Below are 244,759 nucleotides of genomic sequence, written 5' to 3' on the forward strand. Positions count from 1 at the left end.
AGCGTCGGCGAGTGGCGGCGCCTGCGGGGAAGCGAGCTGAGTGTTCTGGAAGGGCGGACTGCGTCCCGCCATGTTTGAACCTGGCAAGAGCGAAAGGCTCTGGTTAGAGGCTCTTCCTCCTGCCCGAAACGAATGAAATCACGTGCCGACCTTTTGCTTTTTATTGGCTGGTGATGACTGCTCGGGAAAATGCTTGAGCGTGTAGGGAGACGCTGAAGTCTGGGACGGTCTTAGAACTCTGGGAATGAGGCAAAGCAGGCTCTCCGCTCTGAATTTGAAGGCGCTAGTAAGAAGCTGCACAAGGTCGCAGGCACACGAACCTACTAGCATTCCATTATTTACACTTTTGAGTGGACAGTGGGCAGTGGGCGAAGTTATTCAACCACCCAACCATAGGGAAAGAGAAAACGGTTCTGATCACTCTGACCTTGGGGCAGTTGGAACCACGGGTTTAAGAAAATCCTCCCCCTCCCCACCACCCCACGTAAAGCAAATGGTGGCAACAGTGAGTTGACAGGAAACAGGAGTCAAGCTCCTTGCTCTTCTTCCGGGTTCAATCAGCTGCTGGAACCAAGTTCTAAGGAAATACACTGTAAGAAAACCTCCAGTTACACAGACACAGCGGGTGTCTGACGTAGCCAGAAATCCGGCCAGGCGTCGCTTCCTCCCCACCACTTTCCTTCTCCTCCCTAAATGATTCACCCTGCTCTCCACCCTTTGCTCATTTCCTTCTTCTCTCCACACTCCTCCCCCCGCCCCCGCCATATATGTTTTTCTATTCACCTGAGCTGATCATGTCGAAAACTCAATTCACCATTTCCCTCCTCAGACCTGCCCGGGCTCCTGTATGTATTTTTTCCTGTCTGTTTGGGGCAGGGTGAGCTAATCCCCCTAATCCTACTAATCCCAGCCAGCCCGCCTGCCAGTCATCAGTCGCTACTCAGCCCAGCCCTTCCTTCCACTCACTCCCAAGCCGTACCCAGGTCTTTCATCTGTTCATTACCCTCTAAAATTTCTTGAACCTGCCCCCTCCTCTCCATCCCCACTGCCACCAATTGAATGTACAGACTCGTTAGCTCTCCCCATAACTAGTGCTGCAACTTCCTAACTAATTTTTTTTTCTGCCCTTCAGTCTCGAGTTCTCAGCTGCAGTAACATAAATGCCAGTCTAAACTTGTCACGAGGCGTCTCTATCGTGGCTTAGATCTAGTCACCGCTCCTTAACCTAACGCACGGACAGCAGGGATCTGCCTGACCTCTGCATTCCGCCTTCTTGTCTCTCCCAGACCCTCCCTTCTGTTCAGCAGTTTCTGGACACTGGTTGCAAAAACAACCCTGTGTCTTTTTTTTTTTTTTTGTACTTATTTTTTTGTTTTTGATTTTTTTAACTTTTATTTAATGAATATAAATTTCCAAAGCACAGAATATTGATTACAATAACTTCCCCCCCATAACGTCCCTCCCACCCGCAACCCTCCCCTTATCCACTCCCTCTCCCCTTCCATTCATGTCAAGATTCATTTTCAATTCTCTTTATATACAGAAGATCAGTTTAGCATACATTAAGTAAAGATTTCAACAGTTTGCTCCTGCACAGAAATACAAAGTATAAAGTACTGTTAGAGTACTAGTTATAGCATTAAATCTCAATGTACAGCACACTAAGGACAAAGATCCTACATGAGGAGTAAGTGCACAGTGACTCCTGTTGTCGACTTAACAAATTGACGCTCTTGTTTATGGCATCAGTAATCACCCTAGGCTCTTGTCATGAGCTGCCAAGGCTATGGAAGCCCCCTGGGTTCACTGACTCTGATCATTTTTAGACAAGGCCATGGTCAAAGTGGAAGTTCTCTCCTCCCTTCAGAGAAAGGTACCTCCTTCTTTGATGACCCATTCTTTCCACTGGGATCTCACTCACAGAGATCTTTCATTTAGGTTTTTTTTTCCCCCAGAGTGTCTTGGCTTTCCATGCCTGAAATACTCTCATGGGCATTTCAGCCAGATCCGCATGCCTTAAGGACTGATTATGAGGCCAGAGTGCTGTTAGGACATTTGCCATTCTATGGGTCTGCTGTGTATCTCACTTCCCATGTTGGACCATTCTCTCCATTTTTTATTCTATCAGCTAGTATTTGCAGACACTATTCTTGTTTATGTGATCCCTTTGGTTCTTAGTCCTATCATTATGATCAATTGTGAACAGAAATTGATCACTGGGACTAGTGAGATGGCATTGGTACATGCCACCTCGATGGGATTGAATTGGAATCCCCTGGTATGTTTCTAACTCTACTGTTTGAGGTAAGTCAGCTTGAGCATGTCCCAAATTGCACATCTCTTCCCTCTCTTATTCCCACTCTTATATTTAACAGCAATCACTTTTCAGTTGTTTCAGCACTTAAGAAGAATTGTGTATTGATTACAGTATTCAACCAAAAGTATTAAGTAGGACAAACAAAAAAAATACTAAGAGGGATAACATATTAAGTTGCTCATCAACAGTCAGGGTGAGGGCTGATCAAGTCACCGTTTCTCATAGTGTTCATTTCACTTTAACAGGTTTCCTTTTTGGTGCTCAGTTAGTTGTCACCTATCAAGGAGAACAAGTGGTATTTGTCCCTTTGGGATTGGCTTATTTCACTCAACATAATGTTTTCCAAATTCCTAACAGGGATCACTTTTCAGTTAAAATTTAAACACCTAAGAATAATTGTGTGTTAATTACAGAGTTCAACCAATGGTACTAGAACAACAACAAAAAAATACTAAAATGGATAAAGTATTTTCCCAAACCCTGTGTCTTTTTGTGCCCCCGAACTTTTGTTTATATTGTTCCCTATACTTAGAAGGCCACCTGATTGACACTACTCACCCTGAAAGCACAACTCAAAATTTACTTTTTCTAAGAAACATTTTCAGATCCCAAGCCCGCTCCCTAGACCAATGGTTAATATGCGTGTGATTTACCCAGGGACTTGTTAAGACAGATTCACATTCAGGCAGTCTGGGGTGGGGCGTGGAGAGTGCATTTTTACCAAACTTGCAGATGTTGCTGCTGGTAGTCCAACCAGGCCTCAGGCTATGTTACAAGCACAATCTCCCTATATGAAACACTCCAGCACCTTGTCTCTTCACATTAAAAGCTCTTTGTTATTACAATGAAGTCTTCTTTCCACCCTAAGTGCCAAGTTTACAAAGTAAACTTTACAAAGTAAAACTGAACTTTCCCTAAATGTTTATAACTTTTTTTTCTTGTTCTTGTAGTTCTCCCTATTTAGCTTCTAGTAAAGGACCGATAGTATAACCAGAGATCTCAGGGTCTATTAGGGCTGGAAGAAAACATTGGGTCACTGTAGTGTGTCACAAGTGTTTTCTCCCATCATTCTCTAAAAGAGAAAGTTGCCAACTCTCAACACAAATGCACCGAGAGCCAAAATGCACACATCTTCCCTTCCTTCCCTTTCCCAAGTAGAAAGTGCTCTGACAGACAGATGGCCATACCCTATAGATGCCGTGCAGTATGTGAGTCCACCAGGCTGTTCTCTGACTTATTTATTCAACTAATATTGATTGAGCACCATCGAAGTGCCAAGCATCCTTCCTTCATTGCTATCTGCCTCCCACCTCTGTACTCCAGAGTACAGTCAGACTTCCTGGCCTGTTCCCACATTGTAGGCTGAAATTTTTACCCTAAGGGGCCAATGCTTTGTACAAAGTCTTAGGTCATTTCATCTTCCGTATATTTTACAACAGGTGGCAAAGTCCACTGGAAAATTAAAAAGAGTAGGGCTTTTTATGTTCAGAGGGAAAAAGAACGTGGGGCGTGAGGTCAAGAGCACACTGTAGGGAGGAGGAAATGAGAGGTTTCAGCTAGGACCTGCACCTGAGGCAGTTGTCAGAGAAGTGCCACCCAGAACCTGAGAAGACCTAGGTGAGTGCACTCCCTGAGAACCCAGGCACCTTTGTTCCTCATCAGCTCACCTTCCACCTACATACCTTCTGCACATACATCTGCAGTGGCCTGAGCAAGCTGTGTGTTTTCACATTTCCACACCTTTGCTCACGTCGTAATCTCTGCTTATGTTTTTTTCCCCCTCTCTTCCTTCTCTGTTCTTCGGATTCCACGTAAATGTTCCTCTTTCTAAACCTCTCCCTAAGATCTTGGTCAGAATCCCTTTCACTCTGTGTAAGCTTCTTAGTAGTTATCAGAGTTGGAATCTTGCTGATTAGTGAGTTATATCCTGGTCTAGCTCCTTGTTCATACCCTCTGGGTATGAACCCTTCATTGTACCCCTTGTGGTGGCCTGCACATAGCACATTGGCACTATCTATGTTAAGAGGGAGGAGTAGTCGTCAAATCACCGCTGAAGAAAAGACTTAATCAGGTTGAAATCGAGTACACAAAGCTTCATCTGCACAAAACCACTCTAACCCTACAATTGTTTTGGAGAGTAAGTAAGCAGCATAGAGTTACAAATGAGAGTCCTGATTTCACTATACTTTTCTAATTTATCTCCAAATAATTCTTCCTCCCTGTGTGCTTTGGGGGAATTCATCTACACTTAAGAGAGGGAAGTCAAAAATCTAAGAATTATGGGGCAGGTGTTGGGGCTAGCTGTTAAGGAACAAGTTGGAACACCTGCATCCCACATCCGAGTACCTGAGGTGAAGTTCTAGCTCCACTCCAGATTCCAGCTTCCTGCTAATGCAGACCCAGATGATGGGATAGGTGCTGATTACTCAAGTAGTTGTGTCTGTGGCACCTACATGGGAGACCTGGATTGTGTTTCTACCTCCTCGCTTTCACTTGGCCCACCTCAGGTCATTGCTGACATCTGGGGAGTAAACAAGAGAGACCAGCAGATAGGAACCCTCTCCCCTCTACCTCTCAAATTAATAGCTCTATATGTGAATTTTTAAAATGTCCTTAATTCAAAAAATTAACCAAGAATTACTATATTAGAGCAAAACAGCCAAGCTCAACGAAGTTATTCATGCTGAGGGCTCTGTAGAATTATCAAAGGCAAGCTGGATGGCCAGCGCCGCGGCTCACTAGGCTAATCCTCCGCCTGCAGCGCCGGTACTCCAGGTTCTAGTCCCAGTTGGGGCACTGGATTCTGTCCCGGTTGCCCCTCTTCCAGGCCAGCTCTCTGATGTGGCCTGGGAGTGCAGTGGAGGATGGCCCAAGTGCTTGGGCCCTGCGCCCCATGGGAAACCAGGATAAGTACCTGGCTCCTGCCATCGGATCAGCGCGGTGCTGATCCGATGTGAACCGGTGTGAACCAATGGCAAAAATGAAGACCTTTCTCTCTGTCTCTCTCTAACTGTCCACTCTGCCTGTCAAAAAAAAAAAAAAAAAAAAAAAAAAAAGGCAAGCTGGTTAACAAGGCTACCACAAAGGTGAACACAGCTGCTATGACAGTCTTGAATGGAATGCATTTTAAACATAGGGGAAGGGACCAGCATTGTGGCTCAGCAGGTTAAGCTACCACTTTTTTTTAAAAGATTTATTTATTTATTTATTTATTTGTTAGAAAGTCAGAGTTACACAGAGGAGAGGCGGGGTGGCGGGGGGGGGGGGGGGGAGTCTTCCATCCAATGGTTCACTCCCCAATTGGCCTCAACGGCCAGAGCTGCACCAATCCGAAGCCAGGAGCCAGGAGCTTCCTCTGGGTGTCCCACATGGGTGCAGGGGCCCAAGAAGTTGGGCTGTCTTCTACTGATTTCCCAGGCCATAGCAGAGAGCTAGATTGGAAGTGGAGCAGCCAGGTCTCGAACCGGCGCCCATATGGGATGCTGGCGCTTCAGGCCAGGACGTTAACCCGCTGCACCACAGTGCTGGCCCCAAGCTACCATTTTTGATGCTAACTTCCCGAATCAGAGCACCAGTTCAAATCTCAGCTGCTCCACTTCCAATCCAGCATTGCTGCTAATGCTCCTGGGAAAGCAGTGGAAGATGGTCCAGGTACTTGAGTTACTGCCACCCATGTGGGAGATCCTAGCTTCAGACTAGCTCAGCCCCAAAAACATTGCAGCTATCTGGAGAGTGAACCAGAAGAAGGAAGATCTCTCTGTCTCTCTCTCTTTCTCCCCCTCCCTTTGTGTTACTTTGCCTTTCAAATAAACAAAACATATCTTTAAAAATATATGTGTAGGAAGCTGTCTCTCCCTGGTTTTAATACAGGACTTCAAAAGATATGGGTGTCTCTATAACCTTAAAGGAAGGACAATAAAGAAGTAATGCACCTTTGGTTTTAATACAGGACTTCAAAAGATATGGGTGTCTCTATAACCTTAAAGGAAGGACAATAAAGAAGTAATGCACCTTTATTAGACTGTTAATAAGTGTTCAAAAGTCTTTACATATATCAAATCCTTTATCCCCTCAACAAGCCTCTGATGTAGGTAGTATTATCACCCTAACTTACCAGTGAGGAAACTGGGACCTAGAGAAGTCAAGTTGCTTCCCCAAGATCACACAACTAATCAAGGTAGAGCCAAGATTCGAACCCAGTCAGCCTGGCTCCAGCACCTAAACTTGCATCTCTGATTTTTTTTTTTTTTAATTTAGAAGACAGTTACAGAGAAGGAGAGACGGATAGAGAGAGAGATCTTCCATTCCCTGGTTCTCTCACCAAATGGCCACAACAGCCAGAGCTGGGCTTCATGCTCCACTTATGAAAGAGTTCAATTGGGGCTGGCGATGTGGCATAGAGGGTAAAGCTGCCACCTACAGTGCCGACATCCCACATAGGTGCCAGTTCATGCCCCGGTTGCTCCAATTCTGCTCCAGCTCTCTGTTATGGGCTGGGACAGCAGTAGAAGATGGCCCAAGTCCTTGGGCCCCTGCACCCGTGTTGGAAATCCTGAAGAAGCTCCTGGCTCTTGACCTCAGCCTGGCCCAACTCCGGCCATTGCGGCCAACAGGGGAGTGGAATCAGTGGATGGAAGACCTCTCCCTCTCTCTCTGCCTCTGCTTCTCTGTAATTCTGCCTTTCAAGTAAATAAGCAAATCTCTCTCTCTTTTTTTTTAAGATTTATTTATTTATTTGAAAGAATTACACAGAGAGAGGAGAGGCGGCGGCTGGGGGAGGGGGGTATTCCATCCGATGATTTACTCCTTAATTGACTGCAACAGCCAGAGCTGTGCCAATCCAAAGCTAGAAGCCAGGAGCTTCCTCTGGGTCTCCCACATGAGGGCAGGGGCCCAAGCCATCTTCTACTGCTTTCCCAGGCCATAGCAGAGAGCTGTATTGGAAGTAGAGCAGCTGGGACTCTAACTGGTGCCCATATGGGATGCCGGCACTGCAGGTGGCAGCTTTATCTGCTACACCATAATAAATATATCTTTTTTAAAAAGTTCAATAAGTAAAAAGCAAAAAAAGACACTAGTTTAGTATAAATACAATCAAAGGCTATAAACAGTAATCAAATGAAAAGAAGACCATTTCACCCATACATGCCTTATTTCTAATCTTTACAGTAAAGTAGGATATACCTATTTCCAAATGAAGAAAGTGGAAGGGAACTTGGGTTATTCACCCAAGACCACACAACCAGCAATTTCTAGCTCCAGCTCCAGGATAAATATTACATATTGGTGTATGGAGTTAACCTTGCAGACCTAATACATCACCAGGGTGTTTGCTAATCCATAGATGATTTTACATAATTGTGCTTTATTTAAAGAGAACTACATATCAAAAGAACTAATAGCAAATGCTTTGTCTTGTGCTTCAGGTCTCCCTTGGATTAGAAAAACTGATCAATTTGATAGAATTTCCTTACCAGGAGAACAAGGTAAAGCACCAAATAATTGGGGTTGGTGTTGTGGCATAGTGGATTACGCCACCAGCTGTTATGCCGGCATCCCATATGGCCACCAGTTCAAGTCCCTGCTGTTCCACTTCCCATCCAGCTCCCTGCCAATGTGCCTGGGAAAGCAGTGAAAGATGACCCAAGTCCCTAGACCCCTGGACCCATGGGAGACCCGGATGACCTGGCTCCTGGCTTCAGCCTGGCCCAGCTCCTTCCATTGCAACCATCTGGGGAGTGAATCAATAAAGGGAAGATGTCTCTCCCTCTCTCTCTAGCTCTGCCTTCCAAATAAAATAAATGAATCTTTTTTTAAAATGCAATAGTTACTCTCCTTCATGACTTATTATACATAAAGTACATTATTCCAGAAAATAAATTTTATTCCCTTATAGAGGCTCAATTAAAGCTGAATTATTGCCACTCATTTTACCTTGTTCATTTATTATACTCCATCATAAATTTTAATTTACTGTAAATTGAGAGCAAGCTGGCTATGACATCTGTCAACTCCACCAATGGCCAGGATCGATTTGGTGAATCTGTTCTAATAGGAAGGTGTCACATTTCTCCCTGGCTCTGCCTCACATGTCTTTCCCAAAGCTGCATGGTTCAGTAGAGGGGATGATTTTTCTAGATAGGGAATGATAAAGCTCTACAAGGAGTCGAGTTCTTCTACTGGAATATCCCCAGTGTTGGTTGAGTGGGTTACCCTGCTCTTTTATTCCTGTGTCTCCAGCTCCTTAACACCATACTTGGCATGTAGTAAATTCTCTCCAATGTTGGTTGGGCAAATAAAGTGGAAATAGACTCCACAGCCAGCTCCTATATTCATACAGCTTCAATTCTACATTGGACAACACCTATAAACTGAAATGCAGCCATACAGCATTCAAACATTTACAAAACCATCCAAATCCCACTTAGAGCTCTTGTCCACCCCACACAGTTTCCAAACAGAACAGCCAGTAGAGGGCACCAGACACCAATTATAATCAAGATTTGGCTCTGAAAAATGGAACACACGTTCTAGTTTCTGCCAATCTGAAAGGTTCTACATGAACATCAGGGTAGAAAATAGCTCCCGTGGACCTCTGCAGATACCTATATTTTTACCTTGGTGCAATCATGGACATAAACTTTCCTGTTTGCCTTGTCTCATTACATGTTAGTTCCTGAATGACGTTTAAGATATGAAACAGTGAAAATGCTGCTTCTTTTTTTTTAATCAACAAGTTTATTTGGCTCATGATCCTGGCAGCTGGGAAGTCACAGGCATGGTGCCTGCCCCTGCTCGGCACCTGCTGAGGGTCTTCTTGCTGTGTCATAGCAAGGCAGAGGGCATCACGTGGCAAGGCAGAGCAAGTGTGAAAGCTCAGGTCCCTCTCCCTCTCATGAATCCACTAATCCCCATTATAAGCACCCTGCCCTCATCTAATCCTTTTTCCCTCACCTGCAAATCTCAGTAATTTACGGCTTTGGGGACTAAGTTTCCAACACATGGACTTGTGGAGGATATTTTCACACCATAGCAGCCAGTGTGGTTAGTGAGTTGCCCAAGCCCATTGCTCCCATCTGCTTGGCTCCCAGCATGAGGTCAGCCTGGGAAGGAGCAGCAACACCACCATCTCCTGCCTGTCCTCAGGTGTTTACCGAGGATGCCAACACCATCAGCCATGTCTACCATACCATCAGCCATGCTTAATTCTGTTCCCTTTGACCGCATCATTTGCTCCCTGTCTATTTCACACATTTAGGTAGGAAAAATGCTTCTTAGAATGATAAATTTGAAAAGCAAGATATACAGTTTTCGATGAAATCAGATAATCACTAAATGGCAATGCAATTTTAAAGACAAAGCATAGAAATAAAATGGAAATAAGAATTCCAAGAAGAATCCAGAGATTCTTTTTGTGATAACATTTTATATGCACGTACATGTTTATTCCTCTATTTTCTCTAAATTTCTTGAGTACCTCAAGAATGTTATATACATACATATATATATATATTTGACATCAGTTGTGGTATTTAGTAACAATTAATGTTTATATAAAGTTCTCTTTAGTCAAATATTGTATTTCATTTTCTCTGAAGATATGGTTATCATTGGGCACAGAGAGAAGCCTCTATTAGCCACTGAAGTCAGCAATCCATGATAATGGCCCTACTCTGGAATATCTAGGACACTATTAATAAGTACTAATATTCATGCCTCATTTCAAGGATTTTGATTTGATGATGAACCTAAAATTGTCACCAATGTTTAACTATTTTCTTTTGTTTAGGACTTATTTATTTATTACAAAGAGAGAAAGGGAGAGGCAGAGAGAGAGAAAGGGAGAGGGAGAGAGAGAAAGAATCTTCCATCTGCTGGTTCACTCCCCCAAAATGACTACAACAGCCAGAGCTGGGCCAGACCAAAGCCAGGAGCCAGGGACTTTATCAGGGTCTCCGACCTGGATGACCTGGGCCATCCTCTGCTGTTTTTTCCAGGTCATTAGCAGGAAGATGGATCGGAAGAGAAGCATCTGGGACTCGAACTGGTGCTCATATGGGATGCCAGTGCTATAACCATGGCTTAAGCCACTTTACCACAGCACCGACTGCTAATTACTTTTAAGACATAAGAGGTACTATTGGAATAAATTCTCTTCTGCATCAAAACCTTGTATATCTTGAGAAAATGTCAAGACTAGGAAAAAAAAACTTTAGAAATTTAACAGCCACACACTAACTGATCAATCTATGTGAGGGGAATGATGTGACCACTACTGAGTCAGGGCACATGCAGACACATGTACATCTTACAGCTCTGAAAGCTGGCTTCCTTCCAGTACTGCCTCTAACTACCTTGCAGCCCTTGGGAGATAATTAGCTAATGAGAGTAAAGGGCTTTTAAACTTGCAACATGTACAAATGCTAAACACAGGAAACACAGAGGATTTCACTGATTGCCAATACTTTCCAAGCAGAGACAATTAGATGTATCTTTCAGCCAATTTCTTGTTTGCAACTGAAATCTTCCTCATCTTTAATGCAAGGAAAACAAAAGGAATTCTTTTAAAAACAAATGCCTTTCCTACAAATTGAAGACCCAAGGAGATTGCTCCTTTCACTATCTCAGAAGTGAGGTTCTTACCTGGACAAAACACAGCATTGTCATGTGGTTTGTGTTTAGGCAGTTGGCTAAAAGGGGTCAGACCACAAGGTGATCCAGTAGGGGTCCTCTTTCCGTTATACTCATTGTCTTTTTTTTTCAAGGCAAATAAATCTTGCACATAGCAATAAATCACATTGTATAAAAGAGCTTCAATGAAAAGCAGTAGCCTGCCCTTGCTCTTGGTCAGTCATTTCTAGTCTCTCTGAAAAAGCCTTTGTTTCCTCTGGTACAAAATCATCTGTGTTTATATCCACTGTGCTGTGTTTCCCTTCCTTGTTTACCAACTATAGTCATTATCAATTGATTTCACAATATGAAAATGAGCATGTACAAGGACATGCCAAAAAGTTTGTGGAAAATGGAATTAAAAGCTAAGTTTACTTGGATGCCAAAAAATTGAAATTCAAGCATAGTTTTTATAATATGCATTTTCCATGAACCTTTTGAAGATCCTGTGTCTGTTATACTACTCTCCTCCTCTCAATATTTAATGCTACTAATGATATTGTATTTCCTCTCAGGATTGAAATTTTACATTTTAAAATAAATACTCAAATTTCTATTTGAGCATTTTAAAATTATTTAATACATATTTAATATAAAATATTAATTAAAATAAATATAATTAATATAAAATATATTTTAAAATAGTGTGAAATTCCTGATCTAGAAAATGAAGGTAACAACTCCCTTCCCATTCATCTACTTTCCCTCTCCTTTCTGTTTTTTTTTGCCTTCATTTTCATTTTATTTGAAAGGCAGAAGGACAGAGACAGAAAAACAGAAACCTTTCATCCGCTGGTTCACTCCCCAAATGGCTGCAATAGCCAGGGCTAGGCTAGGCTGAAGCCAGGAACTTTGCACTCCATTGAGCCTCCATGTGGGTGGCAGGGACCAAAGTTTTTGAGCCTTTACTTGCTGTATTCCCAGGAAGTTGTAGTCAGAAGCAGAGTGGGGAGGTAAACCAGGCACCCTGACATGAAATGCACACATCCCAAGCGGCTTTTTAATCTCTGCACCAAAGTCCCACCTCTCCTTTCCCTCTTTTTTTTTTTTTTAATATTTATTCATTTACTTACTTGAAAGTCAAAGTTTACAGAGAGAAAGGGAGAGATAGAGAGAGATATCTTCCATTGGTTCACTCCCCAGTTGGCCACAATAGCCAGGACTAGGCCAGGCCGAACGAAGCCAGGAGTCAGGAGCTTCTTCCAGTTCTTCCATGTGGGTGACAGGGGCCCAAACACTTAGGCCCTCTTCCACTGCTTTCCCAGGCCATTATCAGGGAGCTGGGTCAGAAGCGGAGCAGCTGGGATTTGACCCAGTGTCCATAAGGGATGCCAGCCTTGCAGGCGGTGGCTTTACTTGCTATGCCACAAGGCCAGCTCTATTCTCTTTTCTGTTTTTATCAGCAGCATTTTACTAACAAATTGTTAATCTTTATATGCTGCAGCCACATAAATTATTCCCTACTTTATGAGTTTTCTTTAGAAGTAAAATCTATACACTTTCTTCCAAAGAGTATGGCATGGAAGGGGGTGAGGACATGGAGAAACCTGGCAAACACTAGCTGAGCCCTGTGAGTAAGGTCAGTATCAACAATAAGTCATGTTGCTACTAAGTACCCTTCACTCAAGGTGATAAAAATAGCACTTTAGGGGCTGGTGCTGTGATGCAGCAGGTTAATGCCCTTGCCTGAAGTACCAGCATCCCATATGGGCATCGATTCTAGTCCTGGCTGCTCCTCTTCAGATCCAGTTCTCTGCTATGGCCTGGGAAAGCAGTGGAAGATGGCCCAAATCCTTGGGCCTCTGCATCCACGTGGGAGACCCAGAAGAAGCTCCTGGCTCTGAAGAGTTGAGCTAGAAAATTGCAGGCCCAAACCTCCTTCCCCAAAACTGAAACCCTGTGGGGCGGGGGTTGTATAGTTTCGGTTCCTTATCTTTACAGCTGCACCTGTGTGAGGATAAGGGTGCGAAGCTGTGTAACCCTTGCCTCACCCGCTGTTAATACATCAATCAATTCTAGGAACTCCCCACACGTGCTTTGAGTTTCCCGTGGTGTGAGTTGATTTGCTAATGAGTTTCCCGCGGTGTGAGATGATTTGCTAGTCTCTAAAAACCCTATAAAAACCCTGACCCTTGACTTCTTGGGGCTGCTCTGTTCCTGCGTGTTCAGAGAGCCCCAGCGTGCTGGATCAATAAACCCCTTGCTGATTGCATGAGCGTGTCTCTTGGAGTCGTTCCTTGGGCGGCGGATGCTCCTCGACCCTAACAGCTCCTGGCCATGGATCGGCACAGCTCCGGCCGTTGTGGCCAACTGGGGAGTGAACCATCGGATGGAAGACCTCTCTCCCTCTGCCTCTCCTCTCTCTGTGTAACTCTGACTTTCAAATAAATAAATAAATCTTTAAGGAAAATGCCACTTTACTTTTGTGGTCCTCCTTGCAAAACCAATACCCCCAGTCTAATCATAAGAAAAATATCAGACAAATCCCAAGTGAAGGACAGTCTACAATATGCCTCACCAGGACTCCTCAAGATGTAAAAATCAGACCAGAATGCCTAAGGGCTGATTCTGAGGTCAGAGTGCTATTTAAAGCAATTGTCATTCTATGAATCTTCTGTGTGGACTGCTTCCCATGTTACTTCTAAAGGTACAGGTTAAAAACTTGCTATGGGACCCCGAATCCCCTTAAGCTGGGTGGTAAAAATACCATCTTAAGTGCTAAAGTGATTATATGGATAGGATTAGTGTCTGGTAATAACAATAGATAGAATTAAAAAGGAGTGAATGCTCCAACCTGAGATAGCTTTCCAGGTAGTCCTAATGGACCTGGGCCACACCCAGGAGCTGTTTACCTGACTGGCAATTACAGGGCCCTTTAATGGGTATGGGGGTGGGGAAAAGTGCCTGGGGCTCCCACCACCGCCTGCCAGCAGTCAGGTTGTGGAGTCCTTCCCAGGAGGCGTGGTGTGCTATGCCCTCTCAACCTCCTGCATGGGCAGGGCAGGCAGACTCTCCCTGCACCTGCATGGGAGACCAGGGAGGAGGCAGCTGGCTCCTGGCTTCAGATCGGCACAGCGCTGGCCGTAGCGGCCATTTGGGGAGTAAACCAATGGAAGGAGGACCTTTCTCTCTGTCTCTCTCTCTCACTGTCTATAACTCTACTTGTCAGATAAAAAAAAAAATTTTTTTTAAAAAGATGATACCTCACTGTAGTGTGGTAGCCTGGATGGAATCCTGAAACAGACAGACATTAGGTAAAGACTAAAGAAATGTACCACACTGTAGTGTGGTAGCCTGGATGGAATCCTGAAACAGACAGACATTAGGTAAAGACTAAAGAAATGTAGGTAAAGTGTGAACTTTAAGTAATAGTAAAGTTTTAATACTTGCTCATTAGTTTTCTTTCTTGTAGCATTTTATATGATATTTTTTAACAGAGTTTTTAACAGAGTCTATGTGAATTGTAGATACAATTCTAAGAACATACTGACATTCCCTCTTCCTTCTTCCTTCTCTCCCCCTCTCTCCTGTGTTCATTAGTTTTAACAATGGATCACTCTCATGTAAGATGTTAATAATGGTGGAAAATTGGGGCCCATGCTATGGTGTAGTGAATAAAGCTGCAGCCAGAAACGCCAGCATCCCATATGGGCACTGGTTTGTATCCCAGCTGCTCCATTTCTGAGCCAGCTCCCTGCCAATGGCCTGGAAAAAGCAACAGAAGATGGTCCAAGTGTTTGGGTTCCTGCCTTCCATGTTGGAGACCTGGAAGAAGCTCCTGGCCCTGGCTTCAGCCTGCTCCAGCCATGGGAGTGAACCAGTGAATGGAAGATTCTCTCTCTATATATGACTCTTTCACATACATAAATAAATATTTAAAATAATAATAATAATCATAGGGTAAAACCAGTGCAGGGAATACAGGAATTCTTCATACTATGTTTGCAATTTTTCTATAAATCTAAAAAGTTCTAAAAATAAAGTTTTTTTAAATAATGGAAACAAGCCAATATCATACACATACTTTATTGTGTGAGCATAAACATTGTTCAGGGGGCTGGCACTGTGGCATAGTGGGTAAAGCTGCCGCTTGCAGTGCCAGCATCCCTTACAGGTGCAGGTTCAAGTCCCAGATGCTCCACTTCTGATCCAGCTCTCTGCTATGACCTGGAAAGCAGTACAAGATGGCCCAAGTCCTCGGGCCCCTGCACCCGCCTGGGAGACCCGGAAGAAGCTCCTGGCTCCTGTCTTTGGATTGGCCCAGCTCTGGCCACTGCAGCCAATTGGGGAATGAACCAGTGGATGGAAGACTTTCTCTCTCTCTCTCTCTCTCTCCTCTCTCTGTGTAACTCTTTCAAATAAATAAATAAATTTAAAAACAAACAAACAAACAAAAAGCATTGTTCAATGATAATACACTTAGGGTGGTGATGGTGATTTTTTTTCCATGGACCTATGGTCGTAATCTTTGGTCTGTTCCTCCCTCCCTCCCTCCCTCCCTCCCTCCTTTCTTTTTTAGACTCATTTTATGTATTTGAAAGGCAGAGTGACAGCAAGAGGAGAGACAGAAAGCGATCTTCTGTCCGGTGATATTTACTCCCCAAATGGCTACAAAAGCCAGGGCTGGGCCAGACTGAAGCCAGGAACCTGGAAATCCATCTGGGTCTCCCACGTGGGTGGCGGATGCCCAAGTAGCAGGGAGATGGATCAGAAGCAGAGCAGCTGGGACTGCCCTGAGGTCAGGTGGATGCCTTTCCTTACACTGCGTCAGCTGCCGTGCTCATCCTCGGTGTGGTTTGGTTTACATATGATCTGTGACATTACTGTTCAGAATCTGCTTTTCTCACGTTTCTAAGTGTCATTTTATTGTGTGTGTTCTAACCTGTGGCATTTTCTGCACATTTTAACCATTATTTCTCCTCTTTGCATTTCTGTCCTTTAGAAATGCATTGAAGCCGGCGCCGCGGCTCACTAGGCTAATCCTCCGCCTTGCGGCGCCGGCACACCGGTTCTAGTCCCGGTCGAGGCGCCGGATTCTGTCCCGGTTGCCCCTCTTCTAGGCCAGCTCTCTGCTGTGGCCAGGGAATGCAGTGGAGGGTGGCCCAAGTGCTTGGGCCCTGCACCCCATGGGAGACCAGGATAAGTACCTGGCTCCTGCCATCGGATCAGCGCGGTGCGCCGGCTGCAGCGCGCCAGCCGCGGCAGCCATTGGAGGGTGAACCAACGGCAAAGGAAGACCTTTCTCTCTGTCTCTCTCTCTCACTGTCCACTCTGCCTGTAAAAAAAAAAAAAAAAGAAAGAAATGCATTGAAAGCTCCAGTCTATCGGTTTCTACCCCTCCCCATCAAAAGCTTCTTTTCTTCTGTATATTTGCTTTTACTTCGGGGCAATCACGGGGGAAAGTAGGTGCATGTAGGTTTACCCTTCTGTTTTGGAAGAGAAACTGGCTTCACCAGTCATACAGTTCCATCACTGATCCTTACTGTTATCATGCTAGCTGCAATCTGCCTTAGAGAAAGGAACAGGACCTGAAGTCTTACTCTGACCTATAGTTAGTCTGTAAAGACTAAAGAAATAATGCTTATGATCAATCAGTGGCCTTCCTGTCACCAGATGTTTCTAGAGACAGAGTGTTCTGATCAATACAATTCTCTTTCTCATTTTTTAAAGAAGCACTTGGGGCCGGCACTGTGGTGCAGCGGTTAAAGCCCCGGCCTGCAGCACTGGTATCCCTTATGGGCACTGGTTCTTGTCCTGGTTGCTCTACTTCTGATCCAGCTCTCCATTATGGCCTGGGAAAGCAGTGGAGGATGGCCCACGTCCTTGGGCCCCTGCACTCACTTGGGAGACCCAGAAGAAGCTCCTGGCTCCTGGCTTCGGATCGGCGCAGCTCCAGCCATTGCGGCCATCTGGGGAGTGAACCAGCGGATGGAAGACCTCTCTCTTTGTCTCTACCTCTCTCTGTAACTCTGTCTTTCAAATAAATAAAATAAATCTTTTTTGTAAAAGAAGCACTTGATTGTAAGAAAGTGATTTTTTTGGTTTTTTCTTTTTTTTTCTTTTTTTTTTTTTTTTTTTTTTTTTTTTTAAGATTTATTTATTCATTTGAAAGGCACATTACAGAGAGAGGGAGAGACAGAGAAAGATCTTCTATCCGCTGGTTCACTCCCCAAATGCCCACAATAGCAGGGGCTGAGCCAAGCCGAAGTCAGGAGCCAGGAACTTCTGGGTCTCCTACATGCGTGGCAGAGCCCCAAGGGCTTGGGCCATCTTCTGATGCTTTCCCAGGCACATTAGCAGGGAGCTGAGTTTGAAGTAGAGCAGCTGAGAGACTTGAACTGGCACTCATATGGGATGCTGGCAAGGCAGGCAGTGGCTTAACCTGCTGTGCCACAGCACCCACCCCAAAAATGATTGTTTTAAGAGAACGATCCCTGAATTTTTGGTGACAGAAACTGTGCTCTTTTGCATTCTCCAGAACCATCTGTATTGCTTTGCATGAGGCAAGCGGTACAGAAGCAGTCACAGAGGAGGTATTCAGTGACCATCTAGCTTTCTTCCAAACTTTTCAGAAGGGAACAGAGGCCTGGTGAAGTGAAGGCACTTGGCCCAGGTCACTCAGCTGGCAGGTGGAAGCGCTTGGACCAGCAAACAAGCACAGTTAGCCCCAGAAGTGGCACACACACCGTCCTGAGTCTTAAAGACCTGTTTTCCTGTTGCTTCTGCACAATCTCCTCCCCTATGATTCTATGATCACATTCTCTCCAAGTACTAAAAAGCAATAGAGAAGGGTGAGACGGGCAGGGGGAGCACTGTGGCTGGGAAGTGATCTGCTCTGCTCTTTCCAGAGAGCAACTGGGGTCAAGCAAGACTTCTAACTCTGGGGACCTACCCTTCACCCTTCATTCCCTCTCTTACCTCAGACTTGGCTGGGAGAGAGCTAACATGGATGACAGGCCTGACTCCACTTGTTTTGACAAAATCTGTGCCCTGGCCTTTGGAACTAATGTTCTCTCTTACAGGAGGTAATGAATATCCCTTTGTACATAATACACCATTTTCCCAGTTTTCTTTTATACTAGGTATCCATGCTGATACGAAATACTAAGAGAAGCCAGGTTATAATTACACCATGCTCAGTTCAGTAGTTAATATGAGGCAAGATGAGTGTTTTGTCCGTACCTTTTAATTTCTTTGGCTTTTGCTATAGGAAACTATAGAGGAAAAAGGACAAGGTAAACAGTACATTTGACTATTTAATTTTAAAAGCACAAGTAATGATAAAAAGACTCTCTTCCATGTCCCATAAGTGCCTTTTAAATAACTCCACTCAGAACATGTTCCCCTAGGGCAACTCTTGGAGCAACTTCTAGAGGATATAACAGGAGTCTCATAGCGAAGTCATGCACAACCTTTAAAGACAATGGCACTAACGTGTTAGAAGCATCTCTCCCTGAATTCCTGCTGACAGTGTGCCCCTGCCAAGGAACCAGCTCTGTGATGCTCCGAGCACTCACCTTGCATGCCCCCACTGACTGAATTTAACTGAAAATAAAGAACAGTTGTGCCTCGGCACAATTTCAAAATTATGAGGAATACCCCTTGTTTTACTTAGCAACTTCTCTCCATCCTTCCATGTTTTTGTCTCATGAGCTGTACTTTGCCAGAGTCAAAATCCATGCATAGTTTTTTTTTTTTGTAACTTGCGTTTTCATGAACTTTTTGAAGTGCCCTCACATTGGCAAGTGTGAGTTTAAAAATTAAGTCTCCATATTGAAAAATTTCTTCTTGAAATGAAATATTCAAAAATCTCAAAATGGTTTGTTCTCAAAACTAATGAATGTCTAAATAAGGATGATGAGACATTATATAAAAGATATTTCAAAATAAAAAACATAGGAATGAGATGTAATAGTTGGTTATTATAGATCTATTAATTGTATGAAGCACTGGGCTTAAAAAATTCAGTGATAATTTGGGAAATAAGAATGCATACTAGACATTGAATAATCTTAGTTACATCACTAGGTGAATTTTATAATTGATATATAGCACATCTCTTGGGACCAGAGCTGTGGTGTAGTAGGTTAAGCTTTCACCTGCGGTGCCTGCAGCCCATATGGTGCTCCCTGCTGATGGCTTGGGAAAGCAGCGGAAGGTGGCCCAAGTGCTTGGGCCCCTGCACCCACGTGGGAGACCAGGCAGAATCTCTTGGCTCCTGGCTTCAGCCTGCTCCAGCCCTACTGGCCATTTATGAAGTGAACCAGAAGATTGAAGCTCTGTTTCTCCCTCTCGCTCTCTAACTCTGCATTGTAAATAATAAATAAATCTTTAAAATAAATTAACAAAACATAGAGGCACAAATAAGGATATTTCAAATGGAATTAAAAGAAATTTGTTTTGATGCAGAAACTTTTGAAATCAACCAATAGTTTTTTACATGATACACTGCTTTTTTTAAAAAAAAACATTTTATTTTTTTCTTTGACAGATAGAGTTAGACAGTGAGAGAGAGACAGAGAGAAAGATCTTCCTTCCATTGGTTCACTCCCCAAATGGCCGAAGCAAGGAGCCAGGTGCTTCCTCCTGGTCTCCCATGCGGGTGCAGGGGCCCAAGCACCTGGGCCATCCTCCACTGCCCTCCCGAGCCACAGCAGAGAGCTAGACTGAAAGAGGAGCAACCGGGACTAGAACCCGGTGCCCATATGGGACGCTGGCGCCGCAGGTGGAGGGTTAACTAAGTGAGCCACTGTGATGGCCCCTACATGATACATTGTTACCATGGGATTTTTGAAGACCCCTTGTTTACATCCAGGATTTGGATCCCAGCTCTTTCACAAGTTTAGTGAACTTGAATAAGTTTCACCCTAAGTTTATCTAAAGAGGATAAAAAATTATGTCTCATAGGTCATTGTGCTCATAAGGCTATGTTGTGAGGATCAAACGAAATAATCCATTTAGCACAGTTAGCTGACACAAAAAATTACTCAATAAATGTTTTCATTAACAGACTTTTGGCCACCTCATTTTCCTCTTCTCAATAGGGTATTACAAGGGGGTCTTGCAAGTGTGTGTGTGTGTAGGCATGAATGGGCATATTTTCACATCTTCTTTCTAAAAGAACTATGGTTTCACTCTGGGTGAACTTTTTTTTGTTTGTTTGTTTGTTTTTGACAGGCAGAGTGGACAGTGAGAGAGAGAGACAGAGAGAAAGGTCTTCCTTTTGCCGTTGGTTCACCCTCCAATGGCCGCTGCGGTCGGCGTGCTGCAGCCGGTGCACCACGCTGATCCGATGGCAGGAGCCAGGTAGGGAAAAATCATTTTGAGTTAAATGGTCATCATAGATATGATATATTTCCTTTTACCTACTTTTCTTAATGAAGTCACACTGGAAAGGAAAAGATTAAGAAGGCATTTAAATTTCATAGTCATGGCATGAGGACACGAATACAACAAATTCTGCTACCAAAAGCAATAAGAAAAAGAGAAACTCAGATTAATCTAACTCTCTAATTAATATGTTGACACTTTCTAAGGAATCAATATTTTGTATGCGCTCAACAATAAAACTAGACTGATCACTGCTAAATCTCTTTTTTCTTGATGTTACAGAAAATAATTCATGGACTTTATTAACATTCTAAAAATCTACTCTTTGGAAAACATCATTAAGAAAACTAAAAGACAAGCCGCAAATTGGGAGAAAATATTTGCAATGCACACGTATGAAAAATATATTTATATAACCAACTCAGTAATAAGAAAATAATGTGCTACATGTTTGAACATATTCATTACAAAATAATATATCAATGGCTAAAAGCCCGTGAAAAATGTTAAACATGACTCATCATCATGGAAATGCAAAATAAAGCTATGATGATAGATCACTATGTATCTAACAGAAAGGGGCTGAATTTAGAAACAGAATCTCTAAATGTCTAACTCTAATTGTTGGTAGGAATGTAAAATGTTACAACTACTCTGGAAACAAGTTTGGCATTTTTCTATAAAGTTCATTTTTCCAGAAAAGTGAAAACATATGTTTGCACAAACAGTTTACACAAAGACTTCTACATAGTGTTCACAGCACCTTATTCATAACAGCCAAAAAATGGAAACAATTCATGTGTCCATTGACAAGAGAACGGATAAATAAATATGGTACATCCATCAATGGAGTACTACTCAATAATAAAAAGAAATAAACTGCTGATAAAGGCAATGGCATGGGTGAATTTCACCATTATGGCAAGTAAAAAAAGTCACACTGAAAAAGCTACATAATAATAATTCCACATACTTGAAATTCTAGAAAATGTAAACCAGCCGATAGTGAGACAAAGCAGAGTGACGGTTAACTGGGGCCATGGATGGGAGTGGACACTGATTAAAAAGGGGCAAATAATTCATGTGGGAGACCTGGATGGAGTTCTAGCTTCCTGGTTTCAGGCTGGCCCAGTTCCTGCTATTTGGAGAGTAAACCAGTGAATGGAAGATCTTGCTCTCCCTCTGTCTCTCCCCTCTCTCTCTGTAACTCTGCCTTCCAAATAGATAAGTTAAATATTAAAAAAAAAAAAAAAAAAAAAAAAAAAGAAGAGGAAAGGGAACATTTTAAGGTGAGAGAAAATTTCTGTAACTTGATCTATTTGTCAAAACACATCAAACTATATGCTTAATGAAACATAAAATGTACTTCAATAAAGTTAACTCATAAAAATACCGTCTTTTTTCAAGTAATCATAGAATTGCCAAGATGTTGTTTTAGGAAAACCTGGTATATGAGAAATAGCCACCAAAGGCAGAATGGACTATGAGAGTGAGCAAAGGGGCACACAAATCTAGATTTACACACAGCATAGTTCAGTAGGGACTTAAGGACAGAAGCATGATCTTGGTCAGCCACAGACATATGGATCTCTACTCCCCAGGGCAGTAGGAAGGAGTTAATGTGCTAAGCTAGACAAATAGGCCTGTGGCCAACCCACGTGTACCTGGACTTTCTTAAGAAATATTAACAGGTCAGGTCTCAGTTTAAGGACATTCCAGGCGTGAGTGCCTAGCATGGATGTTTGGTAGACTGCCCTAATGACTTTTTATATCCCATAGGTTTGGAATGAGTAGCAGGATTACCCAGTGGGCAACAGGGCAGTTAGAACCAAGATGGCAGTAGTTATGTCAAGCTAGATCCCTATAGATGTCACTGAAGACTTGGTTAAAATAACAAAGACCTGGAAACAAAGCTCATATTCAGTAATAAATGTTTAGAAAAATCAATTATAGTGGAATCTATGCTATAAAATACTGTATAACCATTAAAAACATTAATATGGATGCTTATGATTTATATGCATGCATACAGTATTGAACATATTTATACAAATGAAATCATACTGTTGAGTTACCTGCTTTTTTGCTTAATATTTACAGGCATTAAAATTTCTAGGGGTTCTAAGTTATTCTATATAGAGTGCTTGACTGGGAGGTTAGTGATGAAATAAGACAGGGATCCTTCACGTTTCCATCTTTTGTTGTTGAATTTTTATAGTGAGCTGATTTTTACAATACATAGTCAACAGAAGCCACGAGAACACTTTTAAATGGGAAAAGTAAGAGGAAATTGGGAATGGCCTGCCACCTTCCAGGCATCATTATGAATACCAATCATTGTATTGTCTCCAAGTAGGGAAATGCTGATTAATGGGGATTTCTAGTTCATTGGATGACAGGAAGGAAGGGTTTACCATACATTGGGAAAGCAAACATTCTGCTCAAGTCTTATATCAACCAGTTGGAAAGCATGAAAGAACCGTGTAAAGGAAATAGGATGGCAAAAGTTGGTAAGAGAGGAGGCTTCTGGGCCACATTGCTCTCCTTATCACTCCAAAATAATCAGTCAGTATCTTTATTCTTTTTTTAAGGCAATTTTTTAAGGTTTATTTTATTTACATGAAAGAGTTACAGAGAGAGGGAGAGATTAGAGAGAGAGAGAGAGAGAGAGAGTGACCTTCCATCTGCTGGTTTACTCCCCAAATGGTTACAACAGCCAGAGTTGGCCTGTCTGAAGCCAGGAGCTTCTTCCAGGTCTCCCACTTGGGTACAGGGGCACGAAGTACTTGGGCCATCTTCAGCTACTTTTCCAGGCACATTAGCAGGGAGCTGGATCAGAAGTAGAACAGCTAGGATTTGAACTGGTGCCCATACGGGATGCCAGCACCACAGATGATTGCTTAACTCACTGCACCACAGTGCCGGCCCCAGTCAACATCTTTAGGAACTATTACCTATCACAATGATACACTCCAAGGGCGCAACTGACAAAAAATCAGAACACAGCAGCACGCTTTCCAGTACATCCTTGGAATCTTCTTGAAGACATGAGAATTCTGACAACCCTAAATGCTCAGACAAACCCCCAAAGCTCCCTTTACACAGCAGACAATGTCAGGGCAATCCCAAGAAATACATCTCAGCATAGCATTGTTCTCAAGAGACTGTCAAAACCCCGTCGTCTTCATGTGTCTTCTCAGCTCTGCAATTAAACCTTCTCTTACTGCATCTTGTAGTTCCTCAAGTCTAGACATATAATTATCATGACAATTCTCTCAATGTCCTAATTAACAGAAAATGGAAAGCTTTGGAAGAAGAAAGCCAGGACCCCAGGACAGAGACTCAGTGGCCCTATCTGCCAATGCCAATGAGGAAATTAGCCAAATATAGAAGAGAATGATTCATCTTCTTCTTCATTTCCCTATCTCCCTGTGCTCACCCTTCCTGTGTTCTTCTCAAAGGAACATATCAAAAGTTTGCTTCTACTTTTTGAACTCTGTATTTAATCTTACCACCCTGCCTGGCTCACCCTCAGAACCCAGTGGATAGGCTGTGCTGGTCCAACACATTCCAGCTTGCAGACTGAGTTTGAAGATGTGTTTTTTGGATAAATTATGAATTCCTGCAACATGTTTCAGTTCAATCATTTCTGTGTGACAACCTCAATGTGAACAACCCAAGCTGCTCCCACCAGACCCAGGTTCCAGGTTTGAGACAGGAGGCCCTTTGCCCTGTGCAATAAGGAGGGACCTGAGGGACTTAACAACAAAGCCACTGTACTCCCTCCAGCACCCCACCCTCCTTCGGCTACCTCAGCAGTGAGTCAGGGGGCTCGCGGGTGCCCAGACGCAGCTCTGCCCAAGGTCAGGGCCACTTTTCATACAAAGGGCTTGATGTTTACCAGCAGCTGCAGGATGTTCAGTTGTGAGCCAAAATTCCCCAGCAGTTAAGTTCTGTGGGCTGAACTGTCCAGCCCTTCTGGGGAACTCACACCCAGTATCTTATTACTCCTGCCTAGTCACAGTCTCACCCCACCTCGTCCCAGATCGCATTTTTGCTTCTTCTCTGCTTTTTTCTTTTTCTTTAGAGAAATGTGGACCAGGGCCAGCATTGTGGTGCAGTGAGTTAAGCTGCCACCTGCCACTCCAGTATCCCATATCAGAGTGCTGGTTCAAGTCCTGGCTGTTCCACTACTGATCCAACTCCCTGCTTATGCACCTGGGAAGGCAACAGATGACGACTCAAGTACTTGAGCACCTGCCACCAATATGAGAGACCCAGATGGAGTTCCAGGCTCCTGGAGTCAACCTGGCCTAGTTCTGGCCATTGCAGCCATTTAGGGAATGAACCAGAAGATACAGGATCTCTCTCCCTCTCTCTCTGTCATTCTGCCTTTCAGATAAATGTTAAAAATCAATCTCTTTAAAAAGAAATAAAAAAAGATGTGGAAGGGAAAACTCTGATGGGGGTATCAATAGAGGTGAGGAGAGAGCTGAACAAATAGAAAAAGAGGGCTTTGCTGTTCTCTGTCACTCACTACACGCACACACACACACACACACACACACTGTGCTCAGGGCCTCCTGAGATGCTGAGGACCAGACCTCCTGGAGAAGCCAAATGGGTCACAATGACTCACGAGGTTATCTCTTTTTAATAATAGGATTATTACTATAGTATTTAAGGATTCACACAACCCTTTCTCTAGGCATTTAGCCTGTTCAAACCTCACCACAACCCCGTGAAATCAGTTTCCTTATGATCCCCTCTTTACAGATGAAGAAATCTCAATGCTGGAGTGGTGGCATGTGAGGCACTGGGACTCAGCATAGCCCAGTTAGCCAACAACTGCTTCTAGTGTAAACTGCTCCATCCATAGCCCCAGGGAGCAGAGAAGTTGCTTTAGGTTGGTGTGTGTGCACAAGTAACCAATAGGTAGGTTAGAGGCGGGCGCCTAGCCTGAGGCAGCCTGTCCATCATCTGGTTAATAGACCCTGAAGATGCCTTGGGCGGAAAGCTCTACCCAAAGGGCAATGTCAACAGGCAAAGTCACTGGAACCAGCTGTCTCTGGCATTTGGACTGAGGAACTGGCTTATTGTCAAAGAGAGGGAAACAGAGCAGACCAGCATAGGAGGAAGGAGGAAGGAAGGTGAGAAGAAAATGATTCGGCCATGAGGGAGACAAAGGGAAGAGCCAGTCTCTACAGCTGCCTCAACCCCAGGCCAGCTCTCTGGCTGCCATTTGTATGTCTATGATAAAACTCTGTCTCCTACAGGACTGTAGTATGCTTCTGTTCCTGGAAACCAAGGGGGCCTTTCCACTCAGATCTCCTGATGACATTGCCTGGCTTATCCCAAAGAAGCAGACCCTCCCAGGTACCCAGCAGGAAGCCATGTGGGGCGAGGGAGTCGCTCAGAACTCTCTTATCAAGACTGTCTTTGGCTCTGCTTTCCTCTTGGCCCACAAAGGGAGGCTTTTGCCCAGCCAACCAGCTCAGCTCAATGTGGTCCCTCCCATTCAACTGGTAAGGAGGGCGAGTCACAGCCTGTGCTGTCTGGTCCGGGTGACTAAATTGGCTGTTGGAGGACTAGCTTTAGGAAGATGAACATTTCTGAACCAGAGCATGCCTTCTCCAATTAAGTAAACACATCGTTTTGATTTACAAACTCTGTGGCCGTGTTCCAAGGGGGAAAAGTACACATAAAAGGGGAAGACTTTTTTCAGTAAGAGAATACTTCTGCAATTACACTGCAAAGCAAGGTGATTGACTTCCAAAACCTGTTTTGGAAACACCCCTCTGGTGTTTAAGAATAAAAGAATAATTGGAAGGAAGGAGTCAGTTGGAGGAATTTTCTGTCTCAAGGACAAGACTCTCTTCAAGGGGATTTACTTTCCACTCACCTGGGTCTTAGAAAAAGAAGGATGAGGGGCGAGCCTCACAATGCAGTGAGCTAAGCTGCTGTTTGTGACACCAGCATTGCATATTGGAGTGCTGGTTTGAGTTCCGACTGCTCTATTTCCAATCCAGCTCCCTGGTAATGTACCTGGGGAAGCAGTGGGAGATGGTCTAAGTGCCTGGACCCTTGATACCCATGTGGGAGACCCAGATAGAGTTCCTGGCTTATAGCTTCAGCGTGGCCCAGCCCTGGCTGTTGCAGCCATGTGGGGAATGAGCCAGCAAATGAATATCTGAATGAAAGAGTATCTCTCTTTCCAGGCATCTTTGTGTCACTTTGCCTTTCAAATAAAATAAATACCATAATATAAAAGAAAAAGAAGTATGAGGGATCTTCAAAAGGCTCATAAAAGTGCATACCATTTAACAAATTACACATGAATCTCAAAATTGTTTTGTACCAAAACAAACTTACTTCTTAATTCCATTTTCCACAAACTTTTTTTTTTAAGATCTATTTCTTTATTTGAAGGCAGAGTTACAGAGAGGTAGAGGCAGAGAAAGAGAGAGAGACAGACAGACAGAGAGAGAGAATCTTCCATCCTCTGGTTCACCCCCCAAATGGCTACAATGGCCGGAGCTGGGCTGCTCTTAAGCCAAGCATCAGGAGCTTCTTCCGGGTCTCTAACGTTTGTGCAGGGGCCCAAGCACTTGGATCATATTCTGCTGTTTTCTCAGGCACATTAGTAGGAAGCTAGATGGGAAGTAGAGCAGTCATGCCTCAAACCGGTACCCACATGGGATGCTGGCACCACAAGTGGCAGTTTTACCTGCTATGCCACAGTGCTGGCCCCTACACAGACTTTTTAAAGTACCCTCTCATAATCTGATACACACACCACCTGAATCCAGGATTCGCATTTTTGCTTTTTGTCTCATCATTTCTTCCTTTTCCATTTTTTCCTTTAGCTCTGAGTTTCTAAGGCACTGCATCATTTTATTGTGTTCAAACTCTGGGCAGCAGTCACTTCTTGGAATTTTTTTTACCTGTTTTAACAAGAAGCATAAATTTCAAGAGCCCCAGGTGTTCAAATCAGTGCATTTCAAAAGGCAACTGGCTCTGCAATTCTGAATATAATTACCTATACAAATATGATTGGACTTGAATTTGTGGCAATGCCTAGAGCTTTGCAACCTGGTGTTTTCCAACATAGTATGGAATATAGAAAGGCTCGCAGTCTTTCAAAGCTGGGAAGTAAAACGGTTGAAGCCTTTGTTTTCTGCTCCCAAGTAGGTAGGGCAATGAATGAATCACTTAGGGATGTGTACAGTTACAAACCTATGAGACAGAGATTTAATAACCTCCCACAACCTTTAAGTCAGGGAATAAATAGTTCAGTTTTCCGCCTTATTTTGTAGTTAGCAATAAAGAAAAAGTCTTTTGGTAAATCAACCCCCAGTGTCTTCCATAGACAGAATAATAGGGGTGAGGAAGCCTCCTAAAGTCACCCATTCAGATGGGAAGTTCCCAGGCTTACCCCATAGCGATCAATGTTCGTTCTAGACGAGAGTGCTAAAACAGCTCTCTGGTTGGTGTTCCATGTTCTACCTACATAACATGTTTCCACTCAGGCAAAGAAAAGATGCCTTCAGAGGGGCTTCCGGGCTTCAGGCAGGACAGCACTGTCTCAACTGGAGGTGGCCTGACTGAAAAAGGGATCCTACACCTCGCCCCGAATCATGGCTACTTGATTCTTCACGTCTCTAGGCACACACAGTGATTCCACCACGAGGCCTACCTTGAATTCTGCTGCTAAATTGTACCCCTTTGCTAAGTGCTGCTGTATAGTGCTGAAATTCCCTCTCATGCATATTTCTTCTTTGTAAGGTTTTTCTGATGCCCCCTTTTCCCACTAGGTATGGAAGTTCAATGAGGATGACATCCATAGTGTCATGTTCACAGATATTTCTCAAGTATGTAACACAATGTCTGGAATAGAATAGGTGCCTAGTAAATTTCTTTATGTTTTTAAAGATTTATTTATTTTATTTGAAAATCAGAGTTACAGAGAGGGAGAGGCAGAGAGAGAGAGAGAGGTTTTCCATCTACTGGTTCACTCCCTAAATGGCTGTAAAAGCCAGGGCTGGGCCCGGCTGAAGCCAGGAGCCAGGAGCTTCCTCGGGGTCTCCCACGCAGGTGCAGGGGCCCAAGCACTTGAACTATCTTCCACTGCTTTCCCAGGCACAATTACAGGGAGCTGGATCAGAAGTGGAGCTGGCACTGCAGGTAGAGGCTTTATCTGCTAAGCCACAATGTTGGCCCCAGTAAATTTCTATTGAATAGAACTTATTTGGCTCTCCTATTAATATATTGTGCTTATGGGGACTGGCATTGTGGAGTAGCAGGTAAGGCCACCACCTTCAATGCTGGCATCCCATACAGGCCCTGTCCTGGGTGCTCCACTTCTGATCCAACTCCCTGCTAATGGCCTGGGAAAAGCAACAGAAGACAGCCCAAGTGTTGGGCCCTTGCACCCATGTGGGAGACCCCAAGGAAGCTCCTGGGTCTAGCTGTTGTGGCCATCTGGGGAATGAACCAGCAGATGGAAGATCTCTCTCTCTCTCTCTAACTCAAATAAATAAATAAATCTTTAAAAAAGTTGTGCTCCTCCATACGTTTTCCCTTTTACAGTTATTTATATATTTATTTTAAAGATTTATTTATTTATTTGAAATTCAGAGTTACACAGAGAGAGAGAGAGAGAGAGAGAGAGAGGTCTTCCATCCGCTGGTTCACTCCCCAACTGGCTGCAATGGCTGGAGCTGCGCCGATCCGAAGCCAGGAGCCAGGAGCTTTTTCTGGGTCTCCCAGGTTGGTTCAGGGACCCAAGCACTTGGGCCATCTTCTACTGCTTTCCCAGGCCACAGCAGAGAGCTGGATGGGAAGTGGAGCAGCCGGGATGCAAACCCATGCCCATATGGGATGGCAGCACTGCAGGTGGTGGCTTTACCCACTATGCCAAAGCACTGGCCCCAGTTATTTATTTTAATTATATTACTTGTAATTATTTTTTATAAGACTATTTTTTAAAAAGATTTACTTATTAATTTGAAAGAGTTACAGAGAGCAAGGAGAGACAGAAAGAGAGATTTTCCATCCATTAGTTCACTCGCCGAATGTCTGTGACAGCTGGAACTGGGTCAGGTGGAAGCTGGAAGCCAGGAACTTCTTCCATGTGTCCCATATGAGTGCAAGGGCCTGAGCACTTGGGCCATCTTCCACTGCTTTCCCAGGCACATTAACAAGGAGCTGGATCAGAAGAGGAGTAGCCAGGGCTCAAACCAGCGCCCATATGGGATGCTGGTACTGCAGGCCATGGCTTAACCCACTGCACCACAGTGCTGGCACCATAATGATTTTTTAAAATATGTTTTCCAGGGGCTGGTGCCATGGTACAGTAAGTTAATCCTCCACCTGCAGCACCAGCATCCCACAATGGGTGCCGGTTCTAGTCCCGGTTGCTGCTCTTCCAATCAAGGTCTCTGCTGTGGCCTGGGAAAGCAGTAGAAGATGGCCCAAGTGCTTGGGTCCCTGCACCCATGTGGGAGATCCAGAAGAAGCACTTGGCTCCTGGCTTTGGGTCAGCTCAGCTCTGGCCTTTGCGGCCATCTGGGGAGTGAACCAACAGAAGGAAGACCTTTCTCTCTGTCTCTCCTTCTCAGTGTCTGTAACTCTACCTATCAAATAAATAAAATCTTTAATAAAATAAAATACGTTTTCCATACCAAATTATTAGCTCTATGAGAGCTTGGACTAATCAGTTTGAGTCCCTATGAGAGCTTGGACTAATCAGTTTGAGTCCCTGTGGTGGTTCCAGCCAGCATATCATTAGTGACTACTCTATAGATATGAGTATAGATGTTCAACAAATACTTATTGAATTATGGCTACTTTAGATAAGCTATGCAGCCTTCTAACCCTCAGTTTCTTGTCTGCAATGATGGCCATGCATAAATTACTATGATGATTAAATGCCATGCACATGGAGAAACTTGGTAAGTGTTCTTTCCATTCCTCCCCACTGTGAACCCATACACTGAAGCTCAGGGTTTGCCAAAAAATAGATTAAGAGAACAGGACATCCAGGGAACTTATCTGGAATTTGGTCCCCAAAGTTTTCGTCTGCAGAGGACCTTGATAAGAGTGACAGGGAATATTAGTTTTCTAGGGCTGCCATAAAAAAGTGTCACAGACTGATGGCTTAAACAGCAAGGTTGTTTTCTCACTATTCTGGAGGTCAGAAGCTGGGGACCTGCGTGTCCACAGGGTGGCTTTCTTCAGAGGCCTCTCTGTTTCGCTTGCAGATGGCTGCCTTCTCTCCATATCTTCACATGGTCTACATCCTCATGTTTTCTTCTAAGAACACCAGTCACACTGGAATAGCGCCCACCCCCAGTGACTTCATTTAACTGCGATGATCATTTTAAAGCCCCTGTCTTCAAATGCATTCTACAGCAATGCAGGTTTGGGGCTTTTACATGGCATTTTCAGGGAGAGACAATTCAGCCTACAACAGGGGCTTTGGAAAATGTGCTCCTACTCTCCTTTTGATTCAAAAAATCACTTACACATAACCTTCAGGGGAGGTTAATAACTTAAAATGCAGATGGCCTACTAAAACAGTGGTCTATCAGCCACTCACAACTTCATATGAATTGCTTCATTGGACAGAATGCTTTCCTACCAACAACAGAAAGTCAGGGACCCAGGTGAGAGAAGAGGTTAAGAAATGAGAAATAAGGCTGGCGCCACGGCTCAATAGGCTGATCCTCCACCTAGCGGCGCCAGCACACTGGGTTCTAGTCCCGGTCGCGGTGCCGGATTCTGTCCCGGTTGCCCCTCTTCCAGGCCAGCTCTCTGCTATGGCCCGGGAAGGCAGTGGAGGATGGCCCAAGTGCTTGGGCCCTGCACCCCATGGGAGACCAGGAGAAGCACCAGGCTCCTGCCATCGGATCAGCGCGGGTGTGCCGGCCACAGCGCGCCAGCCGTGGCGGCCATTGGAGGGTGAGCCAACAGCAAAAGGAAGACCTTTCTCTTTGTCTCTCTCTCTCTCTCACTATCCACTCTGCCTGTCAAAAAAAAAAAAAAAAAAAAAAAAAAGGAAATGAGAAATAAATCATTCTGACTGGAGAGTTGGTAGGGGGAAGGGCAGAGCAGAGTAGGCCTAGGAACATGACAAATAAAATTTACTATACTTCTCTTGTGAGTTATACTAGCAGTGAGTACATGAGTTCATTTCTTCCATCTATTGCTTGTCTTAACTCGACAATGCAGATGCAATTAGCATTCTCACTTTTCAGTGAAGAAAGCATAGGCACAGGATAATTAGGTCAGGGAGGGATCTGAACCAATGGCCTCTTGAAGTGGAACCCATGTTTCTGCCTTCTGGACTTTTGGGGGACTGTTTTCAACACGGGGTCATAGGCGCAAGAGGACAGGAGTGTCTAAAGGAGGACGGAGGGGCCGGCGCTGTGGGGCAGTAGGTCAAGACTCCGCCTGGGGCGCCAGCATCCCATATGGGCCCCAGTGCATGTCCCAGCTGCTCCTCTTCTGATCCAGCTCTCTGCTATGCCTGGGAAAGCAGCGGAGGAGGGCCCAAGTGCTTGGACCCCTGCCACACATGTGGGAGACCCAGAAAGAAGCTCCTGGCTTCAGTCTGGCCCAGCCCTGACCCTTGTAGCCATTTTAGGAGTGAACCAGCAAATGAAAGATCCCTCTCGCTCTCTCTCTCTGCCTCTGCCTCTCCTTCTCTGTACCTCTGCCTTTCAAATAAATAAATATTTAAAAAATACATAAATAAAAAATCAAGGAGGTCAGAGGTTAGAAAAAACAAATAGTCTGCTCCACACTTCAATAAAAACTCTCATGCACTGATTTGGACAGGTGTGCTAGAGGCTGTCAGTGCTAGAAATATAGATATCAATTACCCTTTGAATGACCTTTCTATCCCTAAACATTAGCCCAGCTCCACAAGTTCAAGGCTCATCCATGCAGGAAGGGAGGAAGGGATGCAGCTCAGCCCTGAGTGTTCCCTCTTCTGAAAAGCCTGTGGAAACAGAAACAGATCCCATTCTTTTTTTTTTTTTTTTTAATTTGAGAATTTGAGAGGTAGAGTTACAGACAGTGAGAAGGAGAGACAGAGAGAAAGGTCTTCCTTCCATTGGTTCACTCCCCAGTGGCCACAACCGTCAGAGCTGGGCTGCTCTGAAGCCAGGAGCCAGGAACTTCCTCCGGGTCTCCCATGTGGGTGCAGGGACCCAAGCACTTGGGCCATCTTCTACTGCTTTCCCAGGCCACAGCAGAGAGTTGGATCGGAAGAGGGGCAGCTGGGACTAAAACCGGCACCCATATGGGATACCGGCACCCCAGGCGCAGGATTAACCTACTGCGCAGTGGAGCCAGCCCCAACAGATCCCATTCTTAAGCTGCTTCATGAGTCATGATTTTCTCAAGGGCAATTGTTCTCCCCATCAGGCCCAATGCTCTTTTCTTTTCTTTCTTTTCCTTCCTTCCTTCCTTCCTTCCTTCCTTCCTTCCTTCCTTCCTTTTTTCTTTCTTTCTTTCTTTCTTTCTTTCTTTCTTTCTTTCTTTCTTTCTTTCTTTCTTTCTTTCTTTCTTCATTTCTGTATTAAAGTTTTATTTAAGTTGTACAAGTTTCATGTATTTCATATATACAGACTTAGGAACATAGTGATACTTCCCCTCATCCTGCCTCCCTCCCTCCCTCCTGCCCACACTCCAACCCTTCTTCCTCCTTCTTCTCCCATTCCCACTCAGTTTTTTGTTTTTTAAGAATTATTTATTTATTTGAAAGGCAGAGCTACAGAGAGGCAGAGGCAGAGAGACAGAGGTCTTCCAACCGCTGGTTCACTCCCCAGATGGTCACAATGGTCGGATCTGGGCCAATCCAAAGCCAGGAGCTAGGAGCTTCTTCCAGGTCTCCCACGCAGGTGCAGGGACCCAAGGACTTGGGCCATCTTTTACTGCTTTCCCAGGGCATAGCAGAGAGAAGTGGAGCAGCCGGAACTTGAATTGGCTCCCATATGGGATGCTGGAGCTGCAGACCGGGGCTTTAACCCACTTCGCCACAGCGCCAGTCCCCCCACTCTTAGTTTTTACCAAGATCTATTTTCAGTTTACTTAATGATCATATAGTTAACCCTACACTAAGTAAAAGAGTTCAACAAATAGTATGAAGAAAAAAACACTGCTCCTCAACTGAAGATACAAGGGCTGTAAACAATCATCGAATCTCAAAGTGTCCCTTTCACTCCAATACATTACATTTTAGGTATGCCATTAGTTACCTTCAATCAGGAAAAACATGATATTTGTCTTTTTCAGAATGGCTTATTTCACTGAGTGTAATGGTTTTCAGTTGCTTCCATCTTGTTGCAAAGGATTTCTTTCTTTTTTTCCATAGCTGAGTTGTACTCCATATGTATATATACCATATATACCATAATTTATCCAGTCTACAGTTGATGGACATCTGGGTTGATTCCATATCTTAGCTATTGGGAATTGTGCTGCAATGAACATGGGGGTACAGATCACTGTTTCATATGCTGATTTCTTTTGGTTTGGATAAATTCCCAGGAGTGGGATGGCTGGGTCATATGGTAGGTCTGTATTCAGATTTCTGAGGTATCTCCATGCTGTCTTCCACAGTGGCTGCTCCAGTTTACATTCCCACCAACACTGGACCAGGGAACGTTCTTCCCCACATCCTCACCAGCATCTGTTGTTTGTGATTTCTGTATGAAAGCCATTCTAACTGGGGTGAGGTAAAACTCATTGTGGTTTTGATTTGCATTTCCCTGATGGCTAGTGATCCTGAACATTTTTTTTCATGTGTCTGTTGACCACTTGAATTTCCTCTTTTGAAAAACTGGATTGTTTATTTTGTTTTGTTGAATTTCTTGAGCTCTTTATAGGTTCTGGATGTTAACCCTTTATCAGTTGCGTAGTTCTTTTGGTTGCCTCTCCATTTTATTGAGTGTTTCTTTGGCAGCGCAGAAGTTTCTCAGCTTGATATAATTCCATTTGTCAATTTTGGCTTTGATTGCTTGTGCTTCTGCTTTCTTCCTTTCTTAAAGATTCATTTATTTATTTAAAAGGCAGAGCTACAGAAAGAGAGGGAGACACACACACACACACACACACACACACACACAGAGAGAGAATCTTCCATCCACTGGTTCTCTCCGCAAGTAGCCACAATAATCAAGGCTGGGTCAGAAGTGGAGCAGCTAGGATTCAAACTGTTGCCCATTAGAGATGACAGGATTGCAGGTGGCTGTTTAACTTTCCATGCCACAGTGCCTGCCTCCAATGATTCCTTTCTTTCTTTCTTCTTTCTTTCTTTCTTTCTTTCTTTCTTTCTTTCTTTCTTTCTTTCTTTCTTTCTTTCTTTCTTTCTTCTATCTTTATCTTTCTTAAGATTTACTTATTTATTTGGAAGGCAGAGTTACAGAGACAGAAGGAGAGAGAGAGAGAGAGAGAGAGAGAGAGAGATCTTCCATCTTCTGGTTCACTCCCCCAAATGGCCACAACAGCCAGGGCTGGGCCAGGCCGAAACCAGGAGCCAGAAGCTTCTTCCAGGTCTCACACATGGTTCCAGGTGCCCAAACACTTGGGCCATCTTACATTGCTTTCCTGGGCACATTAGCAAGGAGCTAGATCTGAAGTGGAGCAGCTCTTGGACCAGTGCTCATATGGGATGCCAGTGCTGCAGGCCGTGGCTTTAATCAGCTGTGCCACAGTGCCAGTTCCTGCTCCTTTCTTACAGCAAATATTTTGGGACACTTCTTTTGGCATCAAGAAATTAAATATTTAGATAATTTAACCCACCTAAACATATAATTTCAGGAAAAAGAAAAAACATTGTATCGGGTAATGAATAGTCCTGAGTTGTCTCAGCGTGAGGGATTTTCTGTTAAGCCTTAAGTAACATAAAGGAAGAATAAGAGTAATTAAAAATGAACTAACATGTATTAGAAGCTTTTACTTGGGGTGGGCTACATTAGAAGACACACAAAGGCAGTCCATTACTTACAGTGACAATGAATGGGTTAGGGTATTACAGAAGTTATATCTATAAAGAAATATAGAAAAATGAAAGACAAGGGTATGGTGTTCACCTGAATAAAACCTAGTGTTGAGAGAAGTAATACTAGACTAAACTTATTCATGTAACAGAAGAGAAAGTGTCAATCTAATTGGAGTAGGGATAACATCTAAAACAAATTAACACAATGTCAAAGTTGAAAATATGACTGATATGCAGGGTGAAGAGCTGGATCTTATCACAGAATGAGCTAGGGTCTCTATGCCTATGAACATGCTGTGATGTTGTTAAGGCAGCTAGGTAGATATTAGATATCAGGTATTATATGTGTGTGAAAGGAGCTGGAGAAAATGAGAAGTTTTAAAGAAAATAAATTTATGTGCAATGGAACAAGGAAAGAAGTCCTGAAAGCAGGGCCCAGCCTCTTGTCTGTCTCCTGGAGCCCAGGGTGTCCTTGCCTGTGCTGTATCAAAAGGAATTCACTGAATTATGGGAGTGATACAGTTGGCCCTACTGGACTGAAGGGCTCACGTGCTTCTACAGTAGATAAGAACCTTGATGGTCAATGTTGTCCGCAGTGGGTTGTTTAGGGGAATTCCACATCTGAAACTCCCCCCACCCAGAATTCCCAGAAGAGGGAGGAGGGGAAAAGAAACAGGGGACCCACACTCCTGTCCATAAAAACCCCAGTCTGAATGCAGACCAGGGTCTCAGCCCTTTACTGAGACACCCTCCTGGTCTCTCAGGAGTAGCAATTTCTGTCCCTTCACCTTTTACAGTAAGCTATACTAAAATCACCTTCTCATCTTCTTGTTTATTGGCCACATACTTTGTTGTTAATAGAACAAGTTCTTGGGGTTCAAATCAGTGGCTACAGTGTGGGACAAAGTAGTGTCCTTTTTCTTGAAACCCATCTGTGTTTTGAGTCTATTATTAGACTGTTTAGAGTCTATTTAGACTCTGATTCTTAAAAATATTGGGGACTATGCTTGTGAATGGACAATAGGAACTACAGACTGGGGAGAGATGTAGTAACACATGAGTTACATAGAGATTGTGGAGACAGCATCCCAATTACCCCCAAGCCAATAAAAATTCTCTCATTTTAGAACTTTCACACTAAATTTATCAAAATGCTAAATTTGCTAAAATGCAGGATTTGTAATAAAATATTTCTAAAACAATTTTTATTCATGAAATTTAATGAGAGGCCGGCACTGTGACATAGCAGGTAAAGCCACCACCTGTAGTGCTGGCATCCCATACGGGTGCCAGTTCCAGTCCCAGCTGCTCCACTTCCCATCCAGCTCTCTGCTATGGCCTGGGAAAGCAGTAGCAGATAACCCAAGTCCTTGGGCCCCTGCACCTGCATGGGAGACCCAGAAGAAGCTCCTGGCTCCTGGCTTCGGACTGGCGCAGCTCCGGCTTTTACAGTCAACTGGGGAGTGAATCAGCAGATGGAAGACCTCTCTCTCTCTCTCTCTCTCTCTGCCTCTCCTTCTCTCTCTGTGTAACTCCAACTTTCAAATAAATAAACAAATCTTTAAAAAATATTCAATGAGATCAGTTCAATTGAAAGGAATGTCGATTGTTACACATTTTTAAAGTACGTATTAATTTGTTTATCTGAGGGGCAGCCAGGCAGAGCCCCAATTTAGTGTTTCACTCCTCACATGCCCACAGCAGCCAAGACTGGGCCAAACTCAAAGCTGAGGACTAGGAACTCAATCCAGGTCTCCCATGCTTGTGGCAAGAACCCAATCACTGGAGCCATCAGCACTGCTTCCCGGGGTCTTCATTGGCAGGAAGTGGAAGATAGGAGGCAGCTAGCAAATCCACATACTCTGATGTGGGATGCAGGTATCTTAACTGCTAGGTCAAATGTCTGCTCCCAGTTTTACATAATTGCACACAACAGTTACAAATACAGACTAACATGCGTGTGGCATTCTCGTCAGTCACATACCGCAAGCAGCTTTGCAGCAGGTGATACGTGTTTTGAAATGGTGAACATTTTTTTTAAAAGATTTTATTTATTCATTTGAGAGGTAGAGTTACAGACAGTGAGAGGGAGAGATAGAAAGAAAGGTTTTCCTTCCATTGGTTCACTCCCCAAATGGTTGCAACAGCCGGAGCTGTGCCGATCCAAAGCCAGGAGCTTCTTCCTGATCTCCTATGCGGGTGCAGGAGCCCAAAGACTTGGGCCATCTTCTATTGCTTTCCTAGGCCACAGCAGAGAGCTGGATTGGAAGAGGAGCAGCCGGGACTAGAACTGGCGCCCATATGGGTTGCTGGCACCACAGGCGGAGGATTAACCTACTGTGCCATGGCGCCGGCCCCAAAATGGTGAACATTTTTGACAAAGTTCAAACAAAAGAGTACAATCTTCCCTCCATTTGGCCTGTGATGGCATTGCTAAATGATTCTTATTGCATGTAAGATGGAATTTGATTTTAAGAGTAGAGACTATAAACAGGTTTTCTACAGGAGCCTTGATCTGCTGGGATATTTGAAAGTCACAGCCAATCAGAAACATTTCTTTGCTGTATGGGCCACCTCACTTATCACAGCATGCCTCTCCCCTCTGTCCTACCCACTAAATGCTAGTAGGCTCCACTTACAAATTTCCAAATGGCCCCACATAAGACCCACTTCTTGGAGAACCATCACAGAGATGAGGGAATCTCGAGTGCTAATAGAACTAAAGGCTCACCTATAAGGTGTAGAAAATGGTGTCTGCTTTGCAGGGCATTTAAAGAGCTGTGAGCACAATGCCTGGCCCATAGTAACCACTCAGTGAATGGTCATCATTCCAGCTTTTTCCTTTCCCTTAACCATCTCAACCCATTCTGAGAGTCTTAGAAATTTATGCTTAGTCTGCCTGGAATGTTGATTCTCAGTCCTGCTCCTTATCACCCAAGGCTTAGCTGCAACCACTTATCTAAAGTGATAGGCACTCACCCCTTCTTGCACTCACATCATCTTGTTTATTTCACCCACAGAGATTACCACCATCTGAAGTTAAGATATTTATTTGTTTACTTGTGTTTTCTCTCTTCCACAATGATGTACATTTGGATAGAGATCTTGTTTTCCAAGGCACAGACAAACCCTCAGTATTGACTGAATGAGTGATTATGTGATTGTGATTGTTTAACCAATGTAAACATAGCATCGACTTGAAACTGACTTAGATTTAAAGGTCTTAGAACTGCAGGGTCTCTCATGAGATTGTCTTGTCTAACCTCTGAAGTCTCCCTAATTCAAGACAAGGCAAGGGAAGGAGATAAGACAAGTAGGAAAAGTTAAGAATCAACTGCCTGGCATCTGAGCATAACAGGTAGGGCAGAGAACCAGTCACATAGTCAATTCAGTGTCCAAGAACATTAAGGAATGTGTCATTCCTTATGGGAATCCAAACACTTAATTCACATAGAAGTGAAACAAGAGTAGAACTGGAACCAGAGGCTAAGAAGTTGGTACCTAATCCACAGCAGAGCAAATAAGAGTGTTGAAGGTTACCAGGAGGACATGGATTTGATACAGCCATTATGATGATGCTTGGGATGCCCACATGTCATATCGCAGTGCTGGATTTGAGTCCTCCTCTTCTAATTTCAGCATCTGCTGATGCACAGCCTAGGATGCAGCAAGGGAAGGCTCAAGCAGTTGGGTCCCTGTCACCAATGTGAGAGACTTAGATTGAGCTCCAGGCTCCTGGCTTTGGCCTGGCACAGCACTAGGCATTGCAGGAATTTGGGGAATGAACAAGTGAATGGAAGATCTCTCTCTCTCTCTGCCTTTCAAGTAAATAAACAAAACTTTTGTTTAAAAAATAAATAAAAAAAAAAGGCTACGTAAAGGCTAGGAATGCCCATGTGGAGTATGTGTCAAATACCTGAGGCTTTCTGGAAACCGGAAGTTGTGCAGGCTCTGTTTATCTACTGCTGACTTTAATAAGCCCCTGGAGAACTGAATTTGTGAACAAATGTCTACTGGGCCCTCTTTCTGCACAAAGCAAAGGATGGACATTAGATGGTCATTTCCAGCTGATTTCTCTCACGGGTTTACCCTGAGGAGTTGGAGGGCCCCTGGCATTTCAGGGTAGTTGAACTCCTGGTCTTCAGAGATGATGGGTGGTTCTGGCAGAGAAAAGCCAGACCAGGCAGGCTGCAGGGTGCCTCAATCCCGCCCAACTCTTTGGGACTCCCCCGTAAATATTAAAACACAGTGAACATCACAGTGCGGAGGAGCTACTAGAAGACAAGAAAGTGGGAGTCAGGTGGACACAGCTCTGAGTTCCATCCACCAACAATTATTTAGCAAAATCTTGGACAATTTACGTAACCTGCTTCAGTTTCACCCCTTTGTTTTCTTTCATTTTCCCACATTTAAAGTAGATCTATAATCCTGTTACTACATATAGGAACTAAACAAGATTGCAATGTGTATAGAATGCTTAACCTACCTTGCAGGAGCTGAATAGTTCCTTACCATTAAGTGGGAGAGTGACAACTATCTCTAAATGGGGGAACATGATGAAGGAACACTTCCCACAGCTTAGTTCCTGGAGAAAATAGAAAAGGAGAGATAAGAGGAGGATACAGAAGTGACTAATCCAGGAAGCAGTGACAGCTGAGTTGCAAGTGGGCTGGCATTACCTTGGTTCATAGTTAGTAATAAGAGAATTCCATGCAGCACAGTGACCCTGCTTGGGTTTTATATTCAGAAAACCTGGCTTCCTGTGCTGCCTACCAGCACACTGGGGCAAGGTACTTCACTTCTCTGATTCTTTATAGGTAAATGGGCTGAATAGCCCTTGAGTTTCCAGTTATTTTGAGAATGAACTGAGATGTAGGGCAGAGGGCGTCTGGCTCCCAGCCAGGCTCTTCTACACTGGAGCTGTTTTTAACCAGCTAAAGCTACTAACAAAGCATCTCAAGAGACAGGACTAAAGCTCATGAACTTCAGCTGTTTATTAGTCTTTCAGCCAGACTATACTAAGCTATGTGGTCACAAGGAACCCCAGCATTTCAGTGATTTAAATTTAAAGATGTATTCCCTGTTCATGATGCACACGGCCAGCAGGAAGCTCCATTCCACACCTCTGTCATCCTCACTCCAGGCCCTCGGATGACAAAGCAGCCCCTGCCATGGACGTGGCTGGCTGCCATGACAGGAGATAGAGATGGTGAAGCATCTGACTTTCGGATCTTCCATGCCCAATTCATTAGCCAAGGCAAGTCACATGGCAATACCTTCGAGGAGGTAGAAATACAGCCCAGCATAGGTCAGAAGCGAGGAGAACGAGAATATTTATGAACAGCCCTAAGACTGCCAAAGTCAGGAAGCAAAGGTTACAGAAAGATTTAGTTATCTCTTTTCCCAGAGGAAGGTGTGCCAGGGATTAACTTGTTGAGAGCTGGCACATTACCAAGGATACGTTTTTCTTTTCTTGATGAAAACCAATTATTAGCAAATAGTCTTGCTCAGTTGTTGCACATTTTGCCATGTTTCCTGATGCCACGCCCACTGCTAAGTTTAATTTTGCTAAGATATTTTCTATAGCCTTCTTTATTATAGGCCTTTTCTTCCCCTGTGGATCTCCATCTCTCTCCCAAGTAGTAAATATGTACCTCCTTTATACTTTCCCTACTCACATTTTGAAACCCCAAATTTCTGACAGCACCAAAACTGTGAAACTCTTGGTCAGAAACCATAGGTTTTTATCCACTTGTTCTTCCTCCAAATTCCCACAACAGCCCATCAAGTTTGGGCTGGGGCCCAAGTTAGGAGCCAGGACTCAATTCAGTTCTCCCACATGAGTGACAGGACTCCACTTACTTGAGACCTGACCACATCTCACAGGGTCCACATCAGCAGGAAGCTGAAATCAGGAGCCGAGGCCAGGTATCAAACCCAGGCACTCCTAAGTGGCACCTGAACTGCTGGCACTTAACTAACCCTGTCCCCACCTTTGTTCCCATGTACTTTTCACCTTTCACACTAACTTGGTTCTCTTTTCTTGGGACCTAGAAGTGCAGGAAAATGTGCTTCTCTCTCTGCCCTGCCACCCTATCCCCTGCCAACGTTTAATATGTAGATGCATCTCAGATGCTTCCTCTGTACAGAGCCTTCCTAAAACTCGAGGGGCCTGCCAATCATCCACTGCTGGATAACAGAGTACCAGACAACTTAGCGGTATAGAAGAAAGATAGACATTGCTGTTTCTCTCGGCTTCTGTGGGTCAGGAATTCTGGAGCAGTTTAGCTAGCTGTTTGGGCTTGGAGTCTCTCATGATGCTGCAGTCAAGATGTCAACTAGGAGGGCCAGTGTGGTGGTACAGCCAGGTGAGCCGCTGCCTGTGACACTGGCATCCCTTAGGAGAGTCAGTTCAAGTCCTGGCTTCCACCTGGCTCAGCCCTTGTCATTGCAGCTGTTTGGAGACTGAACCAACAGAGGGAAGATCTCTCTCGCTCTCTCTGCCTTTCAAATAAATAAATCTAAAAAAGAAAAAAAGATGTCAGCCAGGGCTGTATTATTTGCAGGCTTGATAGAGGCTGAAGGTCTGCTTCCAAAGACAACCGACAGGGCTGACAGGACACAGGAAGCCTCATGCTCCCTCTCTGCAGGGCTGTCTGAAGGGTTTCACCTGAAAAAATGATCCAAGAGAAGCAAAGCCAGAGCTTCAATGCATCTCATGGCTTCCCCGGTGTTCGTTCTTTCCTTCTTTCTTGCTTTCTTTCTTTTTTTAAAATGATATATTATTTACTAATTTGAGAGGTAGAGTTACAGACAGAGGGAGAGACAGGGAGAAAGGTCTTCCATCTGCTGGTTCACTCCCCAAATGGTCGGAGCCGGGGTGATCTGAAGCCAGGAACCAGGAGCTTCCTCCGGGTCTCCTACGTGGGTTCAGGGGCCCAGGCACTTGGGCTGCCTTTCACTGTTTTCACAGGCCACAAGCAAAGAGCTGGATTGGAAGAAGAGCAGCCGGGACACAAACTGGCACCCATAGGGGATGCTGGTGCAGCAGGTAGAGGCTTAACCTATTACACTAAGTGCTGGCCCCAGCCCCCTTTGTTCTTTCACTCCTCTAGGGTGGCATGGAGGGCATTACACAAAGATGGGATCATAAAGGACCAAGGATTTTTGGAGGCCATCTTGGATGCTGGCTACCACAAGAAGACAGGAAAATTCCCAATTCACCTGAATTCCATCCCAGATATAAAAATAAAAATTGTAAGAGAAGCTCTATGAAGACAAGGAATTTTTTTCTGTTTCTTCACTAACTACTTAGGACATTAATTGGCATATAAGTTTTTCATTAAATATTTTTGCAGTGAACCAATAATAAGAAAAATGAAAAAAGCTTTTTAGAGGTAGGTATTACGGTGCAGCAGGGTAAGCCACCACTTAGGATGCCTATATCTGCATGCTTGAGACGAAGTCCCATCTCTGCTTCTTCCAAACCAGCTTTCTGCTAATGTGCCTGGGAGGCAGCAGGCCATGACCCAAATACTTGGGTTCCTATAAGCCCACATGGGAGACCTGGATAGGGTTTCTGGTCCCCAGTTTCTGCCTGTCCTAGCCTTGGCTGTTGTGAACATTTAGGGGGTGAACCAGTGGATGGGAGCTCTCTGAGTCTCAAATATAGAATAAAAAAAAAACCTGCAGTAATGACACAGAGAGTATTTTTATGTGTCACCTAGAACTGAATACAGCATTGTAAGCACAGTCTGAAAACAAACACTGTTTTACTGGGTATGCTGTGGAGTTAGAATTTTACTTTTGAGGGGGCATCTTAGCTCATCGATACCACAGTGAGTTGAGGATCAAAGCTTCACCCAATGTAGGAACCACGTCTTCGTCTTCGTTTGTACCTTACCTGAAGCTTCATCATGGTAGATTCATCCCATTGTTCTGCATCTGGGTCCTTTTGATCTCACGCTGTGGCACCTGTGGTTCTTTGGTTAATGTCTCAACAGGAAACAGCAGGGTACAGGGAAGCCTGAAGGTTGTGCAGAACTAGCAACAGAAGAGAAAGCTGAGGGGAAGAGTGAGGATCAAGGCAAAACAGCCCTCTTGTCTCTCATGATGAGGGAGTCATCTGCCGGCCAGCAGATGAGGGAGGGGGCAGTCCTCTTGGAGCCCCCTCCATGCACCGCCTGCTGGAGCTCTCCACGGCCAGACCGCCTGCAAGCCACAGGAGGCCCAATGGCTGGCATAATGCTCACCAGTTGGCTTTCCTACTGAGGACAGGGTGGAGAGTGGATCTGGGGGAGAAAGTGGCCTTCTCTGGGCCACTAATTAAACATAGAACATCCAAGACCTGAATGGAAATCTTTAACATAGCCACTAGAAAATTTTCATTTGATATTGATGCATTAACCTGAAACATTCAGTCCATATGATGTATCTTAAGCAGGAAAACACTCTATATTCTTTTTTAAAAAGATTTATTTATTTATTTTAAAGTCAGAGTTACACAGAGAGAGAAAGAGAGGAAGAGAGAGAGGTCTTTCATCCGCTGGTTCATCCCCTCATTGGCAGCAACGGCGGGCGCATTGCCGATCCAAAGCCAGGAGCCAGGAGCTTCTTCCATGTCTCCCACGTGGGTGCAGGGGCCCAAGCACTTGGGCCATCTTCTACTGCTTTCCCAGGCCATAGCAGAGAGCTGGATCAGAAATGGAGCAGCCAGGTCTCAAACCGGCGCCCATATGGGATGCCGGCACTGCAGGTGGCGGCTTTACCCGCTACACCAGAGTGCGAGCTCCTCTACATTCTTAACACAGCAATGCCTCCTTCTTCTAGTACTTTTTTAAAGTTTTATTAAGATATATTCTTCCTATTACAGTACACAAGCCACTGTATTTGTCTATTGTCCACTGTAGCTGTATCAAAGTACATCTCTCCCATTTATAGTGTGCAAATCAGTGGATTTGGGTGTAGTTAACAGCCTTGAAAACATCACAACAATTGATTGTAGAATATTTTCAATACTCACAAAGAAACTCCTTACTCACGATCATTCACTCCCCATTCCTCCTCAGTGCCCTCTCGGACCACTAACCAATTTTCTGTCTCTATAGATCTGTCTCTTCTGGACATTTCATATAAATAGAATTATGCAAAATGTGGTCTTTCGTGATTCTGTAATATAATAAGAAATATATATTTTGTCTTTGCTCCTGGTTCCTGGCACACAGCCCTTGAAACTCTTGGAGTCTCTGGAGTGATGAACATCTTCTGTTTGTTAGTGGGATGATTGGGACAAGGGATATTGGATAGTTAGAAAGACAATGGAAACCTGGCCCATTAAAAGCTTGGCCCTATGGAAATCTGAGGAGGAATTAAAGTAGGATCTATCAATTTCAGTGTCAGCAGGTGACTGGAATCCACTATTCACTAGTCCCATGTGCTCACTTCACATGGCCACTTGGCCCAGTGAGATGAGGGGTGTGGAGAAGCTGCGGTAGTGCAGAAGTGGACTGGCTCCAGCCTCTTCCTCTTGTACCCTCTGAGGGACAAAGTGCTAAAATGAACTTTTTTTTTTTTTTTGGACAGGCAGAGTGGACAGTGAGAGAGAGAGACAGAGAGAAAGGTCTTCCTTTTGCTGTTGGTTCACCCTCCAATGGCCGCCATGGCCAGCGCACTGTGGCCGGCACACCGCGCTGATCCGATGGCAGGAGCCAGGTGCTTTTCCTGGTCTCCCATGGGGTGCAGGGCCCAAGCACCTGGGCCATCCTCCACTGCACTCCCTGGCCACAGCAGAGGGCTGGCCTGGAAGAGGGGCAACCGGGATAGAATCCGGCGCCCCGACCGGGACTAGAACCCGGTGTGCCGGCGCCGCAAGGCGGAGGATTAGCCTAGTGAGCCGCGGCGCCGGCCGAACTTTTTTTTTTTTTAAGATTTTTTTTTTTTACTTGAAAGTCAGAGTTACACAGAGAAAGGAGAGGCAGAGAGGGAGAGAGAGGTCTTCCACCTGATGGTTAACTCCCCAGATGGCTGCAACAGCCGGAGCTGCACCAATCTGAAGCCAAGAGCCAGGAGCTTCTTCCATGTCTCCCACGTCGGTGCAGGGGCCCAAGCACTTGGGCCATCTTCTACTGCTTTCCCAGGCCATAGCAGAGAGCTGGATCAAAAGTGGAGCAGCCAGGACTTGAACCGGTGCCCATATGGGATACCAGTGCTTCAGGCCAGGGCATTAACCTGCTGTGCCACAGCACCGGCCCCTAAAATGAACTTCTGAGTCTGTAGCAAGAGAAACAGACACTACAGAGGGCAACGTGGCAGATTCCCTAGTGGGAAGGCACTGAACAAAGTCTGCGGGTGAGCCAGCATCCCCGAGGGGGCTACACATGGGCTTCCCTTCGCCAGTGGAAGATGCAAATCCTGAGTACCATGTTAGAACCAGAGCAGAGGGCAGTGCACCGGTGTGGACCATCAATTTATATTCCCCCAACCAAGGAAAACACAATATACCCCACAATGGGCAGAAGATATACTCTTCAGAGAAATAGTGTGATACAAATTAAGATGAGTGATTGAAACACTGGTTGTCTGAAATGGGGGAACATAGAGGCCTTATGGGCTGGCTGACATGCCTTCAAGAGTGTGGGCTGAGACTCAACATGAAGGGGGTTGAGAGAGGGTCCCCAGAGGTGGGTTATCCTGCTTGCCTGTGGATCTGTGGAAGAAAGCATGGAGGGATGCTGGCCAGAACCACGCACTTCCTGCCAAGGGGAAGTGCGCTGCTCTAATGGCTATACTCAGTTTTTCTTTCTTCCCCACATCACCTCAACATTTCCTCCCACATGCATACCTGATGCAGTGGCCACAGGGCCAGGATTGCAACCCCACATCCTGGAAGCAGATATGGCACCTAAGAAAGAAACTGTAACCAGGTTTTTAAATCTTTTTACTCTATTTTATTTCTTTGAGAGACAGAGAGACAGAGAGAGAGAGAGATCATTCATCTGTTGGTTCACTCCTCAAATGCCCGCAACAGTCAGGGCTCAGCCAGGCCAAAGTCAGGTGGTGGGAAGTTGTCTCTCACATGGGTAGCAGGGACCCAACCACTTGGGCCATCATCTGCTGCCTCCCAGGGTGCACATTAGCAGGAAGCTGGAATCAGAAACAGAGACAGGACTTGAACCCAGGCATTCTGGTGTAGGATGTGGGTGTCCCCAAGCAGTGACATAACCACTGTACCAAGTCCCTACTACTTGTTTTGAAATTTTATCTGATGGGGCAGATAAGGTTCTATCTTTACTCTATCTGACAATATTGTGTTTATCAATAAATGCAGTTGCTTCGTAGTCAAAATATCCACTAGTTCTGTACCTATGCCGCCTTACTCTGTCTGAAAGGCAATAGTCTGAGAGCAGATACTTGCTGGACTAGCACTGTTGTCCACAATCCAGACCAAGACAGGCCTGACTTAATGTGCTTTTCAAAGGCAGAAGATGTTGTATATAAATGAAAGAGTGGGAAAACCAGTAGTGGAAGGTAAAGGAATGATTAAATGCATTGTATTACACTGACACCCCAGTTAGTTGAATCATACCTTGTGCTGTAAAGGGTGAAGCTGTGTGTTTGTGAAGACCTCGCCTGCTCTGGAAACCTGATGAGATTGAACAGAATCTACATACACAGGGGGCCTCACCGAGGGAGATACTTGCATACAATATGAAGGACTACAGAAATTATTAACAACCGAAAGGGATTCTAGCAATGTGCCAGTATCTTCTGAGCCGTGCATCATTTTGCTGTAAGGAATCTGTGTTCAGGGACCAGGGGATGGACTGTAGTATTATAATGTGAGAAGAAATACACATCTTGTATCTGCCCCTGTTTCCTGGCACACAACTCTTGAAATCCTTGGACACTCTGGAGTAAAAGAATATCTTTTCTATATGAATGAGATGATTCAAGCCTGGGGACTCCTGGATAGCATAGGTTGGGGCACTGTGTCAGAGGAACTGACCTTGTGATTGTAGGGTTGTAAATTTCAACCTTGCCCTCTAATCTCCAGGGAGGAGAAAGAGGTTGAAGGTTGAGTTGGTCACCAATGGTCGATGGGTCATCAATCATGTCTACATAATGAAACCTCCATAAAAACCCAGGGGGACTGGATTTGGAAAGCTTTCAGGTTGCTGAACACACAGAGATCCATTTAGGGTAGCTCACATTGGGTGTAGCAACTCTGCACCCATCCTCTCATGTCTTACCTGATGCATATCTTCTGTCATTCTCTTTCCATCTGTATCTTTTGTGACAGGCTTTATATTAAGTGGGTAAATGTACGTCAAGTGTTTGCCTGAGTTCTGAGAGTTGCTCTAGCAAACTAATTGAATCTGAGGGGGAGGTTGTGGGAACCTCAGTTTATAACTGCTCAGTCAGAAGTACTGGCGTAACATGGGGCTTGCAATTTGGTATCTGTCGTGGGGGCAGCCCTGTGGGACTGGATCCTCAATTGCCATCTTCAAGTAGTCAGTAGCAGAATGCAGTCTAGCTGTAGGACACCCAGTCGGTGTGTCTTGGGGAACTGCTTGGGGTGTGGGGACAAATCCCTATACATCTACTATCAGCAATTCTGTGTTGAGAGGTGTGTGAGGCAAGGAACAACACTTTGCTTTCCACTATTTTTCTCAATTCCTCTCCCTAACTGTAACATTTCAGGGGTCATCCACAATGCAGCCCATATCAGTGTCATTTCTTTTCACTGCCGAATGACATTACATTGTATGGATGGGCCCCTCTTTGTCATCTATTCGTCAGTGAGCATTCAGTTGCTTCCATTTTGGACTGTTATGTATTATTCAGCTATGAAATTCATGTACAACTTTTATGTGGATGTATGTTTTGATTTCTCTTAGGCACATATTTGTAAGCAGAATTTCTGGGTTATACGGTAACTTGGCTTTTCAGGAACTGTCAGATTGATTTCCAAAGCAGTTCCACCATTTGACATACCTATCAGCAGTGTCTAAGAGTTCCAGTTCCTCCACATCCTTGAAAATCTTTTTATTATATGTTATTTTTATTATAGCTAACCTAGCGTGTTTTTTTTTTAAGATTTATTTATTTGTGGTCAGTGCTGTGGAGTAGAAGGTAAAGCCTTTGCCTGTAATGTTGGCATCTCATATGGGTGCTGGTTCAAGTCCCGGCTGCTACACTTAGATCCAGCTCCCTGCTAATGCACTCAGGAAAGTAGCTGAAGTTGGCCCAACTGCTTGGACCCCTGAACCCATATGGGAGACCCAGAAGAAGCTCCTGGCTCCTGGTTTCAGACCCACCCAACTCTGGCCCTTGTGGCCATTTGGGAAGTGAACCAGCAGATGGAAGATCTTTCTTTCTTTCTCTCCTTCTTCCTCTCTATCACTTTACCTGCCAAATAAATAAATAAATATAAAAACTTTTAAAAGATTATTTATTTAACAGGAGTGACAGAGAGGGAGGGACATAGAGCAAGATAGAGAGGGAGAGGGTGAGAGAGAGAGATTCTATCTACTGGCCCTCTTCCTAAATGGCTAAAATTGCTTGAGCTACAATTGCCAGATAGGTGGCAGGGACCCAAACATCTGGTTCATCTTCTGCTGCTTTCCTACGTCATTCACATAGAGTTGGGTCAGAAGTGGAGCAGCCAGAACTCTAACCAGTGCTCCGATATGGGACGCCGGCATCACAAGCAGCAGTTTATTCCACTGTGCCACAATGCTAGCTCCCTCGTTTTTTGTTTGTTTGTTTGTTTGTTTGTTTGTTTTTGACAGGCAGAGTGGACAGTGAGAGAAAGACAGAGAGAAAGGTCTTCCTTTGCCATTGGTTCACCCTCCAGTGGTCGCCGCGGCCTGTGTGCCACGGTCGGCGCACTGCACTGATCCGATGGCAGGAGCCAGGTGCTTATCCTGGTCTCCCATGGGGTGCAGGGCCCAAGCACTTGGGCCATCCTCCACTGCACTCCCGGGCCACAGCAGAGAGCTGGCCTGGAAGAGGGGCAACCAGGACAGAATCCGGCGCCCCGACTGGGACTAGAACCTGGTGTGCCGGCGCCGCAAGGCGGAGGATTAGCCTAGTGAGTCACGGCGCCGGCCCTCGTTTTGTTTTGATGTTCATTTCATGGATGGCTAAAGATGTTGAGCATATTTATTTTTTCAAAGTTTTTTTTTTTTTTTAAGATTTATTTATTTATTTGAAAGGTATAGCTACAGAGAGGCAGAGGCAGAGAGAGGTCTTCCACCCACTGGCTCACTCCCCAGATGGCTGCAACGGCTGGAGCTGGGCCGATCCAAAGCCAGGAGCTTCTTCTGGGTCTCCCACATGGGTGCAGGGGCCCAAGGACTTGGGCCATCTTCTACTGCTTTCCCAGGCATAGCAGAGAACCGGATCAGAAGTGGAGCAGTTGGTCTAAATCAGTGCCCATATAGGATGTCGGCACTGTAGGTGGCGACTTGACCCTCTATGCCACAGCACCGGCCCCCAAAGTTTTATCTAATTATTTACTTGAAAGGCAGAGTGAGAGAGGAGAAAGAGAGAGAGAGAGAGAGAGAGAGAGAGAGAGGATCTTTTATCCACTGATTCACTCCCCAAGTACCTACAATAGCCATGGCTGGGTTGGGCTGAAGCCAGGAGCCCAGAACTCCATTTGGGTTTCCTGCATGGGTGCCAGGGACCCATGCACTTGGGCCATCATTACTGCCTTCCCAGGCACATCTTAGGGAGCTGAATTGGATGCCCAGTAGCTGGGAACTGAACTAGCAACCCAGTATGGGATACAAGCATCCCAAGTGGCAGCTGACCCCACTGTGCCACAACACCCACCCTGCTGAGCATCTTTTCACGTGTTTGTGGGTCATTTGTATACATTTTGGGGAAAACATCCCCTTAGATTCTTTGCCTTTTTTCTAACTGTGTTACATGTATTTTTATTATTGAATTGTAAGAATTCTTTATGTACTTTAGATACAAGTCTTTTATTAGATATGATTTGCAATTTTTTTGCCATTCTGTGGGTTGTGTTTTCATTTTCTTGATGATGTCCTTTGAAGCACAAAGTTTTTAATTTTATGATGTCTAACTTATTTTTTCTTTTGTTGCTTGCACTTTTGGAGTTATTCTAGTGTTGTTTTAAGGACTATTTTCCCTCACTTCCTGTTCAGGGTTAGAAAAATAGTTCTGATTTTCCTTTCCTGCCCCAAGTTTAGAACAGTAGAAGCTGATGTTTACTGAGCACTTACTATATGTCAGGCTCTTGTTAAGAGTTCAGACAACTAGGGAAGCCAGTCCAAGAGCAGTAGGGATCCATCCACTAATCCAACTTGAGAGCCTGTGCTTTCAACCACTTCATTGTCTAGCTCAAATTGACTTCCCCACCGGGACATCGGTTGCATTTCTGCAAGAGCAAATGGTGGATGGGTTGTTGGTGTTGGACAAACGACTCTGCCTATGTTCTTTGTTCTCTTCCCTTCCCTGAGGTCAGTCTTCTGCCTCACCCTTTCTATGACTGCCAGAATCGACAAACTCTCCAACAGACACAGAGACTCATCCAAAAAGGCAAAACAACACCCTCATTCAAGACACAGAATCCTCCAAGCCCTGATGCACAAGTGCAGGCTCTGCCTGACCCTTGGCCCTCCCTCACTGTGTTGAGTCTTTGCTTGTGAGAGCCCAGGCTTGGACTTCAGCTTTGACAAGCCTCGTGAATTCCACTCCGCACGCAGCTTGCCTGGGAAGCCACGCTCAAGCCCCCAGGTTTAAAAAAGTTCAACTGTCAGTTTGGTAAAGCATCATCGCATGCAGCCATGGAGGACAAAAGCAAGCCAAGCAGTTTCTGGGTTCTTCCTTTCCTTACCGACAACATTGCTGTTTCGATTTTAACTTAATTATTATTAAATTGTGTTAAATAAGTGAGATCAGAGTGATCCACCAGGAGCCCAAGAGCTTCCTCCCCCAACACTGCATCCCCTTCCCCCTCTATCCGGCTGTGGATCACATCCACCCAAGTCTGCTCCCCAAATGCCCTCAGTCTCCCTCCCCCACTGCAACAAACCCCCCCCCCCCCCCGTTGGTGTAGGTCCTTATCTCTCACTGCACTCAGGACACTCACTGGTCTCACTCTCCAGTCTTGTCTTCAGTCTAATTGAATGTAGTCGACTTCCCTCTTCATGGTTGTCTTCCCCAGCAGATTATGAGTGCCTTAAGATCAGAGACCAAAAACAAAAACAAAAACAAAACAAAACAAAACAAAAAAAACAAACAACTAATTTCCCCAGAACCCAGCAGAGACTCTGCCATCTAACAGTATTTAATTAGCATTTGTGGAAAAAATACTCAGTGCCATAATTTTCCCACGGCTTTCAAGCCCTTACCCCTCGTAAAAGGCCTTGTAATAAAACACTTAAATCTCAGGTGACCCAGGTGTGCCATGGGGCTCCTGCTGTGTAGGTGGACTTTGCCAGGACTCAAGATGGGATCAAGGCAAAGTAGGTATCTTCTCTCCCAGGTGACCGAGTCATCTGCCAGCCTGTGTCAGGGTGAAAAGGTCGCGTTTGCATTACCACTCATCACAAGGGTTGATAACAAAAGAAAGGAGGGGAAAACTGTAATAAACTGCATTTCACAAAGTTTCATGTGAGGTGAGAGCCTTCAGCAATGAAGATCCAAAGATAAAGGGAAAGTTGCATTTCTATGCTTAGGCTCAAAGGAGAAGGGACCAGCATGTAGAAATGTGATTGGACAGAAGAACCCAGCTGATGGCAGTAAACTGAAGGGGCACACTCAGCTAGACCTGCTCATTGAGATTCTTCTTGGTGTCTCTGGGTAGCATTCTCTGCTGTGGGTACAGGGCAAGACACCTGTCACATGAGGGTCTTCAGGGGCAAAGGCGGAAGGCAGACGTTCAGAGAGCAACATTTCTAAGTTTTATGGCTTGCTTTGGGGGGAAAGGAATTCTAATTTATTTTCCTACTACTTATTTATTTATTTTAAAGATTTATTTATTTATTTGAGAGACAGAGTTACAGAGAGAGGGAGAGACAGAGAGAGATCTTCCATCCACTGGTTCACTCCCCAAATGGCTGCAATGGCAGGAACTGAGCTAATCCAAAGCCAGGAGCCAGGAGCCAGGAGCTTCTTCTTGGTCTCCCACGTGGGTGCAGGGGCCCAAGCACTTGGGCCATCTTCTACTGCTTTCCCAGGCCATAAGCAGAGAGCTAGATTGGAAGAGGAGCAGCCAGGACACACACTGGTGCCCAAATAGGATGCCGGTGCTGCAGGTAAAGGCTTAACCTACTGTGCCACAGTGCCAGTGCCCAGGAATTCTAGTTTCTATGACGCACTTTGTGGGAGAAAGAGGGATAGAGACAGGAGGGCGGACAAAGATCAGAAAGACCTTGTTTCTGAGATGCTTCCAATGTCCTTCAAATTAGTCAGCAAGCCAAAGCATGATACTTCAGGGTCCCACATTCTAAACCCCAACACCTGCGTAGTTCTTTTTCTGGTAGTTAGGGGAGAGGCTGGCCTGTGACCCTCTGACTCATGTCTATCAGCACCTACCAAGTAATCGGGATGTTTGTTCCTTACCGCAGCTACGTCCATGACCCAAGTCCAAACACCCCTGAACACCGCAGAGGAGTAATCAACACCACCCCCACCCCCCCCCCGCCAAATTTAGTTAAGTGCTGCAAACCATGCAGAGGAGGGGGACCAACAGTTGTAGCCCTATCTGCATGATGCGCTGCCACTGTCATGGGGCATTGGTGGAGCTGGGGAGACAGGACAAGCGTTCATAATTTAGGCCTTTGAGAAAGGTCCTGATGGGGCTGGCACTGTGGTGCGGAGGGTGACTGCCGCTTGGGGTGCCGACCTTCCATATGGGAGTCTCAGCTGCTCCACTTCCAGTCTAGCTCCCTACCAGGAGACCCGGAAGAGCTCCTGGCTCCTGGCCTTTGTTGTAATTTTGGGACCAGTGGATGGAACATCTGAACATCCTTCTCTCTCTCTCTCTCCCCCTCTCTCTTTCTGCCTTTCAAATAAATAAATAAACGTGTGGGTTTTTTTTTTTTTTTTTTTAAGGGCTTAAGACAGCGAGTTCAGTCCCTCTAAAAAATAAGAAGAAGGAAAAGTCTGAATGGCTGCTAATTTCACCTCTGAGTCTCTCTCCTAAGAGGGCTGTCTTCCTCTTAGGCAAGCCCAGCCCTGGTCCCCCAAGAACCCTTTCTAGTGTCCCCAGGCCTTTGCCACAGAACCCTGCTCTACTTTCCCCAGTCTGCACAAGAGGAAGGGCTCCCTATTGCTGCCGTCTTTCCTCATTCAGTACAGAGATGAACCCCGAAGGGATTCTGGGGAAAGGGTTCCTGTGCGCAGCCTGCTGCTGGTTCTGCAGTGGGAGGAGCCCGGGCTGGGCCTGTAGTGGAGTTCAGGTAAGCGCATTTCCGTCTTGGGCAAGTGAAGGCTGGGGGCTAGCACAGCAATTCCCTCTGGTTCACTTCAGGACAAACCTTTCCCCAAGGTCAATATTACTCTTCTTCCAGACAATAGGGGCCCCTGGGAGCACAGGAGCCAAGTGTTTCTCGGCCTATTAATATGTTCTTCAGCTAATCCTGTTACTAAGATCCTGGCATTGCTATGGTGGTAAAGGACTTTTTGTTTCCTTCCTGGACCATTTCCTCACAAAGGTCCCTCATTCGTGGAGAATGTTTGTTTACTTCCTACCACAGAGTCCTTTGATCCCCAAATCTCTCCTCAGATGGAGTGGAGGTGGGGAGGCGCTTCCTTCTCCTGCCACAGCAGCAAATAGAGACATAGATGTTTGCATCCAGAGTTAGCAAGATAATTGAAAAGGCGTGTTTATATATTCGGGGCTGTGATCTGCAAAGTTTGTCCTTAAGAAACTGATGTCTTCAATTTCAAAAGAAATAGTGAGAGTCCCTAATTAATATGTGCCTTTTTGCCTGGAGCTAAAGACTTCTTCCAGCTCACTACCTGTAAGATGAAAGGAACCAATCTAATATTTCTGGCAGATTCTCAGAATTTGATGTAATTCAACTAATGTCTACTGAATATTTGCTATGTGCAGTATGGGGTGGTGAAAATGCAATTTTGTATAATTCAGGAGAAAATTCCTATGGTTTCTATAGCCTTGCTTTGAGAGATAATATGCCAGAACAAAGGCTGACACAAAGACTACTTCTTTTGCCATGCCAACTTAATGGCAGAGGAGGAAAACTTTTTTTCCAAAATGATTTATCCCAAAGACCCTAAGCCCTACCGGGGATTCTCATGAGAAAAGTCACTGGGGTTCAGAAGTTTATGGTAATCTGTTGTTAATTTCAATAGTGACTTCACTTAACCTTGACAGTGACAAAGAAACTTCTTTAAGGAAAAACAGCTTAGAAAGGAAAAAGGATCTGAACAATAATTCAACCTTAACCATCCTTTCCACTGGAAATATGAACATGTAAACAGTGCCAGAAAAATGTGTTGGAGGCACGGCTGGAAAACAATGTAACTTTTTCTTAAATTCCTTCAAATGACAGAAATCATTCATTGGAGTCAAGCAGGGAAGAATCTGTGAGGAAGAAACGCTGTTTTACTAGTGGATCTTCAGAAATACCCTAACTTTCCACTCCTGCCTTTTCTAAGAAACCATCTACTCCCAGTCCATATGCCCCCTTGGAAAATTCCAGGCATAGGCAAGTGAATTTGCATTATAATACAAACCGTGATTTTCCAGAACATTTCCATCACTTATCCGATAGCCACTTTTTAAACAGAATACAGTATTTCCAAGTATATCCTAAATTCTGATACGCTTGCTCTCCTATGTTCACTTTAATGTCAGATAGTAAATGAAATTTGCATCAGCATATGTACAAACAGATGCTTTGGAATTCAATCATTTTTGATAACTTTTCCTTCTCTAATTACTGAAAATTCAAGTTGATGGGCTTTTGTTTTTTTTTTTTTTTTATGTTCTTGTTTATTTACTTATTTGAGAGACAGAGAGAGAAAGATAGTGCAAAAATTCCCATCTGCCTGTTCACTCCCCAAATGCCTGCAATGACCAGGTGCTGGGCTAGGCAGAAACTGGAGCCAGGAATTCAACCCAGGTCTCCCACATGAGTGGAAGAGATCCAACTACTTGAGTCATCATTGCTGCCTCCCAGAGTGTGCATCAGCAGGAAGCTGGGACTAGAAGCGGAGCCAGGACTCAAACCCAGGCCTTCTCATATGAGCTGTGGATGTTTTAAGTGATGTCTTAACTGCATGGCCAAATGCTGTCCAATCTGCTTCTTTTTGAACAAAACGTGAATCCAATTGACATCTCTGTTTTCTTCCTTCCCCACACACCTTTATCCAATCCATCCATTTGTCCTGTTGGCTCTACCACCAACTCCGAATCCAAATCTTTTGTTTCTCCCCTTCTCCGTTGCTACTCTATTGGGCCAAGCCAGCAATGTCTTGCACAAGAACCACAACTCCACTCTCCGAAAATCAATTCTCCTTCTGCTCTTGCTCCCCTGAAATCCAGTGGACTGCTCTTCAAGAGCTCAAGTTTACCTCGTTACTCTCACGCTCTTGAAACTGGATTCCCACGTCTGCCTTCACATGAGAATTCAAGAAAAATTCATGCCGGGACCTACCTGGTCCACATGATTTCCCTCTGCTTTGATCTCCATGCATATCCTTAGCCTTCATTCACTATTGCCAGCCTCTGTAAAACTGTGTTTCTCTAACCCAGAGTCGGATTTCTTCCCTCAGCACCTCTGCAATGGCTGTTTGCTCTTCTTGGAACTCTTCTCGGGGTTATTTTCCTTTCTACCCAACATGTGGCCCGTGGATTAAGCAGGGTAAGCATCACCTGTGACCTTAATAGAACTGTAGAATCTCAGGCTGCCCCTGGCCCAGTGAATCATAATCTACATTTCATCGAGATCCCCTGGTTATTCATACATGAATTACAGGTCTCCACTCCACTGCCTCATCTCAGAAAAGTTCAGCTGCCCTCGAATCTAAATTAGCTTCTCAAGTACCCTGTAGTGCAGCACTAATTTGATTTTTGTGATGACAATTAACTTTAGATGAAAACATCTTCTATATCTTCAGTGTTTTTTCCTCATTAGTGTATAACCTCCATGAAAGCAGCCCTAGTTTCATTGTCTACTACCATTTTATCACCCAGCCTAGATCATCAGTAAGTATTTGATGGATGAATGAATGAATAGATGTCTAATTTTTTTTAAGATTTACTCATTTATTTGAAAGGCAGAGTTACAGAGGGTCAGAGGCAGAGAAAGGAGAGCTTCCATCCGCTGGTTTACTCCCCAAATGGTGCAATGGCCTGAGCTGGGTCGATCCAAAGCCAGGAGCCAGGAGCCTCCTCCGGGTCTCCCACGTGGGTACAGGAGCCCAAGCACTTGGGTCATCTTCTGCTTTCCCAGGCCATAGTGGAGAGCTGGATCAGAAGCGGAGCAGCTGGGTCTCGAACTGACGCTCATATGGGATGCCGGCACTGTAGGCAGCTGCTTTACCTGCTAAGCAGAAGCGCCGGCCCTGAGATGTCTAATTTTAATAATCAGATTAAAACAAGAATAGAATAAGACAAGAATATAGAAATAAAATATAGGACATGGAATAAAACAAGTTTTTGTGTATCTGGCTTTCCCTGACCAAATTGCCAGCCAGAAAAATTATGAAAAATATCAGTTTTTTTTTCTTTCAAAAAACACTTTCAATACTCTGACTGAATCTAGGGAAGGAGGGCAGAAAGGAAAGAAATCTGGCTTGGGAATATGAGATGTTAATAAACGAGATGGCATCACAAAGAGCCGCAAAGGATGGCACTGCTGAGGCAAGTAAGGTGACAGCCGGCTCCCTAGTCCTTTGTAAATTATGTCAGCACCTCTGAGAGCTGGCAAAACACTGGAGAGGCAAGCTCCACTTCTCCTGCTATAGGGCATAGAATATGCCAGCAGCTAATACCCTTAAGAAGGAAAACACATGCTAATAATATTCAGCTTAAACAGTCATGGGGCTGGCACTGTGGCACAGCAGGTTAAGCCGCCATTTGTGACAGCTGCATCCCACCACCGAGTGTTGGTTCCAGTCCCGCCTGCTCTGCTTTCCATCCACCTTCCTGCTAACAAGCCTGGAAAGTATTGGGTCCCTGCCACCGGCATGGGAGACCTACACAGGTTTCCAGGCTCCTGATTTCAGCTTGGCCCAGTCCTGCTGCCTCCCAGAGTGCCCATGAGCAGCAAGCTGGAATCAGAGACCAAAGCATCGGGGTAGGAGGTAGGGGGTATAAACCTACGGACCATATATGGAACGTGGGTGTTTCAAAGACTTTTAATCACTGTTCCAAATGTCTGCCCTTAAGCGATTTTTCTTTAACCTTGTTCTCCACTCCCAAAATCATCAAACCACACATTTTGAACAAGGTGAACTGATTATATTCTCATGTCTGGTACCCTTTCCTTGTAGTGTTAAGACTGGCTCATTTACCCAACCCTTTCAGGTGAAACAGGTGTGCAGAGGTTGTTCCCTGTGCAATTCAGGCTCAGGTCAAGGTTATCCAGCTCAAAACAACCTGACAGCCACAGGTTAAGCACTAGGCTTTAAGTCTAGCTTTACACAAACAGCACGGTGCAATCCTGGGGCTGTAAGAAAGGACCTGGCACATTTACCTTTCAGTGTCTGGATCACTCTGGATGGATTATTAAGCCCTGTAGGTTTTGGCCCCTATGGGGAGCTATCAGAGAACCGAATGCTTCCTTTTTCTCTTACCCTGTGGCAGGGAGCCAGCTGGATAACCAAACTAGTCCCAGGGCTTCCCCAGCACAAAGTCCTGAGTGGCATGTCATCTGGGAGGTGGCAGAACGGCTGGGAGAAAAGCCTGGGACGGCAAGTCAGAAGCTCACTTCTTAACTGTGTCACCCTAGGCAAGCCACTCACAATGTCCAGGACTCAGTCTCCTCATTGACAAAGTGGGCAATGACACTAGCCTGTCTGCCTCATGGAGTTAACTTTAGATGAAAACATCTTGTTCCAAAAAGTAAAATGAGATCATTACTTTTAAAAGTAAAAGCATGTCCAAAGTTATAATATTGAGATTAAGCAGTCTGAAAAACATTTTCAAATTAACATAATGTAATATCTTTTATATATATGTGTGTGTATATATATATATATATATGTTTGTTTCTGTAGTTCCTGTCTCATAACTCCCTCCCAAAGCAAGCCATGGAAACTAGAATGTCTGTTCCCCAGGACAGGTCATAGAAACCCTAATCTTCTCCCGTCTTTCTTAGAGTTGGCCATGGAAGAATTCTCTGACCTTCCTTGTCTGATGCTATGTCCTTCAGGAAGGAATAGTGTATAGAGAGGCCCAGAAGAATCTGGACAGGCCCCACTGGGTTCTCACTCAGTCCTTTAGCATCAGATCCACCTCTTTGTGTCCAATCCCATTTCTAAACACTTTCCCATGTTTTGGTTATGCCAATGCAATGAGGTCTCCATAAAAACCCAGAGGGGCGGGGTTCAGAGAGCTTTAGGGCAACACCACACCTGGAGGTTCCTGGAGGGCTGTGAGCCTGGGTGGGCATGATGGGAAGTCAGCAGCCCTTGTCCACACCTCACCCTGGGTGTCACTGCCTCTGTATCCTTGGTAATCCCTGGATAATAAACTGGTAAATGTGCCTTAGTGTTTCTGTAGTTCTGGAAATTGCTCAAGGAAATTAATCAAACCCAAAGACAGGCTTGTAGGAACCCTCAATTTATAGCTGATGAGCTATAAGTGCAGCTATAAAGAACCTGGACTTTGCTCCTGGAATCTGAAGGTCGGGGGTGCAGGGGTTTGGCCTCGTGATTAAGACGCCCCCATCCTGTATCAGACCCCTGACTTCAGTCTCGGCTCTGCTCCCGATTTCAGCTTCCTGCTGTGTGCACCCGGGAAGGCAGCAGGTAATGGCTCAACAAGTTGGGGCCCTGCCACCCACAGGGGAGACCTGGATTGAGTTCCTTGCTCCTGCATTTGGCAGCATTTGGGAAGTGAATCAGTGGGTTGGAACTCTTTCTCTCTTCCTCTCAAAGAGATTTTTAAAAAATTTAAAGCAGGGCAGTAGGCAGGGGTTAAGGGGGACATTCTTGTGGGGCCAAGCCTTCAATCTGTAGGATCTGACATTCTCTCCTGGTATGGGGAAAATAGCACACATCTGCTATCAGAAACAATCAGTGGGGTTGGTGTTGGGCACAGCTGTTAAGAGGCTGATTGGGACACCTCCACCCCATATCAGAGTGCTTGGGTTTGAGTCTTGACTCCATTCCATTCCAGCTTCCTGCCGATGTGTATCCTGGGAGCCAGTAAGTGATGGCTCAAGTACTTGGGACACTGCCACCCATATAGGAGATCTGGATTGAGTTCCCGGTTCCTGGCTTTGGCTTGGCCCAGCCCTGGCTCTTGTGGCATTTGGGGAGTGAGTGAACCAGCAGATCTCTCTCTCTCTCTCTCTCTCTCTCTCTCATTCCCTCTTTCTCTTTCAAATAAATAAATCTTAAAAATTAAAATAAGAAGTGATGTGTGTTGTGAATATAGTAGGAGAAACTGAATCTGAGTTAGGGGATTATTTTTCAGTATATCTTCATATATGTTCAACCATTTAACAGATTAAGTTTCTACCAAAGCCCTAGTTCTATTCTAGGCAATGGAGATAAATCAGTGAAACAAAACAGATAACCACTTCTATTAATGTAGAGTTTTCAGTTTGCCAGTTAAAGATAAAAACTGCTGGAATAGAGAGAGAAGTGGAAATTAGATTTTTTTAATTGATTGATTTTATTATTTTGGAAGGTAGACTGGCTCACTCTCCAAATACCTACAGCAGCTAGGACTAAGCCAGCCCAAAGCCAGAGGCCAGGAACTCAATCCAGGTCTCCCACCTGGGTGGCTGGGATCCAAGTCCCTGAGCCATCACCTGCTGCCACCCCTCTCGCAGGGTGCTCATTTGCAGGATGCTGGAATCAGGAACAGAGCCAGGACTTGAACCCAGGTTCTCTAGCATGGATGTGGGTGTCCCAAGAGGTATCCTAAACATGATGCCAAATGCCTGCCCTGGAGTTGCAAGTTTGAGTAAGTTGATACAGCAGATTGTTAAAGCCTGGCTCCTGATCCTATTGTGTCAGCCAGAGGTAGAGGTGCTCGGCAGCCTGAGGCTTCTGCTTCTGTGCTTTGGAAGCCATGAGCTGCTGTGCAAGAAGCTGGGACCAGACTGCAGGAGAATGGGACGCCCTGTGAATTGTGGTGAATTGCAAATCGGCAGTCCCTGGATGCCAGAGGAGCCTGGGTGACTCCAGGGAGCCCAGCTGGCCCCAGAACCAGGAGAAACAATGAATGGGTGTTGTAATAGAGAAAACTGGTGAAAACCTAAGGAAGTGCTATTGAAACAACAGTATGAAGAAGGAAGCTACTACAGATGCAGTGTTTGCGTCCCCCTGAAATGCATGTTGTGAAGCCCTAACCCCCAGTGTGGCTGCAGTTAGAGACAGGGCTCCCAGGGAAGTGATAGGTTACACGGGGGATGGGACCTTCACTTGAGGGAATCAGTGTCCCTTTAGGGAGAGGCAGGGTAGAGCTCTCCTGTGCTGCCTTCCACCTGCACACCCTTAGGAACGCACCGGGGAGAGGGCATGTGTGAACCTACAAGAAGGGAGCTGATTGCAAGCCAGGAAGAGGGTCCTCACTTCACAGCCAATCAGCTGGTATCTTGGGCTGGGGCCTTCAGCCCCCCAGAACGGTGAGGACATGAAACTCTGTTGTTGAAGCCATCCAGTCGCTGGTGTTTGGTCATGGCAGCCTGAACTGACCAATCAAGAAGCCAGGTGGGTAACTCAAGAGAGCATTGTAGGCAGGGGTAGCTGATGCAAAGGCCCTGAGGTACAAGCAAGCTGGACTGTTGAGATATCGGAGCCCAATAAATGAGGGCCAGAGAGGTGAGGGTGTGTGAAAAACTGGCAGGCCATTTTGAGACAGCCTGGAACTCTGGGTTAAATCAGTGCAAGTTTTGAGGAATGGGATGGCATTATTTTTAAAGGATATGCATTTCTGTCATATTTGACTTTTGTGTAATGATGAACACAAGTTACTTTAGTTTTGTAATGAGGACACTTAAAGGCTACCTAAGACTAAGCAAACAAGTACATATTGTATCATTTAATCCCAACAGGTGGGTACAGAAGAAAGGGGCTCCGGGGAGAGAGCAATAAGAGGGTAGGGAGAAGAGCTTGCAGCCAACGTGAATTATGAGTCCCAGAATCCACCACTGGGCTTCTTTGAGGTTGCGTATCCTCGTGTGTTCTTTGCACTGTACTCCCACTCTCAACGGCACGTCCGTAGAATATGACGCCTGGCAAGAGACAGGGGCAGAGAGCAGAGAGTGGGCGAAAGCAGGACAGCATGCATTGACACCTTCCAAGGTCACGGTCATCTGATTTGTCCCAGAGCTTAGCATATTGCCTGGTTTATACAGGATAGGTGCTTAAGCAGAGTTCTTGAAGTAATGAGTGAACCGGCTGGTCTGTTTCCTTCAGTTATTCTTCCCACCACCTCCACATTCCCATCTCCTTTTGTTGTTGAGACAAATGATTTCTGAACGGGGTCATGTAATAAGACAGCGCAAATCTGATAGAGTTACCCTGCCTACCTTATGGTCTGTTTCTAGTTTTAAAATGTAACCAATTGAGGTCAAATCTTCAAGTAAGGTCAAGATATCACAGGGACTCAGATAACACTTTACATGTCATCATGGTTTATATCTATGACTTGAGAGTGGCAGAGCTAAAAATGCAATGACAGGGGCTGGTGTAGTAGTCCTGCTGGTTAAGCCTCCACTCTCTGCAATGCCAGCATCCCATACAAGTGCCAGTTCAAGTCTTGACTGCTCCATTTCTAATCTAGCTCCCTGTGAACGCACCTGGGAAGGCAGCAGAGGATGGCTCAAGTGCTTCAGCCCTTGATGGAGTTCCAGGCTTCTGGCTTTAGCCTGGCCCAGCCCTGGATATTGTAGCTTTTGGCAGGGGGTGCTTCAGTGGATGGAAGATCTCCTTCTTTTTCTCTGTTCCCCCCTTCTCTCTGTCATGCTGCTTTTCAAAATAAATAAATAAATAAATCTTTTTTAAAAAATGCAAGCACAAGGTTGCCTTATGAATTATATTGTAAAAACTCCAATTTGCATTTCTCTGCTTCTTTGAGGGGAAAAGGAATGGAGGAATAGTTAAATGTGCCGAAGGCCAGCTGGGGTGGGTAATAAGGCGTGCTTTGCTGTAACTAATGGATACCTGACTTAAACACTGTATATAAACCACTTTTATCTGGTTCCAGAGGAGCTAACCCTGATGAATAGAAGGAAAGATAGCTTTTGTTTTGCAAAGGATTATCCCTTTAGTCCTGTTCTGTAAACTTGGCATTTTATGGATCAGGTATGTTAAAATAGGGCACACACATATGTAATATTTGAAATGAATTCTTCAAAGGTAGTAAATGACCAACTCTCTGTGGTTCTAGAGATGATTTTCATTTTTTTTTTAAAGATTTATTTTATTTATTTGAAAGACAGAGTTACAGAGAGAGGTAGAGCCAGAGAGAGAGAGAGACAGAAAGAGAGGTCTTCCATCTGCTGGTTCACTCCCCAGTTGGCTGCAATGGCCAGAGATGAGCTGATCCGAAGCCAGGAGCCAGGAGCTTCCTCCAGGTCTCCCACGTGGGTGCAGGGGCCCAAGGATTTGGGCCATTTTCTACTGCTTTCCCAGACCACAGCAGAGAGTTGGATCAGAAGTGGAGCAGCCAGGCCTTGAACTGGCGCCCATATGGGATGCTGGCACTGCAGGCTGGGGCTTTAACCCACTGTGCCACAGCGCCAGCCCCATCTTTTCATCTTCTTACACAGATTAAAAAACTTAAACACTGTTAGTCCTGCTGACCAGTCTTAATACAATTGTCAAGTTGACCAAGAAGAAATACAAAACACTGGTCAGCCCAGCAACAAATCCCTTGTTCCCTGCACAACAAAAACAAACAATATTCCTTATTAAAGACTCAATAAATTAGCCTAAGACAGAGTTTTTAGCATATTTTTTTTGGAAGTCTCTCCTTGGCCTTCTTGCCAGATGAATCATTGAATCTGACCCAAGTTTAGAGAACTACTTAGAAATCATCATAACCAAGTAAAGAGGGTTCTTAATATGACAATATCTGATTACTCCAATTTGCTAAGTAAAAATAAACAAATTAATAAATGCATTAATAATACTTGTGAAACATTAAGTCACTAATGATTTGTCTGTCTTTTGAAAGAGAGAAAAGCACAGTTATTTCTTTTTTTTTCTTTTAAGATTTATTTATTTGAAATCAGAGTTACAGAGAGAGAGGGAGAGACAGAAAGAGAGAGAGAGAGATGAGAGATCTTCCATCTGCTGGTTCACTCCCCAAATGGTCACAACAATCAGACCTAGGCCAGGCTTGAAAGGTCAACACGAAACACAGCAAACCCTGGAATAAGAGAAAAATGTATTGTTGGCTGACGAGGCTGCTTCTCCACACACAAGAGAAACAGCACCCTACACTATAAGAGTGGATCTTATAAAGTCTAGCAGAAATGAGGGAATGAGAACAGTAAATTCCACTTGATAGGGTAAAGGCAACATGTATGATTGGGCTATCCAGTTACCCGATTTCTGCTAAGTCAGGCCGGGCTTCTCAAATGGTGCCTGAGGCTTAAGATGGTGCCTCAGATGATACAGCACTGGTTTCATTAACAAGGCCAAAGCCAGGAGCCAGGAGCTTCATTCCACGTGGGTGCAGGGGCCCAAGCACTTGAGCCATCTCTGCTGCCTTCCCAGGCACATTATCAGGGAGCTGGATTCGAAGTGGAGCAGCCTGGACTCGAACCTGCACCTACAAGGGATGCCAGAGCTGCAGACGGCGGCTTCACTAACTACACCACAGTGCCAGCCTCAATGAGTTCTTACTTGGGCGGTATTATTTCCTTAGCAGTAGCATCATCTTACATTTTCCAGGTTTATTTTTAATGTTGCTGATGAAAAAAATGGCCCCAATATTTTCAAAATATTGCTGAAATCCACACGAATGCATTAAGCAGTCAGCATGCCCAGCAATGTCCTAACCACTTCATATGTGCTAGCTCATTTCCTCTTCGTAGCTCTGCAGCCAGTGAAGCAAACACTGCCATTAACCCCACTGCACAAATGAGGAAGCGAAAGCTCATTTCTGGCCACTACCTCACCTTTAAGGAGGCAGTACCAGTGGCTTGACCCCTAACCCCCATCCCGGGCAGCTTCTTGGTTGCAATGACAAAGAGCAGGTGTTGAAGCTGCTGGCTGCAGACTCTGTTTTTACACAGGGAGTTAAGTCTTAGGCCAAGAATATTAATTTATCTTCATATAATTAGGAGGGTTTTAGCCTCGAAGAACTCAGTATGAGCACAGTTAACTTAGTGGTTCTCACAATCTTAAAAGCTACTGTAAGAGACCCCAGCTCATGGCAATTGAGTACACATTTATTTCATTTGGCTATAGCCCGGGCTGGTGGAAGAACCGAGGCCATACTTAGAATGTGTCATTGGGCTAATTTTATTCTGTAAATAATAGAATAACTGTTTATAATATTTTAAAACATTCCCACCCCTTTCCTGGCTTCCTCTAAATTCTTTCTTTGCCTCCAGCAGATTTTCTTGGTCAGTAATGATTCTAATTTTAGTCCTGCTGAATGAGAAACTTCTCCTGCTAAAATGATTACATGAGTTGGGTTATCTTGTAAAAACTCTCCTCACTTGTTTAAGGGGCCGAAGATAGAAAACACGCAAATGGTTTGTAAATGCAATAGATATTTCAGCTAAAATTCACACAGGAAATGAGCTCATCAAAGGTGAGGTATTAGGAGGGAAGGAAGATCAAAGAAATAAAAAATAAATAAAAAATAAAACATTCTGGAGGCTTTGCAATGCCAATCTGGACAGGGTACTCGTGGACCCGGATGGGTGGGGATGTGAGCTCCCTCAACTTTCTTCATTCTGTCTCCATGCTAAGCAGTTTTCTTCTGTGTGAAACTGGGCTCTTCCTCTCCACAGACCATAAATCTCTGTCGTGCTAGCCCAGACGGAAGAGAACAGTGACCATCAACAGAAAAAGAGATCGAGCGAAAACCAAAGGTCAGGATGAAGCCAGCGCCTGGCGCCGCCTGGTTGGTCACAGCCTGAGAACCCGTGCTGGAAATGCCACGCTAGAAAGAAAAGTCACATCTGCCCGGGGGCCCCGTGTAGGTTCCAGTGTTTTCCTGCGCCCGCCTCTCTGGGTCTGCTGAATGTCACTCTCCACACACTGACTCTGCATCGCACGGGCGGCACAGAGCTTTCTCATTTCTGAGTAAACGACCGCGAGTGCAGACGGGCAGGCCTTTAACGACCGGAGAGGGAGAGTAACTACGTTCCCTTGGGTGCATTACCCTTTCACGACTGTCGAGTCCTGACCCGTAGGACCAATGCTGGGACCTAGCAAACATTTCTCGCTAATGCTAAAGAATGGAGGAAAATCCTAGCTCGGGGCGTATTTATGTAACCAGATGTCAACACAGATTTCAAAACATCTTGGTGAATTGCTGACAGAGCACCAGTCATCTGCTGTGTAGTTCAGGGGAAGAGCACGAGCATTGTCCATAGGCATGGCTGAGTTTGAGACTGGAACCTGCTACTTTCCACGTGAAACCCAAGACAAGTTAGCCCGAGTCTCCACGCATCTCTGCTCATCTAAAGGGGAATCATGCCTATCTGTTAGTGGCCTTGTGAGGTTTAAAAGAGATGAGATATATATTGTCTGATTTAACAGTGTTCCTGTCTCCTGCTGGCTGGATGATCCTCGATAGATTGTCTAATCTCTCAATTCCTTTTTTCTGTAAAATGTGGCTAATTCACATCTCCCCAGTTTGTTGTGATGAGTGAGCAGGACAAGTGCCCACTGGGCACAGAATTGGAGCTATCATTATTGCTACTTCCATTATCCACTCCACTTCCTAATGCCTTCTTCCACCTTCAGAAATGGAAACCTGAAAATGCATACTTCTCAAAAAAATAGCAGTTACAGGGCCGGCGCTGTGGCATAGTGGGTTAAGCTTCCCTCTATCTGAGCGCTGGCATACCATATGGGTACTAATTCAAGTCCTGGCTGCTCCACTGCCAATCCAGCTCCCTGCTAATGTGCCTGGGAAAACAGTAGAAGATGGCCCTGCACCCACGTGGGAGACCCGGAAGAAGTTCCTGGCTCTTGGCTTCAGATCAGTCCAGCTCTGATTTTCAACCATTTGGGGAGTGAACCAGCACATGGAAGATCTCTCTCTCGCTCTCTTTCAAATAAACAAATAATAAATAAAAAAGAATAGCCATTTCTTAGGATTGATAAGTGGTAGGCTTGAATCTGTCAGCTACTTCTCAGGCAAAGATGAAAATGCTGTCTTTGATTGAACTTCCTGCCTACTTGGATGATGGATTAATACCAACTGTTACTATGCACTGTTTATCTCCAGGGAGTGCCTGGCATGTTGCTGACATAATCTTTGCTACATCCTGGGGAAGAGGAGATGCTGAGTGATTTAATCACCAATGCAGAAGACGAAGGGTGGTGACCAGATGTTTCCACCCCAACTACAAGCCAGATAGAATCTGTGGTTCTAAGCTGTAGGAGAGGTCTGAGTTCAACCCTTGGAGATCAATCTTGAAGAGTTTTCCATCCAGGCAGAATGACATTGAAATGGACTGCTACTTACTGTTTCACTGGCAAGTCGACGATGTGTTTCTTCACATGATTTATGCAGCGGTGCCTTACCCTGTGTGATTCCTTTGGGCAGGTCTTCCCTTGAAACGACTCCAGCCAATTTGCAGGCTGAGCTATTTGGCAGCTTCCCAGGGGGCACTCAGAAGAGGCTTGAAATGGGCAGTTATCGTATGGTTGGTTGAGCTTTCAGCAGCTAAACCAAACCCAGCCTAAAGGTTAAACAGTGGAATGGGGCTGTGTAGCTAGCCTGGCATGTGGGGGGTGTTGATGGCTGAAGGGCTTAGCACAAGTGCCTGTGTCAGTGAGGACAGCTAGAGGACCTTCAACACCCCACCTTTATCACCAGCCACCTTGTCAAGGCATGAACAGTGGTAGTGCGACACCACCCTTTCCTATGCTTGCTGTGGTGACATGAATGGCACAACTGCCAAGCTGGGGCATGGAAGTTAGTGTGAGCCATGAGCACTGTGAGCAATTCCTCCCCAACAGGAGCCAGCAGGAGCTGATGGGAGAGGCAGAACCTAGTGGTGATGGAAACACCCATCACCTGCATGCTTCTCTTCCCATGCCCCGGTGATGGCTTGCTGACTTGTTCTTCCTGGGTATTGCCTGCTCACACTTTAATACACCCACAAATCACCTTGTCAATATCATTTGGGCGAGGGCAGGCATTTGGTGTAGCAGTTAAATGCCTGGGTCCAAGTGCCAGCTCCATTCCTAATATGCACCTTGGGAGGCACCAGGTGATGGCTCAACTTGGGTCCCTGCTGCCCATGTGGGAGGCCTGGATGGAGATCCAGGCTCCTGGCTTTGGCCTGACCCTGGCTCAGCCCCAGCTGTTGTGGTAATCCAGGGAGTGAACTAGCAAATGAGAGCTCTCTCTCTCTTTGCCTTAAATAAATTAAAAACATTCAAAATACAGATTTGGGTTGAATTCATTTAGGAAGGGATCTGAGCCTGCACTTCTAACTAGCTCCCAAGTGCTCTTTCTCTCCCTCTCTTTCTATAACTCTTTCAAATAAAAAAATAAGTCTAAGCAAAGGAGCTCCTTCCCCTGATTTTCAGGGCAGTACAGTCGCTTTGGGCCAGATTTCATACAGATGGTTCCCAGACTGCTGCTCTTCTGCCCCTTTGACTTCAGCCTTGCCCCCGGCCTGGCAGACAGCATCCTGAGTGTCTGTGCACTTGTCCTTGGGGAGCCACACAGGCCCACCTTCATGTGTCAAAGGCACAAGCTATAGGACATTTGAAAAACTGCTTTCTAGCAGTTAGTCCTCTCTCCTGGCCTTTTCATGAAAGGGGCTCTTTGTTAGCCCAGCCTTTATTTGGGGACTGAGTCAATAAAGGGGCCATTTTATTAGAAGGGCTTACAGACGCGAGGCTGCCCGAAGTCTGAGCAAGAAGGCAGCACCCTGGCTTGTCCTCAGCAAGGTGAATGGCAACAGCGCTGAGGGGAGCGCCCCAGGGCACTTGCCAGTTTGCTGCCCTCCGGAACTCAGAGTTTGGTTAATGGTTGAAGCAGAGATCAGGGAAGACAAAGAGCTGGAGATGTTAATAAAATGTAAAACATGATCCTTCCCCGTATGCATGGAAAACAGCAAACAGGCAGGAGTCACACGGATCAAGAAACTGCTGCTCCTCCACTCCTGGGCATGGGGTCCCTCAGAGCTCGCCTCTCAGAACTCTCTGTTGGGCCAAGAGAACATGAGTGTAGTGGGGGGACAGCAAGCAGCAACCAGCAAACAAGGTCCCCTCAGCCTTCGTGGGACTCAGCCACACATGGCTCATTTGACACTTTAACTTTCTCCCCACAGCTGCTCAAAGGACTTTGGGGAAAGATGTGAAAACACGGCGACGTCAAAACCTGTACATCGTAATGTACCTCATTCCCACGCATGCCTGCTGCATGGGATGCCAGCATCAATTCCTGAGGACACATGCTGACCCACGCTGGGCCCCCAACTCCCTCAGCTGTTGTCTGTGCATTTAAATAAACAGTCTGTTAAATGAATCAGCACTTCTCAGGAAAACCCCTTTAGAATGTTGCCTTTTGCAAACAGTGTAAAGGAATGTGGCATTTAAATCAACTGACTGTGAACTCTTCAGAATTCAAGGACACCATTAAGGGCTGCTGAAGTCCTCAGATGGGGTGAAGGTAAAAGGTGCCCATTTGAAGGCATTGAATACCAATCTTTCTAAGTGACTGTGATATAGGCAGGCAGATAGGATTAAATTGATTAGATTTGTGAGCTGGAGACCATGCCTTCACCCTGCCGCTTGTGTGAACTCAGGCCCCTAGCTGACCTCGCCTTCGTGAATAAAGGCCTGGAGTGCCTGGGCCCTGCCCGTTGTTTCACACCTCCGCACCTCTGACTGCTCCCTCTGCTTCCTGGCCCACACTACGCTACCTGTGGCTGCTCCTAACTGCACGCTTTGCTCCATGTGGCTCCTGGCCTGCTCTCTGCCTGGTATGGACCCCGTTTATGCTTCTAGATTTCTTTCTCCCCTAAATAAAGCCCTCATTTCCGGTGTATTTCTTTCACTGAATAAATGCTAAGAACTTACCATGTCGCTTGCTTTATTCAAGCTGATATTCAGAATTCTTATCTGAATAGACGGCAAGGATCTTCAAGATATTGCTATTGAAATTATTAATAAAGCTAGTTGATTTCAACTGAACCGCACATACTGATTAGGAACTGGGCGCATGGGCAGAGCTGCCAGCAGCCATGCTTTGGGGGTGTCACACAGATCCCAGCTCTCACAGAACGACTTTTCTATGAAAAGCATGGTGAGCCAGCATGCCGTGCAACTTCTGCAAGGCAGAAGACAACACGCCCTTGTTTTAAGAAAGGAAGACAATTCACAGAGATGTATATATTAAATATGTATGGCTTTTTATATGCCAGCCATATTTCAACAGTGATTTAAAAGAAGATGACAAGGTTCCTCGTGTGTAAAGCAGAGATCCTAAGACCCGGCCTGTGTGTTCCACCATCGAGCCAGGGTGGCCTCCTTCACAAAACGCTCTGTGCATTTCAGGGGCAGCATTCTTCAGCAGGGCGAAGAGTGCCCTGCATGGCTGGAGGCGGGGCGATGTCCAGGCATGTTCACGGGCAGCTTTCACACAAGGCTTCCTGATGCTCTTAGCCAAGCTCACCCCACCCCAGCCACTATGCACTCACGTCCATTTGGGAGCCTTCTATACCACAACAGCGGTCAATCATGACTATCATTTCCATAATCAGTATTTTTCTTCCCCAGCTGGCTATAAAGCGCCAGATGACATGGGAAAAGCTTAGATAATTTTAAGTTCTTGAGCTGGAAGCCACAACTCCCTCCCCGTGTGTTGCCATGTTCACCTACTTGTCAATCAGGGGACCCCTCGGTACTTCCTCTTACCCAGGACATGGGGGTGGTGCCACATAAACACTTTCATTTTTATAAGCTCATAAAAAGCAAGGTAGAATGGAAGCTCGCTCTCTCCTCCTTGGGGACTCAGGATGAGCAGAGCAGGGTCTGATAATTCCCCTTTACCTACCCTGGCCTATCTCTCGGCCCATTCTCCCTCAATAAAGCCTTCATGTGCCTGTGTGTTTTTTTCTTTGTAAATAAAGCCTATCACACTGCATGCTGTGTTTGTGCCTGTACTTCGACTTCTTCTCTAAGTAAAAGGCAAGAGACTGGAAAATTAATTTAGGACCAGCCTAGCCCACAACACAGATAGCCAGGGGCTGTGATTTTTCCTGACACTAAACCCCTAGTTCCTTGCACTGGCTAGGCAAGAGCAGGTGCAGAATCAATGCCAGTGAATACATTACTGAATGCTGAAAAGAACTGGCACGTGCATATATGGATTTGATTTGCTATTGTCCTCTGCTTTCCTAAACTTGGGATTTTATAGGCTAAATCTTCCACTACAAGCGTTTGGGAAGAAGGAATGGCTAGGATGCTGGAGCTGGGCCAGTTCTTAATATAGTGACAGTAGCTGTAGTCTCTCTAGTTCTCATTAACTTAAACATTTTTATTTAATCATTTGAAAGAGGGGGCAAAGAGTGAGAGAAAGTGTGACAGTGAGAGAGCAAGAGAGCAGAGACAGGGGGAGATCTTCCATTTGCTAGCTCACTCCCCAAATGAGTGCAACAGCTGGGACTGGGCCAGGCTACAGCCAGGAGCCAGGAACTCAGTCTGGGTCTTCCATGGGGTGGCAGAGAACTACCAGTCTGCTGCTTCCCAGGGAGTCTATCAGCAGGAAGGTGGAATAGGGAGTGGATGTGGGTATCCCAGGAGGCATCTTAATTGCTATAGCAAACGCCCCACCAGCCTTTTCTTTTATTGACAACACTTCTCAGTTCTCACAAGTTTTCCAGCAGGCTGAGAGTCACCTTCATTGGCCTTAGGCAGTATCTCCGGAATCAAGCATATGAGACTATCTTTCCATATTCTGTGCAAAATCCTTGAAGCTGTGCTGGGGAGCGACAGAGGACGCTCAGTGTTCCACTGAGTGCAAGCCTGAGGAGGGCACCACTCTGCCAGCCAGAGCGCCAAGCGGTGGTCGTCTCTTGAAAAAGCATTCCTGTAGAAGCCCAGGAAACACCTGCCAACGACACCTGAACAAGTGACAAGGAGTTTATTTATTTTCTTTTCCAAGTTAGGCATTTTATAAGTTAGATAAGTAGGAAAACTATAATCTGAGAAGTGTATTCTGCCAGGATTTTCCTGGACATCGGCCCTCCCAGCTGTAGACAAACACAGGAAATACAGCTTGTCACTAAAATAAATGGGGAAAGTCAAGAGTTTTCCAACTGAATGAATCATAAGGCCTATTCCCCACTCCCCACTGCCAGAACCACAACACCGTGAAAAGAGCAAGAAATCAAACGCTACTTGCTTTGAAGTTGTGCTGTCTTCCAGACAGAGACACGGGAACATTATTTAATCATTAAGGCACTGAACTTTTATGTTGACTTAATTTGATAACTCTTTTAAAATTTCTGTTTATTAGCAACCCTATCTTATTGGTAGAAAAATATGCTAAATGATCAGAACTCCAGACTAGGGAAAAAAATTATGATTAAGGGGTGTGCTGTTTTATTTTTTTCTTGCTTTTATTCTTTAAAAAAAAAAAAAAAAAGACCCCAGCAATCTATAGAATGGGATTCTCAGAAGCAGCTGTACCAGTCACAAAAAGTGCTTATTTGAGGTGTTTTAAATAACAGGAATCAATATTTCAACAAAGGTAAATTTACATGTTTACATTTGATGTGGCTTTAGTGGTCTGAATTAAAAGTAATATTGCCCCAATTAAGCAAGGTAAATCAAGACACCTCAAAAAGGCGGCATAGTAAGAAAATGTCAATTTAATCATTTACTTTAGCAGGCAAGCAATTTGTAAACATTCAGTAGCGGCAGCATCCAAGTTACAAACAATTTAAAAAGAACCAAGATTAGTGATTATAATTGTTCCTACCATTTCCCCAAAAGAAAAAGAAGGAAGAAAGAAAGAGAGAAGGAAAGAAAGAAAGAAAAAAGATTTGGAAATGAATGACTTAAAGACCACACACATTGAACATTCGCTTAAGTCCTCTATCCATCAGCCTTCTATGCACCCACTCTGCTTTATTTTAAAAGATGTACCTACTCCTAAAATGCATTATCTTGCAATAACTTGTACGTGAGCATTTGCAATCTAGGAAGTTGCTCCTGCACATGGATGTGCACGTATTATCTCAGTTTAGATCCCATTTGCAAAGGGAACATTTATGTCTTGATTCAATGCTTCTTTGACTTCAAGTGGCAGGGTGTCAAAAAGGTGATCTTCTACAACAAGCCCGCTTTTCTTGAGCATCCGACACTGGCCCAGCTGGGCTGGCAGGCGGTCCAGACAGTTCCCCTTGAGCTCCAGCTGAGTGAGCTGGGAGAGCTGACCAACTTTCTCTGGGAGGGAGGAGATGCAGTTCTGCCCCAGATTCAAAGTCCTCAACTTCACGCACTTAAACAACTGTTTTGGCAGAATGTCCACCTTGTTCCCGGTGATATGCAAATGCTGCAGGTTCTGAAGCAACCCTATTTCTATTGGAATCGTGGAAATGTTGTTGTAGCTTACATCTAAGCATCTGAGTTTCTGTAAACTAAATACTGCCGCTGGTAAGGACTCGAGCTTGTTGTTAGAGAAATAAAGTGACTCCAAGTTTTTGACGTGGGTGATGGAGGGAGGAATGGTAACGATTTTGTTATGCCATAGTTTTAAACAAGTCAGTCGTTTCAAATGCTGGAAACTGATGATCTCCTCAATTGTGCGTATGTTATTGGACTTTAAATCCAGTTCCTGTAAATTAGAGAGGCTGAAAATAGCATGGGGAATTCTCTCGAGTTCACAGTTCTGGAGTTCGAGCTCAGCGACATTCATCATTTTCTTAAGGCTGTTCAGTACCAAGAGTTTAGTGCCGTCATTATGAATGACTAACTTTGTAAGATGTGGAGCCACATCCGTAATGTTGGAGGGGACTTTGGTCAGATTGCTCTTCACGTGGAGAATCTTAAGGTGCCGCAACTCTCGGAGAGATTCGAGTCCTATCATCTTATTATTTTCAGAGTTCAAATTGCCTATCAAGTACAGCTCTCGCAGGTTCTTGAGCAGATACACCCAGGCGGGAATCTCAGCCACGTCAGTGAACTTCACATGAAGGCACCTCAAGTGGTCGCGGAGGAAGCTGAAAGCAGTCTGCTCAACTTTTGCAGGGCAGTGGCAGAGGTGCAGCTCTTGGAGATTAGTCATCTGAGATATCTTAGCAGGAATTTTAGCTTCTGGAATCAGTTCAAGTTTTAGCACATCCAGGTCTGTGAGGTCAAAGACGGCATCAGGCACACCCGACAGCATGAACAGATGTAACTCCTGCTTGTCCTGGGCGTTGCGAGAGACGTGCTGCCTGAGTTTCTCAAACGTCCACTCGTGGTTCAGACTGATTTCCCTAAGTTTATTTTCGCTGACTTCTGATAAGAACACACCAAAACGCTTGGAATACAGCTGGTCATACTGGTCTACCATGTGCAGAAGGAACGCAAAGTCATTTTTGACATCTGGAATGTCACTGAAGCTGCTCTCTTCTCTGACTTTTTCAAAAGAATATTCCTTCAAAGGTATCCGGAATAACCAGAAGAGAGTGTAGAGGCAGATGAAACCATAAACACAGATAATGGATATGTAGCTGATGAGGAGCTTTTTCAACATGTAGGCCATATTGTGGGTGCACTCAAAGACCTCGTAGCCAGTCAGATGCTCAACTTTTGGCTTGCACACGTGTTCAAAGCTGATCGCGTTGACAAAGTTCGCAGTGTAGCAGAGAATGAAAATGAACTTGGCTGTTTTGATAACTGTCTGGACCACATAGAGCTTGTAGATCAAGTCACTGTCTTCTACGTGGGCGCGGAACTTCCTCACTTTCTCAAACAAGGCTTTGGCCTGCTCACCATCCTTTTTATCCAGGATGGTCATGCTGGGAACTTCTATCACAGGCTTCTCAGCGGAAAACTTAAAGCCTGTTTTGTTGATCATCGGGGTGCTGGCACTGGGGCTGCCTTCATCGCTGCTGGTAGACACGTGCTTTGGTAGAGTCTGGGCACCTGTTATTCTCTGCTTGTTTTCCTCTGAGTCTTCACATGCTGTCTCAGACAGCGCTTTAGTAGTCCAAGGAGATTCAAAGCACTTTCCTAATATTGAAACAAAATGTTCTACTTTTGAGCATGTTTTGGGATATTTGAACCAAAAGTTGCTACTGACCATGAGAATAATAGTATGTATAAGAGCAAGGTATGGAAAGTACTTAGAATACCATGGAAGGGCCAGATGGTAACACATCTGATTAATAAATACATATTGCTGAAAATCCAAGTTGGTTTTTCGGCCTGTTGGATCTTTCTTCTCTTTCTTTGCCTCCTGACTTGGAACTGTGGAATCTGTGTGAGGATATGTGGCTCTGAGAGGTATGTCAGGTGTCACAGCAGAGGTGCCAAAGGAAAGCTCGTTTGTCGTCCTCCCATCTTGGTCTCGGTTAGCGGCTGCTTCCGTCTTCGGGATGTCGGTGGTGACGGCCGCATTTCCTGGTGGCATGTTTGCCTTTGAGTTTACAGGAGACGGCAACACTGGCAAGCAGACCACCTGATCTTTGGTAAGTTGCATGGTTCCTGCAAAGATGGCTACCATCAACATAACAACCGCTAGGTAATCCATAAAGACGTCCCACCATGGTTTCAGGATTCGATAAGTTGGCTGAATGTCATTAAGTGAAGCAACTTCCGCAAGGGTAAACATTCCTAGAAAACAAGAAAACAAAGGACATTAAAAGTAGTTTTGGCAACACGATACTTTCTTTTTAATAGGATTTTTCTTTATTCTCCAAATCGCGGTACTGACTTCTAGAGAAGCCAGGAGGACTGTGTTGGAGGACTGTGGGCGAAGAGAGTTTTAGAAGTCACTGTACTGGCTGGTGCCGCGGCTCACTAGGCTAATCCTCCACCTTGCGGCGCCGGCACACCGGGTTCTAGTCCCGGTCGGGGAGCCGGATTCTGTCCCGGTTATTCCTCTTCCAGGCCAGCTCTCTGCTGTGGCCTGGGAGTGCAGTGGAGGATGGCCCAGGTGCTTGGGCCCTGCACCCCATGGGAGACCAGGAGAAGCACCTGGCTCCTGCCTTTGGATCAGCACGGTGTGCTGGCCACAGCGCGCCGGCCGCAGCGGCCAGGAGAGTGAACCAATGGCAAAAGGAAGACCTTTCTCTCTGTCTCTCTCTCTCACTGTCCACTCTGCCTGTAAAGGAAAAAAAAAAAAAAAAAAAAAAAAAAAGAGAGAGAGAGAGAGAAGTCACTGTACTGAGAACACTGGTTACCTGTCTTTTATGCCTTCACTATTACAACTGGTCTCCTTGGCTCCAGTCCTGACCTCCTCCAATCCATCTTCCAACCTGCTTTGTGTTCTGTGTTAAAACGCCTTTCTCCAAACCCCTTGCCTGGCTACTCCTTCTAGTGCCCCTGGCAAGCCACTCTCTCTGCATTCAGTCCTTTCTATACATGGTCCCCTCTGCTGGAACAGCCCACTCCCTGTGACAAAGCTGTCAGGATTCCGACTTCTTTTCCAGAAAGGCGTCATCCCTGAACCCTCATCAGCTGCTTCTCCAGTGTGCCCCCCTCCCCCCAGGACTCAGTACTTCAGCCCAGCACAGTCCTTATCACAGTTTGTTTACTTGTTTGATCCCCTACTACATTTGTCAATTCAATGAGATCAGGGGTCATGTCCATTGTCCTTCCCTGGCCTATATTTCCAACGCCTGAAACACAACAGAAGAATGTGTGAGATCTTGATCATCATCTTTGATGTCATAAAACTTCCTCAAGAGCATTTACTGACTCCCTAAGTTACTGAGCAGTGCAGCGTTTTATTAAGTTGAATTGCCATGACAGAGCAAACTGTGCCCGTGCAGGAATAAAAACTTTACGCCTTAACATAAAAAGAAAGGACCACACAGCAGATAAATTGAGGGATTCTTGTAACCATGTTATTTTACAGCTGTTAAAGTTTTAATGGTATTTTTTTTAAGTACCTAGTACCTGGGACAGGCTTTGATCCTTGAAGGCAGAAGAAGCTGATCGCTTTCCCAGGGGATGGAGAAGTGAAGAGGTGGTGGCAGAGAACACCATAGAGTTCTGTAACTTCACACAGGGTCACCAGCTCAGCCCCCCTCTTTCCTGCAGTAAGTGCTGCAGGTGACAAGGCTGAGTAACAGGACAGCAGGCAACAGTTCCAGCCTAGTGAACTCTTGCAGGAGGTCGTAGGCTCTGCCACTCGCACCAAGGGCCCTGTGTTTCTCCCAGCGCACTGCCATTTTACTCTTTCTGTTAAACTCTTACTGATTCTTTAAGTCCCAACTCAAGCACTACTTTCCCTCAAGTTCCTACCATGCTATTGAATAATAATCTTTTTCCAATCCTAGTCTTGAGCTCCTGGTGGGCAGAGACATCTTATTCTTTGTACCCACCATACCCCTCTCCCACTCCCAGGGAACATGGGAGGCACTGAATGATAATAGTACCAACAACAGCAGTAATAGGTATTATTTGTCACCTTCCTTCCATATGCTAGGCACAGTGCTAGAACTCTTACATTCAATACAGTTCTCTGCTTTCACCCAGAGTGCATTAAAAAAAAAAAAAAAAGATTTAAACAGAGAGAGAGAAAGAGTCTTCCTTCTGCTGGTTCACTCTCCAGACGGCTGAAATAGCCGGAGTTATGCTGATCAGAAGCCAGGAGCCAGGAGCTTCTTCTTGGGTCTCCCATGTGGGTGCAGGGGCCCAAGGACTTGGGCCATCTTCCATTGCTTTCCCAGGCCATAGAAGAGAGGTGGTAGTGGAGCAGCTGGGACTTGAACTGGCACCGATATGGGATGCTGGCACTGCAGGCGGCCGCTTTACCTGCTATGCCACAGTGCCGGCCCCTACAGTGCATTTTTGAAAATAGATATATGAACATTTAGAATTGTAGGTGTTGTGGGATAAGGAAATAGCTCCCTTTCCAAACTGCTTCCTAATATAAAAATCCATCAAAATTCTTACAGTTGAAGACAGATATTAGTAAGTGGATGTGGGGACAACTGGAACTGGAGCACTACACGGAGTGTGAGTTTGCATAACCATGTTGGGAAGCATTTTGGTATTACCAGTGAATACTGAGCACATGCGTATTCTGTGACCCAGCAATTCCACTGCCACATATATCCCTGTGAGAAACACATACATTCACCAAAAAACAAGAACGAGAAGAATGCTCAGAGCAGCAATATTTGATTTGTAATAGCACCAAACTGAAAGCTATCTACTTGTTATCAATAGTAGAATGAAAAAAAGGAAATGTAGTATATTTGCAAGATGGAATATTAGGCAGCAATGAGAATGAATGATGTGGCTACAGGGTGTGCCTTTTTGGTGTGTATGCTTTTACGTCAATAAAAAGTTTCAAAAAGAAATCGTAAGGAGCCAGCACTGTGGTGTAGTAGGCTAAGCCTCTGCCTGCAGGTATCCCATATGGGCTCCAGTTTGAGTCCCGGCTGCTCCACTTCCGATCCAGCTCTCTGCTATGGCCTGGGAAAGCAGTGGAAGATGGCCCAAGTGCTTGAGCCTCTGCACCCATGTGGGAGACCCAGAGGAAGCTCCTGGCTCCTGGCTTTGGATCAGCTCTGGTCTTGCAGCCATTTGGGAAGTGAACCAGAGGTTAGAAGGCCTTTCTTTCTGTCTCTCCCTCTCTCTCTCTCTGTAACTCTACCTCTCAAATAAATAAATAAAATCTTAAAAGAAAAGGTAAGAGAAGCTCCAGCTTGTGTGCTGTGACTGAGGCTCTGGCCACCTAGAGCCCCGGCCAGGGAAACTTGTCTCCCCCATCATCTCCCTGTCCCCTCAGAAGGGTCTGCTCTCAGTACAAAGGACTGGATCAATCTTAGAGAAGTGTGTGTAGAGGTAGGAACACACAATGTACAAAAGTTCTGGCTAGAAAAAGCAGACCGTACTCAGATCGAACACAGGTAGAACATTGCCTGAATCCCATTTGCCCTTCACAATGTTTCTCTACGCTGCCAAAATATTGTTATTGACCCCTGTTGAATGAAGACATAGGCTCCTAGAAGTTAAGTCCCAAAAGTCAAAAGTAATAGAATCTGGATTTAAAATCCAATCCAAGGCCAAACCATATGCTCTTTCATCCACATTACATCGCCTCTCCTTTCTCTCTCATGTTTTCAGTGGTTTAGTTTGCAAACTGTTTTCCTATATATGCTCTAAATGGATTTTCACAGTAGCCTAGTGATTTAGGTATTAATGTTGCCAGCAGTATGAGGAAATTGGAGGCAGAAAAAGCATAAATGACCTCTCTGAACTAATTAAGTAAAAGCGCTCACAGAATCTTTCATCTCCAAACCTCTCACATTCAATGGCCGTACTGGCTAAGAGCAGTTGAAAGAGGGAGTTTCTCACTGTTGTCTAGGCTTTGACGAGGTACAGCAGTGAAATTATGTAATCACCACTATCCCAAGGCCACCTTTGGTGACATAAACTTAGGATTCAAGAAAACCACGAGCCATGCACCAGGCACCTTGGAGATGAGGGCAGAGAGGGTCTAACTCGTCCTTGCCCTCATGGAGCTTCCTGTCTGACGGGGAATAAGTAGTCAGGGTGTGATTGCAATGTAGTAAGAAAACTGCTCTGACCTAGTTAATACCAAGTACAGGACAGGCCCAGGACAGAGAACACCCGACTGCACAACACTTCACGGGAGAGGGGGTTTGTCAGCTAAGACGTGAAGAAGAGGTGAGACAAGGGGGCGGGGAGAATACGGTTTCCACTGAAGAAATAATGACTGTGAAAGCACAGAGATGTGAGACAAATTACATATTAGAGGAACTGGGAGTAATTCTAATATTACTCCAGTATTAGTCCAGTATGACCATACACAGACAGCACATCTTACATCTACGCTAAGGGATGGAAAGTAGGACATGGATGACAAATACAGTCTTAACAGAGTGCCCAGGCCACACAGCAGGAATCCAGGACCTGCCTGCACTGCCAGCCAGCTCTTATCTTGAACATAATTAATGAGCAAATGGTCTGTTATCCTGTTTTACTCACCCAAACTGGGATGACGACGGAAGGCCGATGCCCGTACTCCCAGGGAGCGACTGAATTCTTAACTGAATTAAAGATGCAGCAGCACTTTGACAATGAGTTACTTTTCACATATTGAGTGGTTGTGTATATAAAGTAGATTAAATACATATTCATAAAGCACAGCATGATTCTCAAGTGATTTTCTACTGTGCAGTCAAGTCAATGAGAGGAGAGAGGCACCTAGCTTTCTGAATCCCGTCTTAAATTAAGTCTTGGATCGGCCCGCGCCGTGGCTCACTAGGCTAATCCTCCGCCTGCGGCGCCGGCACACCGGGTTCTAGTCCCAGTTGGGGCACTGGATTCTGTCCCGGTTGCTCATCTTCCAGTCCAGCTCTCTGCTGTGGCCCAGGAGGTCAGTGGAGGATGGCCCAAGTGCTTGGGCCCTGCACCCGCATGGGAGACCAGGAGGAAGCACCTGGCTCCTGGCTTCGGGTGGCATCCATTTGGGAGGTAAACCAACAGAAGGAACACCTCTCTCTCTAACTCTGCCTGTCAAAAAAAAAAAAAAAAAAATTAAGTCCTGGATAAGGACTCACAATGACCATCAGTGGTTATCAGGGGATTTGTTTGCATTTTTTAATTTGAGGAAGGCACAGTTAGTATTTTTTTTTAAAGATTTATTTATTTATTTGAAAGGCAGAGTTACAGAGAGGCAGAGAGAGAGAGAGCGAGAGAGAGAGAAAGGGGGCTTCTAACCACTGGTTCACTCCCCAGATGGCTGCAATGGCTGGAGCTGAGCTGATCCGAAGCCAGAAGCCAGGAGCTTCTTCTTAGTCTCCCACATGGGTGCAGGGTCCTAAGAACTTGGGCCATCTTGTACTGCTTTCCCAGGCCATAGCAGAGAGCTGGATCAGAAATGGAGCTGCCAAGATTCGAATCGGCGCCCATATGGGATTCTGGCACTTCAGGCGGTGGCTTTACCCAGTACGTCATGGTGCCAGCTCCCACAGTTAGTAAATATTAATGCATGTATTCTTTGGATTTTCCTCTATGGTATGTACATTGCAAAGGACTTAGAGAATCATATTATAAGGAAATGGATTTCACATTCTAAAATTTCTCTTTGTTGATGGCACAGATAAAAATCAGCTTAACATTCCTGTAAGCAAACATTTCTCATGGAAGTCAAGGAAGCTTTTTGTACTAGAACTGAAATGGGGACAGTGATTGGATTGTGATGGGGCAGAGCTGAATCAGAAAATAACAAGGAATGAATCTAAATTCTTTTATGACTACAAAGCTGTTTTCTTATCTGAAAGGATAGCCAGTAATAACTCAATAACCAAATAAACAAGGTTCAACAAACCAGGCTCAAAATTCAGCCAACCAGCGGCAGGTGTTGCGGCACTGCCTGGGACACCTGCATCCTGTAACAGGTGCCAGCTCCAGTCCCAGCTACTCTGCTTCCATTCCAGCTCCCTACTCATGCACCTGGGAAGCAGCAGACACTGGCTCAAGTAGTTGAGTCCTGCCACTCACATGGGAGACTCGGGCAGAGTTTCTGGCTCCTGGCTTTGACCTGGCCTAGACCTGGCTGTTGTGCCCATTTGGGATTCAGCCATGGATGGAAGATCTCTTTTTCTGTCACTCTGCCTTTCAATGAAATAAATCTTCAAAAAAAATTTAAAAATCAACAAATCAACAACCAAGAAGTTGAGTCCTGGACAACCCTGTAAATATAGGATTTCTGTGCACTGCAAATGGATGAATTATGCTGTATGTAAACTTTTTCTCAATAAAACTGTTAAAATGTTGAAACTGGATCTCAATCTTGATTTAGTTTACTGCCTTTTAACAGAAACAGGATGGTAAACACAGATATGGTTGTAGCCTATTATAAATATTCATATTCATGTTAGACTATATTTTAAGTTCAAATATATTTTAAAATAACTGCTATGTTATTATCATTACATTGTATTAATTCTGAAGAAAATATTTAGCATTTTACATATTCTTCTCTGAACATTCATGCCTTACTATAAAATATTGATAGTAACACCCACCTACAGGATCAAACATTAAAAAAGACACCCGGTTCACAGTCTAGTATAAAGTTAGCCCCCAGAGATGTCTGCTGAATTGGAATGCAAAAAAGTCATGGGAAGCAAGCAGGCCTGTCTTATTCAGCCTTAACTGAAGATCACTGAATTTCCAAAAATGAAATAGCATGTTGCACAAAGTACATACTGAAATCATCCTGAAATAAATGATTGATGATAAAATTTTGTTACCCAATTTTTCCTTAAAGATATTTAAATTAAAGTTACTTATATTAGAAGGTGGCAGATTATGTTAGAAAGAAATGGGACCAGTGTTGTGGTGCAGCAGGTTAGGCAGCTGCCTGTGACACCGGCATCCCTTACCAGTGCTGGTTCTAGTCCCTGCTGCTTCACTTTCAATACAGCTTCCTGCTAATGTGTCTGGGAAAGCAGCACATGACTCAAGTAAATGGAGATCTGGAGGGAGTTCCAGGGTCCTGGATTTGGCCACTGTGGCTATTTGGAGAGTGAACCAACAAATGGGAGATCTCTTTCTCTGTCTCTCCCTCGGTATCTGCAAATCTGCCTTTCAAATAAATACATCTCTCTCTCTCTTTTTTTTTTTTTTAAAGAAAGACCACAACCCAGACTGATAACCAGGAGACATGGATTAAAATCTTGCTTTGTTCACATTTATTAGATAAATGTGGGTAACTCAGTGTCTGTCGAAAAAACCGATATTACTGAGATTATTACTAGAAATACAGAAGCCTAGCATCAAAACAAAAAATATGATCGCCTAAATTACAACTTCAATTTAGGTCCATCAGTGCTAGATCTTCAATAGCCCTGATAAAATAAGGAAATCAAATAGCTTTGAGATTTTGCCTGAAGAAGCAAATGGCTTAAGAAATCAACTACTTAATTTTTCACAGACATGACCTTTCATTTCTGTAGTGTTCTCAAAAAAAGGGGAAGGTGAACCAATGGAAGGAAGACCTTTCTCTGTCTCTCTCTCTGTCTATAACTCTACCTGTCAAATAAAAAAAAAATTCTGACCCAGTCAACTACTAATTTTTCCTTTTATTGCTTTATGTTCTCTAAAAATAATCATCATCATCGTTGTCATCATCCTCACTAGCCTTCTTGGTCACACTGGGTGTTGTGAGAACATCCAAGAAACTGGTGAAGATCAGATTCCCAAATGCTTCATTGAAACAGGTCAGAGAGCACATGTAAGTTTATAAAGAGCTGATAAACTATGCTGTCACCTCAAGTAACAGTTCCCCAGCTTTCAATGTACACACAAGCACCCATGCACATGCAACATACCATACCCAAATCAGATATCAAAAATTCTCATGGTTAAAGAAAATAACAGGGGCCAGCACTGTGGCATAGCAGATTAAGTCACCACTTGCAGTGCCGGCATCCCATATGGGTGCTGGTTCAAGACCCAGCTGCTCCACTTCCAATCCAGCTCTCTGCTATGGCTTAGGAAAGCAGTAGAAGATGGCCCAAAACCTTGGGCCCATGCACCCACGTTGGAGACCTGGAAGAAGCTCCTGGCTCCTGGCTTCAGACTGGCCCAGCTCTGGCTGTTGCGGATTTGGGGAACGAACCAGTGGATGGAAGACCTCTCTTTGTCTCTCTGCAACTCTGCCTTTCAAATAAATAAACAAACCTTAAAAAAAAAATAGATCCCTCCTAATACTACTTGGTTTAGGTTTCTCAAAATTAGGTGAAAGAATTTTAAAGGAGGAAAAAGCACTATATTAACAAAAATACTTGTTTTATAAAACCTTCCAATATCAGATTGCACATTGGCAAAATCTACCCACTTTGCTTACTACCAAAGACTTCTTATAATTCATTTAACACCTAAAAGAAGCTGACTACTGAAAATTCTGAACTTGGGAAATGTAAAAAAAAAAAACTTTACACTAGGTATATTTTAGTACCTCTTTTGGGGTTTCTCCCAAGGGTACTGCTATTCTCACAGAGAATTTGCCTCAAAGCTAATTAGGAACAGAAGTCTAAATAAATGTTAATAGATCTAAGGCAAAATATCTTAGGAATGAACACAAACATATTAGTACACTGTTGTGAATTCTGATTTTTCTTCTGTCAATTCTTTTTTTTTTTTTTTTTAAAGATTTACTTTATTTATTTGAAAGACAGAGTTACAGAGAGAGGTAGAGACAGAGAGAGAGGTCTTCCATCCGCTGGTTCACTTCTCAGATGGCCGCAATGGCCGGAACTGTGCTGATCCGAAGCCAGGAGCCAGGAGATTTTTCCGGGTCTCCCACATGGGTGCAGGGGCCCAAGGACTTGGGCCATCTTGTACTGCTTTCCCAGGCCATAGCAGAGAGCTGGATTGGAAGTGGAGCAGCCATATGGGATGTCGGCGCTTTAGGCCAGGGCGTTAACCCGCTGTGCCACAGCACCGGCCCTCTTCTGTCAATTCTGAAAATTGTCTCACATCTGAGAACTTGAAAATAAACTCTTACTTATGGAACAATACCAAAAAAGCTCTAACTCAATGGACTCCACAGCTGATTGTTTACAACTGCAGAGCTTCAACAACTTATAATCGGCATTCCCTTAATCATGAATTCAAGCCAACTGAGTCTCACAGATGCTTCAGTACCTATGGGGCCCCGCTTAGAATCCTCTCCTAGAAACTATTTCATTTCATGGCTATGTATAGGACATTTGTGCATGCTAAATGCAGCACCTGGGGATTGGAAAGGGGAGTAACTTTAAAATAAGGAAGAGCTGTCCTTACTGGGAAAGCAACACAGAGGAAACATAAAATGAGCAGAGGATAATTGCAATGATCTGTTTAGCCCCTAAAAGAATCTGACAGCTAACAGATCTTAGTAACAGAAGTTTGTGGAAGGTGCAAGCACTTAGCTTAACAGTTAAGATACCAGATAGGATGTGCACATCAGAATGCCTGAGTTCAACTTCCTGCTCTGGCTCCAGACGCCAGCTTCCTGCTAATACAGACCCTGAGAGGCATCAGTGATCACTCAAGTAATTGGGTTGATACCACCCACATGGGAGATGGGGTTGAGTTCTTGGTTCCTGACTTTGGTCAGCATAGTCCTGGGGAGCGAACCAGCAGATGGGAGTCCTAGCTCTTTGTGTCTCTCAATAAACAAGTTTAAAAAGCAATTTTAAAGCTAATAGAAAATGCGTATTATGGAAAAATATGTATGGATTTCAAAATTTTGTTGCATCCAAATACACTTGTCTTTTACTCTCATTTCCCACAAACTTTTTGAAGTAGGCATGCAAAGGTTCCAGAGAAAGCTAAGAGCGAAGCATCTGCTTAAACCCCTCTAACTTCCTTCAGGAGACCTGTGCTTGCATCTCTAAATCCTCTGCTTCCCTCCATCTGCACGTGGCCACATGAAGTTCAGCTTTACCGCTTTCCTTTTCAGTCTACACACCATTAAAGTCGCTTCTCTCAAGAATGCTGGCACATGCCTGTGACTGGGCTACATACAAGGCACCAGGACAGAGCTCCCGGACGTGCACAGAGCCAGCTTTCCATGGCCCCAGAGATTCTCTTCCAGTTGTCTTGGGAGACAGAAAGCCCCTCTGATGATAACTCTGTAGATTTCTTCTCAATATGGACAGCCTGCAACCTGCCACTCCCTATTTCTGCACTGGCAAAGACTGCTGGAAAGTACTGGGGTACTCTGCCCTCCTGCTTATCTTACCACCCTCACAGACTTCTCCAAGTTAGTACGAGGGAAAGATAATCAGGTGCTGATACACATTCTAAACTCTTGATAGGTAGTTTATTTAGCTAGAAAGTCTACTAGATAGTGTGCTAGAGTCTAGCTATTAAGGCTGTAAATGAATGGAAAATCAGACAATAATGGCTGGCTGCACTTGCAGAATTGTCAGTTCTGTCTTTTATCTGCACGTTACCAGGGAGTGGCACAGGACAGGTACCTAATAAAGATCTGTTAAAGAATGAATCACACAGACCTGTGACAGCATTTGAGGACTGTGCTCAGAAGAAGCAAAACTGAAACAAATACCGTCAGTAAGAAACTGTCTCTACTAATTATGCCGAAGTCCAGATGATCAGCATTGATGGGTATGTCTCAGTGCCCAGATGGACAACACCTTACAACTCCTGAAACAGGTTGTTCTCAAGTTAACTCCTTCTGAGAGGCTATCTGCAGGCAGTCTGGCTCATCATTTAGCACTCTACAGGAAAACAAGGCCATTGGTGAGCCTGGGAACATCCCCACCAGGAGATAAAACTGAGATCTGATTCCTGATGGGGGAGAGGGGTCTTTAGCACGTAACTCCACAATATCAAAGATCCAGAGGAGGAGGCTCTGTGAGATGACAAAGCGCCAGAGCCTCAGCCCCCCTCTTTGTCCTGATAGGGTTATCTGCCCTTCCACACAGGCAGTGTCTCTGACCCACCGTGGCCCTCGAGTGGATGAGGAATGCTGTATCTGTGCGTGCACTTTGCTAGAGCGATCAACACTCAAAGCACTCAGTGTGCTGGATGCTGAGCAAGTGCCCAGCACACAGTGGCTCTCAGAACAAGTTGCTATCGTTACTGTGTCCAGTACAACGTTTCACATAAGAACCCTATAAAAACTCATCTTGGCCATATGGTGCTAAGTTTGTCTTTCCTGACCAACTGCTACAAAGGCATGGAACCCAGATGTTCTCCACTTGGCTTCTGCTGCTGAGAAAGCTGTGTAAATTTTATATAGGGGTTATAAGCATTTTCCCTTAGTCCAAGTCTTCATTTAATTGCTCCCTGACTCATTTATTATATACTGTACTTTTTAGTGTTGGCACTGTGCAAAATCTTTGAAAAACCCTTGGTAAGCAAATTCTGACATCTTTGCTGTTTCACCCAGTGCACAGTGGAGGACAGAGAAATGCTCACCCAGCTGGACAAATAAATGGTCAACTGTGAAGAATTCCCATGAAGAGGAATGGGCAGAGGCAGATCTGCAGTCAGCAAAAGCCAGCGGTAGGGAGGGGAGGAAGATGAATGGACTTATGAGCTAATTAGGCCAAAGAAGTAATAATAAGATTTAATAGTGCATTATAGAGGGAGGGTGGAGGAGAAAAAGGTGTCAAGGAGGACTCCCAGATGTCTCTCAAGTCTCCATTTCATTGTTCTGTCCCTTTGTGATCTTATTCTAGTTTACATGATTTTAAGTCCTTCAAATCCTTTTTTTAAAAGATATATTTATTTATTTGAAAGTCAGAGTTACACAGAGAGAAGGAGAAGCAGAGAGAGAAAGAGAGAGACAGAGAGAGAGAGATCTTGTATCTGCTGGTTCACTCCCCAGTTGGCCACAATGGCCAGAGCTGCACTGATCCAAAGCCAGGAGCTTCTTCCGGGTCTCCAATGTGGGTGCAGGAGCCCAAGGACTTGGGCCATCTTCTACTGTTTTCCCAGGCCATAGCAGAGAGCTGGATTGGAAATGGAGCAGCCGGGACTCAAACCAGTGCCCGTATGGGATGCTGGCACTGCAGGCGGTGGCTTTACCCACTATGCCACAGTACTGACCCCTTCAAATCCTTTTTAAAAGCAGGCAGATTATATATTATAAATAAAAGGAAGGGCAGGCATTCTGGCGATTAGGTCACACGAATCCTGTATCAGAGTGCCAGTTCAGGTCCTAGACACTCTACTTCCAATTCAGCTTCCCATGGTGCACTTGGAAAGGTGGTAGATGATAGCTCAAGTACTTGAGCCCTTGCCACCCCTGTGGCCAACCCAGATGGAATTCCAGCCTCCTGGTTTCAGCTTGGCCCAGGCCTGGCTGTCATAGGCGTTTGGAGAGTGAACCAATGTATGAAAGATTTCTCTCTCACTCTCTCTCTGGCTCTGTCTTACAAATAAATCTTTAAAAAAATCTTTAAAAATGGGAATGAATGAATACGTAAGTAGAAACCCTTCCAGGAATATACCATGAAATCTATAAGCTTAGACAGTTGGAAACATACTACAAAAGTGCTGTCAGAGTACAGGTGATCATTAACTACCTTTTATACTAGTTGGGGAGAATAACAATTTTAAGAGGAAAACTTGTCAATTTTGTCTTCATCTATATTTTAGAGAACATACATGCAGTGCATTTTACTGTACAAAATTGTGTGTAATGCAATCAAGAGGGAGCCAGCTTGCATTACATTAACTTAAGAATCCCACAGCCCAAGCCTGTGATTACTCATGCTAATAGACTCTGGCCTCTGGAGCAAACCAGTAAAAAACACAAAACACTTTCCTTAATTCTTTTAGGGAGACAGGGAATGGAGGCATAGTTTGATTCTTTATTGGGTTTTCCTTACTTCAATAATAAAATGAGTTTAGAGTTTATAAATGAACAACAGCCAATCTCTGGTGTAGCACGAAGGTGAGGTGAGGATGTAGGGTAATATGAGCATGAGAATAAAATAAAATACTTTAAATCTGTAATCAACAAATGGCACAGTTCTTACACAAAAAGCTTCGTCTCTTTTTGTGAACTAACTGAAAATGGAATTTCAACTCTTTTTTAAAAAAAGATTTATTTCTTTTAAAGGTAGAGTTATAGATATGGGGGGTGTGGAAGAGATCTTCCATCTGTTGGTTCACTCCCCAAGTGGTCACAATGGCCAGGGCTGTGCCAAGCCAAAGCTGGGAGCTGGGAGCTTCTTCCTTGTCTCTCACACGGGTGCAGGGACCCAGGGACTTGGCCACCTTCTGCTGCTTTGCTAGGCACATTTGCAGAGATCTGGATGGGCAGTGGAAGAGCCAGGACTTGAACCAGTGCCGATATGAAGGCCGGCACTGCAGGCAGCAGTTTAACCCACTACGTCACAGAGCCAGCCCCTGAATTTCAACTCTTAACAAGTCGGTAGCATAATGGATATGAATGTGGCTTAAGAAAGGGCGAGTGTTTGGCATAGTCATACCCACATCCCATATCATCTCAGAGTGCTGGAGTTCAAGTCCCAGCACTGCTGCTGATTCCAGCTTCCTGTCAGTGTACACTCTGGAAGGCAGCAGGCAAAGGCTCAAGCAGATCCCTGCTACTCAAATGGGGGATCTGGATGGAGTTCCTGGCTCATGGCTTTGGCCTGGCCCTGCCTTGTCTGTTGTGGGCGTGTGGGGAGTGATCCAGCAGATGGGAGATCTCTTTTCTGTTTCTCTCGGCCTTTCAAAGAAAGTGAAAGAACGTGGCTGAAGGAGTCAGCTTGTGCAAACTGTCATCCCATCTTTACCTCTTAGCAATTCATTTGTAAAATGGGAACAAAATCCGTAATGAAATAGCCTCGTTTCACTGACTGTAAACTTGGTCTGTCATTTTCCTTAGCAATGAAGTGGGGCATAGGTAACTACTGTGCTATCATGCACACATCACCTATTGTAATGCTGAGCATATTTTGGGAAGGTCATGGAATGTTCCCACCCCAACCATTCCACCAAATTGGCTCTGGGGAAGGTGTGGGCCCCAGGGGAAAACCATGCATTTGGAATGTAGTGTTGACAGGGAAGAAAAATAACGATCATGGAAGCTTTGAGAGGAAAAACAAATCAGAGGAGAAAAGAAAAGAGAATAGGGAATCAGGAAAAGCAATGATAAGAAGGGGACTTCAGAGAGCAGGGGTATAAATCAAATACTGCAGAGAGTAAGGACAACCAAGGCTCCTAAATCATTAATAACCTTTGACAACATAATCTCCATTTACAGTGGAATTCATCATTGTCATTAGAAAATATCTTAGAGTTAACTAAAAATTTCCCCAAAAAGGTTGGCCTTGTAATGTAATACAAAAAACACCTATTTTAGGATTAGTGATAAACTGGTCACCCTGGCTAGATATTACTTTTCTCCAAGGATTTGATAAAACGAAAGTGTTTACTCATATTCAATTTATGTTCTAAGTACTTAGTGTCTGTTTGTGTAGCTCTTGTGAAAATTACAAATCATCTCTAGAAAAGCAGATCAGAGAGGACATTTAAGTACAAGCCCTTCATTAGCTAAGGTGTGCCAGGAACCAATGGTCTTTTCCCTTTGCCAAATTATATGAACCAGTGGCATTTAAACATAGAGCTGCCACAGTTGTGGTATTATAATTTATAACATTTCCCCTACTTAGGAAGTCAGTGCAGTTGAAATATTACATCACAGCCGAGCAGTATAAAAACTCCTAAACTGTCCTGTGGTGGGAAGGTATGAAATATAAATAAGTATCATTTCTAATTCAGTAAATTGTCACTTATTTTATCTTTTAAAATTTTTATTTATTTTAAATTTACTTGAAAGGCAGAGAGAGAAAGATCTGCTTGTTTGTTTGTTTGTTTTAAATTGACAGGTAGAGATATAGACAGTGAGAGAGAGAGAGAGAGAGAGACAGAGAGAAAGGTCTTCCTTCCATTGGTTCAGCCCCTAAATGGCCACTACGGCTGGAGCTATGCTGATCTGAAGTCAGGAGCCAGGTGCTTTCTCCTGATCTCCCACGTGGGTGCAGGGGCCCAAGCACTTGGGCCATCCTCCACTGCCTTCCCGGGCCACAGCAGAGAGCTGGACTGGAAGAGGAGCAACCAGGACAGAATCTGGCGCCCCAACCGGGACTAGAACCCGGTGTGCCGGTGCCGCAGGCGGAGGATTAGCCAAGTGAGCCACGGCGCCAGCCCAAGATCTATCTGTTGATTCACTCCCCAAATGTCTGCAACAGCTGGGTCTGGGCCAGGCTGAAGCCAGGAGCCTGGAACTCAGTCTGGGTCTGGTACACAGATGACAGGAACCAAAAAACTTGGGCCATTACCTACTGCCTCTTAGAGTATGCCTTAGTGGGAAGCTGGAATTAAAAGGGGAGCTGGTACTCAAACCCAGGCACTCTGATATGGGAGCAGGCATCCCAAGTTGCATTTTAACCACTACACCAAACACATACCTGTTACTTATTTTAGATGACATGCTTCTTTAAAGATTTATTTATTTGAAAGAGATAGAGAGAGAATATCTTCCATCTACTGGCTCACTCCATCTTGGTCTCCCAGATGGGTGGCAGGAGCCCAAGTACTAGGGCCATCCTCCACTGCCTTCCCAGGTGCATTAGCAGGGACTTGGATTGGAAGCAGAGCAGCAGGGATGTGGGATGCTGGCATCAAAAGTGGTGGTTTAACCCACTGCACCACAACACCAGTCCCAGATGAGTTCTTTCTTTAGAGAGTATATGAAGACTTTTGAATATGGGTAATTTGATGTTTAGTTTCTAATAAAGCACATATATTGGGGCACCACTGTGGTTCAGCAGGTTAAGCCACTGCTTGTGATGCAGGTATTCCATATCGGAGCACTGATTCAAGTTGCAGACGTGTGCTCCATTTCCAACTGAGCTCCCTGTTAACATGCCGGGAAAGCACCAGAACACAGCCTAGGTACTTGGACTCCTGCCACCAGCCAGAGGGAAAGCCTGGATAGAGTTCCCAGCTCCTGGCCTCAGCCTGGGCTAGCTCTGGTGTTGCAACCATTTGGGGAGTGAACCAGCGGCGTGGAAGACTGATCCTCTTCTCACTCTGTCCCCTCCTCTCTCTGTCTCTGCCACTCTGCCTTCCAAATAAAATAAATATATATCTTAAAAAGCAAAGATGCTCAGAAAAAATTGCCCAAGATAAGATTGTTGAAAAACTCTTTTATACTCGTCTGTACACCAATGTTCTTATTTAAGTGTCTGCTATTTAACTGTAGAAGTCACTAGCAGTGTTTCCCAAACTATGTCATGTCTTGGTCCACAGAGGAAAGGACAACACTTAGACTGCAGGAAAGCTGAGGAGCACAGCACAATCAGATCCAGGGTCTCAGACCTCAACCAAGTGAACCGATCTGCTAGGCATCATCTGATAACCACTTCTGGCACATCCACTGGAAATTCAGCCGAAATATCAGACATTGAGTGTAAAGCTGAGGTCTAAATCTTACAAGTGATAGAAGAATTTGCCCCTCAGGGATGCAGTACCATTTGGACTGATGCAATGGTATCTTCATTCTGTCTCCTAACAGCATTAAACAGCACAGATCACAAACCAAGAAACAAATTGTCTCAGGGCCGTCTTTTCTACTTCCTCAGCACATAACGTGCTAGAACTATAGCGACATCTAATATCTTGATGGACCAGTATCCTCAGACAGAGCCTGCACATGCTAAGAAATAGATACGAGGCTGAGGGTGACTGTTCACTGAGTCACCAATTTGTTCTCAGACGACATATGCACTGTTTTAGGCACTGGAGCCTGGTAGTCAACAGTAACTTATCTTGCCTACCACGGACTTCGTGAACCCTTTGTCATCAGGATCATAACCCTTTATATTTTCAACAAATATTTGGCTTTGGTAATGTGCTAAGGCTAGATGATGCGCGTATATACAGAGTAGGAAAGACAGGAACCATCTTTGCCTTCCTAGTGCTTAAAGATCTGTTCACACTTACCTTGGGAGCTGGAAAAGATTACTACTGTCACTCTGCCCAGAATTACTTGGGGTACACAGCACTAATATCCCAAGTGACAAAAAAGTATATGAATGCCAAGAAAGCTCTGATACCTGAGATTGGCCATATTCAATAAAAGTACATTTAATTCACCATCTAAATGGGAAAACTCCACGAGTGTCAAATGTTGAGCAAGGTGGGAGGCCAAGATAAGGCATAATAGGGAATCTCCCAGTAAATCTATGTCACTTCAAGCATAGGCCACACGAACTAAAAATAGATCTGACACCATTATGTAAGACTGATATGTAAGCACAAGTTCAGATTTCTTGTTAGGCAAATAACCTGTAGACACACCATATCTTGCATGTTTCACAGCTATAGTCTATTCAAAGTGCCTGATGTCTCAGGACCGTATTTACTACTTTATCAAGAGGAGCTGATCTTTTGTTATGAGTATTTTTTGTAGGAAATGTAGATTTAACATTTAAATTAAAAATTTAGATTTAAATTTAAAAAGAGATCAAACAGACATAAACCATGTCAACAGCATTTTCCTACATCAGGGTCTATACAGCAAAGGATAGCATTTGTACTGCACAAAGTGGGAAACAGCTGTAGGAGCCTGCCCTGCACTTGTGTTTCACCAAGCACGTATACAGATTTGTTCTGTTACCTTGTGCCAGGGGCCCACAGATCAGAGAACAGACCCAAAGGATACAGCACAGTGATAGATGGTGCTTACCTCCACATCTGAGAGTGAAGAATGCAAGGTGGCAGGACACAAATAATCTCTCCACTTAAGAGACAAAACACATCATCAATATTACCTTTCAGAAAGTGTTTTGAAGATTGTGAGAAAATGATACCAAGAGCTGTACTAAATGTGAGTCTGAGTGAGGAGACAAAAGGCGCAGAGAGAAAGTCCCTGCTGGGGGTGGTAATCTGTGTACAGGCTCATCTCTTGTGCTACCAAATCCACTACAAACGCATTGGCTGAGGCCACCTTTTCTTTGTACGTCCTTAACTGCACAGCATACTTTTCTGGAAGGAGAAAGGAACAAAGTTAAGAGGTATGAAATCCTATTATCCACATATGGCAGCTGCTGAAAGTTCCAGGATAGATCCAGATGGATTTTAAAGAAAAACAAAAACAAAAACACCTCTCCTTTTCTTCCAGGTTGCCTTTCTAATGAAAATGGCTCCTTATTCTTGTGATAAAGATCCCTCAGCATCCTGCAGAAATCAATCTCCCTTTCTACTTCTTGGTAACAGTTTGCTGTCCTCTGAGCTGAGGCACTGGTGCCCATCTAGAGATAACATTTCCCAGCTTGGTTGCAACTATGTAAAGTAGCTGGGCCAACAGGATGGGAGAAGTTCAAGTTTAACTTCCTAGTAACCTCCACAAAGACAAGGCTATTTGATTTGGCCTTCCTCTCCCCTTTTCCTGCTGGTTAGAAATGGGGACAGCAGCCACAACCTTAGAAGTGTGTGAAGCACTGCAGGACTGCCTTGCAAGCCCTTGGCTGTTCTCTTCTGCACTGTTCTGTGAGAATGGAAAAACCACCTGCCTTATTTAAGCCATTCTACTTGGGAGTCTGTTTATTGCAGCAGTTTAGCAGGTTCCCTAATTAGCGAACTCTCAGATGACTAAAAAGTATCTCTTAAAAGCATCTCAAAATAGACACTTGGAAATGACTTATTTGAACCTGATCCTTCTGGACAATGCAAATACATTCACAAATACCAAGAACTCAGAGTGAAATATAAACAAATATTTTATATTAATAAACAATAAGTTGCATAAGACAATTTATAAACAATGCATCATAATTTGTTATTATTGATAGCAAATTAGCACAAGAGACTGAATTAATACAAACATAAAATGGCAGAACAGAACAAAGGTAACAGGCTAAGATCTGTGACAGACAACTGTGATGGACAATTGAAGGGATGGTTTTCTTCAGAGCTGTTACAATTATCCGTTAATGACAGCTGTCTCCAAGGAAAGACAAGGGCTTGCTGTTTCCTGGAGGCAGTTAACAAGGGAGCCACAGGGGATCTGGAGGAAGCATGGAGATGGGTCTGACCCATCTCAGAACAGGGAGGGGGGGTCCTTCGTGGTTTCCCAGGAGACAAAATTAAAGATGGAAGGACTTTCTAGGAGTCGGGCTCAGGACAAGTTCAGCACTGTCAGATAACAATCAGAGGGAGGCAATACGGAACCGCTGGGAGGGTTTTAACAAGTGGGGCAATGAGATGGGTGTTCCATTTTAGATACAATTCTACGCCGGGTGTGGAAGAGGAAAGGAATGAGAAAGCTGCTCTGGATGGCAGGATTTCCAGAGAAGTTCACTTCTTCGGTTTGCATAGCTAGGATGAGTGGAACCAGCGTAAGCAGTTACCTAGGGGTCATCTGATGTGGTTCTCCAGGGAAGACTCCGGGATGGAACTAGAGTCAAGACTGCTCAGAATATGCAAGCTGAGATACGCAAGAACACATGTGGAGGGGAAGGGCAGACCCCCGGGGATCACTGACATCTAGGGAACAGGGAGGACAAAGGGATTCAGCAAAGGAGTGAGAGAGGGGAGGGCCACGGAAGGAGAATGCGAACCCTGCCTGGGAGCCAGAGCAAGCAAACACTTGCTTGAGAAACTGCTATGCAGTAATCGCATAATCAAGGACTTTAAGGAGCACAAGTGACTGCTAGATACAGATGTGAAGAGTCACTCAAGAATCCGGCCTGCAAGAGGAAGGAGTCAGTGGGAAAGGGAACATTTGCTTCCCAGAACTTGACTTGGGAGGAGCCAGCCCTGTGGCCCGGAGTTTAACCAACCACATTAAAGGGCCAGTTTGACTCCCAGCTGCTCCTGCTTCCAATTCAGCTCCCCATTAATGTGCCCATGAAAACTGGAGAAGATAGCCCATGTACCTGGGCTCCTGCCACCCACGTGGGAGATTCTGGACTCCTGGCTTCACCCAGCTCCAACCCCACCATTGTCGTCATTTGGGGAGTGAACCAGCAGGTGGGAGATGTTTCTTAGTCACTCTTTCAAGTAAGTAAATAAGTAAGCATAAAAAATAAATCTTTTAGAAAACCAAAAGTCTAGATGAACAGCAAGAATGGGAGGCAAGTTTGATGGAAGATGTATTTTTGTTTTAAAGATTTATGTATTTATTTATTTGAAAGGCAGTTACAGAGAGAGAGAGAGAGAGAGAGAGATCATTCATCTGCTGGCTCATTCCCCAGATGGCTGCCAACCGCTGGGGCTGGGCCTAGACCAAAGCCAGGAGCTTCATCTGCATCTCCCACGAGGGTGGCAGGGGCCATCTTCCGCTCTTTTTCCCAGGCCATTAGCAGGGAGCTGGATCAGAAGTGAAGCAGCTGGGATTCAAACTGTGTGGTGGCTTTAGCTGTTATGCCACAACGCCGGCCCCGCAAGGTATATTTTTTAGGAAGCGAAAGGAGTAAGGAGATAGAAGTTGAAAATAGCAAGAGTAGGGGCCCAGCACAGCAGGTAAAGCCTCCACCTACACACCAGCATCCCATATGGGGGCTGTCTGCTCCACTTTTGATCCAGCTCTCCACTAATGCACCTGGGAGATCAGGATTAAGCTCCTGGCTCCTGACTTCGGTCTGGCCCAGCCCTGGCTCCTGTGGCCATTTAGAGGAGTGAACCACTGGATGTAAGATTTTCTCTTAGGCCGGCGCCGCGGCTCACTAGGCTAATCCTCCGCCTTGCGGCGCCGGCACACCGGGCGTTCTAGTCCCAGTCAGGGCGCCAGATTCTGTCCCGGTTGCCCCTCTTCCAGGCCAGCTCTCTGCTGTGGCCAGGGAGTGCAGCGGAGGATGGCCCAAGTCCTTGGGCCCTGCACCCCATGGGAGACCAGGATAAGTACCTGGCTCCTGCCATCGGATCAGCGCAGTGTGCCGGCCGCAGCGCGCTGGTCGTGGCGGCCATTGGAGGGTGAACCAACGGCAAGGAAGACCTTTCTCTCTGTCTCTCTCACTGTCCACTCTGCCTGTCAAAAAATTAAAAAAAATTTTTTTTCTCTTTCTTTCTGCCTCTGCCTTCTCTATAACTCTGCCTTTCAAATAAATAAATAAATCTTAAAAAACATATAGCAGAGTGACAAAGTATACAGATATTTTCCTGATTTAGAATTAAGTCAAATTCTATGTACATATTAAACCTATTTCTACCAGGAGCTATAGCTTAAGTATTTAGCATGCTGTTATGACCTCGTAAAGGCATAAAGATAAAGAATTCAGAATTCTATGGAAATTCTTAGCAGAGTTTGTATATCTATCTATCTATATATATATGAGTATTGTTTGCTTTCCCCTTTAGCAAAGTGGTAAACATTAACCTTGCTAACCACTACCTTACTTGTCCAGTTGTAAAACTTTAAAAGGTCCCTTTTAAGAAGTCCACAGGATGGGGAGGGACATGGCTTACAAAGTAATTCCACAGCCATACAACTTAAAGCTCCCCTACTGTCTCTGCCAGTCCCCCTTGGACATTGAGTGAGGAGCCCTGTATGTGTTCAGTAATGCGAATAATGGCCAGGTTGCTCACTGCTCAAATTCCCTGGGAAGGCCAAGCATTCAAACCATGCAAGGCAGATCACTCAAAGGAACAAGGTGGGAAAGGAAACACTTACTATTCCTAAGGAGAGTGTTAGTGACCTGAAGCAGCTTAATTTACTTCTCATTTCCCTGGCTGCGGATGAAAAAAGATGAGGTTAGGAGGGAGGTGGTGGACATGGCTGGTTGTCTTCATGTGGTCCTCTCAGGCTGTTTAATTCAACATCGAGGCTGCAGCACATGTACAGGGGAAGACAGGAAGAAAACGATCCCCCAAAGTAACCAAGCACTCACGCACCTGAGCCCCCTGAACTGCCACACGCAGCCTGGGCAGTGGTATTGGGAAGAAACCGGGTTTAGACAGCTTGAGTAATTGGAGCAAGATCACACAACTAACATATGGTGGATCAAGATTCAAACCCAGATGCGACCAACCTCACGAAGGCCACACCTGCCCCCTTCAGTTTGTTCTCTAAGATAGAGATCAGCTGAAATTAAATATGTTTCCAACAATCTGCAAATCATTAGAAGGAACTTTAAGTGAAGGGAAAAAAATGCTGGTGTTCCAATGGCTGCCTCAAAGACACAAGCAGCAAAATCTAAAACATAAAGTACAACCCAGTTACCATTTAACAACAGTATCACCTAACTTTTTTTTTTTTTAAATCATCATCTTGGATTCCATCTAATCTGATCCTTTTACACTTGCTGGGAGATAAAGAAATGGCATCAACTTCATTGATGGCTAAGAAATTTCTGTGATAAGATGACACAGAATGGAAATCAGAATTGGAGAGTTCTACAGAAGCAAGTGTGCTAGAACAGGCTCTCTTGAGTGTCATCATCTCAAATGCGTACTTATCTTCAGAGGAATTATTAATGAAATCAGCCCAAAGACACATAGGAGCTCTTCTTCAAAGTTAGTTTATAAAGAACTTTAAAAAATTTATTTTGAATTAATTTAATACACACTAACTGTAATTCTTAAAGAGTATGTAGAAGCAGGTGTTTGTTTGGGACACTTGCATCCTCTATTGGAATGTTTACATTGAGTTTCAGTTTGGCTGTTTTTCCAACATCTTGCTAATGGATACTCAGGGAGGCAGAAAATGATAGCCCAAGTACTGGGTTCCAGCCACCCACATGGGAGACCTAGATTGAGTTTCCATCTCCTGGCTTTAGGTTGGCTCAGCCCCAGCTGTAGCAGGCATTTGGAGAGTGATCTACTGGATAGAAGATCTCTTTCTCTGTATCACTCTCTCCTTATCTCCACCTTTCAAATAAATTTAAGAAAAAAAAACAAAGAGTAATTATCCACTCTGAATAGAGTAGTATCTTAGCTATGATTTGACACATATTAAAGGAGGGGTTAAGAAACTCAAATCAAAGCTAAGACTCTTCCTTAGGGAGGCAATTGGCATATGCACTGTCTTTATACCTGTACTTTGCCAAACAAATTTCTCTTATTGCTCTGAAAGGATACACCATTAGAATTCCATACATATTCTCTGCCTTTTAAACTAGGAAATGAAAAAAAAGGCATTGGAGAAAATATTTCTACTTATTCCTTTTAGTTAGGCAGTCTTAGTTACACAACCAAACCCACCATGTTGGATCTTAATCATCTATACCTAATGGCTACTTTCCATAAACAACAGCTGGTGAGGAGGCAGTGTTTCCTAACTGACTTGGGTTACAGCAGAAGAAAAACTAGACCTGAACTGTGCAAGCACAGCCTAAGGGATGGTCCTACCTTGGTTATAAATCACACACACACATCTAAATCAACTACTGCCATCAATTTCACATAGAGCTTCCTGTCTAGTAAAATCTGCCTTAATTGGTTTTCATTCTGTTGTTGAAAAACAGAAAGGGGGAGAAAGGAGAGCAAGAGCTCTTCCAACCCAGACAGCATCATGGGAATTCCAGACACACTCACCCCTCCCCCACCCCCACACATGCACATACACTTTAAAACTCAAGTGAGCACATCTAGTTTTTAAGGAAATACTAACAAGGAACAGGTTGAGGGTATTTTCCACTGGCTTAAAAATAAAGCATTCTACCCTTTAAAAAAATAAATCTCAGAATTATAGAAACAGGAAGCAGCAGCTGGATTTATCATCCTTCATTTCCTCTGAGAGTCACAGTAAGGAACTCCCCATTGAGACAAAAGCCATGCAGAGGGTAGCCCCTCCTGCCTGGACCCACACGGTCTGCAGGCTGCTGCTGACTGTCACAACACTGGACAGTTGGATGGCCACTTCAAAATCCAAGTGCTCACTCTACCTTAGAAAGCCTCTGTGTCCAAGCCCTACGTGCTGATAAAATAAAAAATCTGAGTAGCCTTTAAGTACATGCAGATATTGGCCCTAGAAGAGCCTCAGCCTCATTTCTCATGAAAGTTTTCTGGACTCACTCCAGAGGTTTCCGGAGCCCAAGGACACAACAGAAGATGACAAAGACACACCCCGAGGGACCCTGCAGCTGCGTGCTGGTGGTCGCGCTGGAAAGAAGCAACAGAGCCAGGTGGGCTCCAAACTTCTCTCAGCCACTTGGTGCCCACCACAGCTGAAGTAGCTACCCCCTCTCAGCCTCAGTTCTCTCAACTGTGAAATGGCAATGAGAACACCTATTTCACAGAGCTGTGATGAAAAGCAAATGATGATGAACCAAAATAAATCACACATCAATAACACATTAGAGTGATAGGAATACATACACTCAGTGTGTATATACGGGGCTTTACTAGTTCCAGAGCTCTCTTTAATATCATTCTTCAAAATGACACAGTAAAATAGGCAGCGGCAGCATCATCATCAACATCACTATTACTGCTTTATAAACAAGTTTGCCTGGAACAGCACAGTACGAAAATTGTGCCCCAACTCCGTAGGCAGCGTTCACATCACTTGAAAACATGCTGGCAACATGTGAGTGATAAGCACAAGACTGAGAATTATGAAACCCACTCAGGTTTCAGGCCGGCTACTCTGGGCAAGTCCCTTTACCTCTCCAGGCAATATGATTCATCCATTTGTCACCAGTCTGGTGGCAGGCAAAAATAATTAGACTGGGTTCCAGCTCTTGAAGAACTCACTTGGGGGTAAGAGGGAGAGGGGTGGAAAGAAATGGCATATAAACAGATGCATTACACAACAGTATTTACTTAAAATATAGAGCAGGAACAAAATGCTGTGGGATCCAGGAGCAGGAAATGACTAACTTTGTCCAGGGCACTCATGGAAGAATTCCTTTAATTTGTAAACTGGGAAAAGAACGAAATCAGACTGCAAATTAATCAACGTCCCTTTTGGGGCTAAGACACTGAGAAAATTTGGCTTAGAGAGATGTCACCAATCTCAATGCACAGTACAATTCCTTTTATTCATCTGCTCTTCACCAGCGCGTCACTTACAACAGTATCCGAGAGGCTAGAAAACCATGCTTGGGTAAATTCTGAAACGTCACAGTTTTCAGAATATTGCTCAAACACAACTCACAGCTCACGTCTGTGGAAGACTGTGGAAGCTGGGTCTGTGGTTCGCCCTGTGTGTAGGAATCACAGACTAGATCCTAGACTGCTGAGGTTCAGCTTTGACTTTGCCAATTACTAGCTGTGTGAACCTGGACAGTTCACAGGATCTCTCTGTGCTTCAGTTTCCTAACTTAAGAAATGGCAGCGGTGGTGGTGGCAGTGGTAGCAATGATGTCTACCTATACCATAGGGCTGTGTGTGGACCCAGCTAATACATCAAGAACTTAGGGCTGGCGCTGTGGTGCAGCAGGTAAAGCTGCTGCCTGTGAAGCTGGCATCCCATATGGGCGCTGGTTTGCCCACATGGCTGCTTCACTTCCATTCCAGCTCCGTGCTAATGTGCCTGGGATAGCAGCGGAGGATGTTCCAAGTGCTTGGGCCCCTCCTGGCTCCTGGACTGGTCTGGCCCGGCCCTAGCCTTTGTGGCCATTGGGGGAGTGAACCAGTAGATGGAAGATCTTTCTCTCTCTCTCTCTCTCTCTTTGTGTAACTCTTTCAAAAAATAAAAAAGCAGTTCCTGGCAAAAATAAACATTACTTGAGTTAGCTGCTGTCATGATTTGCAAAAGTATTAATTGGCATTTTTGGCTTATTAATCTAAAAATACTCTCTGAAGGCTAAAAGTTTCAGATTTGCTCTTTACCCTAATTTTCTTCATCGATTAACTATAGAAAGCTCAGTTAGTCAATGATGAAATGTAAGTTGTCTTCTGATCCAGCTCTCTGCTATGGCCTGGGAAAGCAGTAGAAGATGGCCCAGATCCTTGGGCCCTTGCACCTGTGTGGGAGACCGGGAGGAAGCTCCTGGCTACTGGCTCTGGATTGGCACAGCTCCGGCTGTTGCAGCCAGTAGGGGAGTGAACCAACGGATGGAAGACCTCTCTCTCTCTCTTGCTCTGCCTCTCCTTCTCTCTCAGTGTAACTCTTTCAAATAAATAAATCTTAAAAAAAGTAAATTTATTTTGGTGCAAAAAATGTTGAAATTTATACATACTTATATTTTAGAAAATGATATACCTTAAAAGTGACTACATCAGGGTTCTCATTGATATTCTGGAAATTACAGAAAAGTAGAAATGTAGGGGAAAAGGGTGTCTGTATTCTTACAAAATTTCTTTTTTTTCCTGTTATTTCAGTTTTATCTTTAAAGCATAGCTTGTATGTTAAAAATGATACAAATTCAGTGTAACGTTAAAAATGCAGGTTTGGCTGCCCATCAGAAAATAAGCACTTACATAACAAAGTTATTTTCATTTTTTTTTCCTTTTATTCACACAGAATTTTGGGGAATTATTTAGATCATTCATTATGTTTTATCAGTATGATATAGTAGTAACTGTCAGGTGAAATGGACTGTATCCAGATAAATTAAACTTCTGTAAATCAGACTGGGTGCTTTAATTGGTAACATTAGCAACACTTGCCAAACCCAAAGATTCTGCATTTTTTAATACATTAAATACCATTCATCCATTGGCTCTAAGTCAACACCAATACTGACTGACTCTTGGGGCCCGTGGTTTTTGTCTGAGTCGATAATACTTAGGTCAGGCCTCAGAATGAATCACTTAAGATCTGCTGCTGCAAAGATATTTTATCAGAACCCCAACAGAAAAAAAGAGAAACTGAGGGTCTTTATCATACCCTTACCATGTTCTGGGAAGAACGGGATAGTTTTTCTCCATAGAAAACACGTTTGCTTTAGATCTGCTCCCAGAGCTTTATAATACATCCATAGAAAATGACCCAAAATCATTTCAGCTCTTGTTCACTAACAGCCAATTATTTGCCGGGCATCTTGGGAGAGGAGTTTTACAAGATCTCTTCCCGTGGTAGCTTCAATTCCTTAAAGTAAATTATTTCCCCAATTTTTCAGGGGGCAAAAATAACCTGAGCTTAGAAATGTTAGGTGGGGCCAGAGTTGTGGTGTAGCAGGTAAGGCCACCGCCTGCATGCTGGCATCCCATATGGGCGCTGGTTCAGGACCTGGCTACTCCACTTCTGATCCAGCTCTCTGCTATGACCTGGGAAAGCAGTAGAGGATGGCCTTGGGGCCCTGTGCCTGCATGGGAGACACGGAAGAAGCTCCTGGCTTCAGATCAGTGCAACTCCGGCAGTTGCAGCCAACTGGGGAGTGAACCAGCGGATGGAAGACCTCTCTCTCTGCCTTTCCTTCTCTCTGTATAACTACTCTGACATTCAAATAAATAAATCTTTTTTAAAAAAGTTAAGTAACACCTTCAAAAAGTCACAGGGCTAAAAAAGACCAGGAAGTAAAACTAAATGCACACTCAGACACACTCATACGAGAGACAGATTTTTTAAAAAAATGACACTGCAACTGGCACTAAATCTAGACTAGTCCCAACCTACTTTAAAGAAACCCATTTCAGTTATCAGAAAAGCTGTAGCTGGCCTAGATCAAGTTTTATAAAATGAAAACAAGCATTAAATTTAATAAACAGTTTTCCAGGGTCTGGCACTGTGGTGAAGCTGGACAAGCTGCTGCCTGTAGTGCTCTGCTCCACTTCCCATCCAGCTCCCTGCTGTGGCCTGGGCAAGCAGCAGAGGATGGCCCAAGTGCTTGGGCCCCTGCACCCATGTGGAGACCCAGGAGAAGCTCCTGGCTCCTGGCTTCAGCCTGGCCCAGCCCTGGCTGTTGTGGACATTTGGGGAAGAACCAGCAGATAGAAGACCTCTCTCTCTCTCTCTGTCTCTCCCTCACTCTCTGTAACTCTGCCTTTCAAATAAATAGAATAAATCTTTAAAAAAATAAAAAGAAACAATTTTCATTCCAAATAACTGTTTTTCTTTTTCCTTTTTTTTAAACATCTTTAGTTATTTTGCAGGTTGTCTTGGTAATAATTTTAGAGAAATATAACCAAGACAGCCATTCAAATATTTTTTTGGTGAGGGAGTTAGACTAGTCTATTTAAGTTTATGAATCAGGAGAAACACTGACCAGGTAAATTGATAAGTGCTTGGTAGACAGACAGTCAAAACTTAAGGCACAAACTTAAGGGAACAGAACTTTCAGGTGTTCCTGAAAGGTCAAAGGCCACATTAATTCTAACTAACCAACGCTTACAACCAGAATTACTTAAAAACAGTAAGTATAAGTGATACTGTAATAGTTTATATAGAAAAGCCTTATCTAGGAGAGAGTTCAATATTCACGTAATTCAATGTTACTTCCTGTTTCTATTGCGTATCAGGATTTATGCTCAGAAAAGCAATGAGTTATATTCTTCCACTTCTTCTTTGATCTGCCTAAATATGCTGTGGCATATCCTGGTGTATCTGGTGCAAGGGTTTGTAACTGCCAGACCACCTGGGGGCCACCAGTGAACAGGTCTCCAGCCTGTCTTGTCTTTTACTGCATTTAACGAAATATTAAAATAATGCAGCCAGTCCACATACCAGCAGACCTGTTACTTTAGGCTTTCATAAAAGAGGATTTCATAATTAATCCTTCTAAGACAGCTTTACTTTCTAAATTAATTAATTTGAGATAAGGAGAGAGAGAAGAGAGGAAAGAAAGAGTGAGAGTGATCGAGGAGAACGTGCAGCACCCACACACTGGTTCACTTCCTAAACCCTTGCAACAGCTGGGGCTGGAAACGATGGGAGCCAGAAACCCCACTACTTGACCCATCACTGCTGCCTCCTGCGGTGTGCATTAGCAGGAAGCTGGAGTCAGGGATGAAACCAAGGCATTTTGATATGGGACACAGGAGTTTTTGTTAGTTTGCTTAAAGATTTATTTATTTATTTGAAAGGCAGAGAGAGTGAGAGTGAGAGTGAGAGAGAGAGAGAGAGAGAGAGAGGAGAGAGATCTTCCATCCAATGGTTCATTCCCCAAATGGCCACAATGGCCAGGCCGAAGCCAGGAATCAGGAGCTTCTTCCACGTCTCCCACATGGGTGCAGGGGCCCAAGTACTTGAGCCACCCTCCACTGCTTTCCCAGACACATTAGCAGAGCACTGGATCAGAAGCGGAGCATCCAGGACTCTAACTGGTGCCCATATGGAATGCTGGCACTGCAGGTGCAGGTTCAGCCTTCTCTGCCACAGCACCGACCCAGGGACTTAGGAGTCTTGACAATTATGCTAACTACTCATTCTTCTAAGCTAGCTTTATGATATAAGTGACTCTATAAAACACCAAATCATGCCATTAAAAACTTAAAGTTGATTCCATTTCCCCTCAACAATAATTTCTACTGAGGGAACACATGGCCACCCCGAGTTCTAATACAGGTAGAGTTCTAGAGTTCTAGCAGAATTTAGTCTGACATTGACAAATGGTTGGATACCAACCTAACAATTAATATCTTTATTACTAGATTCCTTCTCTGTAAAAGGAGAAGACTATAGATTGTCTCTGGAGTGCCTTCCTTTTCCAAAATTCCAACATTTAGTTCACACTTAAAATCCAAGATCCAATGTGTCCTTCAAGGAAAGTTATTTCCTTTCCAACCCCACTCCAAGGCAATATTTCCTGCACCTCTCTGAGTTCATACACTACTATATTCACTGTTCATTAAGGCAATCATTAGCATATAATAACTTTTTAACCCAATAGGCTATCTATTATTCCAAAGGAGACTGTATCTTATTAATCTCTGTGTATATATGCAAATGTAACAAATGTATGTACAATAGAAACTTCAAATCACACTATCAAGTACTCACTTGTTGTCCATAGAAGCACCACTGCTTCTATACATCAAATATTGACAATTAAGAAACAGGGCATTCATGTCTGATGACAACTAATGACACAGGAGTAGTATTTTTTAGTAGTCAGTTTAAGGGGAAAATATGCTCTCTGGTTTAAGATCACTGAACTCCTTTGATGCTGTAACATTTCATGATTCACCTTGTGGAACCTTACTGTTTTTTTTCCCTCCTCTCCTTTTCTATAGTATAGGCATGAATTTTGTAGTGCTTATTTTCAGTGATTCAACTGTTCAGAAGAAAAAGTGACCTCAAAAGGGTAGAGACTGATTCAGAGCTGGAAATGCCTCAGACACCTGAAGGGAGGAACAGAGCTTAGGGAAAGTTAGCCAAAAAAAAAAAAAAAAAAAAAAAGTTTAATGAGGTAGTGCAGTGAGGTTACATGAGGCCAGGGCAGGGCAAAGAAGATAGATGTTGTTTGGCCCGAAAGTGTGTAGCTTTCCAGTTCCAAGACAAAATTTCTTGTATTCCTTGTCTGTCCTTTGGTATTTGTTTTTCTTGTTCATGCACATCCCTGGTGGTTAGGAACAAAAGGGAGCAAAGGCTGCTGGCACTCACACACGGAGGCAGAGTGGAAGCTGGAAGCCCAGCACCTGGAAGACCAGTGGGAAGTCCTTTGGGGTCCTTTGTGTTGTGAACTTGACAAATCACAAGGGCTCCTTGTATGAACAAATGCTAATAGGTTTGTTGGAGGAGCTTCAATTACCCACTCTTTTCATTTCTTATAAAGTAACACCTGAATTAAGATGCACTGAGGTTTTTATGACAAATTCAGATTCCTGAGCTCCATCCAGACCTGTTTCCTCTCTACACGAGCCCCACAGACCTGCAGAAGAGAGCCACTAAAGGGCTGGGATGCCAGGAGCAGGGAGCCCTCGTGGGCCGCCAGGCTCTGTCGCCATGACTCAGCAGGTCAGGGCTGTGACCCTGCACCTCTGCAGTCATTCCAGTTCCTACCCAGTGCCTACTACAAATGCACACGCACAGCCTGGCCTCACTCCAGAGCCCATCTGAGAATAGCACGGCACAACACAGGATTTTGAGAAGCAGGCCAGCCGCAGGCCCTGGGTGGCAACCAGTTCCCCAGAGTGTGGCTGGGAGCAGCCACAGAAAGAACAGGCTCTATGACATGCAGCAACATGGCCATTGCCATGTCTAGGCTGCCTTCAATCCTGCTAAATTCTATTCTTTACAAAGGGAACATCAATTGGGAGAAGTAAAAAATAAATAAATAAATAAGGCTCAGTGGGGATGGGATTGTAGGGTTCTTTGGGCCAACTACTGCAAATTAATTTCCAAGGCTAGGAAACTGGTAATGGTGACAATAATAAATTCCTGTCAGCGACGCTGGTGGCTCTCCTACTTCTGCACCTCAGCAGCTGGCAATGCACTTGCTTCTGCTTGAGCTGACTGTTGCCATGCAATGCTTATCTCTAGGGTAAAAGTCACCCTTGGGCAACATCGTGTGTACCACCTGATGTCCAGCCGGCAGTCCCATTTGGCCCTTTCTGGAGAGAATCCATCCTTTCATTTATAAGTCAAATAAGGATCAACTGTGAAAGGTGTTTGAAAGAAGCTTCTGATTAGGAAGAGGGACAGGATGTCAGGACCCCAGGCAAGGTCTCGGCACCAAAGAGCACTCCCACTGCACACGCTAAGCCTCAGCAAGAGCCACAGAGAAGGGCGAACTGTTCAGCCACGACTGCGCAGGTGCCCCCTGAATGTACCTGGTGAGCACGGGCCGGCTCTCATCTGCCTCTAAACACCCACAGCAGCTGTCGAGGCACAAGGACACTTGCTCACTCTCCACGTGTTCTATCACTTGCCAGGAATTCCCTAGAGAATTCACCTGGCCTCTCAAGCCCCTCACCACTCCTCCTCCTTCCTTCTCTTTGGGATCTGCCTGCCTGCAGAGGGGATGATATCCAGATCCCTGTCCTGCTGGCCGCCCACTTCCATTACCCTGCACACCAGGTGGGGGTGGTGAAGTCTCTCCAAGCATCAGTCATGGGGATGGGTTTTGCTATTCATCAGTGGACTGCTTTACCTTTGTAACTGGTTTTGGATTTGGACATGGGGTAGGGGAGAGTCACTGAGCTCCCCCAAACTTCAGAGTGCCTAGGGGCTCCTTGCCTTATATACCATATAGTTTTCAGTATTTGTCAAAAATACATGTGCAGAAATGTGCTGAGAAAAAAAATTTTTTAAGTCTCTTTGAGGGGCAGGCGCTGTGGCTCACTTGGTTAATCCTCCACCTGCTGCGCCGGCACCCCATATGGGCACTGGTTCTAGCCCCAGTTGCTCCTCTTTCAGTCCAGCTCTCTGCTGTGGTCCAGGAGGGCAGTGGAGGATGGCCCAAGTGCTTGGGTTCCTGCACCCCATGGGAGACCAAGGAGGAGGCACCTGGCTCCTGGCTTCGGATCGGTGCAGCGCAGGCCGTAGTAGCCATTTTGGGGGGTGAACCAATGGAAGGAAGACCTTTCTCTCTCTTTCACTGTCTATAACACTAACTGTCAAATAAAAAAAGAAAAGTCTCTTTGACTGTATCAGCTCATGGGTTGATACATGGGCCAGCCCTCTTTGTATCAAATTCTTGGGAAGGTAGTTCAAAAGATGCTATCCAATTTCTGTGGGAATTCTTAGCGGGCAACAATTACTCTAAAATATATTCAAAAGAGGAAACAGCCCTTTTAAAATATTATTGGTGACTCAGCACATGGAAATTGGCTTTGGACACTTGCAGGGCAGTAACCTCCTGGAAACTTTCTCCCAAATATTTAAAAAAGACCAAGACACAGGTGAAAACTCAACCATGAGACAAGAATTTAAAACCAGGTAAGACTGAGGGTCACTAAACATCACTAGCCTGGGGGAAAATGAGATCAGAAACTCGAGTCAGATTAGACCCTAAATTATTAGTTAATCCTTGTGAATTAGCCGATGACATTTGAACAATAAATACCCCAAGTGAAGCAGGTGCTCCCTTGAATAGCTCCAGTGAAGTGCCTGCTTTTTGCTGTTTCTCCTGAAATGCATGCTGTGAAATAAGCAATAGCCAATCAGCAGCCGGGGCCATTTTTATGAATGTAATTGTAAAAAGCAGTTTGTGCTCATTGTTTTCTAGATGTTATTGGAGAGAGACAGAGACAGAGCTGTCATCCACTGGGTCACTCTCCCAAATGGCCACAACAGACATGGGGGCTGAAGCTAAGAACTGGCAGGAACCCAAATACTGAGCCATCGCTGTTACCTTCTAGGGTCTGCATTATCAAGTCAGAAGACAAACCCGGACACTGCAATGTGGACATGGGAATCTTATCCACGAGGCCAAACGCCTGCCCCCTGTTTTTCATGTGCACATATTTACACTGCTCTGGCTCCATTTTGGAGCACCTATTCCTGGCAACCAGAATATGTGTTTCCTGATGGCCATTCTCACTTTAGCTTGAGTAAATCCCTTTAGTCTCACAGTGGGGGTGTCTGAACCTGCTTTCTAGGTCAACAGTCCTTCGGATGCTTTTTCTGTGTGTGCTCAGACCAACTTGAAGGGCATCATGACAGTTCTTCACAAGTTCTTCCTGATTTTCACAACCAAATATTTTAAACTACAAGCCCTTAATAACCAGTACTATTAAAAACCTTCAGGGGGCCGGCACCGTGGCTCACTTGGTTAATCCTCCACCTTCGGCACCGGAATCCCATATGGATGCCAGTTCTAGTCCTGGTTGCTGCTCTTCCAGTCTAGCTCTCTGCTGTGGCCCAGGAGGGCAGTGGAGGATGGCCCAAGTGCTTGGGCCCCTGCACCCGAGTGGGAGACCTGGAAGAAGCACCTGGCTCCTGGCTTCGGATCGGCACAGTGCTGGCTGTAGCAGCCATTTGGGGAGTGAACCAATGGAAGGAAGACTTTTCTCTCTGTCTATAACTCTACATGACAAATATATTAAAAAAAAAAAACCTTCAAAAAATGTGTTTTCATGCTAAAATTCATGGCAGCTATTTGCCTCCAACGAAAGAGCCAGCTGTGAGTAGAACTTTACCCGACAGCTTACAAAGCAACTTCAACATGTGTCACTATTAGTTCATTCTCACGACAATCCTGTGAAACAGTGTTATCGTCTATCTCAGGTTAGGGGAGAAAACTATGCTCGACAAGTTCAAGTCTTTTCTCAAGATTATTTGGCTCATCAGCAGTAGTAGCACTGGGACTCAAAGTCTTCTTAAAGTAGAAGTGATGTGCTTGCCATGAGGTCATGACCCAGCACTGGGACACTGGGGTGTTCACAACCTTCCCTGGACGTGTGTGGCCTGAGTCCTGGACACTGAGGAAAGCACACCCTCCAAAACCAAATGAATTAACTGGGAGCAGACAGAAGAGCAAGTTAACTCTCCAAGACAGATACCGCCCCTCCCCCTTTGTATCCCTGCACAGGCCTTGTAAGGCACAAAACCAAGTGATTATTTTTCCTCACTTTCCCCTGACCTGAACCAAAAAGGCACAGGCTAGGAATTGGGCCAGTGAGCAGCTGATATCTCCAAAAACAGTTCCACTTCTTTCAAACAACAGGATGCTCCATTAACTCTAAGAATCTGAAGACCCAAACTTCTTGAATTCACCCATGGTGAGGTGGTCACTTAACAACTGCAGTAAAACTGGCAGCTGAGCTTGGGCATGAAGGACTGAACGTAAGGGTGAAATGCTTTGGGCATTGACCGATGTGTGGGGAAGGAAAGAGAACCTTCCGGAGTGCTCGGAAAGACCGCTTCACTCTGCCCCACCCACTAATTCTGTAGGCTCTACCCTCTCTGGTCTGTCCGTGTGATCATGGCAACAGACTTGAATCCTGAGTAGGGGCAACTTATGTGGTCTCGGGCTCATCTGGGAATTCTGAGATGACAGTTATTTCCAAGGGCAAAAGCAATGAGCAAAAGGAACCTCCCACACCATTAGAATCATGAAATGAGAAGCACATAATAGATATCACTGTCATTAAGAGAATCTTAAAAGTACACTTATGTCTAGGAAGAAATCGATTCAGGGCTGACTATATAATTTCTGGGCTCCACTTGATACCAAGCTAGTCTTTAAGAACTCCATTCTAGGGAGGCAGCACACTGAAATGTTCATAGATTCCTTTTTATGAATCAGAGCTATTACGACCGTTATGAACATCAGCAAACACCTCCAAAACTAAGTGTGGCAAAGTGACAGAAGAAACAACGTTTCACTTTCTGAAGGAAACCCTCCTTAAACAAACCAACCAGCTCGCTGGAATCCTGAAGGGACAAACACCAGTGTGTGTTTCTGGGCCTGGCTGTGGAGCAAAGGAGACAAAACACCCAGTACCACTCTTTCTGCCCCTCCGACCCTTTCAGCAGTGAGAACAGTGTCACCTGGGTGGAAATGACACGTGGTCATGTGACACCATAGCTCACCAGAAAGGCATCCATGTCACATAACTTTTATTTGGGTTAAATACTGGGTAAGGAAAGTGACGAAAAGAATTAAAAAGACAGCATTGCAGAAAGACATTTCCTCACTGATTCAAGGGGAAGCATTTGCTGGCATCTCCTCTTGCTAGGCAACCCTTCAGACAACCTTCTTCATGACACAAACTCCACATCACTCAGAGTGCAGCTGCTTCCCCAGCCCAGCAGAGCGCCCCCTGCCTCACTCCCTCTCAACACACAGTACTGAGTAACAGTTGATTGGAGGGGCTCAGGAACTATGCTGCCCAAAATCCCGGCTCTGCCATTTATTAGCTGTGTGACCTTGGTGGGTTCCTTAACATCTCTGCCCCTTTCTTTCCTTATGGGTGAGAGGAAAACAACACCACGCACCTCAGGAGCGGGAGGAGCATTTAGTGAGTCTGCACTTAGCACAGTGCCCCACATATAATCAACAACAACTCACATGAAAATGAGGAACTGGGTTCTTCAGGGCCTATGCAAAAGCCCAGTGTTGCCCTAGGCAACTACACTGTGGAAGCCCATTAGAAACAGTCTTCTGTGGGCTCAGAGACTACTGGGTTGGTCCTTCTCCTAGTTACAGCAGCTTATCAAAGAGGGCAGGCCCCTGGGACCAAAGCCAGGGCAGGAGATAGGGACAGAGAGTGGCCATTCTCTCAGTCTGAGAGAAACTGGTTCCCGGCAGCCCTGAGAATGGGGAGCCGCCAGCTGTCCACGGCCATGGGATTTGGAGCTTAGAAATAAAGTATCAGGCCATGTAGATAGGGACATTTTGTTAACATGGCAAAACCTGTCACCACCTTCCCTTCCAGGGCCCTTCTTTTTTTTCTTTTTTATAAGTTTACCTGGGAGATTTTATATTTTTATTTATATTTAATATTTTTATTTATTTATTTGAAAGGCAGAGTTACAGAGGCAGAGGTAGAGAGAAAGAGGCCTTCCATCTGCTGGTAACACCCCAAATGACTGCAATGGCTAGAGCTGGGCCAATCTGAAGCCAGGAGCTTCTTCCAGGTCCCCCACAGGGGTGCATGGGCCCAAGGACTTGGGCCATCTTGTACTGTTTTCCCAAGCCATAGCACGGTGCTGGATCGGAAGTGGAGCAGCCGGGACTTGAACTAGCACCCATATGGGATGCGGCACTGCAGGCGGCAGCTTTACCTGCTACGCCACAGTGCCAGCCCCTCAAAGGCCCTGATGCAGGAACACCTTCCAGAGGCTGCTCGGTCTCTGACTTCCTGCAGCACTCCTTCAAATACTATGGCGCCTCTGGCATTTAATAATTATGGAGGAAACATATGTCTGCACTCAGCTATAGATCCTGGAGGAGGACAGACACGGCCCCCACACTCATGCCTCCAGGGCCTAACCCCAGCCTAGAGATGTTCACCTGGGAAGGACACAAGAAAAGGGGAAGACTCCAGTGAGCCGTGCTGTTGAGGCACAGGCCGTCGCACTAGAAGAAGCCATGCCTGGTTTGCCCCGGCTTCTGGGGGTTTTGGTGGAAAGTGTCTGAGTCCAGGAGGTTTACAGGGGGCAAGATGAAGCCTTCGGAGGCTGAAAGCACTGAAAATATTACAACATTCCTCCACACGCAAATAAATGGATAAAAACCCAAATATACGCAAGTCCAGCAAACGTCTGCTTTTCCCAAGATGACTGTTTTGATGTTTTTTTAACCGACACGTATCAAATTTTTTTTAAAAAACATTCCCTAGTGGTATCTCCGCTTTCCAGGTGTCCTGACCGCATGTTCAGTCTGCCTATCTGATAATCTAGTCCTGCTTGCGCACCGAAGGACTCCCTCCACATACGGAGGCAGGCAAGAAAGAACGCAGTCGGGCAGGGGCGGGGCAGGGGAAAGGCAGGGATGAAGGAGACACTGGGAGTGAAGGGGTGGGGCAGACACGAGGACAGGTGGGGACCGGCCAGTGACGCAGTTGGAGGGAGGTTAGCGACCTGGATTCCTGCCCGCTTACACGCAGTGTGAACTTCAGAAACGTTCCCAACGCAATCCTCTCCTTTTCTAGGACAGAAGCTGTAGCTTACCCCAGGCCCAGCTGCCAGCTAGAGGCTGAGCTGGAACTGAAATCTGGCTTCCTGGCTGCCTGTTTAAGAGCTCTCCCCACTCAGCGCGCGGCACGTCTCCTCTCGACACTCACAGGGCGCACGGAGTCAGAGCTCAGACTGTCATGGAAGGCCCCACAGACTCCCCTGCCCCAGTGCTGCACAATGACAGTCAGCAGAAGGGGCCAGACGGAACACAAGCCTGCTTATCACATTGTTTTGTTTGGCTTTTAATCTTAACTTCTATTCATTTATTTGAGTGGCAGAGAGAGCGCGTGCAAGCAGGCAAGCAAGCGAGCAAGTGGGCTCACTCACCCCTCAATGATTAGAGCTGAGCCAGGGCTGAAGCCAGAAGCCAGCATTGCAATCCAGGTCTCCCACAGGAGTGGCAGGGACCCAATTACTTGAGTCATCACCACCACCTCCCAAGATGTAAATTACTAAGAAACTGGAGTCTGGAGCAGGTCCAGAACTTGAACCCAGGCACGCTGATACAGAGTTCACGCTTCCCAAACAGCAGCTTAACTGCAGTGGCAAAAGGCTACCCCATCACATTGTTCTTGATAAAGCCATTTGACCTTCTGATAGCACCCACTGGATTGGCAAGGTCGGGGGCACAGTGTATTTCCAGACCTGGATGAAGTCAGGCTGGTATCAGGACACTTTAGAGGATGAAAACTTCCAGTGCTGCAGTTATACATCTTGAGGCCATCATTGTGGTGTAATGGGTAGGGCCACCACCTGTGATGCCAGCATCCCATGTGGGCAGGCACTGGTTCGTGTCCCGACTGCTCCACTTCTGATCCAGCATCCCTGCTGATGGTTGGAGTGTCTGGGCCCCAGCCACCCATGGGGAAGACCGGGATGGAGCTCCTGCCTTAGCACTGGCCAATGTGGCCACCTGGGGAGTGAACCAGTGGGTGGATGATAGCTCTCTTTCTCTCTCTCCCTCTCTGTAACTCTTTCAAAGTAATCAAATAACTCTTTTTTAAAAATTACACATCTTTCACAGAGGCTGCCCCATCTACCTCCACTGGATCTCACAGAAGAGCTGGAATCACCCCTGGATACCGGCCTTATGATTCTCTATTCCAAAGACAGCGTGACTGTGAAGGCACTGGTGAGGATAAGGCGCATAAAGCAACCACGGCAGCTGCGCAAAGGACAGTCTTGAAGGGATGCTGCTGCGGTTTGGCTGGCTAGAAAACTGGGACAGACATCAAAGACTACATGGGGCTCCACAGAAGCTCCCTGCTCAGTGCTCTCTGCGGTCTGTAGGCCATCTCCCAGTTTAATTACAATTCAGACCTCCCATGCTACACAGGCTTTCTTTATAAAGCCCACCTCTTTCTTCTGAGAGCTACTTCCTCTAAGTACCATTACACCCCCTGCCAAGTGTTACACACACTACTACTCCCAACCCACACAAACCACGCATGTTTGCTGATGTTCTCAAAGCATTCAGCCTCATTCCTATCCCTTATCCTCCCTCAAATCAGGCAAACAAAGAAGGAAACCGATGAACCCTGTTAACCTGCATTTCTCACTGTCTTTACCCTTCGAATCCTCCTGACTGAAAAAAGGGCATTTCTCCCAGAGGAAAGCAAGACTTGAACAAAACACTGCCTGCATTAGCATCTCAGTTCTGCTAGGCTCCCAACTTTGCCCACTCTGTTCCCTTTGCCTGGAATATCAGCTTGCTCTGATTCGGCTTGTTCCTTTCCTCTCTTTGTCTGCCATCAGCACCTGTGGGAAGCATTCCCAGAAATCCCTAGGCCAACAAATCCTTCTTTGATGTTCCCAAGTCTCCTGTGCATTTCTGCCCCTCCACACTCTTTGATATTTAGGTTTTGAGTCTGTCTCCATCATTGAGCTGTAAGATTCTCTAGGACAGGAATCACAACTCATGTTCATTTCCCCAGGGACTAGTTTAGCACCTGGCACATAAAAGAAGTACAACAAATATATCTGAGAGTATTTTGAAAAGGTCATGGAAGATGGAATTAACAGGTAAGTTCTTTGGTAGCAAAATTTTTAAATCCATGCATGCATACTTGTAAAGCATTATCACATACATTCTTTAGCTGGATTCTTAGAGTTGCTTGTAAGGCAGGAATTGGCGATCTCATTTTAGACAAAGAAACTGAGCTCAAAGAGGTTTAACAGGATCTTAGGCCATCTGTTCTGACACCTTCTGGCTTCCTGGTGAGATTTTCAATGGACCAAATTATAATCAGCTAACTGTACAAGTGCAGAAGACAAAAGAGAAAGCACTGATCCTGTGATGTGGTCCTTTATGTAGTGACCCGTATGACTTAAGAACCTATATACAAAATTCTCAAATATGGATAAAATAATTGTTTTGAAAGCACAAGCACTGATCAGAGATATGGAAATGGAGTTTACATTAATTTTCCCTTGAGGAGCTTTCTGTCCTAAAGCTCAGCAGAAATGTCTGGTGGACATGAATTAGATACCAACAAAGTTTATCTGGTTATAAGTCAATAAAACAAACTGTCTCTGGCTAGCTGCCAACACTGCCTCAGCCATCTTGAAAGTACTGGACAAGGGACAGCTGCTGCCACTGCCAAACTAGAAGGAACTTGGATGTGACCATTCCCCATTTGGGCTCAGGGAAACAACAGGCAGGATGGGTTAGTTTGGGTCTCTGATCCTTCATGAGAGCACTGTTTCTCTTCAGCTGAGTATAGTGGTTTTCAGCCTAGTTGTACTATAGGATAGCATGGGGGCTAGCTCTAAAGGGCAGAGGGGCTCACTTAGCTGGTGCAGGGTCTGACCCTGCATCTGCACTTGACCCTTCACAAAGCTGCTCCTCCAGAGCTGAAGGCCTGTGTATCTTCACAGTGGAGGTCACCTGATTGATTCAAATTTAAGATGACAAACATAATTGAATATCTTTGGGATGGTCCTTTTCCCTATGTCCATCAAAGTTTAAAACACTTTGGGGCTGGCATTATGGTGAAGCAAGTTAAGCTTCTGCTTGCAATGCTGGCATCCCATATGGGTGCCAGTTCGAGATCCAGCTGTTCTACTTCCAATCCAACTCCCTGCTAATGACTGGGAAAGCAGTGGAAGATGGCCCAACTGTTTGGGCCCCTGCACCCATGTGGGAGACCTGGAAGAAGCTCCTAGCTCCTGGGTTTGGTCTGGCTTAGTCCTGGCCATTGCAGCCATCTGGTGAGTGAACCAGCAGATGGAAGATCTCTGTCTCTCCTCCTCTATGCCTTTCAAATAAATAAATTATAAATCTGTAAAAAAGAAAAATGTTTAAAACACTTAAGGAAATAGTCACTCAGCATTCTGCAGGTATCTGAGAGATTTTCTAGCATCTTTGACTCAAACATTTCTAGTGATAAAAAACTTGCTTCTTTAAAAGGGACTTTGGAGTAATGGGCGTAGAACAAGCTAATATTGTGCTATGTAAATTATATATCAGTGAAGCTGTTTTATTTAATGTTTCTTAGATGCTTCATTTTTAGAGGAAAGTGCTTTGGGATTATTCTGTGAAAGTAACCTCTCTATTCTTTATACCCACTGTCCCAGTTCTGCCGCTGGAGTCACTTGGATCCAAGCCTAATCCCTCTTCCACTTGCCTTTGGATTCAGGCATACCTGAGTCTGAATCCATTTACTATGGGACCCACAGCATGGTCCACAGGAAGTGAGAATATTTCCTTTGTGGAGTTGTGATGATTGGAAAGCATCTCCTGTCTGCAACACTGCAAGATGCTCAATGGATAATGCTTTCTTCCTCTTTAAAGACAGAGCACAAGTCTTCCTCCAAAGCTCTCCTTTTCTCAGGCTAAACATCCATGATGTTTAACAATCCACTGATACAGGATTCCTTGTAAGGCTGTGGTTTTCCATTCTTCACCATCCTAACTCTTCCTACAACTGTTTTTAGATTCGATCCATGTGGTAACTTCACTTCCACAGCATCAGCGAACCCTGGTACAGTGATGCCAGTCTACCAATGACAGCTCACTGCCTCACTGAAGTTTTACAAAGCTTTGGAAGTCCAAGATTTTTCTTCCTGGTATTAAGTTGCCTAAGAACTCTAAACCATACCCAGAGGTCCAGCTGCTTTTAGTCATCAACAGGTGGGCATTTCCCTGTTATCTGCCATGCCAGCAGTGGCGGCCTCCAGTTCTCATGCAGTGATCACACTGTTCTGTCACTGCAGCAGGCAGACACTGCGCTGCCCTCATCCCCTTCTTGGCCTCTGCTGCTTTTGCCCAGCCCTTCTGCCTGGGCAACAGAACAAGCAGAAATCAAATGAGAGTTGGCTGAGGCAGACAGGTGGGAATCATGTAACTCTGAACATCAGGCAACACCCTGTTTGCCAAAATACAAGCATCACACCTTTCTCAGGGGTTACTATGAAAATGGAAAGATATGTTGCGAAACAGTGCCTAGCCCAATGTCTAGTACACATAGTATCTAATAAGTAGTAACAGTACTTATTATCATCACTAGCACTGTGCACCATTTTCCCATCCTTAGACTGGATTTGCTGAATGCTAATCTATATGGAGAGGGTCCCGATCACTCTTAGTTCTTAACCATCTCTGTCCTCCTGGGCTCTGCTCAACCCTCTCACCTCTGCCCCACTCCCCGCTCCCCAAGCCCCAGAGTGTGCATTTCTCAGCTCCTATTGGCACCTGCCAGTGTACAAAGTGTGGTGGGAGTCAAAGACCTAGATTGAGGTCACCTTGGGCCAGGCACATAAACAGCTTAAATCTCTGCATCTTCTTCTGCCAGATGACGACCTTCTAAGACATGAAGTCTCATGAGCTCCTTGCCTGCCCTTGGCCTCTTCCTAACTCTCCTGTAACCCCACTCTCCACAGTTCTGCCTTCCAATGTACCTCCGGGGACTCCTCAGGCACTGATCTTCCCCTCCCTTGCTGGAGATGTATCATTAGTGGCCACACAGTTATTAGAAGCCACTCAAGACTTGGACTTTGGAGCAGTAGGCTGGATATGTGAAGCTCACATACCACGTGATGTCTATTAGGGAATTTATTTGTAAAGGACATTGACATTACATGAAAAATATAATACCTAGTCATGGTTCCAGCCTTTGCCAGGTAGAAGATATATTATGTGCACTATGTAAAGCACTTAATAACCACTTGCTGTTCTACCTTTCTTTTCCCAGTGTTTCCTATGGCAGAGTTACCCTCACTGAGCTGGGAATGAGACTGGAGTATCGGACTCAGATATTCCATCCTGAATATGGGAGATCTTACACATTACACACAGATGGAAACTGCTTTAGGAAAACCTAGTAAAGAGAGCTCTTAACTCACTGTTTAAAATTAAGCATTTTTTTTTTTTCAGAATTCTTTCAAGGTATCTAAAAATTTAGTTTGCAAAAGTTCAAGGTCTCAACTTTTCAGAAGTTTATCTGCTATATGTAATGAATGCTATATTTGAAAAACTCTTGTAGATAAGAAGATATTCTGATAATTTAAAAAACTACTAAGTCAGACCAGCACTACGGTGCAGTAGTAAAGCCTTTGCCTGCAGTGCCAGTATCCCATATGGGTGCCAGTTTGAGTCCTGGCCACTCCACTTCCAATTCAGCTCTCTGCTATAGCCTGGGAAAGTAACAGAAGATGGCCCAAGTCCTTGCACCCCTGCACCTAACTGGGAGACCTGTAAGAAGCTCCTGGCCCCTGGCTTTGGATCCACTCAGCTCCGGCCATTACAGCCATTTAGAGACTGAACCAGTGAATGGAAGACCTCTCTCTCTGCCTCTCTGTAACTGTGCCTTTCAAACGAATAAATAAATCTTAAAATATTGCTTAAGTCAAATCTGTTCACATGGAAAATTAGAAACTAAAGAAAAGGAAAACAAGGGGGGGCACTATGGCACAGCGGGTTAACGCCCTGGCATCCCATATGGCTGCCGGTTCTAGTCCCGGCTGCTCCTCTTCTGATCCAGCTCTCTGCTATGGCCTGGAAAAGCAGTAGAAGATGGCCCAAGTCCTTGGGCCCCTGCTCCCACGTGGGAGACCCAGAAGAAACTCCTGGCTCCTGGCTTCGGATCGGTGCAGCTCCGGCTGTTGCGGCCAACTGGAGAGTGAACCATCAGATGGAAGACCTCTCTCTTTCTCTCTGCCTCTCCTCTCTCTGTGTAACTCTTTCAAATAAATAAATAAATCTTAAAAAAAAAAAAAAAAGAAAACAAAGGGAATGACTAGGTACATCTGTATAGAAAATTTTCAAATCAACACTATGACACTTAGAAGATATATGTATGTACTACATAAAAAATGTGTTAACATTATTAGTGTGTAGTTTTCTAAGCTTGTTCAGAGTAACTCATTAAATTAAGCAGGTATTTGGCTTAAAATTATCTGTCTGGGAATTATTTATTTATTTTTTTTTGTTAAAGAGAGAGAGAGCCTGCTTTCCCAGGCCATAGCAGAGAGCTGGATCAGAAGTAGAGTAGCCAGGATTTGAACCTGTGCCCATATGAGATGCTGGCACTGCAGGTGGCAGCTTTACCACTACACCACACATGTTGGCCCTGGAATTTTTCCAATTTGCTTGTTTATAATACTTGCTTGAAGAAAACATACCAAGTTGGTTGGGTTTGTAAATAATAGGGATTTTTCTATTGTCAAATGAGACAAACATTTGAATGGCATCTAACAGACTTTCTACTATCTCTTACAAACCTAGTAGGCTTTTCTTTCCCCTGGTAGTAATAAAACATCTTGCATATGTTCCTAATATATACAGTAATATTTTTTTTTTTGACAGGCAGAGTGGACAGTGAGAGAGAGAGACAGAGAGAAAGGTCTTCCTTTGCCGTTGGTTCACCTTCCAATGGCCACCACGGCTGGCGCGCTGTGGCCCGCGCACCGTGCTGATCCAATGGCAGGAGCCAGGTGCTTCTCCTGGTCTCCCATGGGGTGCAGGGCCCAAGTACTTGGGCCATCCTCCACTGCACTCCCTGGCCACAGCAGAGAGCTGGCCTGGAAGAGGGGCAACCAGGACAGAATCCGGTGCCCTGACTGGGACTAGAACCTGGTGTGCCGGCGCCGCAAGGCGGAGGATTAGCCTAGTGAGCTGCAGTGCCGGCCTCCAGTAATATTTTTTGAAACATAAAAATTTCTTTCTCTAAAGTGTTCACCATAGTGTCATATATACTTACCCAGTACAATCGCTTCTCGGCCTTTTGGCCAAGATCAAGTGTACCCAGCATACCCATGTATCCTCAGATAAGCAAGTACGGGAGTCAGCAAACACTGCTCACTGAAGCCACTGAGACATCTGCCTGTTTGCTCACAAAGCGATGTGTGGGTGGCTGGAGTGGCAGGCCTTAATCTATAGACATTTGGGTCCCAGAGCTAACAAGGAAAGAACATACACATGTCACAGGGAATACAGGTTTTTTTCCTCTTTTAACTATAGGTCCCTTCTGAACTCACCAGAATTTTCCAGACCACATAACCCAATATTTTCCTTACCTGTAAGATATAGAACACTTACATCCCAAAGAAAAGAGACACTATTTGAGTGGTCGCCTGTCATACTGACTTTATGAAATATATCATTCACATCTGAATAGTGGTAAATATACACTATTTTTCTATAATTCAGCTTATGTAATATTGTGCCGATAATGTGCATGGACTTTATGTTCTTGGTTTACTCTGTTTTCAATTAGCTTTAGTCAACTGATGTTATTAGCTTTGATAATGTACCTACAAACCCAACCAAATGTGATTGTTTGATTACTGAAGGATTTAAGCTCAACTTGCTTCTCTAAATTGCTATCTGGGAGAATATTTAAGATAAGAGACCACTTGAGTTTCCTATTTTCTAAAAGTTCAGAACCACACCTCTACTCTATATTCCAATCGTCTTTCAAGCATTTTCTTTTGTTGCCCTATGCTAGTGATGCCAAGAATACCATGCATTTGATCTACTCTGAGACAACAGAAAAGTGAGAGATGACAAGGAATCATTGAATTCACAGACAAGCTGGAGAAAGTTCTCCAGAAAAGATGACCTGTGGGGACAAATTATCTAAATCAGAGGGTGTTAAGAAAAGTAAGTGAAGTCAAGTGCAGGCATGAGTAAATATAACAATACTGGGTACTACTGTTCTTATAATAAATGTATTGTTAATATGGTTATTAGTAAATAGACACGTTCTTAGATTAGAATTCTGATTAATACGGGCAGAGGAATAATGAAAACACAAAAAAAATCACCATTAGGCAAACATCATAGTAACAATTATTACAGGCAAGCCATCAATGGATGCTAAAATTAGTATGCAAAAGTATGATGAGAGAAACAATGTGCATAATGTCAAAGCATCTCTAGGCAAGGTACTTATTACAAAGGGGACAGCGTGAGCTTACAGTGATTGGCAGACACTGCCCTGACCAAGAGATCACCAGGAACATCACCAGGGATAAGCCCGATGACCCACAAGCACATCCTGGCATGAGGAAGTACAAGAGCACATTGCTTCTGTGGTGTTCTTGCTAAAACACACTCTCCCAACCTAACCATGAGAAAATGCCAGAAAACCCACACTGAAGGGCAATGCACAAAATAACTGCTCAGTACACTTCCGAAGAATCACGTCACAGGAGGGAAAAAAAAAAAAAAAAAGAACAGAGGAACACTCACAGATTGGAAGAGACTAAGTGCTATGTGGGATCCTGAAACGGGTTCCATACCAGAAAAGGGACATTTTAATAGGGAACATGGCAGAACTTGAATAAAGTCTCTACATGATTAACAGTACCATATGAATACTAAATTTCTGGTTTCTATAATAGCTCTATGGTATATAAGACATTGACATTGGGGAAGCTGGGTAAAGGGTATTTGAGATCTTTGTATTATTTTTGTGCCTTTTCTTAAGTCTAAAATTCTTTCAAAAGAAAACATTTTTTTAAAACAGATGTGTCTGAGCCAGGGGATACAAGGAATGAGGAGAGGCTGACTTGGTCCTAAATTCTGGATATTGGGACTCATAGACCAAGCTAGGCCAAAAAGAAGTCTGGGCGCTAGTGTCCAGAGCCTGGGGCCATAAATACCAGAAAGTTGGCTCTAATCAGGAAAATGAAGAGAGAAGTATCAGAGTTAAAATGAACTATTGGTTCCCAGGGCATGGTTGAACTTGTTCTTGATGACTCAGATGCATTATCAAGAGCATTAATCAACACACCATGCTGTGACATGGAACCCTGGGCACCCAGGGTTTGGTACACAGTTTTCTCCTGCAGTGCTGCCTGCCTGCCAAGCTTTTCTCTCTTTTAATATGTATTTTAAGTACAGGTTTTTAGATGTACTGAAAAGCTGGGAGGCTACTACCAGGAGTTACAACTGATCCTACACCCAATTTACCCCACGATTAGTTATTATACGTCAATATGGTACGTTTGTCACAATGAGCCAATTTAAACACATGGTGACCCACTACAATCCACTGGCTGCAGAGTCTGTAATGTTCTTTTTCCACTCCAGGACTGCATCCGGGACACAACCTCAGCTTCATTAATCATGTCTCCCTAGGCCCCTCCTGCTTCTGACAGTGTCTCAGACTTTCCTCATTTTGGATGACTGACAGTTTTAAGTACTAGTTACATGTTTTGTAGAATGTCCCTCTGGTGTGATTTCTCTCACATTTGCCTCATGATGACCCTAGAATTTCAAGTTCTGGAGAAGAGAGCCCACAGGCCAAGTGGTATCCTTATCACCGCATAAAGGGGAGAGACGGCCACGACTCAGCACTGTGGACGTTAGTCTCTATGAGCTGGCCGAGGTGGGCCGGGCCAGGTTTCTCCACCTTGCCTTACTGTAGTACTCTCTGCGGGAGAGAAGGCCCCATGCACAGCCCACACTTCAGGAGTGGCAAACGACGATCCACCTCCTTGATGGTGGAGCCCATGTGTAAATTATTTGGGACTTTCCTGCACAGATTCATTTATTTTTCCCCATTTATTTTTTCAATCATTTATGTATATTAGTAAGGACTGAAGAGTATTTATTTCATAATTTGGGTTTTGGTTCATTACTACTTCCTTTTGTTTTGCTGATTATTTTAGCATTGGCCATTGGGAGCTACCTCAGTTACCTCCTGTGTCCCTTTGACAAACCACCATCATTTCAGAGTTTTGTTAGCACTTCCCTCCTTTTCAGCACAAGATGTTCCAGGTTTCTCTTGTACCAGGACACTTCAAAATGTTTGTGGAAAATGGAATTAAAAGATCATGGGGCCGACACTGTGGCATAGTAGGTTAGGCCTCCGCATGCAGTGCCAGCATTCTATAAAGGGCACCAGTTTGTGTCCTGGTTGTTCCAATTCCAATCCAGCTCCCTGCTAATGGCCTGGGAAAACAGCAAAAGATGGCTCAAGTGCTTAGGCCCCTGCACCCACCTGGGAGACCTGGGAGAAGTTTCTGGCTCCTGGCTTCAGACAGACTCAGCTCCAGCCATTGAGGCCGTTTGGGGAGTGAATCAGCAGATGGGAGGACCTCTCTCTCTCTATCTCTCCCTCTCTCTATTTCTGCCTCTCAAATAAATAAGTAAACCCTTAAAAAAAAAAAAAAGATGCACATTTTCCATGAACTTTTTGAAGAGTCCTCACATATGCCCTGTCCCAGCCCTAGAATCTAGAATCTAGAATCTAGAATGGTTTAAGAAACCAAGATCTGGGTGCTGGGTGTGTTGTGGTTTCTGGGGCACTGTTGCTTCTAGGCCCTCTGAGCTGATGAAGAAATAGATGTACGTGTACAATGTGCTCATGCAAAGCGCACATTAATAGGTATTTCTCTATGGGCCCATCTGCATCCTAAGCTCAAGACAAATTCACACTGATGCCTCCAAGCAGAATCTACCACCACATGGCTCATTCCTCCTCTTGCTCATCTATAAATTCCACTACAAACTGAAACTCCCATCATCCATTATCCAGTATGCGTATACAGTGGTTTTAGAATCATTAACCCATATCCTCATGGGAAACAGTTTGTTAACTAGAGTACACCATTTATGTACTGTTCTTTGCCTTTAGTTGTCTCTACCTTTCTCTAAGAAATCTCTCTCCCTTATTACCCCCTTAGTTTGCCATTACCCAAGAAAAACAGAAAATACCAAGCAGTTAGTGAATGAGGCCCTGAATGTTCATGTATGCCAACGATGAGTAAGCCTTGAACGCCACGCCACAGGGCTCTCTGTCCTGCCATGTTTTACATTTATAAAATTGTTGCAGGAAAAATTTTGATTGCACAAAGCTTAAGAGGGAAAAATAAATGGGACAGAAAGAGAATTAACAATAAATATGCATCAACATGCTGAAAGATAGGCCAATGCCAAAAATGGCAGATTAGTATAGATCAAAGTTAAATAATTGGATTAAAAACAAAATCAAGTATATAACAGATCATTTAAATTTTTATTAATTTGAGAGGCAGAGAGAGTGAGGGAGAAAACAGTTCCTATCCACTGTCACTCCTCAATGGCCTGCAACTGTCAAGGCTGACCTACAGCTGAAGTCCTGAGTTGGGAATACAATCCAGATCTCCCAGGTGAGTAGCAGGAACTCAATTACTTGAGCCATCACTGCTGCCTCCCAGGGTCTGCATTAAAAGGAAGCTGGAGTCAGAAGCCAGAGGCAGAATTAAATATAGGTGCTCCATTGTGGAATCAGCATTTTAACTGCTAGGCTAAACACCAGCTTCCAACAAGTTATGTTTGCTCAGCTGATCACTCACATTTTATACCTTTTTTTTTTTTTTTTTTTTTTGGACAGGCAGAGTGGACAGTGAGAGAGAGAGAGACAGAGAGAAAGGTCTTTCTTTTGCCGTTGGTTCACCCTCCAATGGCCGTCGCGGCTGGCGTGCTGTGGCCGGTGCACCGCGCTGATCCGATGGCAGGAGCCAGGTACTTATCCTGGTCTCCCATGGGGTGCAGGGCCCAAGCACTTGGGCCATCCTCCACTGCACTCCCTGGCCACAGCAGAGAGCTGGCCTGGAAGAGGGGCAACCGGGACAGAATCCGGTGCCCCGACCGGGACTAGAACCCGGTGTGCTGGCGCCGCAAGGCGGAGGATTAGCCTAGTGAGCCGCGGCGCTGGCCTTATACCATATTTTTTAAAACCAACTTTCTTTTTCTCTTAAAAGCAAATAATAAATCATCAAATTAGTACTGACTTATCATCATTTAGATTCATTTACTGAAAAGGCAGCATGACAGAGAGGGGGAGAGATGGAGATTTTCAGGGCCAGCATTGTGGCGTAGCAGGTAAAGCTGCAGGCTACAATGCTGGCATTGTATATGGGTACCAGCTCAAGTCCCAGCTGCTCCACTTCTGATCCAGCTCCCTGCTAATGGCTCAGGAGAAGCAGTGGAGGGTGGCCCAAGTACCTGGGCTCCTGACACCCTGGTGGGAGATGTGGAAGAAGTTCCTGGCTCCTGGCTTCAACCTGGCCCAGTACTAGCCATTGCAGCCATCTGGGGGGATGAACCAGTGGATGAAAGACTTTTTTTTTTTAATTTTTTTAATTAATTTATTTATTTATTTTTGACAGAGTGGATAGTGAGAGAGAGAGAGAGACAGAGAGAAAGGTCTTCCTTTGCCGTTGGTTCACCTTCCAATGGCGGCCGCGGCTGGCACGCTGTGGCTGGCATACCGTGCTGATCCGATGGCAGGAGCCAGGTACTTATCCTGGTCTCCCATGGGGTGCAGGGCCCAAGTACTTGGGCCATCCTCCACTGCACTCCCGGGCCACAGCAGAGAGCTGGCCTGGAAGAGGGGCAACCGGGACAGAATCCGGCGCCCCAACCGGGACTAGAACCCGGTGTGCCGGCGCCGCAAGGCAGAGGATTAGCCTAGTGAGCCGCGGCGCTGGCCAGATGAAAGACTCTCTATCTCTCCCTCTCAGTTTGTAAATCTTTCAAATAAATAAATAAATATTCAAATAAATAAATAATAAAAAAAGAGAAAGATTTTTCATCTGCTAGTTCACTCCCTAAATGCCCACAACAGCCAGGGCTGGGCCTAGTAAAACCCAGGTGTTGGAAACTGTATCTGAATCTGCCACATGGATGGCAGGGACACAAGAGCTTGGGCCTCTTCCCTGCCTTCCCATGTGCATTTGCAGGAAGCTGGATTGGAAGTGGAGCAGCCGGCACTTGAACTTGTAGTCTGACATGCAATGGCAGGCATTGCTAGTGGCAGCTGATCCCATGGGCCACAACACCGGCCCCTGGGATAACTTCTTACGAAGTGTCTTTGGTTTCTTGATTATAAAGTTAGCAACATTCAACAAAGAACATTTGCAGATCTAGACATAAAAGGAGCAAAACAAATCAGATACACTGTTAACACTTATGGTGTTTCCACTCTGCTGTGAATGCAGGGTTTTCATTTTGCACTGAGGTTAACATACTGCATATGTTTATTTGTAGTTGACCTGGTTAATAACATAAGCATATTTCCCATTTATTAAATAGGCTCTCTTACTGTGAACTTAAGGGCTACAAATATACCATATGTTTTAGAATAAAAACCAGGGAAAATGTTTCCCGTCCACCCACTCCATTTTAATCATTTCTTACAAAGTGCTTTCAGGTCTCGAAAAAGATGTTCTTGTTCCTATAAATAAATGCTCATAGAAAAAGAGAAACAGCCTCTTAATTGCTTCTATGATTTAATGAGCACTTACCTTATTAGAAAAGGAGAAATTTTACTGAGTGAGCTAGACTACAAGAGCTACCAGATCCTTCTTCCAATATTTAAACATCTAAGAAGAAACTTGGAGGAAAAAGAAAATCCTAAATGTGACTTCCATCTTTCAGACAGTTACAAATGACAGCCCTGTTTTGGCCTTTCACAAAGTGCACGTTCCTGTCTTAAGGTAGTCCCTCCTACTGTTTAGAGATTAAATGAACTGACAAAGACAGAAACCCAGTAACTGCTATGGAGGAGGCACTACACTCTAGAAAATGGGAGAAAGATCCTGGAAGATTAATGCCATTCATCATGGGTGAGGTGTGACACGGAACAGTCTCCCATTATTCTTCTTCTCTCTTCCCCTCCTCCCCCAATAATTAACCCCCCCCCTTTTTAAATGGAGATAAAGGATAGAAGGAAAAATGCAAAGTAATGTACATCAACAAATCAGGGTAATTCTACAGCATGAAGACGAAGCAAAAGAGCACTTGTCTGTGTCCAAGAAACAGTTGGTTACACCTTTACACAGATACAAAGGAAATCAGAGAAAAGGAAAAGGACTGCCTACTCTGCCTCTACAGCCGGTGGTTTGCAGTTTGATGAACTGTGACAGACAGACAGGCAGAGGGTGGGTTCCTGTGACAGACAGACAGACAGACGGTGGGGGCACTCTCCTATACAGACCTCCACACATCAGTCCCTCAAGCTGCCTGTGCACAGTGTGCTCATTCTAGCGGAGTAAACAGAGTTAAGGGGAAACAGTGGACACCAGCAATAGCAACGTAAGGAGTCTCTGATGGCTCTAGAAAAATGTTTGTCAGTGTACATAAATAGGAAATACATTACTGCCTTGTTGCCCTTTCCAAACAGCCTAACTGGAAATTATCCTCCAGTCACACCCTCTGGCACCATCCTGCCTAGGCTGTATCGATGCCATTATGAAGGGGATAGATTCCAACAGTGTCCAAAAATTAATTAGCAAGGCGGACATAAAAGGCGGCAGAAGGATCAGCATCAGATCTTACTTCGCTCATCATTCTTCAGGAGGAAGATGTGTTCTGGGCCCTTAGGCTTCCTTCATGACAAAGAATACATGCATATAAACATGTACACTCTAACATATAAACATGCACACAGAAGCTGTGCTCTCGGCAGCATGGTGGTCCAGGAGAACAGCGTGAGGGAAGGCAGGGAGGCTGGACTGAGTTCACTGCATGAATAAGGGTAAGATGCCTGCTGTGACTGCAGCCAAGAATTCTGACAGAGGAGCTGGAGCAAATAAAGTCAGAGGGTAAGGTGTCAGATTTCAGGACACGGAAATCCGAAGAGATTTTGGTCTTTTAAGCGGGCTATAGAGACGGTGCAGATTGACAATAATATGGAAGAGAGTTTCAGAAAGTACAGTCCCATCACGATATAAGAGGGATCTTCAAAAGTTTGTGGGAAATGAGTTTATTTTGGTGGGAAAATTTTGAAATCCATGCATAGTTTTTTCTGTACTTTCTGAAGACCCCCTGTATGTTAGGGAATGGTGAAAGTATAGGAAAAGGGGGAAAACGCATGATGGTTGGGGAAGCTGCTGCCATAATTTAGCTGGAGGGAAGGTCAAGTATGAGTGTAAGGGATCAGTGAGGCAGAAGGAATGTTTATACATCATGTCTCGAAAGGACCAATGCGGGGAGAACTGTGATAGACGGGTAAGGAAACAAAGCTGAGAAAAGGCTGTGGGTACTGGCACCTTACACCACCCAAGTAAGTAATCGTGTTCCTTGTGATCAGTAATCATGCACTTCTCTGACTCAAGCCACATCAGAGAAGTTTAAGGAATCTAAACTCTCTCCATTGTCCCTTGAAGTCTAAGAGGAATTATCATTCTAATCCATAATGAGTAAGGTGGATTAGAGAGACATCATGCAACTCGCCGGAGGACTTGGGCTTTGTACCCAGGACTCGCAGGCACTCAGGCGACTCCCAGTGCCACGGCCCACCTTCCCGAGACAAACACACTGCCCTCCTCTCCGATACCTGCACCTGCTTTACTTAGGCAGCCTGACATGTCACACACGTGATATGTGGATGGGAATACACACAGCCCCTGAGAGCAGTAAAGGACTGAGCAGATGTTCGGTATTATTTTTATTATTATGTGGGCGTCTTCCTTCAGTGACTAATGTCAGGAAATAGAAAGGGCTCTGTTCCCTGCACAGTCTACCTTGTCCGCAGCCCACCCAACGGTGAGCTGATTAAAGCTTCTGATGAGCTCATGTTCCCTGTCACCAAGACATACAGAACAAGCAAAGAACCTGTGCACACGCGCTTGGGATTCTGGCAGGAGGGCCCATCCGTGATTTGAGAGACAGGCTGTAGCATGACCAGATGCTGCTCACCATCATGCCCTACTTTCTTCGACAAGCAGAGGGAAGAAGCGTTGGCAGGAAGCACGTTCTAAACGAGGTGGCTTGTTTTCCTACAGAACTTTACCTGCAGAGCACCGGCAAGAATGAGTAAGCAAGGAACGGCTCTGCTGGGACTGGGCGCCCTCCCTGAGCTACTTGCTGACAGCAGGCAACTGGCTGGAGCCTCGGAAAGCACCCAGAGTCGCAGGCTGCTCGTGCTGAGCAGGAACTTCGGGGCTCTTTTACAAAGGAGGCCCCAGGAGGCAAATACACTCACAGTTCTGCACTTTCTGCCTGATTCTCCACACTGGATTACACACCTTGCACAATGTGGTAGAGGTTGTATAACACCCAGGGCCTATCATCAGCCTCTTCTGTTTTTCCTTTCCTGTCCTGTGGCATAGCGGGTAAAGCCACTGCCTGCAGTGCCCAGCATCCCATATGAGCACCAGTTTGAGTCCCAGCTGCTCCACCTCTGATCCAGCTCTCTGCTATAGTCTGGGAAAGCAGTGGAAGATGGCCTGGGTCCTTGGGCCCCTGCAACTATGTGGGAAGACCCGGAGGAAGCTCCTGGCTTCAGATCAGCACAGCTCTGGCCATTGCAGCCAACTGGGGAGTGAACCAGTGGATAGAAGACCTCTCTCTCTCTCTGCCTCTTCTCTGTGTAACTCCGACTTTCAAATAAACAAATAGGTAAATTGCTAAAAAAAAACAAAAAGCTGCCCCAACGGCCTGAACCCATGGCCTACATCAGCAACTCCTGGGGCAATTTCCCTAAGGCAGGGACTTTGCCAAGGGTGTCCTGTGCCTCCTCCTCTCTCACCACTGCTGAGTGGCCTTGTGCCAGCAGCAAACCCAACTGGTCCCCTTCCCATAGCCACCAGTCATGCTTGAGTCCTCCCTCACCCCAATTCTAAAATACAAAACCCTATTTTGGTCCCACAACCTCTCCAACCTGCCTACTACACTGCCCCCACAAGCAGATTCTGAAAATACCCCCTGAAACATCCCTTTACAAACTCCACTACCTCCTGCATACAGTGTAAACTCAGTAGACTGCAGACAAGAGCTCCACCCACTGCTGCCCTTCTGTCTGCATTTCCCTGAATGTCACACGCACATCATCAGACAGAGCCTCGCACTGCTTCTAGGCTCCACAAGTGGCTTGTGCCATTTCCAGAGCTGGGTGTCCTACTTTCTCTCTTCTCCTGCGGAACCGCTGCAACCTGTTTCCCCAGGCCTGGCTCAAATGTTGCTCTTTCTGAAAGAGCCATTCTCTATTACAGCAACATGTCAATTGCTGTCTTGCAATACACAGTTACTTCTCCTGTGATTCAACCATTTGGGCAGTCAGAGTTTGCTGGTCTCTGAAATACAAATCATCAAGTAGTGAAACACCTAGGCAGGAGCCGGCGCCGCGGCTCACTAGGCTAATCCTCCGCCTTGCGGCACCGGCACACCGGGTTCTAGTCCTGGTCGGGGCGCCGGATTCTGTCCCGGTTGCCCCTCTTCCAGGCCAGCTCTCTGCTGTGGCCAGGGAGTGCAGTGGAGGATGGCCCAAGTGCTTGGTCCCTGCACCCCATGGGAGACCAGGAGAAGCACCTGGCTCCTGCCATCGGATCAGCGCAGTGCGCCAGCCACAGCGCACCAGCCGCGGCGGCCATTGGAAGGTGAACCAACGGCAAAGGAAGACCTGTCTCTCTGTCTCTCTCTCTCTCACTGTCCACTCTGCCTGTCAAAAAAAAAAAAAGAAAGAAAGAAAGAAAAAAAAAAAAGAAACACCTAGGCAGCAGAATGTTTCTGGAGGTACAGTGTTTTTCCTGTTCCATGTAGACTGGAAACTCCCTGCGGACAGGAATGAGCCCTTTTATCAGTGTTTCCCTCAACACTTACCCTCTGTGGACTCTCAGGATGTTTCAGTTCCAAATAAATATGAAGCTGTTGTAATTCACCTTTTTGTTTTTAAGCAGACTCATAGGAATTGGTTTTTATTTTAATGCCCCAAAGCTAGTCCAGTGCATGGTCTGAAGGGGTCACACAGTAAACCTGAGCAATGAATGGAAGGAAGGAAGGAAAGAAGGAAGCAAGCAAGCTGCCCTGGCAGCAGGGATGTGTCTGCCTTGCTCACCAGCGCACATCCAAAAGAAGCCCTATGGGCACAAGACGATCCAGAGCCCCCGGTCCCGGTGGGGACAAGGCCTTATCTTCAACATCCTTGGCAGCTGCTCCGCTGGCCATGGCCTCAAGACTCCCAACCTCTCCCATCCCACTGCTCCATCAGCAAGGCAGGGGGCTTGGACGAACTGCTTTCGGAGGAACACTGGTGAGCGGCTCCCAGGAAGGCTTAAACAGAGCCAACTGCATCTCACAATTCCTGGCTGGGGTACCCTCGGATTGGCCTTGCGGTTCTGGGCCAAGGGTCATTAGGCCAATGACCACTACCGTCAGCCATCAATTTGGAGATGACACCAGAAGCTAAAAATAAAGTTCAGTGAAACTGTTCAAGGTTAATGGGATGGAAACCACAGGGAATTCCTGGCTGAGAGCAAGGCTACTGGTTGTGTGAGACAGTGCACACTGGGTAGCACTGGCAGCATGAGTGTCTGGCCAGTACTTTGTTGGCCTTCATTTCATGTGGTTTCACATTTTTTCTCAATGGTGAGAGAGACATATTTTCATGTATATAAATCTTATTTCCTGGAGAGGAGGCAACGTCCTCAAGGTTAAAAGAAAATTATGTCTGGGGTCTGAGTACAACTTACCATTGTGTTTAGTTTTTTTTTTTTTTTTTTGACAGGCAGAGTGGACAGTGAGAGAGACAGAGAGAAAGGTCTTCCTTTGCCGTTGGTTCACCCTCCAATGGCCGCCGCGGCCGGCGCGCTGCGGCCGGCGCACCGCGCTGATCCGATGGCAGGAGCCAGGAGCCAGGTGCTTTTCCTGGTCTCCCATGGGGTGCAGGGCCCAAGCCCCCGGGCCATCCTCCACTGCACTCCCTGGCCACAGCAGAGAGCTGGCCTGGAAGAGGGGCAACCGGGACAGAATCTGGCGTCCTGACCGGGACTAGAACCCAGTGTGCCGGCGCCGCTAGGCGGAGGATTAGCCTAGTGAGCCGCGGCGCCGGCACCCATTGTGTTTAGTTTTAAAAGAAATGTCAGGGCCAGCATTGTGGTGCAGTAGATTAAGCCACCAGCTGCAATGCCGGCGTCCCTTATGAGCGCTGGTTTGAGTCCTGGCTGCTCCACCTCTGTTTCAGTGCTGTGTTAATGAGCCTGGGAGAGCAGCAGATAATGGTCCAAGTGTTTGAGCCCCTGCACCCGCATGGGAGACCTGGATGAAGCTCCTGGCTCCTGGTTTCACCTGTCCTTGCTGCAGCCATTGCAACCATTTGGGGAGTGAACCAATGGATGGAAGATTCTCTCTCTCTCTCTCTCTTAGTCTGTGTATGTATATGTGTATGTGTCTCCCTCTCTCTGTAACTCTGCCTTTCAGATAAATAAATCAATCTTTAAAAAAAAATTCAGTGGTTATGAATTGGGATATGAGATGGTAAGTTTTTGACTCCATCTACTGCTTCCTTCTCAAATGGCCATAATGAGCAGGGCTGAGCCAGGCTGAAGCCAGGAGTCAGTAAACATATACTGGTCTCCCACAAGGATAGCAGGAACCCAAGTACTTGGACCACCATCTTCTGCCTTCCCTGGAACATTTGCAGGGAGCTGAATTAGAAGTAGAGCAGCAAAGACTTGAACCAGCACTCCGATATAGGATGCTGTTGCTGCAAGCGGTGGCTTAATCGGCTGCACCACAATGCCAGCCCTCTGAATGCTGGAAGATCTAGCAGCCTTGGATCCACTCAGCCCATACTAATGGCTATACCTCAGTTGGACCACATGCAGGCCAGTTTTCCACGGTCTTCACTTACTCCTGATTTGCTGACATTCCTGCCTGCCTGGCTCCGTGACCACTGGGCCTGAAAACCATATTCATGTGGTCAACCCAACTAAAGCCTCAGCAGCACCTCTAACTTCACTCTGTCCCTCACTCCTTACATCTAACCTATTGGAAAGTTCCACTAACCTTCTAAACATCTCCTAGACTCACAATTGCCCAAATCGTTCCTTGAATGGATTGTTAATACCACTGGGACTAAATCCCATTGATCCTGTACTTTTCCAAGATCCCTTGGTACCCTCACGTCCCCTCTTTCCACTGGCCTATTATAAACCCACCTTTCCTTATACCTCCATCCCTCCATCCTTTCATTCTTCTCCTTCCTTCCTTCCTTTGCACTTCCCCTCGCCTTTTCTTCATCTCACTCAGCTGACACACCACAGTTCTTGCTAAATCCAGATGTCTGCCTATTGTGCACCTGCACCCAGGCTGCTGAATGTGGCTGGAGGAAAGCTCATGATCATGCCAACTCACAGGGCATCTTGTTCTACAGCTAGAGCCCTCGAGTAAGCCTGGCAGTCCCAGTATGCTTCCCTAGCCCATCACCTTCCTGTTTTCTTAGGGAGGGACTTCATTCTTTCTCCTCTCTCTAGAAATCACCTCACCACCCTCAGCTGGGAAACCTTGCACTTTGTATTTCCCTGAGAAAATGCAGCCACAGGAGAATTTCCATACCCCCACTCCCACTTTACCTTGTTTATACCCACACACTCTGCCTTTCCTTCAGCTTCTGTGGATGAATGGTTTGCCTGATCTTAAGCACCTCCTGCCTGCACCTGCATGCTAGATCACTTCTCATTCCTCCAGCAGTGCCATGGGCAAGAAGTGCTCTTGTATCTCCTAAATCATTCAGCTTCCCTTCTTTACAAGATCACACCTAGCAGTAGCACATCACACACAGTCATTTCCATCTTCAAACAATCTTCCCTTCACCTCCCATCTTCCCCCAGGTTCTATTTTACTCCTCTGCTCCCCTATATAGGCAGATCCCTCGAAGACATGTCTATAGTAATTACCATGTCACCACTTCCACTACACCAAGGCGCCTGGCTTCAGCTACCCAGGTGTCCTCGCTGATTCTGCAACACTCCAGAGGATCCCTCTGCCTTGGAGTCCACGAAGAGTTGCAGCTGGTGCTTCGGTGGGGCACTCTCCCTCCTGGAAGTCTCCACAGGGCTCCTGCCATCGCTCCTACCATCCCCTCACACATGCAAGAGCATTTCAAATTTTGTGGGATATGGAGTTAAAAGACAAGTTTATTTAGTGTAAGGATTTTTGAAATGTGAGAGGGTCTTCAAAAAGTTCATGGAAAATGCATATTAGGAAAAAATTATGGGGTAGACATTTAGCCTAGCTGTTGAGATGCTAATTAGGAAGCCCATTTCCCACATCACCGCACTTGAGTTAGATTTCTTGCTCTGGCTCCTGACTCCAGCTTCCTGCTAATATGGGTTGTGGTTGGCAGTAGTGATGGCTCAAATAGTTGGGTCCCTGCCACCAACCCTAGACTGAACACAGTACAGCCCCCACGGCCGGGGATTTTAACCAGCAAAGGGGAGCACATACTTTTCATCTGTCTCTTTGTCTCTCAAATTAAAAACAGTTTTGAAAAATTGTGGATGGATTTTAAAGTGTAGTGCACCAGAATAAACTGATCTTTTTTTCAGATTACTTATTTATTGAGAGGTAATGTTACAAATAGAGACAGGGAGAGACAAGAGAAAGGTCTTCCATCCACAGGTTCATTCCGCAAATGGCCACAACGCCAGAGCTGAGCCAATCTGAAGCCAGGATCCAGGAGCTTCTTCCTAGTCTCTCATTTGGGTGCAGGGGCCCAAGCACTTGGACCATCTTCCACTCTTTTTCCAGGCCATAAACAGAGAGCTGGATCAGAAGAGGAGCAGCTGGGACATGAACCAGCAACCATATGGGATGCTGAAGTTGCAGGTGGAGTCTTAACTTACTATGTCACAGCACCAGCCCTTAAACCAATCTTCTTAATTCAGTTTTTGATAAAGTTTTTGAAGTCTCCTCATCCATCTTGACACTGCCTAGTCCTGTCCTGTGTTTTATTTTTCTCTATAGCACTTACTGCCACTGTGATAATGTGTATAGAAGATTTTTATTTCATATAACTTATTGCTATTCTAAGATCACAGAACACTTTCTGGATTATTCAGGAGATGATCTTTAAAAACATAAAGTTTGCATTCTGCAGCATGGAAAAGTTTGTACTGAGTGCAAAACTCTTTTTGATCAGATACTCATCAAAAGGTTTTCAAGATTTTTTCACAATCATTCAATTGCTAAAATCACTTGCTTGACAAAGGCAAAAAAAATTTTTTTCCCCAAATCAATTAAGCTGGTTCAAGTCCTGGCCACTCCACTTCTGATCCAGCCTGGGAAAGCAGCGGAGGATGGCCCAAGTGCTTGGCATCCTGTACCCACGTGAGAGACCTGGAAGAAGCTCCTGGCCCCTGGTAACTCCAGAAGTTGCAGCTATTTGGGGAGTGAACCAGTGGATGGAAGACTTCTCTCTCTCTGTCTCTCTCCCTCTAACTCTGCCTTTCAAATAAATAAATAAATAAATCTTGAAAAAAATCATTTAAGCCACAGTCAGTGTAACATATTCAAACTATCATCCGGATTAAATGATGCCATCTTTTCTTCATTAATTGTCCAGGCAGGGGAAATATTGGAAGAAACACAAGTACCACATTTTGAAACAACTATTCCATCATGTGGTTCTGCTGTTATTTTTAATACTAGAAGAACAACAACCAGTCTGGAAATGTCACCTAAGGAAAGAGGGCCAAGCCCAGGAAGAACAAGAGGCACGTGTCTCTACCACAGGTTCACAGCATGCGGTAGAACAGGAAAGCACTACAGCCATCCTGATTTGTCAACCACAGGAATACGATATTGTGCCCACTGAATAGACACGATACAGTCATGTAACGGTGATGGTGATGTTTTCATATGAAAAAATGCTTGGTATATTACAACTATAACATTTTAAGAAAGAAAGAGATCAACATATTAATAGTGATTATGTAAAGAGATTTTTTCTTTTCACTCTTTTCCGAAATTTGCCATTTTGCTTTTATAATTTAAATGTATAGCTGGAATTTAAAATTAAGAAAATAGACAATTTTGACACACAAGAATTGACAAAAAATGCTAACTACTTATGCTATTTTTTGAACTTTTAACAGTTGACACTGAATCCATATCCTGTTCCCCAAGTCCCACTCATTCTTAACTTCCTCTTTAAAGAGTTGCATGTACTATTATCTACATGTAGCTGTGTTTTAATTTTCAAGTAACTTAGATTTCCAAAGAAATACAATTTAAATACATACATGTATACAAAAGGTTAACAGGCAGTTTAAAATATTACTTCTTTGAACAGACTGAATTATATACAAAATATCTATATTCTGTATCTAATTATATACAAAATATCTATTTTGTATTATATGTAGAATATCTAACTCTTTTGTATGAAGAGCTCAAAGAAGAGCTATTTTCTTTATAGCCTACAATACACCTCGAATATTAGTTACAGTAATTGGGTAACACTAACATGAATTGACCCATTTTTTCAATTCACATTTAGGTATCTCCAATACTACTTTAAAGGGTATAATAGCATAGTTCCAGTCCTTGGGGAGCTTATGTTCTAAAAGCAGTGAAAAGATATGTACATCTGTAAAAAACACTAGGTGAGCAAAATAACACTCAGTGGAGTGTGTCACTTGGGTCAGGTGCTTAATAAACACTGGCTGAACAGATGATTGGATGAAAAATATTCTGAGACATAAGACATAAAGAACAATAAAGGAAAGAGACATCAGTTTGGACTAGGAGAATTAGAGACAGAAATGGTCTATTCATGAAAAGAGATAGGCAGATAAGAAAAAAAGATCCATGTTGGAACAGTCAGAGTCAGTAGGTAAGAACCTGCTTTCCATACTGGGAAATGGAGTGCCAGTGAAGATCTGTAAACAGGTGTTATGGTTTCAGCAGGATTTGGCTTCCCTCATACATGCAGGTGTTTAAACCTCAAAGTCTTAATGGTAATGGTTGATGGACTGATATTAAAGGATGGGCTGAGAATGGAGATTTAATCTAATTACAGCATCTGGGAGGTGGGCTTTGTGGGAAGGCTTCAGGTCACAGGGGTGTGCCATCAAAGGTAGCTCTCATGAGAGGTTTGATTATGTGTGGCAGGCACTCTTCCCAACTATTTCCAGACACACTATGTGACCCTTCTTCTACACATGCTGCATAACTGCCAGCCTCCATCATCAGACACCAGACTAATGGGGTCACTTGATCTGGGACTATAAACCTCCAAAACTGTAAGCCATAATAAACCTTCTTCCTTCATAAATAGCTCCCCTCAGATATTTTAAAGTAATGAAAAGCTGACTAATACAACAGGGCAACTATATGATACATGCTATGCTTGAAACATTAAGCTGACATCCTATCTTAAGGATAGTAGTGAATAGATCTATTCATAGACAGCCACAATAATCCATGTCGAAGAAATATGGTGTTGAGCCCAGAAAAATAATGGGTGCTCTAAAGGAAGTTTGTGTGTGTGTGTGTGTGTGTGTGTGTCTAGAAGGCTGAGAAATGGGTGCTGTTTCAAAACCTATTTTCTGAGTCAGAATCAAGCAAAAACAAATTTTTTAGGATTTATTTGTTTGAAAAGTAGAGTTACAAAGAGAGAGGGAGAGACAGAGAAAGGGATCTTCTGTCTGCTGAATCACTCCCCAAATGGCTACAGTGACCAGCGCTGGGCCAGACCAAAGCCAGGAATCAGGAGCTTCCTCCAGGTCTCCCATGTGGGCACAGAGGCCCAGGCACTTGGGCCATCTCCTGCTGATTTCCCACGTGCATTAGCAGGGAGATGGATCAGAAGCAGAGCAGCCTGAACTTGAACTGGTGCCCATACAGATTGCCGGCGTCACAGGCCGCAGCTCTACCTGCTATGCCATAACACCAGCCCCCAAGGAAAAATTTTAAGTCCCTAATACGTACATATAAGATATCAAGCCTGAAACTTTTACATATCCAAAGAGGCTAAGTCTCTGTAGGACACTCAGCAAGGAAATAGTAGTCCCTTAAAAAAAGAAAAGAAAAGAAAAGAAAAGAAAAGAAAAGAAAAGAAAAGAAAAGAAAAGAAAAGAAAAGAAAAGAAAAGAAAAGAAAAGAAAAGAAAAGAAAAGAAAAGAAAAGAAAAGAAAAGAAAAGAAAAGAAAAGAAAAGAAAAGAAAAGAAAAGAAAAGAAGAGGGGAGGGGAGGGGAGGGGAGGGGAGGGGAGGGGAGGGGAAGGGAAGGGAAGGGAAGGGAAGGGAAGGGAAGGGAAGGGAAGGGAAGGGAAGGGAAGGGAAGGGAAGGGAAGGGAAGGGAAGGGAAGGGAAGGGAAGGGAAGGGAAGGGAAGGGAAGGGAAGGGAAGGGAAGGGAAGGGAAGGGAAGGGAAGGGAAGGGAAGGGAAGAAACACAGATCTTTTAACTACTAGTCTGGTATTCTTTCAGGTTTATAACAAATGATCAACACCTGTCTAGCACAGGAATCTAAATCTCATAATTTCAATGACAACATATTTTTGCATTAAATACTTTTCCTCTGATGGTTCTATAAGTGATTCTAGACAGCTTTTTCATTTGGATTAGATGACTTGACCCCATCTACTTTTCCATTTGTTGTCTGCTCCCTGCCTCCTCACACCCTACACGCACATAGTCACAGTGCTGCTACACCAGACTACTCAGCATTCCTTCCCCTACACGTCCAAACCACATTCCCTCTGTATCCCATCTACAAAGCAGAAACATAGTAGACCAAAGTGACATGCAAAGCATACAGGAAAATGCCAACCACACAGTAAATACCAAATAAATGTTAATTATTATCATTCTGCTCCTTCCAACCTTATTTGTCTTTGAAAGTTCAGTATGTCATCTCAGAGAGAATTAAATGTTCTTCCTTTTTTTTTTTTAAATAATTCTATTTTAATACTTTCATAGTTTCATTTATATCCTGGCTAATGTACATATGTCTATCTCCCCAGTTAGGCTGTAAAAACAGTACCTTGTTTGTATTTTTATCTCCCATGAACTTGGTACAGTGCCATGGATATAGTAGGTCCCAAATAAATAACTGCCAAACACAATCAGATAAATCATTAGTTAACTTAAAAATGCATTTGCAGCGAAAATATGGCTCCATAACACATATCATGAGAACAAATATATTCTACTACAACGTCACATTTGATGTTGGTCTTACCTACAATTTAGGGGGAAAGGGGAATGTTCCTGTGTACCAAATTATACGTAAGATAACAGCCACATATTTAACAGAAAAATGTTTTGTTGTATCTTCAAAGTGTACAAATCACAGCACATAAGACCATCTCACCAGCTTCCTATGCACTTCAATAACCCTTACGCAAACGCCTGATTGAGCACACAAGCTCAAGGCCTTAGTACACTGCTGGCCAGTTCTAGTTCTCAACAAATGTTTCCTTATAGTGAGCTTCAGTCACTCTTCCTATAACCCATTAATTCTACTACTGCAATTTACATTAGTAAGGTCTAAATCTCTAGGAAATTAATCATTTAAACCCATAGTCTCCTAAACCACAAGCTGCACACTCTCTCTATAGTTTAAACAAAAGGAGAAGAAAAAACTCTTGCACTTATGACAAGAGAAATGCTTTTATTGCTTTCTTTCAGGCGAAGTGATGTAATGGGTATCAGTGATCACAGACTAAGCATGTGAAAAATTGAGTAGCAGATAATTCTAGCAGCCAACGCAGGAGATAACATCCAGGTAGGTTCGGGAACATGCAAAGATGTGCATGGAAAAAGAGAGCCTGCGGTCAAACAGCTGCGCTTACTGAACAACCAAATCCTCCAAGGGCCACACCACACTCGAGGCCTCCCTATGTCCACATTCTTCTACCCTAAGATGACCAAATTTTAGGCTGCACACAGTTTCAAGTTAGAAGATATTAAGACTTGACCATTTTTACAAAAGATTTATTTATCTACTTATCTGAAATGCAGAACAACAGAGAGGAGAGACAGAGAGAAAGGATCTTCCATCTGCTGGTTCTCTTGGGGAGTGAACCAAGAGTTGGAGTTGACCATTTCCCTATTCTTTCTGCTCTATGTAAAATGTTACCAAGAAAACTTCCCACAGGTTCAATGCATCTCAGATACATTCAAACAACTGTAGAATTAGAAAACAAACAGAACATCATGGCTTTAAGGATGAGACTTCACACATAATGCAACTGGCCTTGCCATCTAAGCAAAGCTTTCTTCCTAATAGTATTTGCTTATCAAGGAGTGTTGCAACACAGACTACAGATCAAAAAGGCAGCCTTGGAGAGCAACAGTCAAGTACATAATATCTGATGAACACTGTGTTGTTGCAGCCTTAGAGAACAGATCCAAGGACTCAAAAATATTATGACATCACTGCCATCTCAGAAAACCTAAAAGGAGATCTTCAAGAGGCTGCATTCGCTGGCTTCCAGGAAACCTCTTTAAGTGACACTGTTTACCCACGGCAAGTACGCGGCACTGAGTTATCCACGGGTCACACCGAAAGTGTGTTTAAAAACTCCTAATGACAGGGTTGTACATTTTCACTTTTCAATTTCTATTAGTTATCTTCCATACAATTTCAACTCTCTCCTCCTGATATGTTCCCAATACGTTCCTGCTGGCTCTGCTTGTACTTCCATAAAGAGAATATTCACGTGATGAGACTTTGGCACATCTCAAAATAAAATAGAAACATGCTTCATTTCAAATATTACTAGGATCTCTCTTTTTTTAATGAGGATTTATTTATTTACCTATTTGAAAGGCAAGAGTTAGAGAGAAGCAGAAGCAGAGAGAGAGAGAGAGAGAGAGAGAGAGAGAGAGAGAGAGAGAGAAAGATAGGTCTTCCCTCTACTGGTTCAGTCCCCAGATGACCACAACAGCCGGAGCTGTACTGATCTTCCAGGTCTCCCATGCGGGTGCAGGGGCCCAAGGACTTGGGCCATCTTCCACTGCTTTTCCAGAGATAGCAGAGAGCTGGATCAGAAGTGGAGCAGCTGGGACACGAACTGGTGCCCATATGGGATGCTGGCACTGCGGGTGGCAGCTTTATCTGAAATGCCACAGCCCAGCCCCACTAGGATTTCTTCTGCTTAAGAACAGGACTCACACTAAGAAACGTCCTGCTTCTAATTAAATGCACAGAAGGATTTCTGCCAAATGATCTATCAATGTATGCAGTCACCGTCAGCAAAACCCAGACAATCCCACACTGTGGATGTCACATGTGGGACCCACTGTGATCAACCCACAGGGAAGGGCACCAGGCACAGCTGAACTTCAAATTAGGAGCAGACTGCATTAGCCAGGTTAACATCCAGATTACCCTGGAATTTAGAATCTCCTTTCCTTGTAAACAACAACAAAAAGGGGGGGGGGGTGGCGAGGGTAGGAGAGGTAAATACTTGACCTGCCAGCCACTAGCCACATGCGGCTTATCTAAATCTACCTTTGATGTTTGAAATTAAGTGAATTAAAACTAAACTGTCAGTTACTCAGACACATTACCCACACTTCGAGTGCCAGTGGCTACCACACTGGAGACAGTGGATATGAAGTAGCACCTTGACAGTAGGGACTCCATTTTGGAGCACTTGAGACTGCATTCTGGGAAAGTAACCCCCCCCCCCCCATATACACACCGTGAGACTCTGGTCTGAAACTATGATCTCAAATAGTCAGACAATAGCAGTGCACTACATCACCCTTGACAAAGCACAGAAAACCCCTAGCATGATTGCTCAAGCTTGAAAGTAGAAAGGTTACACCTGGGTTAATGATAAAGATGTGATTTGTCTATGTCTTACCTATAATTTGGATTAATGTCAAGATCATAAATGATAATTGTACGATTGTAACTGGTATTGTCAAGATTATGATGGATATTAATTTCACCTAGGTCTTAGGTTATGTTGACCCCAGTAACTATGTACTCTCTTTTTGATCTTAGTAACCGTGTATAGCAACCGTGCATTCCCCTCCTCCGGATTTTGCGGTTTTTGCCTTTATAAACCCTACGCTGTAGTTCCTTGGGGCTGCTCTGTTCTGGTTTGATCAGAGAGCCTCAGCATGCTGGAAAAATAAAAAACCCTTTGCAATTTGCATGAGAGAAGTCTTTTGGAGACGTTCCTCGGGCAGTGGGCATTCTCGACCTTAACAGATAGAAACATTTCTATCTCTATAGAAAGTTCTACTGGATAGCTCAGCCACCCAACTAATTTTCTCTGTAAAGGGCCGAATAGTAAATGTTTTGGGCTCTGAAAGCATATGATCTTTGCTGCAGTTACTAAACTCTACCATTTTAGTGCAAAGCAGCCATCAGATGATATAGTAACCAATGAGTATGGTTATGCTCCCCCCTGCCCAACCATACTTGCAAATCCAAGTACCCATTAATATCTGCTCTCCTACTTCTCACAATCTCGCTCCGCTCCCCTACCTAGCACAGGAGAGAACTGCGGTAGCATTAGAGAACCTCTGTGGACTCGGAAGCAGTCTACTTTCCCGTCCCATCTGCTCCTCCTCACAGGGGGCACACGCAATTCTCCCAATACCCAGTGGTGCTGAGGACACTTAAAATACAGATTCTTAGGCCCCAGCTGCAAAGACTGACTTGGAGGGTCTGAGACGGAGCCCAGCAACCTGCATGGTAAATGAACCCCACGGCAGGCTGTACAAAAAACACAGTACAAGAAACACAGCTTGCCTTTAAAAACCAGACAGGAGAAAGGATATAGAGTGAGGTGACAAACGCCATTCTGTAATCTCCAAACCACACAGAGAAAGCTAATACTTAACCTTGGGAGCAGGAGGAAAGGCCAAATGTCAAAGGGGAAGTGAGGGCACAATTGAAGCTTCAAGGAGTGCAGCAGGAGAAAGCCCTGGGGGAGGGGGGGAGTGGCACGCGCCTGGCCTGGGAGGCAGAAAACAGCTTGTGGAAAGGAGCTCCGGGCAGGCACGCTCTGGCCACACCATGCTCCCGACATGCACAACCCCACCCTCTCTGCTGTCCCTGGGACCCACCAGCAGCATGTGCTCTCTTTTTGTACATTGCTTTTTTTTTTTTTTAAGATTTATTTTATTTATTTGAAAGTCAGAGTTACACAGAGGAGAGGCAGAACGAGCAAGCGAGAGAGAGAGAGAGAGAGAGAGTCTTCCATCTGCTGGTTTACTCCCCAGATGGCCCTGCAATGGCCAGAGCTGCGCTGATCTGAAGCCAAGAGCCAGGAGCTTCTTCCTGGTCTCCCATGTGGGTGCAAGGGCCCAAGGACTTGGGCCATCTTCCACTGCTCTCCCAGGCCATAGCAGAGAGATGGATCAAAAGATGAGCAGCTGGGACTAGAACCGGCGCCCATATGGGATGCCGGTGCTTCAGGCCAGGGCTTTAACCAGCTGCGCCACAGCACCGGCCCCAACATTGCTGTTTTTTTAATAAACAAATTGACTTAGTCTTTGCTGCCACCTGGAATAAGTTCCTCAACAACTTGGTGCCTCAGTTTCCCCATGAGATGAATCAGTATAGGAAAGGTTCTTGAGAAAACCAAATAATACTTACAAAGCACTTAGAACATTGATGGCACAAAATAAGTGCTCTGGGGGCTGGTGCTGTGGCATAGCAGGTAAAGCTGCCACCTGTGACACTGGCATCCTATATGGGTGCTGGTCCAAGTCCTAGCCACTCTGCTTCTGATCCAGCTCCCTGCTTATAGGCTGGGAAAGCGGTGGAAGATGGCCCAAGTGGTTGGGCCCCTGCACTCAAATGGGAGACCCAGAAGAAGCTCCTGGCTCCTGGCTGGCCCAGCCCCAGCTATTGGGCCACCTGGGGAGTGAACCAGTGGATGGAAGATCTCACTCCCCACCCCCCTCCTACCCATAACTCTGCCTTTCAAATAAATAAATAGACCTTAAAAAAATAAAAGTAAGTGCTCTGGAAGGATTTGTTAAATAAATAAAAACACCATTAACGTAGCATTCAATAAGCACCTCTTCTGTGGCAGGTACAGGGTTACATGGAAAGATAGGAAAATAAAAAGAATCTCGAAGTTAAAACATTGTTGTATATGAAAGGCCTTCTCTGATGACCTCTACCTCACTCTCCACTGTGCTGCCTCTTTATCCTGCCTACTTTGTCCGATTAGCACTTACTACAGGACATTTCACAGACATCTGTGAAAAGGACACTTATCAGGATTACCCAGGGAATAGGGATAAAGACTTTCTTACTGTATTCCTGACTGTAACTCTAGCTTCTAAAATAGCATGTGGCACTCAGCAAACAATCAAAAACAATTTATGAAATGAACTAATGAGTGAGAGAAGAACACTTAATTGAACTTAATACGGTAGTTTCTAAAGCCTGCTACAAACTGTTCTAGAGCCTCTCACTTTCAACCACATGTTTTTTAAAGATTTATTTATTTATTTGAAAGTCAGAGAGAGAGGAGAGACAGAGACAGACAAAGAGACAGAGACAGACAGAGAAAGAGAGAGAGAGATCTTACATCTGCTAGTTCACTCTCCAAATGGCTGCAATGACCGGGGCTGGACCAGGCCGAAGCCAGGAGCCAAGAGCTTCTTCTGGGGTCTCCCATGTGGGTACAGGGGCCCAAGTATCTGGGACATCCTCTGCTGTTTTCCCAGGGGCACTAGCAGTAGAGCAGCCAGGACTGAAACTGGTGCCTATATAGGATGCCAGCACTGCAGATGATGGCTTAACCTGCTGCACCACAGCACCAGCCCCCACAAGTGTATTTTAAAACTTACAGTTCAGTAATTCCTCCCATATTAACAAAAATCAAATGGCAGCATTCAACTGTGAGATGAACATTTGTATCTGTAGTCAAGTCTAAAACATTCTAACTGGCTGCTTACATAAAGTAACATTGGTTTATGTATTTTTTTTTTTTTTTTTGACAGGCAAAGTGGACAGTGAGAGAGAGACAGAAAGGTCTTCCTTTGCCGTTGGTTCACCCTCCAATGGCCGCCACGGCTGGCGCGCTGCAGCTGGTGCACCGCGCTGATCCGATGGCAGGAGCCAGGTGCTTCTCCTGGTCTCCCATGGGGTGCAGGGCCCAAGCACTTGGGCCATCCTCCACTGTAGTCCCTGGCCACAGCAGAGAGCTGGCCTGGAAGAGGGGCAACCGGGACAGAATCCAGCGCCCCAACCGGGACTAGAACCCGGTGTGCCAGCGCCGCAAGGTGGAGGATTAGCCTAGTGAGCCGCGGCACCAGCCGGTTTATGTATTTTCTTTATCCTTATGATGTCTTGAGGGGTGAAGATGGGACAGACACCCCCCCACACTTAATAATGAGAAAACAGGCAGGCGATTGCCCTGTCCATGCACAACCAGATCAGCCACAAGGCTGGAAATAAGACACCTTTCCCCTCGCAACAGCTCTGCAGAATCCACAGCGCTGAGTCTCTCAAACTGTGCAAGTGAGACATTCCCATCTTCAGAATGACTGATAGGACAGTGATGGTAAAGTCTTAGCAGAAATGAGAATTGAATGGATACATGAATAAGCATTCTCACTAACCAGTTCAGCCAGCTGCTTCCTCCATCAACCTCTTAACATCTTTGGATTATTGCTTTAAGGCATTATACTCACTCCTATCTATGAATAGCAACTATTCTCAAAAATGTCACCTGTGGGCTACAAGTCCTGTTCACATCTGCAATTTAGATTATTGCACTCTTCACCACTGTTAGAGGTTACCTGGTAGAAAGGAAGGCAGGTTTGGCCAGCGCTGCGGCTCAATAGGCTAATCCTCCGCCTGCAGTGCCGGCACACCGGGTTTTAGTCCTGGTGGGGGCACCAGATTCTGTCCCGGCTGCCTCTCTTCCAGGCCAGCTCTCTGCTGTGGCCAGGGAGTGCAGTGGAGGATGGCCCAAGTACTTGGGCCCTGCACCCTCATGGGAGACCAGGAGAAGCACCTGGCTCCTGGCTTCGGATCAGCGTGATGCGCCGACCGCAGCAGCCATTGGAGGGTGAACCAACGGCAAAAGGAAGACCTTTCTCTCTGTCTCTCTGTCTCTCACTGTCCAGTTTTTTGTAGGTGAAGTATGACAGTAGCCCTCATTACTCTTGATACAATGATCCATATCCAAAGATCACACCCCTTTCAACACATATACAGTTTCCCACTTCTGAAGGACCAATGAAGATTCATTACTTGGGGGCCACATGGTCCACATTTATCTCATTACTGATGAGAAAACCAAGGCCCAGAGATGTTGGAGGACTTTTCCAAAGTCACATAGCTAGTTTCTAGTTTTCTGCCTCCCAGTCTGAGGGTCTACATTTGTGAGCTTAATAATCCATGTAAACTGGCATCTTTTTCTTCTGGTTTTTCCCTTTAATGATCTTTTTGGCTTTGTATAGAAGACATGGAGTCATTAAACAAAGTACCCACAGACCTTCTGATCATAAATGCCCCATAAATATTTAAGTCTACTGAACTAAATCTGGATACGACTTATCCCCGTAAGAAGCTGAATGCTTAATACTTAAGATGATCCCATTTGTGATTTTTGGTTTCCATAGTGATAAATAACATTTACTGCTCCATGTGGTCTGGCTTACATCTACGAACAAGCATTTCCTGGTGAGTGGCAACTCCCACAAGATATAATTTCCCAAATATCATAGACAGCTGATGAGAAAAAAAAACCCTCGCCCACAGAAAAGATAACCAACCAGGTTATTCAGCATCAAAAGGCACTCTGAATTTGCCAGAATATAGCTGATATTTTGTCCTTATGAATTTGTTTCACAAACATAAGGGAAAACATTTGGATTTTCTTGACAAACTTAACAATCTACAGATTTAGAATCCTGGGAGCCATACAATACATTTGATTCAACTATTTAAATTATGATAGTTTGCAATTCTATAGGATAAAAAATTCTATTGCATATTCTGAGTCTTCAACTTAAAAGTTTTATAAAAGATCTTGTTTTATATGATAGTAACACTCCCCCTTTCTGCTGTTTTCAGAGCTTATCTGGAATGCGTCAGCACTGTCCATTCATTCTAGATGTGAACATGGAGCCACGTCCAGAGAAGAAACCACTGAGAGGGAATCAAAAGCTTCAGTACCCGTGACCGTCACTGCTCCAGCTGCCTTCTGTGGTTGGTAGTTTACTGTTTCTGTAATAACTAAATATAACAACATATTCAAGATACACTGTATCATCAAACATGCAGAAAATCTAAGAGGAGTATATATGAATTACACATTCAGAAACACTTGGCTGGGGGACAATGGGTATTTGAAAGAGTGGTTAGCTGTCCCTTGGGATGCCCTCATGCCTTATCAGAGTGCCTTGATTCCAAGGTCTAGTTCCATTTCCAACTCCAGCTTCCTGCTAATGCACACACTGGCAGGTGGCAGGTGATATCTCCAGTTCTGGGTTCTTGTCACCCATGTGAAAGACCCAGACTAAGGTACAGGCTCCTGGCCTTGGCCTGGCCTAGCCATGGGTGCTATGGGCATTTGAGGAGTGAAGATCTCGGTCTCTATGCACCTTGCAAATAGATAAAAACAAATAAAAAAATTTTATGTACATTTTTTTTCTCCTGGCATCTTTTTCTCAGAAGACTGTTAGGACAGAAATGGATTCTGATCTCTTTCCTACTTGCTAGTCTGTGTTGACAGCTTTGAGGGGCTGCCGAGTCACAGGGGAGAGATCACATATTTTTCAATGAGGACAAGTTGAATCAGTATCTTGATGTTCCCTGGATCTCTACGACCTCTTCCTGTACAATTACAGAAGCCTGCACACACTGTTTCTAGGAACATTTAAACAAAATTTCCTTTGGTGAGAACAAGACAACTGTTCACAGTCTGGACAGGAGAAGTAAATCTTTTGGACTAGAAGCCTGGTTGTAATATAGTTTAGAAACCAACATTTATTCATCTGTGTCACAGCTTCTTCCCATCTAAAATCCCCAAGATTACATTTCAATTTCAACTCCACACCAATCTTCTGAATTTTTAGAAATAAAGCAAACAGTGTTCAACCTCTTGAAAATATTCATTCATGAAAAGGTTGAGCACACATGATTAAGCACTCATTGTCTACCTGACACAGTGTAAGAGGCATTATGGCATAGGTTCACTGCTTATGTACATTCATCTAAGGCATACCTGGGATGGATGTAGTGGTTCAGCTGGGTAAGGGGTTACTTGCAAGGCCTGCAACTTGTATTGGAGTATTGGTTTGGGTCCCAGCTCCTCCACTTCCAATCTCACTTCCTGTTGATGCACATTCTTGGAAGCAGCAGATGATGGCTCAAGTACTTGGCTCCCTGCCACCCACAAGGGCGAGTTGGGTGGGGTTCTGGGCTCCTGGCTTTAGCTTGGCCCATGATTGTCTGTCATAGGCATTTGGTAAGTTGGGGAGTGAACAAGCCGATATAATATATATATATATATATATATAATACATATATACAAGATATATATATTCTCTCTCACACACACACTTCCTTTTAAGTAAATGAAAATAAATTCAAACAAAGAAGAGAGGAAGGAAGGAAGGAAGGAGGGAAGGAAGGAGGGAAGGAAGGAGGGAAGGAGGGAGGGAAGGAGGGAGGGAAGGAGGGAAGGAAGGAGGGAGGGAGGGAAGGAAGGAGGGAAGGAGGGAAGGAGGGAGGGAAGAAAGGAAGGAAGGAAGACCAACCAGCATTTACTTCAGGGAAATGCGGTTGCATTAAGTCAGCAGACAGAACCCAGAGGAGCGTTAAATAGCTAAATTCAGACACTTCATCATCATTACATGCATTTCTGACAGTCTGGGTATCTTTAAGGAAATGCTCTTGGAGATGCAGAGTGGAGACTCCAAAGCTGGTCAGGGCAGAGTAAACCATTAATGTGTGTGGTTCAGAACATGAGTGGATAGGGTTGGCTTCTGCCAACTGATTCTCCATGGCACATGTTAGAACAAAGCCCTGTTAATCACTGTAGGACTCCTGAAAGAGTGAGGAAAGCATCACCAGTTACTTCTACTCCCTATCCCACAGGGCACTTTTAGACCTTATGTCTCCATTGTCAGTGGCATGTCCTGGAATGGATGTGCAATGTCTCTGAAAATAGTTAGCAAGGCTATCTCAATGTTCCGCTTCCAGATAATACAGCTGTCCTTCATGCACTCAGGAAAACTCAAGCCAATGAGCATTTATTGAGAAACCACCATGTTCTTAGCATCAGGCTAACTGTTATCAGTGGACAATTTCAACCACAGAACTTGTCTCAAAAGAACTTAAGTTGGAGACAGAATATGCCCCTGGAGAAAGAATACTAAATGAATTAAAAATATATGTTTACGTTAAATTAAATTTTAAGCTAATATATTATTTAAGTTAAAGAGACTGTTCTTGCTCCAGGGATTGATTTTAGCTCCTTTGTCAAAGATAAGTTGGCTGTAGATACTTGGATTGATTTCTGGATTTTCTATTCTGTTCCATTGGTCTATGTGTCTGTTTTTGTGCTGGTACCAGGATATTTTGATTACAATTGCCTTATTGTATGTCTTTTTTTTTTTTTTTTTTTTTTTTTTGACAGGCAGAGTGGACAGTGAGAGAGAGAGACAGAGAGAAAGGTCTTCCTTTGCCGTTGGTTCACCCTCCAATGGCCGCCGCGGCCAGCGCGCTGCAGCTGGCGCACCGCACTGATCCGATGGCAGGAGCCAGGTACTTCTCCTGGTCTCCCATGGGGTGCAGGGCCCAAGCACTTGGGCCATCCTCCACTGCACTCCCTGGCCACAGCAGAGAGCTGGCCTGAAAGAGGGGCAACCGGGACAGAATCCAGCGCCCTGACTGGGACTAGAATCCGGTGTGCCGGTGCCACAAGGCGGAGGATTAGCCTAGTGAGCCGTGGCGCCGGCCCTTATTGTATGTCTTGAAGTTAGATATTGTGATGCCTCCAGCTTTGTTTTTGTTATATAAGATTATATATTTATTTGTTATATAAGATTGTTATATAAGATTTGTTATATAAGATTGCTTTAGCTATTTGGAGTCTTGTGTTTCCATATGAATTTTAGCATCATTCTTTCTAGATCTGTGAAGAATGTCATTGGTATTTTCATTGGGATTGCACTGTATCTGTAAATTGCTTTTGTTAGTATGGACATTTTGATGATGTTGATTCTTCCAATCCATGAGTATGGAATATTTTTCCGTTTTTTTTTTAATGTCTTCTATTTCTTTCTTTAGTGTTTTGTAATTTTCATCATAGCAATCTTTGACATCCTTGGTTAAATTTATTCCAAGGTATTTAATTCTTTTTGGAGTTACTGTGAATGCAACTGATCTTAAAAGTTCTTTCTCAGTTCTTATATTATCTGTGTATAAAAATCAATCCTGGAGCAAGGGCAGTCTCTAACAAATCATGCTGGGGAAACTGGATCTCCATGTGCAGAAGTATGAAACTAGATCTCTACATTATACCTTACACAAAAATCTTCTCAAAATGGATCAAAGACCTAAATCTATAACCCAACAACATCAAATTACTAGACAACATTGGGGAAATTCTGTAAGACATTGGCTTAGGCAAAGACTTCTTAGAAAAGATCCCAGAAGCACAGACAATCGAATCCAAAATAGACAAATGGGATACTTCAAGCTGAGATGCTTCTGCACTGCAGAAGACACACTCAGCAAAATGAAGAGGCAACCAACAGAATGGGAGAAAATATTTGCAAACTATGCAACTGACAAAGGGTTAACATCCAGAATCTATAAAGAGCTCAGGAAATTCAACAACAACAAAATAAACATTCCAGTTAAGAAATGAGCAAGGGGTCAGCACTGTGGCACAGCAGTAAAGCTGCCATCTACAGTTCCAGCACCCCATATGGGTACCAGATTGAGTCCCGGATGCTACACTTCTGATCTACCTCTCTGCTATGGCCTGAGAAAGCAATGGAAGATGGCCCAAGTTCTTGGTCCCTTGCACCCACATGGGAGACCCAGAAGAAGCTCTTGGCTCCTGGCTTTGGAACAATATAGCTCCAGCCATTGCAGCCATCTAGGGAGTGAACCAGCAGGTGGAAGACCTTTCTCTGCCTCTGCCTCTCTGTAACTCTGCCTTTCAAATAAATAAACATTTCTTTAAAAAAAAAGAAAAAGAAAGAAGTGGACAAAGGGCTTGAATAGGCATTTTTCAAAAGAGGAAATCCATCAGGGAAATGAAAATCAAAACCACAATGAGGTTTCATCTCACTCCAGCTAGAATGGCTCTTATACAGAAATCAACAAACAACAAACGCTAGCAAAGATGTGGGGGAAAAGGTATCCTGGTCCACTATTGGTGGGAATTTAAACTGGAGCAGCCACTGTGGAAGACAGCATGGAGGTACCTCAGAAATCTGAATACAGACTTACCATGTGACCCAGTCATCCCACTCCTGGGAATTTACCCAAACCAAAAGAAATCAGCATATCAAATAGTGATCTGTACCCCCCTGTTCATTGCAGCACAATTCACAGTAACTAAAATATGGAATCAACCCAGTTGTCCATCAACTGTTGACTGGATAAAGAAATTATGGTATACATACATATGGAGTACTACTCAGCTGTAAAAAAACTGAAATTCTCTCTTTTATAAGATGGATACAACTGGAATCCATTAAACTCAGTGAAATAGGCCAGGCCCAAAAAGACAGATATCATATATTTTCTTTGATGCAAGGTAACTAACAGAGTACTTGAAATGCAATGTACTGGAGTGAAATAGACATTTTGAAATTCAATGATTGTTTATAGCCCTTGCCTCCTCCGTTGAAAAAGAGTATTTTTTAATACTATTTATTGAATTCTTTTACTTAATGCAGGGTTAACTATACAATCATTAAATAAACAAAATAAATCTTTGTAAAAATTAAGAGTGGAAAAGTGAGAGGAAGGAGGAATAAGGGTTGAAGTGTGGACAGGCGGGAAGGTAGGGGAGGAAGTATCACAATGTTCCTAAATCTGTATATATGAAATACATGAAACTTGTAAAACTTAAATAAAATTTTTTAAAAATCCTAAAACATTCTGTCTCTCTCTCTCTCACTGTCTATAACTCTACCTGTCAAAAAAAAAAAATCCTAAAACAAACAAAGAGAATATATTTGACATTCTGAAAGAGACTGCCAGGTGCTGAGGAAGGGATCATCACAGGAACTGAGCAACACCAGGTCAACAGAAATATACTGTCTGTCTGTCTCTGTCTCTCTCACTCTCTCTCTCTTCCTTTTTAAACAAGGGTCAGGCATTTTGGCACAGTAGTTAACATGCCACAGGATGCCCACATCCCGTATCAGAATACCTGAGTTAAAATCTTGGCTTTGCTCCCAATCCAGCTTCCTGCCAAGGCACACCCTGAGAGGCAGTAGGTGGTAGCTTAAGAACTTGGGTCTCTGCCACCACCGTGAGAGACCTGGATTGAATTTCAGGATTCTGGCCCTTCCTCAGCTATTGTGGATATTTGGAAAGTGACCAGTGGATTAAATAACTCTTTTCTTCTCTTTCAAATAAATAGAAAAAAATTTTTAAAGAAAATAATAGTCCCAATACCAAATGAAGGTAAAAAGCTATCAGTGGGGGCCTGGGACTGTGGGATAGCAGGTGATGCTGTGATGCCAGCATCCCAAATGTATGTCAGTTCGAGTCCAGGCTGCTCCACTTCCGATCCAGCTCCCTGCTAATGCACCTGGGAAAGCAGTGGAAAACAGTTCAAGTCCTTGGGCCCCTGCACCCACATGCAAGACCTAGAAGAAGCTCCTGGCTCCTGGCTCTGGATCAGCCCAGCTTCGGCTGTTGCAGCCATTTGGAGCAGTGAACCAGCAGCTGGAAAACTGATCTCTCTCTAACTCTGCCTTTCAAATAAATAAATCTTAGAAAAAAAAAATTATCAGTGCCCAAAAGGCAAAATTGAAGAAATGTGAGGTAGCATTTAAAAGCACAAAGCAAAAAAAAGTAAAATAAAATGTGTAAGATTACAAAAGTATATAAAACACTGTATATGGTTTTCAGTGGACTTTCACTACAGAAAAGAGTCACTGAAAGTATTTGAATAAATCTACCCAGCATGTGTGCCAAACTATAGGCAACCAGATACTATGGATGTGTGATTAGTTACAACGGTAATTCTCTAAGAAGTGTGTTAACAAATCATTGAGACGATAGTTAAGGTACCTTGTTAGTAGTCCTGTAAGTAGCAGAAAAAAGGTCATTAAATGGGGGGAATGTGTATGTGGGGGACTCACTGCTATGAAAACAGAGTAATTTTGCCCTATAGAAGTTAAAATAAACACCATCTAAGAATCATAAACTTTGCTTCCTGCCTAAATATATATTTGAGTCTACGAGGCAGTGTATATGTTTAGGAGTGATAAGGGGGCATCTCCTGAATATCTGAAACCCCAAAGACTTTAATGTGCAGAAAACACTTCTGTGTGTTTTCAATTAATCATTAATGGGGCTGTAAACACTATTTCAACCTCAGGTAATCATCTACTCACTTGTTTTAACAAAGCACAAAATACAAACTTTGTTACATTATATTCCATGAGACTGTGACACTTCACCCTAGACAGATGCAAGATAATTCGACTCTGTAAACATAAGACAGCTGTGAGAGAAGACCAAAGATGGTCATCAGGCTAAACTCTCAGGATCTGTACCTCCCAGCAATGGCAAATGAACTTTTCTTCACTAGCATTTCACTGTAAACAACTTACATAACTTTGCAACCTTGAGGCACGGATGAAGCGACAACAGAGGAAGTCGCCCATCATCTATCATTTCAGTACAATAGCTCCAAGTGCCTCATCCCAGAATCAGATGTTTAAAGTACAATTATTTGGAATTTGGATTCGATGCCCAGGTTGAAGGAATGGAGTGTATGTGCTACAAAAATTACCAAAAATTAAATCTTTCAAATAAAAAACCCCAAATACTACTAATGCACTTAAACATTACCAAACTGAACAAATAGTCACAAAGCTGAACTGGGAGGGGTACCTAGCTCCAGCTGTCACTGCTTCCTACAGAGTCTGTTCTCCTTGAATTCCAGGCTTGAGGAATCCTACAATCTTATGGACAATTTGGGGACTGGAGACTGGGAAAGTCTCTAGGAGCAGGCTGAATTCCCTTGTGAGTGGGGGAGGGAGTGCCAAATGTCTGTCACCTCCTCCGAGACAAAACGTTTCCTGGGCTTTCCTTCTCAAACCACCACTTAAGAGAAAATTTTGCAAAAACATAGGAAAACTGATAAAAAGCACTTAAAGTTTAAGCACTTTTTCTTGCCTTGGAAAACTATCTGAGGCCAAGAGACACTTTAGTGGTCATCAATTTTCTAGAAAACACTCAAAGGCAAGCAAATGTAGTTTAACTTCTATCATCTTCTAATTGAGTTGGCAAAAGCATCCATGAGAACCACATGGGTCCAGACCACGAGAGCAGAACCCTGGCCCTCATTTGACCACTGGCCTTTACGTTCCTCTCCCATCTCTCTCCCATCCCTACAACTCCACATCAACAGTTGTACCTTTTCCATGTCCCCCAGGCTGGAATTCTCAAGACCACCTTAAAATCCTCCATTTGGAGAACAAGCAGGGTACCAAGTCCTAAGTGTCTCACTTTTTAGAAATCATTCACATTTGTCCTCTCCTCTCCAGTGTTTAAATCTAGGCTTTAACCAAAACTGAACTTCCTGCCAGCCACCCCCAACCACTCTCCACAATGCCCTGAGTCCTACCTCATTAGGAAATAAAACTTAATCATGACTCTCCCTAGGTTAAAATCCTCTGTTGGTTCCAGGAACATGGCTAGCTGTCCCATGCATACACAAGATGACCACTACTGCTTCAGGTACAGGTGGCGACCACACACTCTAGGAAGTTCCTGCCATACTTAGTTGCACTTGTAGGCCAAGGTAGCAACCACAAAACCTCAGGCAAAATAATACAGTGTAAATAAGTAAACCAAGTTTTGCTCTATATTTTCTCAATTTCTGCTGCAAAGACTGAGAGGGAAGGAGGACTATTTTGCACTTGGTAAGTATTGTGGTTGAATGCGCTGGCCAGTAGTCCAGAATCTCCCTGTACTGCCTCTAGATAGATGGTGTGATACTAGACAAGTTAATTAATCATGCAAAGCTAAATTTCCTTTTTGGTAATACGGGGAATAAGAGGAGGACAAACCTCACTGAGTTGCTGCCAAATAAACAACACAAAGTACATTGCTTACCACAGTGCCTGGCATATAGTTAGAACTCAATAATTTGTTCTTTGTAATTGTAATAATTGACTTGGGGGAGGACAGAGAGGTAGATGATTTGCTAGTCTGTTCACCCACCCAAGACTCCAGTTTGGGCATTTGACTTGCACCCGTAAATTCCTTGCAGAACATGGCTACTGGACATCCAAGGAAAAACACAGCTAGTCTACCAGGAAGTTAATTATTTGGGGCTTGTCCTCATCCCTGGGGAATGAAGACTGGTCCCAGAGGGAATACACACTATACAGCAGAATTTTAAGATAGATGCCAGCGTTTTAGTGTAGGGGATTAAGCTCCCATATGGGTGCTGGTTTGAGTCCCAATTGCTCCACTTCCAATTCAGCTCTGTGCTAAAAAATTTTAACATAGCTCAAGCATTTCTTAGACTGAGAGAATATTGCAGGTTATGAATCCAAAATATGGGAAAATGACAAAACCTTTATACCAGGCTCTCAGCAGCAAGTCGGAACAGGATTCCCTCCTTTGGGAAAGAGAATAGAACACAGGCTTCACCCAGTGAAAAGTTCCTGTGGGGAGCAGCTCGGACTAGACTGAGTTACTGGAATTAAGACTTATTCTATGCATCTGCTCTCCCACAATATGGCGCTGGGAGAGAAGAAAACAGCTTCTACACAGCTGCCTCCAGTTCAACCAATAAACTGTAGGACTTGCTCCTGATTGGAGGAGAACAGCGTACTCGGCGTGTGGGCAGCCGAGTTAGGATTGGCAGAGGAGGACTATAAAGGAGGAGAGAGACGGCATGCACCAGGAACATCTAAGAGGAACATCTAAGGGGAACATCTAAGGGAACACCTGTGCAGCCCCCAGAGAGCCGGCCGGCGGTGTGCCGCTCCCCTGCGGAAGTGGGGAATGTGGCCAGGGGGAACTGCCCTTCCACGGAGGTGGAAGGGACAGTAGCCAACCCGGGAAGAACCAGCAGCAAACCCGGGGAGGGCCGAGCAGACAGAAAGAACAGCGCAGGGTCCTGTGTCGTTCCTCCACGAAGAGGGGGAGCGACAGTTTCCATGACAGGTCCCCCATGCTAGGGTTGTTAAAACATGTCCTTCAGAACAAATGGGCCTTAGACATGCTAACTGCTGCCTAAGGAGGTATCTCTGCCATGCTCAATGAAGAATGTTGTTTTGGGTCCAACAAGACAGGTACAAAACCACCTTCACCATTTCTTGGATGAGGCCAGTCAGCTCCAAGACCAAGAACAGGGTTGCAATTTCTGGCCCAGCATTCGGTCATGGGAATCCTGGTTGTTGTCCTTCCTTGGCCCTGTAGCTCTCAGACTCTTACTCCTTCTCTTTGGACTGTGTGTCTTTAATGCACTCTAACAGAATACAGGCCCTCCTGCTCAAGATAGGCTTTCAGCCTATGCCACTGGACAACACGACCAAAACTCTGGACCACACAAGACAATCATTTCCCAGGCCACCTCCAAACACCAGTGGACAGCAAGTGAATACTCATAACAGCTGTATGTCCACATGCCAGTTTGAAGAAAACACCTAAGAAGGACTTTCATCCATCTGACTCCTATAACATTATGGGTTACTTGCCCTAGTTCAATAACCTTATTAAGTGGGTCCCAGCCCCCTCCTGGGGGCAGCTTAGGAGAATCTTCCACAGTCTATTAGGTCCATTAATATTGTGCTGATGAAGTTCTGGGAGGAATTTCAGGAATTCCATTCCCAGGAAGCCCTCCTGTCGCTCCCCTTCTTCGTGGAGGAGCAACACAAGACCCTGCGCTGTTCTTTTGTCTGCTCGGCCCTCCCCGGGTTTGCTGCTGGTTCTTCCCGGGTTGGCTACTATCCCTTCCACCTCCGTGGAAGGGCAGTTCCCCCTGGCCACATTCCCCACTTCCGCAGGGGAGCGGCACACCGCCGGCCGGCTTTCTCGGGGGGCTGCACGGGTGTTCCTTCAGCTAGATGTTCCCCTTAGATGTTCCCTTTAGATGTTCCTGGTGCATGCCGCCTCTCTCCTCCTTTATAGTCCTCCTCCGCCAATCCCAACTCGGCTGCCCACACGCCGAGTACGCTGCTCTCCAATCAGGAGCAAGTCCTATAGTTTATTGGTTGAACTGGAGGCAGCTGTGCGGAAGCTGTTTACTTCTCTCCCAGCGCCATATTGTGGGAGAGCAGATGCATAGAATAAGTCTTAATTCCAGTAACTTAGTCCAGTCCGGATTGCTCCCCACACCCTCCAACCAGCAATATCCCAGAAAAGGGAGGTGGGGGATGGGGGGAATGTAGGGTGGGAGAAATGGTAAGCAATGGTAGGCCATATCCAATTTCTATAAAACCTCCAGTCTGAATGCAGGCTGGGCTCTCTCAGGTCAAATAGCATAAGGGATGTCCTATGCATGAGCAATTGTAGAACAAAGGTTTTGTTTTTCAGTTCAAAAACTACAAAGAGAACCAATGATAGGAAAGAGTTATGTTCAAGTTGCTTTCAAAATAGTGAGAATGAATCATTTCCATAATCTATTGACTTTGTTCAACAGTCTAACACTTAGCTGTGTGCTAAAAACTTTAAAAATTTTCCACATGTATAAGAACTAAAATGAAGAAACATCACATTCCTGTTTTTTTTTTTCTTTTTTTTTTTTTTTGACAGGCAGAGAGGACAGTGAGAGAGAGACAGAGAGAAAGGTCTTCCTTTGCCGTTGGTTCACTCTCCAATGGCCACCGCGGCCGGCGCACCACGCTGATCCAATGGCAGGAGCCAGGTGCTTCTCCTGGTCTCCCATGGGGTGCAGGGCCCAAGCACTAGGGCCATCCTCCACCGCACTCCCTGGCCACAGCAGAGAACTGGCCTGGAAGAGGGGCAACTGGGACAGAATCCGGCGCCCCAACCGGTACTAGAACCTGGTGTGCCGGCGCCGCAAGGCGGAGGATTAGCCTAGTGAGCCGCAGCGCCGGCCATTCCTGTTCCTGATTCTAGCAATAGTTGAACTAGATATATGTTTGAGGTTGATTTTAATAATTCTCAAATATTAATTATCTTTGAATGAACACGACAGTTACAGCTCTAATAAGAAAATTACCAGTCATTAAAATCAGTAAAGTTGTAACTCAAGGACTGCTCACTGGCAGAGTTGTAGTTTGATGAGGTCTGAAAATCCTGACTAGCAAGCAAGGTTTTCAGGTGTATAATGTGCTTCTGAACAGCATATTCATGCAAACACGTCTTTTCTGCAGTGCTGTTATTGAAAAGTTAAAATATTCATGTGCATTAAGTATCTGGGGGGAGCACTCCAAAAGGCTCATGGAAAAACGGAAGTAAAACAGGAGGTGATTTTTCCATGCGCTTTTGAAGCCCCTTCATATCTGACTCAAGGCAACAACTCTACACTTAAAAACAGATGATTCAGTTTTGGTAAAAAAGCATTCATCATAATAATATTGTTACTTTAAATTTTAATGATTTTAAAGTATTTGCAGCTATTTGTGATTTTACAAATTTTCAATAATTGCATCAGAGCTAGAGTATATATCTCATTTTATGTTTGTATATATTCAGTACAATTAAATTACATCAACAAAAGGGGTTTGCTAAAACTCCTTCTAAAGGAAAGAAATTAATTCATTCACTGTTCAATAAGCAATATTATAAGCAATAATGACAGTGATTTGGATCATGTTCGTTCATTCAAAAACGCACTTGAGATCCTACTGTGTATTAGGCACTCAGAATATAGTGGGGAACAAGACACAAGGGGCGACTTCAAAAAGTTCATGGAAAAATAGAAGTGAGAGTTTATTTCAGTGCAAAAAGAATTTGAAAACCATGCACAGTTCTTTCATTATACACATTTTTCATGAGCTTTGAAGACCCCTCACATGCATTGATTTTAAAAAATTTGTACCAATTTAAGCTTGTTAATTTCATCTTCCATGATCTTTTTGAAATACCCTTGTATTTATGCCTTCATGGAGCTTGGAATCTATTAGAAAAACAAGTGAATTTCTTAAGATCCACACCAGGGATATGCAAGTACTGTGGAAATAGCAGGGACTTAACTAGATTAGGGGTTAAAGAGGGCTTCCTGAAGATGACACTGAAGTTAAGACAAAAGGAAGAAACAGGCGTCAGACACACCCTGTGTCACAGCTTGTGGTGAAAGTGCAGCAGATCAGAGGAGCAGAACAGAAGTTCTGTAGGGCTGAAGGGAGTGTGTTCTGGAGGATGTGAGGGTGGGGGAGGCAAAGGCAAAGCTACACTGGACTGGAGGCAGGGACTTCCTCCTGCAAACTCTTGAAGTCTTCCTTACACTCTGGCTTTGAACTCCTTATGAAGGAGTTCTGAGGACAATGAGAAGTCACTGGAGGGTTTTAAGTAGGTCACTGACGTATTGGAGTTTTGTCTTAGAAAACCCCATCGGGGCTTCAATGTGTAGAGCACACTGAAGTTCAGAGGCACGGAGGGCAGGTGGAGGTGGCAGCAGGCAAGACACACTGGAGCTTGCACTGTTGTGCATGGCAGCAGCTTCCTGGAGACAGCCAAGAGAGACCAGACACAATTTTCAGAATTTAAGCTTACTATAGAATTGGGACGACTTGGCAAGTCACGTAGGTGGGAGTTAAATGAGAGAGATACATAATGCAAAAGGCTCAAGTGGACAGTGGTATCTTTCATAAGATGGAAGAATTACAAATTCTTGTAAATGGAGGTCCACCTGCAGTCAAAGGCTGCTTTGTGTAAGTGGTTTGAAGTATTATTGTTTTTCTTGCAATTTCATACCCTGGCATCCATTATGAACATTTAAAAAACAAAACAAAAAAACACTACTTACTTGCATAATCACTCACACCCAGAGGCGGCAATATTCAAAACAAGGCTGTGTTCTTTTGTGAAAGTCTTGGTTCAAAGACATAAAACAGAGACCAGACAAATCTTTTGATCCTTACTATTGTCATGGTGCTTCACTGCAAACCCAAGTACAACTTAAGACCTTCTTTTGATGGGACAATGGCAAGAGCTCAAGGCTTAGCGGGCATTTAGGTTTAACAGGTTCTAGCTCTGTACTTTGTACTACAGGAACAGGGACTTAAATATCAGAACGAGGAACTCAAGTTCAAGTGACCAATGCACCTGGCAGAATTTAATCCGGCACAAAAATTCCATGCAGATTCACAATTTTCTAAGAACAAACAACTCTGGGAAATTTTTCCCATGACCCACCCCCTCGTGAACATTTTTAATATTTCAAAAATGCTTAGAAACCGGAACAAAGCAGTTTCAAAATCTCAAAGGGTCACAGCAACTGGAATCCGTTTAAGAATGCATTATACATGAAAGACACCAAGGCTTTCTTTATAAACAGGGCATCTTCTTCACACCAAAGCACAAGAAAACAAAGGAAGAACTAAACTAACACAGGCCACAGAAAATATCACATGAAAGGAAATTCATGTCTGGCCTAGCCTGCAACAGAAAAATCTCAAACAAACAGGCTTGGTTTTCACGGGCTCCCTAAAAGCAACAAGTAGGAAAAGGAGAAGCAAATCATTTTTAGCATCATGAAAGTGAGGGACGGTAGAATTTCATTAATACCCCAAATGATTGAGATCACCAAGGACGCAGACAGGAGCAGAGGGTCCCAGGCCACCATGCCCCGCCTGGGTTCCCACACTGTTCAGCCCATCTCCCACCACCACTATGCAAGATCTACATTCCAGGTCTGTCTCTCCCTCCACTCTTGGGAAGCCTGCTTACATAAGTGATCATTTATTTCATTTAAGAAACACTTCAGCTGCACCTGCCACATGAGGTTCTAAATGCTTCACAAATGAGAACCCATATAATGCTCAGAACAACTATACGAGGCAGGCACTATTATTATTCTTGTTTTACATGCGGGAAACTGAAGCATGTCAAGACTCTAAAATGTGCCCAGAGGCACACAGCTGGTCAGTGACACTGCTGATTGGACTCCACTCAACCATCTGACCGAGAAGCTTCAGAGGTTATTTTAATTTTCTCCTTTATTGTCTATAGCTTTGTATTTCCTTTACATGAGGATTTACTACTTCTACAATAATAATGTAATAAAAGGCCATTACAGTTTTAAAACAGCAAACCAAAAAACAAATAGGAACAAGGCCTCAAATACCTAAACCATGAAGTAAGAGGAAATAACACCTGATCCGCTGGAGGCCAAGGGACTAGGCCAGACGCTCTTCTTTGGATCATTTGCCATAATGACATCTTCAACCCCACAGCCTATTCCCTCGCGACCCGGGCAGCAAGGGGAGCAGAGAATGTGGAGAATCACAGGGACCACAACACGTGCTCTGGGGCCGAGTTCTCAGCTGCATCTCATACCCAGAGACGAGGGTCATGGTGTAACTGACTGACTGTGGTTTGGCATGTGAGCCCACATCATATTGATGAGCAAACAAAAGAGCCTCCCTGAATTGAAATGGCACATCAGACTTGCACGGCTTCTCAAAAAAAAAAAAAGGCAAGACAATGCTAGGTCTGCACTCCCATCTTCCGGATTGTCTTTTTTACTATCAAGAGTTATGTTTCAACAAACAAGTCACAGCGCCCCTCTGCTCCTCCACTTCCTTTTTTTCAAAAGATTTGTTTACTTATTTTAAAGGCAGAGTTATAGAGAAAGAGAGAAAGGGAGAGATAGAGATCTTTCATCCACTGGTTCACTCCCTAAACACTGTAATAGCAGAAGCTGTGCCGATCCAAAGCCAGGAGCTTCTTCAGGTCTCCCACATGGGTGCAGGGGCCCAAGCACTTGGGCCATCTCCTGAAGCTTTTCCAGTCACATTGGCAGTGAGCTGGCTCAGAAGTCGACTCAAACCAGCACCCATATGGGAGGCCAGCATGGCAGGCGGCAGCTTTACCCGCTATGCCACAGTGCCGGCCCCTCCACTTCATTTCTTACAGAAGAAAATCACTGTACTAAGTGACCCCAAAGGTTCCTTCTAGCTCTAACAATCTATATTTCTCTAATACTATAAGCAGATTTCTTTTAGTCATAATGTTTATACTGCAAGATTCTATCACATTTTGCCAAGTAAGTGAATCTTCAAATAGCGTGTAATGAATACATATTTTTTAATGTTGCCTCTTTACTGCCTACAGCTATTTCCCAAAGTGATGCTAAATGTTCTTTCCACTTAAAGAGAATGCAAGCTCCCAGCCCCTTCTGGATCTGATAGTTAGAAGCCTGGCTCCAAAATAGAAGCTTAAATAGAGGACCAACAGAGATTTCTCCATCTATAAATGCTTATATACAAAGCTTTTTCTCTATGCACATCTAACTCCTGTCTGGTGCTTTCTCAGTCCTCAACAACAGAGCAGAAGGATGCACAGGACAGGTGCACGGTGGTGCTGCTGCTGCTTCAACAGGGTCTCCAGGGCTGAGCCAGATGTGAGCCCCAAAACACAGAGGGTCAACACTTGCCCACAGACCTGCTGATGCCACCAAAGCTCAGGGCAACCCCAGGCCCTCAGGCACAGGTAGGTGGAAGGGCTTTGGAAGAATGAATGAGAGGGCAGAAAAAGGAAGGAGAGAGAGAAAGGAAAAGGGGCACAGAGTAGAGAGCTACACCCAGTCAGCAGGAGTGACGACACCCAGCGCTCTATGTAGCTTACGTTCAAACGATGATCTTTCCACTATTTTGTCCTTGTTGAAAAGAGGAGGATTCAGCTAGGAATTCAGAATTCCTAGGGGCAGAGAAAGTTCTTGAGCAGGGGGTTTTTCCTCCCCCACACTCTGACCTTGGAAGGCGATGGGCCTCCTGCCCCCGCACAGGGCACTTGGGCCCTCCTCCATCCCCAGGCCAAGGAAGCATCTCCTTACCACAGTGCCCTCAGCGTAGGGGCCCTGAACGGGGCCAGGAGTTCAGCCCGGCTCTGCATGGCTTTGAAGATTTGTTCTCAGCCTCCCTACACTTGCACCTGCCTTGATCCTAAAAAGAAGCATCCCATCTGCAGCACACAAGGCCTCCAATCAAATCGATGAATTTACAGGGGGAATAAGACTTTATATTAAAGAGGACTTTAAGGGAATTCCCCTCTCCAAACAAGAAATGCTGTGAGATTTTTTAATAAATTAGACCTGTAAGAGTAAAGGGCCGTGGGATGAGCACCTTACCAAGGCGGCCGGCTCTGCGGAGCCACATCATGGAGGATAACATGGCTCTACTTCTCTTAGGCAAAGCCTCAGGGTTGCCTTAATGAAATTTTAGTGTAAAATATTGAGTTTAAAATGTTGCTGGTTTTGACAGAGATCTGAAAGTGTGGAGGTTTTTATTTCTTCCAGAAAAGTTTAAAATGTACATTTCCTTTAGCCTGGATATAAGCCTGACTTAAATAGGAATTTTGTAAGATTTCTTCCCCAGCACTGATGAGAACTAGGAATAAGGTACTCACCTAACAAGTGACCCTCAACTCAAACTAAATACTTGGCTTTTAGGTTCTATCCATAGGACTGGAATAATACGTGGCAAATAGTATTTTGGAATTGTAAAAGTGTGGTTTATTAACCTAATTGCTACTGCTCCCCAAAATATACTAATTGCTCATCTAGATTAAACACTTAAAAAGTCATGGAAATTTAACTTTGCAAATCTATAGAATATCTCATACATATTATATGTTTGTGTAAATACTGATCAAGTACATTTAACTTAGCAATTATGTAAATATTTTTGGTGCTTAGTATTTTCACAGGGCACTGATGAGGTAATTTTTGTCATTTTAAAATTCTCTCTTCACTGTCGACAACGCACTGCTATAACATCTAGATCTCACGCTGAGCATCTGTGGCAGGACTGATCACAAGCTCCCACTTCTTTCAAGAAGCAAATGATTAGGAAACACAGGGGAATCATGAGGAAATAAATGGTTATAAAGGCAAATCGAAATTAGTGCCTACCAACCTTTTCCTAAGAGTAGTTATTAAAGCATTAGGGTTTGCACTTACAAAAGCAAAGCTGACCTATTATACTATCTGTTCTTTTGGGGTGAAAGCTCAGAGCTCCAGATAATTCTCTTTCCTTGTATTTAAAATAATGGTAGAATTATTCCTTTCCTCCATTCACAGTCCTTAACCCCAAACCATTTTCCACTCAAGTAATTTTCACAGCTGTACCTGGGGAGCAAAGAGCAGACAGAACATGACAATGTGGCTTGGACAAAGTGAACACAGGAAAGGGACCACAGGCAGCAGGTCACGGGCACCAAGGACAACAGGGACGCATGCTCAGACAACCAGCGGGCACATTCACAACCCTTACTGCTTCCCCACCAATGTCTCTTATTCGGAAATGGGTTTTTAAAAAATGAAGACTCAAATTGCCTAAGCTTATTTCTACATCTACCGAACAGTCTAATGTGATTTGTGCCTCAAATCATAAAAATTCAATAACATTTCAAATTTATCTTAATATACTTCCCAGAAATTTAGTTTCTGATCACTCTACATCTTACAAAATAGCTGTCAAAATATTACAAAGAAAATGTGTTAAACTTTACTCATAATCCCCTTAAACAGCAATTGTCTATATTTTTGTACCCTTCACAATTTGTAGATATTTAACACAGTTAAAAGAACCAACATATTATTATGAATTCTTTTTTACATTTATGTGATATTTTCTAATGTTTTTGCTCATATCAAAATATTTAATTCTACAAGTTGCAAAGAGAATATAACTACTACTTCATTTCTTACCTTAAATGCCATTTTCTTTCCCTAGTAAGATACTTTAAAATAGAAATCTTTAATTTTTCACCTATAAGTACAGAAAAAAGGTATTTGCTTTTATAAATGCGCTTCTGTCAAAATACTCAAAAAACTTCACTTGTCATTTGTTTATACAAATGTAGCAGGTAAGAGGCAAAAGACTGCCTCAAGTTTCAACCTAATAAACTGGGTTTTGTAATATTTAATGGCCTTCTTGAAAATACTTTGGAGGTTAATATCAACACTTTTTATTTTTAATTTTTAAAAAGATTTACTTATTTGTTTGAAAGGCAGAGTGACACATAGAGAGAGGCAGGGAGAGAGAGAGATCTTTCATCCACTGGTTCCATTCCCCTCAAATGGCCATTAACAGCTAGGGCTATGCCAGGCAGAAGCCAGGAGCCAGGAACTCCTGCCAAGGCTCCCACACAGGTGGTGGGAACTCAAGTACTTGAGCTATCATCCCCTGCTTCCCAGGGGTGGGTGTTGTGGCATAGCAAGTCAAGCTGTCACGCAGGACACCTACATCCTACACCCAAGTGCCAGTTCCAGTCTCAGCTACTCCACCTCTGATCCAACTTCCTGCTAAGGCATCCCTGGAGGCAACAGTTGGCGGCTTAAGTACTTGGGGCCCTGTCACCCATGTGCGAGACCCAGAAGGAGTTCTTGGCTCCTGGCTTCAGCCAGGCCCAGTCTGTCTGTTGGCCGCCATCTAGGGAGTGAATCCACAGATGGAAGCATCTCTCCCTCTTTTCTCAAAACAAATAATTTTTTAAAATAAGAATGATCTATAAAACTAATTTAAAAATATAGATCGTCAGAGTGGATAAAAGAAGACTCAAATAGACACTTATGCCGTCTGCAAGAGACTCATTTTAAATGACTTAGGTTAAAAATAAAGGCACTTAGAAAGAAACTGAGATCATAAGCTGTATACCATTTTTTTAAAGTTATTTATTGTTTATTTGAAAGGCAGAGTTAGAAAGGGAGAGAAAGAGGAAGAGGAAGAGAGAGAGAGAATCTTCCATCCACTGGTTTACTCCCCAAACAGCCACTCAACCAGTGCTGATCTAGGCCGAAGCCAGGAGCCTGCAACTCCACCCTGGTCTCTGAGATGGGTGGCAGAGGTCCAAGCACTTGGGCCATTCTCAGCTGCCTTCCTCGGCACATTAACAGGGAGCTGGATTAGAAGTGGAGCAGCGGGACTCAAACCAACACTCTGATATGAGATGCTGGTGTTACAAGAAGCACTTATCCTGCTACCAGCCCTGTATACTTGCTTTGAGATCTACTATTCTACCTTTATTAAAAAAAAAAAAAAAAAAGGAAAAATGCAGAAAAAAAATTTAGTATACTGAGAAATCTAAAGTATATATATATACAACTTTCCCAGTATTAACACTGGCCATTATTTTAAGATATTGACCTACTTTGTACCATTTGGGGAATATGGAGTAACATATTACTTGACACAAATTAATGATAGATGCACACTGAATTCATCTATATTTCTCCTTCATCTAGCTTGCATCTCACAAATAAAAATCCTCTTGCCATAAAAGAACTGACATCCTTGTTAAAAAACAAGCTCTGGTACCTTGATTCTTGAAAAAGAGAAATACTAATAACTGTGCTTATTCTGACCTAAGAATCTTATCTGACATATATAATTACTGTAGCAGATTCCTTTTTCAGTGTACAACAAATTTTCCTACTAACACAGCTATGAAATAATTTACTGATCTAGCAAGTTTAATTCCAAGTTTACATAGTATATGTATAAAGAAAGCCCCTTGTTTTTTCTCTATTTTTCCTACATTTAATGCCCAAGAAGGACATTGTTGACTGTGGCAGCTAGCATGTCCATACTAGTCAAACACATCTTGGAAATGGACTTCCCTGGACATCCTAGTCAGCATTTAGGCTAAGACAATTTAAAATGTGCTAAAGGTGAGTTTTTGAAATGCACACACATCCTGATGTCTCATATGACAATAGCAGCAAATAGCATTGAACCTGATTTGCTGATCTTAGAAAAATGACTGCAAAGTTCCCATCATGCGATGATGCTGGAATCTTTGATCTCCGCTGCTCTGAGTTCCTAGACGACTAGGTTTATTTTGAGAAAGCAAATCCTTCCTGTTGTTTCTCAGGAAATGGAAGAATACATTTATAGACTATGGTTTAGCTTCGGATTTAAATGGTTTTCACTTTTTAACTATGCTTCACTTAGAAGAATATTTAATTCTGTAGAGAAACAAAGCCTTTCGTAAAGAAACAGGAGCAGTGTGGTAGAGAGAGTTTTCTCAGACTTACATTAGATGGGTGAATTCTTTTTAAATGTCTCCCCAAAACTGTAACACCCCTCTTTCTTCCTGAGAAGCAGTGTCTAAGAATTAAGCAGTAGGATAGCTTCATGGGGGGAGAAAAGAAATGGACAGGTTTCTCTCAATCTGTAAGAGCATAGAGAAAGATTAGAGGCTTAATTTTGAAAAGAGAGTCCCATCACCTACTTAGGCTTGTTAAATTATTACAATAATCTCTGGAGCCACTTACCTGACCTGGATTCACCTTTTAATGCTCGCCACACCTCTAGGGCTTTCAGACGGTCTTAAAAGGAGGCAGGGACAGTGAAAGGGCTTGGAAGAGTAAACCTTCCAGGACAAGAGCAAGGACCCCAGAAGAGTGACGACAAGCTTCAAACTCTTGCTGATTTCTCCATGGGCAAAGACACTCTGGGTGCAGGGAAGGAGGTACAAAGGAGAAAAGGCCTCTTAGGGTAAGATGCTGTAAAAGGTGAAAGATTATACAATGCGCAGAGAAACCAGAGTATGCAGGGGAAGATGCTGCAAGTACTCAGCCTCCCAACTGCACAGGTCTCTTCTACAATGCCACACTCTTCATTAGGAGGGAGAAATGAGCCCAGTGAGAAGACAAGGTGATCAGACAGTGCGAGAAGCAAGCCAGAGATGACGACAAAGATCACCGGCTCCCCTCTGAAATGACCACGTCACCCAGAAACAGTGACCGGGGCACACAGCAGGTGCGCCCTGCCTGCCTCATACACAACTCTCACTGTAGCCTTCCCCATCTAGTGCAACTCCTCTCCCACTGCGGGGCAGCCACAGAGCAGACACTTGGGTACAGGTATCTGGCAGCTGTCCTGGTCTCAGGCTGTCAACGCCTGAAGGCAGTACATATTACTGCTATCAGAAGAATGCATCAGTGATAAACGGTGGGAATCCAGCTACTTACTACCACACACATGCATCTAATGATGTACACGTCTCATCCCCTATTAAAGGAACAACCAGGACTAGAACCAGATGCCTAATTCCAACCTACTGCTCCTTCTTCTGCCACATCGTCACGCTTCCTTCAGGCCCTCTCCAGACCTAATGTTTCAGGCGAGACCTGTGTTCTGTTTAAAAGGCCACACACGTCATTCAGATTATTCTATCAACCAGGAAAAAAAAAATCCTGCCAACAACTTGTAACCTCAACTGGCAAAACTCCAACTGGGTCTTTAATGACGCACGACTATTACCCATCCTGAGTCAGTGAGCTCCTTTCTGAGGCAGCTGTTCCTGACTCTCCACAGCCTCCTTCCGGCCCCTCACGCACGGCAGAGCTCACCTCTTCCTCATTCTCAGGCAGGAACGGCCTCCTCGGCTCACCCCTCCATCTGTGCAGCCACCCAGAGTCACGTGCACCACCGCCTCTTCTCCTTGTCCCTCCCACAGCAATCCCTCGGAGCAGCACTGAGCTCCCGGACACAGCCCCCCATCTTCTCTGGAACCTGACTCCATTAGTTAGTTATTCCCTCTTCTACTTTTAGTCACTTCCTCTCCACTATCCCCAGCCAAACTATAAACTCCAGTCTCCATCACACACACACGCCTCCATAAACATGCACCCAGATATATTTTCTCTCTCTGACCTTACTTCTCGACTCCTACTCCCTGCTGACCCATGACAATCCAGCGTCAGCCTTTGGAAGTCTACTACCTACCCACTGAACCCCTAATTGCCAGATCTGATCTCCTGTATCCTCTGCACGTTATCCAACTTCCTGTGGCCTGACCGACCTGACAGCTTTTCCATGCAAACTTACCTATAGACTTGGCAAGTTACTGACCTGAGTTTCAGATACCTTGTCTATAAAAGACAACAACAATAATTATTTCAGGAGGGATTTTCATGTACAGAAACAAAACAAAACAAAACAAAACAAAAGCACCTCAGGGCCAGCACTATGGCATAGCCGGTAAAGTCACCACGTGCAGTGCCAGCATCCCATATAGGTGCCGGTTGGAGTCCCCACTGCTCCACTTCCAATTCAGCTCCTTGCTAATGTGCTTGGGAAAGCAGCAGAAGATGCTCAAGTCCTTGGGCCCCTGTGGCCACGTGGGAGACCTGGAAGAAGCTCCTGGCTCCTGGCTTCAGATTGGCCAGCTCCAAACATTGTGGCCATTTGGGAAATCAATCAGCAGATGGAAGACCTCTCTCAATGCCTCTTTCTCTGTATGTCTATAACACTGCCTCTCAAATAAATAAATCTAAAATTAAAAAGACACCTTGTGCTCAATAATATCATTTTTGATCCCTGCAGAGGCTCAACCACACTCACGGCTATGTTCAGTTCAGTCTGTAATCCACGTCTCCAGCCCTGCTGCCGCTCCTTGGGCCCAGCCTTCCCAAGGCCAGAATGCCCCAGACGCCCCAGGGTCACTTCTTGTGGGACTCAATATTCTTCCCAAATGTGTTTCTCTTACTTTCCCTGACTAATGACAACATTCAGATGATCTTCCCAACCAGAAAAATCAAGTCATCTTCTCCCTTCTTCCTCCCCTCCCATTCTCCATCTGACCAGTAACCACTTCTCCTAAATGCTTCCCCAACCCAACCCTTTCCTTTCTTACCTTCATCACCTTAGTTCAGGTCCTCACTACCTCTGCTGGGTCCATCCTAATAGCCTCTGACTTCTCCCAGTTTCCTTTTCATACATCTTTTAAAAAAATTTTATCTATTTATTTGAAAGGCAGAGTGAGAGAGGGAAACACAGAAAGATCTTTCACCAATGGTTCACTCCCCAAATGGCCCCGATAGCCAGGGCTAGTTCAGGCCAAAGCCAGGAGCCAGGAACTCCATCCGAATCTCCCACATGGGTGGCGCAGCTCCAGGTCCTTGGGCCAACCTCTGCGGGTTTCCCAGGAGCATGAGCAGGGAGCTGGATGGAAAGTAGAGCAGTCAGGACTCGAACTAACACTCTGGTGTGGGATGCCAGTGTCACAGGCAGTGGGTTACTACTCTGCTGTGCCACAATACCACTCCTTTTTTCATGCCTCTTAAGACTTTTGTTTTAAACATTTGCTTTGCTTTTGATGATTCCACAACACTATCAGTATAAAGTCCACAGCTCCAGATGGCATGTGTGGCACTCGACATGGGGTGGCCAAGGACTCTGCACCAAGAGGCACCCCCAGCCTCTCCTCACCTTTCCACCTGTCTCTCTGCTCCAGTCACTCCTGCCCCATGTTCCTCACACACTGAGCCCTTCAATCTGGTAAACAATCGTATTCCTCCAATATTCAGTACCAGAATCACCTCCTTCAGGAAGTCCTTTGCTCACAAACAAGAAAGAACCAATCACTCCCTCCATTGTGCCCCACCCTGTATTGCTATTTATCACAGTGTACTGCTGCAAAATGCCTGAAATTCTAAGTTCCAGTCAACGGTTTATATGTCTTGTCCTGTGAGGTCAGGCTCTGGGGCACATTCACAGTTTTCATCCTCAGAGTGAGTGTATCACAATGCCTGGTACCCAGGAGGAGGAGGAAGACAGGGAACTAAGATCTAACCATTCGGAGCTCAGCACGTATCTGTTGAACCATGAAGCAGCTTGGCTGTCAATTATAGAATAATCAACTAAGGCAGGAGAGGCTGGGAGCACAGGTGGATCGGACAGCTGGTGAGGGGAGCAGAGAGGAATCTGAATGAGAAGTGGGAAGCCCCTGTGCTGAGGGAGCCCTCCAGCACAGGTGTAAGGTCACTAGCTGGGGCTGTTGATCAAACTCGGGTGAATACCTAACAAACCCCGCTTAAAGTGCAACAGGAGAACAATTCTGACAATCCACAGGCATCGGTCTTATCTGTCTAAGCAGGCCTTGGACATTCTATAATTTTATCATGCTTCGTGCAAGTGGAATAAACCTCAGTAGTTAATTAAAAGACTGCAACTATCTCCTATATCCAAAGCACTTTAAGAACTACATACTAAAGAAAAAAATAATACAGCCTATCTATTACCCATATAATCTACAACTCATGGCCAAGGGCAACATTTTAGGTCTAGACTAAGCCTGTCATACAATATTTTAAGACAATGATGTGTCCCCATAATGATTTCAAATTTATTTATAATGATAAGCCATGTTATGTACAACATGATTTCATCACATTTTATAAACTAAGGAAAAAGCACTTAGTACTCTACATAGGCATGCAAATACCACTCATCAAATAAAGCGATCTGCCATTCAGTGAGACACAAGTTGGAGACAGCAGGAGGAAGGAGACTCAGTGAGAGGTAAGAACAGACAGGAGCAGAGTAAACTTGGAGAAAATCAAGTTAAAATGGAGAAGCTTTCCCAATAATACAGAGACATCTATAATTAACAGGCTTTCAAGAGTAGTCACCCATGTATTACAGCATCACACCTCATAAAACATTCATTCAAAAGCCATACCAGGAATGTACCTCTCAGCTCCAGAAGCACACACGGAGCACCAGAGAACAAAGAGAAGTCTTTGAAGTGAGACACCATTGCCCTACAAAATGACCAAGTGTGAAAGGGAGCCACACTGCGGAAGGAAAATACAGCAGAAAATGTAATGTTGGGAATGTTAAACTAAATTATGTTACCAAACAAGTAAATTAAAGAATGCTCTCGGATAAGCAGAAAATACATTGGTAGGTGGAAAGAGTTAACACGTGCAAATAAAGACAAGAAATCTGCCTAAAAATAATCTTAAGCATCTTTGAACTTTTAAATTTATATTAGTATATTAGTCTTGCAAATAAGACCAAGTTATGTAAGTGCACATGAAAAAGAAGTCCTGCTAATAATGTGCAGTTATATGAATGTGCATGTGACAATTAAAATAGTACATCAAAGGCTGGGAACACACAAGGAAGTCAACTGAACACAACAGACTGCAGAAAAAGACCTCTATGCATGTGCTCTTAGATCCTAGAGGTAACACCAAAAATCTGTGGAGAAAGAATGCATCATTTAATAAACTGAGTCAGAATATAACCTGTTTTTATTTTGGTTTGGTTTTTGATTGATTTAAAAGGTAGCAAGGAGAGGGAGAGAGGGAGAGAGGGAGAGAGGGAGAGAGGGAGAGAGGGAGAGAGGGAGAGAGGGAGAGGGGGAGAGGGGGAGAGGGGGGAGAGAGAGAGAGAGACAGAGAGACAGAGAATCTTCCATTTACCGGTTCACTGCCCAACTATCTGCAACAGCCAGGCCTGGGACAAGCCAATGTTAGGAACCCAGAATTCAGTCTGGATTTCCCACATGGGTGGTAGGGTCCCAAGCAACTGAGTCATCATCTGGTGCCTCCAGAATGCACAAGGGAAGGAAGCTGGATCAGAAGCAGAGGCAGAACTCAAACCCAGGCACTGTGATATGGGGTGCAGGCAACCCAAGCAGCAACTTAACTACTATGCCAAATGCCTGCCCCATGACCACTTTTTTTTTTTTTTAATAAAAGCTTAATAATATGTTCTATCTCAAATTCCAAATAGTTGGAAATTGAAATGGTAAGAACAAAGCCATAAGGTTAATAAAAGAAAGTGAAGAGAGATGATACTATAAGGCCAGAATAGGAAAGTACTCCTAAAATGACTCAAAATGCACAAGTCACAGAAATATTAAAAACTGATGGGTTCAACCACAGTAAAACTAAGTCTTTTTTACAGATTTATTTATGTATTTGAAATCCGCAGTGACAGAAAGCGAGGCAGAAAGAGAGACAGAGACAGAGAGATATTCCATCTCGTTCACTCACTAAATGGTCACCAACAGCCAGAGTAGGGCCAGACCAAAACCAGCAGCCAAGAACTCCATCCTGGTCTCCCACACAGGTGGCAGGAGCCCAAGCACTAGGGCCATCTTCCGCTGGGCTGCACTTAGAGCAGTCAGGACTCGAATTGGTGCTCGAGCTGGAATGCTGGCATCACAAGTATCAGCTTCACCTGCCATGCCACAACGCATGCCCAGATTAAGTATTTGCCCGTATAGGCACCACAGGGTTATCAGAGAAGTCACATACTAGGAGAGAGTATGCACAGTACCTTCAGACAATGAAGGATTAGTTTCCAGAATATACAAGGAACTCCACAAAAACTCCTTCAAGGAACTTTTTGCAAGAAAAAGTCAAGAGACCCATTAGAAAAAGGAAGGGACTAAAGGCATGAGCAGATAATGCACAGAAAAGGGAAATTAAATGAATGAAAAGATGTTTGACCTCCCACTAATCAGAAAAAAAAGGCAAAAATCTAAATAAGAGGTATAATTAGGGGTAGGCACGTGGCGCAGCTGGTTAAGCTGATGCTGGCAGCCCATATGGAAGCCTCAGTTCACGTCCTGCCTGCTCTGTTTAGGATCCAGCTTCTTGCTAATATACTTGGGAAAACAGCAGAAGATAGTCCCAGTGCTTGTGCTCCCGCCACCCATGTGGGGGATCCTGAAGTTCATTGCTCTGGGCTTTGGCTTGGCCCATCCTTGGCTTCTGCGGTCATTTGGGGGAAATGAACCAGCAGATAGAAGATTTGTCTCTTCCTCTCTGTTGCTCTGCCTTTCAAGTCAATAAATAAATAACCTTTTAAATTGTTTTTAATTTTAAATTTTTAAAGAGATACAATTAGCATCAATCAAGACATTTATTAACAAGAAGTCATTAAACAGTACTGGTGGAGGTAAACCTTGACAACAACCTGCACAGTTCTTAGTAAAATCACTATGCATGTACTCTGTGATCAAGCAATGCAGCTCAATGCAGTCTCAAGAAACTCTCAATTAAGCCAAATTCCATTCACCTAGGTTCCTTAAAAAAAAAAAAAAAAAGAATACATGCTACTGGAAAGCTCAAGATATTTACAGAATGTTAATTCACATCCTTATTCCTGATGACTGCATATTTCTTATGATTTTAACTTAACCTTTGTTGGAAAGTTAGGTAGGACTATACATACTGTAATCATTGCTTTTCATCGGTGAGGTGAAGGACAGAGAAGGTAATTAAGAGATGCAGTGAAGAAAATGTCTTAGTGTTGGGGGTTGCACAAATCGAGGCTTTAGTTTGCTCATGTGACTCAAGTTAGTTACAGTCTCTGTCTACCTCGGTTTCTTCATGTAAAACAGGGATAGGATGCAGCCAGTAACAGTAATAGTAACAGAGAGTTGCAGATGATCCATGTAAACTGTCTGGCAAATATGAGGCATTCAATAAATAGGAAGTGTTTTTTTTTAACAGATAAAAGGAACTTGATGCCCTACCACTAATAGGTTCCAGTGCCCTGCTCAACCATCTTAAGCAAAATACCACGGTTACAACAACAGGCACGGAAACCAGAGACTGATTCAACAAGCACTTATGTGTCAGTGTTTCCCAAGGCAGGTTGGGGATAAATAAGGCAAACTGTAAAGGTTAAGGCTGGAAGCCTCTCTGGGCTCCTGGGAAAGGACTACAAGCCTGCTGCTGGTGGCTGTGGCCGTGACAGTGTTGATTCTACAGTTGATGGGAGAGTCCTGGCTCCACAAACACGAGGAAGGAACATTGACAGAAACGCTGATGGGAAAATGCTCTTAGAAGAAATCCAGTTATCCATGACTGAGTCACTGCAAATATCTCCAAGCCAGCCATGAAAAACAATTAACCCGGAAACAAGATCAGATCCGAAGTCAGGACTTTGCACATCACCTACTTAATGGACAATGAAGAGAAAAGGTTCCACTTGGGATCCTTATGACGTGGATGACTAACATGCTATACGTGTTCATCACCATTTCAGCATTATTTCAGCCCACAGCTGTCTTACTTTGGGCCCAGATTCCCAATCTATGGACTTGAGGACCAGCACAGGTCTTTAAACTGAATCCCTGTCTCACACAGATGTACAAACACTATTTTGCAAACACAGGAAGATGTTCTGCTCATTACTTACTACATTTATTCATTTCAGTGGTATCAAATAATTATCTGATGAAAGATTTGTAATCACCAGAGAAAAGTAAAACTCAGAACAAGTCAAGAACTTTGACATCTTAATATAACAGCTTTTTGATTTTTCATAAGGGTTGAGAGCTACTTTACGGTTTATAATTTCTGACTGAGAAGGGAATTTATATTTTATGAAATGCATGAAGGAGAAAAAGGGAGGGTTTTGAGAAAATGAAAATTGTAACTTGCATTTATCTCCATTTCTAGCCCACTCCTGCCCATTAACTTTTCCTTGGCATTTAACATCAAAGCTAGTTACCCTTTCAGTCTCAGCCTCTCCGTCGGAAGAGACACACAACTAGCCCATAAGCCATTGCAACTCACCAGCATAGACAGAAATGTCAGCGCATGGGGAGTCAGGGAAGTAAACATGTATCACTTCATTCCTCCCTTACAAAAGAAACAGCACTCATCCTTTCTTCTCCTCCTCCCCATGTTCTGACACAGTTCTCTGGACAGGAAGTTACAGACCAGCACAAATGTTCCAATTATTGAAGAGAACAAAAAAATCGTATGCAGCATTTCCCAATGAAAATGCACTGTAAACTTTAATTTGTATTCTTCCAGATGCAACACTAAAACCTCGGCTGGAAAGCGCCAACTTTGAACACCACAATAAGAAAATAAGAAAATAAACGTGCTTCCATCTAGGGACTATCAAAAAATATTGAATATATAATTTAAAATTATATGGTTTTATCCACATTTTTCTGTAATGTGGACTTCCCAGTAGGTTACCCAGAGCTGGGGTGAGAGAGTCAGGGGTATATAAGCTAACAGTGGTAGTGGGGTGTGGGGAGAGTCACATACATTATGTATTAATTAATTTATTTTAGGGGATAGCAACTCCCCTAGGGGTAAAGCAGACATACCAATCTGATCCCTCAAAAGGCAAATGATATCTGTAAATTAAAATATATCATTAGGACTTTGGCAGCAAAAATACAAATTACATCGATGTAAACACAGCTAAACCTAGTCATAGACACAGAGAAGTATACATTTCAAATACTTGAAAAGTAACCAAAACAACAAAAAAAGAAAGGTCTGGGGAAAGCCCTGGAGATTTGCTATGGTTTATCTCACTGATCGGCTCTCTTGGGGATGGCCAAGGACCACCTGAGTCATCAGCAGATCAGTCCCTTTCCGGCTTCTACCAGAGCCAAGGACTGTTCAAGTCCTAGCACCTTCCCGAGTGCTTACAACATTCTGTGCAGCTTGCCTGTTAAGAACCTTCAGATGTGGAGTAAACGTTGACTGAATGTTTGCCGATGTGACCACTGACCAGTCCTGTCCCAGCAGCCCCAGTTCTCTCTCTCCATAAATTTGAGTACGTGAATTCTATTTCACCACACTGGCGAAAGGATCAACGAGTTGTAAACAAGACACAGACAGTATGTTCCATAAAGAGCAAACGACAACCTAAAGGCCGGGACTGTTGCTCCTGAGTTCAAATTCTATTAGAGTGCCAGTGGGCGCTATTCCCAAGCAGGAGGCAGGTTTGAAGTGTCACAAAAGCTGAGTGATGGATGCTGAAGAAATCCTCTAAATAAATGAAAAATCAGAAGTCAAGACGCTACAGTCGTGTAGGTCTTTCAAGAGCCTCTTTTGATGGCTTGTTTTCACTTTCATCTTGTGATGTGATTGGCAAGCAAAGAGGTATAAACAGACATCTCACAGTGAGACTCAAACTTTAGAAGTCCATGTCTAGCTATCTAGTAAGGGTGAAATTAATTGCTCAGTTTTTATAGTATGTCTTGGCTACTTACAGCTAATACAATTAGGATAATCATCGATGTTATCACAATGCTCAAAGCTGCTACATTTTAAAAGGGATTAAAGTTCTCAAGGACTATTAGATTAATGAGATCTCAGAATTCAAATTACCTCCAGACTGCTGATATGGGAAAGAACAGGAAGGGAGGGAGTGACAGAAATCTATCAGCCTGCCTGAGTATGAAAGATCTTCCCTTAACAGGAAAATTCATTTGAATTTAAAGCAGTAAATAGATTTTTATTATACACTGTCAGCACTAAAATGGTACAGTTTGGACCAGACCAAGGCCAGGTACCCTCTCTGGGTGATAAGGACCCAAATATTTGCACCATCCCCGCTACTTCCCAGGGTACACACTAATTGAGAGCAGAGGCAGGACTCGAACCCACGCACTGCAAGATGGGATGCAGGCAGTCCACACAGCCTTCACGGGGCCAGACCTATGAACTTAAACTTTACAATTAGCCCTGCCTCATGCTAGCAAGACACCCCTCTTCGGCAGACTCAAATTCCTCCCCTCTCGTCATCTGCTCGCATCTCTTCCTCTGAAATGAAGACTAAGATGCCACTGGCTTTAATATTGTTCAGTCAATCCGAGGTCATGTAATCACCCCATACACTGATTCTTCCCAGACATTCCACCTCCTCTCCTGCCCTCTCTAAGACCCGAGTCTCACCAAGTGCATAAATATAGGCCCCGAAACAAGGCCAGGCTTTCACCGGGGAAGAAGGCAGTTTGACTTCTCTGCAGAGAACAGTGCAGTCAGGAAAAGGAAGAAGGAGAAAGCCTATAGCAGGAAATCAACACTCTCCCTAGCATTTTGTCCTGCCATGAACATCTGAGCTGGAACCAGACATAGATGTGAAATTAACATCTACCTGGTGAATTTAGGCAAACTCATTCTCCATGTCACTCTGATGACACATGGAAGTTCATAAATAAAGATGCCTTCTGTCTCCACAAGGGACCCTGGCTGAGAAACTACAGTGGTGCTCACAAGTCAGACACCAGACTAAACACCTCCCAACTTGCTGCTGTCTCTCACTCCAGCTCCCTGCCTTCGTGGGGTGATGCGTGCGCACCACCAGCCTCTGAGGGCTTCGCTGTCCCCAAATACACAGCAAGGGCCCGGGCACCCCGGGGGGCATTTCTGAGCCTGGGCACCACCTTGCTCTCCTCTCCACGCTTCACGCACAGCTCATTCTCATCTTCCTCCCGCCCCACCCTACCCCCCCACTCGCACAGCCACCCTCGCCTTGCACCACCCCCAGTCACACCCAACAGCCAGAACTATTATAGTTATAACCCTAGGTCGAGCAGGAGCAGCGGCAGCAGCAAGAGCCCAAAGGGCAGCTGAGGACTCCCGGGAAGCGGGCACAGGCGGCCCTGAACAGCCCAGGGCAGCCCAGATTGGAACACGCCTGCCCAGGGGTAGAGCCTCAGCAGGTCCCAATGCAGCCCTGCCCGATGCCCCGGCCGGGCGGTGCAGAGCTGGGGGAAAGCAGTGGGGGTGGGAGGCAACCAAGAGAACCCACGCAAGCGGTCCCAGTGATCCCTGACCCCGGCCCGCGCACCTGGACCAGGCGGCCACCCTGCGTCCTCAGGGCGCTCTCCGGGGACCGAGCTTCGGGCGGGCTCAGCAGGCTGGAACCGCGGCGACGGGAGCCTTCACTCCTCCATCCCGGGACCGGCGCGGCACGTTAAACACAGCCGGGCACTTCCTGTTTGAAAACGGGAGAGAAAGAGCTAGAGCGACCCGAGTGTTGGCGGCGCAGAGGGAGGGACAAGGACGGGCGGGCAGGCGGGCGAGGGGCTCGGCTTGCACAACCACGCGCTCCGGCGGCGGCGACCCCGCCACACCGGCTCCCGGGCGGGCGGCCCAGCCGGGCCGGGCCTCCCCCTGCTGGCGGCCTCCCGCCCGCCACCCGCCACCCGCCACCCGCCGCCCGCTCGCTCGCAGCCCTTCCGTTTCCAGCAGCTGCCTGGGTTCTCGCTGCCCACATGTACCTAAGTCAGTGGCCTCGGTGGCTACGGGCGAGCGGGCGCGCAGGGAGTCGGCCTCCTGTTCTTCCGTCACCTCCCCACCCGACCCGGGTCCACGAAAAGAAGCACCTCGGGGAAGGTGTACAGGCGCGGGCGAGCCTCTCCAGGGGAGTGGAGGCTGGAGTTATGCAAATTTCCAAAGTTTAAGAGCTACATCCCAGTATAGCCCCTGCAGCCCGGAGCACACAAGGAACGCGCTTCGGGATGGGAAGTGACTTGTCTTGTCCCTGGCTGACTCAAGAGACCGTGTGCGCAGCTGCCACCAAGTGCAGCACACAAAACCCCCGACCCCTCGGTGCTCTGGGTGCCCCCTGGGTCTCTACTGAGATCAACCTCATGCCCGCGGTCTGCCTGTTTTTACAAATGCATTTCCACGTGGAACAGAACGTCACAGTGAGTCTTTCCCGAAAAACACTCTCCCCGCGAATGAAAAACATTCTCTGTGCCTATGAGTCACTGACAAGTTCCAAAGTCTTGGGCTTACGTGCATTGTGTTGAACTGGGATATTAGTGAACTTCAGGCCAGTGTTAAAAACAACAGCCAACAGACGTTCAAGAATGCGCCACCCGCAGAGCGCTGCTCCAGGAGTGTGCAGTTGTAACGCTCCTGCCCTGGCACACAGGCCCGCACAGGACCATCTCTGACAAATGGCTCCTTTATCATCAAACTGTTGGCTTGAATAAAAGTCATTCACGTTTCCAAATCCAAAGTAGAGAACAGAATATAAAGGATGCTTATTCTGCCCAAAAAGTCACATCTCTGCTGAAGTCAAAAGAAACTAATGCATATTAAGTTTCCACCCAGAGCTAAAGAGCTCCCACTTGAATATCTTCTTGGACTCCACATTCCCCAACAGAATTTCATGTGTTCTAGCCCCATATTCCCAAATGAGCAAATAGACTCAGAGAAGTTAAGGAACTGTCCAGATGTCTGGGTTAGACAATCGTCAAATGTAGGGTTGAACTCAGGTCTTTGCTGAGGGTAAAATCTGGGCCATTTCCTCCAGGCTTTCAATTTATGCATTCTTGAAACAATAATGAAAAGTCACGCCAGGCAACCATCTCCGTACAATCCTGCAATTCGCAGGCCATCGCTGTTGAGCAAGCTGGCTTCTTTGCCCATCTGAATGGTGTGTGTACCTTGCTTACTCGAGCTGAGCACACCGTGCTGTCCATTACCCATTACTGGCTCTGTCAGCCTTTTTACAATTATTTGGTGGCAAAAGTTCAATAGGTCCTAGGATAGCCACTCATATGCCAAGGTACAAAGTCTGCGCAGATCAGAACCTAATCAGCTGACCAATATTTGTTCCCTGAATGCTTTTTTTCTTTAACTGGGGCTTCTGAAGAAGAAAGCAATTACTACTCACAAAACCAAATACATGGCTTCAACTCTGAGTAAAATTGAGTAGACAATTTCTCCTTTTCTCTTGCCATCTGCTTTAGCCCTCAGCTCCCTCACCTATCCGTAGCATGCTATCTGCCTTCTAATGCAGTCCTAGTTGGTGCAGTTCTGGCCATTGCAGCCATTTGGGGAGTGAACTAACAGATGGGAGATTCTCTCTCTCTCTCTCTCTCTCTTTCAAATAAATATTAAAAAAAAAATAACTCAGCCTTTCAAAAATAAATAAATCTTTTTTTTTTTATAAGAAAACAAAAAGAGGTTAAGAATCTTGGCAACAACGATGCCTGCAGACACTTGCAGAGAGAGTGAGGGAGTGAACTGCAACTCACCCACTCTTCCCTATCATATCCTGGAGTTCTGAGATGAACTGTAGATGCACTGCTAGGGCAACAGCCTTCAGCTATGGCAGGGCTGGGGAGAGGGGTTGCAGACTCAGTGAGATGCCTTCCTATCCTTCAAGCGCTCACAGACTAATGACAGCCTCTTCCTATAAACTCACCAAGAGGCCTTAGTGTCCTTTTAGGATCCTGCTCTGTCCACTGTCCACCTTGTCCATTCACCAGTGCCTTGCTCACCTTGGACCTGTCAATTCTTCATCTCTCTTCACAAACTAAATTCTTCTTCCCAAACAGTTGCCATTTCTCTCTAACAAACTACTCAGTGTGGGGACTAGGGGGAAAAAATAAAGGTGTGAAAAAGCATATTTCACTCAAAACTTCTCTTATTTTAAAAATGCCGTTAAGGCTGGTGCTATGGCATAGAAGGCTAAGCCTTTGCCTGCAGTGCCGGCATCCCACATGGGCGCTGGCTCAAGTCCAGCTGCTCCACTCTGATCCTAATGGGCTGGGAAAGCATTGGAAGATGGCCCAAGTGCTTGGGCCCCTGTGCTGACATGGGACATCCAGAAGAAGCTCCTGGCTTCAGATCGGCCAAGGTCTGACTGTCTGGAACCAGAGGATGGAAGACCTCTCTCTATCTTTCCTTCTCTGTGACTCTGCCTCTCAAATACATAAATAAATCTTTAAAAATAAAAAGTAGATAAACAAGCTGTCAATATTTATCATGTTTTCAAGAACAGAATTCTATTTTAAAATATCTTTTGGTGGGGCATGCCTTGTGGTGTAGCAGGTAATACCACGGCCTAGGATGCTGGTAACCCACATGGGTGCCAGGGTAAGGCCCAGCTGCTCCACATTCAATCCAGATCACTGCTAATGTGCCTAGGAAAGCAGGATGACGGCCCAAATACTTGGGACCCTGTCACCCACATGGGAGACTTGGATGAAGCTCCTGGCTCCGGACTTCTGCCCGGCCAAGCCCTGGCTACTGTAGCCATCTGCAGAGTGAACCAGCAGATGGAAGATCTCCGCCCCCCACCCCAAGTCTTTCAAAATAAATAAATCTTAAAAAAAAGAAAAAAAACTTTTGGTATCCCTGTCCTCATTGTATTATCCATATCTGCAAGAGCCTCCCTCTCCCCCCAAAAATGAAAGAAAACAAAACCTCTGAAGAACACTACAGGTGAGAAAAGACAAGGAAACAGGGTTGAATTAACCTGCAGAGCCTTAGTTTCTGTCCTCAGGAACTCACAGGACTAAACTACCTACCTTTTACAAGTCTGAGTTTAGAAAGATTCAATCATTCTTGCAAAAGCGGTCAACAGCAAATTAGGCCTGTGTTGTCTGAGCACCATGTCGACAAATGACACACATTATTAGCGAACAAAATACAGAAGTGCATCTGGGGGGGAGTCTTGGAACCACATTTGCTTTTGCTGTGTTCATTCACACTTGCATCTCTAACTCTCCACCTGGGCGGTAACCAGTTATGGGGGACGTGCACTCTGAGATGGACCCCAAAGCTCACAGCGGGCAGAACACACCCCAATCCCTGACATTGTCTCCCAACCCTACGCACAAGGCCTAAGCAGCACATCTGACTCCCCCATGGGACGGCTTTCTCCTCTGTGCTTCATGGAGGAAGGTTTTTTCCTTGCGGCTGCTGAGTAGGGGAAACAAAGTTAAAATCACAGGCTCCATCCAAGAAGAAACAAGTTCCCACATAGGCAGGATGGAGGCCACAAAAGATAGAATTGACTTCACCAGCATCCGGGAGGCTCACTCTGAAAGTCTCCATTCTGTAGGTACCACAGCCCAGGAGTGAAGGCAGTAACGGTGTCAGAAGCTGTAAACTAAGTTACAAGAGCTCACTCTTCTGAGGACTCGTGGGTGTGGAGGAGGAAATGATACACTCGGCTACAGAAAAAAGAAAAAAGGCTACTTGTCTTTCTTTAAGTAAAAAAGTAAAACTTCTTACTTTGGTAGTTCAAAATGCTTGCACAGATTTCTCTGTGTGCCGATCAGGATTCTTGGTGTCTAATACAGATGATTTTTGCAAAAAAGAAAATGAAAAATGACAGTATTTCTGGCTACCCACAGGATGGCCTCTGTCTTAGCTGCCTTCACGGTTCAGTGTCCTTGTGTCAATCTTCACCTCCAGCATAGGACAGGTAACAGGATTTCCCGGGAAGGAGGTCTCCGGTACTCAGGCTCCCCCCTGGCCTCTGCAAAACCTGGGCCATGGCTTTCAAGGAAGCCTTTTGCAGAGCCAACTGGCTGGCTTGATTGGCATTACTCACAGAGTGTAATTAGTCATCTTCAAGGAGCCAGAGTAAGTGTCATTTCCCATGGCCAAGTGTAGCAAGCGGCTGTATCATGCCTTTTTTTTTTTTTTTTTGACAGGCAGAGTGGACAGTGAGATAGAGAGAGACAGAGAGAAAGGTCTTCCTTTGCCGTTGGTTCACCCTCCAATGGCCACCGCAGTCGGCGCGCTGTGGCCAGCGCACCGCGCTGATCCAATGGCAGGAGCCAGGTACTTATCCTGGTCTCCCATGGGGTGCAGGGCCCAAGCACTTAGGCCATCCTCCACTGCCTTCCCTGGCCACAGCAGAGAGCTGGCCTGGAAGAGGGGCAACCGGGACAGAATCCGGCGCCCCAACCAGGACTAGAACCCGGTGTGCCGGCGCCGCAAAGCAGAGGATTAGCCTAGTGAGCCGTGGCGCCGGCTGTATCATGCTTTTTTTTAAAAAAAAAAAAAAAAAAAAAAAAAAAAAAAACCTGCGTGCAAGCTGGTGTAGGCTCCCTTTTGGGCACAGTGTTTCCTGTTTTTGAGCAAGCTGAGAAGGAAAGCACTACTTAAAGCACCCCAGAGCATGACTTGGAAGACTCAGCCGCAAGGGCCACAGGACCAGGGTCAGGCAGCCTGAGCAGGTATCTCCCTAGCTCAGTGCCAAGGTCTCCTCAGCTCTCCTCAGCTTCCAAACATACACCCCTTAACCCAATCACGGTGCACAAATCACCAACACTCACACAGGACAATGCCTCACGTGCTCTGCCTTACTGAATTCTCAGAACTGCCTTTGTCGGGAGAAGTCATTAGCATTGCTTTCCAGAAGAAACGGGGCTCACAGACGCTAAGCGCCACTCTGAAAGCAGCAGGTGATACAGCTGCAACTCACCCTGGTCTGTTCTACCTCTTAATTCATTTATTATTCAGTGCTATGTAACTCTTGCTCAGAAAACTCTTTTAAATCATAACTTGAAATGCTTTCTCTCAACCACATCACCTTGCCAAATTTAGGTAAAGTGTAATATAGAAACATGGAGTTTTACAACAGGCCAACCGAGTTTAAGCCATAGCCATGTAAATAGCTATAAATTAGGTTAAATATGCACTTGGGCTGCAGTTATTGTTTTATAAAATAATAAATAAAAATGTGATACACAAAACCTTAATGTATTTTTTTACCAAGTTTCCCCTCTCATTCTTTAGTTAGCATGCAAATATCTATGAAACGTGGGCCAGTTTTGTGATGCACTGTGATTTAGTGAATGTGATATGAAGGAAGGGTATGATGTCGCAGAGGTTTGACTAAATGCAAATACAGTGTACAGGTAAAGAGTGTTCTAGATGTTCCTGCACAGATGGCCAGCAATGAGCAACCTTGGGCTACTCACTGTCTGTTGATCATGACATGCATTGTGTAAACACTGTCCTACAAGCCAGCTTTCTTTGCAAGGATTGTTTTGTCTGTTCATTTTCTGTGGTGGGTATCTCCCCTTTCTTATTTTAAAGACTGTTTCAATTTTCTGTGGATACTCTGAAAGGATCGGCCCTAACAAGTTAAATAAATATAATGTTCATGAGTAAGAAAAGGAAAAAAAATGCTTTCAAAAATATGCCAGCATCTGAAAGAACACGCATCTGGAAGTAGCAACATATAGGAGTTGAGAGGGAATAAGTCACACGTCACTCCCTTGACTCCATCAACTCTCAAGCATCCGTTATGCTGATGTCCAGAAGAAGAGAAACTGTGTGAATAATTCTAGGTTGAAAACTTGAATACTTCAATTTTCATCTTTTTCCCCCGCATGTGGTAAAATGGCCAAGCCAAATAGCATGAAAGAGAAACAAAGTGCATGGAAAATCTAGAAACCTTAAGATGAACTTTTGAAAGTTTAATCATCAATTTTTTAAAAAATTATTGATTTGAAAGGTAGAGTGACAAGAGGAGGGAGGAGTAGAGATCTTCCATCCCTTGGTTCCCTCCCCAAGTAATAGCTGGTTCAGGGATAGGCCAAAGTCAGGGAGCCCAAATCCCATCCAGGTCTCCCACATGGGTGGCAGGAGCCCAAGCACTTGAAACATCGTCTGCTTCCATCCCAGACACATCAGCAGGAAGCCAGATTGGAAATGGAGCAACTGGGACTCGAACCTGCACTCTGATATGGGATGCCAAAGAAACAAGCAGCGTCTTAACTCATTGTGTCAAAACACCAGCCCGTTATCAATTTCTTAACTACTCCTATATTGATAAATGTTAACTACTTGATATGTATTAATTAGCTCAAAAATTCTGGTGACTAACCCTAAGAGGCAGGAATTATCATTATCTCCATATGTGTCATGAAAGAGACATAGAGATAAGGCACTCACTCAAACTCACACCGCTACACCAGAATTCAGGCAGCCTGGCTGACCATAGAGCTTATTTCAACCAACACATTTTATTACCAACAGGGCACAACTGGATGGGGTTTGCTTTCTCCAGCAGGAAAGCCCATGGGTACAGTATAATGGATATGGAGACAAAAAGGAGTAGGTGAAAGGCTCAGATTTTCTTTCTTACAGCAAGAACATAAGCAGTGGTTGTAGGGGCACCAGGCTGAAAGCTGCTGGCGGGTAGGACAGCCTGGTAGGCATCGCGGAATAAATGAATATTAAAAGGGGGACTGTATTTGTAGCGTGGAACAGTCAGAAAGCAGGGCTGTTTCCTCACCTTCACCAGAATCCTTGAGTTTGAAGGTTCCAGGTTTGCTTGGCCACAGTGCAGTTAGTTGAATTAGCAACAGATGCAAAGGCATTGAACCCAGAACACTTTGATCCTGGTAAAGCAGTTGATACAGTGTCCTGCGAAGTCAGGATCGCTAAATCAACTGAAACTCAGGTGGCTACAAGAACCACACTGGAGTCAAGCAGGCTACAAAGAGAAACACAGGATACATGATGAAGCAAATGCCGCAAGAAATGGTAGTCAATCTGCATTCAAATTATTCACACTGTTATAATCATTCAGTCTGTTATAATCAAATTTGCACATAACATTAATTTTGGAGGCATCAAGAGGGCAAATGAGGGTGAGCCAACGGATTTGGTTAAATTAACAGAGAAGTGAGGAAAAACAAGAAGTTCTGTTTCCATTTTGTGCTCCTTTTAATTTGCAGGGAGGGACTGAGGATGTGGAATGAACAGTAACAGCCTCTGAACCCAAAAGGCCAAGGCCGAACCAAGTGAGCAAGAGCAAGCCGGGTGTGTTTAAAGCTGTAGGGCCTCAGGTCTAAACTCACAAAGTCCGATCCTATTATTTCACATGCCATCAAAATTCCCTGGGAAATAGTATTCCTTGCGAGAAGACAACTTAATTAGCAAAACCCAAAGAAAAGGAGTTCAGAAGTTGAATTTAGAGGTCAGATGAGAAAGTCAGTGGTGAATGTGTAATCTGGCCCCACTACAAACATGCCGCACAGGCAGAAGGTCATGAGAAGGGTGTGCGAGCCCACGGCAGCAGAGAACAGTGGAGAAGGGGGAGAGGCTACAGCTACAACGTGGACTAACATTGTTTTAAGCATAAATTATCATTTCTAATTTCTCTAATGTTGAGAAACGGCTTTTCCCTTGATATAACTGTTTGTCTTCCCAGTAAAAATTTCACTTTAAAAATCTGTAGTTGGGGGCTGGCATTGTAGCATACTGGATAAAGCCGCTGCCTGTGATACCAGCATCCCACACAGGTGCCAGTTCGAGTCCCAGCTGCTCCACTTCCGATCCAGCTCCCTGCTAATGTGCCTGGGAAAGCAGCAGAGGATGGCCCAAGTGCTTGGGTCCTTGCACCCATGTGAAAAACACCAAAAAAGCTCCTGACTCCTGGCTTCAGGCTGGCCCAGCCCTGGGCGTTGTGGCCATCTGGAGAATGAACCAGCGGATGGATGGAAGATCTGTCTTTCTCTAACTCTCACTTTCAAATAAATAAATAAATCTTCCAAAAGAATTTTAAAAGAGAAAAAAAAATTGCAGTTACCTCACAACTCAAGAACTAGGAGGTAAAGAGCTGTGCAATGTTTGAAAACCTGTATTCAGGCTGGGTTCCAGGAAATGTGCAAATGGGCATCATTTCCTGCGACTCCTAAAAGACTGAAGAAAAAGCCGTTAGCTCTGTGGACAATCCGCAAGGAAAGGTTCCTTCCCAGATGTGAGCTCTAGGTTTAGCCTTGCAGGATGGTTTGTGGGAGGAAAGCATTTTTCTGGGGGTAGGAGGACCCTGAAAGGAAAGGGGACACTGCATACTTAAAGCTTCCTAATAATCTTTCTTACCACTCCCAACTGCAATATGTACACTCATTTTCAAAAGTAAAGTTCTCTGGGCTGGCATTGTGGTGGAGAGGGTAAAACCGCCACCTGCAATGCCAGCATCCCATGTGAGCACCGATTCAAGTCCTGGCTGCTCCACTTCTGATCCAGCTTCCGACTAAAGTGCCTAGGAAGGCAGTGGAAGATGGCCCAAGTGCTTGGGCCCCTGTACCTGCATGGGAGACCCAGAAGCTCCTGGCTCCTGGTTTCAGTGTGGCTTAGCCCCAGCTGTTGCGGCCATTTGGAGAGTGAACCAGCGGATACAAGATCTCTCTGTCTCTTCCCCTCTCTCTGTAACTCTGCCTTTCAAATAAATAAAATAAATCTTAAAAAAAAAAAAAAAAGCAAAGATCCCAGTAAATGGGAAAGAAAATCTTTGAGTATCTGCAGAAGCAATGACAGTAACAACAGCGATGGCAGCAGCCGACACTTGAGGCTTAACTGTGTGCCAGGAACTGTTCTAAGCATTTCACATAAACTGTCCTCACAACTAACCCTGGCAGTAGTCTAGGAACACAGTACACAGGGCCTGAAATGTCCTGCTAAGGAATTCATTCTTTTGCCTTTGAACAAAAGCTGGTCTGCTGAAGGGAGATACTAATGTATCTTTGTAGAAATATAAGTGACTTTCCCAAGGTCCCATGGCCAGTGAGAGACAGAACAGGATCAAGGCTGAAACAGACTCCAGAGCTCACGCTCTGAGACACTGTCAGTGAAGATGGCTGACAGGGAAACCCTATGCATTCCATTTCCTTCTAAACAAAAGGAAGAAATTTAGCACAGTGCCATAAAGATCAGAGACACATCACATTCTCACTATGAGCAGGAAAAGGTATGTGAAAAATGTCAGACAAAGTTCTGAAATTACTGTTTAACATTTATAGAAAATTTGAGGGGCACTGGCACAGCAGTTAGCTGCCAATCGGGATGCCAGTATCCCACATCAGAATGCCTGGTTCAAATTCTGGCTGTTCCACTTCCAATCCAGCTTCCTGCTTATGCACCCAGGGGGGAACAGGTTATGGCTCAAGTACTTTGTTGGGTTCTGCCATCCATAAGAGAGACCTGGGTGAAGATCCTGGCTTCAGCCTAGCCCAGCTTTAGTTGTTGTGGGAGTGAATCAGCAGATGGAAGATGTGTCACTCTGTCTTTCAAATAAATACAAATAGATAAATTTGGAGGGAAAAATGCAAACTATAGGCTCCAAGATAGATTGGATCATCCTTAAGGTTAGAATATTAGCCCTGGCTGCTCTGCTTCTGATCTAGCCTCTTGCTGAGGCACTGAAAAAAGCAGTGGATAATGTCCCAAGTACTTGGGCCCCTGACACCTACATGGGAGAGCCAGATGGAGTTCCTGGCTCATGGCTTCAGCCTGGCTTTACCTAGGCTGTTGTGGGCAATTTGAGGAGTAAACCAGTGGATAGAAGATCATTTTCTCTCACCCTCTCTCTTTCTGTGTGTGTTGATCTGCCTTTCAAATAAATATTTTTTTCCTAAAGATTTATTTATTTATTTGAATTGGAGAGAGAGAGAGAGAGAGAGAGAGAGAGAGAGAGAGAGAGAGAGATATCATCCATCTGCTGGTTCACTCCCCAAATGGCAGCAATGGCCAGGGTTGGGCCAGGACAAAGCCAATAGCCAGGAGCTCCTCCCTGGTCTTCCACAAGGATTCAGGGGTCCAAGGACTTGGGCCATCTTCCACTGCTTTCTCAGTGCACTAGCAAGGAGCTGTATCAAAATTGGAGAAGGGGCTGGCGCTGTGGCGCAGTAGGTTAATCCTCCACCTGGGACGCCAGCATCCCATATGGGCGCCAGTTCTAGTCCGGCTGCTCCTCTTCTGATCCAGCTCTCTGCTGTGGCCTGGGAAAGCAGTAGAACATGGCCCAAATCCTTAGGCCCCTGCACCCGTGTGGGAGACCTGAAAGAAGCCCGTGGCTCCTGGCTTCAAATCGGCACAACTCTAACCATTGTGGCCATTTGAGGAGTGAATCAGCAGATGGAAGACCTTTCTGTCTGTCTCTCCCTCTCACTGTCTATAACTCTCTCAAATAAATAAAATCTTTAAAAAAAAAGAAAAGAAGAAAAAATGGAGCATCCAGGACTTGAGCCAGCACCCATGTGGGATGCCAGCACTTCAGCAAGAAGCTTAACCTTCTGTGCCACAGTGCTGGACCTTCAAATAAATAAATTTTCAAAAAAGTGTTTGTGGAGCTAGTGTTATGGCACAGCAGGTTAAGGCACCATCTGCATCCCACATGGGCCTGTGGTTCACGTTCCAGCTCCTCCACTTCCAATCCAGCTCCCTATTAACGTGCCTGGGAAAGCAGTGGAAGATGACCCAAGTCATTGGGCTCCTGCTCCCACATGGGAGTGCTGGATGGAGCGCCACATTCCTGGCTTCCGTCTGGCATAGCCTTGGCTGTTGAAGCCATTTGGGGAGTGAGTGAACCAGCAATGGAAGATCTCTCTCCCCTTCCCTCCCTCTCTGTAACTCTGCCTTTCAAATAAATAAATATTTTTAAAAATTGTTTTCATCTACTTGAATGGCAGCAGAGCAATCGAGAGACAGAGTTAAAGACTGAGATAGGTAGATCAATTTTTAATCTGCTCATTTGCTCCCCAAATGCCCACAACATCCATGGATGGATCGGTCCAAAGCTGGGAGCCTGGAACTCAGTTCAGGTCTCCCCATGGGTGGTAGGGACCCAGGTACTTGAGCCATCACCTAGTGCCTCCTGGGGCACACATTCCTCCTAGGAAGCTGGATCAGAAGAGGAGTAGCCCAGATGCAAAATGGCACTCCAGTGTGGGATGTGGGCATGCCAAGCAGCAGCTCACTCCTCTGCACAATGGTTGACCTTGGCCTGCACCATTTCCTAGGCCTCGCCTCCACTCTGCAGCACAAGAACGACTGGAGTGTGCTCTTGAAACCCACGGGTAAGAATTCTCCAGGTGACCACAAGGTGCAGGTCACCAGGGCCACTGGAGTCAGAGATGAAAGCAAATTATTTCCTCTCTCAAGAATCTTCAGGGGAACAGTCTTTGTCAAAGTCCAAACTCCTCAGCAAGTCACTCCAGGCCCTCTGGAAGCTGTCCCCAAACGACTCCTCTGGCCTCCATTCCTGTGCCCCTTGCTGTGTCCCCAACACCTGACATCCGTGTGCACCTCCACACCAGCGTTCCCTCAGCTCTCCCTCCAATTCTCTGTACCGTCTTCCCCATCCTTCAAGGCCCTGTTCAAGCTATTTCCTTGTGAAAACTTGCCTGATCTTTCCTCTGAAAAGCAGACTCTCCTTCCTCTGAGCAAATGTCGAAAGACTTGAGCTCACCCACAAATTTTAGCATATATTGCACATCATGCTGAATTATACTCAGCTGTTTACACATCACTCTCCTCTCAAATGCAAGGACATATCTTACACATTTTTCATTTTGTGGATGAGAGAAAGCCCTAGGTTCAAAGCCTAGTTCTTTCAGTTAATTACTAGGCTACCACTCCAGACAGGTTATAAAAACACACAGAGTTTCAATTTTGTAGTCATTGAAGTGGATCACCAATGACATCGACCTTCATAACTGATTAAGGATATAAAACCTCGGGGCTGGCACTGTGGTACAGCTGGTTAAAGCCCTGGCCCACAGTGCCGTCATCCCATATGGGCACCAGCTGGAGTCCCGGCTGCTCCACTTCTGATCCACCTCCCTGCTGATACACATGGGAAAGCAGCAGAGGATGACTCAAGTGCTTGGGTCCCTGCACCCACGTGGGAGACCTGGAAGAAACTCCTGGCTACTGATCGATTCAGCTCAGCTCCAGCTGTTGCGGCCACTTGGGGAGTGAACCAGCGGATGGAAGACCTCTCTCTCTGCCTCTACCTCTCTCTATAACTCTGTCTTTGAAACAAATAAAAATAAATCTATAAAAAAAAGATAAAACCCGAAAAGTGGCCCATCGTGGGTCACCTAAAACACACTAACTAATGAGAGCTGCTGCTATTGCTACTATTCATTTTTGCTTCCCATCCTACAAAAGTGCATTGAAGACTGAGAAAATGCTCCAAAGACACTTGTCTATCCTCCAAAAAGAGAAGCATTTGCTCTGAAAAGTTAGCAGCAGTGACTTCTGAAAGCCCTTTCTCTTTACCCACTCTGGTTCTGTTTTGAGGGGCATTTCATAATATTTCTATTGAGGAGTCATCTCTCCCTTTCCTTTCTTCCCTTCAAAACTCTTTGTGAGCAAAATCCTAAGGAACAAGCCCTGTGCGTGTCCCTCCTACTCCGGCCTGGCTTCTCGCTTGCTTTGAACTACAGTAACTGCCTGCAGCCACAGAGGCTCTGCCCGGAGACTCGCAGAATCGCCTGCTTCACCCTCACAACAAACAGCACTTTGTAGGCAAATTGGAAGCGAGCCCAAAGTAGGAGGGGGAAAAGCCAAGGGAAAGGAATTTGGGCCAGCAACTGAGCCCACACCCACACGACCGCCCACACACTACTACAGGTAAGCAGAGTGCAGGAAAGGAAAGCAGTTCAGATCAACACAAGTCTTCCCCAGCCGCCTACCTCACCACCCACCCTTAAAAAACACCTTCCAAGACTCACAAAGGAAAGCACTCTGCTCACTGCTAAACACATGTGGCTATTGTTCTTAATAAAATACCCTCATAATATAATAGCTGCTTCTTTGTAAATGCATTGTTTGTCTTCAGAGCTCATCAAGTAAATTTATTCAAGTCTTCTGTATATGTTTCTTTAAAATTGTTTTTTAAGATTCATTTATTTTAAAGGCACAGTGACAAAGAAAGAGGAAGAGAGAGACAGATCTTTCATAGTCTGGTTCACTCCCCTCAAATGACTCCAACAGCCAGGACCAGGCCAGGCTAAAGCCAGGAGCCATGAGCTCCATCTGGGTCTACCACAGGTGTAGCAGGGGCCCAAGGACTTGGGCCATCATCTGCTGCTTTTCCAGAAACATTAGCAGGGAGCTCAATCAGAAGTGGAGCAGCTGGGACACAAATAGGCACTCCAGTATGCAATGCCAGTATTACAAGCAGTTAAAAAAAATTTTAGACATTTATTTTCGTTCACTTGAAAGGCAGAGAGACGGGGGTGGAGGAGGTGGGGGATTTCCCATCTGCCTGTTGGCTCCCCTAAATGCCAGAAAAAGTCAGAGCTGGGCCAGGCAGAAGTCAGGAGCCTGGAGCAGTCAATTAAAGTCTTCCATATGAGTTCAACTACTTGAACCATATACCAGAGTGTGAATTAGTAGTGAGCTAGAAGTAGAAGCAAAGCGTGAGATGAACCCAAGCACTCTAATCTAGAATGTGCGAATCCCAAGCAGTGAGTTAACTGCTATGCTAAAGACCCCCAGCCCTGCAATGGCTTCTTATCCTCACCAAGCCAATTGCATTGCCATATTACCTCCTCCTCCATTTGCAGGATATGGAACCCAAGTCTTGAGAAATGCAAGCTCCCACAGGTGTGCAGAAGGTGTCAGGACCAGAATTCAAGTCCTCTAAGCTCCTCAAATTTAAGAAACGCTGTTGGAGTCTCACCAGATCCAACTAGTAAAACAAGACCAGTTTTGTGCTCTTGAAAACAACTCTGGTGCCAAGGATGAGGCTTGTCACAGCAACAAGGCTCCCACAACAGCCCTTAGAATGAATGGTCCAACATTTGATCACGGTCTCCCCGGAAGATCCTTCAGTCAGTGTTCCATTCCTGGAGGAAACTATCTCAAGTTCATCTGTTGATTTGGTTTGAGAAAGAAGTATAATTGTCTTTTGTTTTTCTTTTATTTTTTTGACAGGCAGAGTGGACAGTGAGAGAGAGAGACAGAGAGAAAGGTCTTCCTTTTCCGTTGGTTCACCCTCCAATGGCCGCCGCGGCCGGCACACTGTGCTGATCCGAAGGCAGGAGCCAGGTGCTTCTCCTGGTCTCCCATGGGGTGCAGGGCCCAAGTACTTGGGCCATCCTCCACTGCCCTCCTGGGCCACAGCAGAGAGCTGGACTGGAAGAGGAGCGACCAGGACAGAATCCACACCCCAACCGGGACTAGAACCCGGGGTGCCAGCGCCACGCGTACCAGCCTTGTCTTTCGTTTTTCAATCAAACCCTAATATGGACTTTAGGATTCAAGTGATATGTAAAGCAGAAGAAATTTCCGAGGCAAAACGGTTATCATTGTCATCGTGAGCCAGTCCAAGGGGCAAGAATGCAGGGCTTAAAAGCACGGCTGCTGAAGCCATGGCTGCTTGGGTTCAAATCACAGCCCTGCCATGCAATAGCTATCTGACCTTGAACAGTGGTTCAAGGTCATGGTGAAGGCGGGGCAGCCAGACTGGAGAGCCTGTCCTTGGCTTCCTTTGCTACAAAGTGGAGCTGTTGTAGTATATGAGCTAATCTATGCAAACTACTCCAAACAGTGCTTGGCACACAGAATTTCCTATTATTATTATTTCCAGCTCAGTCACCAGGACTGGGCTTTTGAGAAAGCATACTTTATAAGAGGGCTAAAGAAGACTTCCTGTACAACATGCTCATCCACACTGCTCAAAACCAGCAGAAAGACTTGCAAGTTCCACTTCCTGATAGGATCTTCCAGGATCTCCATTTGTGGACTGCAGTCCCTCGAAGGCCAAGCAGTGGAATCCGAGGAATTTTTCTTCTTCCCCATAACAGTGCAAGGAAATCTGCACCCGTTCTTTCAATACTGCAAATGGATTTCCACACTAGGGGGTGGGAGGGAGCTACTTATTGCATTAAATCAGCTAATGCAGAGGGCATGTTTTAAAGCATTTATTCTAAAAGCAGTCTAAGTGTTAAAAATGCGAAGTTATGCCAGTAGAGAAAGACTTGGATCACATCACCCAGAGATGACAGTGCAGAGGACTGGAATGAAACCTGCTGAGGTACCCAAAGGTTGCCCCCACCCAAAAAATGCTGAAATTCCAGGAACAATGCACTGGAAATGAGTAACAGAAAAATGTTTTTAAAAAATCCCCTCTCGGGCTAGGATTCTAGACTCGGCTAGTACCAGATCTGCTAAAAATATTACCACTGTATTCTCTTTCAAAGAGGCATGTGTACAACAGATTATACTTTAGTGACACTAGGATTTCCCCCTAGAAGAGCTGATAAAACTAAAGAGCTCCAGGAGAGTCACAAGACAGGTCTGCACAGGGGCACCCAGTGGGGGACAGGGGCTGAAACCCAGCAGACACTGGTCATCAAGCAGTGTGCCCAACAGGGCGGATGCAGCCCTGCCAGCCTTGTCCACACAAAGGGCCTGGGGGCCGGCCCAAGTGCATCCTTGCAGGAGCAAGACAAGCTGGTGCCCCTGACCATCACTTCCTCAGATGGCCGTGCACAGCCCTCAGACCATGTGGTGGTTCACTGGCCAGGGGGATGTGGGTTTTCTCTCTAGCACCGGGAACTATGCATTTCAACATTTTCTAGCATTCCAGGTCTACTCGTTGCTCTCAGCTGTTCCATGGGCACCTCCTCTTTTCCTCACTCCATGTCCTTCCCAACAGGACCCCTTTTCTTCCATCTCATAACCACTCCCACTTTGCAGAAGCCACAACATAAGCTAATGTGAAGACATTCAGCAACATACTGGTCCTCTGCCCCTCCTTCTTGGTCTCCGATGTCTCAATACTCCTGGGGACACAACCGTCCCTTTCCTACGTGAAAGGACCCCCTCACATCTACCCTCAAACACTGTTATCACGAGCCAGTCTCCCTTCCTTTCTGGGGTAGCTGGGCTCTTCACTCAACCCTAGGTGCTTTATGCCTCACTCTCTACCACTGGCCCTTCATGCCCGTTTCTCTGAACCTGTGACTCCTGGGGCAGGACAACCCTTTCAAATGACTCCACTCCAGATGTAACAGCCCAAGCAGAAAGGTCAGAAATTGTTAACCATACAAGGACGGGGCTCAGGGGTTGTTTTGTCCTTCTCTGCACATGTGCTGAGAGGAGGCACAACAGGATACATTTTGACTTGTCATGTAAGTTGATTTTTACGGTGTATTTTGCTTTGATTCCAATCCTATGCTCCCATTTATCTGCCCACCAAAGGACCTGTCATCTCTGAGGGCCTAAGTCACAGGCTGTTTGTTTTCCAGCCCACAAAGCTATTTTGTTTGCTCTACAGGAAGTTCTTATTTAAAATGTTGAGTTAGCTAACCTTTTAAAATCAGATTTTACATCATAATCCAGATTCCTGGCTTACAGGGACAAATCAGAAGATCTGGCAACAGCGGCCCACATTCCCACGTGGCGGCAATCGGGACGGACCGGACTTCTCCGGAAGACAGGACCTGCGCTTTCTATTTCGGCTCAGGCCCACCCGACTCCCTCCTGATTGCCCTGCCTTGAAGATGCTCACCAGCTGCCAGAAATCATCCCGGGGTGGCAGTGGGGGTGGAGGGCAGGGCAGGGCAGGGCAGGGCAGGGCAGGGCAGGGCAGGGCAGGGCAGGGCAGGCAGCCCGGTACTCAGCAGAGGCCCCAGGCCACAGCTTGTATCCAATTCTTTCTTTCTCTCTGATGAGTACAGAAATTACAGTTGCTGTTCAGTATAGAATTTTCCAGGTAAAAATAATTTTTTAAAAGGAAGAGAATTTAGGATTAACTAAAAGAGAAAAATGTTTTATAATAGATACCATTTTAAAAGAACTATGTTAAAGATGAGGTGCATTTCTCTCTCTCTCTCTCTGGTGTGTAGGAAGGGGGTGTATCTGTGCAATATGTGTAACACTGTAGCCCACTTTCCAGTTTGACTTTATGACCCTATTGGCTAAACATCAACATGAAAAATAAAACCGTTAAAGTAGAAACATGAACAGAATGAATTCACTCACTCCACTGGAATGATTACGCTAGAGTATAGTAAATGAATAAAACAGACTCTTGAGTATGATACAGATATATGGATATTTCTTTTTTTATTTTGAATATATGGATGACTAATTGTTCTTCATGTATGTGTTACAGCACTTTTTCAGCTGAGACATAACACCTTAGCAAACAACAGCCATATCTGTACATACTGTATTTATGGGCAGTAACTATTATAGGGTCAGATCTAATTAGGAAGAGGGTGTTGAATGCATACTCCTGCAAGTGGCTAGCTACCATCAATATTGCTGATGAAAGAGAATAGGGATCAAGCAAAACACCAAAGCAATTAAGTGACTTAAAATTACCCCTTGAATTCTGGGATAAATGTTCACCCAAATGGTTTTACCAACAGGTTAATATTTTCCAAAATCACCATGAATGCCAAGAACGCTGGCCTGGAAACCTGAAGTGTTGGGTTCTACCCTGCAAATGAGAAGCACAAACCAGATGAGTTCTGAGGTCCCTTTATGCCTCAAAATCTGATTCTCCTTTCCACTTAAAGAACTAATTAATAGGCATTATAAAATGAATACAGGGAAATCTAAGTTGAAAAATAAGAAACAAGACCAAGGTAAGTGAGAGAATGGGCTTTAAAACAACCTGGTTTGAAATTCCACCTCCACCACTTCTGTACAACGTTTTTGCAAGTTACACAATCTCTCCAGCCTCATTACCTCATCTATAAGGCCACTAAGTCTGTCTTTCTTCACAGAGGACTGTTTTGAGCTTAACTGAGGACATACGTAAATGCCAGAGCATAGCTTCAGATAATCAGTAAATGCCTAATAAATACTATTAAGAACTTTAGTTAGTCTATTAATTATGCAACAACTCCTTGATAGCTGCATTTTTAAAAAATAGCTATTATCTGGGAATAAGCTGGATTTAAAAGCAAATTCAAGGAGGTGCATTTGGAAGCAGCATGGGAGCCGTCTTCCCAAGAATTTTAATTTCGCAGCATTTGTTAGGATTGGGCTGGCGCAATCAGTGACGGGAACTCTGACTGACAGCACGTCCCACCCGTCAGATGGGTTCTGTCCCGTCTCCATAGTGAGAGGTGGAAAGGCGGCCTCCTGGCAGCCAGCAGCTCGGAGGGAAGGGTGTCTCGCACACCACAGACCTCACTGCAGCACTGGCAACCTGCCGATGCTAAGGCTTGTCAATGGGATTTACGTATCGCTGGGGAAGACACCCTGTCTGGAAACATTCCTATTACCAGCCACCATGGGAGGAAATTTATAAAGGTTTTAGGGGGGAAACAAAACAGCTCATAATGTAGATTCCGTGTTTTTAGCCTTCTCCAATAGCAGATGCCCAGATACCTGGAAAACCTCAGAGTCCTGGCAGGTTCCAGATGAGTGGCTGATTCCATGTGCCAGTAAAATGTCAAAAGACTCTCATAAAATTGCCAGGCATAATGCCTGATCAAGAAACGACATCCAAAACCAAACCATTACATCTCTCAGAGTAGGAAGGACAACCCAAGGTTCAACAAAAATCCTTGAAACTGAGTCAATTCTGTGCTCAAACTGGAACTGCAAAGTTTGCCGTTTTGTCTTCCCTCCTCTCTCTCTTTCCACTTCAAGGTATACCTTTACATTATTCCTCTAACTGACAAATGCTAATGGGTGGCTTGTCATAAGCCAGGCACTAGAAAAACCGGTGGAGAACAAGACATCTCTACCGCTGCCACATTGACAGTGCACTGAAGCATGAAGACAAAAAGGAGGCCACTAACAAAGTGAGCAATCAAAGCTTCCTACGTCCCTATCCTAGACTTTCAGGGGGTTTCATAACGTTACTCGCTGCACTCTTTCCTGGCACTAAAACCCTAATACTCACATCAGATAAACACATGGCCCAAGACCCTGTCCTCAGGGAGCTTCCATTCAGGCAGAATTATCCACACTTTCCAGATACCACTACAGGGTCATTCCAGTTCTAGTGTGCTTCTTACAGTCAGGAGCTTATGACTTTAAACAAAACACAGTGGAAACCCAAATTAAGACTATGTTTTCTGGTTTTGCTTTTTTAAAAAAAAAAAGATTTATTCATTTACCTATTCAAGAGGCAGAGTTACAGAGAGAGGGAGAGACAGAGAGAGAAATAGAGGTTTTCATCTGTTGGTACACTCACCAAATGTCCACAATAGCCAGAGCTGGGCCAATCTGAAGCCAAGAGCCTCCTCCAGGTCCCCCACATGGGTGCAGGGGCCCAGGCTGTTGGCCGTCTCCCACTGCTCTCACAGGCCATCAACAGGGAGCCAGATTGGAAGTGGAGCAGCTGGGACTTAACTGATGCCGACATGGGATGCCGGCTCTGCAGGCAGAGGTTTAACCTGCTACACCACAGCACGGACCCCTGGTTTTGCTTTTTTATGCAAGATCTTTGTGACAAAGCATAGCATCCCCTGCACCTGTTGATCTGCTATAGCAAACAGCAACAACATCAGGAAAACATTTTTGGAGCCCTTCCCCAGGTTTCGCCAACAAAACACCATCCCAAGGTAGTTCCACAATTTCCTCTTAAACCTGACCTCGTGTTTGCCCACAGAGAAACTCATCTGCAAAAGTTCTGATGACAACTACACTGCAGTGTGGTTTCCCTGGTGCAAATCCCCTTTGGTTCCAGATTGCATGATCCAGGAGAGCTTGTTGTCATCCACAAATCTAGAAATTCCATGGGGTGCTCCTTCTTCTGGTTCAAATATGTAATGAAGACCCCAGGGACCCCACTGCTCACATACCTCCAAGCAGAGAAGAAATCTTTATTCTCAGCCTTCATTTGTGGTCTATAAGGCAGACTCCAATGCCCTCTGTCACTGCATGTGGAAGCGTAAGCTAATCATGTCACCTCCCTGGGCCTGGATATTATCATCTACAAAAGTCAAGGATTGGCCGGCGCCGCGGCTCACTAGGCTAATCCTCCGCCTTGCAGCGCCGGCACACAGGGTTCTAGTTCCAGTCGGCCGGATTCTGTCCCGGTTGCCCCTCTTCCAGGCCAGCCCTCTGCTATGGCCCGGGAGTGCAGTGGAGGTTGGCCCAAGTGCTAGGAAACTGCACCCACATGGGAGACCAGGAGAAGCACTTAGCTCCTGCCTTCGGATCAGCGCGATGCGCCAGCCGCAGTGCGCCGGCCACGGCGGTCATTTGAGGGTGAACCAATGACAAAAGGAAGACCTTTCTCTCTGTCTCTCTCTTTCATTGTCCACTCTGCCTGTCAAAAAAATAAATAAATAAATAAAAGTCAAGGATTGCCATTCCGCAGCTGCAACAGTCTATCTTTTTATTCAAAATGGTACACTTGCATTCTGAATTCTAAAGTGACTTCAACTTCGGCTCAGTCTTTGGAAATAGAAAAGGATAATATCAGGGCTGGCGCTGTGGTGCAGTCTGCCTGCGGCACTGGCATCCCAGATGGGCACCTGTTAGAGTCCCAGACGCTCCACTTCTGCTCCAGCTCCCTGCTGATGGCCTAAGAAAGTAGTAGGAGATGGCCCAAGTCCTTGGGCCCCTGAACCCACACGGGAGACCTGGAAGAAGCTCCTGGCTCCTGGATTGGACTAGCTCCAGCCATTGCGACCATTTGAGTGAACCAGCAGATGGAAGATCTCTGTCTCTCCCTCTCTCTGCCTCTCAACTAAATAAATAAATCTTTTTAAAACGGCAATATCTAAGAGTTTTCAAATATTTTCCCCAAATATTTCTACATGTATTCACAACACATCCCTTCTTCTCCCAAGGCTATCCTTCATCTTCAGAGGTAAAGACAGATTACCATCTGAGCCAGGATAGCAATGAGACCAAGGAGATTGCACCATATGGACAGCGATGAGCAAGGGACAGGGCACAATGGCCATTCATAACAAAGAGGCTGCGACACATTTATCGGTTTGTTGAAATCTGGTTTGTCCGATAGATCCAGAACATCTGCAGAACCTGATACTGAGTCACCTGGGGTTTCTAACATACCTGCTTCAAAAACCAACTAGGAATGGTCATTTCATAGTTCATTCTCAGTGAAGACAAGTGAAATCCAACTTAAGAAGGAAAGCCTGCCTCTGGGGAAAAGCTTTGTTTCTAAACCTCAATTCTCTCTCCTTCCCTAAGAGTAAAGCTTCACTAAGTATTTGGGGTGCACTAGCAAAAAGACAAAAGGAAAGAAAACAAAATTTGGAGCTGGTGCTGTGGCGCAGCGGGTAAAGCCACTGCCCGCAGTGCCGGCATCCCACATGGGCACTGGTTCATGTCCTGGCTGCTCCACCTCCAATCCAGCTCTCTGCTATGGCCTAGGAAAGCAGTAGAAGATGGCCCAGGTCCTTGGGCCCCTGTACCCATGTGGAAGACCAGGAAGAAGCTCCTGGCTCCTGGCTTTCAGATTGGCACAGCTCTGGCCATTACAATCATTTAGGAGTAAACCAGCAGATGGAAGACCTTTCTCAAATAAAATAAATATTTTTAAAAAAAGAAAACAAAACAGCCTGAGCAGGAACCAAGTTCAAGTGTGGAGTTTGCCAGTTACCTTGTCTGTCTTCTCACAAATTCCAATAGCAACTCTCTGATCTGGCGAGCTTCGGATTTGCATAAAACATTAGAAACTCTTTCCCAGATGTCTAAACAGAATTATGAAGATCCCAGAGGATGGAGCTCAGATTTCAGAAGCTTGCTACAGGCTCAAACAATTTCAGAATGGCAGCCCAGGTGAAAACACTGCAAGAGCTAAAGGCAGCACGGCTTGGCCATGAACACAGATTCCTTGGAAGCCCCCAAACTAAGTGCAAATCAGCCCTGGAATACACGTCCATCACTCAGCACCCTGGCTCTCAACTGGACCAGCGCTGCCCCCAAACTGCGGGCTAACGAAATAACTACAAAGTCTTCAGCAGAGTCAGCCTCTTAGGAGGCAGAATCTAAATTCAAAAACCCCAAAAGACTAGAAGCCTGAACCAAAATAAACATGATAACTTGAAAAGGAACAACAAAAATTCGCAAAGTTTGCCCAGTGAATACAAAAGGCAGCAGCTCATAGAGCAAACATCTGGAGATTTTGATTATCTATGACCTATATACCTGAGCCAGTTCTAGCACTGCTCAAAAACAGGCACTTGTGAGTTTCAGCTGCAAAAAGCAGCCATTTCTGCCTGGGTCTCAGGAAACAGCTGTCCTCCTGCAGTCATTGTTGGCCAGATCACTTCTTGGTCACCGGATTCAATTCCAGACTGCACGAGAAACGCTGAGAAACCAAGAAGACCTCTCCATACCACATCCTGCGCAGGACTGTGGAAAGCACTGTGACCTCTAGGAGAGCTAATGGGGAGAGGGGTGACATGATGCAGTCTTTACGCATCCAACGGCTGGCCCATGGAACAGGCAGCTCCTGAGGCAAAGAAACAATGGAACAAAGTTTCAAGGAGGTTGCCCTCTGTTCAAATAATAACAACACAAGCAGTTCAAAGGTGGGCAGCATGAGTAGAGTTCACTGTTCCTCAGGAGGGAAGAATTACTGCAGTAAAGAGGTTCCATCAGAACACCAAATCTGACTCACGGATTCCCCACTTAAGCAGTCTCACACAGCCCCGCTAGCTCATCTGTCCTGACCTCCCCTGAAACGGCCCCTTCCTCTGGTTAAGATGCGCCCAGAATCTAACCGCCTCAGGCAGGTCTGAGCACAGCAGACGCGCTCCCAACTGACGTCCTAACTCCACTAGTATTCTCCCACCCCCCTCAAGGCCTATTCTGAGCTGTCAAGAAACTGAGGCGTTCCTGCTCCCTGTCTGGGGCTGAGTCTCAGAATCTCGGCACTGCTGACATTTTGGACAGGATCATTCTTTCTTGGGGTGTGCACTGCAGGGTGTGGAAGCAAGCAGCCCTGGCCTCTAGCTGCGAGATACCTGTGGCACCAGCTCCTGATTACGGTAAGAAGAAACATCTCCAGACATTGCCAAAACTCCCTGCTGAGAACCACTTGAAGCAAGCAGTGAACACCACATGCTTGTGGTCAAGTTTTTCACTAACTAGGTTTCCTCTACGTTCCTTCATGGGTCACATTTTCTTCAGTCAAACCTATTTATAATTTTTAAAAGATTTATCTATTCATTTATTTAAAAGGCAAAATGACAGAGAGAGAGAGATCTTCCATCTGCTGGTTCACTCCAAAAATGACCACAACAGCCAGGGCTGGGCCAGGTGGAAGCCAGGAATGTGAAACTCCATCCGGGTCTCCCACATGGATGGCAGGGGCCCACGCCATCTTCTGCTGCCTCCCCAGGTGGCAGGTGCCACAATGCCAGCATTTATTGATTAACGTCGGCCCTATGACATACTTCACAGGTTGCTTCTCTTCCCTTTGCAGCAACCACATCCTTGACCTTTGTCAAAAGTCAGTGGAGATTTACGCCCATCCCCCAATATGCACAACACTTTCTCCTGGCCCCAGATAACCCTCAACTCTTGGACAACTGTGGCTGCTTGCACCTGGTGGTGTGCTCAGGCGCACCTGTCTCATCCGCCCGCCCACTGTGCTGATCACAGGAGCCCTCTGCCTCCTCAGTGAGGCCCCAGAGCACCCATCCAGGTCTCTGCTCACTACTGGTTCTCAGCAAATACTAACCCATGCTTCTTGGAGCGTCAAACACCAGATAACATCACTAATAAGCAAAATCTGTGAAAGACTGCCATTTCAAAAACATACAAAAAGGCTTCAAAAATTCATTGAAAATGTAATTAAAACACAGCACATATTTTCCATGAACTTTCCAAAGCCCCCTTGAGTATAAGGTGTTGACAAAATTTTGACCTTTTATATTTTGTAGTCAATGTCAGTTTACCTACAGGAATGAGAATGAAATCAAGACAAATTTCCTAAATGTAGCTCCTTAGATAATTTAACTATGTGGACATGACAAATATGTCAGAATTTTCTATTTCTTTTTTTAAATTTAATTAAAAAAAAAAAAAAGGCTTCACACAGTACATACACAAAGGGGGAAAGGCTGAGTTTTGACCGAATTTGTCAAGCGCTGGAAAACAGCAGGGAGAAAAAGATCCATATGGCTCAAGGTTTCAACTGTTGCATCATACACCACACAACACGCATGGCAGGGACTGGGCGAAGGGGAAGTGGGTCATCTGAGGACAATTTCCTCTCCAACCTTTCAATTTGTAAGTTGTAATCAACAGAGTATACACACACACACACAGCCTCAATCAAAAGGAGACCAACGCTCACACACACACCTCACCTGTGTCAACTCAAGACCTTGCAACTTCTTTTCCGGATCTCTGGATTACCTCATTGTGTTATGGGGGCCCCCTCAATACTAGACGGAGGCCAAACCCTCCCACTCCCCATTTCGGGGCCCTTCAACCCAGCACCTAATTCTCATCTCATGGTCTTTCCTGTCTCGCACTTGGATTTTAACAAGGTTTTAGTCACTTAGTGTCGAGACAGAAGTATGAACTCTAACCGTGACCCGGCCAACAGCAGGCTGTGAGCCAATGTTTCTAGACTGTAAAAATAAACGGTCTGAAGACCTCATGTACTGGATAGGGTACAGGATTCTTCCGACAGGTCTGTCAGAGGCAGAGGTCCCAGCAGCGTTGGCGAGCAGGTCTGAATCACTGTCATTCCCGGCACTTGGGTTGTTTATAAGTAAACAGCTCTCACCATCCCTGCAGACGGGAATTCCCTGCTCCTCTATACTCTTCCAACACACAACACATAATAGGTGCTCAAGAAATGTTGCCTGAATGGAATTTTATTTTGCAAGCTGCCAAGGAAAAGTTTCCAGAAGTCAACTCTTAACTCCCATCTCTCTTCCAAAATACATCCTCAGAGATTTCTTGCCCAACAAAAAATACTTTTCCTAAAGTCAGAGAAGGAAATCAGCGAAGCAACAGGAGCCATGAAGGAGTCTGAGGCTCAAGCCACGCCCCCAGGACCCCACAGCAGCCTAGGACCCCCACGCATCCCCTCTCCCTGTAGTCCATACCTTCCATCGTCCTACCTCCTGAGAGCTCCCTCCCTCTCGCCTTCACTTGCTTTTTCTTTCCTGAAACCCTACCTCCCCGTTGGCTCCCCACTTTCAGCCACACAGCCTCAACTGCGTGGGTACCCCAGGAACCCGGCACCCAACCTGTGCCTCTCCAGCATGGACCTACCTCTGCCCCCCGGACTTGAACCAGTTCTTCACTGCGGCTGGCTTTTTAAGAGATGAAAAGAATCCCATTGATTTATCTGCAAGGGAGACTTCCCCCTCCCCAAATAAAGGGGTAGGCCCCTGTATCAACCCTCCAGTAACCAGAGGTAACACCCTTTGGGCAAGCACCCCTAGTTCTCCTCCCTTGCTTCCCAAGCCCCTGGACAGGATGCGAGCAGAAGTCCCGCTCCCAAGAGCCCACGCTTCCAAACAAGCTAGAAGCGGATTATACCGGTACCTAACTCGGAGATGGCCTGCGGCGGGCTGGGTGCACCTGCGGGGCCCCCAGCTCCCTCCCCTCAGCGCGGGGCGGGGAGGCACGTCCTCCCCACGCAGCCCACCAAGAGCGGGATGAAGGCAGAGGGGAGGCGTTTCTGGAGAAGTTAAGGGCTCACCTTTCGGGCACCGGGCCAGCAAGGCCAGACACCACACACCCCCCTCCCTCTGGGAGGAATCCGCGAGGCCCTACGGGCTCTCCCCGCCCCTCCGGTTGGGCGGAGGCAGGCGAGAACAGGAGGCGCGCTCTAGGGGCAGCAGGAGCCAGGCAGTCCGCACTCGCCCCTCTCGGGCCCGCGGCCGGCGGCCCAGGCGCCCGCCGCACGCATGCTGGAAAGCGGAACAGCCTCCCCCTGCAGGGACGATCGCAAACCGGAGCCCCGGGCACCCTCACTGCCGTGTTCCCCCGAACCCACTCGCGGGTCCCCAGGCGAGCTCCGGCCGTAGCCTGCGCCCGGGCCGCGGCGCCGCGCTCAGCCGGGCGGGACGCTGCGCCGGGCCACGCGCTTCGGCTCCGGCGTGGCTCCACCCGCGCGTCGCCCTCCCTCGCAGCCCCCGGCCCCTTCCCGGAGAGGTGCGCACCAACCTGGGCGGGCAGCCCGGGCAGCTCGGCCGCCGAGCCGGGGCTTATGCTGAGGGGGGAGGTGGCGGCATCACCTGCGGCGGGCGGCGGCTGCACCGGGACGCGCCGGGGCGGCGAAGGCGCGCGGCGCCCTGGACCCTGCTCTCGCTGGCCCGCCCGCGGCTGCCACCTGGAAGCGCGGCAGAGGAGCCGGGGCACCACGGGCGGCGGCAGCGGCGGCGACGGGAGCAGCAGCACATGACTCTGTAACGAGGGGAATTAGACAAAGCGTAACATGGACTCCGGGCCCGTGCAAGCGCTGCAGCTCTGGGACCAACCGCAGCCGGCGAGCGCCGCGACTGGCCCGGCCGCAGCCAATGGCGCGGGCCCGGGCCTCCATGTGATTGCGAGCGCTTTCCCCTTGGCCCTGCCGCGCCCGCCGGGGGTCGTGCGGCTTCCGCAGCCGGGCTGACCCGAGGGGGGCTGTCTGATGAGGGAGGCGGCCCGAGATTGGGAACGTTAGGGGCTGGCAGCTAGAGACCGCCGGACGCGGAGCAGGTGCAAGGGGCGGGGAAGCATGGCAGCCATAGGTCGCCGTCGCACTAATACTCACCTATCAAACGCCCACCTGGGCAGGGCTCAGTGCCAGGCAGGCGCTGTTGCGGCTCAGGAGCCTTCACCCAAGTCTATTCTGCAGACTTAAACTCTGCTTTTAAGACCGGGGTGGGGCGGGGAGGAGTAAGTCAAAAGTCTCCGAAGCGCCTTCCAGCTCTAAAGAGAAAGTAGCCGGGGTTGGGGGCATAAACAGTTTGTCGGCGTCGTTAGTTCTGCCTCTGCTATTAAAAAGCGGTGCTGGAGAAACAGTTCTTGTTTTCATCTGAGTCTGCCTCTTTCTCCCCGTTCCTTGTCCCTGAAAATGTCTTACATCTGAAGCAGGCGGGTGAGGAGGTGGTTCTTTGCTGAGAGGGGTTTTCCAACCCGCCGCTTTTCCCCCTTTCTGTTCGTCCCTGGCGGTCTCTCTTGTCGGGGCGGGGTAGGGGGGAGGCAGGGGCCAAGAAAGTCAGGCGAAACAACTGGCTCAGCCCCGTGGGTCAACAATCTCCTTTTATCTGAATCCCTGGCTTTCTGTGCACGGCGGGAAGTCTCATTTCCCTGGTCCCGAGATCTCTCCATGTCAGCAAACGCTCATTCAGTATTTACGCGGCACCTAAGTGTTCTTAACAGGCAAGCCGCACAGTGTTACAGGAACTCGGGAACACGTGGGTTCCAGCAGAGTGAGGCATTGAAGTGAATGGTTTTCTGGGACTTGGGGCAAGTCTTCAGGGGGAGGTAACCCGTGGTGGGGAACACCTGGTGCTGGAAGAGCAGCACCACGGGCCGGGAGACCCTGCACAGAGGGGTGCAGGATGCATTCACGGGACTGCCCGGGCCAGGCAGCAGAGGCCACCAGATGTGAGCCCTCTGCCCTCACCACGGCTTTCTCACCACTTTCCATCCCTGTCCCTCATGCCAGCAGGCTCTCCTAGTCCCCGAAGTCTGCCAAGGAGAGACTGCGTGCCTGGTGATTTAATCCCAGAGTCAGATTTGCTGATTGGGGGGGGGGGGCACAATTCAGATATTTTGATTGAAAATGTCTCACAATTAATTTGGAATGTTTGCATTTTGCAAAAAAGAAAAAAACAAAACAAAACAAAACACCTCCGGTGTATCTTCCTCCACGTATGTTCTTACCTGTGTTTTCAACTGTGATCCTGCATTTGAAAAAGGATTCAAGATTGGTGTAAGTGGGGCCAGACATGTGACACAGCAGAATAAGCCACCACTTGGGATGCCTGCATCCCACATCAGAGTACCAGTTGGGAGTCACTGTTGCTCTATCCAGCTTCCTGCCAATGTGCCCAGGAAGTTGGCAGCTGATGACCCACCTGGAGTTCTGGGCTTCTGGCCTTGGCTTGGCCCAGTTCCAGCTGTTGTATGCTTTGGAGGAGTGAACCAGAGGATAGAAGATCTTGATCTTTTCCTCAATCTATCTTCATCTGCCTTTCAAACAAATAAATCAATACTAAAAAGATTGGTAGGGGCTGGCGCTGTGGCACAGTGGGTTAAAGCCCTGGCCTGAAGTGCAGGCATCCCATATGGGCACTGGTTCATGTCCTGGCTGCTCCTCTTCCAATCCAGCTCTCTGCTGTGACCTGGGATAGCAGTAGAAGATGGCCCAAGTCCTTGGGCCCCTGCACCCACGTGGGAGACCTGGAGGAAGCTCCTGGCTCCTGGCTTTGGATCAGCACTGCTCTGGCCATTGCGGCCATCTGGGGAGTTAATCATTGGATGGAAGACCTCTCTCTTTCCCTCTCTCTCTCTCTCCCTCTCTCACTCCCTCTCTCCCTCTCTCTCTCTCTGCCTCTTTTCTCTCTGTGTAACTCTTTCAAATAAATAAATAAAATAAATCTAAAAAAAAAAAAGATTGGTATAAGTGGAGAAGAAAGCAACACTCGGAAAACAGTCAAATATGGCAAAACAGACACTTCGTAAATCCTAGAGTACACTAGAGAAATCCCTTGGGAGGACAAAAGGCACGCCACATGCTGTGCTCTCTTGAACAGGTAATTCCGCAGCTATGAATTTATATTGTGGGCCTATTTGTGCAAAAACAATCTCTGAAATATTTATCAATATGTACAAAAAGATGTGGCCCATATATTTTTGTTTCTGATAATGGAAGTATGTAATAGTGGAGAAATACCTAACACAGCCCCAGTAAAGAACTGCAAGTTATGCCACTTCTGTGGAAGGAGACCTTAAGACGCCTTTTGCAAACAATAAGCTAGCGGCATGTGTACCCGCATGGCAGGATCCAAAATAGTTAAGTGAGAAAGGCAAGCTACAGCGCAACATGAGTGGTACGATCCACTTTTATGTGTTAGCATATACATGCTATTAAATATAGGCTTATAAGAAATCTGGAAGCAGCTGGGAATAGTGGTTATCTCTGGATGTGGGATTACCAGGGCTCCTTGCTTTCTATTATGCAGTTCTATATTTTGATTATTTTTATATTGGACACATATGACTTTGATAATCAGAAAAATGATAAACAAAATCCTTAAGAAGATCATTTTCATACATCAGCCTGCTATGCGAAAACACCGTTAACTGGTGGCTCCCAAACAACAGACATTTTTTCCCACAGCTGTCAAGGCCCGGAGGATCAAGATCATCAAGATAGGCAGATCCAGCTCTGGGGCGAGGTACCTTCTCCTTGCGTCCTCACGTGGTGGGAGGGGCCAGGACTCCCTCAGGCCTCCGTTGTTCACTGGGCTCTGCCCCCGTGACCCCATCGCCTCCCGCAGCCCCACCTCCTAATACCACCACCCTGGGGGAGAGGATTTCAAAAGATGGATTTGGGAGAACACAAACATTCTCTTACTATAACAAAGACAAAATTACCAGGGACTAACCAATGACAAGTAATGAAAAATAATCCTGACCATCTAGGATGTAAAAAAAAAAAAAAAAAAAAGTGGAAAAGTGGAGCTCGCTCCTTCTCCCCGAGAAACAACCAATAAGGAGGCAGCAAAGGAATGATTTTTCACTGGGCTCAAAATTAAGAAGTACAAGAGACAGGGCAGGCGCTTGGCTAGCAGTTAAGACGCTGCTTGGATGACTGCATCCCATATCGGAGAGCCTGGGTTCACGTCTTGACTCTGCTTCTGATTCCAGCTTCCCACTACTGCGGACCCGGGGAGGCAGCAGATCACGGCTAAAGTAGCTGAGCTCCTGCCACCCACATGGGAGACTTGGATTGAGCCCCAAGCTCCTGATTTTGGCCTTGCCCTGCCCTAGCTATTGCTCATGTTTGGGGAGTGAACCAGAGGATGAAAGATGTCTCCCAGGCTTTCAAATAAAAAAAGAGAGAGAGAAATAATTTTTTTTTTAAAAAAAGGACCATGATAGAAAAGGTGCCTACAGAGATAGGAGCTCAATAAGATTTCAAGGAAGTTCTATTCAATAAAAATTACAGAGCAGGTGCTGTCCTTTTGTAATAGTTGGGAATTGGTGGTTGTTCCTGTGAATGGTAAATCTATGGGTAATAACAAGAGCTAATACTTACACAGTGCTTAGAGAGGGCCCTGTTGTAAACACTATACCTACTCTCTTTTACTCTTCACTGCAACCGATGAGATAGATACAATCCTCATAGTATCTATGGAAGGTACTCTGAGAGGAGACACAAGCTTGGGAGGTTAGCTTTAGCTCACAGAGCCTTTAGGTGGCACAGCTGGACTATAGAGGCCCACGCCCTTACAGCACTGTGGAAATGGACTGTGTGAAACAAAGCTGCTATTTGTGTGTCTCTTTCCCCACATATTATAATTCTAAGCTGGTTTGTGCTTAGCTGAAGTTCGACACTTACCATGCTCTGAGACTCCAGCACAGTAAATGAAGAGATGGAGACTACTGACTTAACAGAGAAGAATCTGAGCTCCTTGGAAGGGTGATTCTGCATTCTTTTTTTACCATTGTGTAGTAGAGTGACTAACAGATGGTAAGTGATATGAGTTCTAATAATCCGTAAACATGTTTTTGAAACAATTGTGCAGAAATCACACTTGATAAATTGGTCCAAATGCACTGGAGTATGATGAGTTCCTTGTAAAGTGAAAATACCTCTAGGGGTGGGGGCTAAATCTGAATAATACACTTGCATGACCATATACAAATAATTGCAGAATCTATTTGAAAAAGTGGGACTAATGACAGAAGATTTAAGATAATTTGAGCCCCTCTCTCTTCGACCCTTCCTCTCTCCATCTCACATCTCATGATTTCCTCATCTCTGACATATCTCAGGTTATTGTGAGGGCCAGGATTAAGTGAGCTGATGGAAAGAGCTAACCTAGAACATAAGCACTGCTCAGTGAATGTTATCTCTTGCAAGTATGTCCCCATATAAATGTGGCCAAACTTCTTAACCTATTATAGCTCTATTTATATCACAATATGATAGGCAGCATCTAGAGGACCTTCATATGTTAATAAAAGACAAGCTGGCACCGCGGCTCAATAGGCTAATCCTCCACCTTGCGGCGCCGGCACACCGGGTTCTAGTTCCAGTCAGGGCACCGGATTCTGTCCCGGTTGCCCCTCTTCCAGGCCAGCTCTCTGCTGTGGCCCGGGAGTGCAGTGGAGGATGGCCCAAGTCCTTGGGCCCTGCACCCCATGGGAGACCAGGATAAGTACCTGGCTCCTGCCATAGGATCAGTGCGGTGCGCCAGCTGCAGCGCGCCAGCCGTGGTGGCCATTGGAGGGTGAACCAACGGCAAAGGAAGACCTTTCTCTCTGTCTCTCTCTAACTGTCCACTCTGCCTGTAAAAAAAAAAAAATAAATATGTTAATAAGAGACAGCAACTGCCAGGCATACAATGCTTTGAAATTACATAACAGGGGCCGGCGTCGTGGCTCACTTGGTTAATCCTCTGCCTTCGGTGCCAGCATCCCATATGGGCACCGGGTTCTAGTCCCGGTTGCTCCTCTCCCAATCCAGCTCTCTGCTGTGGCCCGGGAGGGCAGTGGAGGATGGCCCAAGTGCTTGGGCCCCTGCACCCATGTGGGAGACCAGGAGAAAGCATCTGGCTCCTGACTTCAGATCAGCGTAGCTCTAGCCATAGCGGCCATTGGGGGCTGAACCAACAGAAGGAAGACCTTTCTGTCTCTCTCTCACTGTCTATAACTCTACCTGTCAAATAAATTAAAAAAAGAAATTACATAAGAGAAGCTCAGCCTAAACAAACGGTAAGCAGCTGCCTTCTCCCTTTGTGCCCCTACTATTTTCCTCTTCTGCCCATTCTTTCTTTAGATGAACTAAAACCATTTCCCTTCTTTTTTTTTTTCACTTAAAAAAAGATTTATTTATTTATTTATTTATTTGAAAGGCAAAGTTACAGAGAGAGGGAGAGACAGAGAGATCTTCCCAAATGGTCCTACTATCCAGGACTGGGCCAGACCAAATCCAGGAGCTTCTTTCAGGTTTCTCATGTGGGTGCAGGGGCCCAAGCACTTGAGCCATCCTCCACTGCTTTCCCAGGTGCATTAGCAGGGAGCCAGATTGGAAGTAGAACAGTCAGGACTCGAACCAGCATCCATATGGGATGCTGGTACTGCAGGCGGCAGCTCTACCCACTATGCCACAGTGCTGGACCACCACCACCCTCCCCCATTTCACTTCTTAAACTTATTAAACCATTATCCTTGGAGGTGGGCAGCAAGTTGCCTCCCTGCCTCTCAGCTGAAGAAATTGAAATACTGGGAACTAGACTAGCCATAGGCAAACAAAGAGGAGAAGCAGAACTGGGCGGAGTGTGTGCGGTAACTCTCCATGGCTGTATTGCAACGGCCAAAGAGGAAGGGAAATTGCCAGACTGCTCTAGTTAGAACAAAGTGTGATGAAATTGAAACTAGAAAACCAACTGCACATGTGTTAATCAACATGGTAAGCAGATAAGCAGAAAGAAGTGGCTTAAGGCCTTCTAAAACAGATTCATAGAGTAGTAAGTTCAGGGTTGCCTATCCAAGTGAGCAGATGCTTCCTAATTGGTAGTCTTGACCTAGGTGTTCTCTTCATCAAGTTGAAGAAGAAGAGGAGGAGGAAGAATGGGAGGGGGAGAGTGAGCATGAGACGGGGGGAGGGGGAGGGGAAAGAAAGCACAGAGAAACACCTAATGTAGCCACCTCCGAATCCATAGCCACAGCCTCCACCTTCCTGCCCGCTGCTCCTTTGGGTGGGCTGGATGACCAAAGTTCTGGCCAATCCCTTCAGTTGTCTTCATCTCAGCCAACCCAGATGGCAACTCAGAGCCATCCCCTCTCCCCTCTCTCTGTCATGAATCTGCCTCCCCTCGACTGGATTGTTATCGTCACCGTATTTTAAATGAGATTATTTCTCTCACGTTAAGGCATAAAATTTCTCTTGATCCTGCTTTCCCTACCTAGTTTCTCTTCTCCTTTTTGCACCTAAACATCTCAGAAGAATGTCAGTGCTCACTGTCCCCAATTCCATTCATCCTCTTTTCCCTTAAACTCAGCTGAGTCAGGGTTTTATCTTGCTGGGGTAACTGATGACCTCCACGTGGCTAAACGCAGTGAACAAGCCTCGGTCCTTACTGACTGTCTGCAGCAGCTGACACCACTGAACGCTCCTGTCTTTTTGGTAAACCATGCCTTGTTGCCTTCCTGGACACCAAGGTCACTCCCTCCAAGGAGCTCATCTGGTCCCAAAGCTTTGCATCCCCTCTCTAGGTCAACAGCTCCACCCACACAGCCCAGCGCAGTCCTCTCTCCTGAATGCCTCTCTGTTTCTGGCTGCCTATTTGGTTTCCCCACTTAGACTCTAATTGATATCTCAAATTTAACATGATCAAAACGGAACTCTTGGTCCCCCCCAAAACCTGTGTACCCCACACAGCTTTCCTCTACCCTCTCCAGTGGCTGACAATTCTGTCTTTCCAGACACTTGAGCCAGAAGCCCTGAAGTCATCCTTCTCTCCCTCTCGGAACCCGTATCAGCATGGTCAGGAAACCCTGTTGGCTCTGTCTTCTTAAATACACACGTCCATGGCTACTATCTTGATTTTATCCAGCACTTTCCTTGATCACATTGCCAGTCACCTAACCAGTCTGTACACTGCTGCCCCATCCATCCTCCTGTCTACTCTCAACAGCAGCCTGAATAACTCCTTTAAAAATATTTATTTCTGGCCGGCGCCGTGGCTCACTAGGCTAATCCTCCACCTTGTGGCACCGGCACACTGGGTTCTAGTCCCGGTCAGGGCGCCGGATTCTGTCCCAGTTGCCCCTCTTCCAGGCAGGCCAGCTCTCTGCTATGGCCCGGGAGTGCAGTGGAGGATGGCCCAAGTGCTTGGGCCCTGCACCCCATGGGAGACCAGGAGAAACACCTGGCTCCTGCCATCAGATCAGCGCAGTGCGCCAGCCACAGCGCGCTGGCCACGGTGGCCACTGGAGAGTGAACCAACGGCAAAAGGAAGACCTTTCTCTCTGTCTCTCTCTCTCACTGTCCACTCTGCCTGTCCAAATATATATATATATATATATTTCTATTTGTCAGAGAGTTAGAGAGAGACAGAGAGAGAGAGAAACCCCAAATACCCACAATACTTGAGGCTGGGCAGGGCAGAAGCCATTATCTGCTGCCTCCCAGGATTCACATCAGCAAGAAGGTGGTGTCAGAATTGGAGCCAGGACTCCAGTCAGTTAACAAGCAAACAAAATTGTGAAATAATAATTCCAAAGTCCTAAGTTATATTCTTAAGGAAAATATTTAAGCGAAGTAACCCAAGAGTGAAAAGAATAAGTTAGAGTAGATTAAACATTCATTCGCCCCAATACATTATTTACTTTAAAACTGTCATGTTGTGCAATAAGGTTGCCACGTATTCTAATCTAGCTAAATAAAAGGTTTAAGTGAGAATGAAAGAACACAGATATGACATAAAATAGTAAGTGGGAATGTTAATTATAGTTTTGCCAGTTAGAAGTTGAAATGGTGCAAAAATACTCTGGGAAAAATCACCATAAAAAAAGGAATTGGGAAATACTTTAAACAATTAAAAAGCTCCAAAGAAAATTGATTTGTATGGTCAGCTGAAAGGAAGAAGGGTAATTGATGTTTTCAGATGGTGAACTGAATGTTTAAAAATCCACATGGGAATCACTGTTGTCTGAGGGGAGGGAGAGGAGCGCAGCCAGGCCCCCTCCCATCAGGATGAGGCTGAGCAGGGCTCCTGGAAAGGCTTCAAAGGGGAAGTGTTTTCCTGGGACCTACCAGTGAAGGGCGCACCTAGTGATAAGGGAGGGAAGTTCCTGCTGTCAGAGGCACTCCTAAGAACTCAGGCTCTGAGCTGACCATGTAACCCTGGGGCAAGGGACAAGGCTCCTTTGAAGATTTTATTTATTTGAAAGGCAGGATGAGAAAAAGAGAGAGGAGCCAGAAAGAGAGAGGGAGAAATATCTTCCATCTGCTGGTTTACCCCGAAATGCCTGCAACAGCCAGGTCTAGACAAGGCTAAAGCTAGGAGCCAGGAACTCCACCCAGGTTTCCCACGTGGATGATAGAGGAAGCAGAGCACTTGGGACTCAAAGTGGCAGGGCAAAGCATGGCTTAACCTGCTGCACCACCCTAGACAAGGCCCCTTTGAAATCTAAATTCAATGACTCCTTGAATAAGAATGACACAGTTTCTGTTTACATTGTGCATAAAGCAAAAGGCTTGACTTTTTTTTTTCTTGCCTTACTAGCAAATATGAGTAAAGATTTCAGATAAGTACTTTCTTTGATGGAGGCTGTTGAATTTTTAATCTCTCATCAAGAGTCTAAACATGAGACTTGTTATCTTTTTCATTATGAGCCACAGATTTGAGTGTCAACTCAAAAGAATTACTCTTCTCATTATGTCTCCTTGTGTTTAATTAATCAAAGTTGTGTATATCATGAATAAATACTTTACATTCATTTTGATCACAAATAATTGCATTTTTAAAGTAATAAAAAATTCTTGTCATTTACAAATGTCCTCTATATTTATTTATCTAAAATTTATTTATTTGAAAGGCAAAGAGAAAAGGGGAGGGAGTAGGGCAGAGAAAGAGAGAGAGAGAGGAGAGAGAGAGAATTTCCCTTCTGCTGGTTCACTCTCTCCAAATTGCTGCAAGGGCCAGGGCTGAGCCAGGCTGAAGCCAAGAGCCAGGAACTCCATTCAGGTCTCCAGTGTGGATGGCAGGGACCCGAGTCCTTGAGCCATCACCTGCTGTCTCCAAGGCTGCGCCTTAGCAAGAAGCTGAAACCAGAAATGGAGCCAGGACTTGAACCAGGCACTCCCATAGGGATGCGGGCGTCCCGTGCAGTTTCTAAAGCACTGTGCTAAATGCCTACCTTTCTCATAATTCCATAAAAATCTTTTCTTTTAGCCAAGACAGCCAGCTAATACTTTACCCTGCTCTGAATAAGCACTTTTAACATTTTTAGGGGGGAATAAAGATTTATTTATCTGAAAGTCAGAGTTACAGAGAGAGGAGAGAGAACGAGAGAGAGAGAGAGTGAGAGAGAGAGATGTTCCATCCACTGGTTCACTCCCCAAAGGGCCACGATGGCCAGGAGTGAACCAGGTTGAAGCCAGGAGCCAGGAGCTCCATCCAGGTCTCTCAGATGTGTGACAGGGACCCAAGCACCTGGGTCATTAGCAAGGAGCTGGACTGGAAATGGGGCAGCCAGAGTGGAGGACACTAACCAGTGCCTATATAAGATGCCTGTGTCACAGGTAGCAACTTTACCCACCTGGCCATAATGCCAGCCCCAACATTTGTATCATCTAAAGTATCATGTAATACTTGAAATAGCGTGTACTCCACAGAAAAACTCTAAAGACTGGTACATTATAACAGTAGCACAATTCAGGGAGAGAGGGCTCTTTATCCAATGAGGAAGGTTGTCCACTGGTAAAATTTATTTACCTCCCTTCCTCTGCCCAGACCTGACACACATCAGCAGCAGTTACAAAGACCATACCTGCATGACTCAAACTACAGTTAGGAACTTTAGGCCACACAGGGTTTCTTGCCACTCCGTCAGGCCAGTTAAGAATGCACATGCCATGACAAGGAAGGTAATGAGGAGACTTTGGAACAAACAGCGCCAGGAAGATGGGGCAGCTTTACTTTCACGCCTGGGAAGCCTTCTGATACTTTAGCTCGAGTCCAGAGAGCAAATGGTCAGGCTCTGACGGTTTTGCTACCATGCGGGACTGTGCTGCAATTTGTGACTTGGACCCGTTGCCATGCAGAACCTTTTCCTGGAACCAGCTTTGACCCAAGCAGACTCTAGCCTTTGGATGGCTGGATGGCTGTGACATTTATGGCCACAGTTTCATATCCCCTGCCAGAGCACTTGTGGATGGTGGTGGAGTGTGTGTATGTGTGTATGTGTGTGCATGTGTGTTTTATTTTTCCATGCTAGTGATTAAAAATCTGAAATCTCACTGGTTTTCTCTTGCTCGTTTACCATCATTCCAACTGGGGGCTGATGGGAAGCCGTTTTCAGGTGCCAGGTGCTGGAAGCATCAGGCATCAGGAGGTCCTCATCCTAGGAACTCTTCCCTCCTCCCCCCACCTCACTTTCTGCAACCCCGAGTTCTTTTTCTAAACCTCTCACCTAATTCTTTACTTTCTTTTAGGTTCACAAAGAGCCCCAGAGCGGCGTGTTTGTGATGCTGTGCGGAGGCTGCTGTCCAAAAATAAACTATTGTATTGCAGAGGGAAAGTCGTGCCAGCCAACCATGGTGTTCAGCAGCACTTATTGGTTAATCTCGGCAGACTTTCTTTTTCTACAGAAAGCTAAATAGGGCTCATTAAGCTCCTTTGGCATAATTTTTTAAAAGAAAGGACAAGTTAAAAATAACCTAAGCACAAGTCTTGGAGGCTTAGAGCTGTAGGAAGAACTAAGGCTGAGGCCTGGGGCGAGGGTTTCACAATTGAAATTGACAGACCTGCAGGGGCTGGGGGACCTCAGCAGGTGGGGAAGGCCACAGGTACGGAGGGAGAGACCTTGCGGGGCACCAAGGACTGTGTCGGGAGAGGAACTCCCATTCAGATACAGTTCAATGTGAATTTCATCAAGCACCTACTAACAACAGAAACCACCAAATAGTAATAATGTCTGCCTAGGAGGTCCGGATCCTGGTGCAAGTTTATGAAAGAGGTGGAACCAGCAAATCCCTAGGATTGCCCCATTTTGAGGCACCAGCTCTCTGAAGATGACAGCCATCCTTATCCATCAGGGGATGATACGGCCTTGCCTGCTGTGGGCCGACAGAAGAGGAGGCAAGACAAACTTGGACGTCAACAGCAGGGTGTGGGCTGTTACTCGCCCCTTGTTAATGGTTGCCTGTGCTGGCAGCTAAATGTAGAGGGTGCAAGCGGCAGCAATGTCTATGCTGGCACCTCCCTCCTTAGGTTTCTGTATTAATGAAACGCAAGTCAAGGAGCGCCTTGGAGATGAAAAGTCATCATCAGTGCGCTTTATGGAGGCCTGAGGCGCCAGCTGGGAGGCTTGCTTGGGGACTGGGACTGAGCACAAGTTCCTACTGGTCTGGCCTGCAGAGCCAGCTCTCCTCACCCGGCTCAGCGGCGATGCTGACCACACAGTTCCCCGTGGCTCAGGGGCTCTCTTGTACCAGAGTTAATTTGGATTCACAAACATGTGGACCTTTCCTGCCTCCCACTGCCTCCTGCAGGGACCAGGAGGGGAGAGGGGTGGGAAGGAGTGACTCATTCCGTGGGAGGCCAGGAAGCGCTCCTGCTCATCCCTGCTCCAGGCGGTGCGTGTGGAACCCATGGGGATGACTCAGATCTTGAGAGAGTCGTCCAGCAAGGGAACTTTGGGACTCCAGCTCCATCCCCTGCCCTCACTGCCCCAGAGCAACGCAGAGAAGCCATCAGATGACAGACGTTACAGCGTTACAGCGGAGTTGGCAGGGGTGTGGTAGCAAGGTGCACATTCCAGATTGGGAGCCCAGTGGGTAACCTGAGAGCCTCTCTGACCCTGTGATGCTGTGGTTCCCCAGGGAGGGGGCCTGAGTGAGGGGAAGCAGAGGGCAGAGGGGTTGTTGCAGCACCGGGGGCTGAGCAGACCCCTCTCCTGCTGGTGATTTATGCCCTGGGCTCAGAAATCCAGCCCTCCCAGCCATCTTGCTGGTCAGGTGCTCGGGTTAACTCACTCCAACGGCCATCATTCTGCAGGCCTGACTTCTAAGGTACAAGAAGAACATTAGAAACTGTTTATCAAGGGCTTATCAATGTGCCGGCACCTCGCCAGCATTTTATCAACGTAATCTCATTTATTCATCAGCCAGTCCCAAGTTCAAATCATGGCTGTGCCATGTGTTATCTGGGTCATCTTAGCCAAATTACTGAGCCTCCCTGGGCCAGAGTATTAATCAGCTAGGGCTGCCCTTGACGACATATCAGGCACTGGGTGACTCACACAACAGACATTTATTTTCTCACGTTCTGCTGACTGTAAATCTAAGACCAAGGTAGCAGCAGGGTTGGGATCTGTGGAGGCCTCTCAGGTTGCACATGGCTGCCTTCTCCCTGTGTCCTCATATCGCCTTTTCTAGGCATTGATGAGAGAGAGAGAGAGAGAGAGCGCGAGAGAGAGAGAGCAAGGGAGCCATCTGGTTTCTTCTTATCTCATCTTATAAAGACTCGAGTCCTGTTGGGTCAGGAGTCCACCCTGATGACCTCACTTAAAATTCACTATTTCCTTCGGGGTCCCATCTCTGAGTGCAACCACACTCGTCGGGGATAAGTGCACGGCATCCTGTTTCCACAGTAGTAGGGTGTGCGTGACAGCGGCATGTCAACCCATTGCAAGGGCTTTGCAGACTGCCTAGCACAGTGCTCAAGAAGGTGTCTCATTGTTAGTATCTGCAGAATTGGCGCTATTATTATTAATACTAAGTCTGCTTCCCACATGCAGCCCAGGCTGCCGGTGGCATATTTAGCAAGAGGAGGCGGCCCTGGTGCTCCAGCACGGGTTGTGGCAACCTCAGAGTCTGGCTTTTTCCCTGATGCTTCCCTGTTTCTGATGACTTATCTTTCAGAATGGGGCAACTGCAGGACCCAGCGTCATTTAAGCTCTCCAGCGAGTAGAATGGCATTGTCTTATGCTTCCTATTCATTGTTATACACACTGACCTAGAGATCATAAAATAGTCTCAGCTTAAATATCACGCCCTCACGTTTGGGGACAGTGTCATACACATCTTTGATTTCCCAGAGTATAAGCGCAGTGCTTGTCGCAGCAGAGCCACCCAGTCAGTGTGCACTGAGTTGGATTGCCTTAGACCCAAGGAGAGTGATGCAGGCCAAGCAACCAGGGCTTCACAGCAACCTTTGGCTGCCACCCTGGGTGTCCCATTCTGACCCCAAAGACCATGGTCTACACACTTTTCATGCCTGTTATCAATCTAGATTTTTGTCTTCAGCTTTTTTCTCTCTTAGTCATTCTTCTCAGTTTATTCATTCACTTATTCTAAAAATAATCAGTAAGTGCCTACTAGGTATCAGTGTCTTCTTGGAACAGGACACAATTTATACAAGTAAACCAAAGTTTCTGAATGGAGCATTTGGCACGTGGTTAAGACGTCACTTGCAATGCTGGCCCCATATGGGAGTGCCTGGGCTGGAGTCCTAGGTCAGCTCTTGTTTCCAGCTTCCTAGTCATGTGCACTCTGGGGGGCAGCAGATGACAGCTGAGGTACTTGGGTCCCTGCCACCCACATGCCACCAAGATTGAATTGCAGGCCCTTGGCTTCAATATGGCCTAGCTCTGGGCATTTCAGGCATCTGGGGGAATGAACCAGCCTATGGGAGAGCTCTCTGTGTCTCTGTCTCTGTCTCTGTGTCTGTCTCTCTCTGTTTCTCTACCTTCCATGTAAAAAACAAACAAACAAACAAACAAAAAACACAAAACAAAACAAAAAACACACCCACCATTGCAAAAGGGGATACAGCAAGGATCTAGTGATGAGATTGGGAAGAAACGTTCCTAAGGTAATGCAGAAATATGTGGGCATTGTGTGCCCTGCTCTGGGGGGAGGGTGTGGGTGCTGGGGATCTGATGGCAGGGGTGCTTCCCTTGGATGCACCTGAGACTGCCCAGCACCTGAGACTGGGAGCGGCACAGGCAAGAAGCCGGGAGGAAGCTATACTGTGGACAACCAGAAGTTCTGGAACCTGCCAAGCCAACAGTGATCTGCTGGGTGTGGAAGGGAATAGGGAAGAGAACAGGAAGTGAGGCCTCCACTGCCCAAGGCGCCCACCATCCAGAAACGAAATGTATGGGACTGAGACAACTTGGGGCAACGTCTAAAGTTAACGTAACAAATGGGAAACTCCGACAGATAATGAGACCCCTGACTGTGAGTAGGTTTACAAGAATGCAGTAAGAGGAGTTGTGAAGATGAGGCTCACATCCATCAACATCACCCGGGATGCTTGTGAAATATCCAAGGGCGTCATCCCTGACCCCAGGAGTCACACCGTTTGGGGAGTGGGACTGGGCATCTGCACACCGCGCAGGCGCCCTGGCTCGTGCCGCTGCCTGGGAAGGCGGGGGAAGCACCGTGAGCCAGCACTTCCTTTGGCTCAACAAATCCCTAGGCCAGGACTGGGGAAGAGCTGGCCTCAAGCCCACAGCGAATGGCAGCACGGATCCCAGGGCATGAGAGCGCGGGCTCAGAGGTGAAGGAAGAAAAGGGAGGTTGGAATAGTCACTCTGGGAATCCAGAATGACGTGTTCACGAAACAGTGGCAATGCTGTGCTTGCTGGATTGGAAGGACAAGGCAATGGAATAACGAGTGTTGCTGAAGGAAGTTTGAGGAGGGGCCTGCATTGTGGTGTAACGGGTAACGCCTCCACCTGCAATGCCAGTCACATTCGGGCACTGGTTGTTCAAGTTCCAGCTGCTCCACTTCTGATCCAGCTCTCTGCTAATGCGCCTGGGAAAGCAGCAGAAGATAGCCCAAGTGCTTGGTCCTCTGCACCCATGTGGGAGACCCAGATAGATAAAGCTCCTGGCTCCTGGCTTCAGTCTGGTCCAGCCCTGGCTCTTGCGGCCATTTGGGGAGTGAACCAGTAGACAGAAAATCTCTCTGTGTCTCTCCTTCTCTCTGTAACTCTGCCTTTCAACTAAATAAAACAAATCTTAAAAAAAAAAAAAAAAGAAAGAGAAAGTTCAAGGAATATAACAAATGGAAGTCACTTTATTAGGCAGTAGGCAATGTGTTCTCAAAAAATAAAAAACACCATTGCTTTGAAAATGCTATTAGACGGAGCCTAATAGTAAAGTACATTTGTATTAATGACTGTGGGCACAGCACTTAACTTCATTGAACCTTGATTTCTTAATCTACAAAAAATAATACCTACTTTTCAGGTTGTGAGAATTCAATGGAACATGTGAAAAATCAACCCTAAGGCTGACCAAAGCTGGATTAAAACAATAATAAAGGTAACGACAGGCCGGCGCCATGGCTCACTAGGCTAATCCTCCGCCTAGCGGCGCCAGCACACCAGGTTCTAGTCCCGGTCGGGCGCCGGATTCTGTCCCGGTTGCCCCTCTTCCAGACCAGCTCTCTGCTGTGGCCAGGGAGTGCAGTGGAGGATGGCCCAGGTGCTTGGGCCCTGCACCCATGGGAGACCAGGAAAAGCACCTGGCTCCTGGCTCCTGCCATCGGATCAGCACAGCGCGCCGGCCGCGGCGGCCATTGGAGGGTGAACCAACGGCAAAGGAAGACCTTTCTCTCTGTCTCTCTCTCTCACTGTCCACTCTGCCTGTAAAAAAAAAAAAAAAAAAAAAAAGGTAACGACAGACACACAACTTTTCAGAGCCCATGGCACCTCTGGTGAACCATGGAGCTAGCACTGTAGCTGTTGACTGTTGATCTTTTTTCTTGTCTGCGGCCGCCCATAGAGGCCGCCTGTGAGTCTGTATAGCCAGCCTCCTCGTGGAGCGCCCTCTGGTGTCCCACACCATAACGACTCATTTGTCTCCTAATTACAAGGGTGATTCTTTTCTTCCTTTCTTTCCTTTCCTTCCTTCCTTTCCTTCCTTCCTTTCCTTCCTTCCTTTCCTTCCTTCCTTCCTTTCCTTCCTTCCTTTCCTTCCTTCCTTTCCTTTCTTTCTTTCTTCCTTTCTTCCCTTTCTTCCTTTCTTCCTTTCTTTCCTTTCTTTCCTTTTCTCTTTCCTCTCCCTCTCCCTCTCCTCCCTCTCCCTCTCCTCCCTCTCCCTCTCCTCCCTCTCCCTCTCCTCCCTCTCCCTCTCCTCCCTCTCCCTCTCCTCCCTCTCCCTCTCCTCCCTCTCCCTCTCCTCCCTCTCCCTCTCCTCCCTCTCCCTCTCCCTCTCCCTCTCCCTCTCCCTCTCCCTCTCCCTCTCCCTCTCCCTCTCCCTTCCTTCCCTCCTCAAATGGCCACAATGGCCAGAGTCAATCCAAAACTAGGATCCAGGAGCTTCTTCCAGTTCTCCCACTGGGTGCAGGGCCCAAGGACTTGGGCCATCATCCACTGCTTCTCCCAGGCCATCAGCAGGATGCTGGATCAGAAGTGAAACAGTTGGGACATGAGCTGGAACCCATATGGGATGCCGGTGCTGCAGGCGGAGGCCCCGAGGGTGATTTTCTTACAAGAAACTGTCCTTCAAAAGCTAATATAACTTTAATAAAAATAACATATTCAATACTGAGGGAAACTTACTTTATAATTTTACTGCCATAATATCAGTGAATAATGGACGATTTGCTTCTTTAAGAAAAATCTCTTAATAAATACATGTGTGGGTTGAAGATGGAACTCAAGACTCAAAGATTTTTCCATCCTAAGGCTTCCTCTCTCACACTTCCAAAACAATGGAAAAACCCTCCTTCAAGCGTTTCTTTTATTATTATTTCATTTACAAGTTTTTCTTTTCTTTCTTTTTTTTTTCTCTTTAAACAATGGCAATATTACTGGACTGCATATATTTGCAGTCTGATTTCTGGGACCAGTTCTGTCCTTGGCTGGTTGGGTGACCCTAGTTAAGTCACCCCCATTCTGTAGATCCCAGTTTCCACAAATCTAAAAGCAGAGAGGTAGACTGCATGATCAACCTGGTCTCTTCCCACATGTAATCCTAAATAGAGGAGTGTGTGTGTGTGCAGAGAGAGAGCACGCATGCTCAGGAGGGAGGGCACAAAAGACACTCACTGATACATTTTCTAAGTGCCTGCAATGGCCAGGACTGGTCTCAGCCTAAAGCTGGGAGCCAGGCTGCCCACATAGGTGGCAGGGATTTGACTACTTGAACCATCGCTTGCTGCCTCTCAGGTACATGTTAGGAGGAACTTGGAGTCTGCGGTGGAGCAGACACTCTGTTAGGAACTGTGGGCATCTCAAGCAACATCTGAATCACGAGGCCAATCATTCACCCCAGCAGACCTAAATACTTGCTGCTGCTCCAGTGTTTATTAGTCCTGGAAACTTGATCAAGCTATAAAATAGGGAAAAAGCCTTTTTTTTGTCTTATTCACAGAGTTAATACTAAAAATAAGATACTGCTCACATAAACCTTTGAAAAACTACAAAAACTACAGAAAATGCAAGGTTCTAAAATAAAGACCCTTTCCCAGTCATCTTTTTGGGAATGATGTATGGCAGTTAAGGGATATAGACATATCCGCATTTTTTTTAATTTAAAAAACATTTAAAAATTTGAGAGAGAGCGAGAGAGCGAGCACTCCTGTCTGCTGGTTCACTCCCCAAATGCCTGCAAGGGCTGGGGGCCCAAAGGCAGAAGCCAAAAACAAATCCAGGTTTTTCAAGAGGGTGAAAGCCCAATTACTTGAGCCATCATCACTGACTCTCAGGTCTGCATTAGCAGGAAGCTGGACTCAGGAGCTGTAGCTGGGAACCAAACCCAGGAACTGCATGGGGTGCAGGTGTCTTAATTTGTGTCTTGATTGCTAGGCTAAATGCTCACCATCTTATCTGAGTTTTAATCCTAGTCCCATTAGTTAGTAGCTCCTGTAAACTTAGGTAAATCTGAACCTTATTTACCTTAACTATAAAGGAAGAGGGATCAACATTCTTGTGTGGGCTTCACACAGGGCCTGATGCATACTAAAAGCTCACTCTTAGATGTTACTAGTTTTCTGTATTCAATATCACTATAGCATTTAATAGGTGAAGAAGTTAAAGAAAAGTTAAATGATTTTTCATTCCGTCAAAAACTCTATCCTTAGGTCCTAGAACGGGATTTGTTTTAGGCTTAGACTTACTGTGTGTCAGACATTCTAATAATGTGTTAACAGAAAAATCATTAGTAGACCCAGATCATGTAAGGGGGCAGGTGTTCGCTGTAATGGGGAACAGGCCACTTGGGATTCCTGTGTTTCACATCAGTGCTTGGGTTGGAGGCCCAGCCCTGCTTCTGATTTCAGCGTCCTGCTCATGTGTGCTGTGGGAGGCAGAGGGTGATGGCTCAAGTGGTTCGGTGCGGGCCACGCACATGAAGGTCAAGGTTGAGTTCAAGGCTCCTAGTTTTGGCCTGGCCTTGCCATGGCTCTTACTGGCATTTGGAGAGTAAGCTGGCAGCTGGGAGATGACTCTGTCCCTGTCTCTTTCTCTCTCTTTCTGTGTATGTGTGTCTGCCTTTCAAACAAATAAAATAAAAAATATGAATTGTTTTTTAAAAAGTGGTAGGTTGGGTTGTTTTACAGGTTTTTTTTTTTTTTTTTTGGCAATCTCTGAACAATCAACTCAGAAATTCAGTGTTTCAAGAGGCCACTCCTTCAGAAACAGGAAAAAACAAACAAACAAACAAAAACTCTGAGAGCTGGCTTCGCTGCCCTTCACACTCTGCCTGCCACAGCCTGCTACTCACGGAGCTGGCCCAGCTCTGCTCTCTGCCCGGTTACAGAGAAGACATTAGGACCTGTGGCAGGACCGGCTCTCTTCACTGGATCCTTGACTGATAACTATTATGTGTCCTTTAAAAACTGAAAACAAAATATAACTGGAAGCCCACCCCGGGGAAGCTCTAAGCAGAGAGCTGTCAGCTCTGGGAGGTGCTTCCTGGCTGAGCGCCTACCATTCCTATCGGCCTCTTCCCAGCCACCCTTCACTGCATCCCTGGTACAGACTTGTGTAAACAATGGAGGGAAACACCCCAGGGGAGCTTGCTGGCCCTTTTTGTCCGAAGCATTTAGACTTCCGGTGGGAGAGGCACCTTCCCTTCATTCATGGCAGTGCTATTTCTTGGGGATTTGGAAAAACAGCTCCAGTTTCATGCTGTGTGACTGAAAGGGAGAGCTCAGGTTGCAAAACAATACTGAGGATAGCTCGGTGCCTCCCTCCACATCTTTCCCAGCCTGGTCTCCCAGGCTACTGAGAAGTCCCCAGAGGAGGGCAGTGAGGATCACGTGGAAGAACAGGTGCACAGAGCCTGGAAGGGATGGAATGAGCTGTCTCGTTCCTCCCACATCTCTCTTGTTTTAAAAAATCAAGACTTCTGCCAGAAACCCAGTTATCATGATGTGCATTCGTTTAGAATCAACCACACAGCCATAACGTTGTGGTCCATGGGGTGAGAAAACAGAAATGCAATGGCCAAGGGAGGTGTTTGCCCTAGCAGTTAAGACATCAGCGTGAATGGCTGCGTCGCACACTGGAGTGCCTAGGTTTGAGTCCTGGCTCTCTCCTGAGTCCAGCTTCCGGGTAATGTGCACTCTGGGAGGCAGCAAGTGAAGAAGTTTCAAGTGATTTTATCTCTGCCACACACATGTGAGACCTGCTCTGAGTCTCAGACTCCTGGCTTTGGCTTGGTCCAGCCATGACCGCTCATTTGGGAAAGGGACCAGTATGGGAGCTCATCTGATCTCAAATGAATACATAAAAATCAAACACACAGAAAAGAGCAGTGGGGGCCAGCGCTGTGGTGTAGTGGGCTAAGCTTCTGCCTACAGTGCTGGCATCACATATGGACACCGGTTCAAGTTCCGGCTGCTCCACTTCTGATCCAGTTCTCTGCTATGGCCTGGGAAAGCACTGGAAGATGGCCCAAGTCCTTAGTCCCCTACACCCGCATGGGAAACTCGGAGGAAGCTTCTGACTCCTGGCTGCGGTTCAGCCCAGCTCTGGCCATTGAGGCCATTTGGGGAGTGAACCAGCAGGTGGAAGACCTCTCTGTCTTTCCCTCTGTCTGTAACTCTACCTCTCAAATAAATGAATCTTTAAAAAAAGTAAAGAGCAATGGCCAGGCGTGTAACCTCTGCCCAAAGGCCACCAGGGCTTCTTGACACACCATCCCAATTCAGTCCCTTGAAATGGGCCTCTCTGCTTCTTCAGTGCTTCCCTCTTTTTTTGCATTATCCTGTGAGATGGCTCACAGCGTGCCGAAAGGAGGTTGTCACTGGAAGACACCTCTTTCTGCCCTTCTAGCTCCCTTGCTCACATAGTTAGCAAAGCAAACACTTTACACTGAAGACACAGCAGAAACTAATGTCTATTAAACCAGTAACAAACCCCTTCATAAAAGAGCTTGTCTTCTCATGGGACTAGTTCTGTGGTGTAGCAGGTAAAGCCGTCACCTGCAGTGCCGGCATCCCATATGGGCACTGGTTCATGTCCTGGCTGCCCCACTTCCAATCCAACTCCCTGCTATGGCCTGGGAAAGCAGTAGAGGATGGCCCAGGTCCTTGGGCCCCTGCATTCATGTAGGAGACCCATAAGAAGCTCCTGGCTCCTGGCTTCGGATCAGTGCAGCTCCTGCCGTTGGAGAGTGAACCAGCAGATGGGAGACCTCTCTCTCCCTCTGCCTCTTTTCTCTCTGTGTAACTCTGACTTTCAAATAAATAAATAAATAAATAAATCTTTTAAAAATAAAAAGAGCCTGTCTGCTCTACATGAACAGACTGAAGTCAGAAAATCTAGACTCCAATCCTCCAATCCCTAAATCCATGTGATTTAGGGTAAATCCCCTAGGGTTGTTAACAGAGAAAGTGTAGCCTCTCTTCCCTGCTAGCCTCAAAAGGTAGCTGTGAGAGTAAAAATTAAAAACATGATTTCAGTGCTTGCTGGGCCCCTGGTCCACACCTAATTAATCCCTGTGGAATTGGCTGCTGGAGTGAGAGGTGTAGGATACCAGACAAGAAGCAAGCAAAGCCCATGGGCAGATGTTCAAGGCTTTGTCTTGCTAACTCCCTCCACTCATTTGCTCTGTGCTTGCATGAAACTGGCTTCCATTGCATTCAGGCCACGCTCTCCCCATCAACCAATCACCTGCACAGCATGGACACTAGACCAGAGTTCCCGACATTATCACTGCAGCCAGAGCTCATCTACATGTGATTGATGGCTCACTCACATCTCCTAACATCTATTTTCAAATACCAGGAGGCCAGCGCAACAGCCCCCTGTGGACTCAAAAGAAAAGGAACACAGTAACCCCACAGAGCTGCTGCTGGCCCACAGCTGGAATAAATTTGTCTTACTCTAGAGCAGCTTTAATACGGGAAGCCTTGTAACACTGAATCAGAGGCAGGACCTTTGGAGTAGGGGCTGTCAGCAAACTTCCAGGTGAACAGATGCTAACTTAGGTCTTCAGGGCACACGATGGCCAGGCAGCTCTGGATCCGGGATGGAAATGGGTCTCCTTCTTCCTACTTTTATCAGATGACTCACAGCAGGCAGCTCCATCCCATGACTGCACCCCAGCAAAACATGGTATTCCCTCCCCTCCACGAAGTACTTCCCTACCCACTCCCTCTTTCCCAAGCCCTCCCATGAAGCCGCTGGCTCCCCTGTCTTCCTGGCTCTTGCTCCTGTTTCTGAAACTCTATTCCTTTGCGGCGCAAGCAGACTTCCCAAGCTGCATTCGTCACTCAGAGATGAGAGTCATAACCCTCCTGCCTGTCTCCAGCCCTGCCGTCAACTTGGCCTGCATTCCACACCTGGCTCCTGGTTCTCTGTCGCTGACTCCTCTTCTCCATGCCAGTCCAGACACTACTTTCTGTGGCCATACTCGCAACCTGGAAGTCACCCAGACTATTTCATCAGTCGCTTGGGTCATTCCCAAAGCCCCCTCTGACCTGCTTCCTCATTTGTTCTTTTCACCCCTTTTGATGCTGCTGTGAACTTTCAGGATTCCCCTTTGCTGGAGGTCATATCTGTGCTGCCCCCGCCTCCTCTTTCTGAGATCAAACCCCTTGTGTATATGCTTACGTCACCAGGCACCTCTGGCCATCTGTGCCCAGTCCAGAGGCCTGTCATTCAAAGCTGGTCTCCAATAGACAAGGGAGATGTGACCGACTGCTTCTCTCTTGACAACATCAGTTCCTCCTGGCCTTTTTCCCACCATCAGGTGCAGCTTCTGATCCCTGCAGGATTAGGGGGAAAGGTAGGGAGAGGAGCTTGGGAAGATTCTGTTGAGAGCTAGCAGTCAGCACTCCCAGGCTGGGCAGGTGTTCAGAGTGGGCCATTTCTCACTTGCACTGCTCTGAGACTTGTAGGAGAGTAGGAGAGCCCTGTTTCTGGAGATCTGTCATAGGCATGTGCCTGATTTAGGTGAATCCCCTCTCCCACCAGGTATGGGAATCTTCCCATGCAGTCCTGTTCTTGAGGCTTTAATTTTCTTTGTTAGGACAACTTCAAAAGTGGCCTTTTGGGTCAAGGCCCCTTTAGTTATTCTCCAGGGAAAATCCCAGCACACCTTGTCATGATCTGAACTCTAGTGGCGTGGTAAACACGCACCTGTGACCTAGTGGCAGTGCAGTGACTTGTTGCCAGGGTGCAGCCATGGGCCACTTCACTTAGACTCCTCATCTTTAGACTTCTCAATCAAGAGGCAGATACTCATCCAAGCCCATGTTCAGAAGGTCTCCAGCAGACCTGCCACCTCCTCTGCCCTGTGGGGACCTGGGAGGGGGAGCTGACACCATACACCCATCACCCATCAAATCCCTCTCCTGCGGTTTCAGCCTTGCCTTCATGCTCTCTAACCTCTTTGCAGGCCCCAGAAGTGGCTCATAGCCTCCTGAGCAAGCCCTACACAGTTGAGCTGGCAACTGTCTCTGGAAAAAGGGACCATGTGGTCAACAGCTGTCCTGTGTCTTCAAGCAAGACACAGTCAAAAATCTCAGGATATCATCCTGCCTCAGTAGTTCTTCTCAGGTAGAATTACTGCCTTTATTTTGTAATTAACATTTGTTTACCTCTTCTAAATTCATCTCCATCAGATGATGTCTTATGTCTTGAGATTATGTCTTATGTCAAAAATGAATCAACATGGACCATTGCATCTCACAGTGCAATAAGTGAAGCACAGAGAAAGGCAGTGGCAGCACTTAGGATGCCCACACCCCACACTGGATTCCCTGGTTCAAGTCCTGGCTTGGCACATGGTTCCAGTTTCCTGCCAATATGCACCCTGGGAGGCAGCAGATCATGGCTAAAGCAATTGGGCCCCTGCTACCCATGTGAGAGATGCCAAACATCCTGGCTCCTGGCATTGCGAATGGCAGCTGAACCAGCTGCACCCCAACATTGGCCCAAAGTGGCTTTCTTCTAAAGATACAAGTCATTGGATTTAGGGCCCAGCCTAATCCAGTATGATGTTATCTTAAGTAGTCAAATCTGCAAAGACCTGTTTCACATTCTGAAGTTCTGGGTGGGTGGATGTAAATTATGTTGGGGTGCTAGTCAGGCCAATACCCTGGGTATTGGAACAGGGACAATCCAATGAGTTAAGACATGTTAACCCCAGATGAAAACAATGATATAGGGGTTTCTCTCTACCTCATTTTCAAAATGGACCCAAATCATCATTGTTATTATTTTAGCAAATAAATGCTAAGCTTTGTAATCAGCAGGAGATACGGTGTCTTCATTATGTTAAAGACTAAGCTGCCATCCAAGATAGCCAATGGCTGCTTGGCTCACGGGTCACGAGAGACCAACTTAGGACTGTGGGACTGTGACCTCAGATTCTGTTACACTCAAGAGGAAGAGTGCATGGGACTTCAGAAAACTATATTTGACACAGAATGAAAATGTAGCAAGTCAGGTATCTGGAAACACATCTGCCTCCTTCCAGTTCTTCTTTAGCTACTAGATATAGCAGAGTGGTACTCTCTGTCAATAGCTTCCTAGTGGGCATCCCGTCCTGACCTCCCCCTGCCCTCGCCCCAACTGCACACAAAAGCCCATCTCCAAGAGGCAAAGGAAAAGTACAGATGGGTCCCTACATTCATCTTCCAGCTCGAGGAAGGGGCACAGGGAGAAGCCGAGGGAGCTCGGAGGGAGTGCAAAGCAGCTCTGAAAGTTGACTGTAAGAGCCCCGAGAGTGGGGGATCAGTTCCATTCATAAATGCTCAGTGTCCAGCCAGGCACATAGTAGCCACTTACAGCATACCTGGGGAAGGAATGACTTGGCCACTGGGGATACTAGAAGTCAGGCCAGCCTGTTTCTCTTTGACAACAGTCCTTCCTTTTTATAACAGGTCCTCATTAAAATACAGCCAGGGACTGGGTGTTTAGAAGTCAAGATGCTGGTGACCTCATTTTAATATCTGGGTTCAATTCCCAACTCTGGCTCCTGACTCTGGTTTCCTGCCATTGTAGACCCAGGGAGGCAGGGTGATGGCTCAAGTAATTGGGTTCCTGCTGCCTACGAGGGAGACTTGTTGAGTTCCCAACTCCTGGATTCAGCCCCACCCTAGTCTCTCTCTTTCTTTCTTTCTTTCTTTCTTTCTTTCTTTCTTTCTTTCTTTCTTTCTTTCTTTCTTTCTTTCTTTTACAGGCAGAGTGGACAGTGAGAGAGAGAGACAGAGAGAAAGGTCTTCCTTTGCCATTGGTTCACCCTCCAATGGCCGCCTCAGCCGGCGCACCACGCTGATCCGATGGCAGGAGCCAGGTGCTTCTCCTGGTCTCCCATGGGGTGCAGGGCCCAAGCACTTGGGCCATCCTCCACTGCACTCCCGGGCCACAGCAGAGTGCTGGCCTGGAAGAGGGGCAACCAGAACAGAATCTGGCGCCCCAACCGGTACTAGAACCTGGTATGCCGGCGCCGCAAGGAGGAGGATTAGCCTAGTGAGCCACAGCGCCGACCTCCCACCCTAGTCTTGATCATTGCAGGCTTTTGGAGGGGGGGGGTGAACCAGTGAATGGGAGCTCACAGTCTGTCAACCTGTATTCATTTTCTCTCTCTCAGCTGTATATCTCAGTGTGTTTCTCTCTGCTTCTCAAATTTTTTTTTAAATCAATAACTTTAAGAAATATGCAGCTGATTTTGAGATTATGGTGATTTTTTCAGGATGGTGAATGCTCAACTTAGGTGTCCTTTGAGCCCCTCTATGATAGGATCACTCCGCCGCTCCACCTCCCTGAGAAAGCAGTGTGGTACCCTCTCCTGAGACCTCACCCTGGGTGTGGGCTCAGCCCTGGGTCTCAGCCTGGGGGCCTTTAGGAGTTACTCACACACAGCCACTGACTGGTTGCTGGTGAGAGAGAAGGAGGGGTGCATGACTATCATCATGGTTTCTACACACTGTACCAGGCATCAGTCCCAATGCATTGGATCACTGTTTACATGACTAATGAAAAATCAGCTTCTATATTTATAAATTCATGCCACCAAAATATCAGGGAAGATGAAAAATTGACTCAATTATATAACTTGATGTCAATTTTCTTCTTTTGTTTGGAGCCTGGGGAACTATTATATCTCAACCCTCATTCCTCCCAAAAATCATATATACAAAAATTCATTAAAAAGAGATGATGTGTTTATTGATGTCATTACTTCAAATCCTATAGAAAGTCAGGAGCATAAATTAACTCTCTGTGAAATTAGCCTGTTCATCAGGGAGGTAGCCTGACATTCTAGAATGCTATTGCACCTGCCAAACTCTATATAAGGGAATATCCTAAACACATTCAGTGAGTGCATCAATTATCTACTGCTATTTAGCAAGTTAACCCAAAATTTAGTGTCTTCAAACAACATTCGTTACATCACTATTTCTATAAAGTCAGGAATGGGAAGTGATTTAGCTAAATATTTTTCTTACAGCTTTATTGAAGCAGAATTGACAAAAATTCTGTATATTGAAAGTATGCAATAAAATGATTTAAAAACAATTTTTTTAAAATTTATTTGACAGGTAGAGTTATAGACAGTGAGAGAGAGAAAGAGAGAAAAGTCTTCCCTCCATTGGTTCACTCCCCAAATGGCCGCTACGGCCAGCGCTGCACTGACCCGAAGCCAGGAGCCAGGTGCTTCTTCCCAGACTCCCATGCGGGTGCAGGGGCCCAAGCACCTGGGCCATTCTCCACCTGCCTTCCCGGGCCACAGCAGAGAGCTGGATTGGAAGAGGAGTAGCGGGGACTAGCACCCGGTGCCCATACAGGATGCTGGTGTCGCAGGTGGAAGATTAACCAAGTGAGCCACGGCACCGGCCCCAATAAGATGATTTGATATATGTATACACCATACAATGACTACCACACCAAATTAATCAATACTTCCATCACTGAACTTGGTTGTCATTTTGTATATAGATATATAGACGATCCACACTGGCAAATTTCAACAGAACAGTCTAATTAACTATCATCATCTTGTACATTCAATTCCAGAATTCATTAATCTTACAACTTAAAATTTGTATCCTCTACTTAACATTTCCCTATTTCCTCCTCCCCACTAGCCTCTGACAAGCACCATTTTGTTCTGTTTCTTTGAGTTCAACTTTTTTAGATTCTACATATAAATGAAATCATATAGTATTTGTCTTTCTGTGTATGGCTTTATTAGCATGATGTCCTCCAGATTCATCTATGTTGTAAAAAATTGGCAGGGTTTCATTATTTTTTATTGCTAATAACATTTCATTGTATATATGCAATATTCTTGTGTGTATGTGTGTAACATTTTCTTTATCCATTTATCTGTTGAGGGACACACTTAAGTTGTCTTTGTCTTGAGTGTTGTGGATAAATCTGCAATAAATGTGATGGTGCAGATATCTTTGATACTGATTTCCTTTCCTGTGAATAAATGCCCCAGGTGGGACTGCTGGAGGGTATGGTAGTTCTCTTTCAGTTGTTTGAGGCACCTGCATATTTCTTCCCCCAATGGCAGCACCAATCTGCATCCTCTGGCTGGCGGTTCTCCTCGGCTCTCTGCTGGCCCAAATGAGACGTTTTCTGGTACTGCAGCTGTCTGAGGGTCTCGCTGAGGCTGCAGGGTCTCCTTCCATGTTCATTGCACTTGCCTGCTGGCTGCTCACTGGAGGTCTCATGTTCCTCTCCACATTGGCCTCTCCATGGAATTTCCTTAATGTCTTCGTGACACGGCACCCAGCTTCCCCCAGAGCAAGTGACCTAAGAGAGAGAGAGCAAGGCAGAATCAAGAATGCTTTATGATCTAGTCCCAGAAGTCACATATGTCATAAATCACCTGTGTCATCTGTGTTCTATTAGACGGGCAGACCACCCTGGATACGGCATGGGAGGGCATGACACTGTGCTAAACACCAGGGGGCTGGATACCACAGTCAGGGCTTAATCTTCTGTCATCATCCAAGTTCAGATGTAATAGAATTAATTTGAAACATAGATGAAATACGGCTCTTATTTTCAAAAGCATAATCTGCTAGTTCCCTTATCCTTCCACCCTGTGTCTTTTATGTGAGTTTATTATATTATTCTCGTCAGACCGAATTTCTGCAACAAAGAAACCCCAAAATACAGTAGCTAAGATAAAAAAGAAGCTTCGGGGCTGGCGCCGTGGCACAGTAGGTTAATCCTCTGCCTGTGGAGCCGGCATCCCATATGGGCGCCGGTTCTAGTCCCGGCTGCTCCTCTTCCGATCCAGCTCTCTGCTGTGGCCTGGGAAAGCAGTAGAAGATGGCCTAAGTCCTTGGGCCCCTGCACCTGCATGGGAGACCTGGAAGAAGCTCCTGGCTCCTGGCTGCGGATCAGCGCAGCTCCTGCCATTGCGGCCATTTGGGGAGTGAACCAACGGACCGAAGACTTTCTGTCTCTCCCTCTCACTGTAATCTACCTCTCAAATGAATAAATAAAAATCTTTAAAAAAAATAGAAGCTTCTTCAGATACCAATCCAGAAGGGGTTGAGTCCATAGGGTGGCCCTGTTCTGAGGGCGTCTAGAAACCTGGCTTCTTTTTCTGTACTGCATTTGCTCCAAGTATTCTGATGTGATCTGCATGACCAAAACTGGTTCAACAATGCAAAAGTGTGTGTGTGTGCGTGTGTAGGGGTGTGTCTGTGTGTGCGTGTGTAGGGGTGTGTCTGTGTGTGCGTGTGTAGGGGTGTGTGTGTGTGTGCATGTGTAGGGTTGTGTGTGTGTGTGGGGGGGTGGATAGGATGTGGAATGGCAGCAACTTCCTCTATAAGGATGTGCCCTGAAAAATTGTACACATCAGTTCCACAAGTGTCCCACTGGCTGAAGTCACAGGGCCATCCCTACCCGCCAGGGAAGCTGGGAAATGTAGTCTCTACCTGGGTGCCCATGTGCCCAGCTCAAATCTATGGGGCCGGAAAGGAGAAGGAATCACGAAGTCAGTGTAATCTGTCACATTCGTGAATAGATATAAGATAGGGATGACACAGACGCTGCGTCAGGAGTCAAAGCTTCCTGCTCTGCCACTAACTAGTCATGAGACCCGATGTACGTTAGTCATTGGTTTTCATCATCACTCAAATGAATTCATTGAGCTACATCAGTGACTTCCAATTCACAGGCCTTAGACTGGGGGGAACTCCTTGTGCTTGCAAGGGAGCTGAAGAATGTTTAGGAATCAAGCACTTTTTGTCAATACAATGAATATGAATACTATGTTTCATCTATGTGCCTATTACTTTCAGTGTAGGTACTGCTGCAATGATTAAATTATAACATTTATAGTTTTGCAGAGTTTGAAGCTAATTTTACCCCATATGGTACTTTCTTAAATTCTAGAATTACAATTACTATCATATGAGAAGACTGTGACCTTTTTCAACATTAAAAATTAATTTTTGTTGTTGTGATTCCAACACAGTAAATATTTGTTGACTGGATTAAACAAAACACAGGGCACCACTGACTAAGATGATGACATTGGTTTCTGCCAGCTCTAACATCTTATGAATTCTTTATTCTAACTCAGAGGCAATATTCTAGTTTGAATTTTACTGTAACTAATCATTTCTACATAATTAAAACCAGCTCTGGTCCACTGCTCCACTTCCCAAATACTGGAGGACTTTTCCATTTCACATGCAAATACCAGCACTGCTCACTTGGTATTCACATCTTCCAAATCCCTTCTTGGAAACCATCTTTCCCTGTTGTCGAAAACAAGGTCTGTGGAACTTACATGCCACCCTTTGGAGGTTTTGCGTTACAAATTCATTCAGAAACACGCATTCTGTCTGCTTGAAAGGGTAACATTAGGAGACCATGTGGCACACGCACGGTGTGGGGGAAGAATTCCAATGGCTCTTCACAAAAACCCTACCATGTATTAATTTATGCTGTACAATGTTATTCAGTTCTACATGCTGACATAAAGAATTTAAAGTAAAAAGCACTCGCTTGTGAGTGAAGGAGGCTCATGGTGCTCCTCCCTCCATCCACCTGAGGTCTGTTCTGGGAGGAGGGCGGTTGCCACGAATGGGCCATCTTCAGGGGCATCCTTGGGCACTATCTTCTAAGGTGTGGGCCACTGAGATGCAGCCTAAATAAGCTTGCTTTGGAGCTGATACCCATTCTGGCTTTGGAGATGGTCTTGTACTTTATGAAAAAAGGAGGCCTGGCTACTTCATTGCATTCTCCCTTCCTCACTCTCTCTCTCTCCTGGCCTAGGTAAGTCAGAAGGGCTGTCCTGAGTGCATCCGAAGCAGGAGCGGGCTGCCCACAGTGGCTCTGACCTGGGCACCTCTGCATACACAGCTTCCCTCTGCCCCTGACCTTGGGGCCTCAGCCCTGGTGTTGCTTTACCACTGAGCTCAGGGCTGCGGGGGCTGAGCAAAGGTGGTGTTTAGCAAGGAGGGTCACATTGGTGTGGGCCCTGCTGTATTTCTGGGCTGTAAACCATTTCATCTGTCTTAGTCCTGCCTGCCAGTTGAGGTCCAAGCCCAAGTTCCTACCAAATTTTCCCTGAGCGTTAATACCACCTTGGACATGTAGGTGGCCTTCTGGAACTTCCAACAGGTCTAGGGGAGGGTGGAGTTGAAGGAGTCTGAGCTCCTGTCCCGTTACCTATTTCTATGCTTTCCATCATTTATCTTATGTTATTTAAGAGGGTAAGTTTACCTAGATAATATAGGAAATGCACATTAATTCAGTCTGTTTGATTTTATAAAAGAGAAAATTTTTTTAAAGTTAAAGTTAGAAGGCTGGATTCAAATCCCACTAAATATGTGATGTTTGCTAAGATATTTAGTTTCCTGGTTCATCAGAAGTGTGTGTGTGTGTGTGTGTGTGTGTGTGAGTGTGAATGTTTGATAGTACATATCTCATAGGAGTCAGAAGTCAGTGAGCTTTCAGAGAACAAACATTGCTGCCTGCCAGTTCTAAGAAATCATATGTAGCTGTTTCTGCCCTTTTTTTTTTTTGTACTTTTGAAACAGTCCTTTGTGAGAAGTCAAGGTAGAGGGCACTGCCTCCTTGATGGCCTCGTAGAGCTAACAACTTGGCAGCTGGGTCATCCTTGTCCTCAGCTCTTAACTCCTAGTCTCGGGCTCAATATCTGATAATGGATGGGTTTCTAGGGAGGCCCAACATTCATGGCAAAGTTGAAATTCTGCCAGGGTCTCTTGTACCCCTTCTGCCAGCATCAAATGATCTAGCTGGGGCTGGCGCTGTGGCGTGGTAGGCTAAGCTTCTGCCTGAGGCACTGGCATCCCATATGGGTGCCAGTTTGAGCCTCGGGTGCTCCACTCTGATCCAGCTCTCTGCTATGGCCTGGGAAAGCAGTAGAAGATGGCCCAAGTGCTTGGGCCCCTGCACCCACATGGGAGACCTGGAGAAAGGTCCTGGCTCCTTGTTCAGATAGACCCAGCTTCAGCCTTTGAAGCCATCTGGGAGTGAACCAGCAGATGAAAGACCTCTCTCTCTCTCTCTCTCTCTCTCTAACTCTAGCTCTCAAATAAACAAATAAAATCTTAAAAAATAATCCAGCTTCCCCACCATCATAGATCTTGATTCTTAATACAAATAATATTTATTTGGGATATCATGGGCCGTGCTGAGTACCTTATGTAGGTTATTCCGTTTAATCTTCAAAACACACCTGAGGAGGGATTTTTTTTCCCCCAATTGTAGATATGAGAAAATGTGCTGTAGACAGATTCAGCAATCTGCCCAGAGACATATAGTGCCTAAATAGGAAACCCACTGGCCAAATACGAGCAGCCTGGCCTTAGGCTGAGCTCTGACCTACACCTCGCCAGAGCAGCCACAGCCATCACCATGCTTCGCATCTTCAGCAGGATTTGCCTTGGACTGTTCTGCCCATCTGTCCCATGAAGATGCTCTAACTTGCCCAACGATGTGCTCTAATTTCTGGTAATGTTTTAACCATAGGTGACAACCACGTATTGATGAACAGACACATCATGCTTACTCTTCTAAATGCACTATTAAAGTTCATTTATTAAATTAGCTTTGAGATTAATCTAGCTTCATCCTCCTAACTACCATGTGGAATATGTATAAATCCATCATCTCCATTTTACAGGTGCGAACTCGAAGAAAGAGATCTTGCCCAAGATCAGGGAACTAACAAATGGTAAGTAGCAGAGTTGGAATTCAAACTCCGGCCACCTGCATCCAAAAGCTAGCGAGTAACATGATGCAGGGTGCCTTCAATATTCCCCATATACCCCATATGCACAGTTAGGTGGATGTAGACAAGGACTATGGCTGCACACAGATTGTAATTATAAACAACTATTCAGAGGAGGGTACATTTCAAATAGGCTGGAGCATGCCCTGAGGGTGTGATCAGCACTGCTGGTTGCCTATCTCAACTCTGCACTCTCCCTAAGAGGACGACAGTTTAGTTTACCATAGCAACGTGTCCAGTAAGAGATGACCATGCAATCAAGTTCTGGCCAGTTGGCTGATGGAGGGAGCCTGCTGGGTGCAGCTTCCAGGAGAGCTGTTCATTTCCTGACACAATGACACACAATCAGTTGGCATGCACCTTTGATCCTTTGTTTTTGCTCTTTCCCTTTTACTGAGACCTATAGTGGAGTGGCCACATTACAAAAACGAAGGCTAAAGCCAGATGCTAAGGCTGTCAGGCAAAGAAGTTGGGAGCAGCCTTGTCCTTGCAGGTAGTCCTGGACAGCCTACTTCTGTGCTTTTTGATGTGTAAGGAAAATAAATCCCATGTAGTTAAAGTAAAATAATTGAGTTTCTGCTACAAGCAACTGAATAGAATCCTAACACGTACAGAAGCCTTCATGGAAGACAGCCTCCATCCAAGCGTTGAGGGTGAGGACTACCCTGCTTGTGAGGAAGGAGAAGCCGTTCCAGGAGTGAGGTCTGTCTTACCCAATGGGAAGGAAGTGGATCCAGAACATGGGTGCAGCGGATGGGAAACCAGCCCACAACCCCCAGGCCATGCATAGGGAACACAGCCCAGAGGCACCTAAAGGATGGCAAGAGAGTGAAGAACTCTTGTATGAAACGGCACAGAAGGCATGAGACTTACTGAAGGATGGGGCATGGACCACAGCATGGATACTGGACTAAAGAGTTTGGGCTTTGTTGATACAGAGGTGGGAGGCATTGAAGTGTTTGGGCAAGGACCTGCACAGCCAAGTGGAAATACATACAGGCATTTTGTATATGGAACTGGATCTCCACACACTCAATCCAAAAATCCTTCTGAGCATTTTGAACATGTGTTAGCCACTTTCTGGGCCAGGGTGACATATCAAGATCATGCAAAATGATACCCATTCAAATGCCTGAACTCCTAAACAAATGTTTCAGAGAAAGTATCCTATTTTTCTCTCTCTCTTTTTAAATATTTATTTATTTATTTGAAAGGCAGAGTTACAGAAAGAGAGAGAGAGAGAGAGAGAGAGAGGTCTTCCATCCACTGGTTCACTCCCCAGATGGCCACACAGTCAGCGGCTTTACCCGCTATGACACAGCGCCAGCCCCCCTATTATTCTCGTTTAATGATAAAAGACAGCGTTTCGAGAGGGACTAGAAGGGTTTGAATCCTGGCCTTGTCATCTACAGACTATGTGTTCTGGGGCAAGTTATTTTTAACAACTCTTTGCCTCAGTTTCCTCAGCTGTGTTACACAATAATAAAAGTACGGGACTCAGAGTTTAATTGTGAGGGTTCAGCAAGACAGTACTGATTCAGGGTTCCCTGTCTGATTAGGGCAGGTCTGGGCTTTCTATTGTTCAGTCCCCAGATCATAGAGTATTCTCAAGCCCTCTTCTCTCATCAGCAAATCCTGCTGGATCTAACTTTAAATATATCCAATTGCTTTGTGCCGCAGTGGTTGCTGTGTTCCTGCTAGATGTCCTCTTCAGGGCTGGCACGCCCGTCATCCACCTGCTGAGAATATCGGCTGTGGAAGGCACACAGGTGTGTCAGTTGGTCTGGCTTGGCTGCAGAGAGCTGTCTCACCTACTTTACATGCTGGCCCATGGGCTAGCCCCCGCCAGTGCCTAACTGATGATCCGAAGACTTGACGGCCCTGCCTGTGGCAGGCAGAACAATGGCTGTACTCTGAGAACCCGAGAATATGAAGGGGGGATTAATGTTGCCAATAAATTGACCTTCAGACAAGGAGATCATCCTGGATCACTGGGGAGGAGGTGACCACGATAGCCCTTATGAATGAAAAAGATAGGAGTCAGAGAAGGAGATGTGATGATGGAGAGAGGTAGGGCTGATGCAATTGCTGCAAGTTAGAGGCCTCCAGAAGCTTGAAAACACAAGGGAACAGGTCAGCCTAGAGCCTCCAAACCTGCCAACACCTTGATGTCAGCCAGTGAGACCCAGTGCCGATTTCTGACATCCAGAATGGGTGTGGGTTGAAGACACTACGTTTGTAGTCATTTGTTATAGTAGCCACAGGACACCAATACAATTCTGAACAACCCTAAAGGGCCATGCCAGCTCCAGGAATGCCCCTAGGATTTGCCGAGCCTTGGTTGCCACTATCAATCAGGTCAACATGTGCCTCTGACCTGTTCTGCCCTCTTACATCCTTACAGGTATTTCTCCCACAGGCACATGCTAGAAGTCCTCTGCAGGCAATTCTCCGTTGCAGAGTTGTTTCCAAGGACCTCGGTCTAATATGATCTCTCACCTTGACTGTTGTAGTAGCATCCTGAGTGGTCTCCATGCTTATATCCTTAACTTTGCACTCTCTTCTCAATGTGGCAGACTCAAAGACTCTGATGAAAAAAACTAGATCAAGATACTTCCTACTTTTTTTTTTCCTACTCTGAGTAAAGGTCAAACTCATTATGGTGACTTTAAAGGCTCTTTATATTCTGCCCAGCCACTGTGCCATTACCTCTTCGGCCTTACCTCCATTTCACTCGACTCCAAACACAGGGATTGTTGGTCTTCTTGAATATGCCAAGAAACTCTTGCCAAAGGGATTTTGCACAGACTCTTTCTTCTGTTCATTTGCTGCTACCTCCAAACATTCTGTTTAAAATAGCAATTGCTTCTCAGGCTGCACTGGCATGCCCTATCCCTCTCACCTGCATTATTTTCTCTGTGGGCCCATACTTTCTGGCATACTAGTTTAATTATTAATTTTGCTGTTTGTTTTTCTCCTTCTACTAGACTATAAACTCCATGATAGAAAGTATTTTTATAGCCATAACCCCAGGGCTCAGGACTATACTTGGTAAGTAGTGACCATTAATTAAAAATTTTGGTGAATGAGCATTTAGATTAGTGTCTAAAATATAGTAAGTGCTTAATAAGTATTAGCTGTTTTTTTTTGAGAGAGAGAGGAGAGAGAGCAATCTTATCCATTGGTTCATTCCCCAAATGTCCACAATGGTTGGGTATGGGCCAGACCAAAGCTGGGAGCTGGGAGCTCAATCCAGGTTTCCCACATGTTAACAGGAACCTAGGCACTTGGGTCATCACTGCTGCTTCCCAGGGTCTTTATTTGCAGGAAGTGGGGGTCAGGAGTGGAAGTGAGCACTGGACCCAGGTACTCTGATCTGGGACATGGGCATCTTCACGGCTGGACCAAACACCTACCCCTTGCTATTATTTTTACCAGTGGAGAAGGGGTCATGAGATTACTGGCATTGCAGAGGCTACCTATGTAGTGTTTGGTCCCATGATCCTGCAAGAAAGGAAAGACAAATAACACACATATGTTGATTAGGAGCTTAGTTTTCTTTTTGTGTGTATGTGGGCCAGCTGCTGGATGAGCTGAGCTCCTTTTGTCATACACTTAAGAATCAACATCTGAGTCTCTCACACAGATATAGGAAGTGATCAAGGGCACAAGAGGAAAGTGTGGATTGGACTATTTGGAATAATTTGAGCCAGGGGGAAGTATGCTCTAACTCCAAGTCAATCCTGATGGATTCCAGGATCTCTGGAAAATGGGAAAATCTAGCAAGAAATACTGCAGTAGGGAGGCTGATGATAGTTTATACAGATTCTGAATCCAATATTTTTGGGGAGGGCTTTCTTATTTTAATGAGATTCTATGAAGAAAGAACCCAGAGCTGCATCTTGTATCCTGATTCATCAGCTGGGGCATAATCAGAAACATATATATTTGATCTTTGTCCTCACTTCTTGGTTTGGAACTCTAAAATCCCTGGGGAACTTCTGAGTGATGGGAGTGTCTTTTACTCTGATGAGGCAACTCTTGACAGGCTCCCAGATAGTTTCAGAATGGGGGCTAGTTGCAAGGAAGACCAAGTGTTGACCAGAAGCTTAGAACTTTCAGCCTCGCCTTTCAAACAAAGGCTAGGGATTGAATTAATAATCAATTATGAGTGATATCAGCAAAATGGCAAAATAGATTTGCCTATCACTTGTCTTCTCCACAAAAAGGGAATTCAATGAAGAACAAACAACTATATTCCATCTGGAGAGCCTGAGAAAATGCGCTAAACAGTAGCCGGAGAGAGGCAATATCCTAGCGGAGCCAAGATAGAACTATAGAAAGGAGAACAAGTCACCTGCCTCTCCCACACTGTCTGACCCAATAAGATTATCTAGGAACCAAGACAGATTACTCCTTACAGGGAAATGGTGAGCTGGAGACACCTGTGGTTCCCGTTGCCACCTTAGTCATCTAAACAGGAGACTCCAACAGCCCTTACTGGCCTTGAACACACTCTGAGATTTGCTCAGAGTTCACATGGTGGTATAGCCATGGAATGGGAATCCACCACACTGTACACCCATGACTTTCCAAGACCTAAGTTACTATGGTTGGGTACCATCTTGAAACCAGACCTACTTTTAGAGTGCATCCTACCTTGGGAACTGATAGTTACAGTGTACCTCCATTCTTGTGACAGTCACCATTCCACCATGCTCACACAAGTGGGTGCAGCACCATGACACTGGCTTTTCAGAGCCTAGGCCCAGCAGAAGGGCTGAGACCCAGCTTACAAGTCCGTGTGGCATCCCACCCCCTAAGGAAGATGTGGATTTGCACAGAGTGGAAGCTGACATACTCTGGTGGTCTGACATACCCACATGCTCCTCTGCCTGGCAAAACAGTCAGCCAGATGTTGGATTCCCCCCACCCCCAGGGAAGCTTGCTGAACAGATGGTTGGCTTAAAGCACCCAGGTGTGCTTAAGCCCAGCTGATCAGCCAGCCATACTCATTGGAGAGCCTACCACACAGCCATCAACCTGCAGTGTCAGGAAGCACCTATTCCTAGCATGACAACCAGATATATGGTAGCCCTGTCTCCAGAAAGACCACCATACTCACAAATACCCACAGCAAAAGCTACTGACACAACTGCAGACATTACTGACAAGTAGTATAGCTGGAGAAACTGAATAGAAATCAGACTGTTGTGTGCACTTAGAATCAAAGTTGACACCACCCAACTGAGACCCCAGCACACATTTACAGGAAATACTATGCCACTGGAAATCCAGAGGAAGGCATTTGGCCTGGTGGTAAAGATGCCCAAGTCCCATATTGGAAAGTCCATGTTCGAGTTGCAGCTTCAGTCCTGATTCCAGCTTCCCGCTAATGCAGATCCCGGGGAGCAGAAGATGATAGCTCAGATAGTTGGGTCCCTGTCACCCACATGGGATACCTGGATTGTGTTCCCGGTTCCTGGCTTTGGCCTGGCTAAGCCCAGTCTGTTACAGGTGTTTGGGAGTGAACCAGCAGATGGAAGCTTTTTCTGTCTGCTCTCATTCTCTTTCTCGGAAACAAAAACAAAAATAAAACCTCAATAAAATTAGAAATTGTTATTGTTGTACTCATTGTGCGTGTATCAGTGCAGGTATACAAAAAAAAAAAAATGAAAAAGCAAGGAAACATGACATAACCCTCAAAGAGACATAATAATTTTCCATTAACGGACCCTAAAGCAAAGAAAATTTACAAAATGTCTGAAAACAAATTCAACATAGTTATCTTAAGAAAACTCGGCAAGATACAAGAGAATATGAACAATCCATTTAAATAAGAAAAATAATTTATGAACTGAGTGAGAAATTCAACCAAGAGATTAATATCATTAAAAAGAACCAAATAGAAATCTTGTAGATGAATAATTGAATAAAGGAAATTAAAAAATAGAATCGGGAGTCACAACAATAGGCTTGACCAAGCAGAAGAATTTCTGAACTTGAAGACAGAGTTAATCAAATCAGGCCAGTGCTGTGGCACAGTGGGTTGATCCTCTGCCTGCAGAGCCAGCATCACAAATGGGTGCTGGTTCTAGTCCAGGCTGTTCCTCTTTTTTTTTTTTTTTTTTTTCCTTATTTGACAGATAGAGTTAGATAGTGACAGAGAGAGATAGAAAAGGTCTTCCTTCTGTTGGTTCACCCCCCAAATGGCTGCTACAGCCGGAGTTATGCCAATCCGAAGCCAGGAGCCAGGTGCTTCCTCCTGGTCTCCACTGCCTTCCCTGGCCACAGTGATGCTGGAGGATTAACCAAGTGAGCCATGGTGCCAGCCCCACTGGCTGCTCCTCTTTCAATCCAGCTCTTTGCTATAGCCTGGGAAAGCAGTAAGAGATGGCTCAAGTCCTTGGGCCCCTGCAGACTGGAAGAAGCTTCTGGCTCCTGGCTTCGGAGCTCTGGCCATTGTGGTCATTTGGGGAGTGAACCAGCTGGGATGGAAGACCTTTCTCTCTGTCTCTCGGTCTCTCTCACTGTTAGTAACTCTCTCTCTCTCAAATAAATAAATAAAATCTTAAAAAAAAGAAAAGAAAAAACAAAACCCAATAATATCCTTCCTATAAGAAACTTGCTTCACCAGCAAAATCAGAAAGACTATCTGTGCTGAGATGGAAAAAGATATTTTACATGAACAGAATCAAAAAGATATTCCATGCAAACAAAAACAAAGTAACTATACTCATATCCCAGGAAACAGACTTTAAGTCAAAAGTAACAAATAAGGTCATTACAAAATGGTAAAAAAAAATCCATTCCAACAAGAGATACAATAATTATATGTATGCAACCAACACCAGACCATCAAATACGTAAAGCAAATATTACTAGCTCCCAAGGGAGAGAGACACTCCAATACCATAGTAGCTGGGCAC

At 45.3% G+C, this 244,759-nt stretch overlaps 1 protein-coding gene across 15 annotated transcripts; it reads right to left on the reverse strand.

The window, feature by feature from the left end:
- Nucleotides 1-72,520: 72,520 nt before the first annotated feature.
- Nucleotides 72,521-206,538, reverse strand: LRRC8D (leucine rich repeat containing 8 VRAC subunit D). 15 transcript variants are annotated; one of them, XM_089300392.1, is made up of 4 exons: nt 204,930-204,948; nt 204,497-204,537; nt 178,596-178,742; nt 72,521-75,491 (listed from the first exon to the last, which is right to left on the reverse strand). In XM_089300392.1, exon 4 carries the CDS (start codon nt 75,487-75,489, stop codon nt 72,913-72,915), a length of 2,577 nt encoding a protein of 858 aa, XP_089156518.1. In that variant the 5' UTR covers nt 75,490-75,491; nt 178,596-178,742; nt 204,497-204,537; nt 204,930-204,948; the 3' UTR covers nt 72,521-72,912. The 15 variants fall into 15 exon arrangements, with proteins under 15 accessions (XP_089156518.1, XP_089156515.1, XP_089156517.1 ...); XM_089300389.1 differs by lacking the exon at nt 204,930-204,948 and adding an exon at nt 204,773-204,878; XM_089300391.1 differs by lacking the exon at nt 204,930-204,948 and adding an exon at nt 204,778-204,865.
- Between the last annotated feature and the right edge of the window lie 38,221 nt (nt 206,539-244,759).

Source organism: Oryctolagus cuniculus, chromosome 7, assembly GCF_051225735.1.
Source record: "Oryctolagus cuniculus isolate XC-2025 breed Fujian yellow rabbit chromosome 7, ASM5122573v1, whole genome shotgun sequence".
In the NCBI taxonomy this organism is placed as follows: domain Eukaryota; kingdom Metazoa; phylum Chordata; class Mammalia; order Lagomorpha; family Leporidae; genus Oryctolagus; species Oryctolagus cuniculus.

Coding starts and splice junctions, on each gene's coding strand:
- LRRC8D (XM_051856259.3), bottom strand. CDS start 75,489: ATGTTTACCCTTGCGGAAGTTGCTTCACTTAATGACATTCAGCCAACT.